This window comes from Aulonocara sp. 'chitande type north' Nkhata Bay, linkage group LG2, assembly GCF_057382095.1.
Source record: "Aulonocara sp. 'chitande type north' Nkhata Bay isolate Kocher_YH1m ecotype deep benthic linkage group LG2, A_spYH_male_GT1.1, whole genome shotgun sequence".
In the NCBI taxonomy this organism is placed as follows: domain Eukaryota; kingdom Metazoa; phylum Chordata; class Actinopteri; order Cichliformes; family Cichlidae; genus Aulonocara; species Aulonocara sp. 'chitande type north' Nkhata Bay.
In genome coordinates, this window is record NC_141345.1 from 532,779 (window position 1) to 821,136 (window position 288,358).

General features: G+C 40.4%; 8 protein-coding genes across 20 annotated transcripts in view; 7 read left to right on the forward strand and 1 right to left on the reverse strand.

Annotated features, from left to right (window-relative positions):
* The first annotated feature begins 5,531 nt into the window (after positions 1 to 5,531).
* atp8a1 (ATPase phospholipid transporting 8A1) lies at positions 5,532 to 114,622 on the forward strand. 8 transcript variants are annotated; one of them, XR_015130388.1, is made up of 38 exons: positions 5,532 to 5,922; positions 24,304 to 24,418; positions 36,241 to 36,340; positions 38,868 to 38,966; positions 42,416 to 42,461; positions 42,602 to 42,642; positions 45,828 to 45,901; positions 47,447 to 47,516; positions 47,596 to 47,723; positions 48,321 to 48,450; positions 48,770 to 48,935; positions 51,698 to 51,825; positions 52,758 to 52,835; positions 52,928 to 53,016; positions 57,062 to 57,106; positions 60,398 to 60,470; positions 63,991 to 64,096; positions 65,950 to 66,032; positions 66,757 to 66,806; positions 67,106 to 67,175; positions 67,984 to 68,068; positions 70,365 to 70,504; positions 72,237 to 72,375; positions 75,039 to 75,103; positions 79,503 to 79,675; positions 80,623 to 80,806; positions 83,377 to 83,487; positions 88,803 to 88,877; positions 90,164 to 90,286; positions 95,038 to 95,116; positions 96,182 to 96,243; positions 96,498 to 96,554; positions 96,858 to 96,965; positions 105,858 to 105,946; positions 106,314 to 106,406; positions 108,350 to 108,441; positions 109,264 to 109,565; positions 112,147 to 112,233. XR_015130388.1 is itself a non-coding variant. In XM_086300702.1 (38 exons), the coding sequence occupies exons 1-37, from the start codon at positions 5,874 to 5,876 to the stop codon at positions 109,554 to 109,556; spliced, it is 3,468 nt and encodes a 1,155-aa protein (XP_086156828.1). In that variant the 5' UTR covers positions 5,532 to 5,873; the 3' UTR covers positions 109,557 to 109,565; positions 112,147 to 114,622. The 8 variants fall into 8 exon arrangements, 6 of the variants coding, with proteins under 6 accessions (XP_086156828.1, XP_086156805.1, XP_086156788.1 ...); XM_086300702.1 differs by having other exon boundaries at positions 109,504 to 109,565; positions 112,147 to 114,622; XR_015130387.1 differs by having other exon boundaries at positions 108,350 to 109,565.
* A 1,323-nt stretch (positions 114,623 to 115,945) lies between these two features.
* On the reverse strand, positions 115,946 to 121,823 carry shisa3 (shisa family member 3). 3 transcript variants are annotated; one of them, XR_015130390.1, is made up of 3 exons: positions 119,097 to 121,659; positions 116,963 to 117,749; positions 115,946 to 116,881 (listed from the first exon to the last, which is right to left on the reverse strand). XR_015130390.1 is itself a non-coding variant. In XM_086300765.1 (3 exons), the coding sequence occupies exons 2-3, from the start codon at positions 119,365 to 119,367 to the stop codon at positions 117,163 to 117,165; spliced, it is 858 nt and encodes a 285-aa protein (XP_086156891.1). In that variant the 5' UTR covers positions 119,368 to 121,442; positions 121,685 to 121,823; the 3' UTR covers positions 115,946 to 117,162. The 3 variants fall into 3 exon arrangements, 2 of the variants coding, with proteins under 2 accessions (XP_086156891.1, XP_086156881.1); XM_086300765.1 differs by adding an exon at positions 121,685 to 121,823 and having other exon boundaries at positions 115,946 to 117,749; positions 119,097 to 121,442; XM_086300755.1 differs by having other exon boundaries at positions 115,946 to 117,749.
* bend4 (BEN domain containing 4) lies at positions 119,918 to 130,593 on the forward strand. Its single transcript, XM_086300730.1, has 7 exons — positions 119,918 to 120,351; positions 120,706 to 121,459; positions 124,555 to 125,139; positions 125,916 to 126,007; positions 126,168 to 126,194; positions 126,294 to 126,534; positions 128,600 to 130,593. Exons 2-7 carry the CDS (start codon positions 121,003 to 121,005, stop codon positions 128,830 to 128,832), a joined length of 1,635 nt encoding a protein of 544 aa, XP_086156856.1. The 5' UTR covers positions 119,918 to 120,351; positions 120,706 to 121,002; the 3' UTR covers positions 128,833 to 130,593.
* An 847-nt stretch (positions 130,594 to 131,440) lies between these two features.
* On the forward strand, positions 131,441 to 144,660 carry rab11fip5b (RAB11 family interacting protein 5b (class I)). The gene is made up of 6 exons (XM_086300648.1): positions 131,441 to 132,694; positions 134,309 to 134,838; positions 137,669 to 138,272; positions 138,890 to 141,343; positions 142,192 to 142,327; positions 143,765 to 144,660. The coding sequence occupies exons 1-6, from the start codon at positions 132,315 to 132,317 to the stop codon at positions 144,023 to 144,025; spliced, it is 4,365 nt and encodes a 1,454-aa protein (XP_086156774.1). The 5' UTR covers positions 131,441 to 132,314; the 3' UTR covers positions 144,026 to 144,660.
* Positions 144,661 to 145,988: 1,328 nt separating this feature from the next.
* On the forward strand, positions 145,989 to 157,717 carry sfxn5b (sideroflexin 5b). 2 transcript variants are annotated; one of them, XM_086300781.1, is made up of 14 exons: positions 145,989 to 146,303; positions 149,158 to 149,226; positions 150,766 to 150,843; positions 151,039 to 151,065; positions 151,174 to 151,228; positions 151,323 to 151,348; positions 151,468 to 151,521; positions 151,734 to 151,790; positions 151,869 to 151,934; positions 152,084 to 152,174; positions 153,980 to 154,095; positions 154,225 to 154,310; positions 155,373 to 155,490; positions 155,743 to 157,717. In XM_086300781.1, the coding sequence occupies exons 1-14, from the start codon at positions 146,247 to 146,249 to the stop codon at positions 155,818 to 155,820; spliced, it is 978 nt and encodes a 325-aa protein (XP_086156907.1). In that variant the 5' UTR covers positions 145,989 to 146,246; the 3' UTR covers positions 155,821 to 157,717. The 2 variants fall into 2 exon arrangements, with proteins under 2 accessions (XP_086156907.1, XP_086156917.1); XM_086300791.1 differs by lacking the exons at positions 151,174 to 151,228; positions 151,323 to 151,348; positions 151,468 to 151,521.
* A 4,235-nt stretch (positions 157,718 to 161,952) lies between these two features.
* Positions 161,953 to 170,549, forward strand: smyd5 (SMYD family member 5). The gene is made up of 13 exons (XM_086300803.1): positions 161,953 to 162,108; positions 163,432 to 163,540; positions 163,744 to 163,883; positions 165,454 to 165,575; positions 165,661 to 165,730; positions 166,284 to 166,388; positions 166,604 to 166,666; positions 168,328 to 168,398; positions 168,492 to 168,598; positions 168,789 to 168,845; positions 168,987 to 169,081; positions 169,528 to 169,598; positions 170,046 to 170,549. Exons 1-13 carry the CDS (start codon positions 162,016 to 162,018, stop codon positions 170,194 to 170,196), a joined length of 1,254 nt encoding a protein of 417 aa, XP_086156929.1. The 5' UTR covers positions 161,953 to 162,015; the 3' UTR covers positions 170,197 to 170,549.
* Positions 170,550 to 194,730: 24,181 nt separating this feature from the next.
* Positions 194,731 to 249,328, forward strand: gfra4b (GDNF family receptor alpha 4b). Of its 3 annotated transcripts, XM_086300821.1 has the most exons (9): positions 194,731 to 194,955; positions 195,036 to 195,122; positions 231,174 to 231,449; positions 233,708 to 233,788; positions 236,810 to 237,155; positions 238,377 to 238,486; positions 239,281 to 239,415; positions 245,317 to 245,477; positions 247,637 to 249,328. In XM_086300821.1, the coding sequence occupies exons 2-9, from the start codon at positions 195,080 to 195,082 to the stop codon at positions 247,778 to 247,780; spliced, it is 1,296 nt and encodes a 431-aa protein (XP_086156947.1). In that variant the 5' UTR covers positions 194,731 to 194,955; positions 195,036 to 195,079; the 3' UTR covers positions 247,781 to 249,328. The 3 variants fall into 3 exon arrangements, with proteins under 3 accessions (XP_086156947.1, XP_086156942.1, XP_086156957.1); XM_086300816.1 differs by having other exon boundaries at positions 194,731 to 195,122; XM_086300831.1 differs by lacking the exons at positions 194,731 to 194,955; positions 195,036 to 195,122 and adding an exon at positions 221,126 to 221,420.
* A 20,196-nt stretch (positions 249,329 to 269,524) lies between these two features.
* The window catches only part of LOC147337160 (solute carrier family 4 member 11-like), a 20,418-nt gene continuing 1,584 nt past the window's right edge, over positions 269,525 to 288,358 (forward strand). Inside the window, exons 1-18 of the mRNA XM_086262091.1 lie at positions 269,525 to 269,713; positions 273,856 to 273,906; positions 274,674 to 274,751; positions 275,110 to 275,153; positions 275,356 to 275,575; positions 275,685 to 275,766; positions 275,858 to 275,981; positions 280,888 to 281,097; positions 282,520 to 282,604; positions 282,684 to 282,809; positions 282,898 to 283,011; positions 283,640 to 283,772; positions 284,047 to 284,120; positions 284,951 to 285,221; positions 286,571 to 286,677; positions 286,982 to 287,147; positions 287,304 to 287,477; positions 287,809 to 288,004. Of these exons, the coding sequence (XP_086118217.1) occupies positions 269,677 to 269,713; positions 273,856 to 273,906; positions 274,674 to 274,751; positions 275,110 to 275,153; positions 275,356 to 275,575; positions 275,685 to 275,766; positions 275,858 to 275,981; positions 280,888 to 281,097; positions 282,520 to 282,604; positions 282,684 to 282,809; positions 282,898 to 283,011; positions 283,640 to 283,772; positions 284,047 to 284,120; positions 284,951 to 285,221; positions 286,571 to 286,677; positions 286,982 to 287,147; positions 287,304 to 287,477; positions 287,809 to 288,004 (2,292 nt within the window). The 5' untranslated portion in view covers positions 269,525 to 269,676. The remainder of the gene's footprint in view (positions 269,714 to 273,855; positions 273,907 to 274,673; positions 274,752 to 275,109; positions 275,154 to 275,355; positions 275,576 to 275,684; positions 275,767 to 275,857; positions 275,982 to 280,887; positions 281,098 to 282,519; positions 282,605 to 282,683; positions 282,810 to 282,897; positions 283,012 to 283,639; positions 283,773 to 284,046; positions 284,121 to 284,950; positions 285,222 to 286,570; positions 286,678 to 286,981; positions 287,148 to 287,303; positions 287,478 to 287,808; positions 288,005 to 288,358) is intronic.

The window sequence follows — 288,358 nt, forward strand, 5'->3', positions numbered from 1 at the left end:
GAAAAATGGCTTCCATGCGTCCTGAATAAACATGAATATTCAGCATGATTTCCTTTCATGTTTACCTCAGTCTATGGCTGGTCTGCAGTACTGAGCTCTCATGCCAGAGAGAAAAACTACGTTGGAGATTGTCTGTAAGTTACTCCTACAGTTCGTTAAACGTATCGTTTGACAGGATGTACGCCAGATATCATCAGTTATAGTGAGCAGGTCAAATGACTATGCAGTGACTCACCACTTGTGAGTGGTTGGCCAATGAACCGTTTCCCCCTTCCCCGACTAGAGATCAACATCCACAAGGGGGCAGAGTGCAATTTAATTACAGCTAAATGTCACTCTGCCCAATCACGCCCTCAAGAGCTGTAGGCAAGGAATGAAAGATAGAGCTGCAGGTTGCAGCTGCATCCAGCCTCCTGGTTTGATTAGTCTTCACACAGGGACCGGTAATTCGTGATAGAAAGTGATGAAAAAACTGATCCAGACCAGCTGTGTAGGTGTTGGACTGATGTAACCTGGGAAGGCAGACGTTTAACTTTAACTTTTAACAAACAAAAAAGAGAGAAATCAGTGGATCCCAACTTTCTTTTTATTGCTTCAGAGCACAAAATTTTAATTAAAGTGTACCTGAAAGACAGTTCATTCAACGAGTTTTCTTTGTGTAAGGATGTAACTCTTATAAAGATTGAAATTTCCTCCTAATTTGGGTTACTTACACAAATATAGTGAAGATACCAGTGAGGAAAATATCCTCTTTTTTATCCTCCACTGTAAGCACCGATACCTTTTTAATACCTTCTGGGATAGGATCCAGTGAAGTTGTTGCAGGGTTTAAGCGGCCTTAGTATTTTCTCTCTAGGCAGCAGCAAAGTGGCTCAAAGTATTTTCCTGCAGAAGCAAAGAGCCCCCAGATAGGGGCTTACACACATCATCATTTATAAGCTGGTTATTCAGGATGATTTTTGTGAGCTATCTCTGGAGGACACTACAAATTCATTTTAGTTTGATGCAGGGAAAGTGACAGCGAGGCTTTTAGAGACAGGTTACTGGGGCTTATCAGGTGCTTCTGATTTAAGTTAAAGCGAGGACTTGTATAGTTGTCATGTTATATTCAGCAGCAGCCAGAGACAGCCCTGTTTCTGCATGTTTTTTTAATGCATTTGCTCAACATTTCTCTGAACAGTTTGTAGTGTTGTAGCAGAATTTTGTCAGTTAGCCAAACTCCAGATAGCTGGCTGTGCATCATCTTTACGTGGCCATGTTTATCTTGCAAAGTCTTCACTTCAGAGTCACCAAAAAGCATGCTGGAAGCTGATGTCTATCAAAATAGGTTCACCAAACTGTTATTCTAAGGGGCATCGATGACTTTTACTATATCTCATCGCATATTTTCCAATATTTGTAGAGGTATTTCAATCTGGATCAAAGTGGTCTGCTGGTAGAGCAACACTGCAAGTCTTTAAGCCATGCAACTACCTCAGCCAGAAAAAGGCTTTTAAAGTAAACTGAAAATTTCCACTGATCAGAGTGTATGACCTTCAGCAAAAAGAAAAATTATGAAAACTTAAAAGCTAAAACCTGAGATTAAGTCCCTGTTAAATTTTTAAGTTTGCTCAATTTAAAAAAAAAAAAATGAACAAGCTCTAATTTTGTTAAGAGACAAAATATCAACCAAGGATCCAGAAAAAACACATCGCAGTAATAAATTGATTTATATGTCACTGAGTGAAATAAGGATTTAAACCCCTACAAACCAGCCAGAATTCTAGTTGTGTGCCCATGTGGTGCACAGATGATAGTCAATCAACCAATCTATTACAGATAAACCTTTTAACCACCATAGGCAAGACCATAGAGCTGTCAGAGGACGTCAAGGACAAGTTTATAGACCTTCCACAAGAATGCAAGTACAGGACTTTGCCAGTGAACATGTTAATGATTCAGAGAAGGCTTGGGAGAAAGTGATGTGGCCAGATGAAACCAAAATCGAGCTCTTTGACATTAACTCAGCCTGGTGTGTTAGAAGGTAAAGAAGTGCTGAGTATGATCCAAAGAACGTGATCCATGCATGGAGGTGGAAAAGTTAGGCTTTGGGGACGACTTCACCGCATTGACGTGCCAATAGATGGGTCCATATAGTGTAAAATCTCAGACAAGAACCTCCTTCCTTCAGCCAGAACACTGAAGATGGTTTTCCAGCATGATGATGACACAAAACACATACTCAAGACAACAAAGGAGGGGCTAAAGAAGAAGCCCATTAAGATCATGGAGTGGCCTTTTCAGTCTCCAGACTGGTGGCTGAAGAAAGTGACAGCCAAGAAATGTGAAGGACTTAGAGACTAATGGGCCAGAATCTCTCCTGATATGTGTGCAAATCTGGTGACCAACTACACCATTTGCCAACAAGGGTTTCTCCAACAAGTACTACTTCATTTTTTGTTTGGGAATCAAATGCTTATTTCACTCAATGACAGCAACTCAATTTATGACCTTTTGTTTGTAACATGCTTTTTCATGATTTTTAGTTGATATTCTGTCTCTCAAAATGAAACTACAATAAAAACGAGAAACTGCTCATTTCTTTGTAGTTGAGCAAACTGACCAATTCAGCCGCTGATCAGATAATCGTTCCCCCACTGTATTAGAGCATGTTGGTGACAGTTTCCATAGAGCACTTAGGCTACAGTGGATCTACCTTTACTTCACTGTAGGCTGGTTTACCATGGCGCCCATATGCAATCGTGCTAGTTGCAATAATACATTTAAATTAGTGGGTAACTTATAGCTGATTTAAAATATTAATTCTATGATTTTCTGAAGTCCCACTGATTCTTTACTTTAATTTTGATCACAGACACTCTCATTGTAGGTATATTTACACTTCTATATTTGATCAAAGGAGTAAAGAAGTCTTTTTAGGTCACTCTGATAAAGATATAAATAAACGGATAAAAACACTCTTTCCGTTTGAAACTGACACAGATTTCGACGGTGGTACAAATTTGGACGGCTGCTTGAATGATTCATTGTTTGGACTGGATGTGCTATAAGACAGAAAACCAGAGCAACTCGCACATAATCGAAGAGGCAGGCTTCTTGTCACTGTTGCTTAGCAACCATGGGAGCTACAGAGCCAAATCCCTATGGTGGCGAGCTGATGTTGAATTAGGAGTGGGGGGAGAGAAAGGAAATCTTTGGGAGAGATGTGTCTCTCTAGTAAGAGGAGGAGGAGGTGAAGATGTTCAGGTATTTTGGATGCAGTTCATCTTGACCTCATGCAAAACATTGTGTGTTTTGTTTTTCCTCTTTTCCTGCTGAGAAGAGGACTTATAGTGCCACTGAAGGTGACCCCCCCTTTGTGTGGAAGATGTGCAGCCGAACATGTAGAAGTATAATCTCATTTCCCTCTAATCCCCACCACAGTGAAATGATTTTAATTTATACAGGAATATGGATAAAAATAGGAGGAGAGCCTCCTAAATCATTCCCATCAAAGAGTTTTAGATCAGATGAAAATATGCACTGAATCTCTCAGCTGGAACAAAAAGAACTGTGGAAATACTGTTGGTGAGAAATAGACATCAGACAGCTGTAGTGTATCTGCAGTTCTCTCAAGCAACTGCAGTGGTGCTGGTGCTGTACAAATGCTGTCTCCAGTGTGATTTGCATTCCAACTGCAGAGGGAAAGAGGACCCACTTTGATTTGCTGTATTCACAGCAGACAGGCAGCACAGCCTCGTTCTTTTGCATGTATATTGTCCTTTAAGTCCTATTTCAGGTTCCCGATCGTCCAAGTTAGAGCAGATTCATGACAGGCGAGTGACACTGATGAGAGCTAGAGTAAGTCACCCTGGATTAGATCTTCTGCTGAGCTCATCTCTAGACAATAATCACATAATAACACGGTGACTTATACTACAGTCTGTTTACAACTGTTTGATCCTGTTATTTTTGACAGTGTTTTCACCAATCTGTCACTTCAAAACTCTTTCATTTGTTGCTTTTTTGCATGAGTTTATTTTTACATCTTCCCAGAACTGCTTATTGTGGAGATGACTGATAATTTATTTCATTAGTTTGGGTACTTGTAAAGAAAAATGCACTGTTCTATTGATCAGAGACATTAGTTTTGACACAACACCCGTGTGCCAGAGTGGCCAATCCATACAGACATTTTTGTCAGTTTCTTTTTCTCTGCAAAAGATTATGCTGAAGGTAAAGCCTCAGGACTTGTTAAAGTCTCTGTATAGATGAACCATGTGTATTTTTGTTGTGCGTACATATTGAATGCTGGTGAATAATGGTAACTGTTGCAGCATCAGAGTGACTTGCAGATTGATTGCAGTTCTCTATCAGTGCATTTTTTTCCTGCGTTTAACGGAAAGTACAGTGCAGTAATTCAAACACGTCCTTTACTTCATACATGTGTGGTACAATATATTAACATCTTATTTCTGTCACTATAAGACAGTTTTTATTGCTTTAGCGATTCAAAGGTTAACACTTCCTGGATATCAGTGTTTCATCACTATTTGAATAGGATTAGGGTCATTTTTGCAAGAGCAAAATCCACAAAATCATCACACACATTGAATAAAATGGCCATAAATGGAATTAATGACACTGTAAAGCTTATGTGTCACTTGAGTGCCTCTAATTGAGAAAAACAAAGCAAGAGTAAAAGGAGAAAACCAACTTTTATGAGCACATGATTTTTGTTAAATATTAACCACTGATAAAATCTAACAATGTGTAATCTTGTAAAATGATACTTAACGGCATGGGGGTAAGCTTTAACCCCAGCTATTAATGTTGGCAGTGCTTTTGTAACCAACTCTCTTTCTCAAAATGTCAGTATTCAGTGTTCATCTTTATTTGCCACGATTTATACTTATTAAATAATAACCACTGTGCTATGAATTACGCTTATCTGAGAAGTGACACATTAACAACAGCAATGAAAACCAAGAAGTAATTAGGAAAAAATATGTGCTTTTTGTAATATACTCACCTATGTTTGAATAGGTGAGTTGTACCGACAGATGTACAGATATAGTGGCGTGTATTGCAATAAATAAATAGATAATAGAGATGAACGGGGACTTTCCATGAATGGAAATGAATTTTGTTTTATAAAACAAAATCTCCTACTGTAGTTTTATGCATACCGGTCCATTAAATAGTGATTTCTATTTGCTGATGGTGCACAAAGCACGTTTGATACACGAAAACATGATTCCGTTCTAATAAGCCAACTCCCAACATGTGTATGTCTACCGCGAAGGGGGGATGTGCTTACGCCAACCAGCAGTTTCAAGGCCATTTTAAAACAATAATCTAGCATTTTAATGATTATGGGCGACGGGGATTGAAGTACAGCACTTTAGCCTCTCGATATTATCAGATAAATATTATTTCTATCACTTCTTTTAATTCTAGCCAAGGCGTAATTACGGTTATGTTAATGTGTTAACCCCTCCCGCTATTTCTGCAAATGGTACAGTCCATAATGTGAAGCGGCAACGTCCCCCTCACTTCAGTTCATGGTTAGTCCGTGTCCACTCTTACTATACCAGGGGGGCGTCTGACGGCTTCAGTCCGCCGTGCGAACCGAGATGCTGGGCGATGCATGAAGCGGTGGGCTCCTGAGCATGGTTCTGTCACCAACCGGGAAATGAAAGTTGGCAATTCCTTATGTAAATCTCTCATCAGCAGTGAACACGCATCAGCTCAATCCGCATGAGAGAGATTTTGATTTTTTAGCCGTAATTTTGAAATTCTTTGACGGTTGAGGAGCAGCAGCCAGAACACACGGGGCAGAACCAACACCGCGGCCACTTGACAGGTGCCGTTGCCCGGCTCTGCGTGGAGAGATGCCGCCCGTCCAGAGAACGATGTCTGATCTTCGTACTCGGGCGGAGGGTACGTAGGAATGTTTTTATCTGTTTTATATTTTCGAGACCAGGCGAAGAAAAAATATCTTGTACATTATTACCTTCTTCCTTGCTAGAAGGCCGGCCGACAGCTCTGTGGAAGTGCAGTAACTCGCTAGCTAAAGCCGTGATTAACGGTCCCCCCGAATAGGCGTAAATAAGACCCGAGGGAAGAGAGGGTCGGGCGGTTTGGAAGTTTTCTATGAGACGTTCAAGGGAAAGAACTCTTTCAAGTTAAATGTTAAAAATAATAAGTTAGCCTAAAGTGAAAGTGATAGAGGAGAAGGGGTTTCGAGACAAAGGCGTTGTCACAGTGAAGCCGCTGAAGATTGCACCTGACCCCGGGACAAGCCATATCCTACCTCTTAGGAATCACCCCATCATCTCAGAAAACAGATTAAGTTGTAGCTTACTCAAAGTATCCACAAGTGTCCAGCAAATGGCATCTACAACTGTGTGGGTCTAATAATGCAGCCATTGTGGTTCAGCTGGGGCCCCCCACTCCTTCCCTGCACCAAGAACTTTCCACTGCATCTCTATTGTGTTTGGCAGGGAATGAAGATGCAGACACATAGGCATTACCTAAGTGATTTCCAAACACAGAAGTCTACCTACCTGCTGCAGGTGTGCAGACTTGTGCACCTGCAGCCAGTCTTTAAATCCCTGCAGTCACTCATGTGAGGCTGACATTGACCTCTGACTACTCAGGGCTTTGACTGGATTTATCTGCAGACATCAATAACAAAAACCCATTTTTTATGATGCCTGCTGAAGTTTCTGTTTCTCTTCACAGTAAATGTAGCAGCGCTGTTGCCACTTGATTTTGAAAGGCTTGGGCTTGATTTATAGCTGCAGAGGTCTGGGTAATATCTCAGTCTGAGTTATTGCTGTTGAGTATATAATTTTGGCCCCTAAGGCAGGCGGGCTGGTCTTGTAAAGTGAATTAAAATGAACCTTTTCTAATTTGTTTTTGTGTGCATCTAGATGAAGTCGTTGCGTAATGTCTAGGCCACCTTATTATACATATTATCTGCTTTGTAATTTACCAGCAGTGTTTTGGTGTAAGTTTAATGTGTTTTTCACTCCTTTTTTTTCAAAAAGTGACCTTGTTTAACAGCATATTAAACATGCATATGGGGGGCCAGAACTAGACCATCAAAGGATCTACCTGGCTTTGCATAGTGTGGAAGTCTTTAATACTACAGTTTCTTGATGAAGCGCATTGTTAATCCTTTTGAGTAACATGTAGAGTTCGTGAAGGTTTTGTACCTTTCTGCTGTGAAGGTACATGTGCTGATATTAGACTCAATGAATGTGGAAAACCGAAATACAGTTTTAAACTTCATTTATATTTCTTAAGATATCTCAGGCTGTTTTCTGAATGGATTACTCATTGAATTAGAAAAAATATTTAACACGGAATTATGCCTTTTGTTCTATGAGACGTTTTTAAAGGGTTCACCGTTTCTTTAAAATCCCATTTGTGGCCTGGGTGAAGGCTTTAAAAATGAATTTGTTTACACCAAAGAAAGGGAAAAATTTGGAGTGACGCTTTCTTGTGCGGTGGTTTTACCTTTCTGGCCCACATGAGATCAGTTTGGACTGCATGTTGCCCATGAACTAAAGTGAGTTTGACAGTCTGACTCTAAATAGACTGAGCTGTAAAGATACAAGCAATGTGACTTAAAAATTTAGATGCTACAGATGAGTTAAATAAAACGTTGATCGACTTGTGAATTTCTTGAAATGTTATCATCAGTTCATGATGGTTAAGCTTGGCTTTCAAAGTTTCGTGTACCTATAAAACCGTGCTAATAAAGCAGCAAATTATATTATACGATATTGCAGCAGAATACACTGGGGGTAATATTGGGAAAGAAAACATCTTTTCCTAATGGTTTTCTGAAGATTTAATTATTGAGTGTCTCTCCACTATCCAGATACAAAGCTGCACTGGAAGTAATCGGTCCACACACTGTATGCCAGTCCATACTCCCAACAGATGGTCTTGAATCGTAGAGGTTATTTGCTTGTTCAGAGATTTGTCATGACTGTGTTTGGGTTCAAGAGTCTCCTTCGTTGGATGAGGCTCTCGTCTGTTTTGCTTGATTTTTATCTTTTATTTTCTATTTTATTTTACTTTTTAGCCCCTTGAACAATGTTTGGTTGTCAGTTTCAACCTCTACACCTTCTTATAAGCATTGTTCAAGTGTAGCATGTCTTCAGGCTACATTTATAAAAACTCACTCCGTACACTCCAGCCTCAGACACCTAATATTGGAACACTTCAGGAAAGAATCGCTTTCAGCTTGCATTAAGCTTATGATCAGCCCTGTGCAGCAACATACGAATGACTAACCTCTTGCTACTGATAGGTTCATCTCAGATGTTCTCTTGGCTGAAGCTTTGTTCGTTTTCCACAGCTTCCTTCCTTCCTTCCTTCTTTCCTTCCTTCCTTCCTTCCTTCCTTCCTTCCTTCCAACATCATTAGATTTGTCTCTGGGGAATTGCATGCACTTCTATTGAGAACAATTTCACCCTCATATTACACATTGCTTGTACTAAAGTGTATTACTCAGTAGTTAGACATAAGGTAGCGCATTACTGTATGCCAGCCAGCCCTTTGGACGTCTTTGTTTACATCCAAAGGTACAGCGGTGTTGTAAATTCCAGTTTGTTAGAAATACTTAAGTGAGAACATTGCATATCATTTTTAGTTTTTAACTGTCAATCCAACACAGTGTCAACTTGAAACTTTGCTAAACCGCAAAAATCCTCTTTTTCATGGATGCCTGGACATACACCTTATTGTAACACTTGTGAGAACACACACACTAATCATTTTAATGGAGATGGAAGGCTTTGGATACAGGGCCTCAGTGTTTGTTTGCTGAACTGAAGGAACGTTTAGGCCTGGCTAATGATGTCAGCCTTAACAAGCAGATTTGGGGCAGACAGTTACAATTAAGTAAATATAAATTCACGACTGCTTACAAAGCAAAAGACGACAACAAAAATCGAACTAAAAACGATGTGACTTTGAGTCAGCGTCCTTCACAAAATGTTGCACTGAAACTAACTGAAACTGAACATTTTCAAAAAAGAGTGGGTTTGCAGATATGAGCAACTCCACCCTGGAAACTAACTGAAAAGCAAATTAAAAACTCTAAAGAAAATACAAATAAAAAGTAAAACTGTAATAGCTCTCAGACTGGAATTTGAATATCCTCTTGCTGAAAGGTGATTTGCTTGGCGGTAGTTTTGTCTGTTGGTCCTAAAATGCCACTTGAGGGCTGGTAACTGTAACGCAATTTGTCATCCTGCGCAGCACAACAGAAATGATGGATTTTCGCTGACGAGCTTGTGCATTATAGTGGTAGAAATCTAAATAATTAAATACGACGAGACTGTATAAAAGTGTTGACCAATGCGGAGCCTGCTGCAGTCAGAGGAACAAACAGATGAATTATGCAGCAGCTATTGCTGTCACCATTACACCACCTTTTTAGGTTACAAAGAGCAAACAATTAAGCTTTTCAAATCAAATCAAATCAAATCACTTTTATTGTCACATCACATGTGCAGGTACATTGGTACAGTACATGTGAGTGAAATTCTTGTGTGCGAGCTTTCACTTCACTTGGCTTTGTGTACACTCTTATCCGCCTGCTTCGGGGGAAATTTCTTTCAAGCATCCATCTCAGTGTTGGATTGGATCACCTTCCGTGCTTCCAGGTTGATGGCCTGTGCTGCTGCTGCTCTTGGATCAAGTATTTTCCAGCCTCATGGCTCCATATCCACTTCCACTGTTTTGCTCAGTCATGCGTCTGCTCAGCAGCGTTTCTTTCAGTTGTTTTTATGAGAGCCTGAGCACACTCCCCACCCTTCAGTTTTATATTTTAATCACCACTGTGCATCAGGCAGGCTTCCATCTAGAAAGGGCAGCCCTCTGCCAGGCTTACCACCTAATCCATCAGCAGCCTGTCCGTCAGCCCCCTCTGTGCTGCACACTCGCCAGTCTTGGCCACCACGTGCAGCCCCACTCCTTGTCACTCTTCTCCGCTGTGCTGTGGAAACATCCGAGATCCCTGCCAGCCTGTTCCTCGTGTGTTGCCAAAACAACCTTATCTAAGACAGTTGGGATGCAGGTGACATTAGTGCTTATCAGCACGTTTAATGTATGATTCTACAGAGACAGACAGCCACTGGCAAGGCAGCCAGGGAATACTTAATTATATATAGAAAAGCCAGCACTTTCTATAAGCCCAGATAAGTGACATTAATATTTGTGAGGATTTACTTTCAAGTTCTTTCCTAATTTGTTTAGTGTTAATAACCATGTCAATAATAAATCTGTGTCTATGGAAGAGACAGCTAAAAACATTCATCAAAATGTAATTTTATTATTTATGAGCTTTTGTCTTAAAATCTCAGAAAATCCAGCATCATGTAGTGCCCATGAGGGGCAGCACAAAATTTGTTGGAGCTTTTATTTTGAAGGTCGAACAAAGCTTCCTGTAAAGCTCGATGGTCATCAAAACTTTGATATTTGTATAATAAAGCATCAATTCTAAGGCTATTAAGGTGTGCTGAATGGGTTCACAGCTGCTGTTTGAATGGCCTCTGACTCCACGCACTGACCCCGATACACAACCACAGGTTCAACCATTATGAGGTTTACTGAATATTTATGTTCTGTCACGAAACTATGTTGTTAGCACAAACCCCTCTGAAACCCTACGATGTAACCTGACCTTTACCGCTGTAGAAATGTAACTGCATGTCATGTTGATGCAGCCTGTAACCATAGTGATTGCCATTTTCAGTACTAGCAATTCCTCCTGTGCATCTCCTGCTACTTTCTCAATATTTTTTATATTTGTTGGAAAGACAAGAACAACGATTGTCTCAATATAAGGAGCCTGGCATCCTTAGAAGTCAGCAACATCCTGTAGGAACATTGCCAAAACTGTCTGAATGGATGTGAGGGAATGTACAAAGGAGTGGAAAAAATTGAAAGACTCTGGGGGGGGGGAGACCACAACAAAGAATGGAGACCCAGAAGTGAGTTTCTATCGGCTGGCACTGCGTATAAAATGCTGGGACATGACCACAAGGTAACACATAATGCACCACGCACAAGCATAAATGCCGGTAGTGACATCGGCCACTTGGTAGGCTCTACAAAGATTCACAGCAGAAGTCTAAATCAGGCCTTAACCAAGATTTATGGTCCAGCAGAAGTAGCAGGTTCGCTGACGGTTTGTTGTCAGACGGAGGCAGTGCACAAAGTTGTACAGCTGGTCTGTGGGCCACTCCTGCTTGTGCTGTTGGTTTCTCGACCAGCTGTGCAGAGGTGCGAAGTTTTAACATACAAAGAGGTGAAGTGAAATCAGGTGTTAGAAACAATAAGAAGTGTCCACTGCAGCCACTGCTGTGCATTTCATGGTGTATTTTTTTGATCTTTAAAGGGTTTTTGGCAGTTCTGCTGCCTCTTTTTTATTTGAGCCATTTGTCAGTATGTTGACATTCTGAAGATGTTTACATCATCCACTTCCAGCAACGTGCAGTCAGGAATTTTTTCATTAAATTCGCTGCGAGTGGCAGGAGCTTCCCAAGTAAAAATGCTCATTTGAAATGTTAGTAGGTGAAATTCAACATTCGTTTCAAGGTATTTATCACACACACAGAACAAAAGGTGATTTTGTGGTTGTTTTTGTTGTTTTTTGTTTTTTTAGCAAAACAAACATAAACCTTTTTTTTTAATGTGTTCCAGGCTCAGAATTCAGAGTGATGTGATCACTGATGGTAACATTTCCAGGAAAAAATCAAAGTGCAAAAACTGTAAAACATGAAGACGTGGATGAGCTGATGTAAGTTTTGTGGGGATTTCCCCAAAGCTGTGAGTCAAGTAACTCATCAAAATTTTGGGGGGAGAAGGAGAATAATAGTTCTTCAACTCTCATTACCTTAGTAACTACTAGGTAAGAGTGAGACATTATAGCCTACTTCTTCTATAATCAAGCTATCTCTACCTCACTGGCATTATCCACATTTTTTTCAAGCATATGTGGAGCAGGCTGTGCGCCCTGTAGCATTTTAATAAGACTAGCTGAACCTCGGTCTGTCTGAATAGTTGTAATAGCATGGGGAGGGAGACTGGAGGGATTGAAAGCTGCCAGTGTGCCTGGTGAATCACTGGCTGATAATAATGTGGCACAACACGCCACTAAATCCCCTTCCTGGGTTTGCTGGTGTGTCATATCAAGTTCCCTCTGGCTTCTCTACCCTATGTGACTTCACGGGACACATCCCGTTCTCCATTTTCCACTTCACGTCCTGCCTCCATCACTAACCTGCAGCCAGCCTAATATGTGTTTCTTCAGATACTCAATTTCCCTCACCTCAATGATTCCTCTCTATCTGCAAGGCAAAGTGGATGTGGCAGGTCACCGTGAGGAGGAACGTGCAAATGCATGTTCCCACTAAGAGATAGATTCAGAGACTAAGAACTTAGAGTTGGGTCTTCATGCAGAGACGCAGACTGTTGTACTGTTTGCTATATTTGTTGTTATGTTGATGTCAGGCAAGGGAAACTCATGATCATGATTTTGGTGTGAAGGCTATCAAAACCGTGGCTCTATGCAATGCAGTAAACTAGTGTTTTTTCTACTTGGCATAGAAACATGTGAATGTGACGGTCTTTATTCAGGTAGAAAAATTCAATAAACTCAGTTGTGCATTTTAAAAGCAAAAATCAATGCAGTACTGACCAAACTAAATATTTAGTTTAATGTTTTGTGCTTATATTACCCTTGGACTCTGTCAGAGTACCTTGGTGTGATAGACCAAAATAATGTTTATTTATCTTCTCATCTTATTCTAAAATTAAAGCCTCTGTTCACCAAGCTACTGACTTTAAACAGCAGGTGGGTGGAGCTTCTGTGCTCACAGCTGTGTACTTTAGATGACAGGGATTACTTGCACATACACTGACCTCATAATTTGAAAATGGTCATTTTTGATGTGAACGTCCACCACCGTAATAGTATTTGTATGACTAAAAATAATAAAAAAGCACAATAGGTTCAATTATAAGACCAACTTGGATTCAGTGTAAAAGCCACTAAATCCTTGATTTTATGGTCCCTAATCGAACCATCTGCTGAAATTGATTAGATCATTTGATGAGCAGGTTAGCTGACATCCTGGTTGAGTCTTATTTACAACCCACTGCAAGCCTGCATTGTAAATTTATGCTTGTAGAGATCCTCCATTCGTCTCAATTTTTCCATCAGCTATAGATGGGCAGCAAATCCTGAAACATGAAATAATCTCAGATACCTAAAAAAAGGAAAAAAAGAAGAAGAACCCATAAACTGTGTCTGTTTTTCTGTCATCGTAAGTTTTTGCTGCTGAGCAGAATTTTGTGCCCCCGGTGTGTGAAAGTGTGATACACACTCAGCTGAAACAGCAGGAAAATTGCAGCTAGCGTGCGTGTGCCAGGAGACAGCCAGTGTGACAGTGTCACAGTGGGATGACGAGGTCAGATGAAGAGGTGTCAGCGGGCACTCCACAGGAAAGCAACACCATCAGTGGCTGGGAAGATGAAATTCTCGCTGCCCTTGCGCCCCGCTCAACCATCCCCCACACCCTCCTCCCATCCCCGAGAGCGCGTTCATTATACGACAATGATCCCGTCTCAGCTAGGTTTACGTTCAGCTAGGTCACAGTCATGCATTTGCACATTTATGGTCAGTTTTAAAAGTATATGTAAAAATGTACTGTTTTATAATGCATCTGACGGATCCATCAAGGTTATCCTTGAAATCAGCCCAAAGACAATCACTGCTCATATTATTGGACTGTGGTGCGAATAATGCATGAAGTCATCGTTTCATGAATTTAATAAAAGCAGTGAGATGTGAATAAATAACAGACAATAACTTGCATCTACCTACGTTATCATTTCCTCAGTCAGACTGAGAACAGTTGATATGTTTTGGACATGCGTGACTTACTCTGTGCACTCGATGATGGAGGTGCCGGTTTAGGCCCATCTCACTGGCACATCAAACATGTCACATCAGGTCAAATGGCAGCGCTGGAACACTGGCACAGATTAGTTGTCATTACTCAGCCATTTGTAGATTAAAGCTATTTTTAGAGAACATGTGGCAGAAATTGTGTGGTTGTTGTTGCCTGTTTTAAAATCTGAGCCATGAACTAAATGTCTCATTATTTTGTAGGAGTTTCATTAAAATTTAAGATTGATTTTACATTTGTTCAACTTTCATGTTTGGGCCCCTGAAATCACATTCAGTCTGTGAACACAAAGCTTAAAGTGTGTCTTTGGATAATGCTAACTGCGCTGAGAGTCGTAATAAGCAGCCATTCACGTTGTTTATCTTTAAGGAGTGTCCCATTAAACCTGACATACGACCCATGACACTACAGCTGTCGACTAATCCATCTGGTTTTGCAACATTAACATGAGCCAAAACTTGCCAGATCCCATTACAGCTTGTTGTTCCTGTTCTTGCAAAAAACCAAAAGGTTGAAGTACAGAAGAGCTCTAGTTAAGAATATGTAAAGTGTTTTAGCCCTTACAATTGATCAGACTACAGAAGGAAATATTAGGTTTATGCTTTCACTGTTTACCATTAAGTTTTGGCATCCGCCCCTAAAGAACAGGCTGTCATGTTTTTAACCATTTAATTGAGTTCAAGTTGAGTTACTCAAGCATACGACACCGTTTATTTGTCAAATAGCCAGAAATACCACAAAAAAGGCATCGACACACTCTTTTTTGAATTTCCTAAATAAGTGGCCCACTCATGCTTACACGGACAGCCATTTTGAGCTTGTTAGTGTGTTAATGTTCACACTTTGCTTAATACAGCAAAGAGAGAGAGATGGCACACAAAATCAGCAACAAGAGTGAAAACCTTTTTGTTTCCGCCTTAATCAACAACGAGTATAATAGGCATATCTACCCACCAGCAAATGGTGGTTAGATTGTTATCATATTTAGTTGGAGACCCTACTGTAAATGCATTCTTTATGCATTGGCCACTGAAATTTAAGTCTTTCCAAAGTATAAGTCTAGACTCTCCAAATAACTGTTTTGTTGCTTGCAGAGATGACAAAAAGGAAAAACGTTTAACCTGTGTGTGTTAACATTTTACAGTTATTCATTGTGATATTGGTTTATTGTCAAATGCCTGAATATAACTTTGGTTATTTGCTAGCGGTTGTTCAGTGAAGGTCTAAATCAGGGGTGGGGAACTCCAGGCCTTGAGGGCCAGTGTCCTGCAGGTTTTAGATGTGTCCTTGAAGAATACTGTAACTGAGTGACTGACATTCACAAAGTCTGTTTCCTGTGTCCATTCCTTTAAATTTCATGGCATATGCCTCTCTCTTTTATCATTCATAAAGTCATACACAGTGGAAAGGTTTCTCTCTCTGCAGATCCTCGCTAAGCCGAGCAGGGCCAGCCCTCTGATGTCAGTGCAAGCCCCAGCTGCCTCTGTTGTCCCTGCACTATCCGCCCTACTGTAGCCCTCCTGAGCCTATGAGGAGCCAGACGGAGCCAAACAGGGAGGGGGGATTAAATCTGCAGCTGCCCTGTTGTTGTTGTGAGTGCCGGTTACAGCATTGTGATCTGATAAGCGACTTATGGATGTTGCTGTTGCTTAGATTGAGGCAGTATCTATATTCCCCTCCAGCTCTTCTCCTCATTCACAAATGGCAGGTGATCGGGAGGGAGGGGGGCTTTCATCTCGGGGGCCTTGGTTCCCATGAATAGACTGTAGCCGCTCTGTCTGCTGAAATATTTATGTGGCATAAATGAATCATGTTGAGATCTGTCTTTGGTGGCGATGAGCTGATATAAATGGCGCATTAGGCTCACTGAGTTATGAGACTGAGACATCCTGAAGTCCAGCGGTTTGGAACTAATTTGAGCCTAATAACAATGGTAAATAGCCTCAGGTTAAGGTGAACAACGTGCAGACTGAGAAGGCTGAATGTTCTGCCTCACTCCTCTAGCTGACTTATTTGGGTACTTGTTAACACGGTAGTTCTGCATGTGTAAAGACAGAAGCAAACAGAAGCAAAGCCAGTCATTTGTGTGTATCCTGTGCTGCTTTTCTTAACAGAGTTTCTTGACTGTTTAGCTGCTATTTGTCTGTCTGTATGGGATCAATATCCGTAGCCCCCAGCTGCCTGCCCCCACCTACCCCGGGTGTGATTGAATATTTGCTTGGGAGCCGTGTTCTGGCCAGGTCACGTGCCTTCTCGGCTACACTTTATTGACAAGCCTTCAAGTCTCTTGCGCTCATTATTCTTTTAGAAGCTATTTCTGGACGAACAAAAAGCCTTTTTACGTTTTCATTTACCTCTAGACTTGCAGTGCACTCTAGCTGATTGACTAATGGGCCTTTCTGAAGAATAAGTCATGGATCCTCGTGAGTCATCACTGTGTAATTAAGTATATAATAGATGCTGGCCCAAAGAAGTTCCACGATGTAGCAAAACTGTGATATGATATCTTGATAATATCTGGGCTACAAGAGATTCGTTTGACGTCAAACATTAATAAGATACTGTTGCTAAAAATACATTTACTCCACAATAACTATTTCCATTTGATCATCTACTTGAAAACATGGATTAGTGCTATTTCTGTGCTATAATGTGCCTGACTGTCACAAGATGCAGTACTGGCTAATATACTTGACTATCAGGTCATTATGGTTCCTGTCACTGGGGCCATTATGTGCATTTTATCTTTTTTTTGTGTTGACAGTCATGCCAGGAATAATTTTCCACGCCCAGCACTCTTGCCTGACCTGAGCTAATATAGTACCATCGGGAGGATGGTAAATCAGCAGGGGTTGGGCTTATCGTTAACCTATCGTTAACAATGAGCTTCATTTGAAAAGACCCGGGATAAAAATGAGCTCATATTCAAGTGTGAAAGTTGTATAGATGTATAGAAAATAATTAGTCTTTCCATGCTTTTAGTATCTTAAACATGCAGAGGCGATTGAAGAGGGGTTTTCCTTGCCTGTCGGTTTCTCGGTGTCTCTGTGACCTGCAGCGTTTAGCAACAGGAATACAGAAACAGACGGGGGAAGACCAGCGTGTCTTGGCCAAGCCTTTCTGGGCCCAGTTTTTTCCCACTGGGCACCCTCTCCAAAATACGTGCGCCCTTGTGACTATTGTTCCACCCGTCTGTCTGTTGGCTGACACAAGCAATAATCCTGGCATCTGGCCTGCATCCAAAGTCATTACGACACTCGGTGGCATTGATCCTTCCTCTGGAGGCTTCCCCTCCAGAGCTGTGTGTGAATCTCCTCCCACTGAGCTTTAAATAGCTCTTTGTTACTTTTTTCGCCCTCTTTTCTTTCCAGGCCTCTTACATTATTTTTATGTTCAGTGCTATGTGTAATATGGGGCTTCAATTAATAGTTGAAAGGTGCTGTTATAAACACAGATTAAGAATGATGCCCACAGTGAATATCCACCAAGTTCACTATTTATGGTCTCTGTATTAATGTCAGGGTAGTTGAGCCGTGACATGCCTGCAGTTAATGACATTAGTGCTGAGAAAAAGCACGGTGTCCACCAGGGAATATTAAGAGCAGATCCCACTGAGACGTGCGGCTGTGGTTCAGTACATTATCTGCAGAGTGTGTGTGAACATAAGGAAAGAAAATGAACTGGATATGGTGGGGGAGGGAAACCATGCGGAGGCCTCTGTGGAGTAGCTGGGAAAAGTTATTTTAATGACCTCCTCAAATTCTCATCCCCAGCTCCTCTGGATGGTACTGTTGGCCTGGTGTGCTACTTTTAAATTTGTCCATGGTTACAGTTCCAGTGCCACTGTAGTAAAATTTTAACGTTTCCATTGTTAATTTGACCCTTGACCTTTAATTAAAATCCCCATTTCAAGTATAGTTTTTGCTCCTGATGTGATTAAAAGCTGCATATCTTCTGATTGGACCCAGTTTTCTCTCTATATAGAGCCAGCTCCTTGCAACATCACCTCAAGTTGCAGTATGTTTTAATGTCCCTGCAAGAGCGAAAACTGCAAGTTTCCTATGAGCAGCACTGACAGTGGGAAGGAAGAAGAGACCTCTGCAGAACCAGACTCAGGGAGGGGCAGCCATCTAATAAGGCTGTGCAGAGACACAATGACATAACACAAATTATGAAACAGAGAAGTTGAAAGTTACTGACATTCAGTAGTGGCATATAAATGCATCAGGAGTGCTTGATAGGCCAAAGTATTTAGTTTACCTCCCAGTTTGTCGAGCCCACCCCACCACTTTCTCGCTCTTGAGCTACTTTTGCTCTTAAAGCCAATTAAAGTGTTCAACATGTAGCCTTTAATTGGATCAGGTGTGCAAGAATAGTAGCCGTATCAAACCTCTTAAGGCTCGACAAGAACAAATCTTAACTCTTCTTAAGACTATGAAACATTCGTGGAACAAACTGGCTGTCATGTAGGGCTGCCACAAACGATTATTTTGATAGTCGACTAGTCACCGATTATTTTTGCGATTAGTCGACTAATCAGATCATCATCCATTAGACGTAAAACTACAGCTTATTGCACCAGCAGCATCTGCTCTTATATAACTATCATTAGCTTACAGCTTTAAGTGTTTAAGGTCTGTGCTAACTAAAAATAAAGACAAGATGATAGTTTATTAAATTTGAATGAAATTTGCAGATTGTTTCGGTGAAGATTAATAAACTCCTTGCTATCTAAAATATAACAGGACACCGGAGTAAATTCTGGAGCATCTCACACTTCTGATAATCAGCTGTCTGCTTGACGTTTATTCAGCTGTGTAAAAACTATAACTTTAATCTCAGACAAACCGATTTACTCAGGAACAAATAAAATACTAAAAAAAAGCCAAACAACAACATTTTAAGTTATCTAAGTGACTCATATATATTTAACCTGAGTAGCGAAAGACGGGGGTGGGTTTGAAAACGATTTGCGGGGAGTCCGGTGTTCTCGCGGCGCTAGTGAGCCTAGCCCCCGGCTCGCTAACGAGCTAGTGGGTAACAGACGTCTCCGAAAACGTCGGAGCGCTTTTGAAAATATGTGGTGTCCTGATAAACTGAGCAGATATTTGAGGTTTACACAGCTACATTCTCGCCTGAAAATATGTTAAACGTTTATTTTGTGACCCAGAAAGAATAATAAGAGTAATATTAAAACTAACTAGCTGCCGCCATTGTTGGAAACTGCGCTGGGCCGCGCTATGAATTCTGGGACACAGCTGCTTCTTCTTCTTCTTCTTCTTCTTCTTCTTCTTCTTCGGGGTTTAACGGTAGCTGACATCCTTGTACATGCAATGCTGCCATCTTCTGTTTCAGTCCGTTATTACACTCTTAAATCCTGCCACTTATTCCTGCGTCTTTTGTGATCGTACAAAGTTTCAAACGACGCGTCGACTATTAAATCAGTCGTCGACGATTTTGATAGTCGACGTAATCGTGACTAGTCGACAAATCGTGGCAGCCCTAGTGTCATGAGAAACCAATCTGGTAATAATCAAGCGACAACTGAGAGTCCAAGTCTAACCTTCTCTGTCGATTTACCCTGATATTATTAGGAAGATGAGACAAATTCATTCGTATCGCCCATAGGTGTTGAGAAAAGAAATACTTTGTCTAGATTTGGGAAATAATTTCTAATGAGGCTTGATTTTTTTTCTTTCTGGTATTCATCTGACACTGGAAGCAGAGGACACGTCAGCTCATGATGCAAACCTTGGTTGCTTAAGTGTTTGACATATTAGTGATGTATTTTGGATTAAAAGCTTGATTCATCTAACAGGGCAGCAAATAGCACACTGTCCTGGCTTTAGTCTAAATGATGGTGATGTTGACATTACACACCTTTACTGCACCAAGTAAAATACAGAATAGGTGTTCTTAGCTTCCTGTACAGTTGCTTGTGTCACAGTGGCTCAAAGGAGAGAGGAAGAGGACTTGGTTAAACAGCAGCATCACCAGCTGCAACTGGTGCATTGCAGCACCTGGTCTACCCCAGCACACCGGCTCCTGCTGCGAAGGCTCGTTCAGATACAGAGACGCAGCATCAATCACAGCTGCTCAGCCAGCTCCTCCGGCCTGTTATTCCACACAGGCCTTATGCTGCACTTAGCAGCTATACTATCCCTGTCGTTTTCACTCTGTTGCCAGTGTAGAAGGTAATTCCTTGATAACCCAAGCTGCTTAAAGACTTAGCTTCTTCACTAACTTTTTTTCTTGGTTGGATTTGTTCCCTGGTGTGTAGGCCATCTCTTTTTGGCATTGGTTATCGTTGAAATGCCATTGAGCAGACTTCCTGATGAAACTGAGCAACATTAGTGTGGGATTATTTCTACAAAAAGACACAAAATAAAGGCTGTTGTAGCCATCCATCAAAGGCAAATATTTATATGATCAACAATAACTACAGAAAACTCTTTGACTAAAGCATGGTTCATTTTACTCACACTTAGACCAACTTAGACTTGGACCAGCTATATTTGTGTGCATAGTTTTGGTCCCCAAAGGCCGCTTTGAACCAGGAAAAACATGATCACAAGTTAGCTGTGCTGTGATTTCTTTCCCTGGTAGTCTCTGACACTGAGAATTATTTTTATGACTTTACAGGTGGTGATATAAACCCATAAACCTACAGTGCTATCTTCTAGCTACACTCTGCAAGCAGTATTATCTTAACTACAGCATAGTAAACTTCCAGAAAGTCCTCCCATGCTGAAATTGCTTAATAATGTCAAAGTGCATAGAAATGGTTCCTTATGCAGACTAACATATAACAGGAAGAAATTTGCTGTAGTTTTTGCCAGTAGCTCTCTTCTCATCCAGCCCAGACTCAGTGAAGCAGCAGGCCTTTAAGTCAATGTCCTTTCCTTCACCTTTACTCAGTGTTGTTACTCACTGCTAAGTACCTGTCGTCCCAGTGTCACCAGGTGAGCTCTTGGCTGCAAATTCAGTTTTAGTTTTGGACCGAAGAGGCGAGGCCTACTTTCCTGAAAGAGGGATGAACGCACATGCTCTTAAAGAGGAACCACCAAACCGTAAAGTCCGTACAGGATCAATGAATCAACTGTTCAGCAATATTATGTAATGCTGTGGTGTTGCAGGTCTTTCAGTGATTCTTTACATCACCCATTCTCTGAAACGATGTTCTTTGTGTAACACGTAGAAGCGTGAAAACATATTTCAACAGGTGCTCTAAGTCTTTGTTGAGCTGACCATATAATTCTGGGAACAAAGGTCATTTTGGTAAAAGAGTATACAGTGTGTTCTTGAGTAAATAGAACCTTTAATAAAACATGGCTTTAAAAGATAACAAAATATAATACTGGTGTTTTTCAGGGTGCCAATTTTTTTAGTATGCAGGAAAAACCCTTTTCTTCTTCTTGGTGCACAAAGAATGAACTACGAGAAATCGTTAGCTTATTGCAATATTGTTTACACTGTTCATACAAACCGCTTAATAATAAACAGGAAGAGCATTTACTGACTTAGTTGGTGTCACTCTTAAACCTCCTGTTGCTGTGTCCATCCATGGTTTGTCACCTCACTAATCCAATATACTACCTATGCAGATCTGTTGCCTCGTGTAACAAGGCTGTGATGGTGAACTCCCAGCCATGTAAACAACTACGGGGCATTTATTTTTAGCCCAGAGCACATGCTAAGGACAAAGTATAAGGAGGCGATGCTAGCAGTCACTCCTCAATAATCTATGTAAAGCCAAGTGGATCATTAAAATAACAAGTAGCTGTAATCTAAGATTCATGGTTTGTGTAACATGAGTGAGAAAGTGCTAAGTGAAAGGTGAGAGCAGAAAGGAAAATTAAGAGTGGTGACAGCGTGAAGTGTGACTTTGGAGAATGTGTTAGCGTTCTTTGTTTTGACTTGACATTATAAGAAAGACATACTGCAGGCAGGGGCTTTAGCAGCAGGCTGCAGCTGGGGCATATCCAGGCAGGGCTCTGGTTACAGCCCCTCCTGACACTGGGTTTTGTTGTTCGTGCTTCCTGCCAGCTTTCCTCCCTCCTACGTTTGTGCCTGAGAATGGTCCTTCTTTCCATTTTAAACACTGCGGCTCACCTTATCTATAGTTGTGAAAGCTTTGCTGTCTCCCTTTTTGCCTCCCTCTAACACCAACACACTGTATGCTAGGGAAGACTAGCCAGCATCCAGTGGATCACATGCATGCAATCTGAGTAGGAGTACTGTTGACTTTGAAGTTTTACATTAGCGCTGCCCTGTGAGCATTGCTCACGTCATTAATCCAGACATATCAATTAAAAATTAAGTATAGGGAAATGTGAACCCCAGAAACCTTAAAGTGGACATTTACAGCTCCGTGTTTATGTTTGTTTGGGTCTGCCGGAGCTACTGGAGACTTTCGGTTCAAAATAATCCAGGTTGCTGGTTGCTGTGGCATCTGCGCTCATGACAAGAACTGAGATGACCATATTAAAGATGTCCCCTGATACTCATACAGAAAAGGCTGATAAGAAACGTTTAACGCAGTCTGAATTTTGGCTGTTTAGGGTTACATAACCATATGTTGACCTCATTCATTATTTGAAGCCTCGTTCTTGTCCAGTTTTATGATCAAAAGCTATAACAGCAAATATGTAGGACAGGAAGTAAGGAGAAGTATAATAGGTTCCTTTTTATGTCTCAGCTTTTTCCCCTTTCAGCAGAATTAAGCAAAAATACATATTTGATTTTCTCTTCTTATCTTCCAGGCTACATGATTCCTGTCAAATATTCTTCTGTACTACTCTCCAGTGTTTCAGTTTAAAAGGATCTTTACCTCAGCAGGACATTTGTTGTTTTTTTAGTGTGTTTACCTTATCAGGAAGGGGGCACTTTAAACGTCAACTGCTGCAAGTATAAAGTTCAGGACTAAACCTCACTTCTATTTGCATGTGTGAGAGGAGATGAGAGATGTGTACTTCCCATTTCCAGTTCTGCACTAAGCAGTTTCATGCTTTGTGCTTGATGTTGCTGGCAAGTTCCAGGCTGCAACGTCCCTAGACGCATGACGCAGCATCTGCCTCCTGCATAGAAAGCATGCATTTTAAAGGCCTAAGCATTATACCCGTCTGCATCTGCAATGTGTTAGTCCTTGTTTTTAGTGGCAAAGTAAGATGCAAAAATGCCTTTTACAAATCAAATATTTAGTCAGGGTTTTAAAAACAACAAGGAAAAATGTGTTACACGCATAAGCATCTCTGCGACCCACATACAGCGCTCACGAGGCCTCGCTAGTTTTGTTTTAGCCAACAGAGCTCCATCCCACTTTGCTGAACTCGGTACTTGGTGGGAGTCAAACAGTGCCTCGTTTTTCCAAAGGAGTGGAAAGAAGAATTGCATCCATGTGGGGACAGATTTTTCAGCACTAAATGTACCAAATCTGCTAACAACCTTCTTTTCTTTTCCTTGCAGAATAGTGTGTGATGATTAACTGAACAATGAATGGAGTTTCTGCTGTTCATAATTGAAAAAGTTTTCAAAGAATTTGAATTATATTGTATATTTTTTGTTGCACTTAAGTGTCTCAGATCGTCAGATACGACTGAAATGCTGTTTTAAAATGATAATTTCATTATTAAAGGAAAAAGGTCAATAGAAATATACCTGTGGTATGCCAGTGCTGCCCTTCTTCCTGTGTAGGTGAGTCACACTGTCCACACAGAGTAGGTGATTTCCTTTTCGGTGTATAATAGGGTTTTTCTCCAAGTTGGTGTTTTACTGTGAAGGTAGTAATACAAGATGTACTCTCAGTGACATGTCATTTGGCAAGCCTATTGTCTTTCCGAGGTACCTTCTCACTCCATAACAACTTGACCGTATAGTGGCATCAGATCATCACGCCCGAGCTGAGGCAAGCTTAGCATACATCACTTACAAACATCTTCTCAGTGATTGTGCAGACTGCAGTGATTGTAGCCTACAGTAATAACAGTTTGGCTAATGTATTGTGCATTGTGTGCTAGGAAAACACTTTGCAGTGCATAATGCATTATTTTGAATTCAGAGTGCAAAAATACTTTGCTTTTGTTAATAAATCTGAAAGAAAAGCTGTTGTATATGAGTCTAAAACCTCTAAAGCGCCAAGGTCAGCTGAGCTCTCTATTGATTTAGTTTGAGTTGGACTTTTCCTTTTCCTGACTCCGAAGGGTCCTTTGGGTGCGTTTCGACACGCACTAACTCAAACACTTCAAAACCCCTTTTGATCTCACTTTTATTTGTGCTCAAAGCAGACTTTTTGAACTTATCAAATGTCTTTCCCCCCATGCTGCAGGATATGAAAAGACAGAGGACGCATCAGAAAAGACATCCTTAGCTGACCAAGAAGATGCCCGGCTCATATATCTCAACCAACCACAGTTCACCAAATTTTGCAGCAATCGAGTCAGGTAAGGAGATGTTGAGTTTCTAATAATCATGGCTGCATCTAGCCTGCAGTCTTAGAGCATACTTGTTGAAATAGGTAGTGGGCAACTTGAGCAGTAAGTAGAACCTAAGTTTGTGTGGTTTTAGATTCTGCAGTTTCATTTTTAGCTGCGAGCATGGTGATTTTCTTCAACACATTGGCTTTTTCAGCTTTTTTTTTTCAACGATGCATGAGCACTCAGGTGGAGTCCTGGGTGGCATCCGTGTTTGGACGGTGGAAAGGTTTGGCTATGTCAGCAATGGTTTCATTCGCTACACTTTTAGGGATACTGGTCACCTGTGGTTGTTGTGTCATTACTTGTGTCAGAGGATTGTTGGTAAAAATGATGGCTAGTGTTGCGTACCCTGGACGGGTGGATTCAATCTACCTGAGGAACTTAGATGCCATGGAGTGGGCCGAGGAGTGATACAACACGAGGTGTGGTGACATTCCTTTTTTGGAATGTCAAAAGAGGGAATGTGGAGATACAGAAATTCTTTTATTGCTGCCATATAATCTGCATCATTATAACTGCATTAATAACATTCTTTACAGCATTATTTCATCTAATAATATTTCTCACAGTATTGATACTGCATTACAGCTGTTTATTGAAGATGTCCATTTGAGGATCCTTCCATTATGTTAACTTTTTTTACAAGTACGGTCAGAAGTATTTTATACACATTGCATATTTGTGCCTATTTTGAGTTGATGTTCAGTTCATTAAGGGTTTTAAGCTTCACTGGCGTGACTGTCCAGGTGATCCATGCTGAGGGAAACTAGAACATAGAAGGATAGCTGCATGCTTACAATACATATAATACATATAATCTAGGAATGTGTCCGGCCTGAGGCCTCAACTCATTTGGTGTCTCACTATATTTTATTCTACTTGGTAACAGACGATCAGAGTCAATAATTAGCCTCAGAGACCCTGAGGGCTTGAAGTTTATTACCTTGTATGGACGGTGTTATAGAAAAGAGAAGTTCTATGTCTGCTTATAGCTATTAAAGATGTACGATTAACTGTGACTAATGTCTGGAACCTATTTTAATCTGTCATTGACGCCATGGGGGGCGTGTACCCCACTGCTTTATAAGTGTCCACAACATGTATTTTGGTCAGAAGACATATGTTGATGTTTTCTCCGGGCTGTTAATAAACTCATCGTTTGATTGCACTTTTCTGGGGCCTCCGTGGTTTGTGACACTGCTCTACATTGATCGATTTCGTGACAACATGTATCGCCTGCTCATGCTTCATGATGAACCAGCAGCCAAACATGCTTTAACCCTAAATTAACCTGCAGATTTACAATCACATGATTTGATCATTTCCAAGTAGCAAACATTTAGAAGAGTTTTCAGATCTTTGTAGCAGATACTGTGGAAATTTGGAGCAGAAATAGTTTCAGTCCCTTTGCGATCCCTTTTCTGGTGTGATTGCAAAGTAGAGGTGAGAAATAAAGCCTCAAAATATCACAATATTTCTAGAAAAATGGAACCCTATTCCTGATGATATTTCTGAAAATACCAAACATTTTATTGACATTTACACCCTCCAGGCAGCAGCACTTGTAAATGTAAGTATACGAAGGGCATTTTCCATTCTTCTTTTCCCATGATCTGCTGTCAGGCAGTGATGACACACTACTTAATTCAAAGTATGAATCTATTACCACAAGGTTCCAGCAGCAGTAGCATGACACTGCAGTAGTAGTGACACAATATTATATCTAATGACACAGCAGTACCCTGCTGCACAGACTAAATAGCAGGCTAGTCTGTCAGACTTCTAATATTGACTTCTGAATAAGCCATAGCTGAAACACTGTACAGATCACCTGCTCTTGTGCTGTAGAGAGAGTTCAGGTACAGCCATGACAGCACCCTTAGCCATATGATATTTGATACCTGCAAGATTTGTAATGCTGGTGCTGCATCAGTGCATATACCCAGACTGGCCTGTTTATCTTCTTGCGTATCTTGGAGAAGTGGAGTGCTTTTAGCTTTAAAGGTCAAGATTGTTGGGTCAGGCCTCCCTCTGTCAAGGAGTGTTACGGTTACCATTCCTGCCTCACAAACAGCGTGCTTACACAGAGACCGCTACAAACTGAGCTGGATTAGTAAATAGAAAGAAGCAAACTAGGATGGAGCCCATTGTTACCTCAGCTTCATGAGTTTACAACAGTAAATATGAGGTATATTTTTTATTAGCACAGTTTGTTTTACTCTGTGAGGCCGATTCTCAGCTTCACAGTCAAAAATATGCGTTTAGTTTTTTAACTTTTATTAGTTAATTTTATTAATATCTCCATTACTTTAGTTTTGTTATTACTTATAAAGACCATCGTCAGTGAGACAAAATACATATTAAAATCTGCTTGGAGTACCATATGATTGATATTTGAATAACAGTAAAAAGCACTGGAGGTTTAAGAAATATGGCTTTTAAGATTGCATCAAACATTTGCTGAAGGCAGTGGCCTGATGTGTGCTGTGTCACACCAACTCTAAGCCGTCTAAGTGTTCAAAGACAGTAGTGATGATATGAACATACTTTGGTTAAAATAGGTTAGATGTTAATAATAATAAATATGGCATTATCTCAGCATTGAACAGCTTGCAGATTGACTCTGTGTTCATGAAGGTTCGTCTTTGGCGGGTTTAGAAAAAGATTTATTTGTGCTTTAAAGCGGAGACCTGATTTGTTGCTGTCTCCAATGTTGCATGGTCTTTGACACATCTTCCCACTGCTTACATGTCATTGTCCACCATCACATGCATATTTCTCCTGTTAGCTAATGGATCTGCATCATGGGTCTGCGTCCTGTGTTAGGGTTTTAGTGAATTGTTTGTTCAGCTGCACAGTTTGTCGTGCAGATCTGGTCGTAATGGAAAGGCGAATAATTGCTGGGATGTTGACAGGCAAAGAGGAGTGGCTGTGCAAACCATTTTCCTGTTGAGCATTCAGGAAATGCTGCTCTCTCTTTTGAGGAAAACAAGGAACATATGAATAGACGCACACTGACGTGGGTCCAAACACACAGTGACCCAGACATGCAAATTACTTTAATTGTTTTGGTATGTGTAGCTTATTTTGTCTCACTTACTGAATCACAGCAACTAATCTTTACTGCGTAGGATTTATTCTTGATATATTTGGTGTTCTGTTAAATAAAATTTGAAGTTTTGTGAATAATGAGTCAAGTTAATTATATAATGCATGCGATGCCCGCCATGCCCGATTCACTAATACTTTAATGTAAAGGTACTGATGTGGCGTAGACACTGAACATCTCAAGGATCTGAGAGGACATTGAGACATAATGGCTCAATGTCCTAAAGTGTCTAAGCCAAGTCAAACATTATCAAAGCATCCTGTCTGAGAGTGCATTCATCCTAAAGAAATGATGTATTCATTATTATGAATGTAAGATATATAAGAAGGAGATGGAGAGATTTTATTAACCTGAAAAAAGTTCTATAAAAAACCTTTCAGAATAAAATGTTGGGTTGTTTCCTGCAGCCACTTTATTCAAAAAAGAGTTTTTGCTGACATGAAAGAGAGACCTACTTATAAAAACGTGTGAGCTGGAAAACCAGCGAAGGTTTCACTGCATGCTGATGGACTGAGGGGCTAGGCAGCTTCAGTGCTGTCACAAATCTGCTGACAAGTAGGACCACACAGACTGTGGTGAATTTAAATAACTCAGAATTTGTACAATTACATGAAACTTGCTTTAAGGAAATGTAGAACACATCACTATACTAGCAGTAGTATAGTAAATATGGGAATGCCAAATATAAAAGGTAGAACCAAGCAACCAAGACCCAAGACACGAGCTTCTGGTTTCTGGGGAAGAGAGTGAGAGAGTTAGTGCACTAGCTCTCTTTTTTATCAGTCGGCTGCTGACAGGCGTGCTGCTCTCTGGACCCGCATCCACCACAAAACCAGGAAGAAAATGCAGATAAAAAAAATAAGCAGAGTGGGAGGGGTTATCACAGTGCATGACAGCAATGCTGAACAAAGGGAGATGGGCTCAATGTGCTGTTGCTCAAAGCTATACACGAATTATGAAAATATAAGAACACAGATAAGGGGCCCAAAAACTCTGCACATGTCCCGATCAGTTGTTACACAAATTACCTGCAGTCAGACACACAGTCCAGGGCAGCGTGTGGTTCCGCTGACGGTGGAATCCCAAGGCCGAAAAGCTAAAGTTTCTGTTGACAAGAAAGTCAACACCTTTGCAGCAGTTTTATTTGACACAATCTTCACTGAGATCTTTAGACTTTAAACTAAAACTCAACATGTCTGACTCTAATTCCTGTATGGTTATTCTCTGCTTAAAAGCTATGTGAACGTCTGAAAAAGGCAGAAAGTGCATCTTTTAATCCAGAATAACATCAGTCCAGATCAGACTGTGTCATAACTGTAATGCAGCTTGTACACATGAATGCTGAAGAACGAATGTTAGGATTTAGAAAAAGTTTTCAGTCAGACTCAAATGCAATATGGCAGAGAGGCAGGGTCGCGATTAGGCTTTTAAGCTTATTTACTGAGTGTCATCATCTGGTCTCTCCGGTCTGAGTCCACAGCTGGTTAACCTTGTTCCTGTTTGTGGTCCCTGGAAACACGCATGGCTGAAAACTCCATAATGTGCTCATAGTGGCACTCATTAGAGGTTGTAATGCAGCAGGAGACATTAATCATCTGCTGGCTGTTCTTCAGGGTTGCCCTCCTATGCTTGTGTGTTAGTAAAACAATACGAGCCATATACTGTAAATAATACTGCAAATGATGGTTAAACATGCTAAACACTCACTATACACAATACAGCCGCCATGATGTCAACTTATTTTCAGATGTCTTTGTTTTGCTTGTCATGTTTTTCAATAATCAAATACTGATTTTCAGAATAATAAAAACAAAAATTCTTTAACAATTCTTCTGTAATTTTTATATTCATTGACAGCCTTGTTAACGATCTGAAGCATACCCTGCTTTACTATTCTGATCTACACTAATGGGGAATCTATTGAAAAATCAAATAAATTAAAACTAACCGTGCCATTGTGTTAACTAAGACTTGAAACTAGCAGTTCAGACTATGAATCACAGAGCAAGTGAGTTGAGTACGACTAACATTTAAAGAGACAAACGTCTTTTTTCAAACCAGAGGAGTCGCCCTGTCGAGTTATAAAGGTGAGTACAGGTTTATGTCCTCATTGGCTTTTTAGACTCAGAAGCATTATTCATCTTTCATATCCACTCTATGGTGTTTGCCAACGAGCAGTGGTGAAAAGTAACTTAAGCCCACGTGAGCTACGATATGAAGAAATAGTGGTTTGCTGGAAGTCTCTTCCTGTGAACATGGGGTTCTTCCTTTCCACTGTCACCAAATGTTGGTCACTGTTTTCTCTTTAATACTGCAGGATCTGAGCCAACTATTGTTATTAATTAGCACTCTTTAATGAAATATGATATTATGTTTAAATAAATGGCAGAGGCATGGTTGAAAATGTTTAGCTGTCTCTTTGTTTCTTTTAACTAGCACACTAATCTTATTCAAAGATTAAACAAACAAAATAGGCTTTCATAATAACATTATACTCTGATTTGTGAGTAAGTGGAGGAAGTGCTCCTCTCATATCTTCTTGATCTCAGCTTACTCCCAGGAAACAAAATGAAGGATCCATAATCATCCATTAAGATGTATTATTGGAAGTGATTCTGTGTACAAAGGTAACCAGAGATGATTGGGCATATGCTCTGCAGCTTACCCCCATGAGATCAGAAGGCTTGAAGAAAATAAATCACAGAGAGCATGATGCATCCCCAGCCACACGTTCTTTGTATCTCAGGGGCAGACTGTATACACCACAGTGCTTAGATGTTTAATATCCAAGGGACTTGCCATTTATTAATTTAAAGGTACTCGTGGTAATCTTTTAGCTGTATGATGTATGGCAAAATATTTAATAAAGGAGTGCAAGTGTGTGATCAATGGGTAAAATACAGTTAAAATTTTCACTAAGCAGTAAACCTGATCCTTTTAAACTGTTTTACTTAAAAAACAAACCCTGACATTACAGAAATTCAGCAAATCAGATGACGAGGACGGACGCAACAGAATATGGTGTGTAAGCAAAACCCAGGTCTTTCTTTCTCAACCAATCAGACAAACAAAGGGACACAGAAAATATTCTTCCTCCTTCCTTGTATTTGCATGTCTGACTTGTTGGTTGACTTTTTAGTCTTAGTTTCCTCTGATGATGATTGTAATTATGTATAATTATTCTACCCGAATAAAGCGACTTGGTTTCAGTTTTGCTTCAGTGTACAGTTGTTGTTTTAGCCTGTTTGTTGTGTTTTAAGGAAGTAGGAATGTGCAAATCTAGCTTTTTCCTGTTCTGATCTTTATACTAAGAGTTTGGCTTTGACTGCTGCATGCTGTCACTTGGAGTCGTAATAGTTTGTTTCTTGTGTGCTGACAGAAGCAGGTGAAGTGAGATAATAATTAATCGAGTTGAAGATGACATTATGTTACCAAATGTGTCATAAAAACGAACGTCTTCCACTCCTCTTTGCACGAGTCTCTCTGAGTAAGCATAATGAGAGGGGAATTTGAGAGACACTGAAGCCTCATCATCTGAACTTTGGGTAAAAAAGGAAAAGCGGGCAGCTTTGAAATGCCTCTGAAATGCTGCTGTTTGCCTCTTAGCTTCCAACTTGTTGTGTTAGCTCTCCAGCTAACTTGCTGCTGCTGTGGCATTGTGAGTGAACATGGAACACCTGCTCAAAACCCCACCTACAGGTTACCCAGAGATTTTAATTATTACACAAATTGAACGAAGTATATGCAGTCCAAGACCAAGTATCAATGAAAGGAAGAGTTGTTCTGATGGGTCTTTGTGAGGCTGGTATCACACTGTACTGCTGTCAGAACAATGCCTTTATGTTGCTCTAGAGCTGGGCGATAGAACGATAACGATATGTATCGCGATATAGAGAAATTAAGCTATCGCGATAGACCTCGCAGCTCTTGTCCTCAAAAAAAAAAAAAAAAAAAAAAAAAAAAAAAAAAAAAAAAAAAAGGTCAGCCAATCCAAATTAAGTAGCGCAGAGCCGAACCAATCACAGCCGCAGCGTCACGTCGCGTGACTTGTTACGTACAGCACAAGTGCCAAGCCGCACGTATGTTTGTTTGGGAAACAGCCGGCGGGTAATGGAGCCAGCGGGTAATGGAGGAAATGAGTGTGCCGACCAGAAAAATCAACCGAGCGTGACCGAAGAGAAAACAGATGACGGTTCCAATGCCGGAGAGATTGTCAAACGGAAGAGCCATAGAAGCTCCGTAGTGTGAAGGTATTTCGGCTATTTCAAGTCTGACAAAAAACAGAGTAGCGTGCACTGTAAATGTGCCGAAAGCAAGTCTGGAAATACAATAAACTGGTGCATGCGTCACACTGTGCGCCACGTTATTGTTTCGGTGAAATGAATTTCTACAATACTGTTAATTCTACTCTCTGCAGTGTTTAAATGCTTACATATACACACAGTTACTGTCCCTCCACACATACGACTCGGTTCTGCTTCTATGCCCCAGCTTTGTTTACTTTTTCCCACCGAGGCTTCTAGACTTCTGATTGGCCAACATTTCTGCACGGTTAGGAATCTAGCGCCACCTGCTGCTTTGGCATGTTCATAGCAGCGTTTTCCTTCATTTCTGCCTTTATGTGTGGACGGGATTATTTTTTAAAACGAAAACGGAAAATCTCCGTTTTCAAAAATACCCGTGTACGTGTGGACGTAGCCTCGGTCTCTGACTGGAAGCGCTAATTCGTCATTCGGCTTTTGTCAGACTAAAGTAACTGTTAAAACTGTTTGAAAAGCTCAGCTATACAACAAGGAGAGATTGAGAATTTCCTTTTAGTTCTCAGTTTATTTGATATTGACAAAAGTTAGTCAGTTTTGTCTGTTCTTCTGTAAAACAAACTAAGATTTATTTTTAGAATTAATATTTTGTTTCTAAGTGGAATTGACAGTTTAGTCTGTTTCGTTTGTTCTATTTTGAAACTTAAACGCTTTAGCGGCTGCCTTTTGTGTAGTTTGCAATATTTGCCTTTATTTATCTGAAAAAGTCTCATGTTCCTTAAGTACATCTACCCTGTTGAACTTATTATGGGAAATAAATATTTAAATAAAAACAAGCTGCTGATTATTTCACATTTTACTTGTGAGCAACGGCACATTTAAATCTTACAAATATAGTTATTTGGCTTATATCGTGATAGATATCGTTATCGCCTGAAATGAAAAAAACATATCGTGATATGAAAAAATCTCATATCGCCCATCTCTATGTTGCTCTCTTTTTTTTTTTTTTTTTTTTTTGGCCTGTCCCGTTTGGCTCTTTTGCATCAGAATTGTTGTCTAAAGGCAAAGAAAGATGCCCAACGGATTTACTTTACCAAACTGACCATCCCAGCCTTGCCGTAATGGTCCATTTGATTCACCTTTTATTGTTTATTTTATTTTCACTTACTGAATACGGGACAGACTTGACTGGGGGAAAGAAGGGGAGAAAGAAAGAGGGAAAGAGAAACAGCTGAGAAGAGGGACGGGGGAGAAGGGCAAAAGACAAAAACCAACAGAACGGGCAGAGAAAAAAAATGCATATATCAATCACCTGGGTCACCTGCTGAGAAAGAAAAAAGAAAGCAAGCAGAAGAGAACAAGAGTAATAGAATAAACAACATCACAATGATATATGGGAATATAACAGTAAATACTAAATGTTAAACATTATTGTGCAGCACATAAGATCAACAGAACACAGTGTGCTTTGAGGTAGGAGCCAAAAAGTTTATTGTTTAGGGCTGTTTTTGTTGTGCATCTGCACCTTATTGTTGTCAATGTCTACGCATGGGACAGTGTGAAACGTAATTTCAATTCCTTTGTATGGCAAGTACATTTGAAGAAATTGACAAATAAAAGTATTCTATTCTATTCTATTCTAAAAAGGGTGTAGTTTGTGGGTGTGATCACCCGTGTGTACACCTGTGAGCATGGACGCGCTTGTTTTTTGTTTTTTTAAAAGGTTCCTTCATGTAATAATCTGCTAGAGGGTGTGGGGGGGGGCCACAGCCCCGTCCTCCAGGGCGTGAAGCAGGTGTGGAGGAGATCAAAACTCCAGACATCCAGAGGCCCCCAGAACACAAGAGACCAAGGAAGACCAACAGAGGGGCAGCTGCGCCACTGTCCCGGAAAGAGCTGAGGAGAGTCCCAGATGAGGGCTCACTCAGCAGCCGCGGAGCAGAAGCCAGGGGGAGTTGCAGTGACGCGCCCGTGAGCTCCGCCGGCAGCCAGCTGCGCCTGAGTGACCGAGCCCCAGGCCGAGAGGCCGGGGGCACCCCACCTCCGAAGTGGCCCGAGCGAGCCCCAGGCTCCAGGCCCCGATAAGCGGCCGCCAAGGAGTGAGCCGGTGTGTACCTGGACGCCCATCCCCAGACACAAAGAACCACCAACGCACCGATGTCTGAGGGGGTCCGCCACTGGCAGGGGAAGTGGTGGTAGGGGGAGATAGGCCTCCAAACCTTGGAGGGCCTGAGGTGTCCCCAGAGAGGTGGCGCCTGACACCCAACCTGACATATAGACACAGACATACAGGCACACACAGATACAAACATCCATTCCCACCCTCATGCTCTCATATGCACTTACTCCACACTCAACCAACGTGGAGACAGACATAAAGAGACGTTGTACACACGATCACACTCCCCAAGTGTACTCTACAAACCGGGTCTAGGTGCCCTTGCCCCTGGAGGGGGGAACTGCACCCAGACCCAGGTGGTGTTTCCCTTTTCCCTGCGGTGGGGGGAGGCAGACCGCCCCGACTCTGCAGCAGCAGGAAGGCTCCACACTCCAGACCGCAGTCGGACGGCCAACTCCTCCTCCTAGTCCTAGCCCCCCTGCTCCAGCAGGTCGCAGAGAACGGGGGTGAGAGAAGACTCCGAACCTCCCTCCACCCGCTCATTGTAATGTTGATGCATGTGTGTTCTAAGGTGCATTTAAAACCCAGGAGGGCTTGGAGCTACCTGCCAGAGAGCAGCAGGTAAGCGCATGGTCCCTCCTGCTAGCCCTCAATGTCTACGTGTATTTAAAATTGAGAGGTGGGCAACGACGCCAGGGGTGGGGTGTACACCCTGATGGTACTTTGGACTCCGTGTATCGTGCCCACCCCCAAGATCCTATATGTATGTGTAATGAGAGTGTGAGTAATGTGAATGTCTAAGTTGTGGGATAAAATTGAGGCAGAGGCAGCCAGAAGGGGACAGAGGGGGGGGTAGCCTCCTCTGCACCCTGGTGACATACCCCTACTCCAAGGCCCTGCATGTGTGGGTGGTTGTGGTGGAGCGGGAAGAGGGAGGCAGCTCTCTTGCTTTGCCAGACAGATGCAGTGTGTACCAGGCCGGCATGATGACAGTTACTGTGTTTATTTTCTTCATTCCTCCGTGCTGCAATTCAAAGCTTGTCCGCTTTTCTGCGACTACATTGTGCTTCTGGGTGTGCTACAAGTGAAATTGCAAAAAATATGCTTGTCATCTATGATTCAGACTAACAGGAGGGAAACAATGATATGACTGATGTTGAACTGCATATGCTCGTTGCACTGTACTTGCTGATATTCTGCATGTGTATGTCTAAAGGCTCTGGTCTGCGTGTGAGTAAGCAAAGCCCTGCCAGTGGCTTGGCATCCTTCTATGGTATAAATCTTCTCCCAAAGTGGCTGCTCTGACTGACCCTTTAACACAGCTGTAAATCAGACTGCTGGAGGCCTGACTTTGGGGCTGCTGATGGCTCCACCAGCCTAGCACCAACAGATCTGCCAGGAGGTCTTTATGACCCGACTGCCAGCTAACTTCCTGCTCCTAATTATTCTTTACGATCACTGAGTCCACTGGGCTCTGCTGTTCATCAGTCGCACATCCAGACAAGTCTTTGCATCGCAAAAGACCTCGTAGAATGGGTGGGCGGAGGGGCAAGGAGCTGCTTAATGCTATGCAATTATATGTCCAGGGTGATCTAAATATATGGCTTCACAGCAAGTACAGCTAGAGCATCACCATAATGCATTTTACATCAAACAATCAATGTGACTGAAGCACAGTGTTTAACAAAAGTATCGTATTGTCTGTTTAGGAATTATAGTTACATAGATCCCTGTTTTAGAGGCTCAAAGGTAACTGGATCATTGAGTGAGTTTCATGGCCAGGTGAGGCCTGCTGGGTTTTTAGAGTTGGACTTGTATTTGTTAGCTATTCGTTGGAATTTTCAAATACATTTTCAAAGTGATGTTAAGGAAAGTCTGGGGCGCCATCATTAGACAGAAAAACAAAGTAAACATATTATTGAGATAGCAAAATCTTTAGCAATGGCCAGATCAACACTGGTACGTTCTTAAAAGTAAAAGGAGTGCACTGGCCATTTCAGCAATACCAGAAGACCTGAAAGAGGATGGACGACAACTAAAATATATGGTCATATGGTTGTTATAGCATCAGCATGTATGGCTACCACTGAAATTGGGTAACTTGGGTAACTAGTGTGATGATGTTACTGTTGGTAAACGTAGCAGGGTCAGTTGTGATCTGTGGTCAGCTTCTGCCAAATGCTCTCTGAGTTACTGGATTATTACAATTAACCAATGTTTACTTTGTCTTCTCTCTCTTTCATATCCATGCTGGCTCCCTCTACCCATGGCCTTGTTTTCTACTTGATCTGGTCTTCAGCACAGCAAAATATAATGTCCTCACCTTCCTCCCTCGATTCCTGTACTCACAGTTCAGGAGGGCAGCCAATGCCTTTTTCCTCTTCATTGCACTCCTTCAGGTAAGATGTGTTTTTGTTGTTAATTACATCACCTCTCATCACTTTCCTTTCTTTCCACTGAACTTTTTTAATTCATTTTTTTTCATGTTTTTTTTAAGCGTACACCATGACCTAGACTCCATTTCTCTCGGTCACGTCTGTAATTTCATATGCACTCAGTCACACAAACATACATGCAGATGCAGTGCTTTATATAGATCCTGATCATGAATAATACATGTAATACTGTGTGTGTCTGCTTGAAAAGGAAAAGAGATTTATCTACGGGCTCGTCACAATAGGCCTCGTTCACTAATGTGGTCATGGAAATGTTCTTACAGGGGAACACAAAGTAAGTTCTTAGACGTTATTATCAGGTTCATGAAACCTGCTCAGCAGCATAGTAGTGAATCAGAATCGATAGGGCTGGTGCTAGCTGTCTGCATACGTCCGCGCTTCCATCGTTTTCCGCTATATTTAGAAATAATGAAGCTGAACAAAGCATTGCACCTATTATTTTTACAAACGGAAAAAACAGGAAAAATAGAAGAGGGGAAAAAGCAATGGTTTGATATGTTGATTAGAAAAATATGAATAAAAGATGAGCAGAAACACCAGGAGTGCCAGGTCTTTTAAGCTAAGAGTAACTCACTGCAGTTACTGGAGAAACATCAATAACTGGGATGTTGCCAAGAAATTTGAGTGATGTCCAGCAAAAATGCAAGCCTGCTTTTAATGAATGCAAAAGTGAGTATACACACACTGAGTAATGGCAACGTTTAATGTGGCAAACTGTTGCAACATTACCAGCTGGTTGTTACCCCGACCGCACACAGACTAATCTGCAGAACAATGTAAAATTAGTTTTACTGCCGTAACTATTACATTAAAACAAACAAGGAGACTGTTGGTATATTTGGTTATGAAATGAAGCTTTTTAGAATTCAAATGTGACCCTACTCTGCTGTGCTAAGCATTAAAACTGTGTGTGATCTCTGTGTTGTGTGTGAGTATTTCATTTCTTTTTTTCCCAATTGTGTTTTGTTACTGTTGTGTGTTTTCATACACCAGGAATTTGTGTGTGAAAGTTTCGTACGTTTTATTAGGTTCAAACAGATTTGTGTGTACACGCTTTGTGAATGGGGTGCAGCGATACTACAGGTTGGTGATGTTTTGGACTGGGCCTTGGGTGACTCTGCACTGTGCCGCTAGGAAGTGCAGGAACTGCGTTGTGCGTTGACTTACACACACAAGTAGTGAATGAGAGCCACACTGGAAAATGGGTCAGGGATGATATGCAAATCTTTAGCCATTAAATTTGTTTAAAGAAACGAGCTTCTCCTGGGAAGAGGGTTTCACTTTCTTTCTCATTATCAGCTGTGGTCATGTTTTGATTATTTCCCAACAGTAGCCACAGATCTCAGCATTGCTGGCACTGCTTTTGATTTAGCAGAACAAAGGATTTCTTGCCCAGAGAACTTTATAGTGGATTGCTGCATAAGACAACATTAATCCCTTTTGAGAACTTAAAGCCTCGACCGCCAATTATCGCTACATGATTCAAAGAAGCTGAAATCCATATCTCAGGTGTTCAGAGCTTACCAGGAAAGATATAAAAAAGTGGACCAAAGGAAAGCTCAATAGCACTCCTTTTCTGTCTTTGCTGATATTCATCCTGACAGACTATCTCTTGTTAATGAGAGCTCTAAGGATGGGAAAGGACTCATTCCAGTGACCTTGAAGTAGCTGCTTTGAACAGCAGCCAGTGCGAGTCTTCGTTACCTGCCCTGTCGATGCTGCGACCTTGAATAAAACATCCATGCAGATGAGAGAGACGAGAGATCTGTTTCATGCAAGTTTCCTTCTAGCGGTGTAACAGGGGCTGTCTCACGAGGCCCGGCTTGGCTCTAATTTTGCTGATGTTTGGCTGTTAACGTCGAAAGACTTGGGTAGCCAAAAGAATTAAACATTCAGGGGTAATGAGAGAATTATAAAGGTACTAAGAGAGTTGTTTGTGCTGGATGTGACCCAGAATTTGCATCTTTTTTCTTTTGAGTGTGTTAAATAATAAGTCAAGCTAATAAAACATGAATTCTGATGCTAATGTTGATATCAATATCTGTTTTTCTGTAACATGCACATATCCAGTCTGAGAGAGTAACAAAAATGATCACAATTTATTTAATTGAAGTTGTGGTAGTTTAGGGCGACTCTTTTTCTCCTGTTGAGTCACCTAGCTGAGACGTGATAAGATAAGCTTTTATTTTCAGTTACTAAATTTGGCTATCACTGATTACTAAAGTTGAGATGAAATGGTTGCTGTGCCTTTCCTGGTTGGCAGTAATGCTTTTTGTCTTTCAGCGCCGTTCAAGAAAGTTCAGTTAAATAAAAAGTTTCTTCTTTTTCAACATTTAGCGAAACCACTATTTTTACAACGACTGCTAACTAATCGTGTTAAATAGTCATCATGTCATTACTGACCAAAATCCTTGTGACTTCTTTGATAGTCGAGCTTCAACTGAGTTTCTTCTTTTTGTGTCTCTTTTAGCAAATCCCAGATGTGTCTCCCACTGGTCGCTGGACCACTCTGGTGCCGCTACTATTTATCCTGGTGGTGGCTGCTGTCAAGGAGATCATTGAGGATCTGGTAAGACTGGCTTGGAATACTACACCGGCCTGGACCCAGTCCGGCCCACTGCATGGCTTTGGAAAATGTGGAAATGACAAAGATAAAGGGTGCAAAGTTTAGACTTTTAAGTCTAAAACCATGGGCTATCATACATATACACTCACTTTTTTTGCAGTAGGTCCACAATTTAAAAAGTCTGGTTTCCAATTAATGAGCTGGCAGTAGGTTTTTGGTAATTTGACCTATTTATTTCTTAAAGTGAAAGCCCGAAGAGCCATGCTTATGTGTTTCATTGATTTTGTGCAGCAGCGTTTCTTAATAAAGTCTAAAAACTGAGGTGTATTATTGAAATGGCTTAAATCACTACAGCTCCAAACGCATGGCTTTAGAATGGTATTCCACAAAGCAGTGACTCGGGTCACAGTCACAGTGGTTAACGTCCATTATTTGTATGCAGTCGTTGCTTGAGAGCCATCACCCACCCGGCCTAGAAAAGCATCATTAATGCAGGAATTAATAAATGCACATCAGCAAGACCCTGATTAAAAAAAAATCATGCTGTCAGCAACTATCAAAAGGCAATCAACATACTTCTGAAGGCCAAATTTGCATTCGGTTTGAAGCAGCATGTGCAAATCAGGTATCATATGGAGCTCCCCATACAATCCAGACAGTACAGACAAAACTATAGTGTAGTGGGTTTTTTAAAAAATGTTGTATTATGCAGTTTGTGCACAGAATTTTAAAGCTTTTCTACATGCATGCCTTAATATATTGCACCACAAAAATGTGCTAACACAACCTATCAAAGTTCAGTTGCCTCAGTGAATGAAATTCATCGAGCAAAATCCAAATTAACCCTGGAGAACCCATGGGGTCAGAGCCGACCCCATGGGTTCTCCAGGGTTAAAATAGTCCAGTCCCCTTTGCAGGAGTTTGTGATCGTCTTTCGCTTTATGTCATCTGTTTTCTTTGAAGCATGAATCAGGCAGTGATGGTTATGTGACCACAGCAGGAAACACCCCAACATGTGTACACACACACGATTGGACATCTCCGTGCACACACACACACTCACTTCAGAGGTCACAGCTGTGCCTTCTGCACCCTGAGTACTCATTCAGTCAATTAACCTAGATACTGAATGCTCGTGTACAGAGGCAGCTAGTAGCAACAAAACAAAACAGCGGTCTGCCTAAAGCAAGCCGGAGCTGTTGAACAGATGCTTGATATGTATGTAGGAGGAAGATTGATTTGAATAGTTGCTTTTGTGTGGTTTAATCTTTTTCGAGTTGAAGTTGGAAGCTTCAGCGTTCGCGTACTGTGGTGTAGTAACGTGATGCGCGCAATTCCGAACAAAGTGAGAGAATGTTGCATTTTACTGTATTGCAGTGACCCTGCAATGCGATCCTCTGTGCAGGTCCCAGCGGAGTTTTCTCTATACTATTAGCTGCTATCTCATGCTGAGGGAAACCAGCGCAGCACTTTCTCTCCTGGCCTGTTGTGAAAAACATGGGAACAGAGTGGTGATGACTCCGTCTTTATCGCTGAAGGTCACCTGCGCACGCGTCTGCTCCCTGTGCTGCGCTGTCTCTCACAAGTTGACCTGACAGGGCAACATCGACCCCTGACTTCATGAATCATGCACTATGGACACACACTGCACAGCACGTACTTTACCTTGTTGCTGGCAGCCTCCTCTGCAGCAGCAGACTTGGGCTGAAAAATGGTAGAGAAACAGAAATATAATACCTTGATGTATTTAACAATAGTGTGTGGTGCAGTTTTACACAGCAGTGTAGTTTCCTATTGCTCTCATAGTCACCTAAAACAAGCAGCTGAAAGAGCAAAGACAATCTTGTTTCTGTCCTTGTGGTTAAACGTCCTTCGCTGCTACTTAATGTCTCATTAGGTCCATGTTGAAGCAGGTTAATCAAGGTAACACTGCAGTAGCTGCTTTTATCTTTCACTGCTTTCTGTATCTCCCCTCTGTGGCTGTGGTCTACAGAGACCTAATACTGCAGTAGTTACGCATAACCTCTGTGCGCTGCTTGCCTTCTACTGCACTATGATTATACACATCATCTAAATACCGTGCAGATCCTTTTTTTTCGTGTCCACGGGGACACAAAGTGCAAAGGAGGCAAGGACAGTGGATTTGAGAAAAGGCAGTATAAGTTGTGAAGTAGCTACAAATACAGCTCAGCTCCTCCTACACGTCTCTGAATAGAAGAGGGTCTGTGCAGCCGGACCTAATAGTGTGTGGATGAATCAAATTAGCTGACAGCTCTCGCACAAGGGATGATGAATGAGCTTTCCAAAGGTCTCTACTAGTAATTCTTTTTTTCCTGGGCATAGTGAGGGTGGTGAAGGCCGCGTGACACAGCAGGCTTTTTAATTATACACTACAAGCATGTTGCAGGAATTTTAAAACGACGTTGTTTTAAATTGAACAAACGCACATATGGGAAGAACGAGGGGATATACACAATAGTCTTCGTAGGATGCTAAAAGCTAAAAGCCTTTCATTCCTGGTGACACGACTCACTTCACCTTTACTGTCAGTGTTTTAAAGTAGCTCAAATGACTCAAAAAAGTTAAATTAGCTTAAATGAGAAAAGACCTCCTCCTCTTGTAAACACGTTTTCCTTGTTAATTAAGTAAGACACAGGCTGCTTTTAGAGCTGCGTTTTAAAACACTGTGATCATTTATATGAGATTGATGCAGAAACGCATTATTACTCACCGTGATGCTAGCTGACAAGCTGTCTGTTGGAATCAGCTGTTAAAGTCACAGCATGTTGCATGACTGTTCAGCCAACAAGAAGGGAAGTAATGCTGATGAGTTGAACTTTGATGTGGTCACAGGCAGTATGGTTTGTTTCGAACGAAGGGAGAAGCTACGTGAATGTGAAGCAGCTGATGGGTTTGTTTGTTTGTTTCACATCAGCTGATCTCTGAATTTTTAGGATCAATTCATTACTTTAAAAGATTCGAGAAATAGCTGGTTGTTGCATATCAGCAGCACAAAATGTATAGTTATTCATTTTAGAGTCAAACATCCGCCTGCCAGCTGTGTGCATTTGTTATTAGTGCAGCAATTATACTTTAGGCCACTTTGGGTAAAACACTGCGTGACACAAGGGTTTGTACTGTAGTTCTAGTGTCTCTGCAGGAACTGTAAATAGCAGTCTCCTTCTCTCTTACTGTGATATGGACAGTGTCAGCTTCTTCAGTACATTTCTGTCAGCAAATTTTAGGGCGTTCACTTGTAATCCACGACTGTATGATTAAGATAACCTTTATTAGTCCCACACGTGGGAAATTTGTTAATTAGGGTTTGTTTTTGCATACGTGTAGATTACTAAGACATGATTTTCCCCAAGTGTTGTTCTCTGACTTCTTTCAGATCATTATTTTTAAATAGTATGTATCAGAGCATGTGTGTTGTTCTTTTTTCCTTACAGAAACGTCACAATGCTGACAGTGTTGTCAACAAAAAGGAATGTCAAGGTATTCAAAACTCTTTTCCTCTTGTAGACAACTTGACCCTTTATTTAGTGTCGTATAAACGGATTCATGTTGCCAGGAAGCAAGTATGTCTCAATGAGACCTAATAAGACTTACCACATCTCTCTCCTTACTCATCACAGTACTGAGGAATGGTGCCTGGGAGATCGTGCACTGGGAGAAGGTATGTTTCCACAGTGTGCCGTTATTAGTCACAATCCTCCAGTGTCATTTCAAATTCTTCATTCTGTTTTTAGCTGCGACTCGAACAACATTCTGTTGGTGGATGTGAAGTTACGGAAAACACGGCATTCATGCATTTGCAGAGGGATACTGAGATTAGCACAGTGTGCTGGATTTTTAAAAACAAAAACACATGTTAATAATCTCTGTATGCATGATGATGTTCGTGCAAAGTTTTGTTTTAGATCCACCCGTTAAGGAGGAGGTGAATACAGGCATATATAGATAGATTCTAACCAGTCAAATTTCATTCAACCGGAGCATCGAGCCTGTCATCCATCCAGCAACTTTTCACAAGCTATTATGCTGTCGTCATTTACAGAAAGCTCACCCCCCCAAAACTATCCTGCCTAAACTAATTAATCCAGCATTTCCATGTGGGCGGCCATTAGAAGGCAATGCTGGAGGACGGTGAGAATCCTTCATAATGAAACTTTTCTATTAATGTGGCTGGGGCCGTTCGGCAGACGGTGTGGAGAAAACACACCAGACAGTTTAATAAATGGTGATGCTGCTTCCTCCATTAAAAGCTCCAATCAGCATGTAGCGGTGCAACATTAGCCAAATCTCTCCTTGCTGCTGTCTGTGATATGAGACGTAATGCATTTTTTAATTTGTTGTTGAGAACTGAAATAACAACAGGATGTGAATGGTCTGTGTAAACATGTTGCTGTCCCAAATCGCAGATTCATAAGTGAACAACATTAGAAAAGAAATGTTAACATTAATTTGACACATCCACAGATGGATGAGTGGGTAAGTGCAACTGTTATTGTTGCAGAGACGACTGAACTACATCTCATACAGATGCATACAAACAGTCACCGCTGGAATAATCTCATACATATGCAGTGGTGGCCCTTCCTGATTTCCTTTTTTTTGTATGTGTGTATGTTTGTCACACTTAAATGTTTCAGATCCTGAAACAGATTTAAATATTAGACAAAGATAATCCAAGTAAACACAAAGTTCCTAAATGAAGGTTTTTATTATTAAGGGGAAAAAATCCAAATAATATGCAAAACACTAGGAAATCAGGAAGGGGGCAAACACGTTTTCACACACTGTAGTTTGTGTTATGGGAGTTTTTGGATGTATGCAGTGTCACTGTATCTAATACAACATGTGATTCATGCAATAAATTATCAGCAGGGAGGAAATCTCAGTGCTACCCGTTGGTATGTAACTGTCCCTTTGCTTTACCCACACGAAAGATTCTCTAAAAAGCTATGTTTTGAATAATTAATGCTTTTAGCGTCTTCATCATGCATATTGTAAAAGCTGCTTCTGTGCCAAACTTCTTTTTTGGCGCCCAATCTTTCAGGGCAACTTGAATGAGGTCAAAATGATCAACTTGTCTTTGCCAACAAAGTCATAATTTATAATGATGTGGATCTTCGTGGGTTTTAGGTTTATTTTTGTATGTTTTTATGTAATATTGTTTCTTCAAATGTCCTAAAATTTTAACCATAAAAGATATTAAATGATTTCTTTGATTGCTGGATGGAATCTTAGTTAACTGCTAAAAGTCTTTAAGCGTGTTTCACTGTAATGTAAGCTTGTTACCCTGACACCTGAATACAAGGCCAGCCTTCAAATTAAAGTAGTGTGATTAGCTAGCTAGACAGGTCCACACTGCAGGTTTATGATCACTCTACATGTAAAGGAAATGGATCCATGTGCTGTCTTCTTCACCAAACTTTCCATGCTGCTTTTTCAAATGCAGCATTTCCTGATAACTATGAAAACACAGCTTCCTTCTCAGATCAGTTCTTAGTTCTTGAATAGTTGTGAAGCTGTAAGCATATATTAATCTTTTTATTGCTAAGAATTTCTGAGCCTAGATAGCTTCCAGCCCTTATTTCCCTAAAGGGTCGCCTAACTGTGCCAAATCAAACATGCAAGCATGATCTGCGTTTCATGCAAGCCCGGGGGTATGACTAGGAAAACACTAGCTTGTGACCTCCTGAGGCCGAGTTTGTGTCTCCTCCCGGTGTCAAACTGGAGCTCCATGGTGTAGTGCTGACCACTACACCATGGAGCCACTGAGGATCTGGCTTAGACACACACAATCTGTTTTTTGCATCACAGAGTCACTTGCTGTAAAGTGTGCAGGTCTCAGTAGTATTTGAAATGTAAAATTGTTGCTTTGTTTTCCGGTGAATGTTTTGGTGCTCCTGTTTGGCTCTAATGGAATGAGGACTCCAGCTGTTTCTCCACTGTGTTTTATTCTAGGGCTTTAATGTGCTTACAGTCTACTCTTTCAAGCTGTGAAGTTTTTGCACCTAATGTTGAGCTCATGTTTTCTTTTACGCTGTTTTATTGGCGTCCCACAGCATAATCAGTTTCTTTTCACAGGTTGAAGTGGGCGATATTATTAAAGTAAATGGCAGTGATTTCGTTCCTGCGGATGCTGTCATTTTATCATCCAGGTATACGAGCCTGCCAGACTGTGGGGAACTTCTCTCTCTTTCTTCTTCTTGCTCTATCTCCGCTCTGCCTAAGGAAGTGATGGTTAGATAATTTACTGAATCCACATTGTCAAAATGCTTTTGAAGGTATGTAAAAGATGCTAAATATGATCAAATGCTCTGCAGTCTGGCAGGATAACCATCATTTGCTTAGGTGGGGTAATGGTAATGTGACTTTTGATTAGATTTGATCAATCATGAGGCTACCCACCTCCTTCACCTTTTCAAAAACCATTTGGACCTGCTGTGAATAGAACTTCTGAGTGTTTTTCTACCCTCTTAAAATCTATTGAATATTGTTCCGAAGTTCTTCTTAAAAAGATAAGGAAGTCTCATTTGTGTTAAAACATGTCCTCTGGTGGGACAGCATCCAAGTGCTGCCAGCTGTTTTGCTGTTTCTAAATGGTTTGCCGAAAAGGGGAACAGAACCTCTGACCACACAGGACTGATGGTTGTGCTCTTCTCATCTACCAAAAACTGAAACCGTTGTCTCTCTCCCCTTATGTGTTTGCTGTTTGTCTCTTTATTTATTTTTTTCCTTTCCATTTCTACTTTTCGATCCTCATCCTCTCTTACCCTCCCCTCCCCTCCTGTGTGAACAACTGCCACACTTTCTCTCTCTCGCCCCCTGCTGGTGCGTGGTTGGTAATATCAGGTGGCTGTTGGGGAAGTAATCAGAGCGGCAAATGGGGATCACCTCCCGGCTGACCTCGTCATTCTGTCATCCAGGTCAGGAAACAAGCAACACTGAGAACAAAACAGCAGTGGGAGAGATAGGGGCTGTGTGTACGGACCGGAATGAGAGATCCTCCTGAAACAGTGAGATAGATTTTATTTTCCAAACTCGTGGAAGGACGAGGCCTGCAATCATGCTGGCAACAACCAGATATTTAAGCGCCTCGGTCAAAGAGCACCACGCTTTGAAGTTTAGCAGCCATGGCATTGGCAGTTATTGTGTTACAATTTATGTTACAGTTATGTGACACGTTTAAATGTTTGGCTGAAACTTCTAACAGTGCTCAGAGTGAATGAAGCATCTAGACATAAAGGATCATGTTTTCCTTTTTGTAGATTCTTTCTTTGGGTCTTGAATATGTTATCCTTGCATGGCTTGTAAGGCACCCTGAATGCAGCAGTTTGTTTTAATGTTGCAGGTTGCATGCAGTCGCATTCCAAGATGAAATCATCTCGGATTCATAGTTTTGTCAACTTTGCATGTTCCGTACCGAAGCGGTAGTTTGCACAGAGTCTTACTCTAGAAGTCACTTCCTGACAATTGCAATAGACTTTTGCTCATTTCCATGAAACAAAACTTATTTGATGGCTAAAACAGCTGACCAGTTGAGTAAAGCGTCACTGTCTTAAGTGTAAATACATTGGTAATTTAAGACAGTAGCTAACTGGCGACCCAGCTCACCTTAACAACTGGCATGCTCCAACGCTGTCCCTGTGCCCAGAGTCTGTCAGAGTCTGTATGTCTGCTTTGTTCGTTGTGCTGGGTATGCTTGCTCGCTCAGATCGCCCCACTCTGATGTGTTTTCTCTCTTTTTACTCTTGTCCCTTTGCAATGTACTTTCACTTTTCTTGAAAGACAGTTAAGCTTAGTGGCAGCACCAAACAAAGATGTTGTCTCTCCTAAGAGTGTTACTGTACGATTAAATGGCTAACTTTACTAAAACATTGATATAGTTCCCGAGTTGCCTCTACAGCAGGGGTGTCAAACTCAAACACACAGTGGGCCAAAATTCAAAACTGGAACAAAGTCGCGGGCTAACGTTAATATTTATTGAAATATATTTATTCCTCCAGATATGAGAATGAATCTTTTCTTATGGACTCAAACACGTTTTGCTGAAAAACTGAATATGGAACAAGCAAAGCTTAATACTAAACAATATATATATATTAGCTGTATAATACCAGTAGGCCAGCTCTGATAGTAATTTGGTATGGCTTCGCGGGCCAAATGTAATTAGGCTGCGGGCCAAATTTGGCCCGCGGGCCAGAGTTTGACACCTATGCTCTATAGCATCTTTGTTTGCAGTGCTTTAATCTTCTGCTGCTATTCTGTGATAGCCATTTTCTATCTCATACTTACTTTATTGTCTAATAGTTACTAAATAATCAGTACTATTTTGCATATTGATTTTAATATATAGTTATAATCATATAAAACAAGAGCAGGTTGAATATAGTGTAATATATGGTTGAATTTAGAGTTTTACTCTTATATTCTCGTACCACAAATGTCTAAACCCTCTCCCCCCACAACAGTGAACCACAGGGTATGTGCTACATTGAAACATCTAACCTGGATGGAGAAACAAACCTCAAAATCAGACAGGTGACTATCTCCTTATTAGTCTTTCTTAAGTTCTCATTGTATGCAGTGTGTTTTAATGCTGCTGTAACTACACCAACAGGGACTCCAAGTGACTGCAGACATAAAAGAAATTGACAGCCTGATGCGTCTGTCCGGGCGGATGGAGTGCGAAAGCCCAAACCGACATCTGTATGAGTTTGTTGGGAACATCCGCTTGGATGGACACAGGTGGGCTCAGATGCAGAGCTCTGTGACTGGCTCGCTGCTCCTCTCACTAACTTAATAGTCCATTAGCTAGGAACAGAGCCAGAATAATTATGAGGTTTCAGGGCATCTTTTATCTTTCTGCTGAATAAATGAAAGACGTTGTTGCAGTGATATTTAATTATGAATCTGTTTCCATTGTAGAGAAAATGCATTGGATGGATGCTTTTAGGATATCTAGGATAACATATCTTCATTCTGGGAGTCTGTTCCAATAAAGCTCTTTTTACATGAATATTATTAGTGGAAATCAAGGGTTTTCCTGTTGATGGGAATTGTTTTGAAACAAAGATAAGCCATGTCATTTTCAAATGATGATTTCATTCTTTGTCTTATGCTAAAATGTGTTTGATGATCTGAAAGATGTAAATGTGACAAATATGCAGAAAAAAACAAGAAAGTGGAAAATGCTTGTGCACAGCACCGTACATTTCAGTTATTGAGTACGCTTATTGTTTGCATGGTCTGAAAGGGTCATATGAATTCACTAGTTGTATGTAAAAGCAACAATTATTGACTGAGGGTGAGATAGGGTGAGATATTTAAACAGCAAAATGTCAGCCGTGCTTCTCAATACAGCACGGTACCACTGGGTCCAGACCAGATCTTACTGAGAGGAGCCCAGCTGAGGAACACACAATGGATCCACGGCGTGGTAGTCTACACAGGACATGACACAAAGCTCATGCAGGTGAAGCACATTTGTGGATTATTTGTGTAGAAATAGTAAAACAATCACTGTTGTGAGCAGAAGTGACGTATTTATACATGTTACAGGGCCAAAGCTGTTAAACTGACTGATTAATTAATATATGCTGTACAAACTGTATGCCAGGCTGCTTCTACTGGTGCTTCTCAAGCGTTAGTACTCACATGCTCATAAGTGGTTTGTCATTATGACTCAGATCATGTTTTTTGGGTTTCATATTGTCATCAACAACAGAGAAACACTATTGTTTGTTCTACTTCTGGTTTTTTTTACCACATCTCTTTTTTCACGTTTTACCCAGAATTCCACGCGGCCTCCTCTGAAGCTGTCCAACGTGGAGCGTATCACCAACTTTCAGATCCTTGTGCTGTTTGGATGCCTGCTGGCCATCTCTCTGGTCTGCTCCATTGGCCAAACCATTTGGAAGGGCCAGTATGGCAACGATGCTTGGTACATGGATCTCAACTGTAAGAGTCCCGACAGCCTACGCTGCACATCTAATTCCACATATTTTGTCTCACTTGTTCATATCAGCTTATTTCTTTGTCATTTTAAGTTCCTAAATGCTGGTATGTGTCGTGGCGTTTTTGTGTTGCCTCAGTTTAAAACTGTGTTTCGCTTTACAAGTGAAATATGTGGCAATGTGGGAATAAGAGAATTCCCTGTTAATGAGAAAAGTCGTGACGTGCATAAATGTGTCGTGAATGAGTGTGATTGGGAAAAAATGGTTGAATATCACTGCGCTGCTGTACTTTTTTGTTCCTTTCTAATGTTCTGTTTGATTTTGTTGTTTTCTTTGTTGTCGTTTTTTTAACAGCTCCAGGTAACAACCATTTAAAAGCCTTGGCCATCCGTGAATGACCCTCCCTTACTAATCCCTTACTGAAGCTCTGCCTTTGCTAAGCAAATGAAGCCCCCTACCCTCGCCCCCTATATGGTTGCCCTACTTTGTACGGGCCCATGCCATGGACAAGCACATACCAGGGATCCAACGATAGGTTTTCCCCTCCAGCTCTCTTATACCTTCGTCTAGTTTTTTTTCCTTTGTCTTTTTTTCAGTGCCTGATTAAAAACAGTGTCTCACTTTTCTTTCATTTTTTGTGTCACGTTAAACGCTTTGCAGCTCCCAAGCTTCAGACTATCATTTGTTCCCACCTCATTTTTCACCAGAAATAAAGAGCAGCATTTACTTTGACTGCGAGGGAGATGAGGTTGTGTTCGGGAAGCTTCTCGTGGCAGGAGGCTTATACGTGTTTATTGCCTGAACACAACATGTGGTGCAGCCCAAGGGACGAGAACTGACATTTTCTAAATGCTTCTGCAGCGATCTTTCCTTGTGTGGATTTTTCAAAGAATAGATAGAGTGGGGAGGGATAGAAGTGAAAAGCTGCTCAGTTTTTACTTCTGTTCTCAAACCATAATAGAAGATGGCTCAATTTTAATGTTGACATTACAGACGTTATTGCAGTTCAGAATTTGTGCTGCTCAGTTCCTTAACGCGGCAGCTGCTGCGATGAAGCTCTGAACCTGGTCTGCAAAGTGATTATCGTGACCCTCTGGCCATTACTCTGTACCCTGATAGGCCTGTGTAGGAGAGGTTGTGCCCTGGTCAGTTCAAGCTTACATTATGACTTACACTGACCCTTTTGATGAGGTGTTCCATTGGCTTTCATTGGTTTTCTCAGGGTTTTGTCCTCAGTGGCATTAAAACCCACTCTTAAAAGATTCCATATCAAAGTGTCGAGGGGAGTGTAAATTATAAGGCAAGCTTCCATCTTGAGACTGATTTGATTTCCATAAGGAGTTGTTGAGGCTCTGTCCAGTGCATATTATCCAACCTGTGGTAAAAGAGAGAGGTGGGGAAACTGCCACGTCGTAAACATGCAATTTCACCACGCTGCCTTGTTGTCTTAAATTATTGTAACTTCACCCACTCAACAGCATTACAAGAGTAAATGCAAAGATCCCGACACACATCACAAACAGAAAGCTGTGATTGTGCATGTTGTTTAACTAATACAAGTTTTCAGATCCAGAATGTATGGTTACTGATTCTTACACTCTTTCTGGAGGTAGTCATGCTGACTGTTCTTCCAAATGTTGCAATGCTAACTGACACTTTGTCACTTCTGCTTGCAGCATGATGAGGGGGAAAGGCTTTCTCGCTCTTGCATAGACACGCCATTTAAAACAACGTAATTAGAATGATGCAACCAAACAGTTTACAGTGAACTTTGTGCCAGTTTCTTCACTTCAGCTGGTTAGAACATATTACTTTCACATACAAGTGACATCAGATTGGTTTGTGACCTATGCATGTCCTGTTTGCTAAGGTTTTAATGCTGCTCTGCTGGTCCGATCCAGTGTCACTCTGTTGTTCGATAGCAGCATTTCTGCGTGACATAATAAGACGACTACTGAAGTGAGGTGATGGTCATTAACACCCAAACTATTGTGCTGGCATAATCCACCCACTCTTTTCCACTCCTTCTTGGTTGAGAATGTGCTATGGACTGAATCTCCCTCCTTTGTCTTGAGAGCATCTGTTTGTCCCCCCCCACTTCTGAAAACATTTTCCCACCTACATGTGTTGTTGTAGCAATAGCTTCCATTCTGCCACTGCCACTCTTTGTGCCATTCAGTTTTTTTGTTTTGTTTTGGAATCGTTCTTTCATGGGGAAGGGCTCGCCCCTCTCAACCGCAATGCTAAGATCAAGGCTTGGGTTTAGGAAGGTAACATTTGCACCTCCTGCAAGCTGAGGAAAGGTAAATCACATCCCTCCTGTTTTCATATTTGGTGTCAATGGGATTACATGTTGATCATTGCCAATTGTTCGGGGCTCTCGGGGGAACCGGCATCATTTTGCATAGTGCTTTGTGGAATCATTGCCTGGATCATGCTGGATGCCAAGGCTGCTGCTGCTGCGACACTAATGACATTTGAGATATTTCAGTCCCTGTTCGCTACTTTCAATCTTTGGGACATTAAATTGGATTGCTAATCGGTTGAGTTGTAAGAGGATGAGGTTGGGTGGAAGAAATAGTTAATTCCAGCTAATGGACGATATTAACCCAAAACATTCTCCAGATTGGGATAATGTTGATCATTGGCTGGAAGTAGCTTTGGGCATATTGATTTAACTAACAGATAATAATGAACCAACACTGATGAGTCTTCTGTGTATTACTTCTTTTTTTTTTTTTTTGTCTAAAACTCTTCCCCTTGTAGATGGTGGGGCAGCTAACTTTGGCCTTAACTTCCTCACCTTCATCATCCTGTTCAACAACCTCATCCCCATCAGTCTTCTGGTCACGCTGGAGGTCATCAAGTTCACCCAAGCCTTTTTTATCAACTGGGTGAGTTCAAGTCCAGATAGATGTGCTGTTTTTCAGACAGTGTTTCTGCATAGGCAGTTACCTGCAATTCAACTTTCACTACTTAATCTTGGATCAGATTGCTGCGTCTTTTGTAAAAGGGAATATTGGAGCGATGAACGCTGACAAATCATGAGGAGTTTTCGTCACAGCAACTCTTAGCAGTGTTGATGTCGTTTAGTGACTCTCATCAGCATTCTTTCTGGAAAAACTACAAGAAACATCAAATAAAAGATTAACATAGCAGCCGGCGAGTACGTGCCAGACTTTTCCTTTATAGCTGGTAGAAACCAAAAAGAGCTAAAAGAGAATGAAGGTTGGACTGAAGTCTGTCAGGTCAGCACATGACTCCAGATGAATGTTGATGTTGCTGTGCATCGATTTGTTAGGAAGACAACTGTTGAAGTCTTTTCCTCTATGTCTGCTATATAAGGTGATGTGACTGTTTCAGCTTGACAAGAAGCTGAAGGTGGTAACATGGGGTCATCAAAATAATTTTAAACACCATTACTATATTTACATCTGCACATAGCACTGCAAAGGGAAAACACATCTAAAAGTCGATGTTAACCGTTTGGTTTAGCATCATGAGTGTCTGTAGTAAGTAGGTCAACTTCACTGAATGTCTTGACTGAGGCATCCATGTTTCCTTTATTTTGGAAAAGTTATTTTGAGCAACTTTTAAGTTTAAATGAAACCCTAGCGAGTAAATTTTAGTAACATTTAGGACACTTCTGTTGGTTTCCCTTTGGTTCAGTATTTTCTCCGGGGAAACTTGACTGTCAGGCTTGAAGTAAAGCACCAGTTTTTGGGAGACTTTGTTCATATTTTCTAAATTGATGTGAAGATTGTTAAGCAAACATGTTGTTTGTTCAGTAACGTTACATTTTAAGTTCTTCCATGATTGTTTTCAGGACACTGATATGCTATATGAGCCCACAAACACACCTGCCATGGCCCGCACCTCCAATCTGAATGAAGAATTAGGCCAGGTATATATATATATATATATATATATATTTTATATTGTGCACTTATTTGAAAGAGATTTCTTTTAAAGTGTTCTGTTTCTCTTTCCTTTCAGGTGAAGTACATTTTCTCAGACAAGACAGGAACTCTCACCTGCAACGTGATGCAGTTCAAGAAATGCACTATTGCCGGTGTGGCTTATGGGTATGTTGAGCTTTCCTCCCTGTTTTTCCATTTTCCCTGCCTTTGTCCTCATATCCTCTGGCCTTCATTAAGTGCCGAGTGTGCATCATAGTGCATCTGGCGTTTCATTCTCCCTCCCTACCTTCTCATTAGCAGGTACATCAGTGCTCCTCTCGACATAAACTAAAAATAAAAAGTGGGCAGGCATTTGCAAGCAAAGGCACTTTACACTCTCCGCTGCGGGTGTTTGTTCGTTGTTTGTCATGTTGGAGATGTTTGTGAAGGCTGGCTATGCCTCTTTGTACTTTCCGAGTGTGGTGCGAGCTCGATGTTGTTTTGATATAACTTGGTAACTCACAGTATCGGATTATAAACACAGGGTTTTAACCAAAATGAATTTATTTTTCCTCCACTCCTGTAGCTTACAAATTCTTTTAGCTAGAGTTCAACATTAAACATTAAATCACTCCTAAATGCCTTTTTCCTCCTGCTCATTTCATTTTCATGCATAGATAATGAGCCTCAGTGTTCACAGAATCAAAGAAAGTGCAGGCGTGACAGTACATGTTTAATCCCATTAGGATTCAATTAAAAGCGTGATTGATGAAGTGCAAGCTGAGGACAAAAGAGTATTTTATTTGGAGTTCTCTGTACTCTCATTAGGCTGTGATTGTGAGTCCAGTGGGAGCACTGACAGTTTGTCACTGTCGATCCCTGGGTCAGCAGCGTAAAGCCCGTTTAAGTGTTGCGCGTGCTGGTGATGTGAAGCCTCCGAATCATTGCTGATATTTGTGTCGTAACCATTGCTGGTGTGGATTAAAGGTTTGTATGATGTTCTTGGTATGTAATGTTTTTTTGTTTCATGGTTATATTGGTGGTTAAACTTGCTGGTCATCAGAGACTTGCACTCACTCCTCCTTTAAAAGGCTCGAGATTTTTCTTTGATTCTCTGAAAGACGCACTCCCTGTTACGCAACTGATAAATATGGATGAGAGTTTCATAGCAGGAGGGAAGACAACCAGTTCTAATAAGTCGAGAATTTTCAAGATGCCATCGTTTGGACATTGCTTCCCCATCTTTTTTTCTTACGCGTTTCCAAAATTAGACGGCTCAGAAACGGTTGACTCTAAAAGTTCACTCTTCTGGATTCATTGTCCAACATACTACAACAATGTCAGCTGTACTACTACGTTCTAGCTCTGCCCAAGCCAATTCATTTAATTTACAAAGTCAAAAAAATAACTTTTTATCTCACATTTATTTTTCTTTTCAAAGATGATTGTGTCAGCAAGTTTGTGCTGGGAGGTTTTGATTTGTTCTTTTAAATGTGTCCATAAGACTTGAGTCATTGTTACCAGTCACCATTTTAGAGGCCAGATCAAACAGGTTGGTGTGTGCTGTAGTAAAAAAACGTATTTAATGAAGGACTTTAGTCATACAGAGCAGTAATACTGAGCAATATTTAATAATATAAACACCCAACACGGGCCAATAGTAAAAGAGCGTGGCATACTTGAGTCTGTTTTGGATATTGTTATATAATATGAATAACTGGAACTTCCTCCTTTCCTGTTATAGATGCTTTCAACTGTCTGTTAATCATGAAATATGGATGAAGTAGTTCAGAGGCAGCTCTTGCTTAATTAAACTTTAAATTCTCAAATTAACATACTTGCATCCTTTTTTAACCTTTATTTTAATTTCAGAAGAACAGCTTTTAAATATCAAGCAGTAAGTAATAACATATTGTGCAAAAGGGATAATACGAGTAAAGCAAAGATAAAATGAGGCATGTTTTTGTTCAAATGAATGAACAAGCATGTGTATAGATCTTAGTTTGTAGCGTGACTTGTAATTTAGTGCCAGAACACGCACACAAAGCCCCCCCGACGCTGCCGCCCGCATGTGTTCCTCTACACAAATTAAGTGCTGCTGTAATTAATAAAGACATCCCCAAGGGTGTAGACATTAATTAATTCCACTGGATTGGAGTCCCAATCTGAGGGAGGCTCCCAGAATCCTCCTGGCTTTTTATTTAAGGCTAGAGTGAAAGCACAATTATGTAAAGATGTGCTCAAATGACAGAACTCTTCTTTATTTTATTTAAAAGTGTCTTAACGAAGCATAGAAGCATATAGTAGAGGATATGTGGTTGTAAGTCTTATACAAACGTATTGTTGATTCAAATAGTCCCATTGTTTCATTGTTGTAGGTAAAAGAGTGAAGCTTGGCTGTATGAGTTTGGATCTAATGGAATAATGCTGGAATGCTCTTTGGCCACATTCAGTTTGTAATGTTCTACTACGTTCATTGGTGACCTTGAAAATATGCACCGAACTGTGGTAGCCTGCTGACAGCTGCTACAATTATAAAATGATTTCTATTCATTTCTATTTTTACTACTTTGTCTTTCTTGGATTGTTTTCTCCTTTGATTTTGTTGACTTCTCTTTAGACATTTGAGTAAAATGTCTCCACTGTAACACCTTTTAATGATCTTATTTTGTAGTTGTTCAGTTTTTACGTACACTCAGTTTTTTTTGTTATCAACCTTACAACATCTACTGGGTGAATCCAGCACTTTATTTAGTTAGAATCAACCATACAGCTTACTGATGTCATATATACCAGTCACTCTAGCAAGTGTTACAAACTAAATCGAGTAATGAAGAAGGGGAGACTACCTCTGAATTCTTCACGTTCAGTTGAAGCTTTGACACAAGTAGGCCTCCAAACAAGACAATGATCCCCAAAACACATCATTAATCATTATGGGATGGACACATGAGGCTAACAATAAGCTTCTGGACTTGCCTTACCAAAGCCCCAAACTCAAACTTATTAAAAATCTTCGGTTTGGCTTTAAAAGCTGTTTTTGTGCCAGGATGCCAACCAATTTAAACGAACTACCAATTCTGCCCAGAAGACCAAAATTGTGCCAGAAGCAACTTCATTAAGCAACATTTAACCAAATACGAGTGGGCTTGTGTGTATACTTTTGTCCCTGTGCAGACTGGAGAAAATCCAAAACAAACTTCTTGGTTTTACAGTAATTCCACCCTTGACAAATAACAGTACAAAGAAATCTAAAAACCCCAAATTACCATGACATTCACTTCTGACCACAACCGCATATAAAATGAAAATAATAGGGGAAGAACGGTCCGTCAAATCATGCACAATTTGAATAGATATACAAAAGCATGGTACTGAAAGCTGTCTCCTTTTATGTTTACTTTTGCTTCTTAATGATCACAGCTAAAATAACACCTGTAATGTACGGAAATAACAATTTTCATTTTCCACATTTACTAAGGTAAATGATGACTAGTGGAAAAAAGCACAGTTGGGCTTCTTTCCAAAGTATTTTCTTTAATTAATTGTTGCAAAAAATCAAAGAAGGATGGGTTTTGTAATTGGACGGGTTCTCATATAGTGCTTTTCTACCCTTTTTGGGCGGTCAGTATGAATTCAATGCCTCACTGACCCATTCACATAAGCACTTTTCTCTCAATGCATCGGGGTGCATCTTGGGGTTCAGTGTGTTGCCCATGGATATTCAGGCATGCAGGCTGGAAACATTCAGGGATCAACACATCAAACTTCTCATTAGCTGATGGCTTGCACTACAGCAACCCCAAAAAAGAAGAAAACTTGGAGTTTTAGCATGTTGCCAGACTGTTTCTTGAGAACAAAGAGACGATGTATAATGTAAAGATATATCATTAAGTTACCCGTGAACATTGCTGGAATAGGTGTTTCTGTGTTTCCGGTCTTAAATGGCTAAGATATGTGACTGCTGGTTGTATGTAGTTCCTGGTAAAAAGTGTCAAGTATGAATATTTTGCACAACTGTAAAAAAATCTGGAAACAAATAAGTGATTAGAGGACACGCTATAATCAACGCTATCATCCTAACCACAGAACCTTAGCTAAGCTGCCACGCTCCAACTCCTCCTAAACGATCCCATTTGAACAAAAATCCTTGCGCCTGCACTTACCAACAGCATGTTCACGTAATGCTTTGTCAACAAGATGCTTTTTGTTCTCACTTTCGCTCCAACAGTCACGTCCCTGAGGCTGAGGAGGGTAGTTTTGCAGAGGACGACTGGTAAGACGATGGGTGTGAAATGGTGGTTGTTTTTATTCGCTCCCTGCTTTTGTGATGTATTAGTGCTGCCTTGCCTTGTGGAAATGGTGACTTTGAACACAATACCTCAGTGTGTGTTTGTTTTGTTGTTTTCTCTGTCCGTTCAGTAATTATGGGACGTGCTGTATGTGACTGTGGCTCCCGAATCAAAATATGTATCTGCTGTCGTAAATGTGCAGCTTCAAACATAGTAGCAGTCGTAGTATTTATAATGAACTGTATGAGTATTTCAGAATTGTGGCTTTCTCACAGGCAAGTTTAGAAAAGCAGGTTGATAGACAAAGCCTTCCAGCGTTTACCGTGTGCTGTGTGGAGGCTGAAGCTGTGCACCATATTCTCCTTTTCCCCAGTTGACATCAAACTTTTCAGCTGGAAGCGACACACCCACTTATTCTCTCTCTTTCTCTCACACACACACACACACACACACACACACACACACACACACACACACACACACACACACACACACACACACACACACACGCACAGCTCTGCTTCTGAGATCCATCTGCTCTAGAGTTGAGCTCTGCAGTAACAGCATGGGCGTGTCTCATCCATTTTGCATGGGGGATTGGAGCCTGTTTGTTAATAGCTATTATGCCAAAATATTGAGTCTTGCTACTTTACATCATGTTGCAGCTTCAGTGAAAGCATGTCTCATTATATTGTTATGTTTCCCCTCACTAAAGAGAGACTCTTTATTATTATGTGCTGCTAGATTAGAGAAACAAGGATTCCGACGCCTCTGATGCACCTCAAGCTTTATTATTTCCTCCTCCTGACGGTAACGGGTCAGCTCGATGTGCCGCAGGTTTGATCTGGAACTGGTCCCTGGTTATTGACTGCGAATAGCCAGCACCCTTGTTCCCATAGTGACAGGATCTCTGTGTGCTGGCAGATAATCAATAGCTGACTGTCCCGCTCACCCGGCCTTGTGCCTCGCAAATTTCATCAAGACAATCGACATTGCGAGATATACTATAGAGGAAGGTTGCGGCTTTCTTACCTATATAGGCTTAAAAATAATAATAATGGCACAAAAAATAATGCATTTGGGCTTCATGTGAATGTGCGTGTTTTATGTCATTTACAGATATAAAGGGGTGCTGAATAGCTCCCGTACATTCATTTGTAATTGGTTGTGTATTTGTAATATAAGAGTTCAAACTTAAACCTTTTTAGCTGAAATGGCTTCAGTCCTCTGTTTATATTCATGGAGGTTTTTAAAAACGCAGACTTTGTTTTCCTATTTCTCCATGACAGATTTTAATAAAGATGCAAGTGTGATACGTTTCCCTGCCTCCAGTGCATCTATGTAGGGGTAACACAATATCGACTCCTGCCCGGCTGTTTAATTGCATTTCTGTCTTTTCCCCATATTTCCTTCCCTCCAAAGCTCTAGTTTCTGTGCAGTGGATGGAGTATTACTAGCTGGCGGGCTGCTGGCTCTTTGGGATCTGAACAGCATATCCTGTGGGATTAAAAAGAATTATGGTTGCTAATGGCATTCTCGGCAACATTTCTATCAAACCCCAGTGCCATGGCTAAAGCTGCTGTCTCCACGATCTATAGGTGTATTTATCACAGAATCATAAATTGATCCCTGCTGGAGAGCCAGCGAGTGGCTGGTGGCTACATAATCACTGCCCTAAGCCACTGTTACAGGGATAAAAATACATCCTTTCCTCTCATTTATCAGAAATGATTTTTTGAAGTTTTGCTTGACTTGTTGATTATTTTCTATCTTGCCAGAAATAAAAAAAAAAAAAAAGCACTTCTGGCTTGAGACTAATTGGGTTTCCAGTAATTCATTAGAGCCTGATTAGTGTTTGAGTAATGCGGTCTTTTTTAGCTGCCAGAAATTCAGCCTGTCTGCTATCACTGTAAGCAGCTCCTCATGTGCTGTTTAATTTCTAAATGAAATTAAAATAAAAGGGGGACAGCATTTCTTATTTATGCAAATGACGAAAGAGGATCAGATTTACAAACAGAATAATGAATAAATGTATGCGCGTGGATTCCTTGGGAAATGATATTTCAGGGCACTGCTTTGTCAAAGCACGATCTGTGTCTGCCAGCATGGACAACATCCCAAATAGTGCCACTGTACATCCCATGGCTGAAGCCCGGGAGACCAGCATTTGCATTCTGGCTGCACTGTGTTTAATATTTTATTCAGCAAATGTCTATATTGTTGGCACAAAGCACTGGCTGTGAGATCTGTTGTGTGCTGCCAGTATACGTGTAAATTTGTTTTTCTAGAGCTGAAAAGATGAGTTGGTTAAAAAAAAAATTATAATTTCACTTATTGGCCAAATTATTAGGTATACCTCTAAACTCCTACGCCTTAAGCTTCAGACTGCTCTAAACACTCAGATTAAGGGTTCTTTGTTCCTCTCACCTCTGTGATGTCCCTGCTATGGATATTACATCATGTCCCACAGCTTTAGCTGTCAGCGCAGAACTTCCACAACCTTCTGTTTGCAAGGGGCAGCCCGTAAGAAGACTTTAAGAAGTAAAAGGGTGTACTTAATGGAGAGGAACTCCAAGCCACAATCATGCAAAGCTACTTTAGTAGAGTCCAAGAATAAAATATGTGGTGGTGGAAAGGATGTGATGCTGTAGGTCCACTTTGTGCATGTATTGTCCAGACACACGTCACTCAATTTACTGGACTTAGCTTTTGAAGGTGGCTCTTAAAGTTGCCAGTGAGTGTATTTTGATGGGTGTGATTTTTATTTTTTAAATATCTATCATGCTGAATATTTTGTGTTATATTGAAAATGTCCCAGGACCCTGTGGGGACATTTAATATGTATACTTTTTACTCAGTTAAAACTAGACTAAATGATGATACAGTAATTAGTTATTATTAGTTAGTCCAGTTTTTAGGTTTTTGCAACAACACTGTTAGTGCTCGATGTAACGTTCAGGAACTCTGAGAGGCTGCACAGTGGTTGGCAGCTCAGAGCATTTCTTCTAAATGTTAATGAAAACCGTGGATTGTATGCAGTCTCACCAAGGCTCTAGCACATAAGAGTGGTACACAAGCACTGTTCAGTCTGCCTCCTTTTTATCTTAAGTTTTGACAGAATATCTTTTGATCACTAAGCAGAATCCTTGTTTTTTGTTGTTTTGCTAGTCGTGCCTGCTCTGAGGACAGCATGCTGTACTTTAGTGCTGTACAGTGTTGCTCTCAAGGATGCCAGCGTGTTCTGTTGTTTTGACTTCAGTGTCTCCTTTTTCCAGGCACAGCACACACTCATCAGACGAGGCAGGATTTAATGACCCGAGCTTACTGGAAAACCTCCAGAGTAATCACGTAAGTAATGTCAAGGTTCCCCGTCACCCGCTGCTGCCGTTTAGGACAGAATTAAGACGGATTTTGGATCTAATTGTGTGTGCTTGCATAATATCGTCTTTTGCATTTTAAGTAGCCTCTTTTTAGCTTTATTTTGTGCCTTTAAAATGGTGACGCATGCCTCATGTTATTATCTCACGAGACAAATTTGGCAACTGATGGATTTAATTGTTTTTAATATCAGTTTGACTAAAATCATGCTGAGGGGTGGATTACTGTTTCTTTGCATCAAGATTAGCCAATTCTGACAAAGCAGTGAGGTGCACTACTATCTTGCCATCCTTTGCAGGATTTTAAAGGGAGCTCTAATGACCACCTGTAGTCATGCAGTGGGTGAAAACGGTGATTGATTGGCTGTTTGAGTCACTGAGCTGCAGAGTGGTGTGGAGGAGGCAAAATGTCACATCCAATTAGGTGCAGTAGTACCGCCCAGGGAAAGTAGTAATCCCACTGTGATGTTTGCTTTGTTATGACAGCAGAATCTCTCCACACATTGAGTTTGTCTAAGATCTGCTTCAGTCTCACATTGATAGCCTCTCGCCAGTTTGTAATTATGGTTCATAACTGACTGCTGCTTGGAAACCAGGGTTTGCATGCATTTTGGTAACGATTTAGCCCGAATAATCTGGACGGTAATAAATCATAGATGTATGTTTTTTCTTTTTCCCCAGTCATTTTTTTCTGTCTGTCCTTTGAACTGATACGTTGTAGGCATGCTCAAAATTATGAAGGTTTTTGGTAGAAGCAAATCATCAACATTAAAGTTGATATATATGCTCATGGCTATTTTATTAGGTATGCGTGTTCAGCTCCTCATTAACAAATGTTTAATATCTAATATCGGCCAATCACATGGCAAATTTGCTTTTAGGCATGTAGACTCAAGACAACCTGCTGAAGTACAAACTGAGCATCAGAATGGGGAAGAAAGGCGATTTAAGAGACTATTCCAATATGGACCAAAATCTTAGGGAAATGTTTCCAGTTCCTCGCTCTGAATGCAAAAGGGCTCCAACCCTCTACCTGACAGAATGGTCAGTGAGTGTATAGCTATTCAAAATAAGGTTTTTTGCGACTCTCGCTAGGTGGCAGCACATGCTTGCTTCTAGAAGGACTTCAACAATACTAACCCCACGTAACCCTCAGTAATAGTGAGCTGAATTACCAAAGCGATATCAAGGTTTTTAAACATCACCTCAAACTTTCAAGACGTTGGTTTAATTAATGCACAATCAGTGCTTCACTTTCACTTAGATATCGCTGCTGGAGCTGCTGAATGAAGCGATGCATTTGACGTAACAGTCGATATTCTCCTGGTACAAGCGCTTCTTCTTATGGCCTTCAGAGTGCTTCTTGCATGAACATTACTAAGGAGAGGGGAATTAAGAGTGTTGACAGAAATAAGCACCCCCTCTGGTGCTTTTCATCTTCCCTGGACATGGTCCTCACCCACAGAGTTTCAATGGCTTCTTCATTTTCTCCTCCCCCTTAAACTTTTTCCCACACGGGCTGTGTCTGAAGCGATGAGTGTCTATCACTGCTGCTGTGACACAGGTTACCCAGAAGTTATTTGGGGTGGTAGCTGGCAGCACAGTATTTCCTGTCACATCTAATTGTGTCAGCAGAACAAAGTTCAGATGTCTGTACTGTCTGCCTAGTTTACCACCACCCTCGATGTCTTGCTGTCAGACGTGTGCTTTTCTTCTGAGAGGAGGAGTCGGTGTCATGAACTTTACCCAATCAAACGTCTGTCTGCTAGCATCTTTAAAGCAGGCTGGGAGGGAAGTGTAAATGCAGCATGTTGGGGTTTTACAGTGATTATTGGCTGGACTTGGTGTGGCACAGTAACCTCCCAATGACAATCCCATTATTGTCATTGGGTTTCCATGACAGCAGTCTTAATGAAAAGATCCCATCCCTTAAAGAGCAATTAACAAAGACCTGCTTTTAGCCTTAAACCTGCATCAGACATTAACCCTCATCCCAGTAAGGGTGTGAGAGCTGTCCAAAATACCTGCTCTTTAAAAGAAAACATGTCCTCACTCAATCACACACAGGTGTACGCACTCACACACATACTGTCCTGTCTTTCAGAGGATACCCGTCAACCCAGGCCAGATTATCATGCTGCTTGGAGGCAGGGAGGCCTCTCTTAGCCACCTGGACTGTAATAGACTCGATGTGTTGGAAGAGGCACTTTTAATTTGTCACCCCTCCCCCCTTCATTCATGTGATCCTTTGTTCCTCTCTTCACAACAGAAAGAACAAATTTAATAATACTCTGCGTGAGGCTGCAGCCTTTTGTTTGAGATGGGAGTGAAAACATGCACTTTTGAGCTATCTTACACCAGTACTCCAGTATTATTTAAACCTGCATCTGATATTAACCCTCAGATTTCCCATTAAGGAGGTGAGAGAGTGCAAAATCTCTGCACTTGAAAAGAAAGCATGTCCTCACTCTTAGGCTTTTATGTTCTTTGTGTTACTACAGGTTCGTGAGACCTATATTCATAATTCATTGGCTGGTATTAAACTCACTGCTAACAAACGTTTGCCGCCAGGCTGCTGTGTGTGCTGTTGCTGTATTATACAGGTCTGCTGCAGCCCTGCAGGCTGCTTATATTACTGTCTTGGCTGTAGTCGGTCACTGCAAGCCGGTGGTCCTCCAGCCTCAGCAGATGCCTGTCTAGGTCTGTCCCGTGGCAAGTTAGTCATACTGTTCCCTTCATTAATGTACAATGCCTCAGTGTATAGGTTAGGCCTTCTTTCATTAAATGAAGCACATTTCTACTGGATGAGGAGGCATGAGTCTGTCAGCAGCTGGCAGTTTCTGTGGGATCCTCTTGGCTCGTTATCCACAGTCATTAGCCTCTCCACGCTTGACTACTGAGTACTGAAGCCACATGTATTTCAGAGTTTGACAAAGCTTAGACTGGCTTTGAAACAAATGGAGTCATAAATCTTTGGGCGCTACACGAAGTGAAGGAAATTCATCAAGTGTCAGAGCTGCAATTAATAATGGTACCTGTTCAGGATTAGAGTTCTCCTGTGTAAGTTGCAGTCTTTGTGTTTAGATATAATTCTGCCAGCAGTTAAGTGTAGATTTGTGATTATAGTTTGCAAACAGGAATGTACCTGAACGGCAGTTCAAAAGAACTGAGAGTAAAGTTGTTTTTTGTGCTCTATTGTGCTCATGATGCAGCAAACTTATTTGGTCTGGTTTTATAAAACTTTAAATAAATGCTCCAGCAGACAGGTCACTGGAGTCTGCAGTGCATACTAGTATTAATAGAAGCTGTCTGTCACATTTGTAGCGGCTGCTGTAGCAGGTTGTGTACGTCGGCTGCAGGTTGATTATGCTCTGTCGGTGTGCACTCTCTGTCCTTGCTGTCTCTTCCTACAATACCGTAGCTGTTTTGCTTCTGTTACATGTTTTATGAAAGAACATTAAAAGTCAAAGTGCCCCTTCTTCTTCCTGTAGCCTACAGCTGCTGTTATCCTGGAGTTCATGACCATGATGGCCATCTGTCACACTGCAGTCCCTGAATGCATGGATGGAAAAATCATCTACCAAGCTGCATCTCCAGGTATATCCCACTTTTAAGTGGAATACACAATGTTATTACAGTGTGTGTCTGTTCACACACAGTAATTTAAGATCGTCAAAATTTACCAGACTTCTTCTTGATTCTGACGTTGTTTGTGACGTAGCATGTTGTCAGATTTTCATTTTCAACGTTTACAGTTTGATGATTAACGACTACAAAACCAATGAAAAAAATGAAGCTACAGATTCTGCAGAATGAATCTACAGTGATAATCATTACAACTGAAGACATGGACAAAGGATTTCACTAAGACAGTGCAAATATACAAATAATTCTTTAATACCAAAATCTATTGTTCACTGATATATAATGGGACAGCACGCCTGCGCTCTTTGATGGCACAGTGTAAGCTTAGCTGTCGTCTTAACACATGCATCCTAACAGCAGCTAAAAATAGAAAAGAACTAGCTCTCGCAACACATGTTGCTCTGATTTAACGGTGTCAAAGACAAGTGTGAGAGTTGCAAAACTTCTCCTTTCCTTCCTTTGATTTTGCCCAGTGACACGTTTCTGTGTAATGCTACACCTCTCCTGTACAAGTAGGTTCAAAACTGCATGTCGAAAAGAGCAGATTTTAAATGGCTAGTTGTGCAGCTGTGTCTGGATCTGGTTCCAGGTGCTCTGCATAAATGGTCTTGTGTGTCCTTGATATTTCTCTTTGTTGTAGTATTTAATTTTCCATCTAGCGACCTTTGTGTCACAGCAAATGGAACACACCACTACAGCCTCCGGGCTCCAGTATTTCATAAAGACGTTTATGTAATCATCAGCGCACACACGAGCCAGGAATCATATTATAAAATGAAATCAGCTGTTTACAAAATGCATTCTTCAGTCTATCACATCCACGGGTGAACTTAACAGACTGAGACAGCTGTCAATCAGGAAGTTAAACACATAACATATTTCTAAACATCAAAGTTGCCACCATGACAAACATCAGATGAGGTGAAATCCACCACAGAGACTCTAAGAATAGGTTTTAGTGTTAATGCATAGAGATTGCTCTTAACAGCAGTAGTTATGTGTCCTGAAAATAATGCAGATTTCTGAAGAGACCAGCAGGTTTAACCTCCTAAGACCCGAACTCTTCCACGGCAGCATTTTTAATTTCTCTTTGATATTTGGGCTGATTGGGGCCCGATGAATGTAAAAACAAAGAATTACCAGATTTTTTCTTTTTACCTTATTTTTGTTTCTAAGAAAAATGAGAGCCACATCTGAGGATATTTGTTTAAAATGTTGATAGAACAGTAGCAGCATAACGTCCTCGTAAGTGGATATCAGGCCCTTGTAGAGCAAAATTGAGTATTTTGGTCTAAATAACCCAAACTGTGATGTCCACATATGTGGACGCAGGTCCCAGGAGGTTAAAGGAAAAAGCATTTGACGTCAGTTTATAATGTACAAACATACGGCTGCAGTTTGTCAAATAGGTTGACATATCCCGATCGTTTTAAATATGTTTATTAGAGAACTGATGAACACTTTGATTAGAAAATAAGCTTTGCATCTTCATTTTGCTAATGACTTTTTGGGGGGCTTGGATTGCTTCAAACAGTCGTGTTCATGTGAAGCTTTGAGGTTTTTAGAGTGGTTGCAAAGAGCTGCTGGTGAAGTGAACTATAAAGAACAGTAGAGAGCTCTTTCTTGCCCTGCAGCATCCCCATGCACACGGTAGCTGGATCACAGGTTTCAGTCACTGTACTGAACCAGGTTCATGCAGCAACTGTGAAACATGGCTGCTGTGGTAAATACCAGGCTCAAATGTAATGTTACCTTGGATATTTGTAAAGGTGTTTTTATCTGTAACATTTTTCTTTGCTCCCCAGATGAAGGCGCTTTAGTGAGAGCAGCACAAAACCTTGGCTTCGTGTTCTCTGGTCGAACCCCAGACAGCGTCATTGTGGAAATTGTAAGTTGGACAAAACAAGTTAAAGAAAGGCAAACAGCCTTACAGGTCTGCTTAATCTATAATACTGGCATCATCGTGCTCCGGTCGGCATCTAAATAAGTCCCATCTGTAGGCTAGTTCACTAAACTATCCCCTTGTCTATTTCACAGTACTTCATGAAATTTGTCAGATGTTTTGAAACAGAACTAAAACAAATACACTAAAAGTGGTTTTCCACTTGGATCACAGTGATGGAAAAACACAACATTTGCCGTGATTATATCCTGAGTTGATGCAGTGTGTCCTCTCCAACGCTCGGGTCACTCCTCCTGTTGTTCTCCTAATTGGCTAACCTGATGATTGCACTCAAAGAGCCTGAGGCTGAAAGGCCAGAGCCATTTCCTCTCTTTTTTTCGCCCCTTTTTGGTCGAACATCTCGTCTCCTAGACGTTTGTCCAATTTCTTAATCTTTATTAGACCTTCTAAAGCTCTCAGCATCTACTTTAATCACTCTGTCTTGTACCTAGCAGTGTCCACAATTAAGAAAATTAATTGAATTTTACCTTGTTATTCTCCTTCCATCGGCTCAGTGCAAGCAACTGATAAACACATTTAAGTGCAATTAAAGCTGATTGGAGGAGGATGGCAGGCTTGGCTGTGCTACTTAAGATAACTTGTCTCAGAAGACTGAGGTTGAAGTGTCTCCTTCTGAATTACGTTAACGCTCACGTCTCTTTCAATTCAGGTTGGAACAGAGGAACGATATGAACTGCTTCATGTGCTGGAGTTTACAAGGTACAGTTATTATGTTTTTATTATGCATATACACCATCAGCATGCCTTATTTAACAGTCTTTTACTATAGAGTTTTCTGTTTGAGCCTCAGTAGCATCATCATTAATTAACTAATTAATCCTAGTTAACCCCACTGTGGTCACATGGTTATCTTGTTACCCACTCTTTGTTTTCAGTAATCATGTGCTAGCTCAAACCATGCATTACTTTAGCATTGTGGTAACACACTGCTGTTATTTCTCTCCTTATTCCACCTCCTTCTGCCCTCTCACTCTCTCTTGGCTTTTTTTATCGCTTAGCGCAAGGAAGAGGATGTCAGTCATCATGCGCACCCCATCTGGGAAGATCCGCCTCTACTGCAAAGGAGCTGTGAGTGTCTGTCTCTCTCCATAGCAACGCGTGACAGGTCATCACCATCATCGCCGAAACGCTCTTCTCTCCTTATTGCCTCTCGCTCATGTCAGGAAATCTTTTCATTGGGTGACAGGATGAAGCAAGATCACCACATTTCACACATCTCTGCCAAATAACAAATAAACGTTATGGCCAGACTACATTTAATCCTCAGTAAGATTTAATCGGATCTACAATTTCCTGGATTGCAACAATTTTGTGCTGTGAATATAATACAAAAGTGAGAGCAGAAGTATAAATTGCACAGTATAACACAACATCAATATTTTATTTTTAAATGTTACATGGTTATTGCAGCACCCCTAATCTGTGGAGAAGGGACGAGATAGCGGAAGCGTTCTGGTGTCTGTTTGTAGTCAGCGCTCTATTGGCTATTTGGGTTTGAGTAGGTTTTGGTCACAAGAAAACTGGATTGTACTGAACCACCAGACGACAGAAAGCATTTGTTTTCATCCGATGATGATTCATCTTTTAACGAGCTTTTTTCCATTCATCTATAAACAATAACCCGTGGATGGAACTGGTTACTCTTAGTCCAGATATATGGCTGCACCAAAAGTCTTGAGTTCCCAGATCAGGCTTCTCCAAATGTATATCTCTTTTTTAATACAAATAGCTAGAGTTATCTGAGTAGGAACATGAAGTGCTTCTACATGGGCCGCATACAGCCTTAGACCCACATTTGCAAAGCAGCACAAGTCCAGGTGGTTCCTTTCTTTCCTCTCTGGGTGTCAGTAACCAGTGAGTGTTTGTTTCCCTTCAGGACACAGTGATCTATGACCGCCTGGCAGACAGCTCTAGGTACAAAGAGATCACATTGAAGCACCTGGAGCAGTTTGCCACTGAAGGTGAGTGGACTAACATCGCCCCCTGTCTGCCAACAATAATGTGTCTTTTCAGGATGCTGTACATCCCTGCGTCATCTCTGGACAGAAGTAAACAAACTTCCTCTTCCTGAGAGCCTTTCCTCTCATGCATTATTTAATGGAAATTTCCTTCTAGTGGGAATATTCTGCTGTAATTTTAACACAAGGCTGTTGACCTGAAGGAAACTGCACCACATACTCTGCTTCTTGTTCTACGATCATACTGCCCCCTTGTGAGACACCAGCAAAATGATGTCATTAGGAATATTTGATGTGTGCTAAATTTAGCATCCAGGACAGATTGTGAGGATCTTCAGGCCCAGTAATTCCCAGTCCAAGTGGAGATACTACAGATGAAAACCTACTTTATCTGCTGCTCGCTTTTGCCATTTTGATCCCATAACATCTTTCAGACTAGAATTCTTTAGTCAGTGTCTTGGACATTTGTCTCATTTAAAGTGCAAATTAATCCAAATGAGACAATACCTCAATCAAATATTTAGACATAAAACATGTCTTAATGTGGGTAACCAACTGTGGAAATGTCATTCTGCCATCTATTAGTTATTCTTATTAAATTCTAGTAAAAATATCTGGAACGTATCGAGTCACAACTCTCCCAAGCATCTGTTCTTTCCAGTACATTAAAGGTTTTTACAGAGTACTTTATTCATGCATCTGTGTAGGTTCTCAGTCAACCAGGTCAAGGTACTCTTAAGTGCTGGAAATGAAGGCAACTGGACTCCTTTGTGGTTCACAGAGATTTTCACCTCCCATTCTAGAGGCTTCTTCAGTTCTGTAAATTGCTGGAGAGTCATTTTACAGACCTGGTGGTGTTATGTGCTCGAAAGTGGTCGTGGGAGTCACTGAACCACCCTGTAATGTGAGTTGTTAAGAGTCACATGAGCCGAGCTGTGAATTTAGGTGTGGGTCATTACCCTCCTGTCAGAGGCCAAGGTCCTGAGACCCCGCCCCCTATCATGTGATTTGTTCAGGTCACATGGTTCAAGGTGTGAACAGGGATTTCATGAAGTGATAAAGGGAGCTGGTGCCAGTTGCCACCACCTTTGTTCAATGATAGTCGTTCATATTTGGTGTCGATGACCTCCTTTGCGCTTCTCCCAAACAGCCTGAAAGAGTGACCTTTCTCCTTTAGGATGCATACGTACAGCTGAGTGTCCTGTCGAGATGATTCTCCTAGATTGTGTTCCTCACTGAATTGCGCTTCATATTTGGTATTTGGGTCTTGTCAACCCAAGTGAACCTTTGTGACCTTAATAAATCACATGATGAAAAGGGCCCTTTTGCACAATGCCTTGATTCAGACTTTTGCTTACACGATCCTTTATGTCTCACGTGATTACAAGGTGGGTCAGTGACTCCAGGGGGCAATCCCACCAGTGGGGTCTCGCCATCAGTTTATAGAGCTGAAGAAGCTTCTTAAATTAGAGGTAAAACATCTTCATGGACCAAAAGGGTCTGTTCGCCTTCATTTCCAATTTTTAAGGCAGGGGTGTCAGACGTATAGCCGGCGAGCCGGAATTGGACTGTATTATCAAAAGTTTTATAGCTTCTCCTCCTGACATGGCCATTCATACTACAGTAAATAAGTAATAGATAAACATTTCAATAACAGAACATTTCAGAAAATAAAAACTGAAACGTTTTGTTGGAAATGCTCTTATTTTTTCGTATGCTAAGATAGCTGATCTGAATTTTGAATTTAATTGACTTTAATGACATTTTTAAACATAATTTTATTAAATGTAATACATAAAAATAACTGTTAATCAAAGTTTGTAACTGGGGAAGTTACCATGACGTTATCAGTTGATTCGAAAATTGACCGTACTAAGCTGAAGCGCTTTGTTCAACAAAGACAGCTGCTGCTTTTCTCAGCTCCTATTTAGCGTATGTCAGTAACCCTTTAGTACCTTTTATTTACCCCCCAAAATATGAAGAATGGACTTTAAGCAAATTTATACTCTGAATAGGTAAAGTAATACAGTAATGGTGTCTGAATAACCTGCTTCGGATGCAAGATTCAAATCTAAATCCGATGGTTATTTTGCTGGAGTTACCGTTCATGCTGCGTATTGTATTGATTAATATGGTCAGAAATATAGCTGACTTAAGTAGCAGTGTTTTCATTGGACTGGGTCTATCTGTGTAACACGTTTAACAGTGATTGCAGAGCACAAGCTTTGTTTTGTAATGTTAAACAGTCAGAACTATGACATTTGACCCAAATGTTGCGATGCTGCTTTTAATCTTGTAGGCCTGCGCACTCTGTGCTTTGCGGTGGCAGACATCAGTGAATCGTCCTATCAGCAGTGGTTGGAGATCCACCACAGAGCCTGCACCTCCCTGCAGAACAGAGCCTTAAAACTGGAGGAGAGCTACGAACTGATAGAGAAGGTTTGTTAAGCGACATCCTGTTTGTGTGCACTGTCGGTTTTTCTGAAAGGGCTATTTTTTATTGCAGAATCCAGTTTGACTGACAAGCAGCACAAAGCTTTTCATCTGGTTAAATGCGGCAATTTCTTAATGCGGAGGATTTTATAGGAACAAAACTTGTGAAAAGTCAGACTGGCCTTGAGCTGAAGTGTAACTAGTGGGGAAAATGAAATAACGTCTGGAAACCTGCAAAAGTTCAAACTCGTGTTTTCTGTGAGGTGGGTCTGTGTGGAAGCGTTAGTCAAACACAGGAAGCCACAGAGTAAATCAGCCACTTGGCAGGTTCGTCATGGCTGCTCCTGGCTGCCCAAAACAAATGGGGGCAATCAATCATAAAAGCTTTCAGAGAGAAAAATTTAATGCGCGTTGCCAAATGAGCAGAGCGTGGCACTGCGGCCCAACCCCAATTCCCTTCCCTCGGTCCCACCCCTCTGTTTCTGCAGTTAGGGGAGGTAAGGTCTCCTGTTTCTTTTGGGATGAAGAGGTAGCCTTTGGAGGACTAGATGACCAAAGGGTGATTGTGATTGGGCCAGGGTTAGGGCCACCCACACTTAAAAATGCACACAGTAATGCCACAGGGGGGCACAGTGGAGTTATAGTGAAATGTTAAGGATGGAGGCATTCCTGCAGTGTGTCCGAAGTTTCTCCTTCTCATCATTTCTTAACTAAAATGCTGATTACATATTATGTGGGAAAATCTTCCTATTTGATCCTGATTGTTCTTTTAAAAAACAATTGTTTTGTATTGATACGCTGTTTTAGCTGTTTAATATCTAATTCTTCATTATTTTTCCCCATTTATTTCTCACTGGTCTATTGCAGGGGATACTTTTTATGATCCCTGACTAATCTAAGTACAAGTGTATTTATTGTTTACTGTTTGTCAGTGCAAAGTAAGCTGCTCTAGCTCCACTGTGGAAATTCAGAACTTTATTTCCCCTTTTTAACATATTAGAAGCAGTAGTGGTGAATTCATACGAGTCTTTGTCCCAGTGGAAACTTAAGCTACATATACTGGACAGACTCTACCAGCAACATACTGACTATGATCCCGTTTCTCCCTGATTCAACTGGTACTTGTATCATAATTTACAAAGAGTGCTTTTAACAGCAGCCATAGAAAGAAATGAAAGGCTTACGATGAAAAGGCAAAAGAAAGTTTGGCACATCCAGTCATGGTCTTTCCCAGGCATAGTTTTCCGGGCTGTGTGGTTCCCAGTGATTAGCGTGGACAGACCTACAGACGTCCAGGCAGTAAGGCTCAGGTCACAACTTAAAGAGCTTCCAGAGCCTTTCCTCTGCTGCTGGCTCCTGTCTCCCCTCTACCCCTGGCTCTTGTCAAACCTTTGGCCCTGTGATGTGCCCATACAAGCCCACAGCCAGCCACAGAGCAACACAGAGTTTCCTGGGGAAAAAACAGCAGCTGCATTTTGTGGGTGTGCTTGTGTGGCAGAGAGCGTGTCTATAGATGCAAACACAGATGCAGGGGCACAGTAACGGATCCAAAACCCCTTAAGTCCACCGCCGCGGTTTTTACTTGGTGATAAACAAGAGCGGCTGATGAGGGGAAAAACTCGACTGAGTGAGTGACACTATCCCGGCTCAGATGTTTGCCTGACACATGACGATTTAAAGGCCTTCCTGTGTTATGATCCTCACTAACTGACTTGTTTACTGACTTTCTTTGGTGCAGAACCTGCAGCTCCTGGGCGCCACCGCGATAGAGGATAAGCTCCAGGATAAAGTGCCGGAGACCATCGAGACTCTAATGAAGGCCGACATAAAGATCTGGATCCTGACTGGGGACAAACAGGAAACAGCCATCAATATTGGTAAGCAGCAGCATTTATGACCGGATGCTTTCCGAGCTTTATTTCTATGTGAATTCTGCTGTGTCGTGTGGTTTTATTGGTACAATTATTAGTATTTTTACCAGAAATGGGGCACAACATAAAGGTCAGATATCAGTCACACCAAAGGAAGCCTACTTCAAGGCTGCCAAACTGCCAAAAAGCAGACTGATGCAGCTGACATTGCTAAGATTGAGTTCCCCTGTTATGCAAAAGCAACAATAGCTATTTTCCTTCTTGTTTGTGCTTCACGAAGCACTTTAACCTTATTTGTGTACGAGGTCTCATACCAAAAGGAAAGTCCCTGGCAAGCCTGATGTTTTTTTCTGTGCTAAAGTGCATGCCAGCCTCTTACAGGTACTCCAGTCATCCTTCACCCAGAAAGACAAACAGCTGACAAGCTGAATGTTTCTCTGTCACACATATCTAGTGAAAGCATGCGTCGCAGAATGCCAGATGATGTATGAGCACCCTGCACTGACATGAAATAAATAACACGCATATGTACACAAGCAGGCACGTCTCACGTATCTAGGTGCCCCAGAGGCAGATATTATCAGAAAGGTGAATGCCTAACGCTGGTTGTCCGTTTGGGTTTGTATTCTTCTTCGTTCTGCGCTAGACGTGGGCAAATCAAACAAATGGATCGACCTTGAATACAGTCAGCCAGGTAACACGGAGGTCAGAAAAAACAGATATCAAAAGTACCTCCGTTTGTGGCTGCTCCTGCTGCTCCTGCTGCTCACTGAATCAGCCCTTTGTACCCACTGTGCCCAGATGTGAGGCAGCAGAAGCCCATGCTCACTGGAAGTATTTTTACAGGTTCGCCTTTTGACTGGGTTGCTCTGTAAAAATTCTGCTTAATATTTACTTTATTTTTTTACTACTTTCCTCACTGAAAGATGATACCAGTTGGCAGAGTTTATGGTGCACCTTTAGCCAAATCAGACACCTGAATTCAGGCCAGGACATTATTTAACATTTGGAGGTGGCCGAAACCACCCAAGTGCCACTTTTGGCACATAATACTGGCATGCTCATTAAATGAAATCTTTGTTAATGCAATAATATTCTTATTTGTAAAGCATACAGGTGTGCTGATTTGAAGCTCTGAAGTGATTGTCCTAAATCTAGTGTGTCCCTAAACCTGAAGTATAATGACATACGATAAAGAAACGACTCTGATGCTTTTAGGCTGTCTGACAAAAGAGCAATGTTTGCTCTTAACACGCTCTCGCTGCTATGAGCTGCTAGCTGAGAGGAGTCTGTGTGCACGTAACTCTCAAGGCAGGTAAGAGCCAGAATTTACTAAAAGGAAAGAGCCAGCCGATCAGTTAGGGAAACAGTGTTCGCTTTGCTAACATTCAGTTAAGTGTGGCTGGAGGGTGCATTGTGTCCTTAAGCAGAGAGGGACCAAAACGTAAACACCATCCCTTATCTGAGCCCCTGAGCCCCCATTATGTTGACCTGTTCCTCTTCCTGTCATTTTACAATAATTTCAAGCCCCATTCTTCTTCTCAAAATCCCAGTCAGCATGTTACCCCCTTTGAGTGGCTTTCGCGGCTAAAGTTTGTATTTCTAATTGTTGCTCCCGAGGCGAAATTCCAGATTAGCCTGACACAAGTGTCATTGTTACACATTCCTCAAATCCTGTGGGAGCGGTGTTTGGTTCTGCCTGAGATGGGAAAGCCAGGAATTTAACTTTGGTGACATTAAAAAAAAAGAGAGAGAAAAGTCAAACGAGCTAAAGCTAAACATATTAAACGGAAGGCAGTATTGACAAGGGGGAAGGGAGTGACCGAGAGAGGCTGCGTCCAGATGGGGAGACGTTTTGCACACATTGGCAAATCTTTGGACGTTTGCACCTTTGCACTTAACAATCTGCCAGACCCCAGCCCTGTTTGGTTTTGACTCTGGAGGTGAAATTTGCTCATTTCCTCTGTACGTACATATGTGTGTGCGTTTGTGCATATTGTGGGTGCACTATTCTTCGGCTATGTGTTTTGTGTTGTCTAAGTTTCACTCAGAGAATGCCACCCATATGTTCACAAAACAGAGGCTTTGTGGTAACCCCCTTAAAGAAACTAAAATCCCTTTCCAGACAGAAGCAAAGTGCAGAAGCCCACAAATATTTATGTGGTTATGGCCGCAGATGGCAGCCCTTTTCATACAGCCACAGCACTGAACTGAAGGCTTCAGTCTTGGTTCATGAAATATTTCTGTTTTCCCCAATGGGAGGCGCCCTCTACCACCTTGCTGGTGACCCCGAGCATCTGTCCCCGCCAAAAGCTGAGGGAAACGCTCCCTAGAGAGCCATGTTGGGTAACTCGGAGTTGTAACTGCCTATTAAAACAGGAAACTGACAAACTCTTGTAAACCAAACTCATTAGTCATGTGCTGAGACACTTGCTTTGAGCTGTAAAATTTTAATTGGATCCCTTTAAACGTTGTTTATTTGATTCTTCTGGGTTTTATATATTTAATATTTGCATGTGGATGCAGGTTTGGGATGAGCTAACTGGACTCTTTACATTTAAGGCAACTATAATTTTATGAGAGTAAAATTGGATTAAAAGTTTTATGTATTTTATCTGCTCTATATTTTTGCAGTGCTTAAGATTTTTTTTTGTTTTGTTTTTTTGCAGGACATTCCTGCAAATTGCTGACGAAGAACATGGGCATGATTGTGATCAATGAAGACACTTTGGATGTAAGTATACGAGATTTTGTTTATCCATAAATCAAACTTCTCTGGAACGGGGAATCAGAACACATAAAACTCACAGTTGTTTCACAAAATCCATGAGCACGGCTGTTCTAAAACGACTTCATTCAAAATGTAATTTAAAGCATGATTTCGTTTTTCCATTACTGTGTTAAAAATAATACTAATGTATTTGCCATTTGGCTCGTGACTCTAATTCCAGCATATCAGTATGAGTGTTGGATACATCTAGTAAAGCAGTGTTATTGTCAGAGATCAACATGAACTAAAAGCCTTTAAAGTATGTTTTTATGAAGTGAAATAACAAATATGGATCATTTGGGCTTCAGATTTATCAGAATATCGGACAGTAACCAACACTGATCAACAGTTCTTGTACGTGGAAAACAGTACAGAAGTTAAAGAACTTACTAAGATAAAAACATCTGTCCCTCATGACCTCACCCCGTCCCCATGAAAACCAGAAAATCTCCAAACTAAAATGATGAGGCTACAGGGAGTCTTCCTCATAAAGTCCTCACAACTTCCCAGATTCTGCATTTAACCTCTTTAAGACACCCAACAGAGAAGTCTGTCGACCCCACAGCAGGAGAGCCTTGTCTGTTGTTTCTAAGACTGAAAAGGGCAAGTCCCTGCACTTCCAACAGGAGAAAGCTGCCGAGCACAGGAGCCACAGATGGAGGAGAAACGTGCTGTGTTTAGCTTGTCGGACACAGAAGGGGGGGGGATGGCGAGAAGGAGGGAATGAAGGAGTGGAAAGCGGGGCGGGGGGCTGTTTGGGGGTGATGACGGACGGCCTTCACTCTGTCAGCCGGTCGTTAGGCGTGATAAATGAAGTTGAGGCAGAAAGTCGGGGTTGGTGCATTCATAAAGCTCACGAACCAGCACTTTGAAATGTCAGCTCCCATTCTGCTGTGCTTGAGCAGATGCTTACATAAGGCAGTTTGTTAAAAATCTCTCCAACAACACTGAGGAGGAACAGTGAACAGAGGACCAGGCAGCAGAGCTGGTAGTTCTGAGTCCTTGAGGCATGTCTTGTTTCTTTGCAGTGTTTAGAAACAATTATCAAAGGAAGGACACAGTTTCTGACATTCCCTGTGTTAAATGTTACATGAAGTGAAATCCTTGCAGTAAAATGCTGTCTCTAAGTTAGGATTAGGTCATTCTGAAAAGCTTTGCCTTCTAGTCAGGGTGTTTAATCATTTTGAGAGCATAGCATTGGCATATTAATCTTATTCATCTTACAGCTACAGACGAATGAGGTTCATTATTTTCACGTTTATAAGACTAAAATAGGATTTCTAAACACTCTATCTTAACTGCTCATAGGTAGTTTCTCCAGTGACATATTGGTCAAAAGTATGTGTCCATATTCTTCTCACTAAGATGGAACATGCCCCGTTTGGATGCCTCCAAGTCTAAGAGAGACGATGACATTAGGTCCATACAAACGTCCAGATTCCACGTAATGAGTGTCTCATTCTTTTGGCTGTATCACTTAAGGCGTATATAAACAATGGAGCTCCACAGGCTCTTGTGGATTTCTGAATGGACGGTACATACACTTCCAAAAACCAAACACTAGCTTGTCACATAGGCCAAACTGGTCATTAGAGCCACAACAAAAGAGGCTTTAGGAGGAGACATGTAGCATTAGTGCAAAAATTCCTTAGTGGGGAATTGGGAGTTGGGGGGGTGAATGGCCGCCCTCCTTAAGGAAATGGTAAACTTTGCTTATCACGCTGGGGTGGATACATTGTACCCGAACAAAGCAAATTCTTTCACATACATGTTTCCAGCACACACATGCTCTCACACTGAGATGTCATCTGGAAAGTCAGAATGTGCAGTTGTAGTTGAATGTAGATATAACAACGTATGACTTTTCCGCACACACGGACACGGACGCTCACACACACACACACACACACACACGGACGCTCACGCACACACGGACGCTCACACACACACGCACGCACACACACACGCACACACACACACACACACACGGACGCTCGCACACACACACACGCACGCACACACGCACACACACACACACACACACACGGACGCTCGCACACACACACACGCACGCACACACGCACACACACACACACACACACGGACGCTCACACACACACACACGCACGCACACACGCACGCACACACACACACACACGGACGCTCACACACACACACACACACGGACGCTCGCACACACGCACACACACACGCACGCACGCACGCACACACACACACACACGGACGCTCACACACACACACACACACGGACGCTCGCACACACGCACACACACACGCACGCACGCACGCACGCACACACACACACACACACACACACACGGACGCTCGCACACACGCACACACACACGCACGCACGCACACACACACGCACGCACGCACGCACACACACACACACACGGACGCTCACACACACACACACACACGGACGCTCGCACACACGCACACACACACACACACACGCACACACACACACACACACACGGACGCTCACACACACACACACACACGGACGCTCGCACACACGCACACACACACGCACGCACGCACGCACACACACACACACACACACACACACACACACACACACACACACACGCACACACGGACGCTCACACACACACACACACACACGCACACACACACGCACACACACACACACACACACGCACACACACACACGCACACACACACACACACACACACTTGCCTACCCGCTGCTCATCTCGTGCTGTTTTACAGACCCCATCGGGGATGGCCAAGTCCTCGCAGCTGCTCTCTGCTTGTATCCTCGTGCTCAGTTTCTCTCTTCTGTTAATCCATCATCTCGCTCTCTGTGCGTGTCTCGCTCTCCTCCTCTCGCTTTGTGAAACGTAAAGCCACTTTCTCCAAATATTTCCTTTAAGCTGAGGTTTCAGAGTTTTGTTATGCCAAGCGAACATTGCGTGGTCCCCCTGCTACAATCTGACCACTTTGACATATTTGACCTCCACACCAGCACCCACCCCGCCCTTTAACTGCCATAATTCTTTTTTAATGTTTTCAGCTTTTGGGGCATCAGGAAATTACATTGTCTCCGTGCAGTTTGTCTGCCTGGTTATTATTTGTCAGTCTTTTTATTTGTTTGCATGAATATAACCTCTTTCACTTGCACTTCAGTTGAATGCAACAACATAATAATTTAAACTGTTGGTTACTTGTGCAGTAAAAGTTCTACCAAGTGTGTTTAGCAGTATGCTGTCACACAGATAATGGTTACCCACAGAGAGTGGTTTTATTTGCTAATGACTTCACCATCTGTGGTGAGGATGATTTAATGAGTACTACAATGAAGATCTCACCACTCTGTCATCCAGTCCACATGCCCATAGACCACCACAGTTAATCCTCTTGTCAGTGTCATATTTATAGCTTTTCATCAACACCACAGATATATATACTGTAAAAGCAAACAGAATATAATCACAGAACTCATCTGTGTTATTACATCATAGCTAAGGCCTCAGTGTAATAAATAGGAGAATTATAATAAATATTCAAGATATCAAGAGCAGCTGCTCTGGAGCAGTCAGGGATTAGAAGCCAGAGTGGACAGATCTGTCTGTTTGAAAGTAATGCAAATGGAGAATAAAGTTATATTAGTTATATTAAAGTTGTATTACTTGTTGGTCGTATGTATGTATATAGATATAGATATATAGATATATATCAAGTGTATATATGACAATAAATGTTTATAATTAAAACGTTCTCAGTAGGAATCAGTTCAAACTGTGTGAGTGGCGAGAATCTAATATATGTAAACATTGTTACAGTTTGGGTTGAGATTTAGGCATTGATCATTCATGAAAGCTTTACAATAATATAAAGGTACTTTTTGGTGGAAATTAAGATGCTAAGATAATTTTTTGTCTTTAGAGATTCTTTAAACCAAATGTTGTCATTTCCAGTGAAGTGTGGACTTGTTTGTTAATTCTGTTTTTAAAGCTCATTATAGCAATTTTTCATTTTATTGTGCTTTTTTTAATCTATTCTTTTTCATTATTTCGCCATCACGTTCAAAAATTCTTTTTGTTTGTTTTATTTTATTCCCTTGTCTGTGAGAAAGTTACTCCAAAATTAAGATAAATGTCATGAAACCTCAGAGGAGTAATATGGGTAATTAAGCAAGTCATTAAATGTGTCAAAATCCTGATCGCCTTCTTTCTTCATTGAGGATCTGCTCTACAGACACCCTTAAAGTGTTATTATACCATTGTTTGGTAATTAATCAGAAACATCATGAGAAGCAAAACCCAAAAACAACATTAAAATATCAAATTCTTTGCTTTTTCCCCTCTTTTAGAGAACAAGAGAAACCCTCAGCCACCACTGTGGAATGCTGGGAGATTCCCTCTACAAGGAAAACGACTTTGCTCTCATTATTGATGGAAAGACTCTAAAATACGCTCTTACATTTGGAGTGCGCCAGTACTTCCTGGACCTCGCCTTGTCCTGTAAAGCTGTCATATGCTGCAGGTAAAATTTAAACCCGAAACAATAAAATAAGCTGGGAACAAGCAAGACATTAAATGTCGTGTCTAAAAGAATCAGGCAGTAAATAATCCGAAAGCCCAAGCTGTTGTCTTGAAGTTTATTTTTCTATTAGAGCCAAATGTTAAAAATGACCCAAGTGAAATTTCAAACTATGTCCTAAATCTACATATTATTATTTCTCCACCATAAAGGTCATTTAGACTTTTTATGGCACCGTAATATAACATGAAGGTGCGCTGTTGACCTGCCCAGGCCACATAAGTGAGAGGAAGCACTTAAGTACTCAAGCAGCCATGACAGGATCTGGGGCCAGAACTCAGCACCATGTTTTCAGAACAACAGCGACCCTTTAGATGCCACGCTATTACTCCGTGCAGTACGTCAAATTTGTATTTATTTTTTTGCCCCCACCTCCACCTGCCTTTGCCTTGTGCACACTCTGTGGGCACTAAGATACACCGCGAGATGAATGAGGCCCCTTAAACCATGGAGAACATAAACATTAACAGTTTCACAGTTAAAGACAGACGTGCAGTTTACAACATCATCATCTCCAGAGAATTTCTTTACTGTATGCTACGCTGAGTTTGGTGCACAAAGAAGAAGCCACTGTTGGGGAGGCTAGAGGCTGGCAGTGAGGGCATAAAGCTAAGATTGAAGTCTTGAGGAAGAGGATGGGTTTTACTTAGTAAATGAAGAAGATGTTTATCTATTCTATAAAGCTGCTTTGCCACCTTTTCACACCCAGCCAGCAGCAGTTTGTATCTTACGGTTTATATTTGTTACTCTTTAAGAGATCCTGTCAAAAAGTAAACAACTTCTATGTAACTTTATATGAGCTGCTGTTTTACCCAGGTTATGTTTGTTCTTACTGTTATTATCCCAGATTTGGACTTAACTCACGTGTGTTATCAATCACTTCCTTTCAGAGTATCGCCTCTTCAGAAGTCAGAAGTGGTTGAGATGGTGAAAAAACAGGTGAAGGTGATCACGCTGGCCATCGGCGATGGTGCTAACGACGTAGGAATGATCCAAACAGCTCATGTCGGTGTGGGAATCTCAGGCAACGAGGGTCTGCAGGCGGCAAACTCCTCAGACTACTCGATTGCTCAGGTGAGGAGTCAGAGATTGAAAGCACAAATAAATAAAGTGGGAACTTTTACCTAGTATTGAAGTTCAAAGAAGATCTATTATGCTCACATTAACTAATAACATCTGCATTTGTACAAGTGCTTCCTGTGAGCTAAAGGCTCATGCTTCTTTAAAATTGTAAATCATCACCTTTGTGATGGGTTTGATGGCTTTTCAGTAACTTCACCTCAATAAAGGAATTTGAGAGTCAGAGAAATATTAAAATATTACCAGGATCCAATCTGTCAGTCTAGTAATAAAAGATCAGCGACTGCAAAAATGAAGATACCAGGTAGGTTATGATATTTAATTTGGCTCAAGCAAAGTGAAAATCATAATAATACACGACTCGATAAACACGTCAAAGTTGCAAATGCTTATCCATACAGTACTTTATCAGTAATACTGTTTTCCATGCCATGTGACAGCCTTGTCGCTGTTTTCATGTATTACATGTTACTGATAGCTTGGTACATTGTTCTGAGGAACAATAGGTCACATATCTGAAAGGGCTTCAACTTATACAGTAAAGTAGCATCTCCTATAAAACAGGCTGTGGTGAAACCCAACTCCCAACACAGCTACAGGGAACGCATCCTGGCAAACTGCTTCTTAAACCCATACTCATGTCCCAGCAACCAGTTTGTCTGAAACGCTGCATACATATGACACCCGTTGACACAAAATCCATGGCGTTTGTGAGTCTGTTACACAGCACACCACTTAGTTCATTGTGTTAGTACAGCCAAGAGGCTTGGGGGTATGAGGAACTAAGAGTTGACTAAGGCACAGTGCATTTTCTGTGCTTCAGTATGAAATTACTAATCAAGAGACTTGGGTTTGTCTGAAGTTCCCCATTTAGTCCGCATGACATGTAGAAAGTGTATGTTCTTCAAAGACAGGCGGCCTCTTGTAATCGATTTGTGTCAAATTAAATTACACCTCCAGACTTCCAGTGGTACTTTCCGCATCTTGGCGCAACGGTACATTAACTGCAATCTGCTGACTACAAACTGAAATCAATCAAGGGGAAGTATAACTTTCTACTCCTATACATGATTTAGATTAATGTCTGCGAGTGTCAGATGAGCATCTTGCTGCTATAGATTACTACACAGCTAGATTTGATACTTGAACAGTGTTATCTGTTAAAGTAAGTGGAGAGTAAAGAGCTTCAGGCCAAGGCATCTCTGCTGACTGTCTGTCATCAGCTTGGCTCTGTGTTAACTGATGTTTGATCCAGCCCTCCGAGGGGTCACGCAAACTGGGAGCTGCGACTGTTCTTTCATATCACAGAGGAGTTCTGTGTTGATGCTGAAAGACAAGACCCCAAAATAAATAAAGCTGTGTTCAAAATGTCAAGCTCTCACTACTCACAATACAACTGGGATATATAGCAAGCCATGTTTTAGTGCTATCCAAATGTAAAAGGAGTTTTATGTACTGCGCTAAAAGTATGACACAACTGCTCACAAAAGTGTGTAAAACCCACAATCATTACCCAAACATAAAGAATTTCAACTACTAAAAAATATGTATATTTATTATGTTTGTAAAAGCTAGTATATGCCCACGCTGACAGAAGAAAAGAGAAAAATAAGGGTTGATGTAATTTATGTCAGCCTCTTGCTAGCTATGTGTAATTCAACTTCTGTGCATATAAATGAGAAGATATTGCTGTGAAATAAAAAATTATACAATGGCTTCACAAGGTGTCAAAGTGCATTAAAATATATATATTTAAGCCTGTTGCCAGGTGATTGCTGGGCAACATGATGACATCATCTCATATAGATGAGTATAGCTAAGTGTAACGAGTCTGGCTCCCCGGCTCTTGATGGTCTTTGAGGAGTTCACAGACCAAAAACAAACACTGACAGAGATTTTGTGCGTTACAGGACAACATGCTGGGTGTCTTTTCTTTTATCATTAAAAAAAATCTGTCTGTAATTATTTTGTTAGCTGGTGTTGATGTATCACTTTTTAATTGTGCAACAGCAATAATGTAATTAATGAACCCATGAAAATGACCCGAGCACTGTCCGAAAGCGGCTTTTCCTTTTTGCCGATGGGCTCACTAATTTGGAGCAAAGAGGGAGAAGTGATTAAGTGAATGATTTTGGACACAAGCTACCCCTTCTAGATGGTAAGAAGGTGTGATGAAACACTTGTTCTGCTCCAGTGCTATCACACTCATCAGCCAAAATTGCAGTGTGATTGAAAGTTCACCACAGGCCTTAAATAGTGGTATAATTATGAAGCCATTTAACTATTATGTTAGGCCCTTGGAGACTAATACCCCCATATGAACCCCTCCAATTTCTTGCAGTCTTTGTCTACACACTTTGTGGAATGTGTTAGCGAGAGCTTTGGCCACAAGCTCTCATCAGAGGCTTTCTGCCCGGGAATGACAATCTTGAAGTTCTGTAACTCTTTTAGTGCTCCAGCCCTGATCTCTGATTACAAGGAGCCATTAGAGACAAACATTAGACACAGAGTTCTGCTATCCATTCATTTTGTCGTGTTCCTCCATTCATTTCCCTCCCACACAGTTCAAATACTTAAAGAATCTGCTGCTGGTTCACGGAGCCTGGAATTACAACCGCGTAGCCAAGTGCATCCTATACTGCTTCTACAAGAATATTGTCCTGTACATCATCGAGGTAAGACTCACACAGAAGCTCTCAGCACTGAAAGTCATGCAAAAAGCCAGATGTGAATGCACAGCTTTGAGATTCTTTTTTTCAAAGATGCAAATGGCACAACTACGTGAAGGCAAAGATTCCCTGTTAGAGTTTCCATGTTTGTATTTCTGTTGACTGGCCCCTCACAGTACCTGCCAGGTTGTGCAGCTGCTGGATGAAGGGTTTGAGTTTTGACATATCGGAGCAGAATATGCCCACGAGAAGGCTCGCAGACATACACACTCTATCATACGTGGTATAATCAACAGGAAGTCTGCCTTTAGTCCTTGCCAGTTGTTCAGTCCTCAGAATATTAATCTGCAGTTCATCTGAGTTAGTGAGAAGTCGAACCAGTTCACTAGTGACTCCACATATTTTATGTCCTAACATTTAGGTATTAATTGTTATGCGAATAACATTGGACATGCCAAGAAATAAAATGCAGATGATTAGTGGCCAATCATGTTATGCTCTAACTTGGGCTGTGATAATGGTGAAATGTTAGGATTAACTTTATTTTTCATGTATTTTATCAAATGGCTTTCTTGTGATGTTCCTACATATTTATATGCATTTTTTTTTTCCTTGGCAAGTTCAACTTCTTTCCTGAAATAATGCTTAATAACATTTTCCCATCACTGTGATTTTTACTGCACTGATGGGCCTTGTTGGGAAATGTTCACAGACACTCGAACACTCTCCCTGTTTATCAGTGGATAAGGATTAGATAGTTTCACGTGTCTCTGCCGGCATCGGTCAGTTGTTGTGTGGTGGGTTTGATGGCATCTGACAGATACCAGACCCAGTGCAGATTGCAGCCTCAGATCTATAACCAAGGGTGGCCAGACACGTGAAGTGCTTCCTATCATCGGCAGCTTTATCACTAGTAGTGCTCAGATGTTTTGATCAACAGGCCGTGCACTTGTGTGACAAAAGTAGCAAGTTTGGCTTCGCACCGTCCCAAAAATCCAGAAGTGGAAACTGCTGAGTGTTTGATCTTTGAGCTTTACCAGTCGCTTTGTGCCAAAGTGACCACGCAGCGTAAACGAAAACACGACATGAAACGATTTCCATGAAGTAGGTAACATCTGGGAGCAGAACAGGAGAAAAATACATTATTTGGCCACTTAAAAGACCACCTCTCTTTCCTTATGTTGCTTGACAAGATTTGAGAATACTGCTTTATTTGCTCACAAAATGTTGGCGTTTTGAGAGCGCTCCCTGCTGAAGCGTCAGGTTTTTAGAACCTCATAATCACATGACCTTTTATGGAAATATGACCACTTAAAAATTGCTTTTGTTGATCCTCTTTCTGTGACACTTGACCTCTGATCCCCCCTTTTTAAATCCTCATTTTAGTTTATGTGCCATGAAAAATCCGTCGTGTATTTAAAACATTCCAGCGTGTCTGCCTCTGACTTATTGTGACCTGGGTAACGGCTCTCTTTCCAGGCTGTAACTGCAGTTATAAATTCATTGTGACCATTCGATCCCGCTGCCCTTTTCCACATATGCCGTAACAGTTCAGAGAACAAGTTCAAAGTAAAATTCAATTTTCAGCAAATGTAATTTTCTGTTGGCACGATCCATTACATTTGACATTTACATCTTAAAATTGGATTACCCTTGTTTGTCTCTGTTTTTAATCATGGGTAAACGTTAGCTTCTCAATCACTAGGAATTTGATTTTTAAGTTTAAAAGAACATCAAAACCTGGTCAGTGTTCTTCTCGGCATCCTTTTCTTCTTTTTCCTTGTGCCACCAAATACTGCTTCCCTTTGAAACATACCAGGTCCATTTTCAAAGGCCCTTTTCCAGCGACTGGAACATAACATCGATAGTTTTGTCTGCAGGGCGAGCTTCTTTCCAGTACACCTTTTGTTGCTTTCTGAAAACATAAGTCCCCTCCCCCTCTCATGCTCGGCTCCTTCAGGGGAATGAAGTAGATAATAGGACATTTCTTCACGATTTGGCTGGTATTTGAAATGTCCCCGTGTTGTAAGACCTTGACATCTAACACAGCAGCAACCCCGGGGTATGAGTCAAAGCAGCGTTTGTTGCACTAATAGGTTTACTTTTGAGCTCGCATGTTTTCCCCTCGACTCTCGGGATGCCTTGCAAGAACAGAATCGAGGATGTTGACGGGAATTTTAACTTTTTGTTCGCAGCACCATTGTCCCATACAGTGTGGGTTACAATTTGAATGCCAGGGCAGGAAGACCCTGTGTTTAAGCCTCTTTTCATCTCCCTCTGCTTCCACGGGGTCTTTGGTTTCTTATAAGACACATGGAGTAAGAGGGCGAAGGATTCTCGGCCTATTGTGGAAGACGTGAATGTGAGCACAACTTAGTCTGAAGCTCTTGGAGCGGTTCAAGATTTTCTGTGGCTCACAGAGGGTTAATTGTGAGTCAGAACGTAAGGCTGTCACTCCAGCGGATGATTGACTGACATGCAGTGTTTCTTTTTACTTTTTAGAGGCTGCTGGTTGTGATTGGCATTTCTTTTCCTAATCGGTTAGAGAGCACTTTAAGCACATTCATGCTTGAGCTATGAATTTTCATTTGATTTAAAAGAAGGAGGAAAAAAAGGCGGCAACATGTAGCCATACATTTTTAAACAATGTGTCCAGTAACTAAAGTTCGGGAATAATTTATAACCTCAAGTGATTGAAGAACAGCAGCAAAAAAGTGGAATTGAGCCACATTAAAGCTAAGAGACCCTTTTTAAAAGAAACCATAGAAACTCCGTTCACATGGGCGAGCCAGCTGGCCTCTCAGCTTTGATTGACACATTGCCAGGGTGCTACAGAGGGGGCTGATGGACAAGTGGCATTTATGAGGCAATTACATGAAAGCTCATTCAGTGGAGCTCAGTTTAGTCAGAGACGGCTCAGAGTAGCAGAGCAAAGCTTGCCGACCAGTAGCTCCGAATTAATCCACGGAGGCCATGCCTGGCATTGTGAGACTGCTTCTGTTTGTAGCTCCACATATTTCCAGCATATTTATCAGCTCCCTCTTTATGCGACTCTTTATTCTGTGCTTGCTTTGTGTATGAATTCCATTAACAATCCTGCAGGGCTGAGCTTAAGAGTGTCAGGACTCGCATTGTTGGGGACAAATGTCATACCCTCACCCCCCCACCCTCCAGCCACTTGGAGACAGCAGTGAAGCAACACTGGAATCAATGATTTTTCATTTGCTGATGAATATGCAAGTCTTCTTATCTCCTAGCCCTTGCCCAATCCTCCTTTTTTCTACAGCTCCCGTTTCCCTCTATCCCTGTTTTTCATGATGTGCAGTGAGGGAGAGAGGCCAGCCACACCCCTTCGCTGAGTGGCACTCAAAGAGGAGAAGAAAAGGGGAAGGAAAAATCCGGCCTGGTACTTCCCCTAATGAGCAAATCAATGCATCTGTCCCTGAAGAGACGGAGAGAGTGAGAAAGAGAGAGGGAAGCTATTGGGACCTGAGAGACCAGGCCAAAACACTCACACAGAAGCAGTTACCTCAAGCTATGAATAGGAGTCTTTTTTAACTTAGCACAACAATATATCAGCCCAGACCCTCATTGAGCAGAGCTGTAATTAATTCAGCAGTTTGACCTACCCGCTAGCCTCTCGTTACCGTCGCTTGAGCTAATGGATGAACCTGGCTCATAGCTCGGGCTCCGTCTACCCACAACCCACAGCACTGGCATCTGAATATATTTCTCTGTGCTTTGCCAGGGGTTGTACTGTTCATCTTTTGGTCTTGGTCTAGCCATATGTAGTCCCACATTCAGCTGAGGTTGAAACCAGACCCCCTCTTTTAAAAGACACAGCATCATGGTAGAGTGCACCTGATGGCGGGATCTGGGATGGGTGGGTGAGGCAGAGAGGGGAAGGTGAGGGGCAGGGTAGGGGCGAGCAGAGGATTCGTCTACATCCCCCCCCCCCCCCCCCTCACCATTTGTTTTCATGCCTATGCTTTCACGAGTAAATGGGAAGGACCAGTGGCAGATTATTATTGGTCGTGTAGACAGTGGCAGCGGCAGGCGGGGCTCCGAAACAGGCTTTGTCTCAATCTGAGAATTTGTAGCAGTTCATGCCTTCATAATGAAGTTAAATGAAGCGAGGAAATGCTTGGTTGGCCATGGCCAAAACGCAGCACCCCTGATGTTCTCTTGACAGTTTTGGCATGAGTCTGTCCAGGACCGCAACATTGCAAACTGTAACTCTGTAAGGTGCAGTTGCTGATTTACAATCTGCAAACAATTTTCAGGGTGTGCAGTCAGATTTACTCGATGTCAGATAAATCCGCTTTACACCAATAAAAATTCGACGTATGTGCCATTTCCCTACCAGATTGGAGCTATTGCTCTGCTTTCATCTTAGAGGCATTATTTTGCTCAAATAAGCGTGGCTAATCAAAATACGGTGATAAGCCTCGTTTCCACTCAGCACATGGTTCACATTACCTCTGTCTGCCTTTCCTGACACAATATATCAAAGTTCTGCAGTCCTGACTTTGGCCTTAGAACTAACCTCATCTGTCACCCACATGTCATCAGGTAGATCATGGAGGAAAACAGTGGGTAAGATATATGTTAGAAGTTAATCGTGTGATGAATCCAGTGGAGACTTTGCATCTCCGAGGTGCCACCTGGAGGTCCTGGCTTTCCCGCTGTCTCTCATTTTTTCTCATTTGGCCCTTCTGCCTGTTTTTTTTTTTTTTTTTTAAAGTTAAAATTGTGTCTGAATTAAACTAATGACGCAGGTTGATCACAGGTCAGCACTTTAAAACCAAACCACTTTAATTTAAGGATCATTCGGTTATTTATTTTTTCCCTTACACTAAAGGGAAACATACTTTTTCTTTTCTATTATCTATAATTGCAATCTCAGCGGAGGCTGCGTTCCCTTTGATCTGATGGTAGGATAAGAAAGACATTGAAGGATGCTGTGTGGATCGTTAGTTTGTAGATGCAGTGATCCTGTCTCAAATCTGATCATGTCACTTATCTTTGCAATCACTAATGAAAAGCTTACACCGAAAGAGCAAATGGCTGCTTGCATGTAAATGTGGCAGCGTCTTCTATGATTAAAGCTTTCAATATCAAAACTGAGAGCAAATGGCTTTCAGCGTAAAATGACAGTGCTCATTGAAAGATGTTTCAAATGTTACAACACTTCGACTTCATTGTTTGCCACTAAAGTTGATGGCTTCTTAAAAAAGATTGTATTATAAATCTCTGATTGTATTTCTTCTGTTCGTATGTTGCTGTTTTGACTCATTTTATGATTTTTTTGTCTTTCTTAGATCTGGTTTGCATTCGTCAATGGCTTCTCTGGTCAGATTCTGTTCGAACGCTGGTGCATCGGCTTGTACAATGTGGTGAGTGTTTAGAAACATGTGCCTCTATAGAGACCACTTTACTCCTCTACCTCTGTCCCCTCTTTGACACAGAACGTATTAGCTGTGGTGCCTCAAGCCTGATCCCTTTATTGCGTGACTACGTCATCAGCATCCTGAAAAAGTTCTCCTTTATTTATGACCCGTTGTCAAGCCCGTATTCCCTGTGTGCCCTAAACTATGTACTGAATGCGAAAGAACAACAGCTTCGCTTGCCCCAAAGAGTATAGTTAGTAAGAGCAGCTACGTTTCAACGATAATAAGAATAGGAAGACTGGAGCAGAGCCGGCCGCTGATGTAGGGAGTCCCTCAGAGCGCCGTAACAGGACCACTCCTAATGAACTCATATTTCATATCTGTCATGAATTAAGCAGGAGGGAAAAAAGTGCATCTGTAGTCTGAGGTTTAAGAGTATACTGTTAAGACCACAATGAGTCAACATGTAACTTTAAACTGTTTATAAAAATGAACTCGATTCAATCAACAAAAATGAATGAGAGAAGTGTGAAGTGAAGTTTCCCCACAATCCCAATCGGCCTCAAGCGCAAGTCATTTATGGCAGGTACAAACTGAGATTTGAGCCCTGCCTTTTGCCCTGGTTCATAATATCCTCCCTTTGCCCCACACTCCCACACTTTGTAACCAGCGCTGTTTTGGTTGTGGGAAAAAGCTTCAGTCTTTCACTTTATCAAAAACTGAGGGAATTCCATTGGCTCAGTGGGAGTCTGTTAGAGGCAGTGGGCTGAATCTGCCCCTCAAAGGAGGTCTTCCTCAGCCTGGCTCTGAATAAGAAAAGAAGCCAGTGGAGCATGTCCTGTAGCCCACTGGTCCTGCCGACTGAGGCCTGAAGACTTCCACTCCAGATGGGCCTGTAGGGAACTCACACCAACTGAATCACTTGAGCTACACAAATAGCATCCTTCCTCTCTCAGCAGCTGCTATACAGAACATTACAACACCACCACGAAATGATGCTGTAAATGCCTGCTCCTCAGTCAAGAAGACCACAGATGCTCATTGGAGATGGTTTTTGCATATGAACAGACTTAAAGCATGACAAATCAAAATAAGGTCAGCCAGTCTTCAGTGAAGTAAAATTAAGAGTGGAGCAAGTGGAGAACAAAATGAAACAGAGCTTTGACAGGATGTTGGAGGTCAGATTTACTGTGGCAGCTTTAAAGGGAGATATTTTTAGCAAAATCATATTATTTCATATCAGATTCATCACTGTGTGTTTGTGCACGTCTGCGGGTGTGTTTTTTTCGTAGATCTTCACTGCCTTGCCTCCTCTCACTCTGGGAATATTTGAGCGCTCCTGCAGGAAAGAGAATATGCTGAAATACCCAGAGCTCTACAAAACCTCCCAGAATGCCATGGGCTTCAATACCAAGGTAATTTGATCCTCTTATCACATGTATGTTATCTATGTGGATGTTTCCTGTAACACGTAAACAGATTTCAGTACTTTTAGATTAATTATTTTTCTCAGTTTGCTCTTCATTGCAGTCCTAAGTATAAGTATCATGTTCTGTGAATATATTTCATGTAAAGTCTAACAGTATGTGGGTGTAACAGTATTTTCCATAGACGTAGTATGTCATTAATACTGTTAGCTTTACTGACATGCTTCAACAGCCCAGTGTCGGTAACAGCCATTTCTTTAATTCTGCTCAAATTAAGTGACAACAACAACAAACTTATACTAAAGTATGTTATGTTCCTTTTTATTGTACCTTTTATGATTGGGAATTAATTTTGTTCTCCACTAAATTAAAAGGTTAAAAGTCCCAGTAATGAAATCACATTAATAACGGGACAGCGATCTGTTGTGTTGACGTCTCAGTGACCTGGCAGCTGCAGTTTGTGGGTATCCGGTCGTAGCCTGGTTTGGCCTGGCTTGACCTGTTCTGTCTGGTTGCGGGGGCTGTCTGTTAGCTTCCCCCTTCAACTGGTAATAAAGTCGTCTCGTCCTTTCTCCATGCTGAGCCAGAGACTCCTGGACCCTCCTCACAGGCGTGGTGACCTGGTTAGCACCACATGGAGGTGGATTAAAAGCAGATTGGCCATGGTGGTCACGGGCATGGAAGCTCAGATCTGTTGGGAGATGGCAGCAGAAAAGGAGGGAGTAGAGAGAGTGTGCTGTCACTGTGTAATGGCATTTGTCGCAGAAAATTATGCAATTTGTTTAAGTGAGGTGTTTTTTTGTTCTCTTAGAAGCCTATCAGATCGCATTTAAGCCACACAATACCAGACTGCACGGATCAGACGACGATGGTCCGATCCCGAGTTCGAGAAATACTCACTTCTGTTTTTAAAAAAGCCATTTTAAAATGCGTCCCAATGAACGTGAGCGTTTAGCTCATTTGTTCTGATTTGTGATGAATTGTTACAGATAATAAATAAATAGATAAAATTTTAATGTAGCATCTGATCCTACTATTAAAAAACAGCTGGTTAGTCCATAGGAGGCTCTAGTATATTAGCATCTTAATATTACACCTAACAGCTGGATCGCCAGTCTGCTCTGCATGATATCAGAGTACAAATACACAGGAAGAGGTTGTTTACCAAGTATAACAAGTATACCTTAGTACTTGTCTTGCATGTAGTTTCTATTTTTTTCAAGAACACGTGTAAAGGATAAAGTTGCTTTGATAACACATTCGTTTTAAAATATCTGACACTTGCTGACGCATCCATCTGTCACTGACTCCATGATCACACTGGTTAGAACTGGCACTAACAACACCTCCTGCTTTATCTTTGGCACAATTTGTACTTCTAAGTATGTAAATTTTTCTACCACATTAAATTATAACCTTTCAGAAGTTTGTTTCTTAGCTACACACTTAAAAGTGACAGAAGGCAGCGTTAAGATTGAAACGTCTCGTAAAGTTGTAGCTTTGAATCTTGTGTTTTTGTAAATATACATGATATGATTAATCAGTAAGTGTCTGTAGAGCAGCTGTTGCACACAATTAGCCTTTGTTTAATTAAGAAAAACATATCGTGAACATTAGGTGTAGCCCTGCTAATGTCACACATTTTTAATACAGCAAAAAGCTTTTCCCAGCAGTGTGAAATACATATATAACATTTAAAGGCTGTAATGTCACAGTTGATAAATTGGCATAACAGCAGTGAGTGGATGTGTGCTGACTATCTAAATGAAATGGAAAAAATAGGTCATTTCACAGAAAAACAAATAGACTAAATGTGAACCAAGCGCCCTGTGTTCTTTGCACATCACTTCAGATTTTATGATTCACAATTGTTTTATTATTAATCATACTTTAATGATTTATGACCACTTCATAAATCGTATGACATTTTCTGTGAATCCTGTTGTATGATGGATTTCCCTTTAATTAGCTTTTTGCAAAGACTTCATTAAGTTTCTGGTGCCAAAAAAAGGAATCATTAAAAATATTCATGTGATAGTTAGAAGCAAATGAACCTCCATTTTTGTTTGGGCCACATTTTCCAAGACTCATAAATGATGACTTGGCCAGGTCAGCAGGTTGTTTTTGCTGGCTTGTCCACTCTATTCCCGAGATATTTTCCTTGCAGCTGGCCCGAGGCGAGGCAAGAAAATCCAGCAGGAATTTGGCCCCTCGAAGCCTGTCTTTCTGCTCGCCCGGCTCTTTTGTACACAACAGATACTGTCTTTGTGAATTAAAGCTGTTTGTGTTGAGGTGCGAGAAGGGAGAGACGGAGGGTGTTAGAAACTTCAGGCGTGGCTTCAGCTGTGTCGCTCATTCACTTTTAATTACAAATTCTAGACACCTAAACCGCCCTAATAAACCGCGTTCCCCTTCGTGCGGCCTCGGTGATCGCAGCAGTTTACCAGAAGCTATCACCTCCTACATAGCACCATTACTTCTCTTGCATACGGTTTTCCTCAAAACTGAAACAGGAAGCGTGGGAGCAACTCTGGAAATATTTGGCTCGATATTAATTACTGGCCTTCGTGTGGTTTAGGTTCTTTTTCTTATTTTTGTTTTTGGCAATTAGGATTCTGACAAAGGGCCGAATATTTGCAGGACAGACGAGGCATTCATTCGGAGCGCCAGCCCCAGCAACTTGCTGCGTAACAAGAAAGAAAAGAGCCTGGTGGCTGGAGGGGCGAAAGGGAGGATCCTACTGTGACAAATGATTATGAGCATTTATTGATTTCATTAGCATTCATTATGGTAGAGCGGAAACTGGGGCTGGCTTACACTCCCACAGAGTTTGGGATTGAGATAGCTGGGGAGGAGGCTGGTAGAGAGCTGAGCCTGCCAGTGGGAGGCTAATTGGCATAAACATGTGATTGTAACATTGGTGATAATTTAATACACATTTGACCACAGAGATAGAGGAGTGGGGGTTTGCTTTGGCTGGCCCTCACTCAGTGTATTGGGTTTTGTGTACACAGTGGGAGAGTGAGGTAATCCAGGATTGGGGGTGGCTGCTAAAGGACTTTAGATGAGGAGGTTGTGCTACAGCGACCAAAAACAAGCCCGTGGCGTAGATTAGAGCAGGACTTGTTCCTTCACTGTGCCCATTCATTTTCCAGCCAGATGATCTCAAGTAACCCTACACAGTAAAATAGTGCGAATAGCTGTTCTGAAGACCACAACATACAGAAAGTGAGTTTCCAGGATGTGTAATTCATCTTGTATAAGTAGTGTTTAATATTTCACTGACAGGTTTGCTGAAGTTGTTGAAAAGCGAGCCTTTTTAAAACAAGCCAGATACTAAAACGTGATGCTTTCCCCCGTTTGCTTTTGATTTTTTTAATGCCCTGCTCCATCTATTATTATTAACCTTTATTTAACCAGGAAAAGTCCCATTGAGATTAAAAACCTCTTTTGCAAGGGAGTCCTGGCCAAGAGGCGACAACACGTTGAAATTACAAAGTTACATACATATTATAAATAACAATTACATTTTAAAAACATTTTTCTCTGGCTCTCTCAATCTGGACTTAAAAGCATTTAATGAAATAAGATCTGCTATCTTCCAGTCTTTTTGCATCATGTTCCATGTGAAAGGGGCAGCATAAGTAAAAGCCCTCTTTCCCAGTTCAGTTCTGGCAAATGGAACATTGAGCAATAAAAGATCGCTTGAACGCAGACTGTAAGAAACAGTACTTCTCCGTGTGAGCAGATCGCAAATGTAGGTGGGCATTTGTCCAAGCAGGGCCTTATAAATAAAGATGCACCAGTGAGCATCTGCCCTTTAATCTCGACAAATTTTCTCAGGATTCACAGCAGCGTCTGTGTTAGCACAGCGGGGGAAAGGCGGCACAAATATGGAGTGTTTTTTGGCAGAAAGGATTTTCACGGCTGTTTCATGGTACATCACCCATTAGTGTTTTGTTTGGCCATCGCGTCGCATAATGTGAATTTGAAGCACCGCGGCTTTGGAGAGAGAGAGAGAGACAGTATGGATGTAAACGATTCAAGTCTACATGCTTGCGTAGACAGACGCACACGCAGACTGCGGTTTTCCAGCAGGCTCTCAATAATTACCGTGAAAACAGTTTAATCTCTGTCAGGCCTGTCAGTCTCCCTGTGTGTGTTTCTAGATTTATTTTTGCTTTTTTAAACTCTGCTGTCATTTATTACTACACCAGTTAAAATCCTCACATGAAAGGGCCGAAGCCTAATGAAATATAATGAGAGGAAACCCTCACACTGGCAGCTCATACATTAATGTTATACAGTGTTTGTGTTGTTGAGATGAGTATGTGTATTTTTCTTACACCCACTGATTCGTTTTGTTTTAATTTATTCTTGACTACAGGGAAAATGTGCAAACTTGTATTAGCTTTAACTGCCCATGAACACATTCAGCAACCTCTTTCTCCCCCATAACACACACAGAGGATATACAACGTGTCTGTCAGCGGGGCGGCCATTCAGCATGGAGGCCCCGACAAAACCGCCACTTAGCCTAGCGCCTGGCTGGCACAAAGGGCCCAGGTCAGGGGTCACTTGGAAAGCTGGAGCTCCCAACACCCTTTTCTCATGCTTTTTTTCCACTCTCTCTCCCTCTCACCCTCTTATTGGAATCTCTTGCTGTCCAACCTCCCCCTCCCCTGTCCTCCCCCTCCTATACATCCTTTCCCTCCATCCCTCTTCCCTCTTTTTTGCAGGTCTTCTGGGCCCATTGTCTGAACGGCCTCTTCCACTCCGTCATCCTCTTCTGGTTCCCCCTTAAAGCCTTCCAGCATGGTAAGTAGCTCCCAGAGACTCCTCCACGGCTCTCGGTGGACCTGGCGCATAAATAAGGAGGACAGTCAAAGACACGTATTTTGTCTTAATTAGTTCTCTTTTCAACCATCCAGTCATGAATTGCAAACATGTGTGTGCTCCAGTCCGAGGGACACGCAATAACAAGCCCATGTTCATGTTTGCCCTAATGACTGCTGAAATGCTTTAGCGTGCAGTTATTGGCACTTACTTAGCTTTGATAGATAACATAGACCCAATCAGGTGCTTTCTCTGCGGCCAAAATGATGTTTTTATTCAAACAGAGAGCTTCGTGAGTGCAAATAACTTTATTGATCCATAGAAGGTCAATTGTGCATGTTTGGCACGTTGAGATGGTCTCTGTGTGTGTGGGTGTATGTGCAGAGAGAATAGGGATCTTTGAGCCGGTAAGTCTTGGCTGGCTGGAGCTAAGGACCACACAAGCTTGGGCCTGCTCTCCAAACAAAAGGCGCCAAGCCCCTCACTGTGACTGACAGGCTGTCAGCAAAGCCTCAGCGCACACAAGACATGTGACCAGCCGGAAGTAAAGGGAAAGGGAGCCTCTCTTTCTTTACTGGCAGTGCACACTGTTGATATTTTAGCCAGAGCCCAGGCCCACTTGGGCGGTATGAAGCAATATGTCTGTGTGACTCACAGCTTATTTCAGTCTTATTAATTTAGGAAGTTATACGAAAAGCATCGGATTCCTTTTTAATGGCAGAATTAATTAAAATGTTCCCAGAAAAATAATTTTACCCTCTCTTTCAGCACTAAATTAGCCAGAACTTTTCGTTTTTGAATATGATTAATGGACACCAATTCTGCTGGATTTGCATACACATACTGCCTTGAAATTAACATTCCAGGCTCTCTCAAGGACAGTAATGGAAGCAGCGTTTGACTGTGGTTTCTACTTTTAGTTCCCTGCTCCACTCCAAGCACTTTATGACAAAACTCACATTGATGTACCTAAAGTGTTACCCTATGTGAAACCTAAGAGCTGAAGAAGGACAGCTTAAAAGCCTCTGCTGCTGATTCCCTTCACAGATACAGTTTTTGGCAATGGAAGAACTCCGGACTATCTCCTCTTAGGCAACATGGTTTACACGGTAAGTGCACCGGTCTTCTTCCCTGGCAGTGTTTCTGCTGTGTTACAGACTTCGGGTGTGTGAGCCAAGTGTTCTTAAATGCCAGCGAATAAACATCAGCTATATTTCCTTGTCTTCTTCTCTTCAATTGTCTGATGATCTTTTCCAGTTTCGTTTTTCCCAGTAAAATGCTTTCTTATTGCGAATTCAGGTATGTGGGATGAACTTCACATGATCCTCTTTGCTGAACGAACATGTGGTTTGTGTCTCCGCAGTTTGTCGTCATCACAGTTTGTCTTAAAGCCGGCCTGGAAACCTCGTCTTGGACCATGGTAAGTTGAGTCCTCCTTCTCTTTTGCTATGCTTCTGTTATCTCTTTTCACTTTTACGTGGCCGCTGATACCTGTGACTAATTTTACATCCTCTTCTTATCGCTAAATCCCTTTATGGTATGTTCTCGCTAGGCTTGTAAATGTAAACCAAGTGAAATGTACGGTACCTCTTTTAAGTTACCGGAGAGCATTCAGTGTTTTAAGCCCAAGGAAGCGTGATTAAAATGGCTCGAGTAAATTGTAGCAGTGCTCAAATCACAAAACCTTTTGTGATACTTACTGTCCTCTGGTTGCTCCTAACAGTTCAGTCACATCGCCATCTGGGGAAGCATCGGCCTGTGGGTGGTGTTTTTCGCTATCTATTCCTCCTTGTGGCCCCTCATCCCTCTGGCACCTGACATGTCAGGCGAGGTAAACACACATGCCGGCGTGCACACGTACACATGCTTCCCCCAGTCCCAAAAGAAACTGCTGATATAATCAGCTATTATAGACACATCTGTAGCTCCTTATGATTCATTTTCTGTAGAAAGGAGCTGGTGGGAAAACCTTAAAAAAGATCTTTGTAAGTAGAGCCAGAGGAGTGTAAACTGTCAGACCTCTGGCTTGTGTTGCCTAATGACTTAATTGGGCCAATTTGCCCTGTGTTTGTGTTAAAATTTCTCCCTCAGCTCTGAGTATCCACAGGTGAAACTGAAACAGTGAGGCCGTCTAGAAGCTAAGCAAAGAGAGACACGGGTGACTGATAGCCTAAAAATGTGTCCGACAATCATTCAACCCCTTGAACATCAATCACATCCGTCCTATTATCCTTCCACTCATTTTCTTTCGTGTTGGATGCTCGTATTGAACATCACTATGAGACAAAGGCTTAAGGCTGCTTTAGCCATCAGGTTTCATTCAGTGTTTCTCTGCTCTTGGATATCAAAGATGTCAAAGAGCTCTGGCTGTGGTTTCAGCAGATACACCTGCGGTTAAAACCTTCTGTTTATGTGGGACAACAACTTGGAAGAAAGTTGTCTTAAAGACAGAGGAGGTAAAATTGCTTTTTGTCAGACGGAGAAAGAAATGAGGGACTACACCAAGGCCCAGAAAAGTTTTAATTATTCAAATATTTTCTTTACTTTTTTCCTTTCAGGACCCGGTATTTACGTGTGAATGTAACTACTGTAACTGTCACCACAGGTGGTTAATGGGAACCTATTAAACAGGTGAAATTTCCCAGTACATTGTGGGCAGGAGACTGAGGCATCTTTTCATTGCGTAACAATAACACTGCAGGAAACCATTCAAAGAAAAGAGGAAAATAACATCTTACAACAAATGTTGTCTTTGCAGAGGTGCTGTGTAGAGATCCCTCTACAATTCACCTAATGTGAAACTGTTCCTTAAAAACAAAAGTGGGTTTTAGTCTTGTTGACAAGTAAGAAAAACTTGGGGTTTTATTACAAAGCTTTATTCGTCCTGTGTGCCCAATTTGAGATGAATACTTTATGCATCTGAGGCCTCAGCTAACATGTAAAATGTAACACATTCATCACTGTTTGATTATTTGTGGGCATTTCAGACCGCTTGAGATTGTTCAGGGAAATGTAGAAATAAAAGGAAGAAAATGGCTTGTGAAACTCAGTCCGGGTATATTTTATGTGGACACGCTGAGTTAGTGGATTAAAATCCTCTGAACATATTGTCTCATAATAAACAGCTACAGTGTACTGCCTTATGTGAAGCTGAATAGAAGTGAAAAATATCTGTGCACAGTTATATTTTGGTAAATGACCATGAACTTCAGAAACGGCAGCCTTATTTTTTGTTTCTCAGATTGAGGATTGGGTCTTTTTTCATGTATTATTGCTCAGTAAATTATTATTTTTGGAAAGAGTTTGACATTTAATTAAATGGTGAAAATGAGTAACGTCTGTTAGATATAATAATACAGCCAGCAGACAGTTGGCTTAGTCTAGCAGTAAGACTGGTTGCAGGCTGCAGCTTTGTTTGCCAGTAACAGGATCCACCTACTAGCACCTACAAAGCTCACTGATTAATTAACACGATATGTCCTGTTTGTTTAATCGGTATAAAATCCAAACACGTCTCTTTTTTTTACAGAGTGTGCGTGCTTAATGTTATTTTGGCTCACACAGCAATAATCCTGCACATATGAAAGCAGTAAAATATTATTTTTACACTTTGGTTTTTGTACAGATCAAACAAATGAGATGGAGCATGTTAAGTGGTGATTTTTGGATAGCCCCTGCTTCCAGTCTCTATATTTGGCCAGATTAACCTCCGGCTTGTGTACATTCATATATACCACAGAGATATAAGAATGGTATCAATCTTCTCTTCAAATATTCTGCCAGAAAGCAGAGGATTTTTCCCAAAATGTCACGCAATCCCTGTAGGAGCTACAATTCTGAGTCAGATCTCCTTCATCTCTGATCAGTTCTGTTGGGGAGATGATTGCAGGTTTTGCTTTTGGAAAGGAAGATCTCTGTGGCAGATTTTCTTTGTTAACCTTTGGACTGAAGAAAGAATTTCTATGTTGCGTCTAGTTGCATGTAGTATTCTCATCTGACAGAGGTTTTACTACTGCAACAGTATGTTTGGCGTACAATAACTCCACATGTTTTGGGTACTTGTTTGTGCGTAACACAGTAAATAACATAAGTAGGTGCACATGTACAGAAATGCTGACTGCTATACCCTCACTGGGCTCAGTGTACTACTCACTCAGTAGTACACACACACACACACACACACACACACACACACACACACACACACACACACACACACACAGGGAGTAGGTATATTAGCTTAATTCTATCCCCTGTCTGTGAAGCCTGCTGCTTTCATCCGTACCCTGCAGCACTTGACTGAAGACAGTAATGGTGTCCTCTGGGTAGTGGGTAACTCTATGCCCAGCCCTAACTCAGGGATGCCAGTATATCATCAAACAGGGACACATCTCTGAAACTCGAGAAGGAGTCAGAGACACAGGCACCACTTCCAAGACCTTGTAGCCTCTGAAGAGTAGGATTATTCACAACCCTGATGAAGCCCCGCATATTTCACCATAGCCTCCCTAATGTGTACTTGAAGGTAAAAAGGAGAAGAAGAAAAAGCGCTCTCTGTCCTTTATATCTACTTTCTTTTATGCTCTCGGCTTTTTCCTGCCTTCTCCTTTTGTTCACCCCACCCCATCTCTGCCAGCTGAAAAACTGCCCGAGGGCCTACAGCATAACAGACACCAGAACTCCCTTCCACTCCTGCCTCGGCTCTCACACACAACCCAGCTCACCACCTTTAACATGTTAAGCAGCACTCGGCTTCACAAGAACCCATTCATCAATGTCAGGCAAAATATTCCTTGGACGTACGACCGGGCAGGTGCTGGATCAATCGTCCAAACACCCCGAAACAGCTCGTATGGTTTTCACAGGTACTCCCTGAGAATGGCTTTGTCCCAAATGATCACCTCACTGAAGTCTGAAACAAATATCAAAAGAAAATGTCAGATTATTCTGTTCAGGCAGCGTAATCTGCCACACTAAGCGGCTTAGCCTCACCTCAGGAGATGTCTCATGCACACTCTGTCGCACTGACCTGTTGCCTGCTGACATGCCTGTGCTATCAATGCAGCTGTCTCCCTGCACACTTTGTCCCCCGCTCTCTGCTCACACCTCTGCTGTTTTCCAATTTCTGCTGCAAGCTGCAGCGGAGCATCTATCACTCAGTCAGACTCGAGTGCTTGTCATCAGCATATGGATTGTACACTGCAACGGCTTCTTCACAGTTTCTGCTCAGAGACTCTTATTTTTCAAAAAGGAATAGCTTTGCAAAGATGTTTGTTGATGTGTAGCAGGCCAGGAATACACAGGGCTTTCTGTGACAGCCTGTGTGACATGGACAAGAATGAAAACAATTTCTAGAGAAACAGATCAGCTTAGTGACTATTATGAATGGTTTTTATTCAGGACTGCTTTTATTTAGTTTAACGTTAGTTAAACTCTTCTACCAAACCACTACATCGCTCCTGTCTTCAGTCGTCTGTTAGCCACTTTATTCCCCCTCAGAGTACGCCTCCTGAAATATCTGCTCTATTTTGAAGCAGTGAAGCAACTTGTAAACAGAAAATATTAATGCAGTAATGGAGGAAAATGGAAGAGCTGCAAGAGTTCAAGCTATCAGTAAGTGTGAATCAGTGTCATTTATCTAAACTACGCTCCATAAAATGCGCATCAGCGTGCTGCGTGCATCCCAGCCAGAAGGTCGTGGGTTTGAATTGGGAACTTTCTTCGGACTTGTCTGTGTGGGATCTCTCTGGGTACCAAACACATCCACTTTAGGTCAAATTGGTGACTCTAAATTGGCCATAGGTGTGAATGCTTGCCTGTGGTTGCCTGTTACTCTGTGGTAGCTCTGCAATAGGTTTGCAGTCTCTGTGGTAGACTCGACAGCTGTGAATCGGATAAGTGGGAGAAAATGGACGGATGGATGGTTGGATGTCATATTAAAAACACAGACATGGATTTTCTAAAAAATTCAGTTATTTATTTTTAGTAGCTTTAAAAAGTGCTTACTGCTTTCATAAACGACAGTACCAGTAACTTATTTTACTCTGTCATTGTATTTTGTGCATTTGAACTTGCAGGGAATCACTCATATCTGCTTATTTCAGCATAGGGTGGAGGAAAAAACCCTACCTCAGCGAAAGCTGAAACCTGTCTGAAACCGCTAATCCATCATCTGTCATATTTAGCTTTCAGTTACAGTTGTTTATTATTGTTTGTAGCATACCTGAAAAGGAATCTAAGATTTGAGTGTTCACTGCCAAATTTCCTCCAAGCGCCAAAAGTCCTGCCCGTGATGAATGCTCTTGTCTGTGAAATAAAAGTCCTAATGAGCTTTTCTTTACAAAACAAACACACAACAGAGCAAAGAAACACGGCAGGTTATCAGATCTGACTGCAAAGTCTGTTCACGGATTAGAATTATTGTCACAATCCCCCCAAAACCTGCCCTATAATTGGTATATCTTCCTGACTATTTAACTTTTTTGAAATATTAGAAATATTATTCCACATCGTTGAGGCTGCCTTTGTCCCTTAATTCTTATAATCCTCCTCCAAGACTGAAGAGTGTTCTTGTCTAAGATTGACAAGCACCACAACACACATTTAGTGTAATTACCTAATTAAATGTACAGTAAGAGTAAAGAGTTATTATTAATGCCACATGTGGAGTTGGCTGTGAGACTGCTGACTTGTGTTTATAAAAGTCATAAGTTATATGTTTCTCTGCTTTTCCTGCTGTCTTTATTAAGCAACACAAAAATAACATGGAGTCGATGAAAAATACAACAGAGGAAGTTGTTTGTTTTCCATATTCTGCATTTTTTGGGTGGGTGTGTGTCTCTGCTGATGACATATGTAGAAGTAGTGGACTTGTCTTGTCTTACTAAGGCTCCCTGTTCGCCGTTTTATTGCCTTTGTTGGACGATTTTTGCGTTTCATACCCTTCTGTTATCGGATTGCTAGCTATGCTTCCATAACAAGTCTGAACTTTGTATTTGCACAAGAAAGGCTGCTGAGGGTTGAAACCACACTTGGCCAAATATATACTTTCATCTTCAATTTCCCTTCTCTCCTTGAAGCCGACATGCACATTGGTGTCCGGTCAAGCCAGTTGAGGGAAAAAACATAGATGCAGACTGAAGTCGAAGACAGGATGTAGCATATTAGTCTAACCGTCTCCTCTCAGCCTACCTGAAAGCAAAAAGAAAACGTCAAACACAGAAGCTCTGTGTACTCAAACTGCCACTGTCTGAATATTAGCATCTCTTGGATGCAGCTGCTAAGTGTTATGAAGTTGCCTTTTCACAGTCTTGTTTGCAGAATCCAGAGCATATCTTGGGCCTGTGGAGTGAATAGTGGAGCAGTGGACAAACTCAGCTCACATTTACCATTACAATGGCAGGTATTAGCATAATTCAAGCTGCTGAGACTATGGGCTTTCTTAGGCATGAGCACCTGGCTGCTCATGCCTAGGATCAAGGATCAAGTCTTGATGGAAAAACAATCCTAAAATACTTTTGAGTTTTCCCTTGAAGCTTTTTTCTGAAGTTAAAGGATTTACGTCTTTCAATAAAGTTACATTTTTGATGTTCTGTATGTTTAAACTTTTATTTAAACCAGGTAGATTTGCAGATCACAAATTACTTTTTTTCCTGGAACCTCTTCATTCAGATTCCACCTTGATAAACAGACACAGCTCTGTTATCAATACATTTTTCAAAAATGCCTCTCTGTGCAAAATGGGTTCAAAAACATAAACAGCTGTGGGATCCTGTTAGTCTGTGATTTGAACAGGAGGAACAAATCGTGGCAGGATCAGCCTGATGTTATTTGTATCCTGCTGCAACTTTACTGTATAAAGAGCAAACATCTCCAACATGTCAGGAGTAGTTAGTCATTACAACAAGTGTTTGTAAAGTAAAAATCACGAATCTGGGATCCTGTTTGTCTGTGATTTGAACAGCCCAGCGCTGCTCCTGATGCAGGGGAAACCAATCCTGCAGGGAGACCTACCTCAGCAACTGTGCAGGTGAAGCCAAAGGGCAGATTTGCTTCACCGTATTTTCTAGTCTTTGGCTTAGAATGAAGTTGGGTTGGAAACATATTCAGTGATGCTTCATCTCCTGCTTTGCGTTTGTGTGGGCGCCCCGTGCTAGCAGTGTCCAAGCGGTTTCTTTTTTCCCCTCTTCATACCGCGCCCCCCCTGCAATGGCTCTACGCCCCCCCTAGGGGGTGGGCACCACACTTTGACAGTGTGACAAGGATGAGTTAGGATGACCATCTCATCGCAACAACCAACCAATTTCTAACCCATTATTAGGAAATGTAGCATGAATTTATCAACCCAACACTGGCGCCGTTGCTGAAACCAAAACAGATTTCATGGACTAGAGGTAAAGCATGCAAAATATATTGTTGTTGTGCTGTTTCAGCAGACACCCTGTTGTATGATTGCCCTCTGTCTATTACCATGACTGGACCACAAGGACATAACCTTAAAAGAAAGAGCAGAGGAAATGCAAACGTGCCATGTAGCATATGATTCACTGCATATTTATCATATAAGGCTGAATACCTCAAACCAAGTTTGACACAGTGTGGCTCAAAGTAAATAACAGCAGTGTTTGCACTGCTCAGCATTTTGTGTGTGTCAACATATGTGTGTGTGTGATTGCTTCTGTGTGTCTAGTCTGTCTGTGTGTGGGTGTGTGGCCACGAGGGGGTCAATGCCTGTCAAAACACACCCTTCCATGCCAGCAGACACTACTGTCTGTCCAGCCAGACAAGTTTATTGGTTTGTCCTAAAAATACAGCCCTGCTCCCCGGACCTCTCTCACCCTGTCCAGCTCCCAGGGGGCCCCTGGAATGAGACATTGCTAGCATCTACCAACTCTGATGGCCCCGCTTGTAGTATTGGAGCCTTTCCAGATGCCTGAAGGCAAACATTTGTTGTTTGCAACTGGTCAGATCTGTTTGGATTTTTAAAATTTGGTGCAAAAATAACAAACTGAGAATGATTAATGCTGTTTGTTTACGTCTGGCATTGCTATGTTGCTTTCTCAGCATGCAGTAGAAATTATTATATCAAATGTCATCATCAGAATAATTGAATTTTAGGGTAAACTTGAGATTGGAAGCATCAGGCCTTTGTGTGTTTACATTGCTCAGATTTAAATACGGAGAAGTATAAATATTGTTCGGTTTGAGAACGACTAAAAGGTTTATTTTTCTAAACTCTTTGATACGTCTCAGGACAGCTTAAACACCCCCATCAAAAGGCACGATACAGCGGATGAAAACAAAAATAATTAAACTGACTTAACACAAAAAAACAGTAAATGTTTCCACCGGGGTGCGTAATTTCAAAATTGATGTGAAAATATCTCGTGCTTCACAGCAATTTTCCCTCATCTTGTGCATTTTCAGCCTCCAGGTGACACAGAAAAGCTCTATTCATCCGTGTCCCATCTCACACTGTAGGGGAAAAAACATTTTTGATTTCCTGTCATTTGGGGTTTCCTCTCCCCCGGTGTTTTGTCAGACATCAAAGTCAATTTGCAGGTAATGGCGAACAGATTAGCTCATTTGAGCAAACCTGAGCGCTTTGATAGTTCTGACACTGATCGGTGTGTATGTGTGTGTATGTGTGTGCGTGCCTGTGCATCCTTAGGGCCATGTCTGTGTCATGTTACAGGAAGGACACTGTCGAGGGGGCCTTAGCAGTTTAAACAAGCGGCGCATTACAATGCAAGGACCGCCAGTTTTGCAGTTTGACATGACAGATAGTCTCACTGCAGTGGGCCAAAGCAAACATCATCCTCACACTCATAGCTTAAAGGTTGTTGCCCCCACCAGAACGACCCACTGCCTTCCCGGCACCCTGGACACAGAAAGTAACCCCATTACTCAAACATGAACATTTCTAACTTACTGTGTTTAAATATCATTTGAAGGATTTATGTGAAAACGGAGGGAATGATTTCTGTCTGAACTTTTATTCAACTCAAAATTTATGATCTGTTGGAGACAATGAACCTTTTTTTTTTTTTTTGCATGTAATGGGGATTTCACATAATTGTCTGGCATTAAGGCCAAACAGTTAATCAAGACAACTATTTGCAAATTATTCTACAATAACAACGACTGTTCGTGCAGCTGTACAAGAAAACATAAGAAATGAGCCAAACATTATAAACTAGCTTTCGGTAACCCATTTAAAGCCGCTGAACAAGACATCTTTAACTGCTTTTGGTTTTCTGGAGTGATAAACTGCCAACATTAAACCTGAACTCACATAATTACATACATTACACTTCATCAACACTCACTTAGATTGAGTGGCTGCTGCAGTCGACGCACCGCAGAAGGCGTTTCTGTGTCTGCGCTGACGCACCGACGGGAGCTCTCAGCACGGCTCACATCTGAGCTGTTTTCCTTTGAAAGAGATACCGCTGTCTAAATAGATCACAGGTACTTCCTCCGCCCTGTGGAGGGGGATGCAAACAAAAACATGGTATCATTTAGTCATGGAGGATTAACCCACACTGAGTCGGTTATTTAGACCCACCTTCTCTCTGTTTCCACAATAAAACCGCTGCTGTTGTTATGTATGTGTTTGGATATGTGGCGCTGTAGAGGATGGTAGTGGTTGTGGAGCTCTTGTGTTTCTATCTGATCTGATTTCTATTGTGTGTGTGTGTGTGTGTGTGTGTGTGTGTGGCAGGCGGACATGATGTTCAATTCAGGGGTCTTCTGGATGGGCCTGTTCTTCATCCCAGTCACCTCGCTGATTTTCGACGTGGCCTACAAAGTGTGAGTCTTCTCCCCGCTCTCCTCGCTCATCATCGCTCTAATGCACATCCAGTTCAGGAAATTCCTGCAGAATCTCTCATATCTCCTGAAGCAATTCCCGCCCAAGTTTTTGTCCAGACTTCCAAACGTTTCTAGCGTTTCCATTCTGCAAGTCGAAATATTGCATTTCTGGTCTGGTTGACATCAGCCTGTTGCAGATTCGAGGTGTCAGGAGCAATTTGTAATGTCAGGGTTTTTATATTTTCTGATTCACTCCGACCAGCTTGAATTGGTCGAACTGGTTTTAAATATCAGCCTGTGGAGGTTCAGTCGTGTTCAGACATCTGCTGTATGATTCTGGTTTTACAAACCTTTGTTTCATTTACAGTGTGAAGAAGGCGTTCTTTAAGACCCTGGTGGATGAGGTGCAGGAGCTGGAGGCGCTATCTAAAGACCCTGGAGCAGTAGTGCATGGAAAGAGGTACTGTTACACCACATTACCGCTCCTCCACTCTTGCCTTTACAGCAGGATTTTGTCTGAAAGTAGATCAAATTTATGTTTAATAAAAAGTAGATGAAAATTTATGTCCCTACAAAAACATTAAGCAGTGAGAAAAGGTGATAAAATCTGTGTAATATTATAATAGTTTAAAAAAAATCTTTTTCTCTAGAAAAGTGTTTGTTTGTGTTTGTATGTGAAGCGAATAAATTGTGCATTATCACTCTCTTTACTGTGCATGTACCACACATGTAGGCGAGGAAGATTTACAGTCTTTGCTCGAGATAAATAAAGTGCTCAGCAGCACTTGTTTTTATATCTTTCTTTGTACCTTGTAGTCTTGGAGTCATTAGACATCCGAGAACATTTATCAATTATCTAAATAATGACACTCGTAATTGTCAGGTTGTAATTCTCACTGGCAATGTCAGATTTTGGCAAGTGATAACACAGAAGTGCCTAAAACCAAGTAAAATGAATGCCCGGCACTAGCCAAAGTCAGTTGCTTCTCCGATCAATACCATATGACGTGAAAACAACAATTCCTTCAAGTGCCAAAAACCAAAATTTCTGTCCTAAAATGACTTTATTTGTTTTGTTGAATGAGTACAGAGCGTTCAAGAAGGTAAAATACTTTGCACTTTGGATCATCAACAACTGCATCTTTGCATTGTTGCTTTTGTGCAACACAATACCTTGTGTTATTTATGCCGTGAAAGAAAATTGGCAGCAAATTTTGCATTCCGGCGATTAAACATTGCAAGCAGGAATATGTATGAAACGTTCTGTCATCAAATTTGCAACTTTGTTTTGATATAAGCGATTAGTCTTTCTTTATTAGCGGATAAAACAACCAGATAACAGCCTTTGTTTTAGCTCATCTATCATATATAAATGACAGATTGGTAGTCTTTGTAACATCGATGCAACTCCTATGAAATCAAATCCTGGGTTAAAGCACTCTTTATTGATTTGTAGTGTTACTCACATGGCTCAGATTAACAGAACGGCAAAATGACGAATTTATGTTGTCTCGGGCTGTCATATCTCCCAACGCTATCGAGACTACATAGTTAATGCCTCGGCTATTATTGCTCTTTTCACAAAATGTGAACCATTCCCCAGAATTTTGAAGATTATCCGGGAGGAAGAGTCATCTCTGTCCTCCCAAATCCCTCAAAATGCTGTTAATACCCCGGTTCTGCTGCCAGCAGTATTCCTGTGTGAAGGAAAGAAATCTTCAAATTGCTGCTAAATTGCAGGAGTTTGACTGTAATGTCAGTAATCGTGTCATTGTCTCGTTTTTGGTTTTGGTTTTTTTTCTCCCCCTCCCAAATACTGAATGTCTCATTTTCGAACAACGGTCCTGCTATATTAAAGCCATACATTATATTTTGTATCAGCTGAAGCAGGTCCGCTCTGCTCTCTCTGGGGCCTGAGTCCGGCAGCAGCCAGCAACACAGAGCAGATCAGTGTGAGATCTGTGGCTGACTGAAAGCGATCCTCCTGCCTGGACGCTATCCCAGACCCAGCAGGCTGCAGACACACACACACGTCCGGATGCGTACAGAAGCAAACGTATAGTGATAACCGCTCAAATATATAAATGAACTTTTGCACGTAATGCTTGTAGGCAGCCACGTGCGTGCACACGCAGACATCTGTTGTTGCAAACATTTGTTAGCTGTACAGGAATGCCTTTTGGCCAAGCTGCTGCTTCAGATATTCCTCTCACAAAATCGCTTTGTTCTTCTGCGTCTGCACAGCAATGTTTCCCTACATGGTGTTTGTACCAGCAGGTATAGCAGTTGGCAGGTCCCTGCACTCTGGAGGGGCTTGGACAGCCTTGATGTATGGGTCATTAAATCTGCCTGTGGTGCTCAGCAGGCTGCTAACACACTGAATATTGCTCTGTGTGTGTGTAGTTTGACAGAGAGAGCCCAGCTCCTGAAGAACGTCTTCAAGAAGAGCACAGTGAGTCTGTACCGGTCTGACTCCATGCAGCAGAACCTGCTCCGTAAGTTACCCTCAAACCTTTTCTTTCTTTGCTTCGTTCTTTCTCATCCTTACTCGAGCTAGCTTAGATTTATTTCCTCCCAAATATGTTCTCTGTCAGGTAGGACAGATCACAGTTCGTAATTCCTCCTCTGACACATGCTACATCTCCAGAGTGTCTTCTCTTTCATCCATTGGGACACAGCAACACTCTGCTCTTTCCACTTCTTTTCACATGTAGTGTAACCAGGTGCAGATCAGTAATCGTGCCTGCAAATGGCCCCAACGTTCCCAATGTCTTGAATTAAACTTGTTTTCCAGTTGAGTTGAACTGCGCATAATATTAAATGTCACTTCTTTTTTCAATCATCTGAAAAGCTATTAGTGAAGTTGCCATTTAAAATTGGCTGTTAGTCTGCTATTAATTTACAGATTCATGGCTTCAGTTCAGTGTATTTGTTTCTCTTATGCTGGACATGAACAGTAAGTCAACATTAACATATCTATAGAAGTAAACTCAGCTGACGTTGACCTTGAAGCCCGTGTGCTTCAAGACTGAATCCACATGCCTGAATTATCCAAATATCAGGTGGTAATGACGGTGAAAATTCATCACACCGTCTTACCGACCCACAAAAAGCCTGTTTACGTGGTGCTTAAGATTTATTAACAATTTTGAAATTTTAAGGTATTGGAAAAGCCGGATAAGAGGCAGAAAACGGATGATAATGAAAAAGTAGCAGAAACTGGTGTGGCAGATTTGCAGTGACTCTCTAAGTGTGGGTTTGTGTTTTGTTCTTTTCTGTCTTTTGTCTGATCAGTTTGTTTTTTGTTTGTCTCATAGGTGGGGATGAGACCGTTGTTGTGTGATACCTTTTTAAATTCATTAATCAAACCTCGCCCTGTTTACACCTCCTGCCCCTCCGTAGCTTCCCGATAGACACCGCTCTTCTTCCTTTTCGTTGTGTACTTCCTGTCCCGCCCCTCGTGTGCCTTCGTGTGTCCTCAGTAGCTCAGTAGAATGAGATAACGATGAAATGATGAAATGTTATTCCTCCCCCACCCCACTATGCACTCGTCACAGCGGGTTCCTTTGAACTTTCCCGCTGGCCTCCAGGTACTGAGCGGGTCATTTGACACCTGAAGGTGAGTCAGGGATCAGAGGTCAGAGGAGATCCTGTAGGAGAGTTTAGCACAGTGCTGCTTTTATGCAGAGGATAAAACTTTTGGGGGAGATGTAAACTCTCATCCTGTGTTTCCTTTTTGTCACGTGATTAATTTTAAGTCTGATGTTGTGGGAAATGTGCTTATTTGAAGCTTGTGGCAGCTCTCATATCTGTCTCTTCACTTGGTGCCTGTTGCTGACAACCATCAAGGCATTGTGCTTTTTAATTCATCTGTAAACTATTTCCAGCTGCTGCACAGTGGACGTAACCACCGTGACGCCACCCACTAGTCCCCTACTGAGGCCTTCATTTTGGCATTTTGGTCATTATGTTGGTTTTTGAAAAGGCAAATTGTCAGAAGTGCGTTAAACACGGTCAAGTTTGAGTTTAGGGACAATTAGTGGTGAGGAGACCGAGCAGAGTGCTTCACCCTCACCTCACTGGATGGGTGAGTTCTCTAAAGATTCACCTCCAGCACCGGTGTAATGTCAAAGTGGAAAATATATAGTGCATCCTGAAAGTATTCACAGCGCTTCCACATTTTGACATGGTACAACCTTAGATGGATTCATTCTTTTTTGCAGAACTTTGTAAGCTCTATTAACTTCTTTGAGATCCAGAGATGCTCAGACATTCACAGAGGGGTCCCAAAGCCACATTGTAGTCTTGGCTTTGTGCTCAGGGTCTTTGTCTGGTTGAAAGATGAACCTTCATCCCAGTCCCAGGTCCACAGTGCTCTGGAGCAGGTTATCATCAAGGACGTCTCTGCACATTGCTGTATTGATCTTCCCCTCAATCCTGACTGGTCCTCACAGCATGATGCTGCCACCACCATGCTTCCCTGTAAGGACGGTATTGGCTAGGTGATGAGCGGTGCCAGGTTTCCTCCGGACATGGCGCTTGGCATTCAGGCCATAGAGTTCAATCATTGTTTCATCAGACCAGAGAATTTGCTTCTAATGGTCTGAGAGTCCATCATTTGGCAAAGTCCTGGTTGGTGGAGTTCTGTTTTTTTCTTGTGGAAGGTTCTTTTCTCTCCACACAGCAATGCTGGAGCTCTTTCGGAGCAACCACATTGGTCGGGCTAAAGCCCTTCTGCTCGTTCACATTGGCCGAGGGGCCAGCTCTAGGAAGTGTCCCAGCCTCAATGCAATCCTGTCTTAGGATGTACAAACAATTCCTTGGACTTTATAGCTTGCTTTGTGCTCTGATATGGACTATCCACTATGATTGTATATATTATAGACAGACGTGTGCATTTCCAAATCATGTTCAATCAACTGAATTTACCACAGGTGGTCTTCAGTCAAGTTGTAGAAACATCTGAGAGATGATCAGTGCAAACAAGATACACCTGATGTAATCTGTGAGTGCCATGGCAAAGGCTGTGCATGCTTATATACATGTTACGTTTTTGCCTTTTAGCTTAAAAACATTTCAAGAATTTCGGGCAAACTTTATTTCACTGCATCGTTTTGGATTGCGTGTAGAATTTTGAGGTGAAAATGATCCTTTTTTGGAATGATGTGACAAAATGTGGAACAAGTGGAGCTCTGTGAATACTTTCCTGTTAACAGGCTATAAATTTGGGCCGTTTAAAGAGGAATGATTCGCGTTTGAGTTTAGAACAGCAGCTGACTTCATTTTCAGCCCTGGAGGTTTCCAGAGGTTCCTGGTCACAACGTAGGAAACAACTTAGAAACTGTTTATCGTGCCTTGCAGAAATCTAAACAGATATTTACCACAGTGACTCTAATGTGAGAGAAGCTCAAATTGGAGCTGGCTACAGCCAGAAGCTTCTTAACTCAGCATAAAGACTGCAAACAGGATCCAAAGCTTGCCTGGCAGACAGGTCAGATGTCATGTCGTTGGGCCTTGGTCACACAGAGACCAGTGTTCCAACCTGTGGCAAACACAGGTTGGAACAGATTGCAGGGGTCACCTTTATCTGCATTTTTCAAGTTTCATTACCAGCTGGAAGTTGATTGAGTAGTTGGCACGTGATTGCAGAGAAAGCAGGGTCTTCCATACAAGCTGACAGGACCTGGGACAAACTGTTAGCAATCAAAGCAAACACAAGGAAGTTTTCCATTTTGGGCTGTATATCTCTTTGCAAACAGTTTCCCTTAGCAACTGCCAATACCTTCTAGCAACCACTTGCCAACCAGTCAGGGAAAAACCATTTTGCCTTGAAGTCTGTGGTTGTCAGGTTACACCAAGTAGTTTCTAGGTGTGTGTGCTTGTATGTTCCACGGGGCAGGAGAGATGATTTTCTTTTTGTTTGGTTATCAGATTGATAAAAGCCAGCGTCTTCATCAGGATCTAACATCACTTTAAGTCTATATTGGTTGTAGCCGAGCTAACAATGCAGACGTGAGGCCTGTACTGATTTTCAGCAAGAAAGCAACCATAAGCATATTTCCCAAATTTTAAGACTTTAGATTTTGTTTGTTGATTCATGTGTCTCATATGTGTGTTTTTTTTATGTATATATATGTTTTAATTCAATGAATTACTGATCTGTACAGCCTTTGTTTGAATTTTATTCATTATGTTCACAGATGGCTACGCCTTCTCTCAAGATGAGAACGGAGTGGTGTCTCAGTCCGAGGTCATCAGAGCGTACGACACCACCAAGCAGAGGACCAACACGTGGTGAGGCGTCGGCCTTCTTGTTCACGGCCGGCCTGCTCGGAGCCACGGCGGCCGTTTCCAGTGGCGATATTTGAAGCTTAACGGGGAGAAGCGGTGGTGTGTGCGTGTGCCTCCGGCGCTGAGGGGAAGGGGGGTTTGGAAAGAGACAGAAGAAAGGGACATTGTGTCGTCTTTGGAAAAAAGGGATTTAAAAGAAAAAAACAAGGAACAAAACAAGTCACGTTCACTGTCAGCTGTAGTTGTGTGTCGCGCAGACATGATACGAGCACTGTGCTTTCTTAGCAGTCTGTGGTCTGAAGTTCTTCACTGTTCGTTTGTCTCCTTTCTGTTGATTTGAGCCAAAAGCCTAAAAATCCTTTTAGTAAATCGAAATCAAACACCGGACAGCGATTGGTTTCAGACGCTTTTGCACTCGTGAAAGATTGCCAAGGAGCAGTCGTATATACAATCGTCCAAGTACTAGTGAATCTGAGAAAAAACCTTAAAGCAAATGTAATTAAACTCCTGTGTGTGTCCAGCGCGACACAGACCACATCAGAGCAGATGTTTGGACATGTTCGTTTTGTTTTTGCACTCGAGGAAGCATCTGTTGTGTGAAGCCTTACATTTTATTATGCCTTTTCTTTCCGTCGGTTTCTTTTCAAATGCATTTTATACACATGTAGATACTGTGCCTCGTTCTTGCCTCTTCATTTATTTATGTTTTTTCTGAAGAAGTTGCCTCCTGCAACCTACCGTAGTCCTGTGTCCACCGTTTTCGCAGCAGACGTATTGCTCTCGACTTAAAATTGCATTCCACGCATCCGCTCCCGTTTCAACAATCACAACGGTGCCTACGTCAAACTGTTCCCTCTTAGAAGAAACAGATCGCTTAGACCAGTGCGCCGCACACACACCTACTGTCTCCCCACCACAGAATTGCACTCCTACAATGTGAAAACTACAGATTTGTTCCTGCAGAGGTGAAGAGGAGGCTCTCTGATGGGTTTTTCGTTGAAGCTTACAGTGGCAGCAGTGGTTCCCTTCAAATGGAGATTTTATCCCTCTAACATAAGTGCCATTAGCTTAAGGGAGAGAGAGAGAGAGAGATTAGCCAGGAAACTCCACGACAGTATCAAAACTGCTCTGTCTCTATAGTTATTTTGTGGATTTGTATTTTTATATTGGAGACGTATGAATTTTGCATCGACCGGCTTTGTAATGAATCGTCTGTAACGTTTCGTTTTTTCTTCCTCGGATGAACTGCGGGATAGATTAGACGTGACGAGGAAACCGAGCTTTCTTAAATGTCTTGTTATTATTAATATTAATATTGTTACAGCTTGATTTATTTATAATTGACTAATGTCTGTGTGATTGCTTTCTTCTCCCTATGGGAGATCAGATTTCTGATGGTGCGAGTGTGTGTATACGTGTGTGTCGGTTTTTTGCTTGCATGTGCATGTGCCGTACGAGTGTGTGTGGGTGCGTGTGTGTGTGTACCTCTACTGTGGATAATTTCTGTGTATGCACTGCATGTCTGTGTCCTCTATGAAAGACTGGGAGGTTTCTGGCACCTCAGTCCTCCTGGTGTGTTTCTTTTATTGTATATTTGTGTGCGCGCGCGTGTGTAGTGACGCTTGCTCAAGTTGTCCGTCTGCACGACTCCAGGTATAGCTATGGTGTACTAACGTGTGCCGATGCATGGCCTGTATGGGAACGCGAGGCTGCCGGCGTGCGGGTGTTCGCGGTGAAACGCTCGACCTCGACTGTGAGAGTTTCTGACGCACCGCTCGCTTCGACAGATGTTTGCACAATGCACTCGATGTACCTTTCCAGTTGTGGATATCTGGTATTTTCTGGTTTCGGTGTAGATTTCTCTTGAGTGTACACGTTTGTGACCTTTTTTCCACGCAGTGTACCTCCTGCTTTACAGGAAAGCTCATTTGTGTTTTGTGTTTCTGATTATTTTTCTCTGCTGGTCTTTGGCGTGAAAACTTAATCGGCTGTCATCTTGTCAGAAACTTTCCAAACAGCAGAATGTGGTTGTCGTCGTTGTGGAAGGTTTGGACTTTTGCTTTCTTCTCTTTCTTTTCTTCCCAGAAAACATAAAACACACGTCGTTGTCTGTGAAGGTCGTGGGCTGCATGAATGGAAAACAAAAACTGTTCTCCGAAGTGTTAACCGTACTACTTTACTTCTCCCTCAAGTGTTGATCACTTTACGAAAGCGGAAACAAAAAAGGCGCACCTTCTAACTTTTCTTTTCGATGATTCGTTTCCTTTCTGTCTTTTTGGTCGATGATTGTTCTGCATGTTGGGACTGCAAACTTATAAGTGTTGTCTTTACTGCCACGAAGGACTACTGAAATAAACTTTACAATCACTGACGAACAATGTGGAAGTCTGTTATTGCTTTTGTGTTATTTGCAAATTTGTAATCAGCGTGTGTGGCGACAAACTGGAGAGAAAATCCAAACAGGAAAAGGAGGGACGGCCATCGGCCTGCGAGCACGACAAACAAATTATATCAATAGACTTCTCATTTGTTATGATTGCGGGGTTTACTCGAACTTCTCGTGTGATCCCACACAGGCTAAGTCCTGTTTGGCTTTTCAAATTCTTATTGTTATAATCAAGGTCCAAAAACCTCCCTTCATTAGTTGATTGACAGAACATTTTTTTATACATAAACACTAACAATTCTCTGGTTACAGCTTCTAAATGTGGGTTTATTATTGTAAACTGTAACAGGATATCGTTGCATTTTTGCACGATGATCATTGGAAGCGTTGTAAGACGCCGGCCTAAGCCTTCATTTCTGTGACTGCTTTGCTATTTGCAGATATTTTACGGACTGAAAAACAAACAAATAAATAAAACATTAGTGTGGGGAGATTAGGTAATGAAATAAATACCGGGTACGTCTGAACTATAATTATTTTTTCAAGCTGGAGAGTGCAAGCTTTTGCTGTTGGTTGATGAGGTGACACCTGTGGTTACTGGTGGTGGGAGCAAGTGTGATTTTATTACATTCAGAAGAGGGTTTTTTGAGCAGCTGCTTTTTTCTACATTTTCTGTACAACTGCTATCGACACCAGGACTCTACTAGACTCTACTAGACTCTACTAGAGTGACTTTACATGTTTCATTGTTTAAAATGGTCTTTATGTATCTTATACTGGAGGGTAACCCCTCAGTTTACACGACTGAAAGCCAGTTTTCTCAAATAGGTTTGAGTAGCAGGTGGGTTGGGATGCTGCCGACTGGAGATGCCAATATTAACCCTTTAAAGCCTGAACCATGAAATAAATGCCAAGAAATTCTAATCTTTTGAAGATGGAGTGTTTATTAAACCCTCATTATTTTAAATTAATTAAAAATACTTTGAATATATTTCTGTTAATTGTGATTTATTGCTTAAAAACGTATTGTACAGTTGTTAAAGGATTAAGAAAATCCCCTCTCAAAACATCATACAGAGCCAGGGATTACTTGTATATGCTTGGACAAGTTTAATGGCGATATCTGTAATGTTAACTGTGTATTTGTGGTGCATCTGTTAAAAATATAATAAAGCAGAAGTCTACAAAGATCTACAGAAGTCTGGTGGTTTAAAAAAAAGTCAGAGGATTCAAAAGTTTAGGCCCTGAGAACAAATACAAAACTTGAATTGTTATAAAATCCACACGATTGTTTTAAATAAAAACATTCACTGTGTGGAGAATTGGGTTCCTACCTTCAAGGATAACTTGGAAAAGAAGTCGGAAACTTTTCTGAGCCTGGCAAAAACAGAGGATTCGATGTATCCAAAAGGTTTAGGAAATATCATGAAGACATGTTCGTGACTTCTGTTTTCCTTTCATAAGCAGAAGGTGATACAGAGGTTTGAACTGACAGCTGCAAGTTCAAACAAGACAGGATGGAGGTAACACTCCAACAGACGTTATTCATGAGAGCCGTATTCTGTGATAAAAGACTTAACGGATACCTGAACGCAGCAGCAAACATCCTGAAGCCGAACAGCTTTCGGGTTTCGTGACAAACCGGTTGCCAAGTGTGTTTCACAGTCAGGTAGCCGGGTAACAGAGCAGTCTTTGTGGAGGTTTTTCCATATCTGCTGGTGCAACCCAAACCTCTATTTCTGGGGTGAGTTGTTTTTAACACTGTGACCACGCCATGCTCATTGAGCACTGACAATGACTGATCTCAGCGCTGCATTCCTGCTGTGAAGTCTGGCGCGAGAATGAGCGACAGGTAGGGAGATGATGTGCCGGCCTGACCTCTCCGGTTTCCTTTTTGTCTCAGTGATGATGATGATGATGATGAAGCCCCGTCTTTCTGGACAAAACTGTTACTTAATAAGCTTTACATCAAACAGCACACAAGTTACTATGAGACAACATTTATTTGCTGAAGTTTAAGCAATCAATCAATCAGAAGAGCTGTAAAATCCTTTATATAACATAACATTTCCTCCAAAATAAAACGTCTCTCATTCCCAAGTCCTTCCGATTGTCAGAAAAAGGAATTCTCTGGTTTCCCAAGTCTGTTATACCTCTGTTAATGCTTAGCAGAATCTGGTGACGGCAACATCTGTTTTTCAGGAAGATCGCTGATACATTTCCATCTTGAAACGTCAACAAATGGAAACCATGGAGATCTGTTCACAAAGTAAAAGTGCATACATTTTACAAATGGTGTCAGATCTGCTGATGTGTCCTGTGCTGCAGACAGGGAGTACCTCGGGCCATGCTGGTCAACCACAGCAGCTCTGTCACGCTTTGTGCCTACCCTCCAGCAACTCGCTCTGCGGCCAATTGGCCGGGCCTCATGCAGAGCTTCTCTGGCACCAGCCTCGTCTGGTGTGTTTCTGTCTGTGACAGGTCGCATCCTGCCCACTAAAAATTGTGTAATCCTCTATTTCCCGTGCTGAGAGCCCTGTCAGCTCTGTCCAAAGTCAGCGAAGCCCTTGGTTGCCGCGAAGGCGTCAGGCTGCAGAGGGAAGAAGTACTGCTGGGGAAGAAGGAAGCTGGTGTTCTGGGACGAGTGAGTGGCCATCGGGGGCTGATGGAGCTGCAACTGGGTGTGGGATGAAGGCAGCGGGTGCTGGATCCCTCCTGCCATGGGTGCTGGTGGGGATGTGTAAGGGGGAGGTGGAAGAAGAGTCTGTGGGGTCTGGGTGGGAGTGGAGGCTGACGATGAGACGGTGGCTGATACCAGGCAGCCATGCTGCTGCTGCCCCTGACCTCCGAGAGAAAACCTCCGCATGGAGCTACCTCCTCCGGCTGAACTGGAGCTGGTGGTAGCCGTGCTGGACTGCCGCGATGGGGCTCGCAGGCTTGGGGGAGCCGTGGTAAGGATCATGGGGATCGTTTCCCCCTGGCAGCTGCGTAAAGAGAAGCGAATGGGCTGCTGGGTCGGCTGCTTGGGCCTGAGACACGTGCAGCAGTAGACAGCCACCAGTGAGCCAACTATGATAAAGGCGATGAAGATGCTCCCCACCATCAGGAAGGGCACGTAGATGGGCTCTGTGGGGAAGGAAACACGGGCAATTTTTAAAAAACAAATCTGTAATATTAAACCATTTATCATACATTTCATCAGTGACATCAGCTTATTTGGGTTTAACACAACTTACTATGTAATGTGCATACACCAGCCTCAAAATGTTTGCATAAGAGGAAATAAAGTCAGCAGCTCCATTACAAAGTCCTTATAAGTTTCACATAAAGTCTTACCTTGTGATAAACTAAGAAGCATGACTGTAGCTGTTAATAGTGGGAAAAATTGTGCTAAACGTTTCTAATCATGACATCTCTTTTAGGTTCTCCACAACGTTACGAACAAACAAAAGTCACATTCCTGCTGAAAACACAAACATCTCAAGTTACGCTTCATGAAGCCTTTTCACCAAAGAAATCCACATTAGTGTTTATTTATTTTTAAATGGGAAAACTGGGAAATTGTGAGCATACGATCCACTCAATTAAAGGCTTATAAGCTTATCCGTTGGGGAAATTTAAAGAAAACTGATAGACTGACCTGCTGTTGGGGGAGGTTTTAACACTCAAACGCCTCATAAAGAAGCCACAGAAAGGACTCGCCGTCTCCTGATGTTGTGATTACTTTAGTTTAGAAATGAGTGAGCTGTCAAAGCTAATGTGCTTTATTTCTGGGCAGCATAATAGACCTGTCTGTGTGAGAAGGGTTACACTCTTCAAAACATTCCTGGACTGCAAACCTGCGCCGCTTGATCAAATTTCCAACTAATTTCTGCTTACAAATTTTTGACAGGAATTTGTTTAAAGAGGTTTTAGCGGAGTGACTGGCGGGGTGGGTCATCGAAAACGTGTCCAGGTTTCCACTTTGCACTGATAATAATTTGGAGTGTGATGGAAACTGAAGGGAGCTGGATAAGAGCAGGTGGAACCTTAATGCTTCAAACAGCAAAGGATGTAAACCTCATATAAGAAAGCTGCAGTGGAAAAAGGTCTTACAAAACGCATTTTATACTCATTTCATATTTGAAATTCATATCAGAGTGCATTAGTGTCCTTCAGCAAAGGCACCGAACCTCTGAGTGCTCTGTGCTGTCTTAATTGTTCAGCTGACCTCTGACCTCTCTAGGAGGATCCGCTATAACTTAAATAGGCAAGTCCTTCTCACAGCGTCTCCGTGTTTACCTTTTAAACACTACAGGGTTAAATAAAGTAAACTGAGAGTTTAGTCATGTGTGTTTTTCTCCATTCAACGAATTAAACTCTAATAAATTTGGATTTTTCTGAGGTCTTGCTTAAATTACGCACATGACGAAGACCCGAGGAAATCGACACCACAATCTTGGACCTAAATTAGCTTAAAATCAATGAACCTACGCGCTGCAAACTCGGTGTTATCCACCTCCCTGTCGTTGGTGCAGATGCCCTGGTCCAGCCGTGCGTCCGCTGCGGCGCAGCAGTAGCGCAGCGCGCAGGAGCCGCAGCAAACTGTGGCGTCCATAGTGTCAAAATCCTCCGGACACTGGAAACCCTCGTGATAATTTCCATTTGAGTCCAGCCACCCGTGGCAGTACTCTCCCTGAGCATCCGATATCCTGAGATTCCAGGTCAGATATCCCAGCAGCAGGCAGCTCAACAGGCGCACCATCCCGACGAGCCGCTGGGGTTCACGTTCCCTGCGTCCAGTGGGCTTCAGCTCAGAGCCTCAGTCCAAGTTTACACACTTTTCATTTGTGTTAATTCACCAAAAAAGAAGCTAAACGATTGGATCCTAAGACGTGAAGTTAGGTCACCGTCATCTTCCCAGCGCTGGAATCGCTCTCAGTCTGCAGCTGCTCAAAGAGGGGGGGAATCCTTAATTGAATGCTCTCCGGGTTTCTTTTAAAAATCTCATTACGGAACTTCACTCTCATTCAAACGGGCTTCAATCACCAGCTGATGCTGAACAACTTGCTTTGGAGTGTCGCTCCAAACTCTCCCGTAACGCGCCTGTGCGTTAAAGTGTGAGCAGAAGTTGTGCGCCCACCTCACTGCAGTTTTGCTGTTTTTGTGGTTGGGGCTGGGGATGTGGGGGGGGACTAAGCGCGCACGCAACCTCTATTAACCGGACGTTGGGGATCACGTGGTGCAGAGGGAGCCCGGCGTGACTCTAAACGCTTCATTCCAATAAAGCCGCTCAAACAAGGCGCACGAGCTGGGCCACGCTTGTGTTCCAACTCTGCGGCTGTGCTTTAAAACAGGTGAACGCGGAGATATGTGACTCCAGCTTTGCTCGTCAGCATTTTATGTTGCAGTGCTGCACACAGATGAGCGTTTTAATTCTTCTTATTCCAGCAGCTTCTAGCAGCTGCCGAGCCTTTCTCATTTTATCATTCACCTCACGTGTAATTATCACGGCCACGTTCGCCCTGCTGTTGTTTCATATTAGAGAGAAGTAAGAAGAAGTCTCCGCTAAAAGCAGAGAAAAACAGGTCCGTCTATTAAAAGCTCCGTTAAAAGGTATCGAGGCGGCGCCCCCGCGTGGCGCTGCGAACTTTTAGCCCCGTGGGCTGTTGGACAGCTGCTGGCCTGCCTTTGACGGACATCAGGTGAAGGGACTAAAATGATCACAGACACGTGATTTTGTTTCCCAGTGAGTAGGTGTGCGGCTGGCAGTGCCCTTCAGCTTACCTGTTTATTGTAATCAGCAGTCGGGTCAAATCAGGGACAGTGATTGGGCCAATAATGCTTTCTTTACATTCTCATTTATCAACTCATTCGTTTTTATTTGTTAGTAATTTTCCATTTCAATTTAAAAAAACAATACTTTGATATTGTCTTTTGGCCTGTTTGATTTTTGCCCTCAGGTTCGGTTATGTGTGGAAACATTTTCCTTCCATCTATGCCCGCGCTTTGAGCTCAGTAGCAAAATGGCCTCTGCCTTTTCTTCCTTTCTCCATTCTGTTTCATTATTTATTTATTTCTCTCTCTTTTTTCAAATTTTCAGATTGTAGGCTAACTGCTACAGCGCCCCGTTGTTCTCGCTGAGGATGTTGGCTACAAAAGGAGGCAGCCAGTGGCGCACAAGTCCCGCCTGTATTTCCCTCTGGAGGAGTCTCGGTATCGGCGCCCCCGACTGGGGATTGGAGCGGCGACTTGTCAGTAAATTAGCCCACCCTTCACAGTGTTTGTGAGGGAAATCGAGACAGTGACGGTCTGATCCCTCGCTTATCAGCTGCCTGTCACACCAGCACGCTAAGACACCGACCCGCAGCCATCCGCCGCGCTGTGACACCTGGCCGGTATGGAGGGAGAGATGCAGCCCGCAGATGAAGGGCCGTGCGCCCCGAAGATGTGCCGACAGCAGCGAGGTCCGTACAGCACCCTAAAAACCTTCCAGAGCAAGCGCTCTGCGGGCAAGTCGCGCTTTGACCGGTCCGCTGTGGTCGAGATGCCCCTGTTTGGAGACGGGCATCATTTCACTTTTCACCCCGAACAGCCTCATCCTTTCCAGCCGCACCATCATCAGCAACAGCGTCTGCAGCAGCTCCACCAAACCGGCGTTTCTATCAGCAGCAGCCAGCAGCATCACCGGACGACTCAGCAGCAGCAGCAACGTTTCCCATGTGAGACCAGGCCCAGCAGCAGGGTTCCGACATCCACCTCAGCGGCAGCATCTCTCGGTAGCCAGCAGCGGCACGGCAGCAGCGGCGGAGCAGAGCCCAGATTTTCTCCGGACTGCACCTACGGTATCAGCACAGGTGGGTTTTAAACTTGCCCAGAGTGTGGCACGAAAGTCACTTCTCTTAACGTCTAGGATATTCAGACTTTTACAGTCGTTGAGTCCAGATTAGTGAAACGCTGGAACAGTTGTTTTTCTTTCTTTTGGTTCGCCTCTTAGATGAATGAGTGCAAAGCTTCCAGAGTCAATAAACTTAAGGGTTGCAGGCAAAAAGCCAACATGTCTTTTGTTTGTCTCACATCACCTTCATGTTTTTGTTCCCATTTCTTGCTCCTGTCAGCAGTGATTGATGTGCTGTTGTGATGAGAGCAGTCATGATTGAATCTCTAGTGTGCATGTGCTAAAAATTACACCGGGTAATCTGTCTCCTGTTGTAACACATTGTTCCCTGCTCATTTTCTTCTCAGCTGCTGTTCATTAGAGGGGTGCACAGGAAGAAATGTGTTCCCCATGTGGAGGGCGGGTCCATGGGAACCAGCATTAAGATGAAAGCAATGAACCTAACCCTGGCATTACCAAGATTAAATATTAGACATCTCATCCCTTAATCAGATAATAATCTCGTTATCACTGCTGGCAGCAAAGACTCAATTTGCTGCTGCTTATTGTTGCTTTGGAGACAATCAAGTGCTCAGCCAGAGCTCCGGTCTCACTGCAAGCCCTGTATTAACTAACTTAGATGTGAAATGGCAAATTTGTGCATCAGGTAGGGCATATTTAACTTTTAAGTGATCGTTTATCTTTGACCAGCTCGCATCTGTGAAACCTGGGTCTCTTTGTTGTTTGCATCTATTTTGGCATGCACATGATCCTGATATCACTAATGAAACAGTCACATAAAACTGTGTTTCCCCTGCTCTAGTGAATCAGCCTATAATACACAAGATGTATCGTCCAATCAGAGCTAAAGCGTGCCATGCATTTCTTGCTGATAATGACACATCAAAGTGCTTCTATCTACACCACAGAAACAACTTAATGTTCCTCTTATGGCTCGGAAAAAGAAGAAACTTGATGTCCTTTCTTTCACCGGAGGGCCTGGGATTCAGCAATCAGTTCAGCACACAATAACACAAATTGCATTGAAAAGCCTCTCCCAAAGAGTTGTGATTAAAATAAATGGGTCTCATAAATTTTCCCTCTGCCGACCGTGTTGTTTTTAATGAAATTTTATGAGACTCTCAGCTCGCAGTGCCACGGAATTGGTGAGAGAAGGAGACGAGAGTGGGGGCGGGGTGCACGGTGAAGGCGAATGATATCAGATACATCTCGACGGGTAAACAGAGACGGCACGCATATTAATAAATGCGACACATCTGCGCCAGGCTGATAGACACGTCTGAGCGAGTGGGAACGCAGCAATGGCCGCCTAGAATTCATTTTGTGTGTGTGTGTGTGTGTGTGTGTGTGTGGCCAGTGGACTCATAATCATTACAGAGAGGTGTGTGTGAGATCATCTCATTAGGACGTGCCTAGACTACCAGGGAAACTATCCACTGAGGCTTGTTTCTGGACAATAGCTCCATGCTCATTTTGTGAAACTGTGACTTTAGAGTTTATTGACATCTGAATAAATCTGTATAATCAAGCTGACATTTCCATGAGCAGAGGAGCCAAGTGTCTGCTGCTCTACTGGAACACTTTGCCACAATAAGACGTGGCAGAGAGCAAAAGAGAGCAAAGAGTAAAGGCAGGCGGAAAGAGTACAAACTACAACCCCAAGAAACCCAATGCACACAATCACTCATGTTGTTGCCAGAACTGTAGCAGCTTAGAGCCTCATGTTTCAGCACTGGTGAAAAGTACAATATGTTTCATCAGGTAAGAACCTCAAACCTGATTTTACAAGCGAGGGTTCCTGCTTCAGTGCATTTCAGAACTTGGACATCTGTCAGCAGAAGTTATTGGTTACTCTGCTGTTTAAGACTTCAGCTAAAAAAACAAACACGAAGCCAAACTGAAGATTAAACCAGGGGGCTTTACACAGCATGTCGCTTTAGCTGAGGCATCGTCCTGTTTTAGGTTTCTATGCAATTCAAGCAAAACCATTTCCCTCTAAACACCTTCGTGTTATGGATGTATTAGTTAGATCCACCAATTTGGAGAGAGAACACAGGAGACACAGATGCAACGTAAAACAATATAGATATACTTATTTTCTTCTTATTGCATCAGGTAGAACCATCCCTATTCTGACAGCTGACCTTTTAAAACCAGACAGTTTCTCTACATTTATCCCTCCTTCTGGATCAGATGTCATCAACTCAGCTGCCTCTAGTTTGTCTTTCAGGCATTTATGTTTCCTGTACCCAGGCAGACCCTGTATAGGTGACACCAGAGTGAAGATGTAAGACCACACGCCCTTTCATCAAATTTAAAGTAGCAAACACAGACCTCGCTGTAATAAGGAGAGGTGATCAAATCTGTCTCACACAGTGCAAGAAGATCAGATTCTTAAACTCAGGCACAACAATGCTTTGTTTAAAATCTTACTAAGAGAAGTGAAATCACAGAAATCTGTGAGTTATACTGTCCTGGCTTCACTAATGCTGCATGTCACACCGTACATGACATTATTAGATTGTTCACATTTTGGAGGGATTTTACAGTTGTAGCTTTTCAAGGTGTTTTAATAATTGCAGCACTTAAACTGTTTAGTCCACTGGTTCGTCACGCAACGTTTGATACAGGAAGTGTAAAGTGTGCTCATCTCTGAGGTATGAATGGTGTAGGCTATACTTTGCATGTGTGTCTCCTGAAGGATTACTGCTGCACAGCGGAAAAGCCAGATAGAAGCCAACAAAGAAATTATTTCAAGCCTCAAACTCCTCAAGGACTTGTCTGCAGCTTTTGAGCTTATCACTACATCCTCAGCAGTGACTTGAGTTTGCTCACTTGTCCTGAAATCCTGTCACTGTAGGACTGTCTGCCTGTGTTAACTGATTGCATTGGTTAGTGGGTCAGCAGGGAGCATGTGAAAAAAGCCAAAAGCTCCAGCGAGTCTTATAAATGGACCTTGAGGGCAATGTTTGCTTGAGTGACTCTGCAAACACAAGCAGCTCATCTTAAATCCAATGACTGGCTGCTAATGTGAATGTCTGTTGTCTGCTTCAGAGAACCGTCTCATCTTAGATGCCTTCGCCCAGCAGTGCAGCCGAGTCCTCAGCCTCCTCAACAATGGGCGTCTCCTGGAGCCCTCCTCCTCCTCCTCCTCCATCACCTCTAACATTAAGCTGGAAGACGGGCCAGGGGACACTCAGGGGCTTCATTGCTCCTCACAGGGGAAGTCTAAATCCGAGGAGAGCTCTTCCACCACAGACCCTGAGGAGGAGGCTCAACAAAGCCATTTGAACCAACAACAGACCTCTGCAGTTCTCCGCATCTTCACAGACTCCCTGCAGAACTATCTGCTCTCAGGACCTCAACAACAGCACCAGCAGCAGCAACATCTGTCTGCTAGTCTGGAGGACGAGCAGTGCCCGGCACCTGAGTCTGGTTCAGGAGTGTCTCCTCCAAGACACAACCTGGGAGGATGGGGCTCCCCGACTCCATCAGAATCATACGGCCACCCCTCGTCCACGCTGCCTGAGGAGGAGGAGGAGGAGAACTGCTGTCCTCGCTGCCTGGAATTAGAGCAGGAGGTGTTGTCTCTGCAGCAGGAGAACGAGGAGCTCCGCAACAAGTTGGAGAACATCCCAGGTGCAGTAATAACAGCCAGGACACAGTGATGACTGCTTTAATCCTCACTCAACTGGGGACAGGAAATCTCTTCATCCCACAAATCTTTTTTTTATATGCTGCCATCTGACTTTTGATTTCATGTGCACGGCATTAATCGGTACCGATGATACACATCAATGCTATTTACAAAGCGTGTTATCGAGGGCTTCTGGGTAGTTGGTTTGCTTTATACGCTTATCTACTCGTATACACGTAACATGCATAGCATTTGTGTTGACATCATCACTGGAAGGACAGCAGAATCAAAGTCGGATTCTGATATAAACATTTAAAGTCCATGTAGTCAAATCCATACGTGTCATCTTTCTTACAGCGTTTATATGAGTGTTTGTTTTCATCTGTGAAAAATACTGAGCACAAAATGTGCTTGTGAGATCAACAAATTATTAGGAAGTGCTTCATTTTCTTCCTCATGCTTTTGCAATCTAAATGCATCCCACAGTTTAAAAAGTGTGTTCAAAGCATCTATTTTTGTTAACTTGTCTGCTCTCCCCAAAGCATCCTGAGCTCCCTGTTGTCACACTAGCCTAGTTTGCACTAAAACAACTTATTTTAACTGCACATAAAATTCTGTGTACAGTGTCTGATCGGGAAAAACCAGGTTGTAAAGATTTGTTAAAAAGGAAGAAAACATAGCAGGGTGTCAGTGTTTAAATGCAGCAGATGGGTTGTTCTTTGCTGCGATTTTGACCCTGGGCTTCTCTTTATGGTAACGTTCGCTTGTTTTTACACAGTTCCCTGTCAAAATGTTCTTGACTACTTCAAGACTGTTCTCGAGTTCCACAACCAGCTGGCCCAGCCGATGCCAGAGGAGCAGCTCACAGAGGTGAGGAAGCAGCCCCCTCTTCATTATTCAGAGCAGATGTCATCAGTAGCATATCTTAAGGTGGGGAAATATCACATCAGGTCAACAGTGCATTAGAAATGTCTTCATGCGGATAACTGTGAATGTAAGTGATGTGAAATTAAAAGCTCTGTCTATACAGGAAGAAGAGCGGCAAACAGTCTTTGAGGTTTGTGTCTTAACTTCTTGTTTGTTTGTTTTTAATTACATGATAGAAATGTCATGGAAAGCAACATCTTTCGTTTTCTCCTCCTCCTCCTCCTCACAGGGCAGTAAACAGCTCCTGGAGAACTATCCGCTCTTCATCACCAATAAGCAGTGGGACGAAGCTGTCAACTCCTCTAAGAAAGATGGCAGACGGCTGCTGCGCTATCTGATTCGCTATGTCTTCACCACAGATGAGCTTAAGTTCTCCTGTGGTTTAGGCAAAAGGAAGCGGTCAGTCCACTCAGGAGAGGCAGGCCTGGAAAGACGACCACTCAACCCTGTTAAAGTCAGCTGCCTCAGAGGTAAAACTACAAAACATTATAGTTCAAGACATATTTTAAATAGGAGGAAAACATTACAGGTTATTACTGTTTAAATACAGAAGATGTGGCCAGTTTCTATTTACGGGTCTATTTGCTCAAAAGGTCTTTTTACAAATTGCTTCACTCAAGGCTTGAATCAAGTGTGTGAAATATCCTGAGACCTTTATTGACACAGTTGTATGACTTTTAATTATAAAATATGTTATTAGTGTTGCTTGATTGCCATAAGTGGCTTTCTCATTAGAGTGCTCCACTTCTTTAAACCACTGACAGACCTTAAAAGCAGCAGCAGCTATCTACAGTCTAAGATCTGATACATATGGGGTTTGTGGTCATGTGATGCAGATTATAGCAGCTTAAATTAAAGTTGTCTTAACTCCGGTTGCTAGGCAAAACCAGGAAAGTTTATGTGCGTTGCTATTTACATCTTACACCCAGAAAGCATTCAGATCCCTTCACATTTTGCTCTGGATTTAGTTTTAATGGATAAAAGTGCCCTTGTCCTCATGTTTGCCTTGTGGCAGTGTGGATGGTGGAACCTTACACACATGGGTTTGCTTTTCCGAAACTGTCCCATACGTTCATTTTGCCACATATGGACTCCAATCAAGGTTAATTAGCTCCTTAAGTCGTTGCCTTTTTTAATTCGATTTCCACCTGAAAAAACATCCCTGACTTTCATCGGTGAAAGCTCAAAGCTGTGAGGACTAAACGAGCAACTGTGGGAGAATTTTGAAATTTGAATTTTCTGCATACTCATTTCTCACTGTATACAAAATGTTATGTGACCGCAGTGAAGCACAACAATGCTATATCCATTTAGACTTTTGAACATTGAGTTGAAATCTATACGGCTGTGTGTGGTAGAAGGGATTCTAATAAACTGGATGCATCTGCTTATCTTAGAGAGCCACAGCAAAGAGTCACACTACTTGTAAATGAAGGATTTCAGTTTATGCTTTTAGTAAGTTTGCAAAAAAGAAACTTGAAACACATTTTTGTGTCTTTTTGGTTATTTGAGCATAGACTGATGACAGAAAGTGGGCATTTTTAACCATTTAAAATTCAATACAGTGGCTTGGGTCTAAAAATGTTATTCAATAGACGGACAGATAGTATTTAGCAAAATAAAATACATCTCTGGATATGAAACACAAACTCATGATGGTGTAAATAAATCTTTATAAGTTTCAAAGGGGATAGGTAAAAGTCTAACACTTACCGTTATAAAAACAACCAAACAGAAAACTGAGCTTTATACGAGCTACCGTCATTCTCATGGCTACAGTTATATGTGCGTTACAATAATAATGGAGTGTAACAGCTAGATGAGCAATATTCCCTGAATGAAGCAGAAAAACCAAACCACTTATTTACCGATTTAATCCATCCTCATAGCAGGAGTCTGTAATGAGTTTTTTTGTTCTGTTTTACTCTTGTATAGTATTAAAACTAATGTAAATATTACATTTTTAATATAGTTGATATGTGGCTTCCAGCATAGTTTAATATTTATTATCAACCATGGAAATTTAATTTGTATTTTTTAAATTCAATATTATTTATCATAATCATCTCACTGCTATAGATCCAGCAGTTTCCAAATATCATATATTTAGTTTTACTTAAGTTAAATATTAATTTGTTATTATCAACCCAGATTTTTAATGTATTTAATTTTTACATTCTGAAGTTGTTCCAAGTCATTACCACAGCACCTTAGCCTGTTGTTATCTGTTGTTTGTAATGTTCTTCTAATTTTACGCATATTATTCATGTTCAAAATGAACTTCAGTGGTCCTAACACAGATCCCTGAGGAACTCCACGTCGCAGTTTTAAATTGTGAGTCGATATCAGTCGATCATCAAAGATTGAACTTTTTTGGTTATTTCCTTCCTCTTTTGAGCTAAACACCCAAACACCACCCAGTAAGCCCAGGATGTCCTCTGTTTAGCACATCCTGTCTTAGTAAGGTAGCTCAAATAAGTTGAAAGGTACAGACCAAAAAAAAAAATTAATTTTTTAAATTCCTAATCTTGCCAGAGTTTATCCGGATGCACTGTGCTTCAAACCCAGACTGGTGGATGCCCTCTGAGGAGCAGATCAACAAAGTGTTCAGCGATGCCGTCGGTCACGCTCGTCAGGGCCGAGCAGTCGGCACCTTTTTGGGCAGCAGCGGCAGCAGCACCAGCAGCCTGTACATGGACGGCTTTGACGGACATCTTTCACAGGATGAACTGTATTTAAAAAGCTGCCAGAACGGTCAGTCGGATTGAAGTTTAAGGAGAAGTTAAAGACAAATGCCTGAAATGTAGCTGTACAACAACATATCCCAAAACTCTGACCTTGTCACTTTACACAGTGAAGAAAACATTCCAGAAGACGTTTAACATATAGACTACAGTCCTCCTTTTCAAATAGTTTTATAGTTTTCCCCATTTTTATACCTAAACCCTTTGTTTAGTGAAAATTGGACTCTTGGAGGTTTTAAATTGAACAGGTTGAGTCTTCCATATGCTCCTTTTTTAAAGTTTGAGCAGTTACATCACTGCCAGTGGAAAGAAGTCACTTCAAGGAGGCTGATTTCTTTTTCTTTTCTTTGTTTTTACTTGTTTTTTTACAATCTACATGTGCATTTAGAGTTCATATGGAAGTTATTTATGTTAATGACCCAGTTAGAGACTTGTATGTATGTACCATTGACACCACTTATAAACTTTACCATGGAAAGTAGCACTTAATATATATTTTTTGTCACTGGTGAAGCACCTTTACTTGCAGCCCTTCAACAGGAGTGCCTCTGAGAAAATCATGTTTTGTTATTTGTAGTTTTGCACTTTGAATCTCTTTATTTTTCCCTCATTTAATGGAAGGAAAAGTGCATTTAAAAAGAGAAAAGTTTGTGAAATGACTTTGAATCCAGCCTCCTTTGGCTGGAAAATGTTTCAGTCAATGCTGCGTTGCTCCTAATCTTCATGTTAGGAAGAATACCGCAAGTTAATCAAAAGCACTATATTGGAAATTGCTAAAATGTAAAAAGTCAGTTTGGTTTTGACCCAACTTCCATTTTTGGCTTGTAAGAATTCCTCACGTCTGCAGAGGACACATGACATTTCTTGTTTGAATTACTGTGTGTAGCAGTGATATAATACTGATGTTTTTTCCACATAATAAACAAAAATTGCAGATTTAAGGAAAAAATGGAAGCCTGGGAAATGTTAATCAGGCTGTATCTTTTTATTTGAATGTTTGCATTTTTTACATCAATGTTTTTTTTCCTTTGCATTCTGAAAATTTGGAATTCAGCTAAAAGAGAATTTGCGGTATTTCGCGAGCATTCCCTTATTACAGTGTTGCCGTACTCGAGCATTTCATGTCGGCATTGATCAAGACATCTGGTTTAAGGCAGCTGCCATATAATAATGCCTTAAACTCGTTTGGAGACCACCACAGTGTAAAGTGTTAAAGATGTGTGTCAGAAATCCTGTAATGTGTTTCGTTTGTGTGTCGGTCTAAAGTTTCTTTAAACGTCAATCCAAGTGGAAAAAATGTGATCACTTCATCGTTTTCCTGCAACTTCTCCAATTTGCACCTTTAAGTGTCTTACTGTAGGCAAGGCAATCCTAAAGTGAGAAGTCCACGTGCAGGATTCAACCACTTTTATTCTTTTGTGCTTATTTGACGCTCATTGACTTCACCTCATGACACTGTTTTCTGCGTTTGAATGTACCAGATTTCTTAGGTCAGTCCGCCAAGTTGACAGTGCTGTGTAAATGTGTAATATAAAGTACAGTTATTGTGTGAGGTGTCTTTGAAATACCACTTCTCCCTCTTTAAAAAGCCAAGTAGAAAAGTGCCACAGAAACCTTAAACCAGTCGGATTCTGTTGTTGTGTTGCTGTTCTGAATGTGAGCGTTGGTTTGTATTTACTCCTTTACCCTCAAAGTGGCTGTTATCAACACTGTGAAACATCAGTTGGGTTTTTACAGATATAGTTTCTGTTGTTTTTTATTTATAATAAATAAAATAATACCTGAATCCTATCTCTCTATGAAACAGTATTATCTTTGTGACATTAAAGTTTGTCAAATCCATTTTCTAATAGAGTGATCCATCTGCTGGATTAATACTGTATGTACTTGTTAAAGACGGCCTTTTGTGCCGGCTTAAAAACATCATCATAGCTAATCTGAAGAAAAAGAGAGGATGACAGGATGTGTTGTGTGCTTGTGCACAGCAAAACCAATGTGTGATTAATTAATAATCTAGGTAGGGAATGAAGGCAGGGTGGGCAGGTAATTTTTCCAAAGTGTCAGGTGAGAATCTAGGGAACCACGTCAGCTGTCATTGACTGTATGGCAGAAATGTCCTTTTAGTCCGTTTAGGTGTTTGCCAGGTGACTTCATATCATCTTATTACACCAGATATATCATAACATTCATGTTTTGTTTTAAATTTCTTTGCTGTCAAATTAAAATATCCTTTCCTAAGGTGGGGGACGTTGAAGTTCATAAACTTCAGACTTACTCAGCAAGGAAGCAAAAAAACCTCCTTGGACAGTCACGAACATTTGGCTATTGTTAAACAGCCTATATGTGATTCAATGGTTTATTGTAGCTTAAGGGACATGATCACCTAACGTAATATTATATTAACTTTTTTTCTAGGCACAGTAAGCCAGGTAAACTTCAGCTGCATAAATATGAGAGCATTTTTACAACAATTAAATAATGTAACCGAGATATCAAGGAATCCGTTTGTGGTAAACAGCGCATAAAATTAGAAAGTCTACAGCGTCTGAGTTGTGTAAACTGCATGTATGACTGACCTGTCTCTGAAGTCCACTAGATGGCGCTGCAGGATTTTTTATCCCAACTAATATCATTTTTTTTTATTATTGTTGTTGTTTTTTATTTTTGATATTAGGAAGTAGAGCTCTCACAGGAAAAGCAGCTAGCAATATATTTTCATACATTAAAAAAAATGTTTGATCACTTTTAGGAGTATAAATAGTTAAAATTATACGGATCAGTTTTCATTTGCCATTTACAAAACCCGAGTAATTTGTGACCTGGAGGCCCATATAACTGGTTTTACATTCAGCTTGCACTCAAATTAGACCTGAAGTCTGGTTGGAAACAACAGGCGCACACACTAAAAGACAGAAAAACAGGATGAGCTGCAGAATATTTGGCTTTGACAGAAGGTTCCGCCCAGAAACTTCAGTAAATCCATTTCCCGCATATTAAGCGAAGCTGCTGAAGCTGGTCTTTCTGGCTCAAACGCACTGACGTCGGCTCTGAGCAGAGCTTCTGCGCGTCGGTGGATCTGATGAAGCTTTGTTGGGTGTTCCTCTTTAATTCTGCGGCATCTCTCTGGTTGTCTGCGGGCCCGTGGAGGAGGGCGGGCCGTAAACGCTGGGCAGATCTGTGGACTGTAAACTAACTGATGCGACGTGAGCCGAGCATGGATGATTTGAGCACGCAGCTCACCTAACGGGATTTGCATTTATTGAGTCATGGTAGTATGCGAAGCTGGAAGTTGAGGAGAAGCCGAGTCTGCTGTCTGGAAAGTGACCTCGGATAAACCCTCGGAGGCTTGGCCGACTTTGGACATTTTCTGCAGAGGTTTTTTGCGCAGCGCGGAAACTCCAGCACAGCGTGAAGGGGGATGATCTCCTAATCGACTGATAAAACACGCCACTAAGTAAATTAACGACTGCTGTCGCACACGCAGGGCCCCTTTGTAGCGGTGCAAGATGATGTCACTGATAGATCTGGACGATGATCAGAGATGGGTGCCCACTCATGTGAATGTCACCGTCCTCCGCGCAAAGGGACTGCGAACCAAGGGCAAGCATGGCAGCCGCTACCTCTACACCATCATCCAGGTGGGGAAGGAGAAGTACACCACCGGCCTCGTGGAGAAGGCGGAGGTGCCCGTGTGGAACGAGGAGTGCTGCTTCGAGCTGCTTCCCGGGATCCTAGAGGATGGCGGCCGGAGCGCCTACCCCCCGGGGAGCGGGGACCTGGTCCTCACGGTCATGCACCGAGTGCTTATCGGGCTGGATGTGTTTCTCGGTCAAACCATTATACCTCTTGATAAGATATTTCATGATGGAGTGTGTCCAAGAGATGAGTAGGTTGGCTTTTTATTAGTGCAACTTGCCTGCCAAACGTGTTGTTGTTTTCAGTTTAGTGCCACAAAGAAGTGATGTGTCTTTTTCTTTTTTTGTCAGACTATGACAAGATTATGTTAAATATGTTTTCCAGGAGAATGATGTGCAACTTTCAGGTCTTCATTAAAAGCATGTAGTTCATGAAAGATCTTGGGAATAGTTCCCATCTCACGCAGCAGTGATTATCAGTCATGTGCAACATTACAGCCCAAAAGGCAGCAGCTCCTTCCACGGGAGACTTTAGCAGTGGAATCAAATGTGCTGTTTTTGCAGGATGACGAAGAGGTTAGAAAGCTGCCAAGCCTTTAAAACTCGTTACACGCTGGCTCTTTCCCCCCTGTCCCGATACAGAGATACTCCAGCAGCAGTTCCCACAATGCACCGCAGAAATATGAGATGAGATGCAGTTTTCACTGAGATCCATTGTAGCCAGAAGACCTCCATCTTTATCCCACATCATTTCAAAGGAGACATTTTCTCCAACTTGTAGGAGAATAAAAACATGACCTGTAAATAGGTTCCCATTAAAGAAACCCATTAATGCTTATATTCAGGATAAGATAAGAACCAGTTGAAGTAAAAGGCCAAAATATTGGCCAAACAAGACTACAGTTGCTCTAAATGAAGTGTATCGCACTAAGCGCATTTGTTATAATCAAACCCACTGTCTTTCCTGGCCAAGCTGGAGAATCTCTGCAGGACTTCTGCATCCAGTTGTTGGCTGTCAAGTTGTCACAAAAGCTCCAGTATTATTTTATTTTAATGCTTTTTGCAGATTATTAACTCTGGCTTCCTTTTTTAAAACAAAAGCTGTTTATCTTTACTTTTTGTTTTTCAGTAATACAGTTGAAGAAAAGACACCAACAAAATGTTACAGGCTAGATTCTCCTCCCAATCCAAAGGGCTCTGGTTTTACTTTAAATTTAACCATGTGAGCAGAAGAAGGTTCTTATCTTTAGGTGTTACCCACCTTCATCTTTATATTCCGTCATTCGAGAGCTCGGCTGTGGCACAGGTGGCATAACTGGATGCATGACATTGGTGTGATACTCTTCCACTATTAACACTGAAGAGCAGAATGGAGTAAAGCAATACAGCACATCTGGCTTTAATTGTGGCTTCTCCGCCCTCTCGCCTCTCTCTCTCTACGCTCTGTGAAACTCATGCTGGATTCCTGCTGTTAGTTTTGGCTCTGTAACATCTTCTCTGGTCAAGTCTCAAGACTTTAGGAGGCATGAACAGAGGAAGGATTTTATTAGTTGACCTCTCATGTTGTCCATGTCTTTTTGTCCATACGTGCATACCAGGTGTAGGTGGGTAGATCTGGAGGAATTTGAGTGGTGATCTGCTGTCTGAGGCTTACAAAACAGTTTTTCCCAGGCAGTTTGACACAATCCCTGAACCAGTATTTTCAGGTTATGTAATATTTCGAAGGGCTTGCCAAAAGGAAATGGTTGTTTTTGTTTTGTTTTTTTGTTGTTGTTGCTAAAGTTCTGATTTCACCTTTAACCAGATATGGTAACAGTATCCTGCTCACGTGCTGTATTGTATTTCTGTTTCTTTTACTTCTGCAGGTGGTTCAAGCTCAACTCGAAGGCAGGAAGAAAGGAGAAGGAACGTGGCCAGCTCCAGATAACAGTCCAGTTCACCCGCAACAACATGACAGCCAGCATGTTCGACCTCACCATGAAGGACAAACCTCGCTCTGCGTTTGGAAAGCTCAAGGATCGTGTCACAGGGAGGAAGAGGGGGGACGTGGAGTCTTCATCGGCCATCGTGCCGGGCCGTTACGCCGCCCTTTCGGGATCCCTGGGGCAGCCGTTTGGAGAACAGAGCGTAGGGGTGGTGGAATCGCGTGATGTGGAGGTAGCAGAGGAGAAGAGGAGCAAGATGAAGGATTTCTTCAAAGGCAAGCTGCGGAAGTCGTCGGACACCAGGTCGTGTTCGTCTCTGGCTTCAGAGAGTAGTTTGTCTTCCATGGCCAGTGATAACCTTGGCCCTCCACCCAGTCTGGATCTGCTGTCAGACCCTCCCAGTTCCCCCATCTACACTAGCAAAGTGAGGGTTGACTCTCACTATGGGGAGACAGATTTAGCAAAAAAAGGTAGGCTTTGAAATAGTTCAAGTGCATAACGCAGAGTTAAAGAAAAAACCAAACCTTTTTTTCTGTTTTCTAGCAGCCATGCTACACAAATTCCACCTACTCTAACATCACAAACATTTTATTTTTATTGAATAAAAGTCAGATGAAAAAAATCACATTTATATGAAATATACAGCATATTTAGCAAACACGGATTTTCTTTAGATTTGTGTGCAGCGGCTGTACTGATCAGGACATAGGAGACATCAGGATCTGAAAATAGTTTTGTTTTGAATGACCTCCATATCTCATCATGCATCTTAGTAATCTTTATCTCTCCTCATAAACGCGGCTGTTTCTTTGATAAAAAAGCACAAAAAAGGGAACAGACAGTTATCTCTATGCCATCGCTACTTAGAAGCTACACAGCCCAAAGTTTCCCTGAATAATGGTGCAAACGCAAAACTTAAGATATTTGTTGACTGGCTTCAAAGGCAACTCCAACTATGTATGGACCATCGTCTAGATATGAGCAATGCCCGATATCAGCATATGATTAAATACAAATAAGTATTTGATACATTTTTTGTATTTTTCAGTCTGGATTGTGAAAAACAATCTAGCTGTCATTAAAATGCAACCTTAAAATTAATTGAAAACCTGACTGAATTTTAAATATAACAGTTATTTTTAATAAGTGGAAATAGTGCAAATAGTGACCCCCTTAAGTCCAATACCAACTGATGTCACTAAGTGCTGCGTTTCCTCCCTTGAAAGGCTCTGCTGGGCCTTTACTGGAGCTGCCTTTAATCACTGCTGGTTTGTGGGTCTGTCTGCATTCAGCTCTGCATTTGTTTATCAAACTGTATTCAAGAAATATTCAGTTTCTTTGCCTTGAGAAACTCTTGGGCTCCTGCTCTTCTATCAGCAGTCACATCATCAATAAACAACAGTGACACAGTCCCAGTGGCCAAAATACATGCCTGTTTAACAGGTGATGGTATGCTTCAGATCACGAGTCCTCTCCATATTTTTCTCTGTCCTTGGGTTTTCTTTTCACTCTCTCTGATAGGTTTATTTAAGTTTTTCAACCAAATGATCATTTCCTTCGCATTCATCAATATCTCAATCGAATTCATGATGAGAGTTCCAGTTGAAATTATACCAAATGCACGTTCAACACTTGGAATTAACTCCGGATTTCTTATCTGCTCAATTTATGATAAAATAACAAGAGAACAGGCCTCAATCGGTCATGTAACTGCTTGTCAATCAACTGTCCAATTACTTTTAGGCCTCAGCTGTATCAGGAAGTAAGAAGGCATTTACCATTCTGCTTACAGTTTTTTCTGATTGCTTAAGCACATTTTTTGTAACTATTGGCTAATTTTGCAAAACTCTTCACACAAATAAGAAAACCTGTCACCCAATCATCAAAACATTGTAGTTCTCTTGCAAAAGCAAACACAGCTAGATTAACTCTCCACACCTTCGTAAAAATGGTGTTTCCGTATCAAACAGTACACACAAGCCATCATCTACTAAGCACACAATGCGCCAACTGCACACTGATGGTATGAATACAAAACACATCTGGCTTTTGCTTTCTCTGTGCACAAGGTAGGCTATGTCAGTTTGAGCTCATACTTCTGTCATAGATCCATAAGCATAGAGGGATCCAAACTTCAAGTACTGGTGTTTATTCACACACATCAAAACAAACACAAGTGTTTATTTCCAAGTATAGGATTATTTGCAATCGCCATAATGACTATATGGGTTACTTGGTCTGCAGTGAACATGCTTCCTCTGCCCCCAGCATCTGGTCATCTAGCAATTCTGTAAAGTAACAATTTCAGTATTTTTACATCAATGGTATTGGTGTGTTTCTCATTGGCATATGGCAGTGCTACAAATCTTTGTGCGAAGTGACTGTACTCACCGATTCTCATTTCAAGATGTCCTTATGGTGCTTGCTCCAGTGTAGCGGCTCGAGTTAGGCTGGACCCGTTGGCCAGCTACCCTCAGGGTCATTCCACGGTTGATTACATGGTCCACTATTGTAGCTCTGATGTCATCAGCAATTCTATTTCTTACTCTTCCTACCCTTCCTCTCCCCCCTCCTCATCTTCCTCTCCCCCCTCCTCGTCTTCCTCTTGCTCCTCCTTGTCCTTGTCGTCCTCTTCATCCTACTTCTTCACCTCCACGTCCTCTTCCTCGGCCTCCTCTACTTCTCACTCTTCCTGCTCCCTCCATTGTACTCCGCACACAGCTTACCTGTATTATAGTGCTTAGGCTGATTGCAAAGTGAACTAATTATCTAAAAAAGTTTTCACATGTGAAAGTGTGCCAGACAGTTGGCAAATTAGTGTTAATGATAGCCATACATGTGTATACTTTTGCTAGGAGTGTGTTGGAAATTTGGTAATTGAGTGTTGTGCAGTGAATTGTGCCTACAGTTTTGCAAAGTGTGTGTTACAAAATTGCAAACTGAGTGCAAAGCAGTTTTTGTGCTTTTAGTTTTGCAAACTCAGTGAGTGGTTTTGCTATAAGTCTGAATAGTTTTAGAGATTGTGCTACAGGAATCACAGTTAGGGTTTAAGCATTCAGAAAAAACTGTAAATGTTCAGAAATAGTGTGATCTTTGCTGCCCCTAGTGGCAAAAACTCAAACATTACCGCTTCAAACCAAAAAAGAAAAAAAAAGAACCAAGGATCCTCCTCAAAATACAGATTCAGATACATAGCCTTATACAGACACAAAGCTTTGTTTGTCTTCAAATAAAAACAAAGATGTATGAAAGAAGTCCTTATTTAGTTTTATTAACCTGTTTTTCCCATCTTTTCAACAGTGCTCACCAGTCAGCACACCACAAAAGTTCTCACTCACAAGCGCGCCTTCAGCGATGAAGCTAGTAAGATCACAACGGCCTTCCCTCGAGCCAATCCTGCAGTCGAGTCACTCAAGGGACAGACCATGACTCAGTCCCAGTCATCCTTGTGTATAAATGGAAGCCATGTCTATGACTCTGAGCCATCGACCCCAAAGGGTTCTGGAGCGCTCTCGTCCAAACTGGTTCTGCTGGAAAAATGCTCCCCGCTCTCTCGCTCGCTGCAGAATCTCACCAAAAGAAGCGAGGACAAAGCTTCCTTTGCAGAGGGCCGACGCTGGTCCTTTGACAAACTGAAGAAAGAGGAAAAAGAGGAAGAAAAGGATGCTCAGGCATCGTCTACTTCTATTCAAGAAGCTCAGATAGGGGGTTGCCCTGTGCAGGCAATGACGGTCTCGTCAGCTGCTGAATCAGCTGACAAAGGAAAGAAGCTAAGAAAGACGTTCTTTTCTGGAGGGAGGAGTGATTCTCTCCCATCTAAGTCAGAACTCAGCCATGCTGGTTCCACATCAGAGGGGAGGCTCAGAGGCTGGTTTGGCTCTAGTGAATCCCAGAACAAACCAAGGTGAGTTGGGCTCATTTACGACCTCGTGTCTGCGCTTCAGACACTTTGATGATCCAGGCGCAACAGAGGCCTGTGCTCAGTTGGGTGTCCTGGGTTCAGCCTTCACTCTTCTGCCTGCTCATTTGAAAATGGAATTGATTTAAATCATAATTTTTTCCATCTTACAACCATGCTGTGCCATCACCTCATGCTATATTTTCCACAAACAGCACTCCTGCATTGCCAGTTTTTCTACCCAGAGTGTGTTTCTTTCTGTGAGTGGTTTTGAAAAAGGATGTGAAGAATATCATTCCATGTTGACACGAGCTCACCCAACAGAATAGCTGCCAGTGCAGTTGGTGCTTGAATGGCTAAGTGCGATAGTTACTTTTCGTTGCTTGATTATTTTGCAGATGTGCTTTGCTTCTTTGTTTTATTTTACGTTACTCTTTCCATAAGTCTGTCATGAACCTCGTGAAGTTTAAAGACTGACGTTAAGCGGGAATATCCCTCTTTTGTTGAGGAATATCAGCTTGTATTCTGGTTATCTTTTCTGTTTTTGTACCAACAATGTTCCCCATCTGGTTACCTGGCACATCATTAACTAAGAGGACTATTGTGCCCTATTTCCTTCACAGGCTGGAAGTTTCTCCTAAGGTAGAACGCAGCTCAGATGTACCCCCTCCCCTCCCTCCTCGTTCCCCTGTTCCTCCTCAGTGCTCCTCTCCCTCTGCCTCTCTCTCCGGTCATGTCTCACCCGATGACTGCAGTCACATCAATGTCTTCACCCCTTCTTCCTCTCCCTCCTCAACCCCCATCTCCCCTTCCAATCCTTTCCTCCCACGTATGCAGCGCAATCCCTTTTTTGAGGAGCTCATAGCAGGAGAGTTGCAGAAGTCTCCTCCTTTTGAACCTTGCTCCTCTGCTGGCTCATCCCCCTTTCATTACACCACTCTACCTGCCCAGCCCCACACACCCACTGCTCCTCATGAAGTTAGCGCCACAAATATGGCTTCCATAAAGCGGGAGCGCCCAAGGGCAGTAGCTAGGCAGATATCACTTCCTGCATTATCGCCCAAAGTGGCCTCACCAAATCCTCCTAATCACTCCGCCCCTTGCTCCAGGTCAGAGAGTACAGGAGAATGGGAGGACTCATTTGATGCCTTTGCCTCTAGCAGGCTCAATTCCCCAAAAGTTTGTCCTCCCCAAAAAAAGCTGACAACCTGCCCGGGTTCATCTCGTAAACGTAGTTATCCCCTGGCCAATAACAGTAACTATGCACAAGAACTGCAAACATGTAATGAGGAGCCTCCACCTTTGCCTCCAAGGAGACTTTTAAGAACATCAGTGAATGAGATTTATTCTGATGGCTGGCTGCATAGAGGTCAGGAGCTAGCTGTCCATAAAGAAGCCTACCTCCTCTCTCAGACCGGTGTGGCCTCACTACAGCGTGGAAGAGAAGGAGAATGTAAAAGAAACAACATATCTCCTGACCCGCACACGAGCAGCGAGACCAGCGAGTCCCTCAGCCTGAACTCCCAGTCGCACACAAACGTTACTTCTCCGGGGCTCACGCCAGAAGACAAGCTCAAAAAGTTCAAATATGAACCTCTGGAAGACGAGACTGATTGCTGGGGGGGGATGTTGTTCGAGCAAGACTTGTACGGACGTGTGTGTAGAAGAAATTATGGACAATGCAAAGTAAACAGTCATCGTTTATCGCTGAACGCCGAGGAAACTACTGGAATTGAGATCACGTCTAAGAGCTCGGGGCCTAAAGTGCTTCTTGATAGTGAGATATCCGTTGCAGAGCTTTGGAAAATGTCGCCCACTACTCTCTCACATGCAGATGCCAAGGCGCTAGGTATTTCTCCCACTCCAGGAGAAGACATACTGGAAACGAACCTAGCAGAAACTCCCTGCACCAACAATAACATCTCTTTCTCGCTAACTTTAGGAGATCTGAACATGAATGTGAATAATACAGACTTTGGTTTTATTGATTCTGATGGGTCTTCGCACTCGGAGGTTGGCGATAAAAGTGGGACTTTACAGCAACCGCTTGAAAATTCACAGGTGGCCGTGTACCATTTGGAAACCAAACCTGAGGAAATATTTACTTTGAAGGACACTTACATCCCCGAGATGAATTCGTCATTTGAAATATCTTCCAATAAGCTGTGCAAAGTAGCTCCAGTCAGCCAAGACAATTGCCGTGATTATCGAAACAAACTGAACAATGTAGCACCGCTTGGTCACTCCAGGGTAACAAGCCGAGAAATGACTGCTTTGATGTCTCAAAATCAGACCAGTGTTTCACCAGCTGCTGAATGCAGAGAAGAAAGAAGAAATGACTATGATGATTTTAACCAGACGCAGAAGGACTTTGATGAAAATTGCAATATTCAAGCAGAGATGGGTAAACCTAACCAGCCGGAGTCATTTTCAGGGGTAGTTAGTGCACGTTTTAGACCAAAGGCAGTGTCCCGACAGAGCAGCAGCGACAGCCCGAACAGCCAAAGCAAAAGTGGAGACAGAGAGTTTGAACAGTTTTTATGTCTTGTGCAAAACATTTCAGAAATCAGTGAAGGACCGTCATCATATCAGCCCTCTAAATCAATTCTTTCTTCCTCGTTTGATTTCGATAAACAGGCAGGTTTGCTTGAATGTAGCAACAATGAGCAAACGTGTCACAGAGACTCAAACACAACATCGGCTCTATCTCTAAAAGGAAAAACAGCAGCGTGTCTTAAAGAAAACAGCGTTACAGGAAAACCTTCTGAGATCAGTTTTGAAGACCTCCACGCAAAAGTAGCGCCAAACTCGAGAAACCCTTGTGAGGCAAAGATTGGGCAATCTTTGCACGAACCCCCTTTTTCTCCCTCCATCTTGTCTGCACTCTCCCTGTCAGCTGATACACCTGTCTGCTGTCCGTCCATACATCCCTCAAGCATGGGGCCAAGTGCTGGAGCCAGCACTACGCTGGCCGTGGCCCCCTACACCTCCTCCTACTCTACCACCTTCACCACTGACCAGCCCCTGGTCGCTGCACGGCACTCACTTTTGCCTGAGGAGACACAGACAGCTAGCAGGTGAGAATCCTCACACTAGGACATCACCTGTGTAGCTATTTACAAGCTGTACTAAATTAGAAGACCTGACAATAGCCATGATTTGCACATATGTAACTGGGATGTGTTGTTGTTTTTAACTCTTTGGTTGCTGTGATAGTTTTGTTTCCTGCTGGTCCGGCTTGCTTCTCGTTGAATGCACTTGCATATATAAGTTCTGCCTTCTCATCCAAAGCGATTGGATGATTACTGCTGTAGTGCTCTTGGCTTTGCTGCACATTTATGTTATTCATCTCATGTTTCAGTTTGTGGTTGCCTATTGTATTTCTTTATTTCTTTATTCTCTTTTTGCTTTCTCACACTTTGCTGTGCCTAAATTTAGCCAGTTTTTCTGCTAAAGAGTCACATATGTAAACAGCACCAAAAAAGTGGTAAAATATGCATTTTTTCTAACCTTATTCACAAAAGTATTACATTTTTGTACTTTTGTCATGTACAAAAGTAAGGCAGGCAGCCAGAATCGTCATTGGTGTTGAGCATTAAACGTTTATTAGACTCAGAAATCAAAAGTCTGTTTTGTGTCCCAGCTGTTTTGGGGGTGAGGTTAGAATTTTCAGCGGGACTCAATGGAGCTCAAAGAAATTACACTGAAACTCGATCTGGACAGCTGCAGCTTTTCATGCTGTGCTCCAACCTTTATGTTAAATGTTCACATGCTGCATATCTTTCCTTCAAAGAGTGAGGTCTCAGATGTGTTAAACCTCTCTAGGAAATGCCAAGCTATCATTTGACTTGGACTTGGAAAACAGTTAGAAGCAGTTATGCTGAACCGGTGTGGAAATGCTAGTGCTCACCCCTTTGTTTTTCAGGCCTCACCCAGTGAAGCCAATAACCTCTAGCCAATCAGAGAAGAAGGAGGGTCGTTCAGTTCTGGAGAAGCTCAAGTCGACTATTAACCCTGGACGCAGCACTCATCAAGTGACAGCTGAACCTGAGAAGAGTCAGGTACTGTGAAAAATACTTTGTAATCTTACTTTGTCCAGTGATGATTATTAATTAAATAAATTCTCTGTCATATTGGGATGAGGAACTCTAGAGCAGCGGTCTCCAACCTTTTTTGCGCCACGCACCGGTTAATGCCCGACAATATTTTCCTGGACCGGCCTTTAAGGTGTTGCGGATAAATACAACAAAATAAAACCAGTACCGATACCAAAAAAAAGATTATTCATAACACACGGGAAAAGACCCAGGGAAACCGAATTAAAGATAAAAACGATAAAAAATAATGCTAAAAATTGATAAAACCCCTAAAAACCATAAATTTCACACCTGAGCCTCAACTCTCGCGGCCCGGTACCAAACGACTCACGGACCGGTACCGGTCCGAGGCCCGGGGGTTGGGGACCGCTGCTCTAGACCGTTTGAATAACACATCAGGGCAACACAGGAACAGTGCACCAGCTGCTTCCTAACACCCCCCTGTTAAACTGAAATCGCCTTCAACACTAGGAGAGAAATACTGATCCCATTACGCCTTCTAGGTGTGGCATAATTCTTTGACCTAGATAAGCATTGCACTTGAAGACAAGTGTGGAATTAATTTCATATCTGTAACTACTTACACGAGCATATTATTTGTTTCTGCAGGAGAGCTGTTCTCTTTTACATTTCTGCATCCTGTTTAAGTAAATATGAAATGTTTCAAACTGCAGAGGATTTAAAATCACAGTTGTACTCAAGCATTTCTCGCATCGGTGAAACTTAACTAGCAAATCAGCAATATTTTTTTTCTTTTTTAATATAACACTGGATAATGTCGCCCCATGTGTGGTCAGTTGTTGGTCAGAACTTGGCTCATAACAGTTACATTAGTTTCTAATTCACCATTTCAATTTTCAAAACACTGCACGAGTCTGACTTTGTGCAAACAGTGGAAGAATTAAGTCATTAACCTGCCATAGTAAATCACAGAAAGCCATTAGGTTTGTGACTGTTTAACGCTTCCATGAGCATTTATTGGCACCAGCAGTGCACGTGGTGCTAATAACTGCACTGCAGGACTGTTGTGATGACCTCACTGTTTCCTGTGACTCGTGTCATTTTTTTTAACCACCTGCAAATGAAAATGTCCCCACTTTAACTTTTTAACGCAGGGATCTGTCAATCATCAATCGTTTCAATCACATTTGGCACAGAAAGAATAGTTCGACTTTCTTTCTGAGATGCTTAGAGAGCGCTGCCTGGAAATGTTTAGGTTAACGTAAACACAGTGAATCGAGTTCAGACTCTGACTTTCACTCTTTATGCTAAGCTAAGGTAAACACATTTGCTGTCACGCCCAGAAAGAATGTGAATTAATATAGTTATTTCCTCTAAATATGATTGTTTACAGGTATTTTTCACATATGAAACCTTATTTTCCTTTGACCTGTCTTGCAGGAGGTGATGGTGGACAGGTCAGCCCAGTACCAGCACCTGACTAACATGGAGCTGATCTCCTTGCTGCTGCAGCAGGAGATGGACATGCAGAAGCAGCAAGCAGCCTCGGAGCAGCAGGAGGCGCAGCTGGAGAAATGCGAGGCCGAGCTGAAGAAGGTCAAGTCACAGGTTCGAGACCTGGAGGACTACATTGATAATCTGTTACTGCGGATCATGGAGCAGACGCCAACGCTGCTCCAAGTGCGTGCTAGGCACAAGTGAGGACAGTGCTAGTGTGTGATTGGTGTGTTTCAGGCCTCTAGGATATTGCATTATTGAAAGTTGTTATTTATGGATGAGAGTACGTAACTGTTCTGGAGGCAGATCTCCACCAAATCCGATCTCACAAACATCCAGGTCTTCTCACTGCTGATACTGCCCTGTTGATGTAGACACGATATTACCCAACATGCATGCTGGTTACTATCTCAATTTGGTACAAACAGAAAGCAGACAAAGCAGAAAAAAAGCTTTTATCAAAGCAGAAGCAAAAAATTCTTTTACTCATGCTTATGCATTAATGTAGTCAGCTGTTGTAAATTTAATCTTAAAGTCACTGCTTTCACATGTGCTTAAAATAAAAGAAAATAGGATACAGAAAAAAATTCTGGAAATGTTTTTGATGTGCTCTGGTCAAATATGATGTTAGCTTAAGTAACACTTTAAAAATGTAGGATTTACAGCCAATTCAATTTTGACACAAGGCTGTTTTATCAGTCCCGTGAAAAAATGCATCCACAGAGGTTAACTTGAGCTAACACCATATTTTTAGATTGTATTTAAGAATAAAGGTTGTAGCAACACATAAACTGCTGCTTCGCAAAGTGGATTATATTAAAAAAATGACTGTTTCTGCATTAACATTGCTGTATGATGACCAAAAAAACAGCATTTATGTTTGTGTCAGAAAAGACTGAAGAGGATAAAGACTTACAGTTTGCATTTGCAATAAAATACTCTGTTTCTTCAGTGCTCTCCCCCTCTCCTGGAATTTTACAGGCTAAAATAGTCAGAATGTTTTAATATATTTTTAAGCTTTTGTTGTCTGTTTATGTTGAAATTATAACATTTTACTGTAGGGATAACAGAGTAAACATTCAGTAAATAAGAGTATTATAAGTTATTTCTATCAAATAAAGTTTGTCATAATAACATCATACCTAATGCCACTCTAGTGTGACTGTAGCTACTTGCAATGCTTTACACGACCGCAGTACTGTAATATAATAAAATAAAGTGCACATGAGCCGAACCTTCCACACTACTTATGTTGTTTTTGCTACTGATCAAACTGCAGTAGGTCTGCAGAGTGACAAATCAATGCCGTCCTGCAAACTGTGCTGTATGTGGTAAGTCATGCAGCAATGCTTTTTATCTCCGCTAGAGGGCACTCCTGACTTTACAGCTTTGGTGGAAACCTGCTGGTTCAACAGGGACCTCTGCTCTGCAACTTCATTAGAAAATTGCATCCATGACTCCACAGACCAGGCAAACACATCCCTTTGCAGGAGTGACGACGTAATTGTGCTTCTGGAAGTGTTGGTTTCAGGTGGCTGGATTATAGTAAAATAAGAAAGCAAAGACTTTATCAGGTTTGGCACAGTTCCCGTTTAGAAGGAACAGATCTGTACACACAGAAAGGGGCTCACAAAATTTAGCAGATAAAATGTAATTGCAGTCAGAGAAGGGGTATCCTTATCTTGTCCTTATGTAATAGTAGAAGATAGCATTTAAAATCTTATTTTGGGGGGTATCTGATGCATATTAACAGTGTTCATAATTAAGTAACCCCAAAGTAACATTATAGGGGAAAAAATGAATGCTTTGAAAGTGACGCTGGAAGTGTCATTTATCCGAATTTATCATGCACATTTCGCTCCATATGCCACAGTTGGCTTATTTATTATTTTTTCTCAGTTTCCTCTTATTTTTCTTCATATGTATCAGCGTTATAAGAGGAGAAAAAACAAAATCTCTTGTCTTTTTTCTTGGTGTTTTGAGATGGAAGTAATTTCCTAAGCGGCAGTGTCTTGCTTCTCTCCACAGAATGATAAGAGGTAATGAAAGTGTCTGACTGATAACATAGATTGTCGCTGCTGGTTCTTTATTAAGTCGCTCCAGGCCGACCATTACTCCTTGCAGACATCCGGCCACGCCCCCTCACATTATGAGTAATTGGGTCTATCTGACACCTATGGTGGCATCAGCGGTTATCTCTCCCCAAGATCAATCCGAACAGTTATGCAATAGCGTTCACCTAATCGATTATTTGGGATGTGTAGTCATGCGCTTCAACTTTGCCAGCGTTAAAGCAAATGAGAAAACTACATCTCCCGGCAGGCTTAGCGGCACATTGCTTCACTAGTTACACATTGAATGTAGTTCGCTGTACTTGGAAATCCGTTCATGATCCAGTTCATTAATAAATAAATAGTTGAGTGTCATGGCGGAATCCGCAGCGTGTCCTGCATTCCAGCTCGGGAGACCCCGATACGACCAGGTAAGCCCCCCCTCTACCCTCCGCTAACCATCCGTTAATGGGATTTTGTTTTCAGGCTTTTCGGTGGAAAACAGCTCCATCCTCCGCCCTGCAGCCGCTCCGTTCCGGATGCTGAGGCAGTTTGTGGGCACAAAGTTGGCTTTGATTTGTGATCCGATTCTTCGTTGCCTTTATTTAAACCGCAGTAACTTCCAGCTGCTAGTGAACTTGGTAGAGATGGATGAGTTTTGACTTTATTGCAGTTTTTATAGTGGAAATGATTTCTCGTCGGCAGTGCCATATCAGTGTTTTATGAGATTCCACGCCTCTTCGACGCACGGTTATATCACTGTTCGGATCTGCAGTCAACACACTGAGAGCTCGCCGTCGGTCGTTTTCTCTCAAATCTTCAACTGGCTGTCTGAGTTTGGCTTTTCCTATTTTCACTTTTAATCTAGGCTTCAAAATCTGTTGGAACATCTTGTACAATAATCCAGTCCAACCAAACTTTCTTTTTACCCCCAGGATGCTTCCTGCAGACTGCTGTTGCTCCCACTTTGTTTGACGTTACTGGACTTCCACGAATGTCTGAAGCTCATTACTGAATTTTCCCTCCGTTAGTTAATTTGCAGTGGTCAGGCCTGACAGATAACGTGTCCTTCACGTTGACTCCGATGGCACGTTGAGGACAAGTTAAACTCGCATCTAATTATTCTGTGGTCATTCCCATTTAACGAACAGCAGTATTAAGGGAGTTATTTACGCTGTAATGTCAATGCACAGAGTAAAGTCTTCATGCGTGGAGTGTAAATTAAAGTCACACTAAACTGCTTTAAATCTGATGTTCTCTCAACTCACACGAGCGACCAATACAGTTGTTATTATGCCACCATGACAGCAGAAAAAAATATTGGAAAATATGAAAATTTTCCCACAACTACTGAAGTGTTTTCGGGTCAAGTACATTTGATGTGACAGATCTTTACTGAAGAAATGCACAAAGAGACACAGAAATCATTCAAATATTATTCAGATATTATTCTATTATTCCATTCTATTTCTTAACTTGCTGTTCAGTTTAACCAAGAGGCACTGTGTTTTGCAGGAGTGACCTAACCTGGAGTGTTTTTCAGTACAGGCAGGAGCTGGCACTCTGACAGAGCACAAACACGAGGGGAACATGCAAACTCCACACCCAGTGGCCCTAAAACCAGGTTTAACCCCAGGACCCTCTTTCAGTGGTTCAGAAGTGCTATCGCTGCAAAAATTGTAACCCCCCCCCCCCAAAAAAAACCAAAAAAAAAAAACCAAAAAAAAAGAAAACCCTGCAAAAATGACCACAAAAAGATATAAAGCAGCAAGTAAGAGTTACAAAAGGATAAGGAAGGGATGCAGCATTACACAAAATGACTACGGTGAGATGTAGAACAACACAAAGAGACACAAGATGACGTCAAAGACACAAAAAGACCAAAAGAGACACAAATGAATGTTGTCTCTCGCAATCTGTCTCTCTTGATCTAATTTAGGAGGATTGAAGCACTGCATGCATGAGTGTGCCTCCAGATCTGTTTCATAATTCATTCATGGACACACCAATTAGTACAGGATATTGCATTGTTCACAGACTGCCCAAGTGACAGCTTATTAACAGTCTTTGTCTCAGGATATTTATCATTTTTTTTAACTGATTACCATCACCAAGGCTCCCCAGCTCGGCCCCGCCATTAGTTTTTCATTGCTCTTTCCCCTCTGGTCCTCAAAAAGACGTTCGTTTTTCATCAGTAACCTGCAGTTCATGTTGGGCTGTTCAAGGTGCTGCAATACTTTTAGTTCTTTGCATCAAAGCATTAAAAATTAGGGCAGTCCTTGAATCAGCATGAATCTTGTTTGGTTTGTCTGTGCTCTGTGCCGCGCTCCATCTCTGCTAGCCTTGTTGTGTGTTCTCCAGGGAGCTGAAACTCATGCATATTAATTACTCATGCTCCTCACACAGATCCTCCCTTCGCCCCACTCTTACAAAACAGCACTGCAGCACATATGGCCTGTCAGAGGAGGAGACATGCGATGAGGGAACGAGGCAGTGACAGAAAACCCAGAGCAGTGATACGGATAGATTTATACACCTACGGTCTTTATAAGGACAGAAGGTTGTTTCCAGTCATTTCAATTTGAAACTGGTGCTAGAGAGGTAATGAAAATAGAGACGTGTCAGTTCCACTGTCATTCTGCTGTGTTTCCCTCCCTTCATCTCTGATAAATGTCTCTGACGGATTCTGATTGAAGCTGCCATGTTTTCACCCGTCTGGTTTGCCAAAGAGACTCTTGGCACAGGCTCCTGTTGGGCCTTTTCAGATTGCTGGCACACATACTTAGCAATTGGCATGCTGATGTAGAGACAGTGAAGGGAACAGAAAACAGGGCACTTGACCAGCAGCTTCAAGTCTCACTTGGGAGGAACTTTTACTGGAGTAAATGTGCAGATTGCTGGTGCATTTCCCCCAAACTTTAATCTTAAAATACATAATTTGCTTTTACATCTCAGCATTATTTCCTTCCATATGATTATAAGAAAACTGCTACACAAAGAAGTTGTGAATTACATTTTGAAGTAGATTAACGTGATCATGTGTATTCATTTCAGTGTTTCTGAACCTTGGTTTTGACCTTGCAAATATTCTTCCGTCAATATAAAACAACAGGATGCAGACATGTGATGTTATGAAGCTATTGCTGACTCAGTGTAACTGTGAGGCAGATAAAACTGTTTGTTATGATCACGAACAAGTCGAATGGAATTGGTTCTGTGTATTTGAGTGAAAACATGTTTTCCTGCTATTTTTAAGGATTAACTCTGTCATGCTGTCTTTCCCAGGGTTCGTTCTTTGGTCGACTGAGACACTTTGTAGACATCATTGACCCGAGCACTCTGTTTGTCTCACAGGTAACGTTTTCTCTAAAACATCTAGATGTACAGACAGGTGTCAAACTAAAGGAAAAACACAACAAAGTCTCTTTGTAAGATGCTCAGCCATCTCGGGCTGCCAGGACTGCTTCAGTGCAACTCTAGTCTCTAGTAGTGAATCTCCTATTTATGTTCTACTGTATTGAGAGCGGATGATGGTGAAGATCATGTCATACGATTCACATCATTTTCGTACCCATCAGCCAATTCAGGGTAGACTTGCAGTCAAGACCGCCTAAACCAAGACCAAGACAATATCAAGACCAGTGGGTATCGAGACCAAGACAAAGACGAGATGAGACCGAGAACGAGACAAAAAAGTCTTTAAACTGCAGCCGGATGCTGCTTCGTTTACGGGTGTCGGGCATATTTATGTGTTCTTGCGATGCACTCGCACAGCTCTCCTCACCGCTGTCTGCTGTCTCACTCACTCACTGAGAGGACAGACGGATGCTCCACTTGACTGTCGCGTCTCTCACCCTCTCTGTTTTTCACATAATGATATTATCCTATATCCTCGCATGTGATTATGGGATTGGAGCATAGCTGAGCCACTGTGTGAGAGCTGAAAGGAAATTAAGTGAGGAGCGGCTCTCGCTCAATGGGAGTCGACTCTTCTGATTCACTACAAAGCGCTCTGTAAGCACGGCTCGTAGAGCTGATGCTTTTGTGCATGACACATTATCGAACGTTACGCTGTGCGTCGTGGATACTGTTGACTCCAAATCTCCCGACCACTATGTCGATCTGAGACAGGAAGACCAAGACAAGACCGAGACCAAATCCGTCAAGGCCAAGACAAGACCAAGACCACGTAAAAGTGGTCTCGAGACCAAGACCGGTCTCGAGACATCCAACTCTAATTCAGGGACCCCTCGTGTTCTTTGGATGGTGACCCTGGTATCCTGAGACGCCACTCCCACGAGGACAGAAACATTTTATTAGAGGATAAAGTTGAACATGGGACAAGTGGATTTAAACCATTCCAGGAAAACCCCCCTTCCACATCATAACTGAGCCACCAGGTCCCCTCACTGTGTGGGCAAGGGGCTCAGGGTTTTTCTGCAATTTCTCACCCTCAGTTTGTACAATAAATAAAACTCCATATATCTGTATCTGTGTGTCATATTTCACAGTGATATTCCTGATTCATGAAAACATTTTGTATTTGAACATCTTAAAAGGTGTCACAGTGGAGTAATAAAAACTCAAGAATTCAACTATCAACTTGCTAAACATGCCATGTGCACATGATGGATAGGTTTCTCATAACTCTACAACAAATAATTGTTAAAATGCCAAATTAATTACAAGGTAAAGCTTTTTTTGCAGTCTTAAATATTTTCCTGTCAAATGCAAAGTGATGTTCAAGTGTATTTTCAGATGGAAAGGTGCTGTATTGTGGATAAATTTGTTTATATATGTTCAGGTACAGCGCCGCAGTAATACAGAATTCTATATTCTACACAATCTTGTTCCTGCAAAAGGATAATTTCATTCTTGTTCCAATTTTGACAGAAACGGCTAAACGAATGCATCAAACTCCTCGATGACTACAAACATGGCTCACTCCCACCTGGAGTGTCTGACGTTCAGGTGAATGTTACGACATAATATTACACAATCTGTTCCTGAGAGAAATCACAACATCCTGGCTACAGCAAAATGTACATTTTCACAATATAGAAAAGGCAAACTCAATAACATCTTCCATCCATTTAAGGAAAATTATAATAATACTTCATATTTAATTATAGTTCTTTTGTTTTATTGCATTGCTCACATGTTCAGCTGTGGGAAGCACAGAAGATCAAACAGGTAAGTATTATATCGGACGTAAGTCGGCCCACGTTTACTGCCCTTTCATACATTCAAGTCTCTGGGCTGCTGGCGGCATGAGGAAGCTTTCATGCTCTCTGCACGCAGGCCATCATTCATCCTGACACAGGAGAGAAGATCTTCATGCCATTTCGAATGTCAGGTACGGCCTCAGATGAAGATCTTTGCTGAACTTGTTTGAGTTGATCCATTGTATCATCATTGTCTACACTGAAAATCATGTTTTCACTGTGCAGGTTATGTACCATTTGGAACACCAATTGTAAGTCACATATGAAAGCCATGCATTTCATAGAACACGGTCAAATTTGGGGACAGATGAAAGGAGATTTTGAACTTATTTTGTCCAAAAATAAGCTCCTATTCCCTGATTTCATCTAGGTCATTGGCCTTCTTCTCCCAAATCAGACTGTGGTGTCTACCATTATATGGCAGGTACTGTAAATAACATGCTTATTGTAAATCATTGCATTTATTGTCCATTTTGAACATCTGGTAAGTGCACTTTTACTGGGTACATGCAAAGCTTTACCACCTGTTATACACTGGGACATTGTAAAATAAAGTGCTGCTGCTCTGTTTAACACTACTCGCTCATCCTTTAAGCCCGGCTCTTCCCTCATGTCCTCCCTTCCTTTTTTCTTCAGTGGTTGAACCAGAGTCACAATGCCTGTGTGAACTATGCGAATCGTAATGCGACAAAGGTAAAAATGCAAATAAATACAAACTAAACTAAAAAAACCAACTATACAAATGTTGTGACACTGTTTGTTTTTCTTCAGCCTACACCAACATCCAAGTTTATTCAAGGCTACGCAGGAGCTGTGACGAGTGCTGTATCTATTGCAGTGAGTGGGTTTAAGATTAATACAGTTCGTCTTGTGGAATAACTTTTATCATGTTGCAGATGTTTAACTGCAGCACTGTGGAGCTGTATAAAAAGCTGGTTTTACTTGGAATTACGAGATTTAACAGATATTTATTCCATATTTTATAGGTGGGACTGAATGTGCTGATTCAGAAGGCCAATAAATTGAGTCCTGCCACCAGAATGATAATACAGAGACTTGTCCCCTTTCCAGCTGTAGGTAGGTTTTCAAAGGAGCCTTTGTTATGATGAGGGTGGGTTTCATGTGGCCCTCTGCTGGTTGATCTTACATCTTGTTTAAAAATGATTTCAGAGTTTTGTAATTGTGCTAGGATATTTTATGTATTCCTTTTATTATTGAACTTGTTATTCTCATGAACATCAGCAGTTCTACAGATTAATCCACGACATGCTTCTATTTTCTTCTTCTTTGTCAGCTTCATGTCTGACTGAACACCCTGGTACTTTGTACAAATTGGTTAACATCATTTCAACATTTTAATATCAGGTCATGTTTAATTTTTGTATGTTTCCTGAATGTTTCTAGCTCTGAATAAAGCTGTATGGGAAAGGTTTCTCATAACTAAAAGACCAAAAAGTGCTGCATTAATTCATTTTATATCCTAGAATATTAGCTAGAAACTAACAATCACACTACCCGCTACAAGCAAGCACTTGACAACAGTGGGAACGAAAAACCCTCCTTTTAACAGAAAGAAACCAGATTCAGGGAGGGGCAGCCATCCGCCATGATTGATGAAGAAACAGTGCATCATTAGAAGCTCCCAGCAACCGGACATTTTTGCAGTATAACTAAAGGCTGGTGAAGGGTCATCTACACGAGTATGAACTGCAAGCTTAATCAAAAATGCACATTTTAGGTGTAATCTTAGCTGGCTCCATAGCAGAGAGACCTGATAGCTGAAGGTTGTATCTGATATTCTGCTTTTGATAATGCTGGGAACTACTCTGTACATTCACTCAATTCTATTCTTGTAATTTAACCAATCCGGAAAAAGTAACCGGAAATACATAAGAGGAATGAACAGTGCTGAATAGGCCAATCGCAATAGGTGCAAGCTGCATCAACCTGAAATGTAGTTACATTTCCAAGGAAGTGCAGGTTGGGTTATGCTGTAGGTGTGGGGTTTCAAAGAGGTTTGCAGTTATGACATGCCAATGGTGTAGATTTCCCACTGAAGCATAAATCCCTGGTAAACCTTCAGTCACAGAGCGATGCTCTGTTAGGATAATACGGTACTATGTGGTCTTTAAATGGCCTGGTAAAATGGCCTGCATTTGTATAGCGCTTTTCCAGTCCCTAAGGACCCCAAAGCGCTTCACACTACATTCAGTCATTCACCCATTCACACACACATTCACACACTGGCGATGGCAAGCTACGTTGTAGCCACAGCCACCCTGGGGCGCACTGACAGAGGCGAGGCTGCCGGACACTGGCGCCACCGGGCCCTCTGACCACCACCAGTAGGCAAACATGGGGTTAGTATCAGGAGGCAGCCTGGGATCGAACCACCGACCTTCTGATTAGTGGCTGACCTGCTCTGCCACCTGAGCTACAGCCACATAGTCTTTAAGATAAGATGGAGGCTGATTATGTCTTTTATGAGAATTAAATTCTGATAACACGGAGCCAGTGAAGAGAAACTGAAAATGAAGAAATGTGATTTCTCTTTTAGTTTTAGTTAGCGCTCTCGCTGCAGTGTTCTGGATCAACTGAAAGTGTTTCAGGGACATTTAAAGTGACCTAATAATGCATTACAATAGTCATGCCTGGAATTGATACGTGCACGATCTTTTCAGCATCGTCATCACTCTGAGACAGGATTTGACAGTGATGGTAATGGAGAAAGTAATGGTAGTGTCCTGGTTTGGGCCACAGTGTTGTGGCTGCACAGACTACAGTCACAACGTCTGTGGCTGCAGTCGTTGTTTGTCAGTCTCTGCACAGATTCTGGTTAAAATGCATTATAATTTCTGAGCTGTCTCCCTCTCCCTTTCCAGCTAGTGCAAACATCTGTAACGTGGGCCTGATGAGACACAATGAGCTGTCCGAGGGCATCGATGTGCTTGACAACAACGGGAACATTGTGGGATCCTCCAGAATTGCTGCGAGACATGTGAGGGCTCTTTCATTTTTGCATGCATGATTCTCGTTTGAAATCCAAATGCCATCTGATTTCCTGAAAAATAAATAAATAAACTCAGTGTTTGAAATGGAGCATGTGCACAATGTTCTCTATCCCCAGGCAATCATGGAAACTGCCTTTACACGTGTGGTCCTCCCAATGCCAATCTTTGTCCTGCCCCCCATCATTATGTCCTACCTCGAGAGGTTTGTGCAGAAATACATTGTTAAGATTTTTTTCCTGTTAGGGTTGCAACTAGTGACTTACTTTTGTTGCTGTTAGTTGTTGTTAGTTGTTGGCCAGTTGGTCTAGAAAAGTACATAAAGCTGCTGCCAAAAGTTCCTAGAGCGATGTGGCACAGTTAAAACAGTAACAGCACAAACCTCAAACATGTAAAATGATCAGAATGTAAAATATAATGCAGTAAGTTTTCCAACAAAGCAAATCAAACAAAAAAGAAAAGCAAATGAAAAGAAACAAATGTACTCATATAGAATAATTACGTTTATGAATGCTGTTGTGGGTAATGATGCTTTTTATTCAACCTATAATACAAGAAAATGCAGCGACCACCCATTTAGTCAAAACTGAAGTAACACTAGTACTTAAGTATGACTGTGACTAAATCAAATCATGGCAAAAGAACAGTTGAAGCCTAAGTTAGCCTTTTAATTAAAGTACAATTTAATAATCTGGCAGGTGCAGGGCTTTGTATTATCAGCTTTGATGTTTTTGCCTCCTGATGGTTATCCAAAGTCAGACTCTAACACAATCAGCAATCAATAAATCCATTACAGTAGTTTGCTTTGTGTCATTGTGCAGCAAACTGGGACTGCTTTACCATTGCTTTAATTGTGCTCTTTTTTAGTATTGGCTGCTTGAATTTGTTCTAAAAATGCACAGCAAATACTACAAGTACTACTTTGTGTGTACTGAACCAAAGCTGGCATGTGTTGTGCCCCGAAGTGTTTACTAAACTATTCATTCAGTCAAAGGTCACAAGAGTAAAGGACAGACAATATAAGAAGAAATAGAAAAGTAAAGCAGATTTTGTGCCTTTAAAGAAGAATCTGCAGTCAGATTTATGATATTCTCTCACACACACATAAATCTCACACCCTCTAATCGTGCAGAAATAGCTCCCCTAAATCTGCACATGATGTTTTTCTCCAGATCCAAAAATAACTCATAGCTTTGCAGGAGTCATCTGGGATCGATCCACACAGCACGCTCACATTTCTTTTTTATCTCTGCCTTGACTTGTGTAGGCTGCGATTTCTGCAGAGCAACCGCAGGCTGTTGCTGCCCATCCACAGCGTTGTGTGCCTGGTTACCTTTGGCCTCTCCTTACCCATGGCCATCAGTCTGTTCCCCCAGATGTCTCAGGTACAGGACATACACTGTTAGACGGGCTGCTGCCTTCAAGGCCAGATGGCACAGGGAGCAGCTGTGCAAAAATTCAAATTACATGTACACAGCTTGACATGCAGAGCCCCGACCCACATCCTTTTATTCCAGCGTCTAATTAAAACTCTAAATGACTTTCAAGGCTAAAGGAAGGAGAGAAGAGCTCAATTCTTACATTTGGTTTCATGGTCTTTGTTTTGCTTTCTTTCACTCTCTTTTTTTTGTTGGCAGATCGAGGTGTCTTGCCTTGAGCCGGAGATTGCCATGGCAACAGATTGCAAGGTGGTGACCTACAACAAAGGTTTATGATGGATGGTGGTGGAGTGGGAGAGGAGAGCAAAGGGAGCCAGGAGGAAAAGGAGGCTGCAGTGTGAATAGCTGTCAGGGAGTCTCAGCTGTAGGGTTCCTCCTGTCGACAGGTTTGGGAACTATGTGCTGCATTTTTATCACAGGAAAGACTGCTTTTTAAACTGGTTTCTGCATTTATCAAGATCCCAGCAGTTATTAAATCATAGTTTTCTGAGAGGTTTTTTATTCTGTCGTCTCCTTTTTAAGAGCTCTTTGTATAGAAATGCTGATTTATTCTCTGCAAAGTCAGATTTAGCATCAGTTCATTATTTAATGCTGTATAAATAAGTGTTCCCTACAGATATGCTATTCTTTGTTGGTCCGACCGAGTACAGTTCTTCTCACTGCGTCATCCCTAACTTTGTCCGTCTGTGACTGGGGGACTGTGTATGCCGTGCAGAGCCAGTTTGTTTGAGCTTTTTGGTTTGAAACTGCTGCAAATGAACCAAAACAGTAAAAATATTCCTTCACTCTGTTTTGAATCTTGGGACAAACATTTGTAAAATATATTGAAAGCAAATGCAGTATTGATTATATGAGAGGAAATCAGCCCAAGGAGAGATGAACGTGTATAAGCTTATGAATCCAAAAATCGTTGGACAAACAGCGACGTGTATGTCCAGAGACTGTTCTGTGCACTGCTATTAAGCTGTAGCCACTTAATAGCAGTACAAAGACCAGTGTGCACAATTTCCACAGCCATTAATAAAGAAGAGCACACAGGTACCTAACTTCTTTAGTGGTGCATGCATGCATAAAGAGCAGCACCATAATCCAATAAAGTTAAAAAAGTTAAAGAAATGTTGCAGATGAAAGGTTTTCCCTGCCTGAAAGGAGGAATTAGATTTATTTCTAAAAAAGGAACCTTAATTTAAATTAAGTGATGTTTATTCACAGTCCTGAGTTGCTTGCGCTGTGATCAGATTTTAGTTAGATTTTTAAGAGATTTGCTGCAGCAACCTCCTAATTACAGCCCTCATATGGGAAACACAGTTCTCACAGTGCCCATGCTGAGCCACATATATTTAAAACATTTTCTTATTGTTTACTGACAGTAAGGAATATGGCCATGCAGAATAAGTCTTTTATATTGGATAAGACAAAACCCGATACCAATATATTAGGATCATTATGAGCCTCTTAATATAAAAATGTATTTATTTTTCCTTGTACTGGCTCCTATCCATCTGATGACTCTGTGGAGGTAGAGGCAAATATAAAATTATATATATATAAAATATAAAACTACAAGTAGTAAGTATTTTTCATCAGGTTCATTAAAGACATAAATCTACTGTATTGTGGCTGTGACATGTAGTGAGTGAGATGAAAACATCTTCTGAACTGCAGCTGATAATAATCTGATTATGGAGATGGAAAGGAGTCAGCTGCATGCAAACTAAGTTGTTCAGTGAGACTCACTCGGACGAGGGAAACTTTCACTATGAAACAATGTAAAAACGTGAAGCTCCTGTTAAGTAGCTGCACTCTCGATGTCTTATTGTTTATACAAGTTTTAAACTGGCAGTTGATACATGCCAGTGATTTTAACCCACACAATGAGAAAGAACTGCTAAAACATGGCATTACATTTTCTTGTATGAAGGTCATTTAGCTCCATTACTGACTGTTGTCAAGTTACTGTTTTATTATTAAAGAATTGCTTCTTTTGTACACAATTTGAAATAGAACCATAACATATACTACACAACTGACTGTTTTTAATTCTTTGTGTAAAACTTCCACTGATACTATTGCAAATGTTTGCCAGTCAAACAATGTAAACCTGATATTATTTTACTATATAGCCTGTAATAAATACTCTTACTGTATGTAAAGTGTCTGCACTCTTTACTTCATGTTGCTACAGGATGCTTTTCCACCCTTTACAGTAAGGCTTCTGTATTATGTTGGTTTCCCTGGTGAAAAAGTAATTGGCTGTTATAATATGAATGAACTCTGATTAACCATAACTTTTTGGAAACCTGAGTTCAGTTTCACTAGCTGTGCCCCAGCCTGATTACTGCCTGTTGAAGCAAGAAATCACTTAAATAGAACCTGTCTGACTAAGTGAAGTAGGCTAAAATGCCACAATCTAAAGAAACTCAAGAACGGATGAGAAACACATTAATTTGCATCTGTCCGTCTGGAAAGGGTTACACAGCCATTTCTAAAGCTTTGGGACTCCAGCAAACCACGGTGAGAGTCATTATCTATACATAAAGAAAAGTTGGCATAGTGGTGGACCTTCCCAGGAGGGCCAACCGACCAGAATTACCCAACGACGGGCGCTTTCCCGCGTCAACGAGGGTCGTTCAGGTTAACCCACTATGAGATCTTGCCTCACTCTATCATGTAATCTATTGGGGTCACCTGAAGCAAGAGGCGAGTGGGTGTTAAGGTTCCTGGGAAGGGATCCTAAGACTGCATTGTAGGTGGCAGACGGTGCTGCAAGCCATCCCCTCTGTTCAACATGGCCTTTTGTAGTGGACATAGATGGTTTCTTTCACTCCTCTTTCAAACCATCTGTCTTCTCAGTCCAAAACGTGGTAAGTGAGGAACAAGCCTGTCACTGGGGAAAGTACTACAGCTGTGGAAGACCTCCTGCGTGGTACCAGTACCAAAGACCTCCCATCCTAAGGACGCAAGCAGCTACAGTCCAGTAGCCCTGACATCACATCTGATGAAGACCCTCGAGAGGTTGGTTCTAAACCATCTGCGCCCCCTGGTGAGGTCTTCATTGGATCCGCTACAGTTTGCCTACCAGCCTGGCATCGGGGTGGAGGACGCCATCATCTACCTCCTGCACCGAGCTCTGACTGACCTGGAGAAGCCTGGAAGCTCTGTGAGGATCACGTTCTTTGATTTCTCCAGTGCTTTCAACACCATCCAGCTACGACTTCTGAGGGACAAGCTGGAGCTATCAGGAGTGGACCAACACATGTCCCAGTGGATACTGGACTACCTCACAGGCCGCCCACAGTATGTGAGGACACAGGGCTGTGTCTCTGACACGCTGGTCTGCAGTACGGGGGCCCCACACTGTGCTGGCACCGTTCCTCTTCACCCTCTACACCGCAGACGTCTCCATCAACTCCCCACGCTGCCACCTACAGAAGTTCTCTGACGACTCTGCCATAGTCACCTCATCACAGGTGAGGACGACTCAGAGTGCAGACAGTGGACTCTGGACTTTGTATACTGGTGTCAGCAGAACCACCTGCTGATCAGCGCCGGGAAAACCAAGGAGCTGGTGGTGAACTTCCGGAGACGCAGACCCACCACACTGACACCGGTGAACATCCAGGGAGTGGACATTGAGATAGTGGACTCCTATAGGTACCTGGGTGTTCACCTGAATAATAAACTGGACTGGAGCCACAACACTGATGCTCTTTACAGGAAGGGTCAGAGCAGACGCTACCTGCTGAGGCGGCTGAGGTCATTTGGAGTCCAGGGAGCGCTTTTAAAGACCTTCTATGACTCTGTGGTGACATCTGTCATTTTTTACAGTGTGGTGTGTTGGAGCAGCAGTTTATCTTCAGCTGAGAGGAAGAGGCTGGATAAACTCATCAGGAAGGCCAGCTCTGTTCTGGGATGCACCCTGGACCCAGTGCAGGTGGTGGGAGACAGAAGGACTCTGGCCAAAATAACATCTCTGATGGACAGAGTCTCCCAGCCCAATCTCCAATCTACCATTTCTCTCAAAAATCCTTGAAAAAATAGTTGCTTCACAAGTCCATCTTCACCTAACTGATAATAACCTTTACGAACAGTTCCAGTCTGGCTTTCGTCCTCTACATAGCACTGAAACTGCTCTTATAAAAATAACAAACGACCTTCTTATAGCAGCTGATTCTGGTCTCCTCTCCATCCTTATCCTTCTTGATCTGAGTGCAGCTTTTGACACCATCTCTCATCCCATTCTCCTTAGCAGATTAGCTTCTATTGGTCTCTCTCACACTCCACTAGCCTGGTTTAAATCATACCTATCTGACCGCACTCAGTTCATTCAATTAAAATCCTTCACTTCTCAGCTTTCTCCTTTATCCACTGGGGTGCCCCAGGGATCTGTCCTCGGGCCCCTTCTTTTCATCATCTACCTTCTTCCACTCTGACATATTTTTCGTAAATATAATATTCAGTTCCACTGCTACGCCGATGACACCCAGCTCTATCTCTCTACCAAACCTGACTCTACTCTTCCTCCACCCTCCCTCATCCTCTGTCTAGCTGAACTTAATTCTTGGTTCTCCTCCAACTTTCTTAAACTCAACAGCAATAAATCGGAACTTCTTCTGGTTGGCACTAAACGACTGCTATCCAGAATTAACAATTTCTCTCTCACCATCAATAACTCGCTGGTCCCTATCTCTCCCTCTGTGAAAAGCTTGGGTGTCATTCTCGATAGCACATTATCCTTTAACTCGCATATCAATAATATTACACGTGCAGCATATTTCCAACTCCGTAACATTAATCGCCTCCGCCCCTTCCTCACACCTCACGCCACTGCCATTCTCATCCATAATCTTGTTATCTCTAGAATTGACTACTGCAACTCATTATTATTTGGCCTCACACAAAAATCTATCAACAAGCTCCAACGTGTCCAGAACTCTGCTGCCCGTATTATTACTAGGACTTCTTCTACCCACCACATCTCCCCAATCCTGAAGCAACTTCACTGGCTCCCGGTCAAATTTCGCATCCATTTTAAAATAATTCTGTATACATTCAAGGCTATTCATTCTCTCTCTCCACCGTACCTCTCTGACTTATTACAGATGAAGCTCCCATCCCGCTGCCTCAGATCTTCATCTTCTCTTTCTCTCTCTGTTCCCTCTGCTCGTCTGATCACAATGGGAGGGAGGGCCTTTAGCTGCTCTGCCCCTCGACTTTGGAATTCCCTACCCCCGGACCTCAGAAATATTAGCTCATTCTCTCTTTTTAAGTCCACCCTCAAAACTCATCTGTTTAAAATTGCTTATTCTTAAATTTCTGTATGTTTTAACTTTTATCTTCTATTTTTATCATTGTGTATATTTCCAGTTTTTATCTGTTGTACAGTGTCCTTGGGTGCTTTGAAAGGCGCTATTTAAATAAAATGTATTATTATTATTATTATTATTATTATTATAACTTGCACATTACTTTTTTCAGTTTATATACACACTAACTTATTGAAAGTTACATATCTACTTTTTAATGCACAGATACAATCACACAATCTGCACTTTTCTAATTATTCTAAATATTCTCAACTATTTAAACATCTTTCAGTATCCTGCTCTGTTTGCACACTACAACCTGGGTTTGCCACGTATCTGTAATTTAATTTTAATAACTGTACAGTGCTCTGCTTTCGTAACTGTTGTCCATGATGTAAATATGTAAAAATTGTGTTTCTGTTCTGTGTCCTGCTCTGTTTGTATATGTGTGTTTTTTTGTTTTGCTGCTGATACAACCAAATGTCCCCTTGTGGGAAAATTAAAGGATTATTCTATTCTATTCTATTCTATTCTATTCACTTGACTAATTTGTCCTTATGTCATCCGGGGGAAGGGTGGATTTAAAAATTTATTTTTTTTATTTATTTGAAGTTGCATGTTTTGCTGTGTTCCCATGTTGAGTGATTTATCTTTGCAGTATTGCATGCTTTTATTATATTTACTGTGGACTTGTCCCGGGGACACTTCTCCCCTCCCCCTCCTGATCACTAATTGGACACACTCGCTTTTTTTCGCTTCTAAAAAGTCGACACTTTAATTTTTTTTGCTTTTAGTGGCATCCAAAGTCCCCTCCATAAATCAAGAAGACAAAAAGGCTTTTGTCCGAATCAGTCTGCACATCTAAGCTAACTTCATGGCCAGATATCATCAGTCCCAAACACCGTTAAAAACGTCCGTCTGTGTCAAGACTGCGTATTGTATCTGCTTAATTTCGACTGTTTTCAGATTATTTAATAAACAAACGAACAAAAACTCCCGTTAATTTCAAAGCGCATGATCTGAGCATGCGCGGAATGTCTTACAACAGCTACCCAATCGCAGACCCTTCTCAACATTTGTGCAACTTTCTGTTCACCACCAGAGGTCGCTGCCGCCTGTCTCACAGATAAAACGTCAACGTCAGAGTTGAAAGGTCGTCTGAAACATGGCTGCTCCCGTGGATGACATGTTTTCCTTCTGCGTGGACCCCGGCAAAGTGTCCAGCTGTGTGGAAGTCAGATTTATCGACAATGTCAAGGTCAGAGTTGTCCGTGATTTTCATATTAAATGGATTTAGAAGAAATCTGCGGCTGAACACAGATTTAAAGCGGCGGTGCTGTAGTCGCATGTCGGCTGTCAGTGCGGATCACAGCCAGGCACGACTGGCTGATGTATGACACACAGTGGAGATTGAATGATTGTCTAAATCCTCCATGAAGGGTTTGATTTCTATGTTGCCTTCAGGAAAATTTAGGACAGCAGCTTCCAGAGACCAAAGCTTAGCTCGCTAATATCACAGTATAAGAACTACTAGCTGAAAATTACCCCTACTATTCATGTCCACTAATAATAATAACTGTGATAGAGTGCTAACAAGTTCACGTCTTTAACTTGGTCTTTCTGTGCGTGTGTGTTTTTTTTTTCTCCTCTTCTTCTTCTTTTAAGGAAATTCTTAAATAGACAAATGTAATCAGTTCTCTTGACACGTGATGTTGCAGGCATCATGACGTTTTCCACAGCTTTCAGGTCACATCATCTGTGAATGAGAATGGAGCCCCTGGTGGACCTGCCTTCTCTGGTGTTCTCTGGAGGATGACAGCCTGTGAGCACAGGTCCCGCTAAACCATGTTGGGCTCTCATGGAGTCTTTTTATGGCACTTTAGTCAGTAACATGCACAGAATAGCCCTTGGAGGTCATTTTGTAGGCCTCTTCCATCGCTCCTCCTGTCCCTCCTTGCACAAAGAAGCAGTTTCTGGTCCGCTTTTCTTTTGATGACCTTCTACGCCCTGTCCAGCTCACCTACTGTAACAGCCAGATATCTATCTATCTATCTATCTATCTATCTATCTATCTATCTATCTATCTATCTATCGATATCTCTCAGACACACAAAATTGAATGAATTTCTGTAGGACAAGCTAGAAAGGGCACTTCTGCCATCTCTTCTTTACTTTGTTACTCTTCATTAATCAGCTGTTATAAATGCAAATACCAGTGGATTGTTAATATAGTCGCATTAATAAACTGAGTGGACTTTAAATGGTGGTGCTTGTTTTTTAAGTGGTCTGTCTGGACTGAATGCAGCAGTATGTTATTCCTCCTCCTTACAGTTTTTACTCATGTTGATTGGTTGATGTGTGATTGGTGGATGAAAAAATGAAAACAACAACTTACAATTTCTGGGGAAAAACATGTTTGGGCTGCAGCAAGTTATGAGTTTTCTTAAACATAGTGATTAAGAAATGAATCATTTTAGGTCCCACTGTGATTTACATTTTAATTTCTTGTAAAATGTTCATAGTCTATAACTTTTCTGTAGTGACTGAAGGCTGCAGTAACAGTTAGTTATTCATGTTACAGGGCAAGGGTCTCTTTGCCAAAAGGAGCATAAAGAAGGGAGAAACCATTTTCATTGAGCGGCCTCTCGTCTCTGCCCAATTCCTGTGGAACACTTTGTATAAATATAAAGGTGAGATGTTTGATGCACATATAGAGAAGCACTTATAAGACTTATAATTGCATCTTTTCATTGATTATTGAGGTTTTGGACTAACTGGACAAAATAATCTGCATGTATACTGCATGTGGATCTACAATGAAACTTATCATCTCAATGCTGCCCTGCTGTGATGTCATCTCTGTTCACCGGCTCTACCATCATGCCCCCTACAGCCTGTGAATACTGCTTACGTGCTTTGGAGACTGCAGAGGGGAATGCGAGAAGACTTAGCGGCATCCCTGGACTCAGCCTTCCTCATCCTGAGCTGTGCCGTGTACGCCCAGAACAGCATCAAGCATGCCCTCAGTGCCAGGTAAATCTATTTTAGTACAGTCCACTACCAAAAAGTATAACTTGCAATTTTTTGTGAAAGTAAAACCCTCACAGCAACTGGTGAGGTCAATATAAGATACAAAACATTGATTTTAACCTGGCAGTGGTTAAGGAAGAGCTTCAGCTACATCAATGGTGGTTGCTTGCTAATCAATCTTTAGAGGCCACTACTAACACCCAGTCAATAAGCCAAGCTAAGGTCACATGAAAATGTAAATACATGCCCCCCCATTACTAGAAGAGCATACATTTAATCCTCTTTTGCAGTAGAGGATCAATGCCTGTTCGAGAAAGGGCTTGGTTATTATTTGGATGCGAGAATTTGACCACAAAAACTAAAAATTCACCAAAGGATGAGTCAAAAATACAAAAATGGAGGGTTTTTGAATGGTGTAGTTGGAGCACAGATTTGAATCTCTTAAGCGATAGAGCTGAGGAGTCCCGAGCACTTAATCCTGATCATGTCATTAATCTGTATGGGGGTGGTCACCTTGGAGGACAGAAGACAGATTGTAGTAACGTCACTTTTATATGACTTTGAATGTGGAAAGGTTTTTGGTGGCAGGTGGGTTGGTCTATTTCAGAAAGTGCTGATCTACTGGAATTTGCCCAGACAACCTTCTCTAGGCTTTACAGAGACTGGAAGCAAATGGGCTTCGGCAGCAGAAGACCACACCGGGTACCACTCGGGAAACTAAAGTTACAGTTTGAACAACAGAAGATTAGTCTGAGTCTCGGTTTCTGTTGAGGCATACAGATTGTAGCGTCACAATTTGGTATAAATGACATGAAAGCACGGATGCATCCGTATTACATTTAACAATTTAGGCTGCTGGTGAGGGTGTAATGGTGTTGGTGGTATGTTATGGCATTCCTTGAGCCCCTGAGTGTTGTTGCTGACCATGTCCAACCCCCTGTATGACCACAGTGCACCTTTTTAATCTTTACCACAAAGAGTTCAGGCAGTTTTGAGGCAAAAGGGAGTCTATCCCAGTACTAGCAAGGCGTACCTAATAAAGTGGCAAATGAGCCTGTACAGTACCTGCAACAAGCAAACAGGCAGGCAACGCTTAGACTATATTAAAGTGAACTAAACATAATTTCATGCCGTTCTGCTTTGGGGCTTTTGAAGCGCTACACCTTCACTTTTAATGCTCACTGCTTTCTCAGTATAACCGAGTGCTGGATGCAGATTTATCAGATCTGCTTTTCAGAATGGATGATGATGATGTTCCAGAAATGCTTTATGTCCTTTATTAACTTCAAAACTGGCTCCAGTAAATTTCATTCTCCAGAAAGTCATAACTTTCCTGATTTCTCCAAAGGAAACTTAAACTCATAAATGGGGATTAAAGAGTTCGGTGATGAATTTATCCCCGGAGTCACTGCGAACTTGGTAAAAGCAGTGATTTAAAAACACGAAGCCATAGTGCTTTACTCAGCCCCGCAGATTCAAGAAATTATAAACCATAAACCCAGTTTCCTCATTAGTTTAACATTTCGAATGTTTTTGTTTGGGGTCAATCCCCCGGCCTCTGCTCCCTCTGTAGGTGATGTACTGCAGCAGCGAGTGTCGACAGGCAGCGGCAGATCAGTACCATCAGGCTCTGTGTCTGGGTCCTTCTGAAGAAGATCCTGATCACCCCATCAACAAGCTCAAAGATGCATGGAGGTGAGGAAGCATTTTAAAAACGTTCATCTTCTGGGAGCGCTGACTTTCTAATTCACCCCAATAACCTACTGCTGCTTTCTTTCAGGAGTATGCATTATCCCCCTGAGACCTCCAGCATCATGCTTATGGCCAAAATGGTAGCTGTGGTAAAACAGGTGAGACTTTTGATTTACAGCTTTGAAAATATTCAAGTGTTTGTACTTATGCTCAGTATTAGAGATGTAATACAAACGCTTCTCTGTAAAGGAACATGATATGCTGCACCTGATTAGATTTTCCTTTTTTTTAAAAAAAACTCTGTGTTGCTAATGTTTCACTTTTAAATGAAACTATATGAAATTATTGCTGGCTTGAAATGAACTTTGCTGCGATTCAGGTGCTGTAAACAAGAAAAGCTACATGTTAACTTTTGAAAGGTCACAGGGTCACTAGACTAATGTTTGCAGACTTTCCTCTTTTCACCAGACTGACAGAAAACAAATCACAGTGTGATGTATGTATTCATTTTAAAAGTCCTGGTTATTAGTTTCTGAAAACTCTAAAAAGTGTTGACTTCTGTTATAGGATGTTAAGATTACTCGTGCAGGTTTGAATGAGTACTATCGTTTAACCCTTTCAAAAAACACCCCCAAAAACAAACCATGCAAAACACAAGTAGGTGTGTGGGAGATATTCAGTAAGTCACAAAACATTATTTATGTTTTCCAGGCCAAAGATAAAGCACACTTGCAGAAGCTGTTTACTCACTTCTGCAGCCGGACAGCCAACGAGGAAGAGGAGATCGCCCATAAGCTCCTAGGAGAACAGTTCAGAGTGAGTTACCTTCTTCTTATTTCTGCCTGACGTGTGAATTCATTGAGGTACAAAAAGTCCAAAGTTCAAATTCAAACACAGTGTCATGCTGTTATGGTGATCTTAGCTCTTCACAGCTCGAGTAAGCAACACACGCCAGGCGTCAAACATACAAGTGATGTGTATTTTCTGTTATGTAAAATATTACATGAAGTTATTTCAACGTATTTTTGTAGGGGCAGTTGGCCTTGCTGCACAGCCTTTTTACAGAAGCACTTTATGACGACCGTCTCGGCCGGGTAAGTATGTTCTGTGAAGCCACAGCACACGTTGTTTCCTCTTGTTTTCAATCCAGCGTTCATTCATTTTTTTAGAGAATGCTGCCAAAAATATCACAGAAAGCGGTTGTTGCTCGAGACAGCTAATTAAAGCTGCTCACTGGTGGAATTAGAGCTGACAGCTCTGATTTATTTGGCCGCCTTTGCCTCCTTAATATTGTTCGACCTATTAAATCATTTTTACAGGTTATTTATTTAATTATTTTTTTGAACACATGAAAACCTAGTGCCCAGTGACTGTAATCATTATTATCTCACTTGGCAATCACAGGAAAATTGAGAAAAATGTCCTCACATGCTCCCAGAGCCCAGTATTGGTCCAGATGATGATGCTGGACAATACTTCAGCTGCTTAAGATATATGGATATTTTATTTAAGCTATAGGACAAGAAAATACTATTTATATCCTTGTAGTCTGATGTGGCACAAACACTTTCACCATAATACGATGCCAGTGTGCAGTACTGCCCGCCTTCATACTTGGCGAGACAATCCCATTCGCTTACAAGTTTTCCTGCAACACTGAGACACAACAGTGGTCCAACATTAAATAATAATAGTACATTAATTTGTGGAAACGACAAAAAGAGAAAGTAATGAACTATAAATACCTGCCTGTGTTTTTGGGTTCAAAATGTCTCAAAAGAACATGACAACAGTTTCAGCATGAAACGGCTCGTTTTCTGTTTAGACTTCATAATGAAATGCATAAAATAGTTTTGATACGTTTCCTCACGATTGACCTTTTTGCAGCTTTCCTTCTTGGCTTTAGCCAGAGCAGATTTGTTCCTTTCAACCAGCTTATTTGTCACAAATCTTCAATGACCATAGCATGGATAATCCTCCTGATGATTTACAGAATAGAATCAACTCTTTTATTGAATATGACCTGAAATGATAAAGCCCAACGTGTTTGCAGAGGTAGAAACAGAATGCTGGTTTTCACTTCTACAGGATCAGAAGTCCTTTTTTTGCAACCACAGCTGTCGCCATCTGTTAGCTTTGAGATAGAATGCAGGTTCAAGGCGCTTCCTGGGTTTGGCTTAACTTTTGCACCTTGAAGCTACCTTCATGTCTTTATACCGTCTTTGTTTGCGGCCTTTGTAAGAACTGTGAAGCTCCATGTTCACTATTGGTCATATGGAGCAAACCCTTCCCTGTACAGGTAAATAATGCCATAGCAACAGAGTTAGGCTGGAAGAAACTTGGTTTAGCAAGTTGATGGTTGAACTTTATCAAAAACAAGTAAATAAAACCATGTCCTTCACCCTACTTGTATGATATGAGTCAGTTTGCTTAGTTGAAAGAAAAAGACTTAAATTATGATTACGTCATAATTTCTGAGTAATCAAAATCTGGTTTATTCCAACGGACGCTCAGACTTTTTCTGGGAATTCTGTTCTTTGATCGCAGCTTGTCAAATGTGAGGGGTTTCTTCTTCTCCTCATTATAATTGTTTGTATTAGTTACCTTGGGCTTGAAGTGAAAATCTGACTGCTCTATTTTCTGACAGTTTCTTTGATTTGTATAATCAAAGAGGAAAAAAATGTATTAATTACCAAAAGAGTTACTAATTTGCCAGCTCCCTGCGTGGATGATTAACGGTGTGACTGTATTGCAGTGGTTTGTCCCTGAGGGTTTCCGTTCTCTGTTTGCTTTGGTGGGGACCAACGGACAAGGCATTGGCACCAGGTAAATATCACTGCAACCTTTAACCAGCTTAACACTGGGGCTCAATATGGTTCTAACACTCCACTGTCTTTATGTTCTGTTATCCAAACGTAGCTCTCTGAGCCAGTGGGTTCATGCCTGCGATGCACTTGAGCTTCCTGCCCAGCAGAGGGAGCATTTGGACTCTTTTATTGACCAGCTGTACAAGGACATTGAAAAAGGTCAGTTTTATCTCAGTATTGCAGTATTTTCTACAATAAATTCTTTTTGTCTCAACTGAGCAGATTTGCGACGGCTGAATTGTCTGAGTTAGTTTGTATATGTGTGTTGACCAATGCTGTGGTTGTTACATAAACCCGTGCGTATCCAAGCAAAGGTCAGAAATATGCATAATTTGTCTGTTCTGTGCAGAAACCGGAGATTTTCTAAACTGCGAGGGGTCTGGACTCTTTCTGCTTCAAAGCTCATGTAAGTGCTGATGATGTCTCTCTTATGAAAACTGTTACTTCAGATTAAAGATGCTGTTGGTCTGGGCTAAAAGGCCGTATGATAACCTCCCCTGACACACACACACACACACACAACCATATGCTTCTTTGACCTCTGCAGGTAACCACAGCTGCATACCCAACGCAGAGGTGTCGTTCCCCGACAACAATTTCCTCCTTCACCTCAGTGCCCTCTGTGACATCAACCAGGGAGAGGTGAGCTGACACGTCTGGGTTTTGAGTGATAAATTCTGGCCTGAAATAGACTGCACAGAACATTTGTGTGCCCCCTTGTCAGGGGGCATTAGAAGGCTGAGACTTTAAGGATTGGAGCGGGTTAGTCAAGCTGTCAGAAAGATTGAGAAGCCTTGCATCCGCGCGGCACAGTAATGTCACAGCGGCCGTGCTACTTTCACAGCAAAGATCTCCTTTGAATGCTGGCGAAGACTGAAGCGTTTTGTACCAGGAGAGCGAGAGAGCAGGGCAGAGCGACCTCCTGCATGATGAAGCGACGGCATTTTGGGAAAATGTTTTGTGCAAAATCTGGAAAAATTGCAATACGAGTAGTTTGTAACTGTTATGGTACAGTAATATTATATTGATGTTGGGATTCTTCAGCCAGTTCAGGAGCGTGTATGTGTGTGTGTCTTTTCCATCTTCAGGAGATTTGCATCAGTTATTTGGACTGCTGTCAGCGGGACCGAAGCCGACATAGCAGACATAAGATTCTGAGGTAAACATCTGTAATCCCTGGGATACTTCACTTGAACGGGGTCATACTCTTATGAATTCCATCAGGATCAATAAAAAGCCTTCCAGGCAATAATAGGATGTCTCGAAGCAGATAGGCTAGTGGGTCTGATGGTTACTCCTGTGCTCACTCTGCTCATTGATTAGCATGATCCAACAGCTTTTTTTTTCTTTGCAAGTTTCTGAGATGCATGATGGTGTTAGAGCATCCTGTGTTAATTCTCAGTCTCGAGAAGGTGTCGTTTCATTACAGGATGGTGTTGTGGTCCGGAAGTATTAATTACAGTGTTGAACAGTCGGTTGCTTTTGTGCACAGAAGCCACTTAAAAAGCCAAGATTTTCTTAACAGCAAAGTGCAGAATGGTTCTAATTAAAAAGAGCTGTTATCAGAGGTGCAAACAATGTGACCAGTGGGACACTTTCTTCACAGGGAGAACTACCTGTTTGTCTGCTCGTGTCCAAAGTGCGTTTCCCAGATGGATGAATTGGATGTGACATCCGAGGAGGAAGAGGAAGAAGAAGGTGTGGCAGAAGGTGAAACAGAGGGAGATGAGATGGAAGATGAGATGACAGATGTCTGATGAAAGACTTGACCATATTGTTCTCAGCCGCCTCCCATTCCTGCCACCACGCTCAGCACCCATGAAGCCCGGAAGATTTAACGACCAGTCCAGACTATGATCTGCATTTCACTGGTGTCTCAATGTGTGTCGAAAATGGCCTGTTGGCACACAGCGCTTATTTTAGAGATCAGTCACAGAAATTGTGTGATGTACGCCTGTGTGTGTGTAAGACTGATGTTTGTTCTTTTTTTCACTTCAGCACACTGGTGGTTTACAGTGGAACAAAGAAAGTGCGTGCCATTCAAACACATGGGGACTTAAAACTGTCAAATTGATGTTTTGGAGCTCCTTTTAAAATTATTTGAACTGCACGGTGATGGCTTTTTATTAAGTGTTGAGTGAATAATGCTTGGCTAATTGTGCAAGCAGCAGTAGTGTAACATGAATATTTCCTGGATTTCTGGTTGTCCACAGGGAGGCAGAGAGAGAAGCCAGCGAGGGAACTCTCTCAAGCTATTTTATATGGACAACTTGTAAAAATACTACTACTCTCCAAGGATAACTATACCCAATCCCAAATATTCGTTCTACTTGAAGAAAAACGAGTAAAGATTGAAACCTTTTAGTTTTCTGGCATCACTCCAAATCAATACAAAGTTTTTCTGGGTGGTCACCTTTGTCCTTGGATTGTAATCCTGAAGTAGGTGATCTATTCCAAGGTGAAAATCTACCATCCTCAGGATGCAAGAGGCACATATTGCTGCCCTCACAATCAGCAGGTCTACACACACACACACACACTGGAGAGTTAGAGAGCACTTGTAAAACCATCATCAAAACACCAAATGATGGGATGCCGTTTGGAAGAATGGCTTATTTTCCTCCAGCACATTTCCAGGAAGCTGGAGAATTGAACTGGAGTTCTGGCAAACATTCATTATCTGTTGTTGTCAGCACCGCTGTCACAATAGAAGTTTCATTCACCACCGATGTATACAGTAAGAGGATAAGAGCAGCTTTAGCACAAGGTCAGGTCTATATCCTATAGTGTAGGTATTTTGTCTGTAATCCGTTGTGTTGGGAGTAAAGAGCCAAAGAAAAACTGTTAAAATTGGCGTTTGCAATGTGTTTGACATGTAAGTTCACTTAATGTAACATTTGTTTCTAAAGACTCTTAAAGAAAACAAAGCAGTTCAGCAAAAGTCAGTTGGTTCATAGGTGCTTCTGTTTTACCTAATATATGTTTCTTACATGACTATGCATACAGTGTTGTTCAGGCTTTTTATTTATAGGCCTAATTACAGCCTTGTCATATGGGAGACATCCAGCCGGTGAATATATAGTTTGGTTTCCACCTCTTGATCTATTGGGTTGAGTTAAACCTTACTTAATGCATTATGGAGACCTTGAGTGGAAAATTGCTTTGTCAGTAACTGTTTGCCCTTTGTTGAGAACTGTATTTCAGACCACGGTTCCATATGAGTGAACTCGCTGCTGCTGCTGTACGTGAATCAATATTACAACAATGACTGTAATCACAAATCGCAGTGTTTTCAGCTGCTCAACAAAGATTGGAAATATTGAACGACAATTTTCTCAGTTAGCAATCAGCGCAGTGGCACAGGAGAACATGGCTTTGTAAGTCGCATGTAAAATTTAAATATAACAGGAGCCTAGCAGTTGTCATTTTTACTGCTCTGGCATAAAGCATTGAAATTGGATGTCTGTTGAGTCATTTATTTGTTTTACACGCCTCCTGTCTTTGCTGCTGAAAATTGTACTTGTAAAATATTTGTTCAGTCCTTTTGCATTAACTTAGTCAAATTGTCTTTCTCAAAGAGGTTAGGTCTTCAGCAGTTGTCTTTTTTTAATTTTTAATTTTTATTTTGGGCCCTTTTATCCTCGACAAATTCCATTAAAGGTCCAAAAGCAATGAATTGATCCTTCTGCAAAGTATCTGCTATGTGTCTAACACCACATTTATCTTATTTCACCGTGGTTAGAGCTCTATTCTTGTCTAAAAACTATTGAAAACACATCAGTGAGCCACAGCAGCTCCAAAGACTAATAATGGCAATCACTGTTACTGCCACTTGGAGATTTTTTTTAAAGGATTTTTTGACAATGAGAGAAATATAGCAAATGTTGTAGCAAATTATGTTCTCAAATTATCCTTCAAATAGTAGTAAAAACAAGCACAAAAACCCCCAGCAGTCAATTATGGTAATCTACTGCTGACTGCCTGTCACTCCATCACTATGAATATGGGCACTAAGAATCTAAGATGCTAAATAACAATGAATTTATTTGAAGTGTGTAGTTCTAAAGTTGACTATATTCTGTTCTTTCCTCTGTTGGTTGTACATGGTTGACATTTCTCCATTAACAGCCTGTGTTTACTCCAGTATCTGCTCTTTGCTGCACTTACATCAAGCGCTTATTCACTACGGATGCATGTAAGAGAAATGGAAAATAATAGAACGCATTATGTCTGTGAAACGATGCACACCTGGGACCTAGCACCGTATGAAGTCGGACCTCTGGTCACATCCTTCAGTTGAAGCTCCCACACCATCAGCTGTCACCCTGTGAAGCGATTCCAGAAACGCTGCAGGAGCTTTGTAGCTGTGGCAGCCAGGCATGTAGTTGTAGGCCTCCACATCACAGAGCCTGGCTGTTTCAAGTAAAGAAAGCAGAGAGGTCACAGTCTGCTGTGACAGAAGTTGGGCAGATAGAGGCTCATTTCAGGACTGAAGGAGTGGGAAGTGACAAAAGTGTTTGAGGAAAGGAAAAAAGGAAGTGGGAAAAGCTTTATGAAAGGCAATTGTTACTATTCAGAGAATGAGTCTCTTATTCTGACAAGTACAAAAAACCCCTTCAAACTAAAGACTACAATGATATAAAAGCAGCACATTTCTTTATCCTGCCTTTGCCATATTATGCAGATACAAGAGGGAGAGTACTTGACTTTATTTAAAGAGATAAAAGATGGTACATTTTACTGTTAATGTTATGTGTAGGGAACATTCAGTCTTACTTGAAATGGCTCCACATTTGTACTGCAGAGGTTTCTTTTCTCTCAGCCTGAGAGGCCATGCAGGTTTGTACTGCTGCAGTCTTACACAGAGGTGCATAAATTACAAATCTGGACAAAAGAATACAGAATAACTCAAATGGTTTTGTCAGGTTTTGGTTTTGGAGATAAAGGTATACCCCAATGGCACTTACTGTGATTTAGATGTAACGTGTTGAAATGACTATGACGGAGTTATTTGCTATTCTATTAGCTGCAGTTTTGCCTAATTTCATACAAAGTATCTTAATTCTTATTTGGCTCAGTCTGGGATGTTTCTGTAAAAAAATCTGATTAAGTTTTAGAATTTAATTTCTCTGCCTTATTTTGCTACTTGTGTTCCATAAATCAATATTTTTATATTGATTTATGGAACACAGCTGTCATAATTTTACATTATTTTTCTTAAGTAATGTATTATTCAGCTTTGAAAGTAAAGGGTTAGGTAGTTAAAACCTTAACATTGTGAAATGTTTTGGCTACCTGTCCGTGATTTATACGCTAAGGTTAAAGGTCGACTGTTTTGTTTATGACTGGTAGTGCGAAAGTTGTTTCACATCGCCTGCTTGAAGTGGTCAAACTATGAAATGAAGCTGATTTTTAGACCCCGTCAAAGTGACTCTGTTTGAAATGGACCCCATATGGAAACAATCTCCAGCCTACATTAGCACTGTCCAGATTGGTTAACCCAATGGATACCATTGCTGCCTTGGAGGGCTACACCACAACCTAGCTGATGAATGACTGCTCCATGTGAAATCACCCGACCTGAAGTAAGGTTATAGCACTTTAGCTCGCCCTCCATTAAAATAAACACGAGAGAAACACAGTTTAACAACACAAACATCGCTGCTGAGTGAACTGTTGGATTTGATCAGTGTTTGAGATTTATGTGGTTGAGTTCAGCTGAAACCATTTCCTTGGTTAAAGTCAAAATAGTACAAAGTGTCAGCAGTACCTCTGCCATGTAGTCATCTGGGAAACTTTTGAAACATTGTGGGGGAGCCCAGTAACCTCACATTCATCTTCAGGGAGAAACATTAAAGACCTCCACGGCATCGTATAAATCTTGCTGTGCAGCCTGAGCCTGTGGAATGGAACATGAAGAATTGAGTTATGAATCATCCAAACGGAGGTTTTATGAATCACAAATGTTACAGTACGGCAAGACATACAGTAGAAATAAGACAGTGTTGTGACAGAAGAATGGAGAGCAAGTCCACTTTATCAGCAGACTCTCTTTTGTATAAAACTAGCTTTGCTGTGAGGTCGTACGACTGCAGTAACACAAGTGAACCACCAGCCATGGCTAATGTTTCTGAAACTCATTGATTTAAGCGTTCTTTGTGAATACACTTAAAAGATCTGCAGTGGATTCAGCATTATGAGGGCCCATATTGTCTATTTCATCTTTTACTGTTTGAGTGAAAAGGCCAATCGCACTGTTCGGGTTAAAAATTTACTGCATGGTTAAGATCTACAGAAAAACAACCGTAAAAACTGAACAGGGAAAATTCCTTCAATTTAAACACTGCACAGTTTTGTTTTATTAACCTGTCCAGTCCAGCAGGAGCAAGGAGACTTTTGGTCTGAATGCTTTGTTGTGCCAAACATATTTTGCTTTCCCAAGAGGAGCACCGTAGACTATCTGTAGGCTCCTGTTATTGTTTTTGTTTTATTTATTTACTTAATTTTATTATTTAGATTATTGTCCTGTGGATGTTATCCTGATGGAGACAGGGGTTAAAGGTCAGAATGGTGAAAGATAAGAGAAGAAAGCAGGGGAGAAAAAAAAGAGAAAAGAAGGGGGGGCTAAACAGAGGAAGGTACACCAACAAATATACAGTTTTGCTGTGTTTGTTTCTCTCTCTCTCTCTGTGTTAGCGTTTAGCATAGAGTGTACTTGAAAAATGAGGGTGAGAGTTTGCAATAATGCCATCCCCCCCAAGAGCCAGCGGCAGACATCGAAAGACCCAGGAGACCCCGGCCATCCACGGCAGCCGAGAGCTAAAAATCTGAGGCCAAGTATCCCGATGACAACCAAGTGTCCACCCTGGCCGTGAGAAGAGGGAGGCCCCGGACGGAGCTCTAACAGCCAAGGGAAGGGGTGTCAGGAGACCAGAGGCAGCGGGCAGCTGACCCTGCTAGAGGCCAGCCACCCCAGATCTCTGAGAACTGCCCGAAACCCGGCAGAGCCCCCACCACATGATGAAGAAGCCTAAGCCAACCCCAAGAGAGCAGGCCAGAGCACAAACTTAAGCAGACATTTCAAAGAAACTGTAATAAGTCATTTTATTTATTTGTTAATATGGTGTGTGGTAATTTTAGTGCTGTTTACTGTGCCCAAATTTGATGATGTCAAGTACAGACGCTAGCAGTAGTACATGTCTGCCACTGCAGTCTCATAGGGTTGCTGATGTGGTTGTCAGATTTTTGTATTTCTTCCTAACAGAAAACTACAGCACATATTTTGAGGTTGAATGACTGTTTCCTGGAGGTGTTTTATGGACGTCTAGTTGTGGTTGAGAAATAGCTCCAAAAAAAGTTCGTGTTGAGGAATTAGACGTTTATTGATAAGAATCAAATGAAATCAGTAAAAACATCAAAAGACTCTGCGCTCCAGGGGCGATCAAACCCCAGACCTCCCACTCTGGATCAAAAACTTGTATTACACATGGAAACAATATGCATCCATTTACAGTTCAGTTCCTAACAACAACAACAACAACAACAATCTTTATTTATAGAGCACATTTAAAAGCCTTGGGCATACCAAAGTGCTTTACATAAAACAATAAAAGGTTCAAACATTGATAACGGATAAATAAAAATAAGGAGTTATGTTCATAGATAAAAGCTACCAATAAGAATGACTACAGCACATGGGTAATAGCAAGATAAAAGCTGTACCACCATAATAAAAGACACCAATAGAAAGATAGGAGGGAATTAATACAAGAGGTCAATAGGTCACAGCAACCAAACAAACAAACAAACAAACCAGCAATTAAAAGGTGGAGAAGGCAAGTTTAAAAAGATATCATCATACAGAACCACCCAAGAGATAACGTTGCTCTTTCAGCCCTGTTTGCGGGGTCTGCATAAGTTGATGAAGACTTCATGTAATATTTTGTGTCAGCATTTGTTGTTCTGGACAATTTTCCAAGCACAGCAACCCATTGTTGTTTTGTTCTTTTTACTCTCCGCAGCTCGGGTTTGAGGCTAATAGGATGTGAATTTTATATTTATAGTTCCTGCAAGATTAAGACTTGGACAATTAAAAAAAAGATCATTGTGCTATATGTGAAAGAGGTCAGCTGTGAATGCCTGGATGCATTCTTTCTCTAAGGTCAAGCCAGACATTCCCACTGAGACCAAACATGGTCTGACTCATGTAGTGCAAATGAGGCATTTGAAACACACTGGCTATTCAGCTTTATCTCATCTTATCTTATTTTCATATCTCTTGTAGGACATTCAACACATCGTTGCTGGATGAGGCTAATACTTTCTTTTGGCTGTGGCATTTCAAAGTCTGGGATGCAAAAGCAGCAACAATATTCAATTATGTGCAGCTTATTCTCGCAAGTCAGAACCATAAGCATGGTAGTAAGATGGCTTGTCTAGATAAGACACTTTCCAATATCAAGGGCTTCGCTCACATCCTGTGGGCAGCTGGTTGATGGACTGTTCATCATTAAAAAGGTCACATTTGTGAACCAATTACAATATGAAACTTTCACAGAAAATTGGACGTGAATGAGATCAGACACTTCTGTTATTCAGCCAGTTTCACTTAGTTTTACCAAAGATGATTGAGATAAACAGCAGCATTCACAACAAGCAGATACACGAGAATATCAAATTGTTATATAGCTGCTTTTTTTGGCTGAGATCTGTGTGAAAATCATTGATGTAAATATGTAATGGACACACAGTATACAGTATAGGTGAAATTATCATTTCAAAAAGCCTACATTTTTTTGACCATCTGTACTTACAGCCTTTATATTATAAGACGTTTGTCGTTCCATACATCTCAGATGAAAATGTCTGCAGAACCCTGTCACAGTGAGTCTGTTAAGGTGCTTGATCTCCATGTTTCAACTTAAAGAAAATAGTATGTTAGCTATAAATTTAGTGACTCTCTCCCAAACGAAATGGCCTGAAAAAGTGAAAGTGAGCCCACCCATCCTCCCTCCTTCATTACCATTGAGCCCGGGGACATGCTTTGACCAGCATATGGGTCAGGGGTGGGGGTCCTTATTTGAAGTCCTCACAATTTCCATTGATTACACATAAAAAGAGCCCATGAGAGGCTTGGTCTTGTAAAGCCCCGTCATTATGATTTCAGGGTGAAATAATCCAGCAACTATTTTCTTCATACACACGTGTTATATTCACAAATAATTGCATTTGTAATTTTAGAACGTACGGTACACAGACTGCATTTTGTATGCAAAACGACACTTTTGGATTTGTTTTCCAGGTGGATTTGAAATTAAATATTCTAGAATCTTTCAAATTTATTTCACATCATAAGCCTTGTGCAAGACGGGGGAGACTTTTATTGGAGGAGTTATTCTTAGGTATCAATATCACCTCAGGACATAATCTAATTACTAAGCAACGCCACGTCTGGAACAAACAATAAGTATATTATCTAGCAGCAGTTTTCCATTACATCTAATGTTTGTTAATGAAATGAACGGATAAAAAATAAAAACGACTAAGAGCATGTTCAAAGCTCAAAACATGTGCACCGGTGTCCCCACACAAGTCAGAATTTCCCAGATGACTCAGTGTTCACATCACAATCTTGCACAAGCACAGATCAGTTGCTGCATCAGGTGTTTCTGTTTATACTAAGATGCTGTAAATGTCTTATTCTCCAGATGGAAATGCTTCTGAAAGCCTGTGTTTACTGAAAGCAGACTATTCCAAAAAGTTTCATGATTGAGCTTAGGGGTGCAAAATCCACCAGGATGGAAAGTTGGATCCGAGCGCAAGCTGGAAATGTGATTAAGGCCTGAAACTCCGTGGTACGTGATCCACCCAACAAATCCCACACCCTACACCAGGGGTGCCCAATCCCGGTCCTCGAGACCTACTATCCTGCAGCTTTTAGATGCATCCTTGTTCCCACACACCTGAATCAAATGAATGGCTTGTTATCAGGCCTTTGCCAAACATGATGGCATGCTGAAGAGATCAAACCATTTGATTCAGCTGTGTTGGAGTAGGGATGCATCTAAAAGCTGCAGGATAGTAGGTCTCGAGGACCGGGATTGGGCACCCCTGCCCTACACTGTAATTCTGCTGTGGTTCCTCAGGAGGCATTTAGCATTTTGTTAACATAAACCTCTTTAGTGTGACATGGAATGAAGGCCCCTGAAGTGACAGATGTTTCTCTTAAATGTGATGGGGAATCAATTTTTAGGGGAGGATGTGGGGGTGGTGCCAGTGGGGCACACTGTGTGGTTGAGTAAGAGAAACTCAGATTGCTTCAGGCTTTCTGAAATCCAGTGTGGATCCACTCTTTCCTTTTTTCTTGGTGAAAGGTCTGCATGTTGACATGGACGTCTAGCTCAGAGCTAATAAAGTGCACCCTTTCTTTTTCTCTCTCCTCTAGTCCACAGGTTACAAAAACGACTTGGTGTTATTTCAGACACTGGGGAGTTAAGGGCCATCGTAGATCCAGCCGAGGTGCTCTCAAACTCAAATTGTTTGACATATTCAGTAAGTTAAAGTAAGGGCTGCTTTCTGTCTTTTGAAAAAGGACACTAATATGCACCCTGAAATTGGTTTTAGGTTCATATAGGCAATTTCTGCTTGTGGGATTTGTGAAGACACTTCTTAGCCATTAAAATACCTCGGATGAAAATAGCCCCGCTCCATGTTTCAGATGATGGACCATCTTCATCTTCTAACTGAAGGAATTGTATCACAGGTTTTTCAAACACTGCAGTGTTTGTTCAAATCTAATAGGACGGCTCAAGCATTGTAGAGGAAAAGAACAAAAACAAAGGCCTCTCTCATGAAGCTGGCGCTCTGTTTGTGTGGCTAGTAGAAGAGTCTTGAGACACCAGAGGGAAATCCACCAGACCTTCAAAGAGACAGCGCAGTGGGGAGTGTTGGCAGACTGCTGACTTGGACAGCTTGCACACCATGCAACACAACTTCAGTTAACAGACCAGCTCTCACAAACAAAACATCACCCACTATTGTTGATGAGCAGGGTTAATGCATTTAAACTTCGAAAGTGATTATTGACAACAGGCCATGTTAGCAATCCGTCTGCTCTGCAATGATGCACATGATCGCTGCAGAAGAATACACCACTAGTGGTTATTGTTAATACATGGTAAATTCAGTTATATATATATATAAATTTAAATTCTTGTAATTTTCCTATATGTAAGGTTTATTTCATCATCCGCCTGCAAATGTGATGTTACATTCTCTGTGTTTCTTTCATGTCACTTTGAACGTATGTCACCTGCATGTAACTCAACAGATCACATTTGTGTACTCTACAGAAGTCGCCACTAAACACACTGTGAAAAAATTCAAAAGGTATTGCAGGACGAACAAAAACTGCCTCTCGGGCAGCTTTTGGATAGTATCTAATAATAAAATATTTGGTACATGATGGCCGATGTTGACAAAGGTGAAGGTGACAGGGCTGCAGGTAATCTCAGATTTACAGCATCAGAAATGCTGATATATATACTTCTAATTCAGTTAAAGGTGGATACTGTGTCTCTATCTATAGATATATATCAGGCATATGTGAATTACTAAATGTGTTTTCATACAACAGCACTCTCTCTGACATACACAGGAAGCCACTGAATTATAGATGCAGAAACAGGAAATTCCTCCCTTTGCCCTCCGTCACTCAGGCTGCGACCTTGTACTAAATCAATTAGTAGTGCTGCAGGCAATCAGAAGACCTCCCTGGAGACGTTATGAATGTTCCCTTAATTCATGAGGGCCTCTTGGACCTCTCTCCACAGTGACTACCTGATGGGTGGCCACGGCTCCTGTTCATACAAACAGGGCTGTGATTTCACGCTGCGCAAATCAAAGAGCAGCAGGGGTGAGATTGTTTTGTTTCCTCTACAGTGCAGCATCCTGTCTTGTCCATAGAGGGTCCTCTCATGTGTGGTTACTGTTTCCTGGATGACCACTGGATGACCACTGTGAAGGTTCCTCATTTTGTCCACAGCAATTTGCAGTATCTGCCTCCTGGTGGCTTTTGTCCTTTATAGCGATGGCTCAAGGTAAGTGCTGATATAAAAACAATTTATGGTGTGATTATCTTGGCGAAAAATGCCAGGATACATAATGGTGATTACTTTTAGAGCCCAAGTAGAATTAAATATAAGATCTCAATCGTCTTTAGTGCTGAGACAATTAATCAATTAACTGATTGATATCAACAAGCAGTTAATTAATAGTTATTTATTTACACTGAAATTTATGTATAAAATATCAGATTCTAACAGCTAAAATGGATCTACTTGTTTTTGTTCTGTTAAATAATAGTGAAAAATCGAAAAACAAAATGTTACCCAACATTTTTCAAAAAAAGACTTATTATTGCTATTGCACAAAACACTCAGGACACAGGACCACATGGTAAAAAAAGAAAAAATATGTAAAATATTGGCAAATAGCACACATTAGTTCTGCTAATTTGACATGCTCCAGGCTAATCTGCAAATTTTACATTCATAGCTCTGATCTTCCTCCCAGCCTAGCTTGGTGTTTCCGTTTGGGAAACCTGACACTTACTCAAGCTTCCAGCCATTCAGTGTTTTTCAGCAGGATCAATGCTGCATCTGTGTCTTTCTCCCCATGGGACCCTGTGGGATGTAGTCCTTCTCCAGCCCAGTGGATCCTGAATCTTCCCATTCACTCTGGCTCCCCCGAGGACACAAGGGCACATTTCCTATGGACTTGAATAACTCTGCATTTGTGCAGTGTATTGGAGAATGGTTGTATCATAAGAAATGCCTTAACGCATATGGTTTCAATCACTATGTTTTATCATGAACAGGGCATGTATTTCTTTAGATAGTAGGACAGTGGATTACTCATATTACCCTCAGTGTGTGTGGGGTAACTCATACTCGTATAGCACAGAGTTAGGAAACAGATCCAGACTCAGATCAAACAAAACGCTGGGGTTTTCTGTGATTAACTGGGACTTTGCATTGATTTCCCTTGGTGATATATCTGTAACATCACTATGAATTTAAGATGAGAAACTCCTCAGGGGCTTACAAGCTGCACAGGAAAAAAAAAACTTAAAGGGCTTTGCCTGTACTCATACTCACTCAGGAGTTAAGAGTATGTAACTAACGAGGCTTGGAGAAATTGAACATGAAATTTAATAAAGCAAATGATTCAGATTTAGTTAAGCCTTTTTATTCATTGTGGAAAAAGGAAGTTATTAATTTTTTCAAGTGGAAAAAAGTGTGGTATGGATTTTTTCCCCTTTCATTTTAAACTTTGCTGGGTTTTATATATAAAAAGTAAATTAGTAGTAATTTCCTCATTTGGTTTGACCCATTGCAGTCACCAGCCTTCTTTCAGTTCTCAACAGCATAATGAGACCAGTTATTACTTCAGCTAATGGTTATTGCATAATTATCTCAATCAGCTTTGATTGTACGGCTACTTTTCAGCACTTGTAACAAGCATCTCTGTGCTTCACTCTGTGAAGGTGAAAAGAAATGAATGAATGAATTTTTACAAGTTCTTAGCTTTTACTTACCGATTTTTCTAAAGTTGCAGATAATCATGGACACAAAGTGTTTTCCCACCTAACTCACTCACCTTGGCTGCTATGTGCGAGTCCTTTAAGTCATACAGCCAGGGTTTAAGACATGCTTTTACCAAGTGTAACCACTGACTCATTAAAAGTTGCACATCTAAAATCTTCATGAAATTTGAAGTGTTTAAAATAAATAAATGCCAGATCATAATTACTATACCTTCATGGGAATCGATTTAAGAGCATGCAAATGGGTGATGGTAAATGGTTAGAACCTGCTTATAGAGTAACAGCTGGAACCTGACTTACTCAAACCTCAGATATTGGTCGGTTGTTTTCTCTGTGGAAGCTTTTGGTGTCATCAGGCCAACACTGAAAGAGCTCTCTAAGACCAGGATCATATTTGGTTGCATACACTATAGATTAGCTGTCGTTCAAGCCCATTCTCACTCCCAGGGCATCCATTAGTGCAGTTCTGTCAAAATAGCTGGCGTCACTCATTTATGCACAAGGTGTCTTTTGGTGTCTGTGTCTTGATGCACTGGTTAATGCACTGATGAGAAGGATCAGGCCCTCTCAGCCCTTCATTTGTCAACATGAGTGTGTTTTAAGTGAAACAACGTTTTGCTGTACCTAATCATTTTTCAGTCCATACCTTACCAAGATGTTTTCAGAGCTTAAACCTAACTATTGAATGAAAGCATGAATAAAAGCATAAAATATAAAAGATTCCCAGAAAAAAATAATCCCCTCCCTGAGCCTGGTTCTGCTGCAGGTTTCTTCCCGTTTAAAGGGAGTTTTTTCTTTCCATCGTCGCCTAAATGCTTGCTCATAGGAGGTCATATGATTGCAGGGGTTTTCTCTGTTTCCTTTATGTTATTGTAGGGTCTTAACCTTAGAATATCAAACACCTTGAGGCAACTGTTGTTTCAATTTGGGGCTATATAAATAATATTGAATTCAATCTGTTTCATTCAGGCTATTTTTTCTTCCATTTGACAGATAAGCAAATATGTGTGAAATGTAATAATCGCAAATGTAAAAAACTTCTGTGACTCTTCTTATTAAAAAAATATAAAAATAAAAATCATACCTGATCTAACTTTAGCCGTTCTTGTACTTCAAGCATAGCTGCTATTTTTAAATGTACCTTTAATTCAATTGAGTTCAGTTCAGTTTAATTCAATTTTATTTATATAATCACAGCTGATGTCCCCATGGACCTCAACCTTACACAACTAGGAAACATGAACTGACCTGTCGAGTGTCTTTACTGTAGTGAGGGATGTTCTGCTCAGAAGAGTCCACGGCGTACTCAAAACAAGTTTCAGCTCAACAAGTATTCTGTATCAGTTAGGCTGTATTAGACTGGAGTTCTCCAAGTAGATGACGAAACCCCACAACACTGCAAACTGTCTGTTGCTTCTTGTACAGAAATAAACTTGAAAGCCACCAGAATTTTGCTTTGTTTACACACTGTGCAATTTCTGATGAAAAGGTCAGAAGAGAAGGAAAAAAAGAATAGTTTTAGTGAGCCTATATAGCCTAGATAAGGAACTGAAGGTGAGTGAACTTTGTAATACAAAAGTACTCTGAGGTTTGAGCTGTTCATTCATTGGTATGTCTGCCTCGGATGACAAAGATGACGTCAACAGCGGCAAATGTCAGCTGCAGTTATACAACTTTTTAAACAGGCTTTCTGATAATGAAAGGAGGAACTTGGTCTGAAGCACCAAGTTGGTAAAAAAAAATCCAAACTATATGAAAAAAGAATCGGTGAAAACTATCAACTGGTAACAGCTTGCAACTGTTGAAAAGGCATAGTTGGCCTGTTTGAACGGTTACAGATTAACAGCTTTGACGTATGTTTTTGACGAGGCACATCAGTTAATCTTTCTGCTCTTTCAGTAAAGAAACATTCATAACTTTCTGATCTTTGTCTGTATGCATAAATTGCAAAAATGCCCGAATAAGCAGCTGTTTATTCTTTGCAGTATATCATGCTGATGTGATGAACCACCAGAGATAAATGTCTTAAGGGATACTGGAAGACAAAGAAGAGCTCAACAGTTCTTAATTTCTCATCTTTGCAAAAAATGAAACGTGTAAAGCATGTTATATTGCAGTGATTTCCAGTATAACTATGAAGTGCAAGCACTATGAGATCTGGGGACTCATAGTTGCAACAGTTATTTATTAAAGCAGGAGGGGATGACACCTACAGCAGATTGCCTTATTATTTATAATGCTTGCTGCACATTATGTGAGCAGTTTTACAATGACAGCTTATGAGAGCACTGCTGTGAAGAGAGTTAAGCTAAAATCATGACATAACTTCTCTCGTAGCAGTCACTGACAGGTCATTTATTTAAAGTTTCTAAACGATTTATGTAAGTTTTGCTGTGTATGCGGTAAATGTACTGAATTTTACGTTGGAGCTTAATAACGAGCTTCACCACTTATAGCGTCCAGAGAATTTTATAATGAAAACTTACCTTCATAATAAAGATGTATATTAGACCGATATCATTGCTGTGCTGATTGCATCGAAGTACTTCTGAAAACTTCACCACTTATAGTGTCGAGAAAATAATAACCCAAGATAATTGAATTAAGAGTAACTTACTTACTTTTCATAAAAATGCTGCATATTATGGTCATAACTTTGTCTCCACCGTGTTTGAAAGACAATGTGATATGTTTTAGATCACAAGCTGCTTCACTTCTTTTCCGGACTTTTCTCTTCCAATCATTCTGGTAAAAGTCCTTCTTGGTTTCTGGTGCAAAGATTTTTTTCAGAACTGTGAATACTCTTTCGAATGTTTTCCCAACTTTACATCAATAAGATTCCAAATTAAAAAATGATAATAATAATAATGATAAATTTGAGCATGACGTTTAAAGAACCTTTGCCTACCTGATATTGCCTACCAACCAACATAGCCCTACTCTGTCTAAAGAATCCTGAGATAGATTCTTCTTTGCCCATTATTGTAAACAGTATACACTGCATACATAGTGCTAGATTTGAAGGTTGAACAAAAAACAATAAAGATGGAACAAGATTTACTTAAGCAGTAAAAAAGGAGTAAAAAAGTTTAAAAAAAAGAACAACTTAAAAAACCAAACACAATTAAAACGACGCTTTATATGCGACTGTTGTTTTTGGCAAATATCTTTGTTTGCCCTAAAATCAGCAATGGAGATCACACTAAATGTGAGGTATCCCTCTTCCATAACCCCTATCTATAATTCATTAAGTAATGGGATACACGGCACACAACATGGAATTCACCATAGAGCATAGTACTATGCAATATTCATGTAAACCTCAGGCCAGTATGAGGAATGCAAGGTACTGAAAGTCATACAGAGCTGAATACTGCATGACTTGAAGGATAACATCGAGTTACCTTGGGGCCAAAAGATTGAATCACTACTTGACGTAGGAGCTGTCATACTCCTTACATACACCACAGATGGTGAAAAAAAATAAAAATTATTATCGCATATGTTGCCACAGCTTCCCAACAAATCCTCTCACAAGCAGCTGCTGCATTCCTTGTTAATACAAATCAAGCAGCAGCAGTATAACAACAGCAAAACTCCACAAAAACAGCTTGCAAACTGCTGTCTGGATTTTTAAAGTTGCACCCCCCTCTGCACAGCCAAACAGATCATTTCACGAATAACTACTTGCATAGATGCAGGGCTCATCAAAAATTGTAAATTCATTTTTTTCCTGCTTGAAGACAGATACGTGGCTTCAACCACTCACTCTGCAGCCTGTTAAGTAAAGACACAAGGTAAATTGTTACTTCAGCTTGTTTGAGGGGGAATGAAAGCAGTGAGGACTTCAAAGGGTTTCTGAATACATTATGGAAATTATGTAAAATGTTCTATGAAGACAATTATAAACCGTGAGTTTAAAAGAGAAATTTGGGCACGTGAACATTCTGGTATGTGTTGATGTATGTAGGTGTTTAGCGAGTGACGAATAAACACAAAATAACAACCTATGTTTATATGTGAGGTTACTGTGCGATAACTGCAAAGGTAATTGAGCTGGCTGAGCTGTTTGGCTTAGAACCACTATGGAAAACAGCTTTGGCTCCCATTTTGACCTTTGCCCTCACCAGACGCTGCCTTCTAATTTGGCTAATTGTGTTTTTCCCAGGGGATCCATATACACGGCTGTCAATGAATGGGTGTCATGTCAGTGTTAAAACATAGGTCACAACACAGACATGTGGAAAAGAGTTCCATCTTTTACTGTCAGAGTAGCATTAAAGTATTAAATCTGCATATTGATTACGATCTCCACTTTATACTGATGTTTTTATGTAATTACTAAAACCCCTAAAAGGATTAGTAACTGTATGCATATCCTGTATGTTTCGATGGCTGTCCCCCACCAAGTACAAAAACCATTTAATTTTAACCAATGAGCTGCCAGCATAAGTCTGCAAGAATTCATTCCAGTTTATTTGTATTCTCACAAACTGAAATCCATCCATCCACACGTTAATCTACTTTACAACTTATTCAATGGGGAATAGAGCATATCCAGCAGAAACCCACGCAAGCACGAGGTGAGCATACAAACGCCAACTGACTTGGTGGTTAAACCGCTCACTATGAGGCCAAAGTGCTAACCGTTACACCACCATGCCACCACAAAGTGAAATGCCCAATGCTTTAATGTAACATTAGTCATGTACTGTATATGCAACTTATGTGATGCAGTCATTGTAAATAAACAATAATAATAATGATAAGGTCAGTTCCTTACAACCTAGTGAGCTCAAATACTTTTCTGGGCTGGTGTGAGGAGCATACAGTTGTTTCTCAGGTATTCAACGATCAGATGAACACATCCATTGTTAAACTCACTCTTGATTTGTTATGTCCCTTTTCATCATATTTTAATGAAACCCGTATGTTCTGACACACAGGGATACCATTTCTGTGCAGATTTTGAAACGCGAGGAAGAACAAAAACCCATTAAAGCCCACATTATGAGGTAGGAGGGCTGACAGATGGCACAATGAAACAAGCATTGTGGGGAGTTTTTGTTTTTTCTTTGGCACACTTGTTGTTGTTTTTAACTTTATCTTTTCTGTTAACACTTGGTCAGGTTTAGGCATTAAAAATCGATGTTCGGGTTTAGGCACTAAAAGGTTAAATCTTGCGTGTGTTTACCTGCGTACCCCTGTGTGTTTGCGGGGTGTTGGTGGGGGTTAAATACGCATTCAAAAGCAACTGCTCTATGCAGATGTTCCAAACTAATGATCTGTTTTCAATCTAAACAAATTCCAAGTGTCTACTAACGCACACTCACAAACTCCAACACAAGCTTGATCACTCTCGTCTCAGACTGACATGTAAGTTCCTTCTTTGTTTAAACTAAAGATCTATTGTGTGTAATTGCATTGCATCACATATAATGTTTGGTAGATTTTCTTCTCATTTGTGAAGAACTTTTTCTTCTATTCTGTTCTCAGACTTTTAAAAATAGCATTTAAAGAAGTGCTAACTTGTGATTTGAATGATCAGCAGGAAGATATAGGTGATACTTTAGTTTATAATTTAAGATGCACACATCGTTTAACTGTGATAGGCATTAAGTGCAGGCTGAGCATAGGTATTATAGATATTATCCCACAATAACACCTCTTTTTTGAAGAGTGTCATCATTATATTAACCAACTCCAACAAGGTGGAGATCTAAAAGTTTCTTGTGGGACTATTTCACTGAAATAAAAAATTTCTGTATGAAAACTTTTGTACCTCATTAACTTATTAACTAAATTTGGGAAACTACTATATACTCTATAGAGAGATTGGGTGGAGCAGTTAACGCTTAACTGCTTACACAGTTACACAAGCTGTTGGTAGTCTACCTTAAACCACCTACCAGACTAAAACACACACACCGGTATACCAAGTTTTCAGGATAGATACAAATACAGACTGGGGTCAATTCAGGGAATTCAGAATGACACACTCAGATTTTGTTGTCCTTGCCTGACTGGATGCTTGGTTTCTGTCGGTCCGCGGGTGTTTATCACAGCATGGGTAGATTATAGTTCAAAATAAATGAACTTTGACCGCAGTGTATGTGTGCTTTGCTCGGTGAAGCGGCAAAGTTTTGTAGTGGAAGCCACTGGAAATAATGGGCTTCATAGTGCAGTAGTACCATTGTTGCATCATGACTGAAAACCCTTTAACACAGCACAAGCAGCAGCTGAAAAACAGTGGAACAACACGTCATCCAGATGTGGTAGCATAAAGGAAGTCAGTTAAAATAGAGGGTCCATGTACTACTAAACTGTAGCATATCATCCTGGATTAATAATGATATGTCAAATGAATCTGTTGATTCTAAAGCATCACAAATACACAAGTTAGTCAAAATCTTACTGTTATTAGTACACAGTGATTAGCTGTAGAAGACTATAATCACCTGAAACCTACGAAGCTGGAAGGAATGTAGGAAGTATTTTACAATTCAGCATCCCAGCAGTGAAATAAAACATCATGACTAACCTCTTTTTTCAACAGCAGCATCTCTTCCTACAAACATCTCATAGAGATATCTGTGATAAAGACCAAAGAGAGACATCTATATACAAGCAGAAAACTTGGACTGGCCCACTTATTTTGGTGTGAATACTCACACATGAGAGAGGAGTTGTGGAACTTAAAACACAGAGCTGTTGATCCAGGTGCCATCTGATTATTTTTGGCCACCGGGAGTGTCAGGAAATCAGTGATAGATGTTCTTGGATAACCTTATCACCCCTTTAGACCTACCCCACAGATAGATAGCCTGTACTGAGAAAGCAAGAACTCATGAATCTGTCACTGCCAGTGTAACTTGATCTTTTCGCTCTACTAATCTTTGATTACATGAGTGATAATGGCTGAACTCCGAGGTGAAAAAGAGGGTTTAAAGTATGAGAAAAGACTCAGTAAGCATGCTGTATATTCTAAATAAAGTTGTTGGGGAAAAATACCTTCAGTCTTCACTGAGGCATTAGAGAACTATTACCTTTGTATCACTTACTGATTAATTAATTCAATAGTGCCCTCTCTCTTCTGTCTCTGTGCAAGTGTGTGTGTTTGTGTCTGCACCTGTGTGGTCCAAATGAAGTTTAAGACACAAGTAGGCATCTAGAGAGGAGTAACCTTCCACACACCATGCACGAGACACACCATCTGTTCTAGTGAGAGGTAACAAAGTCACCGTCTGTGCAAATGTTCGCCATGGAGTCTGGCACCAATTGAGCATCACTCTATTTGGCATGGTATCGGTGACACGCTTGCCAGGTTGTTGTGACTACATACTCCTAAATTTCCTTGCATGTTTAACAGTACAATAAAATTGTATGGTGCAAAGTTTAAGCTTTAAGCTTTAATAAATCACATTACACTTCTTTAACAGAGAAACACAATTCTGTTACTTAAAAGGAGACGGTCTAAGCTGTTTCAAATCTGTCCTTAGTTCATTAAGGTGCAAAAAAAGGGAGAAGAGTGAGAAAGCAAATGTCTCAAGCGTTCACAGAGAACAGCTACTGTTCTGTTTGCAATCAAGTACAGACATGATGTCACTATCCTGGGAGCTGTATGTATGGGATCCTTTTAAGTCAACGCTGTGAATGTTTGAAGGTGCAGAGAGAAGCCACCCCCATTATTGAACACTAAACATGAGCTTTTGCTTCCAGTTCTAACCCACCGTCCACCTTAAAACAAGCGATGTGTTGTTATTTATTGTGTTTGTATGTTGTTGTATGCAGTTTATTTACGCTCGTCATGAACATGAATACCATGCTAACTGTTCTTTTTCCAGGGTGGAATGATTGCACAGTATGCATCTTTAATTAATCCAAGAAGACTTGGCTGCTGAAGTTTGAACGTATGTTTATGTGACAGGTGAGACCTGAGTCTGGGAACCGCCCCTGGTAGGCGGGGCTAGGTTGTTCCCTTTTATAAGCACAGGTGCAGGTAGTTAGTCCATCTGTTGTGTGAACCTGGAGCTGTGTGAATACCTGGTCTACGCTGTGCTATTTGGCCTTTTTAACTTTTCTATGATAGCTTGGTGTGGATTGCATAGCCTTCTGTTGGAGCAGTAGGTCACAGAAACCATTCTGCTTGAGTTTTGGTAGAGGTTTAAAGTTATTTGCACCCCTGTGGAAACTTGTAGTGGGCTCCCACCTCTTGGATGTTGATTACCGTTACTTACTTTAGTTACCTGGACACAGGTAACTGAAAAACGGACAAAGTGGCAGAGATATTCCTTCTGAGGTAAATTCTTCAATGTAATTGATGTCCTGTTTTCATTTACAGCTTGCCAAGCTGCTGCTTTGCCAGGGTGGATTTCTGGCTGTTGGGCCGAGGTCCTTATACACTGCTGGCTGTTGTAATTTGTTTTAAAACTGGTTTAACTTGACAGCGAATAGCTGATGACAATTTTAATGGGTGTTGCTGTTTATTTGTTTGTTATTTCATTGTATCAGCAGGCACCAATTAATGTATTGATTGTGGCTTAATCCTTATCATTGCAGACAGTGAAAGTGCTGCGTGGAAGATGTAAACCTCTGATCACAACTGTAAATAACCCAAATATGTTAGAAATGAGTACGAGAGAAAAGGTAAAGTAATGCGTAAGTTCTTGCTGAGCACATTTTCCTGCTGGGAAAAGTCAGATGATCGGCAGCAGAGGAGAACAAAAATCTTCAACTTGGGCAACAAAGTAACAAAATTAAATTGAAAGCATTGTTTGCTGTGGTGGATCATCCACCCTGGTACAGGTTCAAGTGAGTGTCATTTGTTTACAACAGCAGAGAACAAAATGCAGTTAAAGCTTCTTCTCAAGGACAGAAAGGTCTGATCTCATATTATGGTAATAGGTATACAAGAGAAGTGATTAGTACAACATAACTGAGAACAAACTGGCAGTAATTAATAGCAAAGTCACTATTTAAACATTATTGCATTGTGCATATAATGTTTCAATTCAGTCGTTGTCTTGTGGCTATTCACTTGGCTACTTTATCCTTAGTATGGCCTGGGGGGGGGGTAAAGGTTGCTGTTGTGGTGACTACTTAGAGCGCACATGTGTGAACTACTGTAAATGGCATGCTAAGCTAATGAAGCCTGTGTGTAAGTTCAAGAAGGTAGCTGTGTGATCACTGATCTGCCTGCTTCCTGTTTGGCTGCTGCTCTTATTGTTTCAAAAAACGCTTTCACATCTTTACTCTATTCCCATCATCTTCTTGTCAGCCTTTTTTCTGGGCCAGTCATCCTCCACGATGCGTGCTCTGTCAGACTCTTGTGTGATGCTATCCACCCCCCAACTCACCCCCTTTACCACATTCATGTCACTCAGATCTCCATCTTCACCTCCACCAGCATCTACACTCTGGTGGGTCCCGTTCTTAATCCAGTCACTGCTGGGATTCTGTTCTGCCATAAGTTGTCACTGGAGTCTAAACACCACAATGATTAATTCTTTATCTCAATAAATCATGTTTAAGTCATTTCAAATGCTTTCCTTATTGGAATATAGTGTTTGGGGATCTAACATTAATGAAGATAACAATATCCAACCAGCTGTATATGTTACAGAGTACATACCCTCACATATGATTGGGCATAATTGTCTGCTTGAAAAACTGATCCATCCTAATCCCCGGCAACCTCCTCCAACTCATCCAGGACAGACACCCAGACGTTCACGTGCCTGAAGTGCCCAGGACACATCCTGATCAGATGCCTGAAGCAGCTTAACTTGCACCCCTAATTCCCCCTGGAATGATCAAGCTCTCCACCCCGCTCCAACAGAGAAGTCAGACATCTCCAGAGGAAGTCTACGGCTGCTGGCTGTATCCACAATTCCATCACTTTAGTGCCTACCCAAAAATCATTATGTCAGGAGTCTTCCTCACCTGTTGTCTGCATCAATATACCACTAGACAAATCCATGCACCAAGCTCTTGCTCTTCTATCCAAATTTTAGTTTTAGGCTACTAGATAGCCCTGCGACAGACTGGTGATCTGTCCAGGATGTACTTCTTGCTCCATTGCACCTGGGATGGGCTCCAGCTGCATCCCATGACCCTGTAATGAATAAGTGGAAGAGAATGGATGAATATGACATCTCTCTGAGCTAAACTAAAGCGTTTTAATGTAGCTCTCTAAATTCTTTGAGTAGTGAAAAAATTCTTTCACACTGTCAAGTCCTCTTTTTGTATCAGCTGTAGGCCTTTCTTTTACTTTTGAACTCCTGGTTTCGCATTACGATAGATGCTCCTCGGGACAGTATGGTGTATTCTTCCTTTGTTGTACATGCTGCCTCACTGTTGTACTGTCATCAGCAATAAAATTAAACTACAAAGTATGGCACAGAAAAACAATTAACTAAACAAATAAAAGTATCCATCAAATAGGACACTCTAGACTAAAGTAAAAGACAATGAGGATAAAATGCTTTGATTTTTCAAGCAGAAATCAGCCTGCAGTGAATATGGCTGCTAAATGGTTTCAAGAAATATTTACAAAGCTTCTTTTCATCACCCAGTTTGGTGATTTTGACATTAGTGATTATGGGTACAATAACTAATCCCTCATTAATGTTGTCCTCACTGCTCTGTGTCACAAGGATAGGAAATCAATGAACCTTCGCCTGAAGCAAAAACTGAGAGCTGTCCATCTCCCACCTTTAAATGGCACCTCCTCTCCAAACTGAAAGATCGTTATAGAAGTAAGAAATTCTGGATCTACTGGCAGTAACTTAGTCTCTAAAGGGCAACATAATCATGTTTACCAGGCAGGTCCATCTACAAGAGAACTCCTAGCGGAGGGGATTAGGATGACATTTGGTCAACATTCCCTAATTTGAGCATAAAATAGACCTTTCTGAATCCACGATAGACTTGGAAGGAGCCGGAGAATAATGGGTTATGAGAAAACAGACATTTTCTCTCTAATTCTTCCATTTACTTGGCTTTTTCATTCTTCCAAATTTAATGTTAATTTGAATTACAAATGCAGATGTACATTGCAAAGAAATCCCCATGGCACTGAGCTGCTCTTTAAAGATTCAGAAATTAGTTTCAGAGCCCATCTTCCCATGTTTAAGGACTCCCAATGGAAATGTTAATGTATCGTTCCAGAGATTCTCACTGCAAACTTGTTAGGGAACTAAAATTACAATCGTTGAGCCATAAAGACATTTTACAGTTACACTTTTTCCAATGTGAGACTTCAGCAAAAAATAATAAGTTGAAACAACTAAGGCTCTGAAAATGTTTAAATGAATGTTGCTGGCTCATGTAAGTCCATTGAAGCACTACAGCACAGCAGCCACAGGCAGTAAAGATAATACTAACAGGCGGAAATGGCCCTTCCGAGGTCTTCATTCTGTCTTCCATACACAGCTGGATCATCCTTTTGGACCCTTGGTTGCTTTATAGACACAAACACGTGCACAAGTATACAGTAAAGCATACACACTGAGGCTGATCCAATACTGTGACTCTTTTGTTATCTGCTCCTCACCAGCTTTGTTTGCATGGATCATCTGGAAACTCTATTTGTTGCTGCCGTTTTGGAGATGCACTAAAGTGGTCAGTCAACAAACTCTAAATGCACATCCTGGTCCACTGATGTTCTCTTCCCTCTGAACCATAAAACGAACAGATGGTGCGAAAGTTGAATTCTTAACACTAAAGAATCAATAACTGTCTGTTTCAAAACAGTGAACAGCTCTGAAAATTGAGCACTGTGGGTCAGGCTGTCAGTACTGATCGGGAACTGCATCCACCTCTCTGTAGGGGGCAAGCATTAAAGGTTTTCCGTGAAACAAAAGAGAAAACTTTATAGTTTGATATGACTGCAGTGTATTAATATTGTTTGAAACATGTGACTTTCACACTGGTATCCAGGTGTTGTCCTGTGATTAGAAAAATGATTTTTCTGTCTTCAGCCATCAGATGGTGTCTCTCGTATTTATCTTATGTGTGTGTCTATATTAGCTATCTCATCAGTATCTTCTAATAATGATGTTAGGTTAGCATATGTCAACTGTTAGAGCTCGTACAAAGACGCCTAATCAAACAGACTTCTGGTTGAGAATGCCCCGAATGTGCCTTTTTTGAGAGTCGGTATTGTTATTAACCTTTTGTTCGGCTTCTTTAATAACATTTGGGGAGCTCAAACACTTTCTTTATTAACTGGCTGCAAAATCGCATACTTTTTATTATATAAGCAATTTGAATGGCAGGTGTTAGACCTTGAGGTGATGAGACAGGACAGGGAAGTGAACAGTAGGAATTATAAAAAAGGGAGCTCTTTATCTCTTAATGTTTCATGGAATTCAGGTAGCGTTAAAAGTATAGAGTCAACTGCTTGAAATATTCTGCATTTTTTGGGTTAGAAAATCAGAAACTGTAAGGAAAACACGAGATGCTCAATAGTATCAGAGTAAGTGAAGACACAGTTAACTACTTTCGCCACACCGTAGGTCCTCTGAGTCATAACATTATAGTGTTTCTGTGAATTAACGTCTCATTTTCACCGCTAAGCACTGACCACGTAAGCATGCGGTTTAAAATGGCCCTTCCTACACAAACAGTCCCCCTCCTCCCCGTCGTTGGCAGTGGTTCTCCCCAGCACTCTGCATCTCTCCAGCAGCGGACTCAAGGACCTGTGTGACCACCTCGACGTGCAACAGAAGGCTCTCTGACAATACCGGACCGTACAACGCACAGGACAACTTCCCCTCACAATATTACGCATGGCTCTGCCTTTGCGCAAAAGCGCGACTCTAACAGCGACTTGGAAGTAACTGATGGGATTGTAAGACAAAAAAGACAGGGGCAACTAGAAAAAGACGATTTGAGGATTTTTCAAGAGGTTATTCTCTTTGCGCAAATAATGATCTCCAAATGCATAAAGGGGCACTTCATTCTTACCGTGTAATTATCCTGCTGTAGGTGTAGCTCCGACGCATAACCAGAAATTCAAATTTGAAACGGAGATGGATCTGTGGGGAGTTTATCTCTTTCATCTTATAACTTTGGGTGAGTAAAAACTTGTCTTTTCTATTAGAGCACCAATTAACCAATGTCACCTGTCCTCGCCCGGGAAACAAAGTAAAACAATCACGGTTCGGGTTTTGATTGCAAAAAGCTGATGAAATGAAGTTGGAAGGAGTTCATCGGTCGCCCCCTCCTTGAGCCTTTAGCACGGCTGTATGATCACAACTGTATTTCAAATCTTCCCGTAAAATGGCATTTAATTAATCAACAATAACTCAAGAACGAGAATGATAAATTAGCGCTCTTCCTCAGTCTGTGTGGTCGGCTATGCAAAACGGATATGCCTACGTGCACGTGCTTATTTGTGAGCGTCCGTGCGTGGATGCTTTTGGTGTAGGTGCATTTTCCCACTACAGGTATCGATGTGTATAGTATCTTTGCCTTAACTTTTGCATTTATACGAAATACACCATGATACATATCCACGTGACATGTGTTCATATACTGAAAAACGTTAAATGGCTCTATCAGTCAAAATATCCTTAAATATACATTTTCAAACTTTAAATAGCAGAATTTCTTCTTTTTCTTTTCAAGTAAAGCCTCTAAAAGTGACCATCAGCAGCAGTACATCAGTCATTGCTGTGAGTGTCACTGAGGTACCTGCTCTCTGTGTAATTGAATGGAGCTGGAATATTGATTTTTTTTTTTTGTGGTAACCGTCCACTGTCTTCAAAGAGAAGAGCAGCTTGTTGTTGGGTCTCAGTGTCTCTTTGTCATTATACACAAATGTGTCAATCTCAGTCCTGCTGCCACAGTGTTAACTATTATGATTATACCCACTGATGGCTGCAACACAAGGCAGCATCATGCCCATTTTAATTGGCACCAGGTTTCCTGCTTAACAAAGACAGTAAAAAGCACTGTATCCAACTCCTTTATTCATTATTAATATCCACATTGGAGGTCTTCATTAGAGAAATGAAAGAAGATGCCAGTAAGAAATGCTGAATGGGAAAACAGTTTGCTCAGCTTTTCTCTCCATATTGACCTGTGATGAAAGCACTTTATTTTGGCATGATCTGGCTGGTAATGGATAACTGGAAAAAGACAGATATGACCATATGCCTTGTAGCAACTCCCAATTTATATTTCACTTCACAAACCTGCATATTCATGTTAAGATTTGAATATTTTTCATAAAAAAGCATGTCTTTATTCAAAAGAAAGTCTGTCTAAGTCTGCTTAGCCATCTGCTTAAATTAATCAGCCAAGATCCAACTGTAAAAGGTCAGAAAATACAGCCTGGTTGGATGACTCAACTCATTTAGTCAGCCTTGTGGGCAGAAAAATAAAATCACACATTACCAAGCTCTCCTAACTATTCCAGATACCTGCAAGTCAACACAGAGTGATCTCAAAATGACCACAATTTTGCAAGAAAGTGCTCTTAAACCGAACACCAGGAGACGTAGTTCTCAGCTGGGAATTGGGCCATTAGAGGTTGGCGCTGTCAGATTATTCCTCTGGGTTTGTTGCCTCACTTTCAAATCAAGTTAGAACGGTGAAAGATTTTCGTTCCAGCAAAGAACCACACAGATTTACACCATATTAGGATGTAGTAGGGCACTTTGAGGCATATGTACTGGAGTGCGCCCTGTGTGAGTGTGTGTGTGTGTGTGTGTGTGTGTGTGTCATTTCACTTTTATTGTTCCCTTGATAAGAACCAGACGTGTTTCCTTAGGGGCTGAACTAATGAGTCAATTAATTGGATAGAGTTAGTTGACAGCTTTAAACTCTTAAGTCTATTTTCCCGGGAACATGCATGCTTTCAGGTTATCACAATCTAAGCGTTTTTCTCCTTTGTTTTTTCCCCCTTTTCCTTTCAAACACTTGGCAAAACAAATCTGACAAGCTGTTTGATTTTTAGTACAAATAAGTGACATATTTTTCAACGATAATAATAATAACAAATTAGTTGCAGCTTTATGCTTGTTGGCTTGGTTAAAAGAGCTCTGGAAATGACTTACAAATGGTTCCATTGGTGCTTTTTCATTAATTAGCTGCACCTGGCGAAATCTGGTTGGTTGGTCTGTGACGAGACACAAACAGTGATGATGTTCGGTCCAGACCTGCAGGTACTGAGGAAGACATTAATCTCGGAGAGGGTCAGTTTATGCATTCGGAGGACTTATGGAGTTCAGAGTGAATCAGTCTTGCCTGCGCTGTTATGGAAAGCTAAAATGAATCTGAGGCTAGTAGTTGACTGTCCGAGCTTTGATTTTATCGTGCGTGATAAATGTGCGCTGGTGTTCACTGACGGGTCCACACCGAAGCTCAAAATTATATAGAATTAAGCACAATTGTGCTGTGCAAGTCTTTTTAAAGGTTAGATAAGCTTTTCTTTTAGTATAAACTTGAAATGGAAAATTGTATGCCACAGTTACATCACAGTGATTTCATATCAAGGTGCAACTCCCAATTGCAGGACAAGGTGATTGCATTTAATATTAATAATAATAATAATTAGTAGGTCTAACTGAGTGAAAGCATCAGAAGTGATCTCTAGTGGCACTCAGACTAGTAATAGTTGCAGTGAAAACTCAATATCAGGTGACAAGAATGCAAATGTATTTCTCTTCTAACATTTTTCCTGATTAAAGCCTGTTACAGCGTTTTAGTTCATCTTAAGAAGAAAGTGCACAGAATCGATCATTTAAAAGCACCTTCTTCAATCACAGCTGCTTCAGCACCCGGTTTAAGCCTACCATCATGCTATATTCTCTGATTTAATGGTTTTGACATTGTGGGATATGACCTGTGTCTTTAATGGAGATAGATAAGTACTGCCACGCATGCTATTACCTAGCATACTGGCCGGCCTCTCGTAGGGGGATTTGTCATGAATCTCATTTGAAGCAGGTAGTCCCCATGGCGAAGAGACAGCCCATCACAAGCTTTCTTCTATCCTACGTGATGAAAGCCCATGCTTCTTCTTAATGCCACTTTAACAAAGAAATCCCATGTAGGACACAAGATGCATGTGAACCCTAACATCAATGTCACGTAAGGGCTAAAAACCCTGTCTCCATTCCCATTCTGGCTAAAACACAGATTATATAACACCTTATGCAATTTAAAGGGATGTTGTTTCACTGCAGCTAGAAATTCAACAAATTTTATGTTATGTTTAGCAATTGTTTTATCACTCTATAAAGAATTAGCTCATTAACAGCTTAGCTTCCACAGACATTTATATGGACGTCTTTGATTGAGACAAGAATAGTTTATGTCAGAGAGCCTGAAATTTTCATAGCACTTCTCTTAGTGGCCCCTTGGTATCCAAATAACATCCAAGAGAGGAACATTTTCACTTTCTGTATTTCTTGGAACACAGAGTCTGTTTCACTGTGTAATTTAGTACTGATTGTAGGGAAAATGTAGCCTGGTTCCAGAGCTCATCACCACCCACACCTCTGATTTGTTCAGTGATTCAAATGAAGTGAAATAAAATGGGCAGGCAAGGGAAGATCAACTATTCAGATGGTAGTAAGCTAAACACACACACATTATAAAGCCAAGTATCCATTCTAAACTCTATTTAAAGGGAATCAACAAAAACGAGTATACAGACTTTTCCACATTTCCAGCTCATAACAATAAAAATAAAAATAATAATAATGGATTGGATTTATAAAGCGCTTTTCCTAACATCAATGACACGTAAAAATAGTAGTTAGTTTACATAAAAATAAACTAATACGAAAAAATGACTTGCCAGCATAATGTAATACAGCAACACTGTAAACTGCACTACGAATTTCAAGCTGACCATACATCTATACTGGTTTAGTTTTAGTTGGCGGTATTGTACTTCATGTTATGTTTTGTGTATTGTGTCTATGCCATAAAAATAATATTCAGTTTTTCCCTGTGAGTTTTGATCGTCCATCCATACATCCATACATATTCTTCCACTTTTCTTTCATGTCAGTGTCACAGTGGGGCTGGATCCCAGCTGTTATAGGGTGAAAGCCAGGTCGCAGGTACCAGTTTGTCACACAAGAGAGCCATTCACACTCAGTCAGTTTACTATTCCCAATTAACCTAGTGTGCATGTCTTTGGGCTATGGGAGGAAGCCAGAGTACCCTGGGAGAACCCACGCAAGCTTCTCCCTCCCAGCTGGCAGATTCAAGTCCAGGACACTCTTGCAGTGAGGCAACAGTGCTGACTGTACTGCCTGCAGTTTTAAAGACCATTTAGGAAACTTAGTGGCAGCTGTTAGCTTTAAAATTATGTCCTCTTTTATTTCATTTTCTTCACTGCCTGACTGTTTAACCAAAGCCACAAGACAGTTATAATTAGGGGTGGGTTTTTATAATCGATTCATCGATTAAAATCGATTCTGGCTTGGATAACGTAAAATCGATTCATTAAAATCCTGAATCGATTTTTTTAATATAAATTTATTTTGCCCGAAATGCCAGAATCTCTGGTGACATCTCACAAAATTTCAAGAACCACCAAACAGTTAAGACAGTAAATGAGAGCAGGTACAGGGATTCTGCACAAAGACGTAAACACACAGCGCGACCCGCGGATCAGAATCAGTGAGATGTCGCCTTTCTCACGGTCGGGGCTGAAAGCCGACAGCTCGCTGATTCTGATGTTTCGGCGGGTCGGCGCTTTGTGTTCACGTCCTTTATGAGCCGATTCTAAAGCTGTTAGTTTGATGTCTCTCCAAACAATATTGACCGAACCAGCAGCAGAAGAAGATCCAAACGCTTCACATAAACATCGTCATGAATTCACTCTGACTTTTGCTGTTTTGCTTCCACCGCGATGCACAGCTCTCTCTGTGTACTTCAAGAACAGTTTCCCTTTCTTCATTATTCGCTTGCTTGTTACACAAGTCTACTGTTGCTTACAGGCTGTCGGCCGCTGTTTTTTTCCCTTTTACATTCTTCCGAAAAGAAAACCTCATTTCTGCCGTTCAATACTGAACAAATTTAAACTTTTTAAAATTATTCAAAATGCAAAACGCTGTGTCTCTAATAAAACTGCTGTAACTTCAGAGGTGATGTTCATGTGTTGATTAATGGTTTTCTTTCGTTTTTGATGTACTGCAGAATATTTTTATAAAATCCAGGCCAGGAAAATCTCCTTCATGTTTTTCTGTGTTTTATCTTCAGCTACTTTGACACAAAGGCCTCGCTGTGACGCTCACACCTGTGATAGAGTCTTGCGAGTGTCAGCTTCCTTTTTATTGATACAAAAATATGTAAATGTACTGATCTGAATTATAATATTTCTGACTGTCAAAATTTCCCAGATTCAAATCGAATTAAATCGAATCGTGGATCGAATCGATTCGGGACCTTGTGAATCGGAATTGAATCGATTCTAGAAATCAGTGACGATACCCAGCCCTAGTTATAATTTCACTGTTACCGTTTAATTTTAAATGTTAATATTAAGCACTTACCGAAGCGATAATCATTTGGTTATCCAGTAGAAAAAGGACGTAAAGTACCATTTTGTACACAAAGCACTTTTTAATATAGAGCAGCAGGTGAGGACATAAAGGAGAATAAAATTATGGAATTCGGCACAAGTGAAAGTTGCATTAATAACTTAATGCATCTGTCCTAAATACACCTTTGCTGAGCTCTATATTATTAGACATCAAGAGTTAGTGTTGCATCTAGTGAACATCAGTCTACAGAATATAAAATTATAAAAGATGCGAGTTTTCATCTATCAATACAGTACATTTGAGCAGCGGTCACTTGCTGGCAGAGCAGGAAGCTAAACGCTTCAGAGACAGAAAGGCTGTTACACTTTTCCTGTGGGCTGCTTCTCTTCTCCTGCTATTCTAGGAGCCCTTTGAATGCCTTTGTATTTAATTATTGAGGTTTCAGAATCTGCTGTTAAGCTGGCACATTGCCATTCATCTGATGTCAGTCAGTCTGATGGCTCCGACCTTTAACGGGGACATTATTTAATTTCTCATCATCTTCCTATAATATTTAACTATGATAACTTTAAACAGTACATAAAGTTTGAGAGTAAAAGAGCCACTCACCGTTGGACTGTCTAAAAGTCTGAGACAAGCTGGGGGAGGGTTATTGCGAAAGACATGCCATTGATTAGGAGTGATGTATGTGGGTGAAAAATAAATGAGTCTGAGTTTAAAGCCCTAATCCATTATTATAGTCGGGTGCCCCGAGTTATATCACCGGTACCTCATTACCGAATGTGTTTACACTTTAAGATTTATGTGATTGAAGACATTCTATTAGAGGAAAATGACCAACAACAGGTAATTTGGAGACACAGTATACAATGCCTGTCTAACATTAGCGGTCTCATTTTCCTGTTTTCACAAATCAGTCATGTCTCATTTGGTTATGTTGTTCCCTAGTGTACTGAGATCTTATTAGGTGTTTCAAGCTGCTGCAAGCAGAATTTTTATATTAACACCAGGTCAGAAACAAATCACTTTTGTATATGAAAAGTTTTTCTTACTTTGTTTGTGATGAACACACAGATAACTCAGACAGCTCTACAGACTCTTCCTGCAGTTCTGCAGAGCATTTCAGCAAGGCATCATTAAATAGTCTAACAGTGCATTTAAATTACACATAAACAACACTCTAACCCAGCTTTAACTCTTCATGTGTTATGTAAACTTATAAAAAGCTAAAAATGTAAGAACATGAGATGCCAAATATGCCTGTAGTAGCATCATTTTACACGTAACACAATGATATTGCATTTGGGTTTCCAGCCAGCAACTAAACAACAGACAAACAACATTAAGCTACTTGCTGGTGATCACAAAGGATTGCTAGTATTACATATTTATCCTTTTATGATGCTGGAAACCAGTGCACAGGAGAAAGGAGAGCGAGCATTGGAATTAATTATGTTGGGATTTGCAAATACATAAATTAATCTGAATTTTGTAGGTGTAGTAAATTTAGTGAATGAGTAAATATCCTGAAATGTAAAAAGCTTTTAACGATGCTGTAAAAATCTTTAAGAGTTCTCTCCATAATGTGATGAAAGCCTTTTATATACCTCTTGGTAAATTCAGTGGTGCCACGTTCGTTTTTCCGCATTCTATGAAATAAATCTCAGACAAAATGTATTTTTCCAAAAGAGAATAAAAGAATATTCATCCAGGTGAACTGGTTTATAAATTAGCTGTAGAGGTGAATGTGAGCATGAATAACTCTCTCTTGTTTTTGTGAGCCCTGCGACAGACTGACAGCCTGTCATGGTTGTATCCTTCACCTCACCCAGTGCTAGAATCGGCTCAAACCCTGTCCCCACGGCCCTCGGTTCAACAGAGCTATGAAAACAGCCATAATTAAAGCGTACTTGAATACAAGTCAAAGGTAAAAGAAAACTTGTCATTCATGATTTTCCTTCTTTACAGTTGTGATATGAAATGGACTTTTTCTAAATGATAAAACCTGATGAAACAGACCCCACACAGTGGTGGGTTCAGCTGACAAGTGAACAGTCCAGTGTTCACACAGCCAGTTCTTTGTCACTCTTCTTATGTAAGATTTAACACTTATTGGGAGGCTTTTATTGCACTTACAGTTGATCTAATTCATCTTCACTTTAACTGTCACTTATATGCTCCATTATATGTGTATGAAGAGAGACAACGAGAGAGGGAGAAATACATACAAGTGTGTGTTTTTCTCTTTGTGTTACTTACAAATGAATCCCAATGCTGTAAATTGTAAGTACATATACTAAATGCAGAGTGTCATGTTACCCAGTGAATGGTAAAAGTAAGAATGTAAGGATAAGAATAGAATAATCCTTTAATTGTCCCACAAGGGGAAATTTGGTTGTGACAGCAGCCAAAAAGACAAATATACAAACAAACAGGACACAGAGCAGAAACATACACAATTTTTCTTACATATTTACTTTAAGGACAATGGTTACTATATACAGAGAGTACTGTACCGTTATTAAATTAAATAAAAATAACTAATAATAAGAAGAAATAAGAAGCTTTAGGATTATAATGATATTAAAACTGTAGACATTTGCCCCAAAAGTTGATTTTGTTCATCTGGATGTAAAGTTTTCAGTTCAGTTTGCTTATTAAAAAAATAAGGCAGCATTAGCTTGTTTAGGCGAAACTAGTCAAAACTAACCAGTGCTCTCTTCATGGCTTTGCTGTCTTACTGACTCAAGTTTAAAAAACAAACCTAAAATCTAAACGTAAAATAGATGTTAATATTTTTATAGCCTAGCCTATACCCAGTATAGGTAACTAACAATCAAGCGACACAGCACAAATGCTAACTATTTGTTTTTCTTTTTTCTGTCAGCATTGGCACCGCAGCTTTCTGTGATTACAAACTGATTGGTTGAGGTAACTGTTGCCCCTGGGTTTGATGCAAATGTTGATCACATAACAGCATCAAGTTGGGAAAATCAGGATGTGCATCTGCATCAGTATCAGGTCTGAACAGTTAGGATAGATGGATGCCTGGACACTACATATACAGAGTTTATTTTCATTTTTAAACTGTTAATCTACCACCTGAGTCAGTCTGAGCTCTGCGTGGAAACCTCATGGAACAGTTTTCACACACATTACGCAAGACTTACAATTCTTTATATATTTAAAGAAATCTGGTTGCAAAATGTTTTTAAAGTACAAATAAAATGTACAAAAACAGAGAGCTATGCTCCTAGGTGCCAGAATAAGACTGGCTTTCCCTCCATACATAATTACAAACTGAGATGCAGCGGCTGCTTTATATCTGACTTTGTTATATCAGTCCAGGATCATGCAACGGCAGCCACTAACAAAGGTCTGGGCAGGAAAATCACTGCGGTTTAAGTTGGAAGAACATTCTAGCTCATGGATAAATGCTTTTGAAGATCAGTCTTACATTTTGTTTTGTTTTACCGATATGTATTGTTGAGCAAGCAGTTTCTTTTAGTATGAAGTAAATTTGTGAAGAACCGGTGAGGATTTAGTAAAATAACACACTGTTTAAAACAGCTATAGAAGACTATCCATCCATCCACGCATCCATCTTTGGTTGTTTATCCGAGTCTGTGGATAGACCTCGCTCTCTCCAGCTCTGAAACCAGGATTTATGTCGATGGAGGCAATTTGTTCCTGGTAGGATCTCTTAAGAAAAACTGGTGCTGGGTGAAGAACTGACGTGCTTCACAAGAGCTCTGTGGCAAAAAACAACAGGCCATGTTACCTCACTCAGATTGGGATTACTAAACCAATATCCCAGTTGGTTTAGTAACTGGGATATTGGTTTGGTATGAGCCCCTCCTCCCAGGAGGAGGGGCTCATAGGTGAGCATCTGTGGTCAGATCTTAGCCCACGGGGTGCGGTCGCGCACAGCCCAAATGAGCCACATGAGCCAACACTCCTGCCGAACCAACACCTGCAACGGCTGTAGGGGCCCACTCCAGTGTGGATCAGGTGGCAGCCAAAGGTGGAAGCCTCGGTGGTCTGGTTGCTGTAACCATGTGGAATTATATTTGTGGAAAAACTGGTGTGTGTTAAAACGTAATCACAAGCAAATAATTCCATTTTAGGGGTGTAAGGATTTATTGCCACTTGTTCAGTTAAATTCCTCATGTGTAACTTAAAAAACCCACAAACTCGGAGCCAAGCCCACAAACTAGCCATCATGCATGTAAGAGTATCTGCTTGGCAAGAAAACTCTTGATAGTTTGAAGGGTGGAGCAAAGAAAGAAGGGCTCTAATGTGATTGGTCAGTTTCAAAGAAGTGGCACCACAAACTCTAGGACTGGGAATGATTGACAGTGTGAGTTACGCCGTGGCAGCAGTATAAGTGCTGTTTTACACCATGTTTGTTAACAGTTTGAAAATAAAGTTCGACAAATTAACTATCAAAAGTTAGTTTTTGCTGTGTAAAAGCAGATATACTGTTAACTGTCAATGGATTACGTTATTGCTGAAGAAACTGGAGGGTTATGAAACCGCTGCACTCCTGAGATAAAGACACAATAAATTCAACCGTAGTTTGAAGGCTTTATTTTCTTTACTTTGTTCTCCTTTTAAAGCTTTAATTGCCGACTGTCATATTTAGCAGAATTAAATCAGCTTGTAAATCATGGTATGATTTTGCTTCAGTGAATCAGCAACTACTGAAGGGCAGGATTTAGGATCCTTCTTTCACAACTGTTAAAAGTTGACAATCAGTGGTCACTGGTACATCAATGAGGTCTGATCCTTAGAGAAGATAAACTCTATTACACCTCTTTTCAAAAGAGAGGCTAAGAAGCACTAAAAACACTCAGGCGAAATATTACTTTTTAAATTGAGTAACAGTGATACAGCTGCAAAATGGATTTCTTCAATCTGCTTAATATGAACGCTGAAAACTGCTGAGGATTACAAAGTTTAGAGGCACAAAGTGAAAACGATACGTAGACCTGATCTGACTAAAAGGTGCATTAGACCCGTTAGCAAATTCAGAAGATGGCTCTGAGGTTATAGACATACAGTGGCCTCTAAGGGCCAAACAGAGGCTCATTAACTCAGAGTCTGTCAGCGGTTATCGAGAGAAAAAGGACTGTTCCAGACAAGTAGGCATGGCCCCATTATGACACAGTTTCAAATGGAGGGCTTAAGCTCCATTTTTTGCTTTCCTCTTGCATTTCTGGGCCACTGCTAGATCTATTTGGGGTGAGTGAAGTTTCACGAAGATATATGGAGGTGAATACTCAGGACAAAGACCCAAGACATACTTTTTGGTCTTCGGTAGTTGTTTTGTTTTATTTAAATGTCTTTAAGCTAGCCTTAAATACCTCTGAGTCATCAAAAATACATTTTTATGAGATTCAGAGTGGTGTAATCCTCTTACAAATTATAAGATTAGCTTATGTGGCTTTCTTAATAACATTGATCTCTCTTATTTTGATTAAATAACCTTGAGTCTGCTTTGGAATTTATTTCTGAATAATATAGTGAGTTTTCTGTTTCTTCTTTGACTTCCTGGCATTAATATCGACAGAGTGTAGGCAGTAGTAATCTATCCAGTGTTTTTCCTCTCAACAGAAATGACAGCTGCTGAAATTCATTCCCTTATCCCCTTTCCAATTTTACTGTGGTAAAAGCTACTCTGTCATACACTGGTCATGTTTTTTGAAAAGACTGTATCCAGCAGTAATAGTAATTACTGCTTAAATCCGCATACTATGAAAAGGCCAAGAGAAAGTGTCTTAGGTTTGATATGTATGTTCCCCTTTCTCTAAATTAACTTCTTTTCACAACTGCTGGCCTATTATATTGGCCCAGAAGATTTAAAATATGTGGCAAAAAGTTTAGAAACCAAACTCTAATCCAGAAAAGGAGCTCAGACGACATTGCTTGCACATGATGGATGCAGCTTCCTTGTATCATTGTTGCCTAAAAACAGGTTTTGTGACAGGCAGGATGAACGAGCTCAGCAACGGGAGCCGCGCATATGTGTTGTAGGCTTATATGACTGCTATTATTCAATTAAAATAAGTGCTGCATCAGACTTTATAGTATTTAATTACCGTTTCGTTGTTTGTTTACAGGCGCAGGCAAGTGAATTACACTACAGTTCAGCCAGCAAATGGAATTGTTTCTTATCAGCGTTCCCAGACTAGACCATACAGCAGCCGAGTTACGACACCAAACAGTTTTTCACTGAAATTAATTCAGCATCTTTTATGCCTTAGGAGGATCTCTTCAGTTAATCAAATCAGCAAAATCAGTTTGTGCCCTTATTGTAACCACAATAAAAAGAAATGACTGGAAATTCTCGTTTGCACAGTATGAATTGAATTATTGTCTTGACCGAGAAACATGAAATAGAGAAAATGGCACTAAAGCGATTAAAATCAGAACCTACCAGCAATCTGCGGAGCCGGTCCTGTCCTCAGTCTGATCCATATGACTCAAGTTACAGTTGTAAAAGTACTGATCCTACCTTGGAGCTTTCCAGGAGATGAACATCTATGCAATACTAACAAAGACAATATTAAAGGTCACACAAAAAAATACTAAATTATCTAGCGATATAAATATGTATATGTGTTAGCTATTAACATTTACCTGAATTTCCAGGAGGAGGTGCACTCATACGATACGGGCAGTAAGTCTTAATTTATTAAAACAGACATGGATCAGTTTTCCAATAATTTTCATATATCTGACAAATAAAGACGTCTGTTCTTGTGTGCATGAAACACCACTGGATGAAAAATACAGTAGTATACATTTACCTTTGACACTTGGTGAGATGCTAAAAACATCTGCATGCAGGAGAAACCCCATCTATCTATTGAGGCTCCCCTGAAAGGTGCTGGTAATGATCGCACATTCATCCTTCAAAAATACACATTCACACTGACATTATAGTTCTCAACACCACCAGCTCAGGAGGACAAATAGTGGACAAAGTGTTTCTTGTTCTCATTTTGGTGTGAGCTTTTTCTATTTCCTTCCACAACCCCAAAACACCCAGGACAAGTGAACTGGAAACTACATTTCCCGTGGCTATAAATGCAAATACGCTTGCTCCAGCCCACTTTGACCCAGCACACAAGTAAGTGAACAGATGCTTTGAATGTTCCACCCATAGCGTCACATTTCTAAATAAGATTAGACAAAGACTGACATAAGAGCTAAACATCTTGAAAATATCTCAGATATAGCATCCTTGAAGCTGAAGTTTCAAAAAACATCCAAAATTTGATGCATTTACTTTAAAAGGTTTTTCAGTGTGTGTGTGTGTCCTTGTAATACTCAGGCGGCAGAACACAGTTACTATCCTCTGAGAACCCCACTGGATTAACTGGAATTTATCTGACAAAATAGGGACTCTTGAGCAAACTCAATGTATATCTCAGACGCAATGCATTTTATCCCACAGAGCATACTCTTGAGGTGATTAGTCATCTCATGCTTTATTGTACAACCTTATAATAAGTAGATGATAGAGGTTAGATTGAGTGCTGTTCAATTCCTCCAGAAACAAACCATTACCAAAGCAGCAGACAGGAACCGGCTGGAGGGCACCTGTCCTCGTGAGCTGCATTGGATTTACAACATCTGCTCCATGCAGCCGAGGATGCCGCCTCCGTTTACCACTACTTGATTAATTATTTCAGGCACTGGGTATGACACAGCCAACAAATTGTAAATTGCATGCATAGAAAATCACCATGTTAGCATAAGCTCAATACTTCTCAGGAAAATAAGTTATTAAATATTCTGTTAGGACTGTTTGGTTTCCTCCACATTAGTTTTAGCACAAACGTCTGATCTGAACATGAAATTATTCTACATTAATAGTGAGACTGGTTTGCTTTTCTACATGTTTATATGTAGACGGCTTCATGTCTCATTAACAGCCACGGTGAGATGGATGGTGGCCTCATTTGAAGGCCTTTGATTCTGTCACCACCCTGTAGATCCAAATCCCTTTCCACTCTATGGCTTATTAGGTCCTAATTAATTGGATCAAGTGAATGCCACTAAGCATTTGACAGCTCTCTGTGAGTGATAACTGTGAAACCAGAGCCACATTCCCACGTGAATGCCCCCGGAGAAGAATCCCTCCACATTAGGTCCACTGACTCTCTGCCACGCTCTTCCTGAGGGATCCAACCCTGCTGCTGTGATGATAACACATAAGAACCACGCTTTGAAAGCTGCAGTGTGTTTTGAAGTTATGTAGTAGTGTCATGATAAATATAGCTTCATAATAGTTGGTGAAGTCGATCAGCTTATAAACAAAAATAGTTTGATCAAACATAATGTTACATAATCATTGATTGATAGACATGTATGAAGTTAATATAAACTTACTTAAACAATCAAATTGTCATTTAAAATTGAGCCATAAATTCCATGTATTCATTATATTTTTATTTAATCAAAAAAAAAAAAAAATCGAAACGCACTTTGCACTGTCTGTCAATGTGAGCGCTATAAATGAATCATTAATCCTCTTTTTGGCACAGCACAGCACACTGAAAATTCAAATGCCAATCTTAGTTTAATTTCCCATACTGGTAGCCTCATTAAAAATACGCCTCTGCCTCAGACACCTTACATAAAATAATAATAAAATAAAAATATATTTTATGTATGTGGATTTTATGCATGCTGCTCGTCTTCCTGGTGTGGTCAGCAGAAGCAGAGTGCTGTGGCATCCTCTCTCCATTAGGTGTTCGTGGTAGCCTTGGGGTGACTTGTTTAAAGCGCTCAGATCTTTAGTCCGATCTTTACCGTTATAATTTTAATCCGAGTGGAAGGTATCCAATCCTCCGGTGCGTGCAGCTCAGTTAGCAAGATGGCAAAGAATTACCAAGGAATTCATATTATTAAAAAGCCCATGGCTGAAAGGGATAAGCACAACATTACATTAAAATGCAGAATTTTGCAGGTGGAGAGGCCCAGTGAGCAGGAGGTGCTACGGCTTTGAAACACTAACATGTGTTAGTGCCATCCAAAGCTGTCAAAGGGGAAATTAATGTATGTCTTTGCTGTTTACACTGTGAATAAGCAGGAGATGCTACTATCAACTTGATATGTAATGTAATGACGTACAGTGTTCTCACACTATTTTATCTGCACTACAGATAAACCCCAGAAGCTGATTTCATTTGACAGGAGTGATTGCTGTGTGTTGTGGCCCGGGACACTTGAAGAGACGAGGCTAAGCGTCATTCAAGTGGATTCGGGCACAGTAATCATGTTGCATGATCTCCAAGCGTGGAATTCCAGTGTTTCATCAGCTGTTAGGTAATTACCAGATTTAAAAGGCGTGCAAGAGGGGAGGATTTCACTCTTTCCAGAAACTGCCCCAAATAAGTCATGAACCTCATGGTTCTCTCCAAGAGAGCTTCTCAAAAACAAGGAGAAGAGTCGAGATGCTGGAGCAAACTGAAGCATACTTGGGCTCGGATCATTAAGTGCAGTGGGATTGCAGGCCAATTTTGGCGTGAGGAGGGTGGGCAAATGCACACTCTTAGAGTCAGATTGTTCAGAGGCAGATGCACGCTCTCTGGGCAGTGTAAGCTCTGTGCACAAGGAATTGCAACGGAAAAGAAGACATTTTTAATGTTGGTAATATTTTTGATGAGACAGTAAAAAAGTAAGTTACAGGATACATACAGAGTGAGTTACAAAGTGCATACAGGCATCTGTACTGTAATTAATTCAAGGTGTCGACCCCACTCATAGCCACAGCTGTGTATCGTGGTCACGAGTAAAAACCGCTGCTCTGCTGCAGCAGGAGAGCCGTGAGATGTGACACAATCAGTCATCTTTCTTCCTTGTTGTTTTTGTAGTGAGCGGTTGGGCAGGTATTACTGCAGTTATTTAAAGTTACATTTAAGGGTATTTTATAGTAATTTATGGCTAACTTTGAGAATAGCAATAAGACCATATATTTAAGCCCCTTTACACAGTAACTGACATTTGGAGCATTTTCATTTGCAGGTTTCTTTATAAAGTGCAGCTTTAAATATATCAGCTTTATATTCTTTAACCTCCTAAGACCCAAACTCTTCCATGACATGCATTTTTAATTTATCTTTGCTATTTGGGCTGATTGGGACCTGAAGAATGTAAAAACCGATTTATTTATTTATTTTACCTGATTTTTGTTTCTGAGAAAAATTAGATCCACATATGAGAACATTCGTTTTAAATTTCAATAGAAATTTAAAGTGGGTATATAATGATATATATAATGTCCTCGTAAGTAGATCTCAGGTTCTTGTAGAAAAAAAATGTAGTATTTTGGTCTAGACAAGCGTCTACAGCAATGTCACTTCAGCACAATCTCTTCTAACTATTTGGGCTTAAAAACACATAATATAATGTAAAAGGTTATGTTGCTCTCTTAAAATCCTGAAGACACAAAGCTGCCTTGTGAAAAAATAGGTAGTTTCAGGATTAATATCGAATCTAAATATTGTTAAGCCCAAGAATCATAGACACTAAACTTCTTTGACTAATTACAATCATAAGTAAGTACACGTGGAAGTCTCTTGTTAAAACTAATTTGGGCATGTTACTTTATGGCATTTCATATATTGAAATTATAACAGAGCAACCTTTTGGAAAATGACACTAAAGTCAGCTTGACATTTACAAGGAACATTTTGAATACAGTTAAAAAAAGAAAAGAAAGGGAAAAATAAGTAATTCCAAAACTTATGGCGTGATGCGCTTTATCTCTTCTGTGAATATTTTCAGGTCACGTTGTTTCCATTTTCATTTCAGTCTTTACAAATATTTATCTATCAGTGGGGATATTTTTTTTATTAAGGTGGAAAATCTCTTTAATGTGACTATACATACATTTTTGAACAAATTAACACTAGGAGACCTTGAACAAGCTGCTGGGAAGTGGCACACACTGCATTCACTATGAGCTAGCCTTGACAGTCTTGGTATTCAGGGACAAAGGAAAGGCAGAGAAGCAATCTATGTGATTATCATACAAATGGTAATGGAGCACACACACTATAACTGAACCATATAACCTAATGTTGGTGAATAGTTTTATATTCACAGAGAAGTCTTCATTTCTCTTTGTTCCCAACTGCTAATTCAGTTTCTTTTGTCTTCTCTTCCATCAGTGTTCCACTGAAACTCCTTTCATATTGGAAATGCATGTATGATGTGGGTCCTTTCAACGTGCACTCGACCTATTCAGAAAAGACAACTGTCATAACTTAATCTCTGGTTGTCACTGTTGGCTGAGACGTCTGTTACATAGTTCCATAGACTTCACGACTAAACTATAAATTAGACTGAAATACGCTGAAACCACAAAGCAGCGTCTCAGTTCTATTTAATCTTGGACAGGTGGGAGGTTGATTCTGGAAAGATTTTTCCCACATTTTCTAATTTTTTTTGTCTTCATAGAAACATGAGAGTCTAATGAATAATGCAACCTTCATGTATGATTACTGCCACCAGCTGATTTAGTGCTTTGATTCAGTTTGGCATAAAAAATAACTCATGAGCTGCGACTGTGATTAAGTGAAAGCAGACTCACATAGAGTCATGTGGTACAGGGCAGATTTTGCAAAAGAAAGTAAAGCAGCTCGATGCTGAATTAATACAATCTGAGAGATTTTATTTATGTTGTCAGTTTTCTAGCAATGAATCCTGCATAAATTTAGAATTATTTTTTGTTGCCTTTGCAGAAATACAGCAAACACAGTTAATGAAGCCACTTTTTCAATTATACTTCAGCCTCAGTCATGTTTGGCCCTGCAAGCTATAATCCCGACAGTCTGTTTGACTAACTATGAATTTCAGAGCTGAAATTAATTAGGACATTGTTATGGTTTATTGCCACTGGAAGTTAAATTGAAGTGACTGGAAAAGAAAATTGTAATCATCTCATACAAAGTGCTTTTGTTCTATAAACTGTGACAGAAATGCCTAATGGGTTTTTTGTTAGAATAAGAGATAGCTGCTTCAGTCACTCAGTGTTCCTGTTTGCAGGAAACATTCGAGGATAAATCTGTAGAAAAAACACAAAACAGTGTTGAGGATCTGAAGAAAAATTTACTTAAATATAATTTCATATTACACACAGTCAGAGTCGATCAAATCAAAAGCATGAAATGATACTGAAATCCCAAAGCACGCCCAATTAAAATGCACAGTAATGTTTAAATAACTACCTGGTTGATTAGCAGTCAAAGCTTTTAGAACCATGCAAGGCTGCATGGTATGTTATGAATCACTCCTGTGACATGCTAATGAGGAGAGGAAAATGCTGAGGCTTTGCTGTCATCCTATCTTGACTGTACTCCTAGTATTTTGAAAGATTTCAGCATCTGACTGTAAATCACAAGTATCACTAACAGTGTTGTTAAGCATGATTGACAGCTCTGAAGATGACAAATAGCTGCCAGGTTTTAGATACTTGAGGAATGACTTTCACACGTCCTTTACAATTCAACTCTGTCCATAGTCTAGCTGTGTAAACAGCTCTGTTTTAACACATGCGCTAGTTAAAGAAGAAGTTTGTTGTTTAGCAGTGGACATTTCCAGCCTTGTTGCATCTTTATGCTTAAGTCTGTGCTGACTAAAGGCCTTTTGGTTTGTCTGATCCCTTTGTGACCTGTCATTTGAAGCTTTAAACAGTGAATCACAAAGGAACTCAAAAACTCATGTAACTGAGATACTGCAGATGAATGGTTTCCACCTATGGGTCCTGCATGATTGACAGAGTCCTTTGCTCCAGACTCTACTCTAATAGCTTAACATCTGGTCACACTGACCCACATTTCACTTTTTGTCATCATAATGTTGTCTCTAGGTGAATGATAATTTCCCAGTGCAGACTTCTCAAAGAGGTTGGAGCATCTGTGAAGATACCGATTACTCAGTTACTGAGGAGATGCAAATCAAATGGGGATAAAATGGCATTTTGTAACGATACACATTTAAATGATGCACAGCTGAAAGAGACTAGATTATTGTTTTATATCACCAGTAGAGTGTGTCAAGACCCATGTAATTAAAAAGTAGAATAAACCTGCAGGATTTCTATACATCTTGAATCACATCATGCCACTGAAAATGTTCCACCCGTTTATGACAAGGCAGGTGAAGGCGATCGGCTGAACAGCCCTATCTTAAGATTCATGTATGACGTCCTGTCAGTGTGGCTGCTTCTGCTGCACTAAACAGTGCCAGACAGGTCTCAAGGACTGGAGGCATGCTGAGAGTCTGAGGAACACAGACGACACAGAGCTATTAAGGAGAGGAACTACCAGACCCCCGTCATCAACGAGTGCCCAGTGGAGAGAGTGGACAGCTTCAAATACCTCGGAGTTCACATCACGCAGGACCTGTCATGGTCCTGTCACATCAACACCGTGGTGAAAAAGGCCCGACAGCGTCTCTACCACCTCAGACGCTTGAGAGACTTCCAACTGCCCTCCAAGGTGCTCAGGAACTTTTACTCGTGCACCATAGAGAGCATCCTGGCGGGAAACATCTTAACCTGGTTCGGGAACAGCACCATGCAGGACAGACGAGCTCTACAGAGGGTTGTGCGGTCAGCTGAGCGCACCATCCGCTCCGAGCTCCCTGACCTGCACTCAATCTACAGCAGGCGGTGCCGGACCAAGGCCAGGAAGATGGTGAAGGACCTCAGCCATCCCAACAACAGACTGTTCTCTCTGTTGAGGTCAGGAAAGCGATTCCGCTCCCTGAAGACCAACACAGAGAGACTGAGGAGGAGCTTCTTCCCGCAGGCGATACGGTCTCTCAATCACACCACCACACAGTACTGACCCACACATATGGTTCTTACACACACACTGGACTTTCTGGACATTGTTTTCACTTCATTACTTAAATCACGCTGCTGTTATTGTGCATATATTTATTTAGATTTCTTCATACATTCTTATATAGTTCTATATTGTGTATTTTGTTGTACAGTTATTTTATTTTCAACTTTAATTCATATATTTTATCTTATTCTTCCCAGTTAAATTTACCCTTCATTCTAATTTGTGTTGTACAGTTATTTCATTTTTAACCTTAATTTATATTTTATTCCTTCCTAGTTAAATTTACCCTTTTTAATTTTTCATATTTATTTCCTTTCTTATTCATAGCCTTTTCCTTTTTTGTTTTCTTTAGGTCACGAGCAGTTGTCCAAGCATTTCACTACATATCGTACTGTGTATGACTGTACGTGACAAATAAAATTTGAATAAAATTTGAATTTGAATTTGCGTCTCATCAGTAAAAGTGCCCATCAATCATTGTACTGGAATTCATGGCCCCTCGCATATCCTGTTATGACTCTTGAGTGACAACCACAGCTGCCAGGTGTTATGGTCTTGCCACAACATCAGACCTGACAGTGTTAACACTTAATAACAGCATGAAGTCATCCAGCTAGTATTCTATAAATATTTTCTTATGACTTCCAGAGAAGATGCTCTTACTCGGCCCTGTCCTCTCATTTCAGGATATCGCACAGCCCATTTCTCAAACAGTGGTGGTCCACTCATCAGCAGTAGCTTGGCATTCTGTGATTGCCTTAGGCTTATGTTAGTACTGGTTGTTGGGCCTGCTTTTTTGGGTCCTCCTTTTTAGGTCCTAATAAAGGAAATTACTTCACCTTCCTGGAAGCCTTCAGAAGGCTGTCATTCAGACAACCAACAGATTACATTTGCTTTGGTTGCATTATATTGTAGTTATCTCTAGTATATCCAGATGTAGCTCATAGGTTAGCACCATTTTTTTTGTTCAGCTTTCTTTGAATTATTGACTTTGTGAAAATTATTACTGTGTGGCTCTAACTTCTTAGTTACATCCTGAATTAGCTAACCATAGGAGGTAAGGGCACCTCCACTGATAAAATCTAGAAAAGCCTTAAACGTTTATACCTGCAAAATAAGGTTTGGGAGACCCAGAGTGAAGATTTTTCTTTCTTTCTTTTTTGGGGGGAGTGAGATGTGTTTGGGTGGTTGTAACTGGGTATCTTTATTTACTTATTGCTGTCTGACTAGAGCATTTTTGTATCCCCCAACAGTTATTTTGTTGTTTTCAGGCCTCTTTGTTATTTTTTGAGTTGTCCATGGGGTTGAAGAATTGGGAGCAGCTTGGAGTATTGGCTGAAACATTCTGTCTTCCCTAATACAGGAAATTTAGACATGCATCAATACCAGCTGCCAGTGTGCACATGACGACAAGGGGGTGCATAAATTGGGGGTTTAAACCAAAACGCTTCAGGTTATGGAGAATAATTGTGTGTTTGGTTCCTCACATTGCCTTGTGTTCTTCTTCTGGATTGATCCTCCTTCATTCTTTCTAGCCACATAGTCTACGGTAACTGCCAAATATGGATACTAACCATAGAAATGCTTTGATCTTTGTGCATCTGAAAAGATTGTCTCTCAAAACGTTGGCTTAGGTTACAAATGCTGGTTTGGTTAATTCAGCAGTAGACTTGAACTGGTTAAAAAACTGAAAAAATTTCCCCAAAAAGGCCGACTTAAGGAGTATTTTTGAGGTGTGTAAGTATCAACATAACTAAACAAAAAGCTAGCAATCCTGGCTCCAGTGACATTGTTTTAAAAATTATTTAATGGGTCTTTGTTATTTGAGAAGGAGAAAGGGAAGGATAAAATAAGAGTTAAGAAGTGTTACAGTTTGAATAAGACCACGAATGGCTGATGGATGAGGCAGCATTGGGAAAGTTGAGTGCAATAGTGGAACAGTTAAAACTGGAATTGAGAAATGAGGGAAAAACAGATGAGCCCCCGACTGTTGGGAGAAGAACACAATCTAGTGGTTTCTGTGGTTTAATGTCAGGGGAGGCTTGAGCCATGAAATTTGATAAAAAAAGACCCACATTCATTTGTCACTCTTTCAGTATGACACTGGTTTATTCATGAAACCTTGATTTTCCAATGTGTGCAGTTTTCTGGTCCTAGCATTTAGCTCTGTCCTTAGTGTTGATCCAGTTTTTTCTTTTTTGCATGTATGCATCAATTTATACAGTGGTGCACGTCTTCTGAAACAGAAATATGATGGTTTATGTGACCTTACTGCCTTTGAAGAGTTTACTAGCACTCTGCCTTCTCACCTTGCTACTTAGATTAATGAGCAGAAGGTTAAGACGCCTTATTCTTATTAATATCAGTAGCATTATAAGCCTGTTGCTCTTATGGTCGATGAGTATGTTTTGAAAATTCTAGATTTAGGCCAGGTGTGTCTCATGAGGCTTCTCATAGTGCTGTGAGAGATGTTCCAGGTCCAAACAAAGTCTGCTACTCTTGTCAAAACGAGGGACACTAGAAAGAACTGTCCAATAAGCAGGCCTCCCTCCAAATGTACAGACTCCCCCTGTGTGTGGTCAGCTGGGCTTATGCCAACAGTAAAAAGCTGAGACTTATCTGATAAAACTAACCTTCTTTCTTTAAAGAGCACACTATTCAATTCTGTTCATGTAACTCATGCGCTTTTTAGATGGTTTTGTATCTTTAGATGGAAGGGAAAAAGTACCACTTAGTGCTTTATTGTGGAGTGTTTTACCTTTCTCAGCCTGCACTTCAACTTAAATCTTCTGTGCTTGGCATAGGTTTGGTTCCTCTGTGGATGTCCTTTGATACTTTCAATCTCTATTCCAATCTGATTTGAAGAGAGGCGGTACCTGTCCCCAACACCTGTCCTTCTGGGTAATGATTTAGCTTTGGAAGGTTTGGAAAGAGAGTTCATAAATCTTTTATTTTGGTCAACCCTCACAAGAACCTTAGGAATCAAATGAATGTCTTGGCCAGCATCCTCAACTGCTATGACACATGCAAAGTGTAGGACTGAGAAATTTCAATCCATCATGCTTTCACTCCATTTGAATGTCTAATCTTGTATTGTGTGGGTCCATTACCAAACATCAATGCTAGGAATTACTATATGATGACTGTAATATGTAAAAGTTCTCATTATTCTGGAGCATTTCACTTGCACTCCTTCATGTCAACTTTTTGTGGTCCAAACTGACCAAGAGGGCAATTTCACAGCTCTCAATTTCACACGAATGATAAAACAGCTTGAGGCTTAAACACCAGGTGTCAAGTAGCCTCAAGGAGCCCTACAACATTTGGACGAGACTTTAAAGTCTATGTTATACTTGCAATGAGGGAACAAGAAAGCACAAACATCAGTGCTAATGAAGCAGTATTTGGGCACACAGTATGGGGATAGCTAACTGAGTTAGGTGATGAATTAAAGAATGTTGTGCCATCTTATATTGCCTGTTGCCTGCTCCACTGCTAAGATGCAAACTGTCAGTTTACCAAGAAACACACAGCCTGTTGATAGGAAAGCTGAAGCACACATTTTGAATCAGAAGATCAAGTTTTGTTGCTTTTGACAAACTCACCTTTTCAGACTGGGTTTAGCAGACTTTAAAAGCCGTATCTCATTTGATACTCTAGAAAGGAGGAAGAAAGTTCAGTCGTATGAAGTAAACTATTAAAGTCCTATCATGCTGCCACCTCACTCTGAAGTAAACAGTGATTGGTGGGCTAGGAAACTCCTAAGTTGGAAACTTTAGGAACATTTGTCACAGTGGGAGCTTTGTCTGCTGATTACTTAAAATTTCCATCTGGACCCATTCTAACAGGCAAATTAAAAAAAATTCTGAGTATCTAACACATTTAAACAACCAGTTGGGTTTTCTGTCAGATGTTCAGCAGTCAGACCTTGTGAAGCTGTTTCAATAACACTCATCTCTCTTAACACACTACACACACCACACTAATTGAGCATGACATAAATGTGGGGGCTGCTCAAGCCATTAAGCCAGCATTTTCATGGGATGCCTATGGAAAAGTGCAAAGGGATGGGAAAAGAAGCTAAATACATTTGGAAAATGGGAAAGCTGAACAAGCAAGCTCTATTTGTGCTTCTCCGTGTCTGCTGGCAGATAAGGCTGATGGTTCTGACAGATTCTGTACTGACTTTAGAAAGGTTAATGCTGTCACTGAACCTGATTGTGCAGTGCTACACATGAAATACTTCATTGATTGGGTTGGAAGTGAAAGATTTGTCATGAGACTAGACCTTTAAAGGGATATTGGCAGATGTCAGTAACGGCCAGGACTGAAGAAATCTCAGCTTTTATTACTGATTTCCTGCAACATTTCAAAGCCTTATGAAGCCTTCGGCTAGTTTGACAGGCTGTGTATCCCATTTAGACGATGCTTTGGTTTATGGTGACATGTGGGAAAATCATACTTAGTGTGAAAATTTATGTGGCACAGCTACATGAAAATTTAACAAGGAACTGAACAGATGTGAGTTTGTTAAAGCAATAGTGACCTGTCTTGTCAGAGTTATTTAACAGCGTGATGTCACGCTCCAGGATACACTGGAGACTACTTTAAAGAAACAGGTTGATGTGCAGGTTGATGTGAGATTGGTGCTAGGCTCGCCCTTTCCAGAAAGGGAGGAGGATTTGAAGTTGTTCATTACATTCTTTTTAAAAACAAAAAAATAAAATAAAATTTGAAAACACAAAAGAGCATGCAAGTTATGTAAGATAAATTAAAAGAAGGGAATTGTTAAGAGGATTATTTTTACTTTTTTCTTAAAACCACTACAAAAAAGACGGCCAAGTTGAAATCACTAATTAATCTAATATTCATATCTTTGGACTCTGGAAACACGACCAGGAGAAAATACACACATGCAACTCCACACAGAAAAACCTCTTATAAAAAAGAAAATGAATGAAATGCGCCGGCTCCAAAGGACAACTTTTTTGCATCGTGTAACTTGCTCAGGCTGCTCTGTATCTTGTTAGGATTGTGAGGCGCTGAGGACGAGGACCAGACTAGAAATCTTGATAGACGAATGGCAACCCATCCAAGAAGTTCTGGTTAGCCTTGTGCAATGTGTAGCTGTTATTTTTCTGTTCAATTGTAGGAGAGAAAACAGTGAAGTGAGCAGTGAAGTTAACGGGGGTTCAGATTCAAAATTCTCCAGCCCTGATCTCATAGTTTCTGATTCTACTGTGTGACAAGGACTCCTTTTAAACCTTCATCAACAGTTACTTTGTGCCTTGTCGATTTGATACCCACCTCTCCATGCTTTTGGTGTCTCACATGTCCTCCTCATAAAAAGAAAGCAATCAGCAAATGCTGATCAAAACTAACCAAACTTCTCATTTGGTTTGATGCCATCAAAATAAAGCTTTAGAACATTTTTATTTGTTTTTACATAATAAAATAATGCAACATGAAACAGGGAGTTAATTGCTGTTTAAAATTTAGAGTGAGTTGTACCGCTCTTTTCTCCACCACATGCATTAAACATATTGTAAATGTTGCTCTATGAACACTTCTAGACCAGGTGTTTAATCTGCAAAAAAATAATCAAGTTGCCCTGACAGTGAGAAGATGATTCATAATGAAGCTTTCAAGGCTGGTGTTTGTTTATGTAACAGAGAAAAAATTGCCAGCCATCTTGTAGTATGCCCTCTGTATTTGAGAAGCCTCATCATTTGTATGCCTTGGTTTCTTCTTCAGTGCTGCAGACAGCCAACACTTTCACACTGGGAGAAAAACCTGATGCGTCACGCTCTCGCCCTCTGCAAGCAAAGGACGATGTTCTGATAAGTTAATTGCAGCCATTACATACCAATAGTCGACACACTCATAATGTCACCATTTCCAAGTGGAGATAAAGCAGTCTTTGTTGTGTGACATTGAGACTGAACCCTGACAAGGCTTCACAGTGACACACAAATTGGCACACACCCACCTTCGCTCCTCAAGTCTTGCCACTAAATAATCGCAGATGAGAGAAAAATAATAGTTTATTTTTCTCACATCTGGGAAAATGTATTAAATGTAAATGTTTCCAACTCAGTCTGATGGAAACTGCTCTGCATATCAAAAGAAAGCATTTCATAATTTCCTCTCTCATTAAAAGTAACAAGTTGCATCTCCTCCTTCCATGTAAATGCTCCAAGCTGCCTCTTGGGTTATGACTGGAATATATAGGCTCTGCAGCAAAGGAAGTATGAATAAGTACTCTAAGCATTTATTGTAAAAACCCCAATAATATCTTTCACTATCACACAATTTAAAACAATTCAATATCTGCTTGCATGTTTACTTTTTCTCCAACAAACAGAAAAAATGCTATATTGACAAAGTACACGATGGCTCCTCAGACCATCTCGGCATTAAAGCAGATACAAGGTGTTAATGGATTTCTACTTCGGCCTTCACAAAAACTTTTTCACACACCCAAGTGAACGTTTTAGACCAGTTGTGACTTCAGAGAGACTTTTTAAAATCAAATAATCACGTCACATGGTAAAACTATTGTCTCTATTACAGTATGTGTATAACTTTAAAAAACTGAGAACAATGAAAGTAAAGAAGGAGAACATTTGTCTGCATTACTCATTTGTCATGGAGTGACCTCAGTCATCCAGGAGCTGTGTTGTTTCCTTCATTAAGACCTGATCCTTGTTGGGCTCACCAAAATGACTGGCATTATTTCCAGGTAACTTAATTAGGTACCAGGACAACGAGCCAATCCCAGCCAAGTGTTTTGTAGTCCTTCTTATGGTTTAATAAGAACATACCATGCTGTGGATTAGTAGTTGTGGTTGTGTGTATGTTTCAGCAGATGGGAGGTGTTGCACTGGTTTGCATGTTGGCACCTGGCCCAGGGCTTCTAGACCACTTCAGTCTGCTGTTGATACAAGCCTGATGATTCAGATACACTGTAGAAACTAAATGAGGAATAGCAGGTGAGGATTTTTGTGGACTAGGTTCCTTCTGTGTCACTTCAGTAACAATAACAACTGTTTGTATTGTGTGTGGGTTTTTTTTTTTTTTGTGTCCCGTTTGGATCTTTAGCCATCAGAATTGTTGTCTTAAGGCCAAGAAAGATGCCAAGCGGATTTATTTTACCAAGTGGATCATCATGGCCTTGCCATATTGGTCCATTTGATTGACCTTTATTATAATTATGAATTTATTTTATTTTCGGTTGCTACAAACAGGACAGACATGACTGGGGGATAGGACAGGGAGAAAGAATGAAAGAAAGAGAGGGAGAGAAAGAAAAACAGAGGGGAGAAGAGACGGTGAGAAGGGGGGGAAGAGAGGAAAAACAAAAAAACAAAAACAAACAAAACACCTGGATCACCTGTATGGAGAAAAAAAACAGAAGAGAAAGCAAACAGCAAAGAGCAACATAATAAAAAAAAACAGCACCATCACAATAAACTAGCTAGCAGTAGATATCAGTAGATACTAAATAATAAACGATATTGTGCAGCACGCAAGATAGACAGCGCACAATGTGCTTTGAGGCAGCAGCCAAGAAAGCTGTAGTCCGCCTCTGTGAACACCCGTGTGTACACCTGTGTGCATACCTGTGTGGATCAGCATGCTTGCATTCCAAAGGTTTCTCCATGTAACGATCTGCTAGGGAGTGTGGGGGGGCCACAGCCCCGTCCTCCAGGGTATGAAGCAGGTATGGAGGAGATCCAGGCCCCAGATATCCAGAGGCCTCAGAGTACAAGGACCCGAGGAGGACCACCAAAGGGGGGGGGAACCGTGCCACCCTCCTGGGAAGAGCTGAGTAGAGCCCCAAAGGAGAGGTCACCCCGCAGCTACGGAGCAGAGGCCAGAGGGGGTTGCAGTGGCGTGCCCGTGGGCTCTGCCGGCAGCCAGCTGTGCCAGAGAGGACCGAGCTTCAGGCTCAGAGGCCAGAGGCCTGAGGGCATCCCACCCCCCGGAAGGAGCCCAGCCGGGCCACAGGCTTTTGTTTTTTAAGATCAAATTTGAAGACAACTCTATTTGCTGGAAGACTGGATTTGGCAAAAATCTTTCTTGTGTCAGTAGTAGCCAAGCAGACTGCGTGTATGCTGGTCTCCTCCTGCCATCTTTAAACCATTAAATAAGAAGACTGCTAAAGTAGGACTACAGTATCACACTGATGAAATCCTCCATAAAAGACCAGAGCAAACTCTAGATTCTTGATTGTGGCTGTAGAGTTACAGCACCTGTTAACCATCGAGCAGTGATCATCAAGATTTAGAAAGGTAATGATGATGATTCGATGATGATGATCGTGTAGTTTACAACTCTTGTCTCAAAAGAAGGATAGAAAGTACTTCACAGCAAACAAGGGAGGAAAAAAATGGAAGAATATAACCAAGCACAGTTAGAAATCTGCATTCCTGGAGGAACAGCATTTTAAAGATGAGACAATCTAAATGAGTAATGGATTTAGATTCCACCTCTCATTTCATTTTTCACTTCTACTTCTTAGTCATGTGGTATTCACATTTATTCATTACATATAAAATCTGTTTAAATGTATCTACTGGATCTACTAACAGCAATGCTTATTGTTCAGTTGATCAACTACTTTATCAAGTCGCTCTGTTTTTCATGGGGGGACAATAACTGGCCTGTTCATGCAGTCGGTCTCGACAAGGGATAGCCCGTCTTTAACAGTAAAGGTGAAATGTGAACATACAGGCTGGAGAGCAGGAATTGCTTCTCAGCCTCAACACCCCAATGCATCTTTGTCTTTTTTTAAAACCTTTATGTAACTGCAAAGTAAAACTCTTGATATTTAAAATCTTCCTTTATTTGTACTTGGCTGACATAATGACTCTATGAGGTTGACATTTGTAGCTTTTTGCAAAACTTCAAAAACTCGCAAATAATATTTTCATGTGTTTAGTGTTAAATATTCAGTAAATACATTCACAGAATTTTAGCGTGCTGACAGATACATTTAAAATCTCTGATCTTGGTATTTAAGCAACAGACAGTGTGCAATGTGAGCGAGATAACTCTTAGAACTGACTCTTTGGACATAAAATACTTCCAAAATGTCTCCACACTTAGCCTATGGCGATTGGCACACTTTATCCAGACAGCTCTCATGTGACTTGGGCTATATAATTCTTTTAGTGTCATAAGTTACTTAAGGTATCTTTAAACCCCAAACGCCTTAATCTCACATTTCACTTGATAACACATTTTCATCCAAGACCAAAGTTACGGCTTCTCAAAAGGATAGCAGTTCACATTGACACAGAGCTAAACAAACATCAGTGCTAGGATACTTTTGTAGCTGTGCCAGTCATTTTTGTTGCATCTAGCCCTTAGATCAAACTGACACGGATGCTCAACTGAATCAGGAATTCAAGCCATGAATAACAAAAAGCCTCTTTCATGCATTCAAATATAATCTTTTGTTTAGGATTTGTTCCCTTCACACAGCAGCCCTTGCATTATAGGATCAATTTGTTTGTTTGTTTTTTTCTCTAACTGCATAGCAGGGACGAAGAATTCTAAAGTATACAACTGGCAAAATGGAAAAAAAGACTTAAGTACACACAGTTGAAAAGAAAACTTGTCTGGCAAGCATATGAATGCTACTGCTTCCAGTAACAGTAATTTATAATAAGAATATTGAAAATAAGAGCTTTGGCAAAGATGTGAGTACATGCAGCATCACAAAGAAGGATTAGGGTTTATTGATAATTATAGTTGATCCAGAGTAGCAGACACGTGTAATTTTGATATTTTTAAGGATGAGTGTGGTATATTTTTGTTATTCACACAAGTGTTTCAGTGCAGTGTTTTTGTGAATCTTTGGATAAGTGAAAGGAAGAAGAGTCACTCCTTTTGGGCTGAAGCTCCTCTGAGGGAAAGCATTGATTAAAGACGGGGTCGTTCATGTTGCTGGAGGAGAGAGATTGTTATCAGGGAACTAAATGGTTTCTATCCAAGACCTGATGCAATCTCAGGGACCTGAGACGTCATTTAGAGGAATACAGGTTTTTAGTGCTTGCTGTAACAGACTTCTGTCACTCTGTCTCAAATAAGATACTGCAATTGCAGCTGCAATCTGATTTCGCTCTGCACACTGCGTGAAAAGTTTAGCACATGGCCGTGAGGCACACTAAGGAGTTTGTTACCATGGTGAGGATTTGGAAGTGTGCAGTTCAATCACTGCTCCTTCATGTTTCTCTAAAATGATCCATATGGAAAATTTAAAGAGAACAATTTTGTTTGATAATAACACATGGTGGATCTTAATATTCCATTTATATCACAGTGTGATTTCTGTCACTATCAAAATAAGAGCCAACTCAGTCTTCCTGTTGACTGCTTTTAATGTGATGCAGCTGCAGCAGGAAATATTTTGTTAGAATTACTGTTATCTTAGTAGAGCTCTGACACAGCTGGGAAAGTGAACAGTAAACAGTGAGGCTGATAGCCACAAGTTAAATTACAAACTAAAATGCTGATTACATGCATGCGTTGTTTCAAATGAATCCCCTGTGAGTGTGAAGGTGATTTGAACCCAGTGGGGGAATAGCAAGCTATTCTGCTACCAAGGAAAATAAACATACAGAATGTAAATACTTTAAATGGCTGTTACAGAGAAAATCCACCCATCCATTAATTTTCTTAACTGCTTATCCAGTTTAAGGTTGTTGAGGGGTGGGGGCCATTTAAAGCCTATCTATAGCTCATAGGGCTAGAGGCAGGGTGCACCCTGGGCAGGTCATAAGTCTATCACAGAGCTAACCAAGAGAGAAATCGACAGCTATTTAAGTTCACATTCACACCTGTGGCCAGTTTAGAATCACCGGTTCTCATTACTATCTGCAGTAATTTCTATTTGGCAGTACTGGTTTATTCTAGGACCACTGTGGCCTTAAATCAATGGTGTGCGATACTGCATATTTTTGTATTGATCCTATACCAAGTAAATACAGGCCAGTATCGCCTATAACGATATCAATATTTTCAATAAATAAGGTGGATGCGTCATTTAATGACCTTGAGTTTTTTTTTGTTTTTGTGATGTTTCCTTTTTTATTATTAAATAGTTCAAACCCAGGAGATAATTAGGACAAAATTTATAATTAAATCGAAAACGCTTTATTATTGTGGCGGGCCATGGTCTGCGATGCCGTGCAGGTGAGATGGACTCACCTGCAATATAAAAGAATGAGAGTAGGTTATTGGCTGACTGATTTAAACTAGTGAGACAGTCTTTGTATTATAATGAACTCTTTCACTGTAGCCCTTCATGCTACTCCTGCTGTCAGGCATTTATTTCATCTTTCATTGGTTGTCCTTTCATCACTAGAGCGTCCTATAATCCTGGTTCTTAAGGCCCAGTTTTGGTGGTGCTTTTTAACTGTGCTTTAAGTGCTATGAATCTTATGTTTGGGCAAATGAGCTCACCTCAAAAATAGCTCCTTCATGTGTGTGTCTTGGACTTGCTATTGTACCTGTTCCTGGTAATGTGGTCGCATATTTGCACCGAAGCTCTCAGTAAACAATTTATATGATGCTAAACATTTTCCTTAGTAAAAGTGGGAAATATCTCTTGTTGGAATGGGATCAACTGAATGGATAATATTTCTAAACTGAAAAGAAATATGTGTGTAGCTCATAACGTGATGTATTCTGCTGAAAGTCAGACTGCTTTCAAAACTTTGAAGCTAAATTACAGGCCTATTTAGGTCTTCATGTGCCATTTGTTTGATGTCTAACATGAAGTATAAGTGCAGCTGACTTTGCTTTATTCTAGTTACTAATTTTGTGCTATGAGTGGAAATAATGTTGCCTTATGCAGAGCATCAGACGGCAATAAGTTATAATAGAAAGACACAGGCTACATCTCTGCTAAGAAGATTGATACACTGGAAGAACAATTTACGCTCACTAACAATTCATTTAAATCATAACCTCGTAGATGTCATCACTGAAAAGGCGGCCAAATTTCACAGAACATTAAGACTTAGATCACATTCACAGGAAGTTGAGGTTCACTTTTCTCTCAGAGGTAAAATGCCAAACTTAAGAAGTTCATTGTGACCATTTGTAGATCAAGAAGGAGTAAGAGCAAATTTCATTTGAATGTTATTAAATTATGTCATGTGGAACACTTTATATGTTAAGGACTTCTGATGTGTGAATTAAAGTGTTAAACGCATTTGTAATAGTGTCTTTCTGGTTTCTCTCTGAATTGTCTCAGTGGTTGTCTGTACTCGTCGTCTAGATAAAATGATTGTAGCCCTGGCCCCTGTATTGTTTCCTTCCCCATGTTCTTCTCTGCGTTTTGTCCTTTTATCTCTCCGGTCCCAGTGTCATGTGTCTTAATCAGGGTCTTTTTGTGTGTTTCTTCTTGTTTTTGGTTTTTTTTGGTCTAATGTGCTAGAAGCTACTTTCAGTTCCTTCCTTATTCACACGATGCTATCACAGCAGGAAGCTCCACATCATGTTTGGAGGTGGATTTCTTTTTTTCTTTCTTCTTTTTGTGTTTTTATGCCAGATGGCCTCCTTGATGCAATCCCAGACACTGTTTAACTATTATCAATTACCCAGATGTAGACCTCTGTGTTGAATCTTTGTAGAGTTTACTATGTAACCTACGTAAGTGGCCGATGCCGTTGCCAGCATTCATGCTTGTGTGGTGCATTATATGTTAATTACTTTGCTGTTGGGTTTTATATGTGGTGATAATTGAGATCCTAGGACTTTTTTCCTTTCTGTGCCCCCACTGTTTGCACATTACCTGATACTCATCCCAATAGTTTCACATATTCTCTGATATCTCTGATTTCTTATATTTAGGCCATTAGGTTATTCTTCCTTTTATGGACTTGATGGATCCGAATGATTGAAAAACTTTGGTTAAAAAGTAGCCAGACATGCTTTGGAAGATTTGTCAATAATAAACTGAGCAGTCTCAATAGTTTTGCGCTGTGGCAACATAAAATATATCTATATTACCAGGGAGGCACTAGTGAGGTATGATAAGCTTTAAATTATGTCATAGGTTACTAGGGATGGGAATTGATAAGAATTTAGAGATTCTGGTTCTGTTATCATTGATTCAATTCCTTATCAATTCTCATTCGGTTCTCACTGGCTCTGCTTTGAGAGTCACCACCATCTCTAAGCAACGTATTAAAGACAAAACCTTGAAATATTTCTGCTTTTTGCTATTTAAAAATATCTTGAAATTTTTAGTTAATACTTAAAATTTAATATGTTATAAATACATGATAATCATGTTGACTTTATTTTGACACTATGTGAAAGAGCTTAAAATAGCACTGTCATTGTACACTGTACATATACTTATAAGTACATAAACTACAATACATTATAGATTATCTTATTAATTTATTGTCATTTTTCCTTCCATGGTATTGAAAATGGCAATGGTTATTGGTTTTTTCTTAGTTATCATATCAAGATTAAATTCTAGTATAATTAGAATCTTAATTTATAGGATGGATCATTTTGTGGTGCTACAGGTACACCAGATTATTTATCATTATTTATCTTTAAATCCTGAACAATGGTAACACAGAGCCTTGTGATTCAATGAAATTGCTGCGTTGCCACCCATGTGAATTAGTAGAGCCCCTCTCGCAAATCATATAATCTCTGCTGGTCTGTAATGACTACAGGTGTTTAATTAACTGCATAGACAGACTGCTCACTTATCAAACACAACGTCAGTATTGACATTTCTTTGTAACTGGATCACACTTTAGTGGATTGGATTATAGGCAAGAATCTTCATCAGTTGCAGAAATAAACTGTATTTCAGTGCACACGCCACTCTGCAGTAGATGGAAAAAAAATGGTAAAATAAATTATTAATTACAAATTACAATATTTGCCCGTGTATTGCGGGAGCTCTGCAAGTGCCTTGGCTTAACCACAATTGTTTGGTGGCAGAAAATGACTCAAGAGCTCCCAAACTCCCTTTGTCTCAGTACAGGTTTAGCGCTGCAAAATAGAGCAAAAATAGAGCCACAATTGTGTTAAATGAGCAGTTACACTACAATGGCTTGTATCACGTTGGCTAACACCCTTGGCTAAGCAGTCATATAATCACTTTAATGTGAGGCTGCTAGTTTTAATCCAGCTATCCAAGATAATTTACAAATTCTAAAAGCACTGGAAAAAAGACACTCATGTGTTGCCATTTTAGCCCACAGCTTCACAGCTTTATAGAGACATAGGAGTGACGGTAACATTCCAGCTGACTTCATTAAGTTTCATCTTCCATTTTATCTCTCTTGAAGTGGACGATTAAGCTGGCGCACGAGGGTAACTGATCAGCTAATCTGCCTGTGATTTATGTGGCAGGGAAACTGAGGACTTAACTGAGCCTTGGAACGCATTGATTACTGACATGGTTAATTGGCTAACCCTACTGGTACATTGAGACAGGCTTATTGGAAATGTCAAATCAAGTGGCTAATTTGCATTCATGATGTATGGTGTCTATTCCAGCTTCTGCCCAGGCAGCACAAACTGACAGACATAGCTGTAAAGAAAGGCTTGGGATAAATTTGCAACTGACCATCTGGCCTTCCAGGACACTGGCATTGGCTGCAACTTTTCCCCAACCCAGCATCCACATGTCTGCGCTTAGCTGGTATGTGATGAATAGAATATGAGCGTATGCATAACTCCTGATGTGAGTGAGACGCAGGACACCTGTGGGGTTTGAGTAAAGCTCCAGCTTTGGAAGGAGATGTAATTGATAGCATAGTGCTGACTGAATGGAAAATTATTTGTTTTTTAATACATTGTTCCTGAGTATGCATATATGTTTTAGAGATCAAAACGGTAGCTGAGACAATGTTGCCCCAGAAATACCCGCTGTGTAAGCAGATGAAAACAGCATGAAATGGAAAAATGTGGTTTTAGCTGATGGGGTAAAAGATTTCATGTGAAATGAAGGTGGTATGATTTTTCACTGTTTGAATAAAAAGATACAATTGGTTTCCTGCAGGCCATGCTAAGGAATATGTTTACAGAATTTCCCTAAGATACAAATGTACACAAGGAGCATCCTTAGAAATGGCAGCACTTAAAGGGGTTTGTGACTTAAATAGACAAAAACATATTCTGAGAAATCTGACAAAAGTGGACAGAATGTTAACACAAACAACAGAGCCCAGTTGGCTGTAGAAGAAAGAAAAAAGCCTTTTGCTTGGAGGTTATTTCACTTTATTCTAAACCTTAATTAAAAGCCTTTCTTCACCAAAGCAACAGATGAATGTGTGTGTGTTCCTCTTAATCAATAATGTTCTTAACATGTTCTGTAAATGACACTCATTGGAGGTTCAAGAACCTCAGCATATTGAATAGAATGAGCTTGAGTCATGCAGTACAACTGTAGGAGTCCAAGCTACTCGGGACAAGGTCTGGCAATGAATTGTTAAGGACATGAATTAGCATCTGTATAGGTCTGCCATTCAAGAGGTTTCCCACAGTAACTGAATAAAATACATGCACATTTAATATGCAGAGACATTATTTTCATATCTTCATCCTTGAAGCTGTTCTCTTCTCAATAAAGCAGCAAATGCTGTAGCCTGCAGGGCCATTTGCAAGGTACTGAATAGTCCAAATACATGTCATCCAGTTATCCACTGAATTTGAACAAACCTATAAAGTAATAGGTTTGTTTTCAGAGTAGGTGTGCTCAGTTCTTCAGTTCGTACTTTTCTGACGTAAAGAGAAACTCTGTGTGAAAGAAATACTGAACCTCAACAAAAAGATCTGATATACTTTATGCAAAACTCTATTTTCCATTTCTGGACACAAAGACGTATTAATTCATGCTTTTAACTATCAAGACTCCTTTTCTCCTCTTTGATGTGTCGACATATGTCCATTTCTAGGTTTATATTAAATTATTATAACTCAAAGCTTAAAGTCTTCATCTGTTATATTTAGTCAGGTCTGAAACATGCTGATTCATTAGGTGATTTTAAGTTCAATATCAACCGACTGCTGTCTGGAAATAATCTCTCATCAAACTTCAGTTGGTTTTTTACTATTGTGTCTTCTCTTTTATCATGTGGCCAACTGCATATTGTCCAAAAATGTTCCGCTGCCCTATTTGGCTCATAGACCCAACCATGAGAAGCAAAGCTCATTTTTCTAGGTTTTGGGGAAGTTTTACAAACAAGAAACCACAATGGAATAAAAATTCACAATGGCAAGAGCAAAGAGTGACCTTGTTTGCAGGTGGGGGTTTTCCATCAACAGTTGCAGGGGATTTGTTCACTGTAATTTTGCAGTGGTCATTTTAGGCATTTCTGTTAAAATATTAATGGAAGCTATGGAAACAAACAGAGTAATAGTTATATTTCACTTGGTTTTAGAATGAAATGGTCATTATGTTACCACACAAGCATGAAATATACAAAAGAGAGTAAACTCGTTCATTGTCCTGCTCACCTCAACCATTACATTGGCAGGATTTCACAATAAAATCTCCGGCTGTTTTAAAATTCTGTACTTTTCAGAACACTTTACAATTTATTCAAAGTGTCAATTCTTTCCTTCCCCTTTCTTCTTATGCACTATTGGTCTGCATTAGCATGGGTCTTTTTTTCATCTCATGATGTTACACATTAACTGCTTTTTCCAATCCCCTCATGTTTCTACATTTCTCTCATTTTTTCCTGAAACAGCTCTGTTAGAGGTTGTACATGCCAGTAGAGACTGCTTGGTGGCCGGAGACTCGTGCTCGAGTGATGAGACTTGTAGTCCACGTCTTCGTACTTTGCGCCAGTGTGTGGCAGGCAATGGCAGCATGAAACTGGGCCCAGGCGCCAGGAGCCAGTGTGCCAGTGCAGTGTCTGCTCTGCTGTCCAGTCCTTTACATGGCTGCCAATGTAAACGAGGAATGAAGAAGGAGAAGAACTGTCTAAGCATCTACTGGAGTCTGCACCAGTCTATCATACATGGTATCTAACACACACACACACACACACACACACACACACACACACACACACACACACACACACACACACACACTCTCAATCTATCTGAACCAAAATGTGTTTCTCGTTATATGTATACATTTTACAGCGTGTAAACTGGTGGCTTTGCCATTTTGATGGAATAAAATGAAGGTTGGGCGTAACAACCATTTGCCTGTTTGTCAGGTAACATGTTTTTAGCATACATTACCTATGTGGAGCAATGAAATACATTTATGTTTGGAAGCCACCCAGGCTGTGTACATGCCCTTGTTTATAGACCTACGTATGGCCAGAATTTAGTTTCTGTGGCATGAAAGCATATTCTTACCACCTGCAGAAACAATTGGTTCTTGGCTTTTTAAAAACACAACATTATGATGAAGCAAAGAAATAATTAAGAAAATTGTCAAGCATTCAAAGTCATACGTAATTTATAGATAAATTAGCATCCAGACCGGTTAGCTTAGCTTATAGAATATCACTTAAGCACTTCAGCCATTTCATTTTTTTTCTATATTTTTTAAATGTTCTTTTTTTGCTGTTGTTTTTTCGGTTGTCTACCATTCTCAGGCAGAGACAGTGTCTCCCAGGAGGTGGTGATCAGAAGTCACGACTAATGATAATAAACACTGTCAGCATTGATGTATATATGTACATGAGAGTCCATTGATAAATACAAAAGAATGATCAGAATAAAAGAACAGGCTTTGAACAGATTATCTTTGGCTAAAATGGATAGCAGGAATGTATATGTGGCCAGTATGGACTATGTCAGATTAGAGCCTGACCAATACTGTTTGTATGGGTGCATATGCAGATCCAGAGCGTTAAAAAAAAAAAAAAAAAATTAGTAATCATACACCAGCCAATACTCTGCTACCCTCTTGACACCCTATGCCCTCATATGGACCTTACATTTGGTTTTTCTGCACCTTATAATTCATTCTACTCAGTGTTTTATCATTTGTTACATTGTTACTTAAAAAACTACAACAACAATTTACATTAATGCTTAGTTTCAATACTTAACATATTTGGAATAGCTAGGTGAAATTTAAAATGCGTTGTGAAGCAGAGCTCGGGTCACAGGCTGTTATACCGGATAAACACAGATCATGTTAAAGTTACATTGAAGTAAAGGGAAAATAATGAGATATTTATTAACTTTAAAGCAATGTTTTTGCAACCTAATTGGCAACTTACTACAAAGACACTGCATGACTTTTCACCACCGTCCGCTTTGCTGTGATAGTATCGTATGTGGTGTGGGCAGTGCTGAAAGGTACAGCCAGCAATAAAGTCGAAGGCACTCTGCTGGGTAACCTATGAGAGAGAAATTTTAAATGAAATGCAATTTATCAACATTAGATTCAGTAAAAAGAAAAAACAGACATATTGGATAACATACACACCGATGCTTATTTATCTGTGAAAGGCCAATAGAGGCTCATATATCAGTTGCGCTGTTCATCAAACAACATGGCACAGCAGAAAATCAAAGCAAGAAGCAACAGGCTGAGGAGGATAACAGACAGAGGAGCACTCTCCTACTGAAAGGCTGGTTCCAGTCTTCTCATGGCTCCCCAAGGAATACTTTGTCACTGATAATAGATAGATTCCAGACATTTGTAAATAAAGTGAACTGTTCTCAGTGTCAACCTAAACAATTAATCAAGAATCAGTTATTTTGAGGCACCGTTAAGAATGCAACTAGTGTTCATATTTCATGAAAAGGTCTACAGGAAGTGTGTGGCGGAAAATTAAATTGTGGCCAGAGGCTGTAAGCAAGCCTGTATAAGAGGACTGGATTACTGGGGGATTCCACATGTGGTGTACAATAAAGTATATCATTTGTTATTTATGTTCATAGATGTTATTATACTTACCCCCATTCTATTTTCTGAAAACAAAGAGCACCATGAGTGTTTAAAAATACCGCAATGTCGATATAAATATAGATATGAAACCCTTTTTAGGTTGAGAAATGTTTGGATTATACATGTGGCTACAGAAACGTAAATGCCAGCATTGGCGAGTGGGTTGAAAATAACACAATAACCCTGACAAATGAATAATAAGCTGAGGGAATGTGTGTGTAATTTATGACTGAGTGAACTGGAGTCTCAGTGACTAAATAAAAATGACTACATGCCATTATTTGTATTTCTTGAGATTTAGATAAACTGTAGTGCCTACTGAAGCCTTTATTCCTAACTGTGTGTTGTTTTTTTCCCCAGGACTCAAGCTGGTGGAGAGTTACCCTTATGAGACAGTGGAGAGGGATTACAACTATGTCCGCTTGGCCTCTATTTCTGCTGGCAAGTTCACCAACCTTCATTAACTTTCACCATATTGTAAACCCCTTTACCCTTTGAAGATGTTTGTGTTCTATTAAGTATACAACATTACGCCAAAGCCTTTTCACTGTAAACATGCCCAATATAAACATTCACATCTCAGACTCAGCTGAAATAACATAATCCATGAACGTCAAAGCATACTAATGGAGGCATTTTTTGATACTACTGTCTTAAAATAAGTGACTATTCCAAATCTGGCCTATGAAAAGAACATACTAGCTTAATATAACACCGAATGACAACAGACTGAACTAAATATCCCTTATCAAATGAGGCAAAGTTTTATTTAAGAACAGCTGAAATCAGGTTTTGATACTGATGTGGTCATTGTTATCAAGAGCCAAAGCCATGTTTTGGCTCTACATTATATGAATCTGCTGGGAATGGGACTGGAACCAACACAACAAAACCAAATTCATAAATAATGAACACAAGTAGCAAATGTTTATGTTAAAAACTGGGACCAAATATTTGGCATTTAGCCCAAAAAAAGAACTAAAAATAAATCAGTTATTAAAATATTGCTGACTTTTCTCCGTTGACATTTCATAAACTGCACCGCTGTCTTCATCTAGTTTGACCAGAGGACCTGCCAGCTTTAAAAATATATATATGTAAACAAGCTTATCACTCATCTCTGAAGTACACAACTCACAGAGGTCAGCTCACTTCCACATTTCCCAACATAAATCCCAAAGGCTCATTCACAAATTGTCACAAAGTAGCAAAAGCTGCAATCACTGTGCTGCTCATTTCAGTGGCAGATCTACACAGAAATATTTGATATTTGATATATATTTATTAGTTCAGTCGTCATATATTACGAGCAAAAAAAAAAATAACACTCTTCAATAATAATAATAATAATAATAATAATAATAATAATAATAATAATAAATCACTGAACAGGCTCAGTAGTCCCTATATTTATGCCCCGCCTATATTCTTATCATTAACAAACATCAACAAACAGAATAATGAATTGCACATTTTTATGCACATATTAACATCATTCCACAATTTAATCCCAACAACAGAAATAAATCTTTGTTGAATCTCTTTCTTTGCTTTATTATAATAAAATAGAAAAAAAATCTCTCAAGTCAAACTTAATCTCCCACACTGAGAAAAACCTTCACACGCAGTTTGAGAGTACCTTAGATTTAGCTTGAACTTAATTAGCATTGTTAACAACAACAACAACAACAACAACAACAACAACAACAACAACAACACATTTCATTTGTTTGCATTTAATTTAAACCAGTTTCATCATATCGAACCTGAGAAACAATGGCTCAGTGTGATCATAATATCCAGACTTGTTAATGACCCCTATTACTCTTTTTTTGTAACATAACTATTGGATTTATTGTTTTGAGGGTCATGCCCCACAGTTCCACACAGTAAGAAAAAACAGGAAGCATAAGTGAACAGTAACTTATATGCAGGGCATTATAATCCAACACATCCTTAGTTAAAAAAACAAACAAACAAAAAACTCCTAATGATTTTGATATATTTTACCTATAATATAATGAAACATGTTATGTTTCATGTTAATTTATAATTAGTCATGACATCTAAAATTTTACCTCATAGACTCTTAATTTTAGATGTCAAAACCTTTAATTCAATATTACATTAGTATAACAATAGTGTTCTGATGCAAAAGATAACTTGTTACAATAAGTTTGTGTACCTGTGCTATTGGATGTTACATACGACTGAAGATTTACAGTCACCATGAAATAAGAAATGGAAGATGAGATCTTGTAAAGTAAAAGATAAAAAGTAAGTAGTTAAAAGTCTGATAGTGAAGTATTTTAGCTGTTGACAAGCATTTCAGTCTTGTCTAAAGCAAAGGACATGGCAACTCAGAAATCACTTTGCATTTAATTCAGGTTTTTTTTAAGCACCAAATCAGTAAAACAAATACTCCAAGGCGCTTTATGTCGTAAGTTAAGGACTCTATAATAATACATTAAAATTCTTTACTGTTCTCTGGTAATACCTTATTTAACCTACTTTGTGGAGGTGTGGGTAAATACATGTAAACGTTCTGGTGTACATTCTGCAGAAAAGTAACAAGAATTGCACGTCTTACTGGGTTTTGTGAAAGCACAATTTTTCTTTTCTTACTGTCATGTTTAAATTCTGCGACCCTGTGGAATTCAAATTAGAAAAAAAGGAACAATTGAGTGTTCATAATTTTTCTGTTGGGCTGGGGGACGGGGTACAATTTAAAAGGCAAATTAAATTCAAAGATTCACAATATTCAGATTAAAGGAGCGCATCTCAGTTATGATAGAGCCAGAGGCAGGGTAGACCCTGGACAGTTCTCCAGTCTGTCACAGGGCTAACAGAGTGACAGACAACCATTCACACACTCATTCATATCTATGAGCAATTTAGACAGACCAGTTAACCTAACCCTACTAGCTGCATGTCTTTGGACTGCAAAGGGGAGAATCCAGACAAACACAGAGAAACATTCAAACCTCACACAGAAAGGCCCTGGCTCGATTCGCACCTTCAGGACCTTCTGATGTGAGGCAATAGTGCTAATCACTGCGCTCTACCAAATATGAAACACTTTAAAAAAAAAATTTTTCTCCAGTATAAGGTCATAGAGGGGTGTTAAATATAGAGTTGAAATAAAGCAATCAACCAATCATTCAAAATTATGACATTGTGCTATGTTCAAAGCACTGAAGGCCAGACTCTTCGTCTGATGCTCCTTTTGTTTTTCTGATAGTCAAAAACAAGTCCCCCATTTTTTGTTTACACACACACTTCCTCCTTAAACCTGATGTTCAATTCCAAACTCCTTATCTGATGTTTTAACAACAGGAGATTACATCTCATCAGGATGAATTGGTAAACTAGTACATGCTTATGTTCTCATTCACATACACACAAAACCTCTCGATTAGTTTTCTGTTGAAACCTTGTCACTAACCTTACTTCCGTCCACAGACTCTGATGTTGGCATGACAACTGTGAATCGCTGCCTGGATGCAGCCAAGGCTTGCAATGTGGACGACTTGTGCCAGAAGCTCCGCACAGAATATGTCTCGGCTTGTATCAAACCCACTGCCAAGTCAGGCCTGTGCAACCGGCCCAAATGCAATAAGGCCCTGCGCAGGTTCTTTGACCGTGTTCCTGCTGATTATACACATGAGCTGCTCTTCTGCCCATGTACGGACACAGCCTGTGCAGAGCGTCGAAGGCAGACCATTGTGCCCAGCTGCTCGTATGAAACGGTGGATAAACCCAACTGCATTGCACAGATGAGGATCTGCAAAGCTGACTATGTGTGCAGGTAGGAACAGAAGTAAATACGTAATAATAGACTAATAACAGACTCCACTTGGCAAATGTATGCATCAAAACATAGAGGTTTGCTTGCATCCGTAAATTATTTATATAATATCAACATGTTATTGGTTTCTCCTTACAAATATAATTTTTCAACAGTTTTTTCAGTTTTTGGGAAATAAATAACCAGCAGATATAATCAGACACCTCCCCAGTGAGGTCACGGTTGTACTTCTTGTTCTGCTTTGGAGCCAAAACCAGTTTTTCACCTGCTACAGGTTCTGGCTAGAGGGTAATTCAAGCCTGAAGTAAATTTTCCAGGGCAGAACAAGACTAACATCACCAGCTACTGAAGTTAGAGTTTCTCTCTGGAGAAGGTAGCTGGTGAGAAAGCAGGAAACGGAAAGGACTGAACAGCAAAAACGACTCTTTCAAAGTAAGAGCGAGGGTATTACCAACTAGTTAATCAATTGCAGATGGCATTTTCTCCCAGAAGAAGAAAAAAATAAAACGTTTCTAAATGCAGCCTTCTTCAGCAACCTGCATGAGTAAAAGTTTTTTGTTGGAAAGCATTTATCACTATGCATCTTATTTTGATACAGCAACACACGGCACTAAGATAATTGTTTACTCCAGCTTTGATATTGCTAAATACTCTAGTTTCTCTTGTTTTTCTTGGATATAGATTTTACTTGTATTCTCCATACATATTTAGGCCAGTGCTGTTCAATCGTATGGCTCTTTGAAACTAAATAAACAGCCACTCAATCAACAAAATGGCCTGCTGTTTTACCCTAAAGCTTTGTACCACCAGTGGTTAGAACACCCCAGAGAGCCTGTTGGAATAACACATTAAATATTTAGCACAGATAAAGAGCCAGATGGATCAGAGTTATCACTCATTGCTATCTCTGGTCATGGCCATTATTTTTCCACAGCCCCATTAGACTCAGAGGGCTTTACTAATGATCCCAGGTCTGGGGAATGAAATATATTACTCTTTCTATCACTTTCACATTACAGCTCAGTGCTTTCACTCTTCACCATGGCCTGCAATATTTCTTTAATGTTGGAGCAGCAAACTCTTAATTAAATGACTGAGTTATAACTTAAGTTACTTAGAGTAAGAAATGATATGTAAAAATGAAATCAGCAAACCTTTTAGATAAAAATGTAGAGTTCTGTTGTGTTCTTCCTAACTAGTATGCATTTTGTGTTTTTATAGGTCTCGTCTGGCACAGTTTCAGTATGACTGTGAACCGTCCAAAACATCTGCCAGTGGCTGCAAGCAAGAGAACTATGGAGCCTGCCTCCTTGCCTACACAGGGCTTATAGGTATGTGAACATCTGGAATGTAACATGGAGAGCGAAAACACACAGTCGAAAACATAAAATCACCACCTGTAGGAGGAAAAAGACAGTATGTAAGTGATGCTGTGTGGCATATGTTGGGAGAGAGAAGGAAAGAGAAAACTGTGCAGCCTTAAATGCACCGGAATGAGCAAAAGCTAGCTAGAAGCTAAATTAATAAATACAGAACAGGTTAAGATTGAGTGGGAGAACGAAAAGACAAAGTTCAGCTTGGTATAAGATGGTATAAGTATAAATATCTCTCATTGCAGAAAAAACTGAAGCTCTTTATGCAGAGTGAGGTTTAATCTGTTTTATAACAGGTGGCAAAAGAAAAAGAGCAGGTAGAGCAGACATTTCTTTTCCATGCACTGGAAAGAGGAGCTAACCTAATGCATTTCAAGAATCTCAAATGGTGCCCCTCAGCACAAACACACACTTGGCGTTTTCATTCTTGTCTTGTATTTATTAAAGTACTTGAAATCCCACCAACACTATGTTGGGGGGCGCGGGGGGAACAGAAAACAATCTCAATGCCAGAGACTTCTGTGACCTAAAAAAGAGAAAATTGGAGCATTTTTCAGCATCACTCTATTATATAATATGACTGCAGCTAATCTAACCTGTGGTGTTATAATATTACCATGCTTTTACATCAGGTCAGTGTATAGGGAATGCAGAGTCCATTAAGGCTTCAGAAAATAATGCATCATGATTGTAACAACTCAAAAGCAATGCGCATTTAATATTGATTGACGGCTGGCGCTGTCTCTCTGCAGGAAGTACAATAACTCCCAACTATGTTGACAACTCCACGTCCAGCGTAGCCCCATGGTGCTCATGCTCAGCCAGTGGGAGCCAGAGAGAAGAGTGTGAGAATTTCCTGGGATATTTCACAGACAACATCTGTCTCAGTGAGTGCTACCTTTTTACTCTAATGTCAACAAAGTAGTGCACAGACTCAGGTTTTTGTTGTAGGATTGTGTTCATTTAGAGATATTTGGGAATAAATCATTAGACTATGCTGTTGGCAGCCTGTTTAACTGGTGATATGTGGTTCAAAAGAAAGGGTTAATGCGCCTTTTTTGTAAGTTTTGGTTTATAGATTAACCCTTGCCTGTGTAATGTCAATATTTTTGTTACTCTGCCAACATTTATTGTGTTATTAAATCAATACAACCACAACCATCCATCCATTCTCTTCCGCTTATCCATGTCAGGGACTTGCTGGCGCTGAAGCATTTCCCAGCCGCCACGTGGCGAGACGCAGGGTACAACCATAGCAGTTTATGGATGTTTACTTTTTCTCAATGGCAAGCATTGGAGACCACATGTATGGTTAATATTTAGAATTTACCGCTGTTAAAACACACGTATGTACAGAAGTGATACTCGTGACAAAATGTAATGAAAAAAGAAAAATCAATCATAATCAAGATATACTGTAGGCAGAAAGAAATATGTTTATCTTGAACAAATATAAATGAAGGAAGGTTTTCTGGTAACTAACTGTTTACTTCTGTGAAACTGACTAGATTATTGCCACTCTGGAAAACAAATAGCCCGTGTCTGCTGATCTATATGACACATGAGGGACTATTTTGCTGTGTCTTGCATATGTATTTCCTACACTTGATGAAAGTATACTGTGACTGCCTGCCCATTTTGTTTTGTCACACATTGCAGCTCTTATATATTTGTTGTCACTGGATCTAGAACAGAATTTAGAACAGGGAACATTTCTTGATGAATTTTAGTGGCATCTGGGATGAAAAGTTCTTAATCAGATTTGAGGTCCTGGTCATGGTTGCACCATGCTGGCAGTTCTGCGGGGTCGCTCATTCCTTGGGGAAGAAGGCCAATCAAGTTCAACAGTTTTCTCTCCTTGCTGGTGTTGGGCTTGTTCTCGGCATAAATTATGGTCAAGCTCATCCTTGTCATATGCATTGCTATACCTTAAACCAGGGGTGCCCAATCCCGGTCCTCGAGAGCTACCGTCCTGCAGCTTTTAGATGCATCCTTGTTCCCACACACCCGAATCAAATGAATGGCTTGTTATCAGGCCTTTGCCAAACATGATGGCATGCTGGAGAGGTAATCAAACCATTTGATTCAGCTGTGTTGGAGTAGGGATGCATCTAAAAGCTGCAGGATAGTAGCTCTCGAGGACTGGGATTGGGCAGCCCTGCCTTAAACGGTTGAGCACAGGGGTGTAATTTCCAGGGGGGTTATGACCCCTCCAATATAACTCCCTCAATAAAATTATGAATTATTTTGCATAAATAGGCTGTTGATTTTCTTTCCTAATTTCAGGTATTACCAGCAAAATAGTTGCATGTTTAATCATCTGGCAATTTACCCAGATTGTTACACCCCGGCCTAGGCAACCGGCGTGCAACACAGGGAAAATAAAAATAAAGGAAAAAAACAAAACAAAAAAAACTACTACGGGTCTCCACAAAAAAATCCCAAAACGAAAGTATCGACAACTATTTACATCAAAGCAAACTAAGACATTTATTTACATCAAAACACCAAACTATTTACAACCAGGGGGGAAGATCGCCAACCTGACAAACTGAAACACAGGGCTTAAATACATAGAGGGAGCAATCAGGGAATGGACAACAGGAGGGAGACACAGCTGGGGCAAATCAGAACTGACGAGACAAGGAAGCGTAAACTGAACACACTGAGATAAGACAGACTTTCAGAGTAAAGCAGGAAACACATAACAGTCACGCCTAAAACAAAACACTGACAACACCGAATCGTAACAAGATTTATTTATTTATTTAGACAGAGAGTTTGACTCTGCCCCAGACCATTTCCTATGGGTTACCCCCCACACACATACACTCCTTCCCCACCCTTCTAACTAGAGTTTACACTGTCCTATCCAATAAAAGCAAAAGGCCTTGCATTCATTATCTTCCAAATTCGCCTCTCTTCTACAATTTCAAAGTTCAAAATCTTTTCACTGTCTTGATGGATACACAGTAACACAGGCGAAGTGCTGCGTTCCACCACTGACTTGCAGTCGATTTGAGTAGTTCCCAAAAAAGAGGGTAAAGTGTGCAGGATGTACAGGATGACAGGTGTAAGTGCATGAAATGTAACACTGTTGGGAACTTGTGCAGGAAAATCAGGAGCAAAGATGAAAATGGACATGCATGCAGGTACACATACACAAACAAATACACCCTGCTCCATCCACCCACTCAGTGTTTACAGAATGAAGTTAGGGGTTAAACTTCAGGGAGACTTACTGGGGATATTAACAATTTTGCTCATTTATATTTCATATTATATTCACTATATAGTACATTACTTTATGTGAAATTGAACTGCATCTGGCACAGGTAAAAAGACAGAGCCTGCAACTGTAGAGATGAAACAAATCCTGTTTTCCCAAATTGCTGGCTCGCTCTGATTTCTGTGGTTTCACATCCTTCCACTTAACTCCTGGTTGAGCAGTGTAATTTCATTTGTAAGATAAAACAGAAAAAATGAATTTTGTAATCAGTATAATTTTCACTGATAACCTGTAATACAGGACATTCAAGGGGCTTGATATGAAAACCAAATTAAGCTCCATGGCAGGCATAATGATAGGATGGAGCTGTTGGGATTCAGTGAGAAAAATGTTTTCCAGCATACTTCATCACTGGCACAGAGAGAGATGTGTTTAAATCAAGGGTCTCTTTGTAAAATTCAGAGTGTGCTCTTTCTCACTCCCTCTGGTTCATTCTTTCATTTATGAATGAAACAAAACACTTTTTTAAATGTTGCACGATCATTTGCACTTTATGTGGTTTCTTGGTAATTCCACCTGCTCTTTCAGACAGTCACTTCTAACTGAATTATATGTAAGCAACCCTGTAATTATTAGCCTATTTAAAACTTATCATATCTTATTTAAAGAACTGATGGAAAATAAATGCTGTTGAAAATTTTGGAAATTTTTTAATTCCCCAGGTGTGTTAAAGTGATCAAAAAAGAGATAAATGTGCAAAAGCACTGTCTACTGACCAATCAGTGCTCAGGAAAACAATCACACCATTCTTGGAAGATCCCTCAGACCTTGGTGGGTAGGTAGAAAGACGCTTTTCTTTGCAAGCTCCTTTGACTACAATGACCTGGATGACTGAGAACCTTCACAGACATAAGATATCAAGGTCTAAAGAACAATAACATTACTTTAAAATTTCTAGTAGCCCAAGAGAAACAAACAAACAAACAAAAAAAGGGATAAAAATTGTGTCTAAGAATTTGTTTCTTGCTCACCTCTGAAAGAAAAAAAGAGTTTAGAAAAGGAGTGGGCAATTAATTTTCTCAAGGGGCCACATGAGAAATTGGGACTGCCCCGTGTGTCTTATGGAAGCTCTGGAAAACTAATAGTCCTTTCCTGCTTTAGATACTTGTAAAACCTCTTTCTTAAAGAGAATCTTAAAGATTCTTTAAAGATCTGATTGATATCTGATCTTTAAAACAGAGCACCTATTTGTACTATACTATCTATACTATCAAATTAGCAAGTATAGGCTGCATTTGAACTTTGGTTTTATGTTTATTCTTTTAACTTATTCTTCATTGTTAATTTAAAGGTATTTTACACACATCTGTACATGCATTTAATCTGCCAGGTTCTCCTGTTATTTAAGAGGGAAACAATGCTGATACGTTTGTTGACTTACGTAGTGAGCATTTTGTTGTTTACCTTTATAAGATAACATAGGCCAAACTTTATTTTTATAGTGTTGCTAACCAAAGTGCTTGAAACTGTTAAACTAAAGTACACTGACACACTCTTTGATTATCTGTAGCCATGTAACAAGGATGCTACAGCTTTCCTTGCAGAACTTGCTGATATTTGTTGAAATGTCTATATACAGGGAGTGCAGAATTATTAGGCAAATGAGTATTTTGTCCACTTCATCCTCTTCATGCATGTTGTCTTACTCCAAGCTGTATAGGCTCGAAAGCCTACTACCAATTAAGCATATTAGGTGATGTGCATCTCTGTAATGAGAAGGGGTGTGGTCTAATGACATCAACACCCTATATCAGGTGTGCATAATTATTAGGCAACGTCCTTTCCTTTGGCAAAATGGGTCAAAAGAAGGACTTGACAGGCTCAGAAAAGTCAAAAATAGTGAGATATCTTGCAGAGGGATGCAGCAGTCTCAAAATTGCAAAGCTTCTGAAGCGTGATCATCGAACAATCAAGCGTTTCATTCAAAATAGTCAACAGGGTCGCAAGAAGCGTGTGGAAAAACCAAGGCGCAAAATAACTGCCCATGAACTGAGAAAAGTCAAGCGTGCAGCTGCCAAGATGCCACTTGCCACCAGTTTGGCCATATTTCAGAGCTGCAACATCACTGGAGTGCCCAAAAGCACAAGGTGTGCAATACTCAGAGACATGGCCAAGGTAAGAAAGGCTGAAAGACGACCACCACTGAACAAGACACACAAGCTGAAACGTCAAGACTGGGCCAAGAAACAGGAAGAAGTCTGCATCCTTCAAGAAAAACATGATTTTCATGCAGGACAATGCTCCATCACACGCGTCCGTGTACTCCACAGCGTGGCTGGCAAGAAAGGGTATAAAAGAAGAAAAACGAATGACATGGCCTCCTTGTTCACCTGATCTGAACCCCATTGAGAACCTGTGGTCCATCATCAAATGTGAGATTTACAAGGAGGGAAAACAGTACACCTCTCTGAACAGTGTCTGGGAGGCTGTGGTTGCTGCTGCACGCAATGTTGATGGTGAACAGATCAAAACACTGACAGAATCCATGGATGGCAGGCTTTTGAGTGTCCTTGCAAAGAAAGGTGGCTATATTGGTCGCTGATTTGTTTTTGTTTTGTTTTTGAATGTCAGAAATGTATATTTGTGAATGTGGAGATGTTATATTGGTTTCACTGGTAAAAATAAATAATTGAAATGGGTATATATTTGTTTTTTGTTAAGTTGCCTAATAATTCTGCACAGTAATAGTCACCTGCACACACAGATATCCCCCTAAAATAGCTAAAACTAAAAACTACTTCCACAAACATTCAGCTTTGATATTAATGAGTTTTTTGGGTTCATTGAGAACATGGTTGTTGTTCAATAATAACATTATTCCTCAGAAATACAACTTGCCTAATAATTCTGCACTCCCTGTATATAATGTATATAATGCTTTTTTTAAACTGTAACTCTCAGACACTCTCAGCTGACACAACATAAATTAGTCACCATTGCCATACATGTATTTGCATTATGTCTTTCTCTAGTCTCTTTGTTTTCCATGCAAATTTTTAAACTTCCTCTCTTTCCTTCATATTTTTATGACCTCTGCTCTGGAGTGTGAATAATGAATGTCCTTATTACTGACCCTGGCAAGCATATATCTATCACAGAACCTGTACACATTGAGAAAATCTTTGGTATGTGTAGCGAGGTGAATCTTTGGCCAGTCTTTCCTCGGGCCCCCTGCCTAGAAAAGATACAGAGACGTCTCACAGTTATTTGGCCAGTGCAAACGGTCTAAGTGTTAATGAGGTCGATGTGGAGAGGCAGGTGCAGTTTGGATGCTTGAAGAGAATACTGAGTATTTTCGCCTTTCTTTTTTCCTTTTCTCCTATGCTGTCCAAATCCAAACTGGCCTTGGCCTAGGAGAACCTCTTATGCAAGATTTACAACGCAGAACAGGAGGCATCTGTCATGACTGAATAAGACATGAATGTAACTCAATGAAAACACCAAGGTGCTGCTGCTGAGGAATAGTAACGTTTTTTTACTGCTATATCTAATGTTTCAGGTAATGCGTTCATGATGTTTGGAAGGGAATCAGACCAACAGCCGACTCACAGCCAGTACAGCACAACCAGCCAAGGCAGAAGAGAAAACAGCAGCACCACCTCTCCACCCGGAACCATAGAAACTATGAGGAACATTCTGGATACAATAATACCAACACAGGTGTGCAGTTTTCTCGTCATTCTTTTCTTGCATCTCTACAAAATGCCACGTTTAGAAGTGAACCATTTCTGGCAAAACAACTTTCTCAGATGTGCAACATTGTAGGCTTCTGAAATTATTTTGTACAGGACCGAGACAACGACAGTGAGATTTGTTGCTGTCTGTGTTATTGTTTCAGCTGCTCATTTTCCGTATTCCAAATGGAATTTGTCTGATGAAAATGACATAAATCGTGTTAATATGACCATTTTTTTAAGGTATAAACATTTGAATTCACCTCCAAAAGTTGATTCTGTTCATCAGTATTCGTCACTCATCAGTCTGAAGCCGTCACTTGGATGAGTGACGAAACGTTTCTCCCACTGAAAACGCTTCGTCCAGATGAACAGGATCAACTTTTGGAGTTTTACTTACCTGGATGATTGAACATGCATCAAGACATTTGAATTCACCCTTATATAGGACCATCATGGGACACTTTTATAACTAATACTGCTGCTAATACTTGCATTAGGCAACACAATACTAGCCAGATAATACCCTAACCAAGCTGACATGGGGTGCTGATTAGGAAGTCTCGAAATAAGGTTTACCTTTTTGTTAATTCATTTCAGTGCAAATAAATATGTAGTGCATTTTAACTTCTGCATACACATACAGCACAATAGCAAGTTCACTCTCTTTATTCAGAATGAGAAGTATAAAAAATACTGTTTTCATTGCCAAGTGATGATCTGTGGCGCCTAGGTTAAATTTTATTCATAAAAATGTAAGTTGCACACATAAATATTCAATGGACCACTGCAGCTAGTCTTTGGCACATCCATGTGCAGCAGGCTGCGCATGTTCAAGGTCCAATGTAGCACTGCAGCCAGCCATTTTTCTTGGGGAGGACATTAAGTATAATACATTACAATATAATATATTACATTTTTGACTATGATCACCTAATCTGACACAGAAACCATTTCAAAACGCGATTGTGTGTGTGAGGGTCTTCTCACTGCATTTCAGCAGTGGAAGCAGCTCTTGCTTCCACTTTAGCTTTACTTCAGTCCTCACGGTCAACCACAAGCAAAGCTAAATTGTCCTTTTTATTACTTTTGTGAATATAGTCACATTACAAATCCCTAAACAGGTACAATAATAGATAGATTCTAGTTATAGAAAGATTTTTGTACTTATGTACCATTAAGCTCTACATTTTTGCTCACTTGTCTTTAGGCTGAATCCTTTTCTCCCTTTCTCTATGTAAAAGCAAAGTTTAAAAGTATCATTAAGTTTGTCCTGTGATTATTGGTAGCAGCAGGAGAGAATGGCCTGGTACTTACAGCGTGTCTGTTTGAGCACTCAGACTGCTTTCTTACTACAAGTCTCATTTAGCCACACAGTTATGCAGCACTTTTATCTACGCCTTGCATACACACACACACACACACACACACACACACACACACACACACACACACACACACACACACACACACACACACACACACACACACACACACCACTGTCTGTAGGAGAGTCCCAGCTGATAGGGTTTTTCACGGTGCAGCTTTAAACACATTTTTCACCCAAGTTGCTGCCTGTATTTGCATTGGGAAGTGCAAATTTGGGCTACATTGCTTCACTGCATAGCTTTTGTATACAATGATGATAACTAAAAACTTTACTTTGAGTGTCTTGTTGTGAAATAAGAAAATAAATATGTAAAAATTCAATGGGAGTGGAACAAGATGGATTTAAGTTAAAGTGGTTACTGAATAGTTTATATTGAGATGTACTTTAGGTAGAGATGTAGTACAGAAGCTGCAGAAGACTGCTGAATAGCAGGTTCCAATACAGACTAGACCAGGAGGTGGGGGGAAACAATCAAATGAGCACATCAGGTATGAACCACATTCTTTGAAATGTTTGTGTAGCTCCCACAAAGTCCAAGTATTTTAATTTTACTGAAAATGAAAAGAGAAATTTCAAAGGTGAAAGAGATAAATTTGTATTTGACAAGAGATGACACATATCTGTGTTTGGCACCTAATCACTAATCTGCTTTTATATGAGCAGTAATGACACATGAAACTCAAAGTGTTTACAACAATTAAAGAGATTGGAAGTCATGAAAAGATGAAAAGACTAACTTCCCTGTCTCTTTCCAGGTCTTGGGAAATGAATTACTGGTGGGCCACTCCACCATGTCATCTAACAGTCTCCTAAACGCTGCCTCACCTCACAGTCTAATGCTTCAAGCTGCCTTCAGCCTTCTGTTGCTACTCCTTCAAATCCTTATCAATGAACGCTAAAGAGCACAGGGGGCATGCCAAGGATTCTCCTAGTACCAAGCAAATGGGAGCACCTGTGCAGTTCAGAGGAAGTGGACCGTGTGGCGCTATTCCTCCCTCTAAATTTGTACAGCGATTCTGTTCTTCTATTTTTCTCTCTAAATAGTCCGGTTCCACCTGTCAGAGTTCTCATTCTGAGTGTGGGAGCCTTTGACAGACAGATGCCTGTCTGTGCATTTGTATATTATTGCGATCAAGCTGAGATGAAGTCAAGGTGCTGCTTCTGTGGACTAGCTAAGTTTTCAGCTATCTCTGTGTATCTCTATTCAGTTATATTATAACAAATGTGTATGATATTTAGACATGAAGTATGTACTGTGAAGATTTGTATTATAAACAGAGGCTCTTGTTTAAATATGGTTCTGAAAAATGACTGGAGCAAACTTTGTATGTGCTCTGTGGATAAAGTGTTCAGAAAGCTGCTGTCTCTTCAACTGAGTGAAAGAGGACCATTATACCTGACCAATACTGGAACTGTCGAGCGACCAAGAGACAACAGAGCTGCATTTCACTCAGACATCCTGGACTAATGCACTGATTCCAAAAATGTCTAGCACAACTATCAAGAAGAGATGTGGCGAGAACATAAGAAAAACCTTGACATCATCATCTTTTCCATTGAAACTGTCTCTTTCTCAAACTCCCCAGCAACATTTCACTTTTTATCGCTAAAACCTCAGAAGCTGTTGATAGAAAATAGAAGTCCTTGGTCTTTATCAGCGAAGGTGACTTCTGGGACTTGAAAGGAAATAACCAGAGAAGCTGAGACTCTTTGCCTGTAGCTGCTGTGCTTTGTGTTTGTGAGTGCAATGGCCCTTTGTTTCTCATTGTGTAAGTGACCATTTCTATACAGCGCTCTGAATTTTTGTGCCGGAGAACAAAGGGAATGGTTTTACTTATTGAGGTGTCACCTACACCAGTCGGGAGCCTGTTAGAGATTTGACAGTAATGAATGATTCAGTATTTCCTGTCTGGGAACATGCCAACCAGAGGAGTAGCAAATAAAAGTTCTCTGATCATTATGAATACATTTTGCTATTATTCAACCTTTTCTAATTAAATTAGCAATGTTTAGTGCTGTTGAAGTTAACACTATTAGGTTACAATTTCACTCCATATTTTTTACACTCACCAGAGTTTGAGAACCACTGACAGCTAAACTAACAGTCATAAAACCTATGAGGTACTATCAAGTGATTATTTGAAGTAAGAATATAACAGGATTTACATAATAATTCAGCCCTTTTGACAAAGTCTGATCTGTCTTAAGCCGATAAATTGCTTCATATTGGAGATGCGCTTATATCTTGCTTCGAATTCCTTATCGGCTATTTGAAACTAATTTTAAAGGCATTCAATATATTAATTATACATACTTAAATAAGTTAATTATCTGAAAACTGTATTGATTTTTGCTGCACTTACTAGCTATTACCAACAGTAGATACAACTAGTGTTACATGTTACTGCCAAAGACTAAATAAGACAATACAAAATTCACTAATTTACTATACCATCATAGCTGAACATGTTGCAAAACATATTTTTTTTAAAGGAAAGCCCCTATTCATAAGAGGCTCAACAGAGTAAACACACACACACACACACACACACACACACACACACACACACACACACACACACACACACACACACACACACACACACACACACACGAATTGCCGTGAAATGACTATCATGAGTGATCCTTTTTTTTCTGAGAATCCTGAATAGCTTTGAAAACTGGAACTGCTGTAATGCTCAGCAGTAAAAGTAAAATCTGGCTGATTTGCTGATTTCTGCAGATAGTCACTATAAACATTCGTCCTTTACCAGTATTTACATTTTGCATTTGGTTTAAACAGAAAATTATCGGTATTCAATAAGCTGTGACATAAAATGCTGAATTATCTTGTTGTTAGCATTGTAAAAATTGCAAAATGAATGAAATTTGCATACATTTATGGAATATAACAAATGCCAACATGTTTTGGGGTTTTGTTGATTCACTGCATACAGCCAGCTAAATGAATGCCTGTTTGCTCATAATTGTGTGCAAAATGAAACATTTCCAAACACTGCCATGATAAAATTCAGTGTGCTTTTTACTAATACTTATGAGTTTAATCTTTGAATGGAAGTAAAGATCATTTACATCTAAATTAGAGACAAACTGATTTTTAAGACAGGAAAGCAATGCCAATATTTCATGATGTTCTGATATAAATGAGTCAATTTTTTTCAGACACATATAAATGCTGATAGATATTGGTTAAGCAAATTGCTAATATCACCCAATAAACTGTTGTAGGCCTAATCCAGCTATTTATGTAAAAAAGAAAGAAAGAAAGAAATTAGCAAGATTAGAAATATTCATTGTGCCTGTTGCCAAACCTCTTCAACAAACAAGACAACTTCAAATATATAAATAGCTATAAATTGAGTTAATTGTAAAGTTGAAATAAAGGTCATTCGACTGAACTTGCTATGGTGGAACTCTGCTTGCAGACAAAAATGGAGCTTGATAATCATTAGCTCAAGCTGATGATTATCAAGCGTCATGCACCATCTAACAAATTGTTAGTGTAGGTGTTGGAAATGCAAATATTATTGTTGCAGTTATGTGGTAGTAAGTCCAAGACAGAATCAAAGTTCATAGTCATCCCCTGACTAGCTACTCATTTTGTTAGCGAGGCTAAAATAGCAATGGACTAAATTACCTTTGCAAACATTGCAATCAAGACTGGGTACACACACACACACACACACACACACACACACACACACACACACACACACACACACACGTAGGTAGTATGGTAGCTTTTATTAACCTGTATATGCCTCACATATGTCTACTTATTATTTTGAGGATTTGTTACACTATGACTAGGATAGTTCTGCTAATCAGAAGCTTGGTGGTTGGACCTCTGGCTCCCTTAGTCTTGTTGTATCTTTGGGTGAGACAGATGATTGAGGAAAATGATTCAAGTGCTCAAAAGAAGTAGAAAAGTAATAGTTATATATGATATTAAAATTCCAGTCTATTGGCCATTTTGGCTCAAAAATATCCCTTTTTGTCTGATAATTTGAAAACGTCTTAATGGCAACACATATTGTATTAAACAAATCTTTGGGAAAATTGTCAACACACAAAAATGAGACTAACTACTTATTTGACTATTAAACTTTCTTTGTGTTGTTTTGAATAATAAATGATTATTACTCTTAAAATGATACAAAGTTACAAGTTTAGTTATCCCTAATGCGCTACTTTTTTCTAATTAATAACATAAAAATTCCCAAAGATATTAAAGATTAACATTATGGTTTGCAAAACCTATATGTCAATATTGACCCAGAACACCATTTCAACAGAGATTCCTAATCTGAAGAATTTTACTCTCTGATTAAATACAATTTAAAAAACAGTCACACATAGTAGAACTGCTGTACAATGTCATGTTTGCCTTTTCTCTACAGCACTTTTGTCCTTTTCTATGTCTTCTATGTCCGTGTTATTTTAAATAATTAAAAATAAACATAGCAGTTTTCCCTTAACGCAGAGATAAAAGAACGATAGGCTGGAAAGTTAACAAGGAGAAAAAAATAATCAGGTAAATCCAATTTGTACAAGACTCAGAGTTATGACTGCAGATGAAAGTCCCCACTTATGATAAAAAAATGTGGAGCCTACAAAGCTCTTTATCAGAACTAAGTGAAGAATACAACACTTGTTTGCATCATCGTGCAGTTACACCGTAGGAATGTATAATGAAGTCAGTGGAGTGACCTCCAACATAATGCATGGCAGTGAGGAACAATGCTCATTTTAAAATTAATGTGGATGATAAACAGATTGCTGTGATTATATCAGAACTGCTCAGCTGATTTATACCAGACTCATTACCTCATGAGTGATGCATTTTCATTTTCACTGTGCAGCGTCGTGGAAAAAACAAACCCAGTTTAGAATCATCTCTTATCCCTGATGACCCATAATGCAATTTGTCAAACTGGAACTTTACTTCTTGTAATATTGGTCCTTTAATATCCACGAGAAAATTAAAAAAAATCCTAAAGAAAGTTTAATGGAGCTCTGGAAATGTCAAATGCACACCTCCACATGCATAGAGCTTGCATGTTTACTCTTGCTGAGTTTGTCACAGGAAGGTTTTGCTAATAACATTGTTCCATATAGCATAGCTTGTTTTGCAGTCAAAAAGATGGCGGTTTCCATAAATATAAAGCAGTCCTACATTGACTTAAACACAATCTAGGATCCCACCGACAAGACCTTTCTGTGTAGGCAGTGAATAACTGAAAACTTATTATTGGACACTTTTATTTTTTTATTCGTTTATTTTTACATATAAAGATGGATTTTAAAACAACTAATAAAAGATATTCAATGTATTTTGACAAATGCAGCCCACTTTTACTTTACACATAGTGTTTTCTATGTCCATGCAACCAAGGCTTGCTGGAAAGTGGCTGAACGTCAATCCCACAAACACTAGAAGTTGGCTAACTGAAACCAGAACGTTATAGTAGAGTGCTGCAGTGTGCAGTATAATAGAGATTAACTATAATTTAAATCATTTAGCATAAAAGTATAACATTGCTTTGGATGTTTAGCGTTCAAAGCAGTGTTTTATATTAAAGCATTCAAATCTACAAGTGGCCAGCTGTATCCTCGGGTGGGACGCTGGGAACTATGGGAACAATGGCCTGTCTGCAGCTTGTCAATAACAACAAGTGTTTAAGTGTACTTGGCACTAGGAGACCTTAGGTAACAGGCTGATGGCTGTTTGTCTTAATTGTAACATTAGACCTGAATTGGAATCAGATAGCAGAGAAAAAGACTGAGAGGTCTGCTTGGCAGACTGGGATGTCCTCTCACCTCTGACAGAAGTCGTACGCCATTCCAAGGGAGGCGGGAGACACTGAGTCTGGCTGAGCAAACGGAGGTGGTTTGGGCATCATTCTCGGATGCCTTCCATGTGAGCCATGTCCATGGGATGAGATGCCAGGATACACTGGGTAGATTGTGTCCTTCAACGGGACTCTATTCAGTTACATGAAAACCTATGTCCACCCTTCCTGCTTGCATAGGAATTAAGAGGGTAAACAGCAGACAGGGCTGCTAATAAAATGGATTTGATCAACTGATTAATCAGCAAGTGTGACCAGAGTCCTCCCAGGACTGGGCACTCCAGCAAATGCTCAGAGAAACTGCAGATAAAACCCAAGAGCAAAGAGCTACAGCTCAAACTATACAGGCCTGTATAGCATGTTAAATGTTAAAGTTCATGAAAAGCTTAGAAAAAGCAGGTGGCCACATGCCACATGGTCAGAGTGTCAGAGTCCAGCCTGTGACCCTTTGCTGTGTGTCTTTCCCCTCAATAATGTTTTTTTTTTTTAAAGATGAAACTAAATATAATATTTCAGCTGTAGAGTGGCACAAGGCAGAGCTTAAAGATCTTTTGCCTACACTTGTCTTCACTGATATTATCAGTAGACAATCATGACAATGAGATGGATTATCTGATATCTGGACAGACAACTTATTGAAAAACACAATGACTTTATCTTAAATAAACTCCACTCTAGAACCTCTGTAGTTTACTTAAGTATTTAAATTAATGTCCATACTTTTAATTTAGGACATAAAAGTGATAATGAATTACTTGCAAATTAATTGTTACCTTTTTACACCAAGGAATTCATATCATATTCATTATTACCAATTACAGCAACTTGATACATTTGTAGTATGTGCTAAAATCCATTTGCTGCTCACTTAACACATTTCCAGGACCCCACTTGTGCCACACAGTGCCTATTGGAAACTAACATATCCCTCTCACTCAGTGTTGGGGAGTAACGGAATACATGTACCGCCGTTACGTATTTAAAATACAAAATATAAGTAACTGTATTCCGTTACCGTTTAAAAAGGTGGTATTCAGAATACAGTTACTTTGTTGAAATAAATGGATTACACGGCGGTACTTCCTGTTTCATATTGTGGCGGGTCAGGACTGTTTGGGTTTTGTTTCACAGCTACGTTCTGTTGTTCCAGGCGGCAGTGTTACGGTTGCCATGGTTACAGGGTGACATGCTCTCCCTGTAACCATGGCAACCGTAAGCATGTAAATATAATAATAACCACTGCAGCCAAGAAGAGTGCCTGACGAGCCCAGTTGTAAGTACGCTATTAAGACTCGACTGTGTTCGTGTTTTCCTCCGAAACAATAAGTTCCGTTGGAGCAGCCTTTCAACGCCTCTCTCTGTCTCAAAGTTGACCCACACAACAAAGTAAAGCTATTTTTCAGCTACAAGCCGACACGGAACCCAACGTATTGGCCAGAAGTCCCTTTACGGTTCGGAGCCGCGGACCTTCAGTAATAGTAATAAATCACAGCAATAGTACATTCATGTAGTTGCAAAAAGCACGATAATATATTAAGTAATCCAAAGTATTCAGAATACGTTACTCTCATTGAGTAACTTAACAGAATACGTTACAGAATACATTTTGGGGCATGTAATCTGTAATCTGTAGTGGAATACATTTTAAAAGTAACCTTCCCAACACTGCTCTCACTGCCTGTGAAGACAACATATTTTGTTCACTATCCTGGTTTGAAGATTTTTTTTTCAGATTAAATATAAATTTAGCATTTGGGTCAGTAACCCATTTGTGGTATTCAGGTTAGCTTCGCTAGATTGAAAATCTGCCTTATAAATTGGGCAGGTAAAATGATCCTGAAGCACGAAACAAAAGAAGAAATATGATGTTTTTCCCTCTACATCTAACCTCATTCCTTTCTAATATATCTGTATTTTTCTGTAACTTTCATGTGTTTGGGACTATCACTTGGATTCATTCACCCCTTTTGCCCTTCCCCCTCCGTACACTGCAGTTTCCACCCAGTGGTGGCTCTGAATCGAACAGCAATCAATAACAACAATCAAATTCTGCCCTAGGGTGTTAAAACCTCTTGCCATTTACCAGTGGATCATTTTACCTGCATCAAATCAACACAAAGTTTCACTTGTATTTTCAAACTCCATGAGGTTACCATGTTATTTTCTGGTGTGTTTGTCTTCTGTTTCCAAGGTAAAGCGAGACTGCTACCTGCAACTAACTGCTGTAAACACAGAAGAAAAATACGTTAATAGCTCACGACATTATCATGACAATTTTTAGCCTTTCAAGGGTATAATGACTTGTTAGCTTCTGTAATTTTACTTCCACAGATAAATGTAACAAAATCACAACACTCACAAAATATACTCATTGTTCTTTCACAGAAGTATAAATGTAGCTGTGTATCCACACCTACTGCTAATTTCTAACCAACATGCTTGTCTTTCAAGCATGTTGGAAGACAACATGCTTAAAAACACCAGACAAAAAAGCCTCAAGCAAGTCCCAGAATCTCCTGCACCCCCTATGCCCCCTGTACATTGTGTTCAGATTTTTAATGAGTCGGACTCAGTATTACTAATCGGTCTGAAAAGCATCACTGCAAGAGTCACAGCAAGAAAATCTAATGCAGGTTATTATTATACTGGACTGTGACATTTGCCAGCCAGACTGTATGACAATGAACAGACACTTTTATATTTTATTACCATGATATGAAAAATACACAGATTTTCTTCCACCAGTCCAATTCAGGGTTAGGTTTGTGCTGGAGCATCTGCCAGATGTCATTCTATTGATACAGATTTAGTTATTCTGATTGAGATGATTTTATGAGGGACTGGGTGTTCATAAAAAATAAGTAAAACTTAAAAAGTAAAAAAAATAGTTTATCTATTCTTTTTGAGGGTGTTTCTTTTTTGGAAATGTCCTTAGGCTGACTTTGGCAAGTCTGGGCAAAGAGTGCACAGATGAGGAAAAGTAGCTGCAGCATGAACTGCTTTAGCAGCAAGCAAGCATTCACGTTCCAAACCACAATGATAGGTCTTAAATCTCTCCAGACCATGGACACGTAACTACGGATAAGTTTATTATACTGCATCATACAAACAGTACACAAAGTAGCATGTAGTCAAATGCCAATAGATGACAAGGCGAAGAACAACAAAATGGCAAATTCAGGTTTTGTCTACAGACCAATCAGTATCAAGTAAAAGGAGCCCTGAGCATAATTTGTGATGAGAAGGCGTGGGCAGGGATCTTATATAATTGTGACATGAAACCAAAACGAACTGAATTACATTTATAATGTAAAATGTGAAAAACGTGTCTTCATAGGTTAATAAACAGTGTTGCACAGCTCCTCCAATTCCATGTGTATATTCACTTTCATCCACTCGTATCTGCGCTTCAATACAAGCCTGCGTATTCATGGCTATGTGTGTAAAGCCTGTAGGTGTATGTCTGCAGACATCTGTTTTTTTGTGTAATTAAATGTGTCCATGTGAGAATGCATGGACAACTACAAAGAAGTCTAGTAAATGTAATTTTTGCTTCGATTTCTACCATGTTTTCTGATAGAAGGGAATTCAGTGTACCTTTAGCTGCATATCTTATGGGGTTATAGATGCATGTAAGCGTTTACACTTAAAGGTTCACTATGTTGTAATGTGTTACAGTTGCCAGCAGCTGCACTGTATTAGCTGCATTCAGGTCCTGGAGCAGAACAGCATCAGAGGGAGAGCAGCTGGACAGTAATGACTGCCCACTATTCACCAATCCTTCAATGGCCTTTAATCCTATGGGTCCAACTGAGTTCTCATGGGAGCTCACTAGATTCCTACATACTTAAAATTCTCCCTGTGGAGGCCATTTTCTGAACAAACGCTCCTTCTCCTGAGGCAATTTCACAGTTACTGTCTCAGTATTTCAGGTGAAGCTGGTTACATTTTTCTTAACCTCTTGTTTTTATTAGTGAGTCTCGGCTAAATAACAGAAACAGATCTTTTCATTTACTTCTTTTTACTTCAAAATGATCATAAAATGAAACTAACATATTTACAACACTTTTAAAAAGTGTTTTAGGTTGAATCTTTGTCCAGATGAGCTAAAAATGGAAACGATTGACTTTAACAATGATTACTTTTTTATGAAAAAAAAAAAAAATCTATGGCCCATGTGATAGGCAAATGTACACGGCTTCATTTGATCTTAGTTTCATCCACCCCCACCTCACCAAAACTCTCCAACTTTTAGCCTCTTAGTTTTAATCTCTGGGGTCCAGCAACCCTCGAAAATATTTGCTCCTCCCTGTCCTCTCTGTGCTACTGTGGTTTTAGAAATGGTTGAACTAGCAGTGAACCATGCCTTTCCTTTCCTGACTTGCCTCTCATGTGTAGTTGTGATCTTTAGATGGCAAATGTCTAGGGCTTATGGGAAATAATGATTGTTAAAAGCGAACGACTGAATAAAAACATGAGGTTGTTTTTCTTTTGAAAACACAGTCAACACATGTTTGCAAAAGGTTCCCGTTCAGTTCCAGTTTCAGTGCAGCTCTTCATGTAAATGTAATAGGTACATTGAGAAAGGCCCTATAAATAGATAGCCCAAGTCAAGTTGAAGTGCAATAATTAAATGAAACTCTTCACCCATGGTTATTTCTATTCCCATGGGATTTAATTGGAGGAAAGTGTGTTTTCGGTTTGAAAAGAGCAGAAGCAACAGAAGCATAGCCTCCAGTGCAATTAATTGGATGACCCAGTGGTAAAAAAAAAAACCTCACTACATTTTCAACAAATGACTCTTGAATGGCAAAGCAAGAACTTCCAGAAAAAAGGGTTTGAAATTAGATAAATGATCCCAAACATGAGATTTTCCAGAGCAAACATAAAGGTGTCATTACACACGATACTCACAAATGATTATGCATATTATTTGTTAGTAAAAGTTGCAGATAGACACACATTCAAATTAGGCCAAAAAACATATTTTGGCTGATTCAAAATCTTGACGCTGAACCAGCGCACTGACATTAATCTTTCTGAGCATTTCTATCTGTATTTCTGCTCTACTGCTAAATGAGACATTCTGAAGGCAACAGTCTGGTGGGCTGAGTGTATGAGGATGTCAGTTCACATCCACTTCTGATACCAGCCATGCCCTCACTCAGTCACTATCATTGTTGTGAAGCCAGTCAGATTAAACCGAGCAGCTATTTGGCCTGAAGAAAAGTCTCTGCATGGGCAACGATATGGGCTAGAGGCTGGCATGTTGTCTGCCTCTTCTTTTTCTGCAGATTTACACATATTGCTGGGTAACCTTTCAACATCTTTAGCTCCAGATGTAAGCCAAGTCAGCACCTGTCCATTGGTGATCTAGTCAGCCTTTATAAAACCCACGCGTGCATTCTCCATCTTTCCCTTAACAAGGAGTGAATGTTACAACAAGCCTTTTCTACACACAAAATCCAGAAGTTCAATCTCCAAGAGCCTTGTTAATATAAAAAACTGTTATCAGTTATCAAAATAGTATTTTTTATGAATCTACTCGATAGTTGAGCCAGTAATTGTTGCAATCATTCTAATTGTGACCCTTATTTGTCTTTTAAAAACACTCTATAATGAATACTGACCATAGCACAACTACAGTGTAAGTGTGGGTACGTAAAGAATAGAAATCACTAGGAAAGATGCAATTAACAATCAAAACACAAACGCAATCAGTCCTGGAGCTGACATGATCAACAACACTAAAAAGATTATGCTTTGTAAACCTCACAGGAATATTTAATCTCATCGCTGTTATTTTCTGTATAACATTAATTAATTCCTTATATCAAAACTGAAAAACAAGAAAATATTATCTGTGGTTTTTCATTTTTGAGAGACTCAGCTGGGTTTATACTGCCCTCTAATGGGTTTAAAGAGTAGTACAACTCCTGCTTCTCCAGACTTTGAAACACAAAGACTCCATCACTCTTAGTGATAAGAACACAGTCTCATCAGTGCTGGAGTCAATGAAATGAAGCTTGTTGTATATAAGAGTGATATTCTCACACTGCTGCCTCTTTGTAGCTCTGATATTTCAGAGCATCTTAAAGCAATCTGCAATAATTAAGGCTCTGCAGTCATGGCAACCCCCAGAGAAACAGCCTGAGAGTCTACACAGGTGCTCAAACATACTTATATAGAAAAGTCAAGTTTCACACAGACCAGCGAGGAATGCCATTTGAAAATGGCAAATGCAAATGCCATTTATTGAGCTTTCCTAACACATAGTTTAACATTTGTCATACTGAAAATAGAAGGAAACAGACACAGTAAAGGATTATGACAAAATATATCAAGTAGAATAACAAAACAAAGTTACTTGATAATGGAAATACTTTTAAGCTGCAGTCTATTTAAATATGTATGCTTTCACACAATTATGCGAGTTGTGCTTTTCCTGACAGAGACTTATTAACCGAGACCTTGATGCAAAGGTGTTATTGAAAAGCCGACAGGGAAATTATATATTTTCTCCTGTGTGTTATGTGCAAAAACAGTCTTACGTTGCAAAGCTGGCAGAATTTCTTCATGTGCTACCTTGATGCAACCTATCCCTGTCACCTTATTAGCACTGCCTCGATGCCAAAGGTCTGTTGAGGCATTGAAGCAGAAAAATATGTTACCTATCTGTATTATTATGTCTGCCCTTTTTGTAAAGCTTGCAGTTCACTTCTCACCATGGTTATTATAGATAGCTAACACCTCTGTCAGGGTCAAAAGAAAACAAGGTCACTAATTACCTAATTGTTTGCTCACTAACTCCAAAGCCCTTATGACCTCTTCATACCAGTCTTCCTTATCACATTTCAGGCATGAACCAAGCAACAATGAAAACAGATTTCGGGCAGCTATGTGAGCTTTCGCTTTGCATTTTAAAGCACTGCTAACTGATGTTCATAGTGCATGCACTCTTTGTGGCCTCCAAAATAACGGACTAATTTATGCTAGATCCAGGTTTTAGCTTTGTCACTGACGTTAATTGATCTGAGAGCCATGAAAGCGTATTGTTTTATCAACCAACCAGCAGGATTATCCACGCAAAATATTCACCAAAATGTAAACACAAATAAGACTTTAGGATCTATCTATCTATCTATCTATCTATCTATCTATCTATCTATCTATCTATCTATCTATCTATCTATCTATCTATCTATCTATCTATCTATCTATCTATCTATCTATCTATCTATCTATCTATCTATCTATCTATCTATCTATCTATCTATCTATCTATCTATCTATCTATCTATCTATCTGATTTGTGGCTACCTTATGTCCCACTTGCACATTGACCTGATCTCTACATGTGCAGTAAGCCAATAAAGACATCCTATGAAAAGAATGTTCGAATGTTTTACATGGTATATACCCATGCTTTATTTTTAGTTGTTTGGTCTGTGATTTTCGTCTGTTGTTAAATGGTTGTTAGGCAACATGATGACACCATAGTATATAACTGAAAATTCAAATGTTGTGCTTTTCTTAGGTGTTATACATCGGTGCACATCCATAGGTGTTATATGGACTAAGTGCTCCAAATGGTTAAATTTAGCCTGATAGAAGGTGGGTGCTAGACAACATGAAAATATGTGACCTAGATGAGAACCTTCAGGCGCTTAACATGTATGGGTGTTGCATGTTTGGTTGCTGAATTCCTGATGTGTAGGGGCAGTTCATGTATGCTGGTGATGTATTATATGCACGAGGTTCTGGAAGAGGCAAGTATAACGAGTAGAACGACAGGACTTAGAAGAAAGTATGAATGCCTGGAAAGGCTTCTGTGTTAAAACTGTTATTATAGAATGTTATTATGTGAATGTCCAGGTCACGCAAGGCTGCTTAGTTATAATAAACTTATAATAACAATTGTTTTAGATTGATTAACAGAATTACTCATTGACTTTATTAAAACATAGAATTTATTGCCTTGAATTTTATTTGCAGTTCAAATGCAAAAATTAATAACAAAGAAAGGGATTAAATAAACGTGCCAGAGGCTGGTGGGCTGCTTATTTGGGATTCCAGCAAATGGCAAAGGTAAAGGAAAGTGGAGGGACTGAAAGGCAAAGATGTATTGCAAAATTTGAAGTGATAATTGTGTCTCTGTGATGAAGTTATTTGCATAGCTCTACTGTCATGACATGTCAGCTTATTTGTTATCAGCTGTGAGGCCATATTAAAATGCTCCACATACATTTCTTTTTTGTATTTCATTTCTTTAAAAATGTAAGGTGATGGATTGCCCAGATTTTAGACACATATTGTAACATAGTGTAAACGTATAAGCAAAAGTGGCACAGTTCTGTTCTGGGTCATTTTGACCGAGCATTTTTAGTTTCTTGTATTTTGGTATTATTCTGTGATATGATTTATATTCTGATTCTCTAGTTGTGCTGTTTTGATTATTATTATTATTGTCCTATGTTTCAGTTTAATTCTGGTTAAGAGTTTAGTTTTAGGTTTTGTTCTTGTGCCCTCGTGTTTAGCGTAGGTTTAGTTCGGTGTCAAATCTGTGCCTGTCGTGTTTCCTGTTTTACTTTGAAAGTCCATGTCTCATGTCAGCGTTTCCAGTTTTGCTTCCCTTGTCTTGTTAGGTCTGATTACTCCCAGCTGTGCTCTCTTCCTGTGTCCCATTCCATCCTTATCTCTCAGCGTATTTAAGCCCTGTGTTTTCCTTGCTCTGTGTCGTGTTGTACCTGCTTCGTGCTGTGTTTTTCCTCAGTGTTTCTGATAATGTTCAAGCTCACTGTTTCCTGGTTTTGTTTTCTAGTTTCCCAGTTTTCTAGTTTAAGCTTCATGTTTTGAGTTTCTAGTTTACTTCCCTGTATTTCATGTTAAGGTTTTTCTCCAGCAATAAAGCTGCTGCCTTTAGTTTATCATTCAGTCTCCAAGTCCTGCATGTGGGTCCTACATCCTCCTGCCACACAGCACGTCCTGACAAAAAGTCTTGAGCCACTTCTCATTTCTTAATATTTTGCTTCCAAGGATCCAGACTTTAATTTTTTTAAAGTGCTCTTGAGCAATAGTTTTCCAGTTTGTCTTTGAACATTGAACATGAATTTCTGCCCAGTGCTTTTACTTGATCATTTAAGGAGCTTTTTTTGTTTGTTTGTTGAGTCCTAACTCAAGAAATGAACCAGTTGTGTCTAAATATAACATACAACTCAACATAACACAGTTTTAAGTTGCATCTTAAGGCACTGTCACAAAGCAGAAGTCTTTTTCCCCATTTCTTTAGGCTCAGAAAAATGCCAACGACACCACAGTTCGACCAACATAAAATGCTGTTTTTGCATCAACATAGTGATGCCCAAAGGGAAAAACCTGAAATTTGGCATATGCCACCATGGTGTGCAGTGTGTCCTTAAAAATGGATAAGGGGATGAAAAAAGCTATGAGCTATGAACACACAAAAGTCATTTTTTTTAATCCACCATACAATACCATCTGGAAGCATCTAATTGGCAACAATTCAACCTTTTCAGCATGAAAATGATCCCAAATATGTTGTCAATGCAGTAAAAGCACATTTGGATAGAAAAACATACAATACAACACTATAAGTCATGGATCGGCCTCCCCACAAGATTACTGAAGCAGTATAGGGTTGTCTTGATAAATGGACTGGTACTTATTTAGCAGCTTTCCACTCTGACTCTTGAACGCACTTTTCACTGCAACCCTCATTTAACAAACCACACATGATCATTCAAGCATGTTTTTTCTATACCTTGTATACCCAACATTCATTGACATGTTCACACTACAATGGAGCAGCGCAGAGTTCAGTATCTTGCCTAAGGATACTTTGACATGAAGCTGGAGAACCAATCCAGTGACCTTCCACTCTTTTGGTCCAAAGAACAAAATGAAAGGCACCCAACACCCAAAGATGAGCTTTGGACTGTCCTTCAAAAAGCTAATTACAAAAAGTGTTGGAAAACTAAGATGATCATACCAATTATAGGCTTTCAGGCTTGTTGGAATAGTAGTCTAAGGAGCTTGGAAAGAAAACGACTGCACTTCTTGGGCTGCTTGGAGAAAATTCTCCTGTGTTTCTTGGATAAACCTGCTACATAAGGGATAAAAATGTTGTTTCGTTTGTCATTCTGTTTCTCCCAAGTTGGTGTCTCACCTTCTTTCCTGTCTAGCTTTGCTGATTCAATGAAGACCCAGTTGGGATAACCACATATTTTAAGAGCTATCTGATGATGTATGTATTCCTTTTCTTTCTCTTCTGGCTTTAGAGGGAACGTTTTCTGTCCGGTGACAGCTGATAATACATAAGATGACATGTCATGACAGTAGAGCTGTGCAAGTAACTTCATAACAGAAACAAATGTATTACTTCATCAAAATATATTTTGAAATACTCTGTCTTTGCCTTTTAGCCCAAGGACAAAACTCCAAAACACAACCTAAACAACATAGTGTATGCTGTGCAGTGAGGATGCTCAGACCTGTACATTGGAGAAACCAAACAGCCACTCCGTAAAGCATGTCACAACATAGCAGAGCCACCTCGGCAGGACAAGACTCAGCTGTACATCTGCATCTAAAGGACAAAGGTCACTCTTTCGAAGATGCCAGTGTTCACATTTTGGACAGAGAAGACAGATGGTTAAAACAATGAGTGAAAGAGGCCATTTATGCCCACCGTGACTGTCTTTGAACAGAGGCCATGGCTTAAGACACCAAATGTCAGCCACGCAGAATGCAGTTTTGAGGCCCCTTCCCAGGTGCCCTTAACCCCTACTCACATCTTGCATCAGGTGACCTCAACAGGTCACATGACAGGTTTAGACAAGGTCTCACAATGGTTCGACTTGAAACCTCAGCTGATAATGACCCCCGCCCTTTTTGGTTCATGTGATGAGGCACATGATCAATGGTTGGTCATTGACCCTCTTAAGGGACAGCTCCCTTTTTTTTTAACTGAAGAAACTTCTCGAATGAGAGTTAAAACATCTTCAAGAATTTTAAAGAAGTCCAGTCGCTTTCTTTCGAAGCTCCTTAGACTACCATGACCTGGATGATTGAGAACCTACACATACCTGTTGGAATAGTACAGTCTCAGTTTTAGCCCTATACTTATACTTCATTTCTTGTATTTCCATGTATCATTGGACCTATTTCAAATTAATGAGTGATAGCTCAAAACACTCTGCTCTGTTAGTAAAGCAGGTGGATGATTTGAACCCTGGTTCATCCAGCCTACATATCTGAGTGTCCTTGAGCAAGATAGTGATGAATAAAGGATGATGAAGACATTGTGTTTTCCTGACAGTTAGAAAATGCTTAAAAGCATAGAAAATAGTGCTGTATGAATGTGTGTGCTCAGTTAAAGACCAACAGTGCTATAAGTACCAGTCAGACTCAGACTAAGTTGTGACACTGTCACGATCCTGGGTCTTATGACCCAGTGTTTTGAGTTTTAGTTCATTTTGATGTTTTAGTTTATGTAAGCCCTTCAGGTTCCTAAGTTCATTTGTTATCATGCTTAAGTGTTTCTAGTTCTTATTATTTCCCCCTCGTGTTTCCAACTATGGTAAATCTCCCCTGCTTTTCATGTGTTTCATGTCTGTGTCTTACATTGTGAAGTTTGGGTTGTCATGTCTACGTCTCATTATGTTTCCTGTTTTATTGTGAAGAGGTCTGGTGTTTCTGTGTTCATCGTGTTCAGTTTTACTCTTCCCCTGTGGCGTTATGTTCATGTTGATCTACTGTGCCTTTCTGTTCCATGTTTCAGATCCCTATGTTCTGTCTCCCCCAGTCTGTTAAGTCCACGTCTTGAGTTCCGTCAGTGTGTTTCCTGTTTTACTTTCACAGTCTGTTCTATGTTAATGTTTCTAGTTTTGCTTCCCTTTCCTCGTCCTGCTTAATTACTCTCAGCTGTGCTCTCCTCCTGTGGCTCATTCCCCCTCGTTATCCCTCAGTGTATTTAAGCCCCATGTTTCTCTTTGTCAGTGTTGTGTCCTCCATCATAGCTGTGTGATTTTTCCCTGTGGCTCCTTGTGCTTTAGTTTTTCCCAGTTTAGTTTATTTTGTATTGTTTTTCGTGTCCCACTCCACGCCAGCAATAAAGCTGTGTTTTTTGAGTTTAACTTTTGACTCTGTGAGTTTGCGTTTGGGTCCTTCTCCTGCCTGCCACACAGCCGAACTGTGACAGACACCTGGCTTTATTGCTACTACAATTGTATTTCTAAAATATTTCTACATAAGAAAAGGTCATTTTTTTCATTTTACAGTTTGTACATGTATGTATGCATGTTGGCAGACATGCACTTTAGACTTCCTTGAACTTTTTTGTTGTTTTTTTTTATTCAGGCAGTTTTGATGTAAATAGCACTATTCTGCTGCAATCAAATCATTCTGGATAATTTGTAATGTAGACTCAGCCATGAACAGCAGGCGAGTAATTGGATAACTTGCTGTGAAAATGCTTTCCTGAAGCAATTTGAATAGTGTTAGCAAGTTCAAGCAACTTTGGAAGAGATTTTTTTAAGTGTCCTCTTCATTTGCTTAAACGTTTGTCCCCCACACAGAGGAGGTAAGAAAAAGACTTGAAAAATTAAGATAATGTGGAAAAAATTTAGTTAGTACTCTGTTTTATGGATCTGAGGTTTGTTTGAAGAAGCTCACACAATAAGTTACAAATTACACATGACGGTAGATGATTGCACTAAATTTAGCTCCATTGGTTTAGGAGAAGAGCTTGTAAGAGGTGAAGTCAAGGATATTTGCTCATTTGGTCCTTTTGTTTGCAACTTTGGATTATTGTGCCTTGTCCGTCTCCACTGCTTGCTTAAACAGCTCCCAAAGTGTGGCCACGAAGAGCTGCTGAAAACTTGGACTAGACTAGACATACACTACTCTGAATTTGGATAATATGGGCTACGGAAACTATTTCCCTAGTAACTGCTTTAATTAGTTCACAACAGTGAGTAGCATTTGGCACAAAATAATTTATACGGAATTTATATGTATACTTAACATATGCAATAACTTTTTTCTTGGATTACAAAGATTATGAATATAAAAACATGAACTAACACATGCCAATATCTACAATAATAGCAACCTTTAAATAGTGCTAATGAATGCAGAAGTAGAAATCCTTGGTTTGAATGCCTGTGATGTTGTAGTGAATCATACATATAAACACTTCACTGGGGAAAAATAGTTTGAAGTCACTGTTTAACAGCAGTAAAACTTTTACAAAGCAGTCATGTTAAGATGGCAAAGAGTCCCAGTTTGTGTTAAAAGTAGTTTCATTAAATATTCCACCTTCCACATGATTTTATGCACTTAGAACCAACTCGTCTCTGATTGGCAGAGAGGGCATTAAGGTGCTATGTGTAGTGACCCAACTCTCTTCTACCTGTGGACCTGCTTGCAAGACCATTCAAGCTGCAGCTCTTAAAAAAACAGCAACATCTTCCAGTTCTCCTTAAGTTTTCTTTGCAATATCATTACCTTTTCCTGCATCACAAGAACTAAATGAAGAGCAAAAAGGAAGAACGGGAGACGTCAGGAGTCATCGTGAATCAGTTTGCAGATGGTAATGATCATCAGACTGTATGTGGATCAGAGTTTTATGTGTGTTTAGTACTACTACTAGTACTCTTTGCTTCTGGAGCACCAGATGATGGGACATACTTGGTAAACTTTTTTATTTTCACGCATAATAATTTAACCTTAGCAGATACTATATTCTGGCTGCCATTATAATTTGATCAGTGAGAAATCTTGAATTTAGCATACCCAACATTTTAAACAGAATCCACTTATTTAGAAATATTATTTCTACCTAACATTTAGCAGAAAATAAAATCAGAGTATGTGATGAAACACCACTTATTCATTTTGCCTGTTTGGAAGGATGACGGTTTTTTGGTTCCAGACTCTCATTATTGTAAATATGTAAATGTTTGTATGACTTTGTTATGTCAATGGTGACAATAAGCATGTGATAATAACACATTTTTATCTTTAAAACCACAAGTATTGATTAAAGGTCAACAGGAACAATACAACAAGAGACTGCAAATAGTACTTCATACGTGTGGTAGGTGTTACAGAATCAGCACGAAGGAAGTTTTCCAACACAGTTTAATATGCATAAACACACTCCACATGTGTGTCCACATGTGAGTCTATATTTAATGTTTGACTATTGCTGCTACTTTCATGCCTTCAGTTATACATTTATAGCTTTAAGTCAGCAAAATATTGTCTCTCATAGGCCATCCAGTACTGAATTATGAACCTGCTGGAACTGCTGTTCACAACAGGCATTTCTGTTCAAAGGTTTATCATGATGAAGCATTGTGCTTATTTCTGTTATAAACACTGTGTTTTTCATTGAACAATGCTTATGTGTTTGTATTTGTATGTTTCCCCACAGTTATTTCCCTCAGGGTGCTTGTGGGGTTTGATTAATGGTTCACACTAGAGTAAGCCAAGCTCGTTTACTTGCGGTGAACCCCTTGACCACAGAACATTAGTTTATTAATGCAGTATTTCATTGCTTTCCTGGGTGCTGTGTTAGTGACTGTTAATGTGGTGATGAAAGGTCCACTATGCAGATCTTTCTTCCTTGAGCAGAAGTGTAAAGTGTTGAGGATCAGTTATTTAGGTAAGATGCAAAGAGTCTTCTGAGTAGACCTTATGAACTGGAAATAAGGATTTTTTTCTCTGTGTTCTGATGTGATGCTTATTTGAATTGGTAAAATCTCAATAATATCACTTTATTTTGCAGATTTTATTTTGCAAATATGGCATGCGTGAAAAGTTTATTCAGTGCATAACTGATATAGATAATTGACAACTGGTTGTTAAAGGCAAGGCAATTTTATTTAGAACCCTTGTTTCATACTCACACTACAGAGGCAGATTCATGGTGCTGCAAATGAACAACATAGTGCAGCACAGTTCAAAGTTCAAACAGCGCAGAACACAATAAAAGATTAAACATCTACTTATGATCAAGGTTTCAGGCCTTTGAGCTTAATAAAAAAACAACAACAAGCAAACAATAATCATTTATTTCCACATAGAAATTCAAATTAATTAAAGGTAGTTTGTAAGTAGTTGCAAAATAGCTTGTAAAAAGCAACAGTATGACTTTAGTGGTCAGGTTAGACATTAACACTTGAGAATGAATGAGGAGTACCCTCTTTTAGCCACTTCTGAGAGTCTCAGTCCTTTACAACATGCAGAATTCAGTTTGCTATGAAATCCCCTACAGAATCCCAGCCTTGTTGCTGCCATGCTGCTTTAACACCAGACTCTGCTGCCATCTCAAGGCAAATGAGGGAATCACTTCTTCTTCCTAAACTGAACATTAGTCTGAAGCCAAATTCAACCAAGAACACAACAAACAAGTGATAGATATTAGATATTCTCAGAAAACATCGAATCTTATATACAGCTCATTACAAAATATACATCTCAATATAAACGTTATTTATGATTTTGGAAACGTTCATTGCAAATACATACTATAAGTGCAACTTATAAATATTAACTAAATATTCACTCTTATTATTCCAAATTCTGCATCTGTACAATGTCAGACAAAGGTATTCTATTCTATTTTATATTTTCAAATATTAAGTTAATTACAGAATTATATCTTTTGGTGTCAAGACACTACTTTTGCATCATTCGATTTTATTTCTAAACTGTCATTGAGTATCTTCATTTCATAACCAGCATGCAAGACACGCTTTTAAATAACTGCCACATCTATCTGTGAGAATAAACATCATAAGTTGAGTTATTTTATACTGTAATAATATATAATATACTGTACTGTTATTTTATATCGTAAGTTTATAATATGGTTACTTAAACCTTAAAACGATTCTTTTTCACAGCTTTTGCCAGGTCTGCTTGTAGCAGTTAAGAGGATTTCCCAGCAGTATGTGCATATAGATAATTAAAATAAAGATGTAGATCCAGAATAAAGGGTAAACAAGTAAACTTTCCCCTCAGAATCTACATTAAAATAATGAAAGTGATTCTTATAGTGTAACTAAAGAATCTTGAGCATATTTTTAATGTTATGGATCAATAGTTTTAACACGGGTTATTTTTTTTAGTGTCTTCATGTTCTTGGATGTGCATCAGATTATAAGGAATAATTTGAGCAGGTGTTGTGGAAAGAAATACGGTATGCCAGTGAGGAATAAAACAGTGTCCTGTTGTTAAACAATGGGAATTTGAATTTCTACTGAGTCTATGACATTCAATAACAGATGTACAGGACATGTATTTCATTACCTCGGCTGCAAATGCGATATTTATATTTTACTGGTCTCTTTAAATGTTTCAGCCTCTTATAACGAACATTTGTTCACTTTTTCCTTGACTGATCTGTCAGAACCGGTTTGTGTACAATCTAAATATTCCCATTGTTTTTTTGTATTTATATGACATTTACAAAAAGAGACATGCTATTTGATGACTTTTGAATTGTTTATTGGTTTGAATGATTTAACCTTTTAAAGCTTACATCACGATGCTGAAAGAGTTACCTATGAAAATAACATACCAAAACCCTAAAATTGCCTTTTTAAAAGTTACTTGGAATATAGTCCATTTCATAGGCACAAGGACCCAGCAGAAACAAGCACCTCTCTCCCCCTCATGCTTTCCCTTTCTGCCCTCTCTCTCCCTCTTCCAAACTCGTGTGCTCCCAGAGGAGGTGCAGGGAGGTAACGTTACATCAGTATGTATGTATGGGCGTGTGTATAAAAGACGTGGAGGATGATTAGTAAATGCTGACGAGCAGAGCAAAGATAAAAGATTATGGGTTGAGCTTTGGAAAACAAATGACCTAAAATTTAAAAAACCCCTGGAGAAACATGGAAGACAAAAAGGTCCTTACTTTTGTGCCCTCTGGTAAGTTTTACAGGAGTGGAGTGAGGTGAGGAAGTGAAATGTGTCAAACATGTGGAGGAAGCCGTTTTAGAGTGTATGTGTGAATGTTTCTTTCCTGATTCTTTTCACTTGTGGTTACATTTTTAATGTCTTCTTGTTGTTAACAGTAAAACTACAGAATAGGAGAAAGATGCTTTCATTGCCCAGAAAGTGAAAAGCAAAGCACATGGGTCAATATTTACAGTATGGCAATCAGAGATGGGCAGTAACGCGTTACTTGTAACGCGTTACTGTAATCTGATTACTTTTTCAAGTAACGAGTAAAGTAAGGGATTACTATTGCAAAATCGGTAATTAGATTACCGTTACTTTCCCGTAGGAACGCTGCGTTACTGCGTTACTAAAACCGTGATTTTTTTTGCGAGAATGTCTCATGACAGTGACGTAAGCAAGTGCGACGTTGGTGACAGCAGCTGTGTGCAGATCAACAATGGATAATATATCGAGTGCGGGAGAGAGTATGAGCGTGCAGCGTTTAAAGTGTGGAAGTACTGACCTTACTTTGAGTTTGATTCCATAAAAAGTGACAAAAACATTAGCGTCCATCGTGCGTGGGAAGAAAACTTCTTTTTACAGCGAAAAAAACCCCTAAACTTCCGAGCAAGCACCGAGTAGCTACGACGTAATGGGAAACTCACAGAGACACTCGCGCGGATTCTTCAACTGACCGCAGCACACCTACACCAGGGTAACCCTCCGCCTACCCTGCTCCTGCTTTACAGGTGAAAATAGAGCAAAAGGACCGCTGAGTCTTTGACTTTATTTATTTTCTGCTGTGTTTTACTTGCATCTGTTTGAAAGAGTGAGTGAAAACACAAAAAATATTTTATTTTATGTGCTGGAATGTGTAGAAAATAGGTTTAAATGTTAAACTAATTTATTCAAGTCAGAGAATGTTGCATATAATTAAATGTTTTGCTTGATGCATAAAGTTAAAAGATTAAAACTGATAAAACAAGTTAAAAAAAGAGACTTTTCCATTTGATTACATTTTGTATGATGGATTATGTAGAAAAAGTAGAATTGGGCTGAAAGATCTATCACTTTATCACCTCTTCAGGTTGTAAATCGTGTTTTTAAAAAGTAACTAAGTAACTAAGTAACTAAGTAATTAATTACTTTTGAAAATAAGTAATCAGTAAAGTAACGGGATTACTTTTTGGGGGGAGTAATCAGTAATTAATTACTGATTACTTTTTTCAAGTAACTTGACCAACACTGATGGCAATAAATGATACACTCATCTGCCATGCAGTGCTTTAATAACAGACCTGCAAAAATATTTCCAGCACCAGTTTTAACTCTGTTGTGGCACCAGGAACAGTTCAAGAAAATTATCCAAGTTCTATATTTTTTCTTAGTGAAATTTGGCTTTTCTTTACAAAATAGTTTTCCTCTCTAATCTTGCAGAGTCTTTACATCATCCAGTGCCCTAAGATGACTATTATTGAAAACGGGTGCTATATAAAACATTTGAAAAGAAATCTACTGAAGTGTATGGGCTCATGTTAATGGTAACACAGTTCCACTGGCTGATCTGATTATTAGTGATTATTATTAATTAGTAAGTGTTTATTACAAGCCAAAATATGTCTAACATTAAAGGTACCAATATCTAAAATGGGACAATTCTCTTTGTGACCTGGAACTTACTTTCATCATTGCCATTAATATGTTAATTCCTACTTGAATTTTCTCAGGTCAAGGATTAAGAAGATTATCTGGTAGAAAAATGTCTAATGTTCTAATCTGGCAAATCTCAAGGTTTTCCATTCTCAGCTCTTCGTTCTGTGGTTGTCGTTGGTGATAATTTCAATGTCAGAAAATCTACCAACCTCAATAACACCCCTGATGCTCGACTTTAGATTATTACCTAAAGGCTTCCAGGTTTTCTATAATTCAGCAGAACCTTCTTGTAATGAATCAATTTGCTCTTTTAAGATTAGTACCACATGGCAAATAAATTCTTTTGAAGTGAGCAAAACCTCCTTTCAGTCAGATACTCAGGTTGGTATAAATTATGTAACTGTAACTGTACTGTTGGTTTCTAATGTTTGCATATCCAGCACATTCACTGTGCTGGATATGCAAACCGATAAAGATAACCTAATATCTTTATCGGTACCCTTTGAGGTGTTGATGTGGAATGAGCGCTAGTTCCTCCTTCCTGTTATTTATATTATAACAAAGCATATGTCTGCATTGTGAACCACAGTGTACACACTGTTCATGGTACAGGAGCGTGCACCCACCATGGTCAAATTAAGTCTCGATAAGATTTTGCTTTAGCAGCAGGTGTAGTAATTCAGTGTATTTTATTGAGTGGTGCATAGGAGAATATCATTAGCTGACCTTCTTATTTGATAGACAAGCTATTATAAGTCCTTACATGTGAACACCATGGTCCTTCTGCTTTCATAGTTTGACCTTGTGCAGTTCAGCACAGAGTTCTCAGATTTGCAGCTCAGCATACTTGTTTCCAGAGACCCAACAAGGATTCTCCTGTTTCCTTTTTCACAAGGACGTAGCCTGCTTGAAGTCTACAGATGGCAGTGTGGCTGTCTGTAAGAATAAATCATATGTTATGCTTTAAGACTTACAGATTTGGTTCATGAGATAGACCAATAACAGATAGCAAACGATGTGCAACAACAGAGGGGTGATTTGGCACGTCAGACTTCAAAAACTGTAAGGAGGATACCAAACAAGCTGCATTAGCACTCTTAATTGTACTTAAACACAATTTTATTTTGAGCCAAATGCCAACACCAGCATACTACTATCCTGATGGCAGTGATATCCTGCTTATAAGGCATAATGGTCATTTTTTGTGGGGGCCGCTAGCCATAATAGATGATAAGCAAGAAGCAATAATAGACAAGCATTTCTGTCACTGACAATTCAGCCATTTTTTCCTTAATTTTTTCTTCCCCAAATGTCATTTATGTCCTCACCTCAGCTTTCAGTAGGGACCAATCGGAAAGTGATGCCATTACTCCTTTTGTTCACAATATTGATAAGGAATAGTTTAGCATATTTACAATAAACCTGACATTCATGTTTTCATGAGGCAGTTTCAGAGGTCACATCCACACACTGTCCTGGCACAGACAGCTGTGTAGTCTGTGTGGACTGCTGTGAAGAGGAGGAGGCCTGGGAATGTTCTATCTAATCTGCTTTGAGATATAGCCTTGCTCGCAAGCCCCTAGAGCCAAACAGTGCTTCAGGCAATGAAAACTCATCTGTACAGCTGCAGCCGTGTCTCACAGATACATGACCGCCAACACAAACATCAGACACAGCTGGCACTAGATTTGTTCTGTAACCGAGACTTCACAGATCTCTTTTAAGATTCCCAGGTTCTTGTCTTTTTTTCCCTCTCTCTCCACAGCATTACCATAACTTGACATAAGCTCCTTAATTTTCATAACAGCATCACATTATTTTGGTAAATCTGGAAGTAATTGTGCTTAGACGTGTGTGCTCGCTTTGTTATAGGAATTTGTAAAATGTGTATACAGAATGCACAAGCATGTGCACAGAAAAGAAAAGATGAAATCTTGAGATGCATCCTGAAATGAAAGTGAAACTGATTGTTGCTCTGGTGAAAAGCCACTGTTTTTGCATGTTTGAGTCCAGTTTCGCACAGTTACCATGTTAGCTGTGTCAAACATGTCACTCAAAACAATTATAAAGACTTTCCTTTATTATCATTGAAGATGTTGTGGTTTCAGACATGGTTGTAGTTTTGACTGAAGAAAGTTGATATCCTTAGAGGTTCTATTAACAACAATTCATGTTAGCCAGTAGCAGTTTCTGAAAAATGTGCTTGATGTGTAAAAAAGAAACATTAACACTAACACGATATATTAACACTGCAGTTATTGTGCACTTACATAAACTTCATTATCTGAAAAAATATTAGTGATTCAAAATAGTTTATTCTGTGCTTATAGCGATGTGATTCTAACTTTTCCATACTGCACCTAAAGAACTGAATGGCAGACAGTACAAACAGTGATGAAAATCTTTAATATAAAAGACTGCGCTTGAAGCTGAGCAGGACATTTTGTAAACATCATATTTGTTCCTTCCATCCACAGCGGCTCCACCCACAGAGAGGCCTAACAATGGCTACTTTTTCCAAGAGATGGGTGCGTATTGCTTTTTACAGCAGACTTTTGCTCTTTTATGAAGTTCAAGTGATCTGCACAGTAACAAAGATGATTTTTCCCTCAGGACGGTGGGGATCGTACGCATCTAAATTTATTGTATCACTATTATTTATGCAGATGTCTGTTCTTCTCTCTGCTCACTGATGACCCATTTCACATGCTGGTGGGCACAGCCAGTCTGTTCGCTGTGTGTTAATTAATGAATAAAAAACAAGACAGATGATCTCTGAGTCAATGATGGGAAGAGTGAATAATCATAGCTCAAAGCTTTGCCCGTGAAGGGTTAATTGTCTAATTCTGAGGCCATTTTTTCTTCCCCCATAAAACTAGCAACTGAGAAGCCATATTTATCTTCTATACAATGAAGGACTTTACGAGAGGCTGCTGTTGTTATATTGCTGCATGTCTGGTTTAAGGGTTTTTTTTATTATTGGCAGTCTCTCTCTCCCTCTCGTCAACAGATGGTAGACTGGTGGGAGGGCAAGATAAATTCTCCCTTACTGGAGGCATTGTTAATGTGGCTAGCATAGCATCTTAACCTTGATGCAAAGAAGAGGTTTTATCTTAGTGTGATTTATCTTAATAAACACGGTTGTATGATGACCTTTACAAGTCAAACAATTTTACAGTGAAAATTTATTTACTGGATATTATTGGATTATGCTGTTTATGAGATATAACTCCTCAGTTATATGTAATGTATGTACTCTGGGACTTTGTTGCACTCATTTATGTTTTGTTCACAGAACTGAGGGATGGGGAGGATTCACCTACTACCAACAAGGACCACATTTATGACAATGAGATCCAGATTAGTCCTTCAGGTCTGCCTTTTTGAAATTTGCCTTCATTCTGTTCAATTCGATTTTATTTACATAGCGCCAAATCACAGCAATTTGTATTGTAATGTAAAGATACTACAGTAACACAGCAGATGGAATTATTTAGTCTTGTCTTGTTTACTTGTCTAGGATTTGAAATCACATTTGACTCCAGCCTCTACCATTATCAAATCATGTGTGGCAGCTTTGATTCAAATAAAAAAACATTGTTGAAAAATCCAGAGTGAAGGAAGGAAACCTTTAGAAATATGAAAGAAAAGACTGTATTAGAGCAACAGTTTGGTGATACTAAGACAGTCTTTGCATATAAACGTAATGTTTTGTGTTTCTTTTGCTGAAGATCCTGAAGGACCTGGACTTGGGCTTTTAAACACAACAAGAAAAGTAAGATTTACTTTTTTGTATGAATTTTTTTATACCATTACTTACTTTTTTCTTATCTAAACCACACTGCAGCAGCAAAAGCAAATTAAAATATTTTCTTTAATGTAACTGAGACAGCATCAGCAACTTACAGCAGGCAGAAAACGATACCCTCATTTCATTCATTTGCATCCATGATTTAAATGTTCTTGCTTCCCACCAGTATGTTAAGCCCATGAACTTTGAGGAGGAAGTCCGCGCCCACAGAGACCTGGACGGCTTTCTGGCCCAGGCAAGCATCCTTCTGGATGAAAAAGCTGCCACTCTGGATGAGGTGCTAAGGCGAATGTTAACTCATGTTGTGGTCGAAGGCCGTGAGAGTTGGGATGTGGATGAGATCATGAACTCACTGTTCACAGACGCAGGAAGGAAAGAGATCAATGGTGAACGAGCATGTTACCAAAGAAGTCTAAATCACTTGATTACATTAAAGGTAACTAGAAAATGAGCATTTAGTCTGATTTTGCTGTTTATTGGATTATGCTTCCACAGTTCATCTTCTGTCAGAAACCATTCAGGGTGTGACGGCAACTTCTACTGGCATTCATTACCAGCAGTCCTGGCTTTGTATTCTGTGAGTTCATCTCCTGTTAAAGCTGTCTGAGGTTTAGTTCATGTCTTTTCTTGGTTAACTGATTTCAAATAATAAATTTCTTTGAATTCAGCTCGAATGTGAGGAATCTGCAGAGACGTCATGTCTGCATCACCCGCCTGGAGAGGCCACAAAACTGGGGTGTCAACTGTTGTGAAGCTCGCTACGTCGTCCTTATCCTCGCTCCACCTAGAACAGTAAGGTCAAATTCTCCACTCATCTTCTGAATATCATCTTAATTTTTTCTTAATTTGTCGATAGCTTACTTGTTGCAAGCAATTACTGTTTGCTGATGACTGGCCATAATATTCAGTTGCATAGACTGCATGTAAAAGCCTGATGTAGCCACTGTTACGTCACATATTGGCTTACGGGCTGCTGTTTGGAAGCCTTGAGTTTGTCGTTTTGGCCTCTGTCCATCCTCTTATCTTATCCTATCAGGGTTGCAGTGGAGCTGGAGCCTATCCCAGCTACCATAAGGCGAGAGGCAGGGTACACCCTGGATAGGTTGGCAGTGTGACGCAGGGTTAACACAGAGACAGAGAGACAATATACCATATTTGGATGAGTTATATGTCTCAATTCTAAGATGAAACTGAAAAGAGAATTTGTAACATAGTATAATTTCAGGAGGGATTTTGGTAAATGGTATTTATTAGTCAACAGTGCAATAGACTCAATACTTGAAATGTGCAATTCACTTGTATTTTTATTTTTTATTCCTATTTATTCTATTTATCCCCTTTGTATATTTTATTTATATTTGTCTCTGTATTTATATATGTGTGTGTATGTGTGTATATATATATATATATATATAACATTCTGTAACTGTAACTTCTGTCGGTGCTGTGCTTTTTTTGGAAGTCGAATTTCCCAGAGGAACCCACCCGAGGGATTAATAAAGTTCTATCTTATCTTATCTTATCTTATCTTATTAGATTTGACTTGTGATCCTATACATGAAGTTTTTAGGTAATATAGTAGATAATGCTTCAAAATTCAAAAACTTCCTAAACACGTGGCTAGAGATTTTGCCCGGCAAGCTTGATTGCTAAAGTTCATCCATACTTTCACTCCATCAGTGCAGCACACAGACACAGACACGTGCTAGTTATGCCCAATAAACAGCTCAGGAGGCCCAATTTGAGAGGTCCAGTTCATCAACATGAATCAGTTGATGTTATGCCTAGAACATCTGGGAAGTGACAGCTACAGTTGTGGACATTTGCCTGTCACTCAAAGAGGCCACACCCCTAATAAAACAAATATAAAATTTACTCTTGTATCATTTTCATTCTTAACTTAAGAATTAACTTTAATTTTTTTTGCCAACCTCAAAAGGCCATTTGAGGAACTTTGTGTTTGGTATTAACTAAATATTCAGGCTTTGACATAAATCAGCTAAGTCCACATTTATAATAATAATCGATTATTTATTTTGACAGTCTGTTTATTGATTACTTTTTTGGTCAGTATTCACTGGCTTTCCATGACGTTTAACTTAACTCTTCACTTTTCCTGACTTATTACAGACCAAAAAAGAGTCAAGTGAATAAACAACACAATTCAATTCAATTTTAAAGGACTTTTAATGTAAAAATAAAAACGACATGCTTCTAATGGAGAGATGTCAAACTGTGTTTCATTGTTCTTGTAACAGTGACAATAAAAATCTATTTTATTTATATAGCGCCAAATCACAACAATCGTCACCCAAGGTGCTTTATACTATAAGGTAGACCCTACAATAGAGAAAACCCCAACAATCACATGACCCTGTATGAGCAAGCGATTTGGCAACAGTTGGAAGGAAAAGCTCCCTTTTAACACATAGTGGTCACTACAGTGGACAGCCATTCAAAGCAGTTGTATTTCTTGTACTTGTGTCAGTGTATATTGGCACTTCATACCAAAGTCATAAGTCAAACTGTATGTTGTCCACCGAAGTGGACATGTAACAAACTGTGTACATGTTTTTAAAAAATGAACTTTTTTCATGCTAAAGATGAATAAAAATCCTGATTGAGGTTGTCATAATTTATCCAAAGAGTTATTAACTGTAAGAAACCTCCAGCAGAACCAAGCTCAGGGAGGGCCCTAATAACCACACTCATTTGTCCCCTAATCCCACTGTTTCTGAAACACTAAACAAAAATGACACTGAATATTTAAAACATGTGTAATACATTATCCTCACAAGTCAAATTTAAAAGAAGCCCTACTAAGTATTTCAGTGTTTTTGCTATATTATTAAATGCAAAAATCACATGTGATAATTAACATAATAACACAACATAATAACATCACCTAAATGATCATTTAAATTGACAGAAACTAACAAAGCCAAACTTTGTTGTTTTTGTTTTGTTTTAACATTTATTTATTGGTTTTAACTGGTTTTACATGATACACCGTGGACATAAAAAATAAAAACAAAATAAGTAAATAAATAAAAAAAACCCACAACAACAACAAAAACAACATAGTAATAGAAACAAAAACAAAGCAAACCATAACAGAAGGGAGGAGCAGATATACAAATCAAGTTAGTGCTTCAGGCCGTTAAGTCCACAGTGTGCACGCTGCAGTTCTCCAAAAATTTGTAGAATTTTGACCATATCGCCCAAAACCTGTCCAGTTTATTTCTTAATGCATAAGTTATTTTCTCCATAGATAGTATAGATGTCAGTCCATTAAGCCACTGAGATAGTCCACATATTTTTTGATTTTTCCAACACATAGCAACAGCGCTTGGATTCCAAAAGTCCAGTCGTTAACAGAGCTCTGTTGTTTGGGTATATATTTAAAATACATATTTTAGGATGAAGTGGAATCACGTCACCAGTGATTTGACTCAACAGATTTATTACCTTTTCCCAAAAGATTTTCACATGTGGATGCTCCCATATACAGTGAAATAAAGTGCCTGTCCACTCCACACTTAATACAGGAGTCTGGGATGTTTCAGTTAAAATGATGCATTTTTGACGGAGTAAGATATTGTCTTGTTAACCATTTATATTGAAGTAGTTTAGATTGCACATTAATTGTTTGACTCTGGGCCAAGGAGCATGATTTATACCACTCATCATCAGATATATCCATTTGCCTCTAAAATAGACTGTGTTGATGGAATTTTCCATAAATAATTTGTACAATGCAGAAACTCGGCCTCTCCCATTTAGATGCTTTATAACTGTGCTCTCTAGAGAGGAGGAGGTGGGGATTTCTAAGCTGTTACCTTGTGTGGTTAAGATAAAATTTCTTAATTGAAGAAATGTAAAAAAATGTTTGACAGGAATAGAAAAAGTACTTCTAAGTTGTTCAAAAGACATAAGAGTATTATTCCTAAATATATCAGACACTTTTCTTATACGTTGATCGAACCAAAATTTAAAGCCTGCATCCGCGCTACCAGGAGGAAAGCTGTTATTGTCACGGCTCTGGGTCAGTATTGACCCAGCATTCTGAGTTCTGGTCTATTTTTGAATGAACCTTTTGTTTCTCTTGTGTATTGTTGATGATGATGATGTTTGAGTTCTATGTGTTATATTCGGTAGGCCTGCTTACGAGTCTGCGTCTGTGTCTCTGTCTGTCGTGTGCTTCCTGTTTTATTTTGTAGGTCTGTGCCGTATGTCAGTGTGTTCAGCTTTGTGCTCTCCCTGTCTCGTCAGTGTAATCAGCGTCAGCCGTGTCTCCCAGCTGTTTCCTCTTCGCTCTGTTCACCTCTTGTATTTAGTGTCTGTGTCTTCCCCTACTCGGTGTCGCGTCGTTAACGTCTTCTGCCCTCACTCCCTCTGTGTGTTCTTTTTGCCAGCCTGCCAACCTGTCTAGTTATTCGGTACTCCTAGTTTAGTTAGTGTTTTTCTGTTCTGCTTCATCCCAGCAATAAAGCTGTGTATTTTGAGTTTCTTCTTCCTCCTTGAGTCCTGCATTTTGGGTCCTCTCTTCCTGCCTGCCTACACACAGCCATGATAGTTATTTCCAAATATGGGAGTAAACCTAGACAGTTGTAACATTTCTCCCAAGTAGTTATGTGTTTCAAACCAGATCGTTATAGTGTTTTTTAAAAAGGGGTTCTTAGTTTGCTTATTTAGTGTCTTCCTGTCGGCTGAGTAAAGATATAAGTTCGGGGGACTTTGGATTTCTGTAGACTCCATAGAAACCCACACTGGAATTTGCTCATTAACAAAATAAAACATTGCCGCTCTGATTTGAGCAGAAGTACCACTTTAAATTTGGAAGTTGTAAACCCCTCTTTCATAAGGGAGGTTTAGTAATGAGATTCTGAGTCTTGGTCTTCTGTTGTTCCAAATAAAGTTTCGGAATAGTTTTTGCAAATCTAAAAAGAGTTTGGTGGAGAGAGAGGTACTGATTGAAAAAAGGTAAAGATATTTTGGCAAAATTGACATTTTTAGTATATTAATACGACCAATTAAAGATATAGGTACTTTCATCCATCTATTTAGAAGTGTAGTAACTGACGTTGTTAAGGAATTATAATTGGATACCAGAATATTTTCAATTGAGGGAGTTAATTTCACACACAGATAGTAAACCCATGTTCAGATAGCAGAAAGGGAGTGTTGATTGGAGGATTTTGTCGTTCATTTTAATTCAAAAATAATATTTCGGATTTAGCAAAGTTTATTTTATAACCCGAAAATGTACTAAATGTATTAATGAGACTTAATATGGATGGTATTGATTTGTTTAAATTAGTGCAGAACAGGATCACATCATCTGCATATGGGGCAATACGGTGGTCAGCATTACTTTAATTCCTGATATGTTTTTATGATTCTGAATTGCCATCGCAAGAGGCTCAATTGCCAAGGTGAACAAGAGAGGTGACAAGGGGCACCCTTGTCTAGTTCCACGATATAATCTGAATGGTGCGGATAAAAAGACCATTAGTTAAAATCTCTGCTTGAGGGTTGGAGTATATCAACTGAATCCATTTAAAAAATCTGTTTCCAATGCCAAACCTTTTCAAAACTTCAAATAAGAATGGCCATTGGATCCTGTCGAAGGCTTTTTGCTGTGAATCAGAGAATGCAGAGAATGACATAACATCAACTTTGTTGTTCTGTTTTTTAGAAAAGCACCAAGACAGCCATTGAGGTGGGTAGAACATTTGCAACAATGTTCTCTGGCATTTCCTTCAGACAGAAGCTTCTGGAGACAAAGACCGAAGAGGAGTTCAAACAGGAGCTTGTCAACCACCGACAACAGCTCTCTGTAATCAGTGATAAACCGGTCACAGAGGAAGTGGAGGACTCAGACCCACGCAGGGGCAAACCACTCCAGGTAAAAATAAGTAACCAAGAGAAACATATGTGTAAATCTAGCTAACTAGTCACATAAACAAATTTCTCTACTGAGTGTTAGGTTGTTTTCAGATGTGGAGACCACCCCCGCGTTTCCCTGTTATTCAGGCATATGTGCTGCAGTAATATAAAGTAGTTGAGCCAGAATGCACAATAAAGGCTGAAAAAGCAGCCAAGTCTTTGATGGAAATGTCAGCTGAACGTGTGCACGTCCATGTATGTCATTAAGTCCAGTTTCTAAATTAAGATGAAATGTGTTTGTTCAGCACGAGGTGGGAGAAAGGAAACACCGAAGTACAGTTAAGCGAAAAAACATGTAATAGGTTGTAAAAGACTTAAGTTTACATCAGGTTGTGGTTACACCTGATGTTCTGACTGCTTTCAAAACAGCATTTAAGTATAGGCTTGCTGCTGCCAAGCCTATCCTACAATCCTAGAATAGTAAAATGTGAAAATAAACATTATGGATGCCAGCACCTCAGTTTTATATCGTATATCAGCTAAATTCCTTCTGAAATGTCTCCACTTGGATCATTTTTAAATACAAAAGTCACAAAGATAAATTCAAAGCACAAATGTGAATGTAATTTTTTTTAAATACATTTTTGTGGTAATGGAAGTCTATGTTTGTGATCGCTTTCACGTCATTGTTTTTTTTAAAGGAGAAAAAGGGTCTTTTCTAAAACACCAAGAATATAAGAAGAGAAGAAATCCAGTTTTACTTCCAAAATGTCTGTGTCTATTTAAGAATCTGGTTTCATGGAAGCAAATGCTATCAACAGCTAGTTTAATACACTTTTTCTCTTGTTGTTGTTGTTTGTTTTTTAAGTGTGTGTTTTGGATTTGAGACACCACACTTGTATCCTCAGATTATTTTTAATAATCCGTGAATGTTGAAACAACTGCACCACACGGTAAAGGATCCAGGGTCATTTTACATGAAGGCCAAACCCTCTTCTAGCCAAATAAACATTTCACACATAAGTGCAAACTCCTGGTAGTTTTTGGTGTATTTATAATATTTATTGTAATGATAAAGTCACATTATTATGTCCACTGGGTAGTTTTTTCCCTTCTAATAAGTCTTCAAACTGACAGATACATTACTCAGAATAGCTTTCCAGTGTTCATCTTCTCACTGATACCTAAAGCAACATGCGTGAACAAAGTCTATGGCATTTATGCTGCCTGTACTTTTAATGATGTATAAATCATGGCCACAGTGTACCAGCATAGTTCAGACTTCTGTACAGTAAATGACTGCATGTTTCTGGTTTAGTTCAAAAGCATATCACATTCACATTTCTGATACATTATGCATTCAGTTGTAATAGCATTATATTATGTCACATTATATTGTCACAGCTTCAGTGGGCCTGACTATGTCCTACCTTCTTCGCAGTGCACAGATTTCTTCAGATTTGGTAAGGGTGTTTATGAGGACTTCCGCCGCAGGCTGCCTTTGTACCCCTCAGACTTCACAGATGGTAATAACAATTTCCTTCACATTTGTTTTGTGGATTTGTTACTGTGTAGCTTTAGTAACATTTTGTATAATTCAAACAGGTATAATTGGAAGTGACCGCTCTCTCTTGAAGTACACCACCACTGCGATTTTCCTCTACATTGCAATTCTACTGCCTGCCATTGCCTTTGGTTCACTGAATGATGAAAGCACAAGAGGAGAAATAGGTATGGGATTTTTCTTTACTCTTAATTTGGCACACAGTATGTTCAACAGCTTTAATGAAAAATACGTATCTGTTTCATTCATTGAAAGATGTTCAGAAGACCATTGTTGGCCAGAGCATTGGAGGAGTGATCTATGCTTTGTTTGCTGGCTCGCCGCTTGTCATTCCGCTGACTACTGCACCACTGGCCATCTTCATAAGCGGTACATTCACATTGCTTGCTACGATTTGGATGTCAGACTATAGAAGTTAGATTTTTGAATAAGTAACACTTATTTAATGACAAATAAGTCATACAATTAGTTTGCTTTGAAGTTTACATGGTGGGATTAGGTGCAGCAAATGAGGTCAGAGTCAAGCCTGATGGCTAACATTAGGCAGCATAAGCAATCAAATGAAGTCATTACTGGGCCACAGCAATAAAGAAATGAATGCAGTCTGAAATGACTCGATGTAACTCATTATCACATCCTTTGGCTTAAATGTTGGTTTGCAAGGATCCACTCAGAGAGACTTATGACTAACCTCTACAGACCTTTGCAATCTCGTTTGACTAAAATTTATTTCAGGATTTGTTTTTTTTAAACACCATCTCCAGTCACCACAGACAGCTGTTGTTATATAAAAAAAGACTCCTGATAATCTACTTCATACAACACCTGCCTTGCATATAATTTATACAAACAGTAGTCAGATCTGAGAATTGACCATTAAAAATGAAGGTATTAATTTCAACAACTCGCTAAGCAATATGTTGTCACTTAAATAGTGGAATGCTCTTGAAATTAATAAGCTTTTATGAGTTTGTGTGTGTTATTGTATAATTTGCAGTCATCAGGGGTATTTGTGATGACTACGACCTCGACTTTGATGCTTTCTACGCCTGCATCGGTTTATGGAACAGCTTGTTCCTCATCCTCGGAGGCTTATTCAATGTCAGCCTGCTGATGAAACTCTTCAAACGGTAAATACACGCTCGCAAACAATATTTGTTACTATTAAATATCACAGACAGAAGGCCACTACTTTTGTCTAAACACTGAAGTGAACTGATAAAGGCTAATCTGTTATTACTTGTTGTTTTCAGCTTTAATCAGTAATTTTCTTTCATTCTCTCGTGCCATTGTAGCCATAATTTTCCACTGAAGTTAATGTTTTGTCTGTGCTTTGGAAAAAACCCACACTTTTGATACAACATGAATGATCGCACCATGCTGCTTGCTTCTCTTTTCTTCCAGCTCAACAGAAGAAGTGATTGCATTGTTCATCTCAATTGCATTTGTTGGAGATGCGGTGAAAGGCACAATCAAAAGTGAGTCCAACTAATGTCAGACTGCCACAATAAAATCTTTTTAGGAAAAACAAGCAAATAGTAGAAACAGAGCAGTATTCTATGAGGACATACAGTATATAATATTAAGGAAAACATTTTTTGTGAACTATTATTTTTGTGTTAAGTTTCTGTAACAAGTCAGGAAAAAATGGCTAAACATATCTAGGATTCTTAAGAATTGTTCTTCTGAGCCTCAGGCTCTTGTAATTTTCTGCCAATCGACTCCAAATTGAGCAATGCTTGAATAACTGTAAATATGTAGAGAATGACTTAAAGGTGATTACGTTAATCATCTGTTACATTTGTTAAATACTAACTGTGTGGATGCTCTATATCAGCGGTCCCCAACCCCCGGGCCTCGGACCGGTCCGTGAGTCGTTTGGTACCGGGCCGCGAGAGTTGAGGCTCAGCTGTGAAATGTCTGGTTTTCAGGGTTTTTATCGGTTTCCAGCGTTATTTTGTTATCGTTTTTATCGTTTACTCGGTTTTCCTGGGTCTTTTACATGTGTTACGAATAAATCTTCTTTTTTTCGGTACCGGCACTGGTTTTATTTTGTTGTATTTATCCGCGACACCTTAAAGGCCGGTCCGTGAAAATATTGTCGGGCATAAACCGGTCCGTGGCGCAAAAAAGGTTGGAGACCGCTGGTCTATATTACATTTCCTGCTACAGACTTTAATAAGTTCCTGCAACTGTGGGATGTGTTCCACTAAGATCACATACAGCTATATCTTGTCTTCTAGTTTGTCTTTAGTGACATATCTTTTTTCTTCTTCTTCTTCTTCCATCTTTCTACTCCACTTTCTAGTTTTTCACCATTATTACCACGGGCCCATTCTCACGACCACAAACAAAACACTGGTGCTTCAGCAGATTAATGAGATTCTAGACAGTGCAAAAAACAAGACAGACACCCCACTGGAGCATCAAAATGAGACCAGGGTGATGTCAGGACATGCAGAGTCAATCTTCCTGCCTGAGTCTTTGGTGTTATGCACAAGAGAAAGACCCATCCTCTGTCTCCTGCTCATGCTGGGGACTTTGTGGCTGGGTTATACACTCTACCTCATCAAGAGGAGGTAATGTTTGTTCACTTGTTGTTTCACATTATGGATATCTGAACCATTTTATAGCTTATTTTATCGTATCAAAATATATGTAGTAAGCAGAGGTGCAACTCTAGTTTTTTTTCTCCTGGGAACGCATCTTTATAAAAGAACAATAAAGTGTCACCAGGTGGAAATACCACATTAAAAGCACAAGTTCCACATTGAAATTTGAGCCTATTAAAAGCAAACTGTGCTTCAGTACACTTTACACGCAAGAGAAAACAATATTTCAAAACATACCAAATACATCAGGGGAAATACTCTGTTTCAAATGCTGCCCAAAGCAGACTCTTTTCCATCTGGAGTAGCGAAGCCATAAAAATGTCATGTCGTGAATATTTTAGTCAGCTGAACTGCAATAATAGAAAGATGGAACAATCAAATGTGAAAGATATATGATGTGATACAACCAGAGACGCTGTATGAGATATAAAATGGACTGCCACATGTTTAACACTTAGTATTTAAAGCAGTAGGATGTACTGCAGTATAACAATGTTACTCTTTAACTAATAACATGAAAGCTGTGTTTTAACTGTCGTCCATTTTATATTCAGAATTTTAAAAGTCTGCAGGACAAATTTAAACTCTGTTGTAAGCAATGACAGAAAATGCATTTACTCATGTGCAGCACTTATGTGTGCAATACTGAGAGGAAATATTAAAGTTATCAGGAGCTTTACTCCACTATGTGTAACTAGACTGTTTGCTGCTTTTACCTAGTAGTGATTTTAAGCCTGGGTTTAAATTAACAAAGGGAACTGCAGTTGTATAATGTAGTAGATACTTAGCTAGTTACCTTTATCCAATTCAAAAGAAGCCATGTAATTTATGAGACATCCAGCCAGGATGTCCCTAGAAGAGCTTGAGGAGGTTGCTGGGGAGTGGTTTGGGCATCTCTGCTTAGACTGCTGCCCCCATGACCTTCACCCAAATAAGCTGAAGCAAATGAGAAGATTTGTGATAGTTACTTCCACTTCCCCTCATGCTTGCTGCAAATAGGTTCACATAACGTACAAAACAAGGACAAAACGTGCATCCCAAGACTGGATTGCAAGGTTACAAATCATGTGCAATGAATTTCACCCTGCAGTAATATTACTGGAATACGTGAGTTAGATATATGTGACTCTGTTATCATGCATTTCTATATCTGACTCCTGGGACTTCATTGTTCTTTTTCCCTCAGTGGCAGCTTTCAGCACTTGACATGAATTATTTCCCAAACACAAAGAGTAACTGCAGTAAATGTGCTGTAAAACTACTTGTAGAAGTCGAGTTGCAAAACGCTGAAATATTTCTTGCTATTTTCCCAACAGCCCGTACCTGAATGACAAAATCAGAGAGGTGGTGTCTGACTGTGCTTTGCCTGTGTCTGTGCTGATACTCTCCTTCACTGGCTCCTACCTTTTCATTGACATACAGCGTGAGTATGGATCTTTCAAATGAAAGAAATGATAGAAGAGTACTCTTGAGGCTTAAAGTCACAACCCTGGCACATAACGTTTTTCACTGTTCATAAATCCTCTGTTGAAAGGGGAAAACATTTGCTTCAAGTGAACTTTAAACCCAGTCTGGGGATTTTGTGTGTGTGAGAGATAGACACAGATTTTAAGCTTTGCTTTTAAAACAGAGGCTACTAGCAGAAAGGTTAGTTCAAGCAATTATTTATTTTTTGTTTTCATTGTATGTTTGTAACAAGCTTTCTGTAAATGTTTTGCTTCTATTAGTTCCCGTGTTCAGTGTACACGATGGTCCGATCTTCAAGTTCCCTCCATTTGAAAAGCTGTCAGGAATGAATGCACTGAGTGCAGTTGGTCTGGGGTTTCTACTTGCTTTGCTCATCTTTATTGACCAGAACATCGTCATTTCACTGACACATGTGCCGGAACACAAGTACGAATCCCACTTTATGTTTGAGTTCTAAGCTATGAGAAGAACGACACACAGCAGAACCTGTGATTTAAATGTTACCTTTACAGTATTTGGTATTGATGCTGTGCCTTTACTGACAAACCACTTTAAGCTTACGTGTGTGAACATCTATACCAGGTTGCTAAAAGGCACAGCATTCCACTGGGACTTAATGCTGACAGGCTTCATTAACATCCTCATGTCCTGTCTGGGGTTGCCATGGATGCACGCTGCTTTCCCACATTCCTCTCTGCATGCCCGTCAGCTTGCCAAAGTAGAACAGCAAGTAGAGAACGGACACCTCTACACGACGTGAGTAAAGTTAAAACGAGGTGTGCTCTGACCGCACAGAAAGCACCAGCTTTTATGAATGCTTTTAACACTCAGTTTGAAACCTTTGTGACAGAGTGTCAGTTCAAAACTAAGCAGAATAACAAAATGGTTATGTAGTTTAAAGAAACTCTGGCTTATCTCTGCAGCAGACGTAGTGTGCATAGTTGCCCATAAATTGTTTAATACGTCAGTGATCCATTTAATTTCTATCCTTTCATGTTGGATTCAAAAGCTGATCTTATGCATTAAAAGATATAAAGATTGTTCTGGGTTGCTCAAACAACTCATTCCTCTCTTTTTGTCCTAATAGCATCGTTAGTGTGAAGGAAACACGTCTGACCTCACTGGTGGCCAACATCTTGATCGGCCTGTCCGTGTTCATGCTGCCCATTCCTCTGCAGTGGATTCCCAAGCCTGTGCTCTATGGGCTCTTCCTTTACATCGCAGCCACTTCACTTGACGGAAATCAAATGGTGGACCGCATGACCCTCCTGCTAAAGGAACAGGTGGATATGAAGCAGATAAGAAGAGTGTGGTTTACTGATCCTGTTCCTCATTCTAGTTTATTGTCTCTTTGTTTCCTTCGTATTGATTGAACTTTACAAATGATAACCAGTAGCAGTGTAAAAAACAAAACAAATAACTAACTAACAAATAAAAAGCAGAAGAGTGAAGAAACTAAAATCCAGCAGAAAAAAAAATCACTCTTCTGGGGAAAGAAAAGAAAACAAAGATCTCTTGTTATCACATGACTGGTCCCACTCTTGTTATATCACAGAACTTTCATATGATAAGTTGGTGCACACCATAACAAAAACAACTTGTTTTTAATGGAAAACAAAGTTATTTTTGTCATAAGA

Coding starts and splice junctions, on each gene's coding strand:
- atp8a1 (XM_086300662.1), top strand. CDS start 5,874: ATGCCGCCCGTCCAGAGAACGATGTCTGATCTTCGTACTCGGGCGGAG. Junction 42,462..42,601: donor CAACAAAAAGGAATGTCAAG/GTATTCAAAACT, acceptor TACTCATCACAG/TACTGAGGAATGGTGCCTGG. Junction 53,017..57,061: donor ATTGCCGGTGTGGCTTATGG/GTATGTTGAGCT, acceptor TCGCTCCAACAG/TCACGTCCCTGAGGCTGAGG.
- shisa3 (XM_086300765.1), bottom strand. CDS start 119,367: ATGGTGCGCCTGTTGAGCTGCCTGCTGCTGGGATATCTGACCTGGAAT. Junction 117,750..119,096: donor TAACACCGAGTTTGCAGCGC/GTAGGTTCATTG, acceptor CCTTCCCCACAG/AGCCCATCTACGTGCCCTTC.
- bend4 (XM_086300730.1), top strand. CDS start 121,003: ATGGAGGGAGAGATGCAGCCCGCAGATGAAGGGCCGTGCGCCCCGAAG. Junction 121,460..124,554: donor CACCTACGGTATCAGCACAG/GTGGGTTTTAAA, acceptor TGTCTGCTTCAG/AGAACCGTCTCATCTTAGAT. Junction 126,008..126,167: donor CAGAGGAGCAGCTCACAGAG/GTGAGGAAGCAG, acceptor CTGTCTATACAG/GAAGAAGAGCGGCAAACAGT.
- rab11fip5b (XM_086300648.1), top strand. CDS start 132,315: ATGATGTCACTGATAGATCTGGACGATGATCAGAGATGGGTGCCCACT. Junction 134,839..137,668: donor GACAGATTTAGCAAAAAAAG/GTAGGCTTTGAA, acceptor TCTTTTCAACAG/TGCTCACCAGTCAGCACACC. Junction 138,273..138,889: donor GAATCCCAGAACAAACCAAG/GTGAGTTGGGCT, acceptor TTTCCTTCACAG/GCTGGAAGTTTCTCCTAAGG.
- sfxn5b (XM_086300781.1), top strand. CDS start 146,247: ATGGCGGAATCCGCAGCGTGTCCTGCATTCCAGCTCGGGAGACCCCGA. Junction 146,304..149,157: donor GGAGACCCCGATACGACCAG/GTAAGCCCCCCC, acceptor TGTCTTTCCCAG/GGTTCGTTCTTTGGTCGACT. Junction 150,844..151,038: donor CTGGAGTGTCTGACGTTCAG/GTGAATGTTACG, acceptor TCACATGTTCAG/CTGTGGGAAGCACAGAAGAT.
- smyd5 (XM_086300803.1), top strand. CDS start 162,016: ATGGCTGCTCCCGTGGATGACATGTTTTCCTTCTGCGTGGACCCCGGC. Junction 165,731..166,283: donor TGGTAGCTGTGGTAAAACAG/GTGAGACTTTTG, acceptor TATGTTTTCCAG/GCCAAAGATAAAGCACACTT. Junction 168,846..168,986: donor CTTTCTGCTTCAAAGCTCAT/GTAAGTGCTGAT, acceptor TGACCTCTGCAG/GTAACCACAGCTGCATACCC.
- gfra4b (XM_086300816.1), top strand. CDS start 195,080: ATGGATCTGTGGGGAGTTTATCTCTTTCATCTTATAACTTTGG. Junction 195,123..231,173: donor CTTTCATCTTATAACTTTGG/GTGAGTAAAAAC, acceptor TTCCTGAAACAG/CTCTGTTAGAGGTTGTACAT. Junction 231,450..233,707: donor GCACCAGTCTATCATACATG/GTATCTAACACA, acceptor TTTTTTCCCCAG/GACTCAAGCTGGTGGAGAGT.